The sequence below is a fragment of the Drosophila ficusphila genome, unplaced genomic scaffold, assembly GCF_018152265.1.
Source record: "Drosophila ficusphila isolate 14025-0441.05 unplaced genomic scaffold, ASM1815226v1 contig_414, whole genome shotgun sequence".
Lineage (NCBI taxonomy): Eukaryota > Metazoa > Arthropoda > Insecta > Diptera > Drosophilidae > Drosophila > Drosophila ficusphila.
This window is the reverse complement of record NW_025064328.1, coordinates 2,419,827-2,629,368: the sequence shown is the minus strand read 5'-3', so window position 1 is coordinate 2,629,368 and position 209,542 is coordinate 2,419,827. Positions and strand designations below refer to the sequence as shown.

The following is a 209,542-nucleotide window of genomic DNA, read 5'->3' as shown; positions in this document are numbered from 1 at the left end:
ATAGTTTTAACAATGAAAATTTGGAAACCAAATTATTTTCTTTTCTTTGAAAAAAATGTATTTATAAATTAGACACCTCCGTGTCGGAAATTTTTTGGCAGAAAAACAAAACTCAACAAATGAATATGCACCTTCAATGCCTAAATTTATTTTAAGAAACTAATTTGTTATTTCTTTTTAAGATATTTTTTTCCAAAACCAAAATAAATGTTTGTGTTAAATCCAGCAGTGACTTATGCATTAAAGCTATAAGCTTATACATAAATACCGATTGTAAATCAATGAAAAATTCTGCACAGAACAAACGCCCAAACAATGGGCACTTATTGTTTTGTTGTTCAACTAAATACCAAATAATGACATTCTGCTTGCTCAATTCATGTTAAATGCTATCTAGATATTAAGTGATTTCCATCTCATTTATGGTTACTTGGGCACTGCTCAAATTAGTTTAGGCTCATGAAAAATGTATTTTAAATTAAGGAGCCAGTGCAATAATACATGCAAACAATGCCAACCAATGTGTTTAAACGATGTGCAATAAAGTGAAATCAATAAATTACTGACAGCATGCGTGAACGGAGGTCTCTGACAAATTGAACAACTTTCAGCAAGGCGACTGCGAAATGCCTGACGGAATTGATTCGAGGCAAACCTTCGAATATTGAATTGGCAGATGCGCTCTGCTCCGTTCGCCTTTTCTTCCATAATTGACTTTTAAATGCTCGTTATTGTGCGTTAACGCACAACCTGAGCAATTATTCAAGCCTTGCCGGTGACCTTTCGCTTCCGCTTGGCCTTTTATGGTTTTGGCTTTTGTTTCCCACACTCGGAATAATAATTCGGTTAGAGTAATTTTAGGAAATTATCCTGCGGTAATGTCCACTCTTATGTCAAAGCTTTTTAACGACTTACTTTTAAACAACACGTTTTTTGCTTGATTATCAACTAAAAAATGCCCAAGGTAATCCTGCAAATAGTTTGAATTTTATTGTCATTTTTATGATTTTTATAGGTCTTAAAAAAATGTAGTAAAAAGTTAGCTTATTTCTTAAGTATCAGTATTTTTTATTTTTATTTTTATGAACATTCACAATATATTTTTACACCTCTTTTTAATAAACAAGTTACCCCAGAACAACTAAACAACTTCAAGCTAAGCTAAGCCGCCCGTAAAAAAGGAAAGCAAATTAATAAATTAACTCACTTTTAAATGGACAATAAACATTTTTTCGTGAGTGCAGGCACTTTTGCGGTACGAGTACTACACAATTTTGATCTGCTCGCCGACTTGTTTGGCTTTAATTAAAATTGTAGCAAAATTTCTTCTTGCGATCTTCGCCCAACCATTTATCATCCGCGAAGGTCAAGGTCTTTCTGCTGGGTGCTCTCAACAATTTGTATTGCTTGTACTCCAAAAATTGTAGTTTAATTAATTTGCCTGCTTGGAAAATCGATCGACCGCAATGGCTTTTATGCCCCATCATCATCATCATCATCATTACCATCATCATCATTATCACCAGCGTGACGTACTTGGCCCGAGAGTCCGGGCCAATGGCTTCCAGTTTCGATGTCATCGCAGATACAGAAATATGTATAAAAAAAAAAGACCACAGATCGAGAATCGCAATCACATGTGGCTCTGCTACCATTTAAAGTTCAATGTTGCCAACAATTGTAGAAACAAATTTCAGTCTCTCTCACTTCAGTTGTTGGCTTGTTTCTGTCTTTGGCCAATTTGTTTGCCACTTTCCGACTCCGCACCTTTAAATTGCCTTTTGCATTATTCTCTGTATTTGTTCTGCTGCTTTTGGCTTTGCATTTTTGCGTTTGTTATGTTTTCGTTTTTAAGGTTCCTCGGCTTTTCATGACGAACTCATGCAGAGCTCATTAACTAATTTAAGTGGCTGGCCCAAACAGTCAGGCAGATAAGTTTTCACATGATGCGGAAAGCCAAAAATAATACTAATGGTTTCATCGGAAAAATGTTAGCTCATTCTTCCTTCAGCTGAATAATTTATGAAGCATGGGGAAAAAATCGACAAAAGAATTTCTAATTAATTCGCTTGAGAAGGAGTGGTTATAAAATAAATTCGCGAAACTTTTTGTTGGCACTGTGACACAAGCAATTTGGAACATGATCTTTTTGTACTTTTAATTTTCGATAGTTTAATTGTTTTGACATTAAAAAGTATGAAGATGATTTGTTTTTAGCTTTCAGATCCGTACGTTCTCCTTCTGAGGTTTTTTGGCCAATGCAGGCAGCCCAAGTTGGCAGTTGTTCCTAACCAAGATGATTGACATTAATTGCCAACGCGACCAGGCCAAGAGATGCACACGTCACTCATTTCGTTGCACTTCTTATGATTTTTGTGAGCAGTTTTTTTTGCAAGGTTCTCTGTTTTTTCTCTGGGTAATTAGGCAACTCTTGAGTTAATTAAAACCAAAGTATAAAAGAATGCACAATTTTGACAAGATTTATGTGAGCTGACCTCAAAAGTTGTGGTATGAATTCTGTGGGGCAATCCATGAGAACCAAGTGCATTTTAATTATGGTATTATATATAAATCAGCGCATTAGGCGCGGCGGAAAAAAAGAGAAGAAAAATTATATTCCACGCCCTCGCAACTCGAAAACCCTGAGACCAAGCCCATTCTCAGACTGCATGTGAAGCCCCCCGAAAAAGATGGCTAAGGAGCAGCGAAGTTGAAGTTTTCGGCGGCGATAATAAAATCCCATTTAAGTTTGACGATAAGTTTTGACCATTAGTCGCTTGCCAGGGGCTGTGAGGGGCTGTCATTGCAAGTTAAATGCCTTGGATTTTCCCCCTCCCCACTTTTGCCTATTTTTTTCCTCATTTTTTCCACCAGCAAGTTATGGAGCCAACTTCGGTGGGCTCACATTGCAATTGATAAGCGACGAGGGGCGGGTGTGCTTAGGGGCGTGGCTAATGCCCTGCCAGAACTTGGCCAAATGCTGTCGCCCCTGTATTTGATATATTTTCCGGGGGAATTTATCTGCCGCTGATCAAAATGTGTGAAAATTTGGCAGCCGGAATTTGGCAGAGCTATTTGGGGAGTTTTTGTTTTGATGGAGGGGGAAATAAGTTTGTAATCGTTTAATTCAGTATTTAAGCATTTATTATGGTAACGAGAACATTTAACACAACCTTCTTAAGAGTAAAAGCTACTCCAATAAAACAATTGCTTAAAATCTTGGACTTTCTATGATTAACAGTACATATTATTTAAAACTCTTTTGGACATGTTAACTACTTACATTTGCTAAATAAAGTCAAACTATAATTTTTCATGTTTAATGTCATGTCTTTAAAAATAATTCAATATTTTAATTAACTAAATTTATTTCGCATTTAATTGGCAAAAAGTAATATCTGTCGCTTTTGGCGTGTGTCTAAATCAAATATATAATTTGTCCTTCATATCTTTAGGCATTTAAGTTGGCAGCGTTTTAACCTAAAATAATTGAAATTCAATTACTTGATTAAGTAAATTCAGAGCACATTTAATTGGCTACAATTTAATACCTGTCTGCGAGGGACGTGTGTCTCAATCAGATGTGTCCTTTGTCCTTCGCTTCCGCTCAACTTGTTCGCTGTCTGTTGCAGTCAGTCAGCTTCCGAATGGACTGCAGGTGCCACCCACAGAGCCGGAATGAATCCGTATCTGTTCCAGCAGCCTTTGTATCCGTCGCTCAGGGAAAACACGTAAACAAGTCAGCGCAGGTTGCGTCTCAATCGCTCAAGATCTCCGCATGAAGCCCTCGGGATTTTTATCTTTAGCTTACTAAATAAAAATTAACAAGGATAAATGATGCGAGCAGGCAGGCGATGTCAGGGAATGCGGGCAAGTGTCTACCATCCAGAGTTGCCATCCTCCATTATAATCCAGTGTTTTTCTGTGGGTGGGTGTAAATTGATTAAATGCAAAATTGGAATATGCAAATGCACCCACACCCAAACACTCTCACACACACACACATACTGAAAATGGGCGTGGCGAAAGGGCGGGCTGCGCGGTCTGAGATGTGATTTATGTTAGGTGCAAAGTTTTCCACAACTTTTTCCTCCACTTGGCCTGCCTCGAATTCATTCTTCTCTTCTGTATTTTTTTTTGTTATTTTTTTTGGGTGCAATGAACGCAAGTGCAGAAGATGACGATGACAATGAGGATGCACAAGTTGGGGAAGGTGTGAACTCAGAAAAAATTCGCTTAATTTGTCTAAAGAAAAGCCAAGAGCATGAAAATTTCCATTAAGAAAAATGGTGGCAAGTGTGGCAAGTGACAGGGAAAGCTCGAGTTTAGCCCGAAGATTGTTGCAGCAGCAGCAGCAGCAGCGCTGGAAAAACTTATCACAGTTGCTCGCTGGAATAATGAGAGCAATCAACAGGAAACTCCGGCAAAGAGATCAAATCAAATCAGAAGGAAGTGCCAAAAGGAGATGGCCGTAATGAAAGTAATCAAACGAGCAGTTAGCAACTTTAAGACGATAATTCCTATAAGTTTTTAATGAGTATAAAAGACAAAAGTTTGCATGAAACTAATATAGGTTACGGTTAGTTTTACATTTTACCTTGGGAACGGATCAAAAGTGCTTCAAAAAACACATTTCTGAGTTTCAGATATGATCATGGGGGAAATGCCAAGCAAATCGAACGACATTTGATGCGCCTTCACCGCCAGTCTATCGGAAACTCCATTTATTCCATCAGAAGTCCAAGACATTTAGTCTATAAATAGCAAATGGTAAGAAACGCGCCTCCGCGCCGAAAAAAATGCAAATCATTCGTCTGGACTTAATACAAAAATAAAACAAAGATCGCCGCAGAATCGACCACTTCTCACACCAAATTCAGAGGGCCACAGAGGCAGCAACAATTGCAAACACAGCAGCAACATCAAGCCACAACAGCAACAACAGAAGCCACAACAACAACAAAAACATCGGGCTAAGAAGCAACAATAGTCGAGACAACAATAACAATGCCTGCCGTGGCAGCAACAACAACAGCAACAACAACAACAGCAGCAACAACAGCAACTTCGATTGCTGGTGGCAATAAAACGCGGCAATTACATAGTTGGCTATTCTAATTCACTCATTTTTGGCTTGAAAAAGGTGCGCCTTGCTGGGGATTGGAATGTACTTTGGTTCTACAGCAACGGCAACACTATCGGCAACAACAACAGCACTTGCAGCAACAAAACTTGCAACAACAACAATAGCAACAACTATTAACAGGTGATTCGCCTGAATGTTGCACGAAATGGGTAAAACAAATTCGAGGAAAAATCATCTTAAATGCTTCTGCTGCAGAATTTGAGTCTGTTCTTTTAAATGTTAATTTTTTTCTGCTTTTTTTTCTCTCTGCTGCAACAATTCAATAAGCTTTAAAATGTCAACAGCGGGGCGAGAAAAAAAAACAGAAATAGCTATTGAAACCCACTGGTTGTTTGACTAAGTTTTGCTTCCGTTTCGCTTGGAGCTCACAAGTGTCCACTTGATGAATTAAGCGGGAAATTTGCAAAACTTTATTACTTTGGACGTTTTGAAAAATGATCGAAAGCTGAAGAAACCGAAGTTGCAGCGGCGGCAACAGCTGCCAAGGCAATGACAGCGAAACAAAAGTTGCCCAATTGATGTCAAGTTATTGTTGAACGAATCAAAAGGGAATTTTCGACACAGCTTGCACTTGGCGCTATTATATAAAATTCGCCCCATCACATTGCTCTAATTACATTTTAAGTCGAAATCTTTTCGTAATCGCAGCTACCACAAACTGCACTTCATTTCGAGAGCGGCTCAAAGAAATTTCAATGTGGCCAGGAGTGTGGGCCAGGGAACAATCGGTTTTGGCCCCGATTGTTGGCGGGTATTATGTTGTTAAGACCGTTTTGACAGTACGTTCGCCTCCACGTGAATAAGTGCGTTCGGTGCTCATCGCACACACATGTCTGCGGCTCAAGTGTCACGGAAATCAAAAGTTAAAAGTAACCAAAAGTTGTTCAATTACTTTTCATAGCGGTCCATTGGGCCATGGCAGCAGGTGTAAGCGGAGATCGGGGAGGAGGTACACTATTTCTGTACGTCATGATGGGTAAATGGCTGGATATAAAAATAGGTGAAGATGGGTACCCTTTACCACTGTCATAGATATATAAAAAAATAACTATAAATAGGAGATCACTCTTTAACAGATTGTGGATCTTGAATATCTAATGAAACTTATTATTAACCATACGAATCTTTTATCGATCTTTTATACTGACTAACTAATTATAACACAAAAATATTTATTACTCCATCTTTCATAATTTGCAATGCTATTTGAATTTGTTGCTCTAGAAAATGCTATGTATTTATATTATATTGTTTTCTTGGGTACCATGTCAGCCGCCTTTTCCCACCAACAATTGTGAGAAGAGCTCGTTGGAAGTGTAGTTTCTTTTTCGGTTAACGGCTCGTCATAACAATTTCAATATCTAATTTTAATACCGCACACACGCACTCACACACATCATCACCTCGCAAGTGGTCAATGAAAATGTGAAGAAACGCTGAAATCAGTCTTCGGAAATAGATTGCTTTTAATTGTTATTTAATCTCGGCTCGTAGAGAGCAGTTTGATACGTTCAAGGTTAATTGGTTATGGGATTTGATGTCGGATTTGATGCCTGACGGAAGGACGGAAGGACGGAAGGAGGAAGTCGGCCCAAAGCCCTCGACACGTCGGCGAGCCTTGTGCAATGTGGCCAATGGATAAGTTTTGGGGCTCCGGCTTCTTGGCATGAGCCTCACGTCATAGATTGCATTTTGGCAGAGGTGCTGCGGGAAATTGGGACGCCACATGAACACGTTTGCAGCTTGTGCAATTTTCCCCAGGCAGCGGCATCACGTATTTCTCACCAAACTTATTCTATGTTCTGCTGCTTTCCCAAAAGGCAAACAGCAACAAAAAAAAAACGCTCCGAAAATAAGAAAAAAAGCTGAAAAATATACAGAAAGGGCGACTGTATCTTTGGAGGCTTAAACGAAACCTATCATCTGACATTCCCAGTGACATTTTCGTCTCGTCTCGATTTCAACTGCAGCGCCCGAGGGCCGAGACTTCATAAAAGCTTAAATATCAAATTTTGGCCGAGTACTTAATGGCCAACTATTTAATGAAGTCATTCGGGGCGTTGCAGGCTCCAACTTGTTATACATCCGCCCGGGCCTCATCATCATCGTGTAGCCCATTCATTTATCAACTCGTTGCCCATCATCGTAATGATCGTGGCTCGGCGATGATCTGCAACATTTTTCACCACCGAAACGGAGAGCTAAATGTTTGCTCTCTTGGCCATTCTGAGAGTCATGAGCGAAGGCAGATGATCTAGAAGTTAGGCGCTAGACTTGCCTCAATTGTTCAAACCGCTTTTTCGTTACTTTTAGGTGCAGTTGGCAACGCGAACGCCGCTGCTTCCGTCGCTGTCGACGTCGACGTCACTGCCAGCGTCACGAACGTTTATTATAAAAAGCAAGCGCATCTCCATTGTCTAACCTAATTCAAAACGTTCGTGTACTTCGTGCGGTTGTCTAGGAAAATCAAACAAGCCGAACTTAACCAGAAACTCCTCCTTAAAAGAGGTCCACAGTTCAGAAATCCCACCTCGAAATAACTCCCCCGCCCAGTGAAAGTAAGAGTTAATAAAACCACAGTGCCAAAAGGACTGCAAATTAAATTATGTGCAATAAAACCCAGCCAACACTTGATCAATTTGTAAAAACATAAATAAATATAAAGGCCAGCTCTGATTTTAATTGAAAACTCTAATAAATTTAATTCGATTTCAACTTTAGCCAGCGGCGTTGTGGATACAATATTTTTGCCATCGACTGAACACATAAAATCGAAACTCAACTAACAACATGATGTCCTTCAAGTCGTTCGTGCTGCTTGTAAGTATTTCTAAATAAAGCAAGGAAATATATTTTTAAGGAGACCAAATGCAGAGCCTAAATAAATCAGTTGGCCAAACAAATCACATGAGATTTGGCAGGCGTGTCCTTCGGCCAAAGCAAAACTATGAGGAAAGGCCAGAAAGTTAAGCTTGTTATATGTCAAATTTGTTTATCGCTGGCAGGAAAACGGCTGCTGGTCACTCAGTGTCCTTTTTCGGCTACAATGTCATTTTTCTGCTGCGGCTTTAGGGAACTTTAAATGGGATTTGCCAGGGAAACTGAAGGAAACTACCCATTAAACGGGTAGTTTCAAGTGCCTGGCAAACTGTTTGCTTTTCTTTTTTTTTTTTTTTGGTTGTAACACTTGCCGTCAATGGCAACGAAAACGATTGCATAACTTGCCACACGTCTGCCACAGAGGCTCTCATCATCATCATCAACCGAAACGAAAACCAAATCCAAATCCAAATCCACATACGAAAGTCAAGTGGCGAAGGGGACAAAGTAACCCCGCCGAATCGAACAAATTGCAAATAATCAAAGACACTTAAGTGCTCCACTCCGCTCTGGTTAATATATGTACTCCTCTGAGCGGATACAAATACAATATTTGGCAACATCTGTGCGTGCCAAGGGCCACGTAAAATACGCCCCAAATCTAAGCAATATTCCCTGATTGTTCCCAACTAAACACTTCACTGGAGGAGGCTAAAAGGTTAGCGGATGGGGGATACATGTTGGTAATATTTTTCCCTTTCCCGTTTAGGCATCGTTTAGCGAGGCCCCATCTGAGGAAAATTACAAACCTTTTTCTCCCCTCTCCAAAATGTGAATATAGCTTTGGCATGTGACAGTTTTCTAACATGAAGTTTTCTAAGCTCATTATAGTAGCTCGTATTAGTCGTTTAGCAACTTTTAAGAAAAAGTTGGTCCATTTGTTGTTCACTTCCCTATATAATTTTTAAATTGATTTATTTTCGACTAAATATTTTTTCAAATTTGTTTATAAATGTTAAGGGGTTATATCCAGTTGCGATTTTGAAAAAATCGAAATTTTTTTTTTTGCCTATTTTGAATGTATATATATCTAAAAAGATTATCTGAAAATTTCAAAGTATTCCGGTAAATAGTATTGGAGTAATCAGTGTATTTGTAAAGACGTCTCCCATGTAGTTCAACTAGTAGCCAAAACTTTAAATGCGTTTTTCTCGAAACTATGTCTTCAAAGTCGGTGAGGAAAATTTCTCGGAGACGGCTTGACCGATTGACTTGAAACTTTCACATTCTCTTCTTAGATATTTTTTTCAGGTAATGAGATTTGGAATTGTGGCTCCGACAAAAATTTCGATTTTTTTAGCCACTTCAAAGTTGAAATTTTTGTGCCAAAAACAAAGTTTTATGTTTGGAAAGCCGCCATTTTGTCAAAAATCAAAATTTTGAAAATCCCAAGTCTCATTACCAGCATTTGTATATTCTTTACGTAATCCTTTTGGTTTTTTGTATTTCTGATCATTTGGACCGGAGATATTTTCCTCACCGCAAAGCCCTTTTTTAAAGTGGACCCTCGGGAGATCCTCTACAGGACCGACGGAGTCCAAAACATTTTTTTTTTTAAAATGTGTTCTAAAACTAGAAAAAATTACCTATCTTTTCATATACAACACGTATTCATACAATAAATAGCCTCTCCAAAAATAATTTTCAAAAAAGCTCATTTTTTTGGCCTCGCAACTGGATATAACCCCTTAAATCAAACTGCTTACCTATTAACTTGAGGGTACTTTCACTTGATCCTTTTGTCGAAAAGCAGTTCACTTTATATTGAAACTGTTATTACTGGCAATTAAAAAAAGGGAAAACATTTGCAGAAGGAGAAGCCTTACGTTTATCACAAACTAAACCCGCAATCAACTGCACACTTTTAAAATCCAGAATACTTTCACTTGTTCGCTTTTGTTAAAGCAATTTAAAACGCGTTTTGGGACGACGCCCTTAAGCAGGCAACAAAAAAACCGACGCGAGTTTCGCTGGCTGCTCTTTTTGTTGTAACTGGGGCGTGTTAAATTGTTGGTGCGACACTTGGATGCAATGCAGGTCCAGACACAAGACCAAACTGTCTGGGATCCATCCAAAATCCCCCTGCCCAAGCGCTTTTATTCAAACACAGAGGGAACACACAGTCAATTAAATTCATATCCGGTTGTGAATGTAAAAACAGTAAAAATATAAAATTAAGAAATCTAAAAAGTTTGGAAAATTACAATTATCCGCAACAACGTAATTGATTACACATACCTGTAAGTTTGAATCATTGCCTCCTTTAATTGTTATTTTGTTTGTAGACAATTTCTGGGTTTTTTCTCCCAGTGTACTTCACTTCTCCAGCTCTGGGCGTCTGGTCTGCCAAGCAGATAACTGCCAAAAGGTAGCACAGACGGTTGGTTGAAAAGAAATAGAGTTTGAGCGCAGAGAGTAGAACTCTAGGCAGACGCGTGTAATTTGCCGCTTGTAACTTTTTGACTTTTCACCAGCGCGATTCCGTTTCCCCAATGCCTTTTTTGCCCATTTTTGTTTTGGCCTGGTCTGGGCCAAAAACAGCAGACAAGGACCCCAGACTCAAAAATAAAAACCAAGAGGCGAAACTTCCGCCCACCAGCGGCAGACACTCGATAGACAAATGGCCGCTGGCCAGTCGAGTGCACGGGCTTTTGAGAACATCATGGCGAGCATGTTTTACATGTTAATTTCAGCAGTTCCCCGCCAGCCGGAAAGCCCCGAACTTCTCGCACACCCACACCGCAGAAATAATGCCCAACTGCTGCTGCATATTAATGCCCATGATCCAGCTGCTCATTTTCGCACGCGAAAATTGCAGAGCTGCCAGCGAAGAATCCGAGAAACGATTGGCGGCGATAGGAAGCCACCGACTGCATTTTGGGCACGCTTTTGAATTTCAAATGACAAACCTAAAATATTCACAGTTTGATATTTGAGTCCGTTGTTGATGAGCTGGCACAGGCAGCAAAATCGAGGTTGCCTTCTGCATTCCGCAAATGCTGAATTGTTGTAATTTAACCACATCGAATCGGGAATTGTGAATGCAGCCGGGTCAATGCTGCCTCCGATTCTGATTAGAGCCGCCTGATTATGGCCAATGTATCGCATGTCTGGCCAAAACCCTTTCATTGGCTCTTTGCCATAGCGTCGCTTGGCTGCTGACAAGTCAAGTGTGAGCGATTGCCCCATGAATGATGAGTTGGCAGAGGGTACATCAAAAGGATATATGCGCCATGACAGGCTTTTTGTAGAGCCCAAAACTGAGTTATTTGCAAAATGAAAACGTGGTAATAAAATGCAAATGCATTCTAATCTAGACAACTGGAAAGAGAAGGAGTTAATCAAGGTAGAACTAATTATATTTAACAAGTCATAAACTAAATTAAAATGAATTACCTCTACTACCCATAATATTCGTACATAAAATCATATATCAAAGTAAAGCAATTAGAATCCGGTAAACATATAGATTTTAGAATAGCGTATTTCCCCTTCGATCATTCGGTATCATTCCTCGGTTGCATTACAAATTCAATTTTAATTGAAATAATTTGGCAGATTTCGCTTGATGCCGATTGGCATGGCTCAAAGCTGATCTGAGCTTAGGTAATTGAGCCCGGGGGTCGACGACGGGCGTACAGACCCATTCTTCTGCCTTGGGTGTATGCAATTTTGCGGCTTCGCCGATATTTGCTGCATCTTTGTGCGGTTTTTATTGTCTTTGGCAATGGCTCGAATGCCGGAGGAAAAAATCCAACCGAAGAAAACCCAAATAGCAAAAAATTAATGACGCTTGAGCAAGCGGCAAGTGCAGCAGCATCGCCAGAAATTCAAAAGCGGGGCTTTCGGCAGGGTAATGGTAACCAGCCAACCAACCAGCCATCTGGGCCTTTGTATATGTGTGTGGTAATCTAATTAAATCGAAATTTCAGCTGATTACAAAAGCCCAGCCTCCGCCTCCGAATCCGCTAATTGCCCAACCAAAACCAAAGCGTCCAACGCGGCGTATGCGCAATGTGGATAAGAGGGCGCTATCTCCTCGACTCCCTTGGGTGAGGAATTTTTAATTGCACTGTTCTGGCTGCAAGTGTTATTTGGTCGGCGTTTTTGCGGCTCAACAACAGCTGGCGATTCGAAAATTAGTTCACTGGGGCTTTCACCGAAATTTTAAATTTAAAATGGTGGAGTTGCAAATTTCCGTCGTGTCAGAAACAAAAAACATTCAAACTTGTATTAATACGCAAAAATTCAAATAGCTGAGGCAGTTGTCTAATAAATAACTCAATATAAAACAAAGACTTTTCAAATTAAAATATATTATAATATATTAGCCATTTATCTGTTAATCAGTTTTTATGGGACGATCTCCCCAAATAGCTCCCACACAGTTTTTACAGCTTTTCAAGTAAATGTGCCTTTAGCTGAGCAGTTTGCAAATTCATAGTTGCCCATAAACAACTACTTGAGGTATTCGAGCGTAACATATAATTTATAAATTTTTTCTCGCCAGCTTTTTGGCTGTTTGAAAGGTTAATACCTTCATGCGCCGGCTGGCGGTTTGGCTGCATTGATTAGGGTGTGTTATTAAATTTAGGTTAAATAGGGTTAATGCGGTGTATGAGTGGGACTCATTAATTTATGATCCATCAGGTAATAAAGAAATTACGGTTGAAGGAATTGACTCATCAAAGGCGAATCCCCAAGGAAGACTAGTCGTGAGACAAGCTGGCCAACCTTTGATCTTTGGCATTGTCCTTGTGGCCGCCGAGCACGTGACTCTTTGGCAAACAGCTGGGAACACTGGAGACGTTGCACAAGGAGAGCAAAAAGAGCTGATTGAAATCGGCTGGCAAGTTGCAACAAAAGACTGAAGCGGCGAACTGCAATAAAAGTCATTTCCCATTGCAAGCTCTCTTCTCCCGCCGCCTGCCATTCACATGGCCCATTAACTTTTATTTTGCCAAATTTGCATTTCAATGCCCCAAAACTGGGGGAGAGCAGCGAAAAAGAGGCGAAACGGACAGAGCAGACAAACAAAAAACCGCACAGCAACATGCAACATGCAACAGAGCGATGCAGATGTAGATGGCGATGAAAAGGTCAACCAAATGTTTGTTGTTCTACTGAACGAGTCGCGACGCGGAGTCGTGTCGTGTGTTGCAAGTGCATGTTAATCTAACATCTATGTAGGGGACTTTTTTTCGGTTGTTACTCTGGTAATTGCTGGGAAGCAGCTGCGGCAAGATACAGAATATACAGAATATAACAAAAAATGTGAAAAATTCCATAAATTAAGACGGCACGGCATCCATAAGTAGGAAGCCCCGGCCGAACCTCATCGACGAAGTGTGGGCGTTGCAGAATGCTGCTGGAGTTGTCTAAGGTGCCGCCGCTCCACAATGACGCAACCACTGCAAAATCCATATGCTTCCCGACCCGATGACGTCTTAATCACAGGCCCCGAAAACAAGCAAAATGCCACGGTACAATTTGGAAAAACTAAGATCTTAAATCAACGTTCAAACTCTTTTCCCAGACAGTTGGCAATTAAATTAATTAAAATAAATGCAACGGCGGCTGCATCTCCGCTTAGATTTTTATGAAGACATCTCGGCGTAAACATTTTTATTGTCGACCATAAACTACTTGACTTGGCCAATCGGAGGCGATCCGATGCGATCGGCTTGGCTTAAACATATTAAATGCTAACCGCCCATAAATCAACTCAGCTCCAGACACTCGGATTTGCCATTTAAGCCGCATTCAAAAGGCGATTGTCATAAATAAATGCACCTAAGCGGATCGCTGTAATTCGGCATCCGTCTTTGTAAACTGGGTCGTGATCTAATGTGAGCGGGGAGTCCGACAAATGTGAGGATTTGCACAATTATTATTTATTTATGGTATGCAAAAATCCCAGCCGGCGGTGGGTTGGCTGACCTATAAACTTTATGGAAGCAAATTTACATCTTCTTTAAAGTTTAATTCACCCAGCTTATCTGCTGAACACGTCACTCACCTGTAATTAATTTAAACAATATTCACTCTGTGTTCTGGGTGGCCCTCAACTTGAGTGACCAGTGGGCGGTTCCAACATTCTGTCTAGAACTGAAGTACAAGCTCGTACTCCAACATAGTTGAACACATTTTTACTTTTTGACGAACTTCCGCACATACTTCCATTCTCAATGATTAATTATGGAGGCGGTCGAACAAAACTTGTTGATTTAATAAAACAAACTCAATTATTTGCGAAGAGCTCGTCGATGTAATTAACAACTCAGCCCAGCCAACGGCAGCAGCCATGTGGCATAATAGCTATTTAATACAAAAAAAACTGGACAAAGCAAACAATTGTTAATTTATTGGATTGTGCACGATTAATGATGCTTCAATGCGAGCCGGCTCGTGCCTCTTGGAATGGGCAGACCTGCGTGCGATGAGTAATAAAAGTGCGGGCTAAAAATCTTAATCACAGCCTGCTATTTTGGTAGCACCACCGGGGCAAGATCAATGCCTGCTGCTCCACCGACTCAAGGCAGTGATGACCACCAACCATGGCAAATGGGAAACCCACAAACCATGGCAACCCAAGTTAAGCCTTCAATCTAATGAACGTTTTCCTACAATGAGAACAGAACTTGGACCACATAAGAGTGGAAGATGCAATTACTGCGGTTGCTAAGACTAAGTATTCAAGGCTAATAAAAAATCAATTGGCCGTGAAGAAAAATATGTAGTAAAAATGCTCTAATATAAATTTATTCTAATTTTTTGTAGACCATTAAGTTTTTAGTTAACTATTATTAAACTTCCTAAAAGCTTAAAAGGTCCGTCCACTCTTTTGACTTAAACTTTTTAAACTTAAATATCTAGCAGATTCGTTGCATGATTGTCTCAATCTTTTAGCCAGACTCTTGGCTCCTACCAAACCAACTTTGGCTGTATCTTTTGTTGCATCTTGGCAATCTGCAATTTTTGGCAACTGCATCTCCCCCCTGCTCATTAAATTTCGGCTGTCGTCAAGTTGCCGCAATTTATTTTGCGGCTCTTTTGCCTGTTATTTAATTAACACGCAAATTATTTGCCGTTATTTTATTGAAGTGAACTCCTCGCTGATTTTTTTTATTGTTACTGGGCCGGCAACAGATAATTACATTTGTTTTACATGCAAAATTACCGTTGACATGCTTATTGGCCAGGTTTTTGTGTCTGTTGCCGTTTCGCGTTTTGTACTTGAAGAACCCGAAGGTTAGGACCACCCAACGCGGTAATTGCGGAAACTTTAGTGGAGTTAATTAATTTAAATTCACTTGATGGGCGAGCAAAGTGTATAATAATACGTTGCAGTACTTAAATCTTAGGAAGGTAATGGAATAAAATTAATAGCTAGGAATACTTTTAAATTTAACTACTACTAAAAAGGTAGTAAATGGATAATTAATAGCGCGTAATATAATCTATTAAAATAACATGTGCAGGGATAATTAAACGAATACCTGGGAAGGCAAACTGCAAATTAAATTATTTAAATAAGCCATGTGTGGGTAACTCCATACAAATTTATATTGATTTATTTATGCTTTCGCGAAAATAGATTCGCCATCGCGATAATAGATTCAAGTGAGTTTATCCATGAGAAAGCCTCGTGCGAAGCGGAATCCCGCTTTCCTTGACCAAACAGATTCCCATGTGGCTGAAGTTACACGTTCGGCCAACACGTCGTATGCGCAATTAAGCAATATGCACACACAACTAATCAGCAAACAATGTAAAGCAGTTCCCACCTGGGATGCTAACGATAATAATGATCAATGCCCCAGCATAACCGCATAGAATATATACACTCGTATTCCCGGGCTCTGAGTAATTTAGTGGCGGTGCAACGTTTCCGCAATCCGTTGCAGAATGTAAATTGAAAAGTTGACAGAAACACAAAAACAAACAAAACACAAAAAAAAAAAAAAAAAGCAGAAGTGCAGGCATTAGATGACACGCAGAAGGCCCGCGGCTTGGCCAAGTGGTTATGGCAACTGGTTGACCGGCGGCTGTCAGCCAGCTGATGGATGGCTGCAATCTGCTGTGTGGCCGCGTTGACGAGCTGCCGTCAGCAGCATGTGCATGTGTCAATTAGCCATGTTTAAAGAGCGGAATCGGCGGCAGATCGCCACTAACCTCCGCCATTTGTTGCCCTTTTGCGGGCGATGAGCAAACGCCTTTCGGGCACGTTCTAAATAAATTGCCGCCTCTTTGGCTCCGAGTTCGCCTCTTCTGGCTTCGGATGCACCTGCTCTCTGGCTCTGAATGTCAGCCGCGATCTTATCGCGGCTTCTACATCCATTTGCAACCGTTCACTTTTCAATTCGCCCTCTTAATTTAACCTTTAAGACACTGATATAATGTCGCACCAAATGCCCACCTTCTTACACTGGGAAAACAGTAGCAGAAAAATAAATATGTAATCGAAAAAAATAAAATCTTATATTTATAAATCTTGGATATATTTATTGAGGACAAAGGGTAGATCATATTTAATTTTCCAATTTATAATCTTTCAATAAAAAGGGGAGTTTATTAATCGAAATAGTTTGTACATTATTGAATGTACAAATTTAAACAAATTGGCAATTTCCGTATTTCTAATAAAAAGAACTTGTAAATGGTATAATCCAGGGTAGACAAATGCATCTTAATTTTTTCTAATTTTTTTCAAAGTACATTGACACTTACCACGCTTTATTTGCTTCTGTTTTTCAGAGCTTATCCCTCGCTGCCATCAGTGCCTTTGCCTACGCCCAGATCGCTCCTGGATCCAACGCATACCTCCCGCCAACCAAGAACGGCTACGACTACTCGGAACCCAAGACCCCCTTCGTGAGTATGGCTCCCATCGGAGTTATCTGGCTGTGCAGAGCTATGTGGCCAACCGCCTCAAATTGAATCCCAGTCAACGGACTAATTACGGCCATCATTCTGGGAGCATTTGCAGGCCGGGTCAGCCAACTCCAGGCGGCAGTCGAGATTTGTCGCCGCATTTATCACCCCGACGAATGCTGTGGCTCAACTCAATAAATGCTGCCCGTCATGCTGCTGAATGTCGGCCCAAAATGATGGCCCAACATTTCGAATCGGTGAAGGGCTTTGGCTTTGGCAGTTGAAAATGACTGGAAGTTAACCTTTCGAGATCTCCCAGCCGAGCGGTAGATCGTTGCGAAAATAACACAATGCAGGTGAACTTCCATATCGCGAAGTTCAACAAATCAAGTTTTCCTCGGCTAACAAATAAATAAAACCTCCTCTAGAGTTATAATTCAGGCTGACAGCTATATTAACCGAACATTAATGGTGACCTGCACATCATTTCTTCAAGTCATGAGTTTTACTTTGAACTGCCGAAGTTTGGCCCCCGTTTGTTATATTTTATTGCACCACATTTATAGTTTGCCAGTTGCTAAACTTTCTGTTAATCCACAGAAGCCTGGCCCACCTGGCAGACCATCGGCACCCGGACCTCGGCCTCCAGCTCCCCCCGGTCCTCCCCGCAACATTCCCGGGCAGCCAGCCGATGTGAGTATGCCTTCATAATCCATAATCGCCAGCCATCAAAAAAAGATCAAAGATCACTTGGTAATGTAGCATTGTAATGGATTTTCGAAAGATCTTTGTTTATATTTATTTGATGATCGCCAAACTATAAACTGGTAATTATTTATGCACAAGTGTGAGATCAGAGATCAGTTTGTTTGGGCAGAAATACTAATAATGCTATTATGGTCGTAAAAATTATTATTTCGATAGATTCAAAAATTAATCTGTTAGATGGAACTGCGGTACACAATCTGTATAACTTTAAATAAAGATATATAAAAAATGCAGGTGTGAGATGTTGTAAAATTCTGTAATAAAAATTTAACGTTTTTATTGTTTTTAATAAAAATCTGCATATTATTAATAATAATCCGGTTTTTACCAAACTTAGGACCATGTCCACGTGCCTGGAATGCCTTACGACTTCGAGTACGCCGTCCAGGATCCGGAGACCGCCAACGACTATGCGCACAAGGCGTCCAGCGACGGCGACGTGGTGACCGGCGAGTACCGCGTCCAGATGCCCGACGGACGGACCCAGATCGTCCGCTACACCGCCGACTGGAAGACGGGCTACCATGCGGACGTGACCTACGAGGGCGAGGCCACATTCCCACAGGGTCCCCAGCCGGGAGCACGTGGCGGCAGTGGTGGCGGCGGTGCCGGCGGGTACAAGTACTAGGCGTGGGTGGTGCTTCGACTGGGTCAGCTGGGGTCACATATCTTGCGAAACGTGTAAGCCTTACGATATACCAATAAAAAGTATTGATAAACTAAAGCGCCCGCTGGTGTTTGATTTTGAGCACTACGACCAAGTCCTGAGCTTTACGATATTCAACTGGAACCACTAAAAGTTAGGTCCTGCTAAAGCTCACATTTTTTAAGGTTCTAGTTCTAGTTTAATACAAGACATAAGACATTCTATCTTAAAACAACAACATAAAAATTTAAAAAAATCGGAAAAAAAATAACTTATGATACAATTGGCTAGAGAATTAAAATACAGGCTTTTAGCGGTATGCCGCATCAAAGTCTGATTCAAATTTGAAATGTAATGGACTTAGAATTAGTGAATTTTGGAAATTTGGAAAGGGGTTCTTGTATCATAAAAATTGAAAAAAATAAGTATACAAAAATGGCCAACTTAATTTAGATGCTTTAAATTTCGAATATAAACTTTTTGTAAAGCATGTGGCTTAAAATTATTATTCCTAACCATCCTCGAATATCGCCCTCTGTTGACCATTAAAGAACCTTATTTTGAATATGAGATTTTTTCAACGACATCTGTTCTCCGCCCGCGCAAAGTTTTCCGGAAGAAAAGCTCATTGGCCAGCCAACTGTCACCCTTCGACAGCTGAAGCAACAGATGTTTGACCAGCTGTCAGGACTCCCATGTCAACATGGGCCAAACGCATGCGCGTTGGCAGGTAAACAAACACCTGTGGGACTTGAATTGAGGTAAACAAGTCCAAGGCGCAGAAGCGCCAAATGTCAGAGCAGGCGCACTTGGCCAAAAGAAGAGTTCAGCGAATGGCTAGTGGGAAAACTTAGTGGTTATCCCTTTTCGGCCAAGGGAAAACCAGTTAGCGAGCTTTAAGCTGGCCCAGAAACGTCAAATAAACGTCAAAACGGGCCACGACAGTGTAGAGAGAAAAGTTTTCGCTGGCCAACAACACGCACACACCAAAAAGTGCTGGGTCGCGCGAGAAAATTGTTGAAAATTCATGAAAATTCGGTGAAAATCACAAGGGATAAAATGTTCTGTGCTTGAGGGATATAGAAGGATATAGAAAGTGAGATCTAGTGAAGCCGCGGGTGGTATGTTACCGGATGGCCAGGGCAGGTGGCCGAAACCGAGCTAACGGGATATGTGGTGCAAACGAGTGCGTGTGTGCCTGTGAGTGTGTGTGTGCAGCAGCAAAGTAGGCTAAGAAAAAGTCGCATCGCCTGGTATTTATGTCGCGCTCCCGCTGGATCGACCTCCATCATCAGCAGTTAGTGAATCATTGGAATCGGAGGATCCTGGGCAACCATGTCCTGGTGGCGCCTCTATTTGGGCCAGCTCGCCATCCTGGTCTGTTTGGCACCGTACGTCAATCTGCAGCCAGCCGAGAACATCAACTACAATCTGTAAGTGCGGCGTTTTTTTTTTTCCGGGCTAGCCCATCATCTTTAGAGTACCGCTTTTCCACATCCAGCGTTCATTCCTGGGCCGACAAATTGGGCATGGAGCTGTTTCATCTGGGCGATTTCATCACCAGGCGCAAGGAGGTGCAAGAGGTGAGCTGCCGAGAGCATTTTATTGATTTTTCCGCCGCTCCGTTTTCCCCATTTTCCGTTTCCCACTCCCCGAGTCCCCCCCTGCCGTGTGTGTTTTTGGTTCTGTTTTTGTGCGCTCCTTGTTGACGTCTCTCTGAGGCTGAGACTTCGGCTCCGAATTTGGGTTAAAGCCTGCCCGAGCGGCAATTACAAAAAATGTAAAGCAGTTGTCAGATCGGAGACTGTGAGGCAGTAGGTCGAAGGCTCAATGCTCTTGAAAAGGTTTTTTAATTGGCCCTTAAATATTTAAGAATAATTTTAATATGTAGGAAAATATTTTAGGCATAACATAAATCAAGTTATAGAAAAATTATAGTCATTAGATATAAGGTTCATATAAAATTGCGAACTTAGGTATATACATATAATCTTTAAAGGGTATTCGTAATTTGATTTAAAAGCTAGAAGTATATTGTACTCGTTGTAGCATACTTTTAGGAACCAGTTCAAGGGATTTCAAATCTCTAGAGTTTTGTTGCCCTAAGATAATCTATTTTCAGGTAATAATAGCAAGTGGTATTATTTGTTTGAGGATAAGTTATAAATAAAAGTCTAGAAATTTTGATAATTGGCTTTCTCGTCATAAAGGGTATCCTATCCTAGGGTAACTAAACACAAAGCCAGTAAAGTACAATATTTGGCCGTCTTTCGTTCTTTGTCTTCCTATTTGAGGTCAGTTTGCTGCTCGGCACAGCTGGTAATTTATTTTTAGGCAACGCAATTGGATTTACAAATTAAATATGTCTGCCCCATGAGTTACAACCGCCTTGGCGCCAACTGTTTATAATGCCCTATATGCATGTAAATGGGTTTGTCGATGGTTCCTCTGGGGCCTCTAAATCGGTTTAACGGGGGGTGCCTTTCCCCATATGACGTATGTACTTTTTTGGAACGGCAATGGGTTAGGGAAAAACATTTATTTTTTTGTTGTATGATTTAGTTAATATATTTGTATGGTTTTGAACAGAGTTTCAAGGATGCGAAAGTCGTTTCGCGCAATGGAGCCTCCATCGTCGATTCGATGGCCAAGGAAATCGAAATGATGATGGACCTCAAAGTCAGTGCAGTGAGGGTAAGTTTATTTCATGATTTTAAATTTTAGATTTGCATTTATTAGATTAAATCTAATTAAGTATAACCTTACCTTTAGCGCATTATGGACACGGCTGAGAATACGGCTCTGTCGCATCAGAACGAAAAGGCGGACAAGATGTTCTCCTACTACAGTGCCAAGGAAATGCTGGAGCCCGGCGATCCCGTACCACCCATTCCCACCCCGGCGCCCGATATGGACAAGGATATAGGCGAACCCCTGATCTATGTCCAGCCGAAGGTGGTGGTCCTGGAACCGCGTCCAGAATTCCACAACACTCCGGTCAACTTCAGCGTCAGCTCGGTCCACGTGCCAGTCAATGTGTTCGATCGAGGTTTGGAATAACACTCAGCATTATAATCCCTGTATCTCTTCTCTCCGCTCTCCACCAATCTCTCTCTGTGTTTCTCTCTCTTTTGCTCTATGAAATCGTAGTCGTATTTGTCGCCTGTGGTGTTGACTTAATCTAACGACCCTTAAGTACTATGCGATCGAGTTTGGGGGCTATGGAATTATTTTCAGAGCTAGACATACAGTTTTTCTTTTCAAAATAAAAAATTCCTTTACTCATTTTTATAAGGACTTCAGTTTAGAACTTCCTACAAAAATCTTTTTAATAAGAGCCCAAATTTTAATATGTACTCGTATTTACTAATATAAAATTATTTAAAATTTAACAGTATTTAAATTACAACATGGTGACCCCAAACTCGATTTGCCAGGGTTGTAGTCAATGCTTTTGAATCAAACACCAGCTATAAACTAACCAAACACTCTTCGTCTTTGTCTAGCTGCCAGAAAGTAGATCCTTGAAAACGCCTCTAGCTCTCTCGCTCGCTCTTTCTAACTATCTCGCTCACTCGCTCCTTAGCCATTTGCTATCTCGCTTGACCGTAAAAGTTGTTTTTTTTCGTATGCCATATGAACTTTATATTATGATATGGATGTTATAATATAAAGCCTTACGCTGCGCCTCCTTTATCTTTGTTTTTTTCGATTTCCAAACCGCTTGCGTCAATGCGTGCGAGGGACGCGTGCACACGTCAAGCAGCGCATTGCGCCGCCCGGCCCGCCCACCGTACCTAATGATCCGCCGACGACCTTGGCGATCGACCTTGATCTCCGGGGCCGCTGGCGGTGCAATGAGCACGTTGACGACGCGCTCGCGTTTTCCGCCAGGGAATGCAAAAATACGAATGCTCCACAGCCGAAAACACGCGGAATGCTTGCCAAAAACCGTATAACACCCAACTTGAGCCACCAGAACACGTAATCCTTAACAAGATAGAAACCAGAAAAACACCTGAGAGCCCGTAAAAAAAATAGGTTTAAGTGTGCGCCGAAAGATGAGGAGAACTAATCGAGTTTCTTACCAAATTCTTCCCCCTTTCTCAATCATTACATAAACCAAATAACACAGCACCGGATGTGATTAAAGCAATTCAGTGGTCGGAGAATTTGGATCAGATATTCCGCGACAATTACAAAAACGATCCGACATTGTCGTGGCAATTCTTTGGCAGTTCGACGGGCTTTATGCGTCAATTCCCGGCATCGAAGTGGCGAAAGGACGTGCCGGTCGATCTATACGATTGCCGACTACGATCCTGGTACATGGAGGCGGCGACGAGTCCGAAGGATATTGTTATCCTGATGGATGGATCCGGTTCAATGTTGGGACAGAGGCTAGATATCGCAAAGCATGTTGTCAATACGATACTCGATACATTAGGTACAAATGACTTTGTGAACATCTTCACCTTTGATAAGGAAGTGAGCCCAGTGGTTGGATGTTTCGACGAGACACTGATTCAAGTATATATCAATTTTATTGTCCTTGTTTCTCTTAATTTTCGATTAACGCCAATTTGATTTCTTTCTTTCCCCACAAAAAAACCAACAACATCTCACGAACACGAACTGAAAACCAAAATCCAAAATCAAAAATCTCTTAACAATACACCCAATTGATGCAACCGAATACGAATGCATGTGCCCACAACCAATTACATATCTGAAAACCAAAAACACTTGCGAAATTCATCCAGGCAACTCTGGGCAACATACGTGAACTGAAAGAGGGGATTGAACTGTTTTCACCCAAATCGATAGCCAATTATACCGCTGCATTGACAAAGGCATTCGAGATATTGGAAGATGCCAAGTTGAATTCGCGCGGGGCGCAGTGCAATCAGGCGATCATGATCATTGGCGACGGGGCGCCGGAGAACAATCGCGAGGTCTTCGAGTTGCACAATTGGCGGGATCCGCCGTACAAGCCGGTCCGCGTGTTCACCTACCTGATTGGCAAGGAGGTGGCCAATTGGGATGATATACGGTGGATGGCGTGCGAGAATCAGGGCTACTACGTCCACCTTAGCGACACCGCCGAGGTGCGCGAGATGGTCTTGAATTACATACCGGTTATGGCCAGGCCGCTCGTCTTGGGCAGGCACGATCATCCGGTGATCTGGTCGCAGGTCTATGCGGACATCGAGGTGGGTAGCGCCCCCGAAACGGGGCTCCAAATCCTTACTCTTCTCTCCACTTTCGGTTGGCAAACTATTCTCCCCCAAAAAAATCCCTCTTTTGTGCGTAGGACACTAAGCTCTCCGACTACCTGTGGGACATCAGCCAGTGCGAGTACCAGAAGGCGGACGTCCTCCAGTTTTGGCAGGTGCGCGACCGGATGCTGGAGCCCATCGAAATGCACCGCCGGAAGTACAGAAGGATGAAGGAGGTGGGTTTCAGGGTTTCAAATCGAAAGAGATTTAAAAACATTGAAGATAAATGAAGGTGCATATTTTGAAAAATGTTATGTCTGGTATTTAGCTTTTCTTTTTGGATGATATATGCTACTCATATTTATTTTTAATAATATATAACCATCTGTTTTTTTAATAGACCTGGAAACAGCCCGTGGACTCGAATGTGTACCAATTCATGACCACCGTATCGATGCCCATCTACGATCGTCGTGAGAATGCGGTAAGTGAAATTGACCCGAAACCGGTCGAGTCCCCTGGCACGGGGGAGAACCTATCGAATCAAACTCTATCAAGCGAGTTAGCACTGCAAAATTCTTAGCGGAAATGAAAGAAAGAAAACTGAAATCAGAATCAGCAGCCGCCGAAGCAGCGACGAATTCATTTTGCCCCCAACTCATTAACGATCGAAGCAAGAAATCGAAATACAGCAAACCAATCTGAACCTATCTATGTAACAACTCACTTTATACTACTACTACTACTACTACTACTACTACTACTGTATTAATAATTTATGCGTTATATATATAACACACTACTACCTACTACTACTACCAAACTATACACAACTATACCACAGAATATCACCGAAGAAGTTTTAATAAATGAAGCACTCTGGGAATTGCAAACACGTGAGGTACAAACTATAATGCCAAATTCTAACAAATAACAACCAAATCCAAACTTAACAAATTTCGAACGAAATTTTTTGCGTATAACGTATTTACTGCTCTTAATGAAAGTTTATATACGCCAATTAATTGCATATCGTATTGAGCTCTACCTATACTCGTATATACATTATCCGTATATAAATATATCAAATAAAGTAAACGATTTGTTATACTTTGCGCTACATACATGCATACCTAATCCATATTTAACCGATATATACTATAAATTACTATAATATAAATCTAGCTAATTTGGTCTAGGACCATGGCATTCTTTAGCAACCTTTTGACATTATAGTTGACCACGTACTGGGTTCAACCCCCAAAATCGAAACCAAATCCAAAAGTATTCTCATGTAATAACGAATTCAATTCGAATTGGTCCAGTATTTAACGATATCTAGACATTGTTTTCTTTATATAACCGTACTCGTAACATTATGATAATTATTATAACAAATTATGAAATTATAGCTATGCCTAGTTGATTACTTAACGTATAAATAGAACATTTTATCTAGCATTTTGAGTAGTAGAGTTTTCCATTTGTTGTTTTAAATAAGAAAGATTGGGTTGAGATCGCGATCGACTAGACTCTATATATATATATATATAATGCTGATTGGTAGTCCCACCCCGTCCATAAAGAAAATCCCCCGCCCCGTTCCCAACGAATAAATGTTAGAAACCATTGATGTTTAGTAAGTACAATCATTGACAAAGCGAAAAGCAACCAAAAATCGGAGAAATCCTAGGCTACTGCTGAGGACCTATAGAGCACACAAGAACAACCACAACAGATCAATTTCTATATATAAATATAAACCAAAGACACATCTCTGCACTCAAACAACGGGAAGCCCGATACCGCTGAAGTTTTTATACCCTTCTGCTGGGCAGGATATTGTAGGAATAATTTGAGATAGGATCAGGATCCTTATACGCATCCCGCCGCGCTTTCCGCCCACCGAAACCGCCACGCCTCCAACTCCACCCGCCCCTAATATAACCCTACTTAAGTTGCTTTCGTTCCTAGAAATTAATTTATTACAAATACGAATTCACAGAGCATTAATCTAACGACCGATATAAATCCGGCTGCGAAAGAAAACGTTCAAGTTGTGAGTAAATTGTATCTAAATCAAATCAAAAAACAACTGCAAAATCTAATGAAATGCAAAAGTCTATCCTGAATTTTGTCACTTTCGTTTGTCTAAGCCGCATGCGTGACTTGATCGAAATTATCTGTTGCCTTTTGATTTTTAACTGATTTTCTTTGGAGCACCAACGAAACTCTTTTTTTATTTACCAACCATTTATCGCAATGCCTATTTCCATGCCACCAACCCCTTGCCAAAAGCCACGATGCAAAAATTTATGATTTCTTAGCCAGTCCGATCAAGTGCTTGGTACTAACCCGAATGGTTTATTTCTGCAATTCTAGATTAAGATCTCTCCGGCACTTTCTCTCTCTGTATCTCTGTGTGTAAAGCTTTGCTATATGGACACTAAAAACTGATCGATCGGTGATCGAGTTCTCTGTCTGTGCTCCTCTCTGTAACTCTTAATCTCTGGCAACTGGTATCTTGTAGATTTCCTGCCAACACTCAAAATGTTTATGTGAAGGGTATAAAAACTGTAAAAATATATACACACTGCCAACACCGAAACACCAACAACGCAAACAAACACGCACAAGTGTAATTTCTTCGAGAAGAAAATCCCTCCACACGTCCAAACAGCTTTTTCACATATTTTCATTTGAAGCCCTTCCAAAAATCCACTATTTTATACAAAGAAAAAATTGTAAATTACACTCTCTGTCTCTATTGTTTTACCACTTCGCAATACCTTTCCTCGATCTTACACTTTGGTTTTACATTACTGCTCACACTGCCTCCCAAAACTCAACGCTCTCATACGCTCTTAGTACTACTCTGCTAGCCATGTAATTAGCCGCTAAAACAGAAAGAAACGCTTTACTAAATTCTTTGTAAACATCAATACAAGAAAACAAAAAGCAAAAAAAACGCTAAAAATCTTTGAAATCGACTTTCTTGACTGTACTCGTAAGTTCTTGCGTAGTAAACGATGCTTCTCATATTTGCATTCGACATTGTTTCCGTTTTTGATTTACATCTTTGTATTTTACTTTGAGATGCCTTAAGGCGTTTTGTACTAGCAATGCCATTTATCGAATTCAAATTTCAAATTCATTTTTCAGTATTTGATTAACATGCAAAACCAAAAATTAACTACCAATTCTCTGTACTTGTAAAATTTAAAGTCCAACTTGTGTATATGTTTCGTTTTCACTCACTTGACCCGACACCCCTCTAAATATATCTTAAAAATTCTCATGCACAGACTAAGATTGCGAATATATTGGGCGTGGCAGGCACGGATGTGCCCATTAATGAAATCAAAAAGCTGCTGTCGCCGTTCACGGTAAGATTGGATTACTGAAGAGTCAGCAAAAATATATTTATTTATACTTTTATACCCCTCAGCTTGGCGTGAATGGCTATGCGTTTATAGTAACCAACAATGGTTATGTACTATTCCATCCAGACTTTCGTCCAATTGTAAGAAATCTCCTTACTTACTTTATGCAATTTGTAAATTACCTTATGTCTTAATTTTTCTAGTTCCAAGGATACATATTAAAGCCATCATACAATAGCGTTGACATGATTGAAGTCGAGCTGTTGGATGACGATCGGGCCGCCAGAGACTTTAATCCACTGCTGATGACGGTAAGTGTTATTAAACCTCTTTTATAAATGGATAATAAATTGGTAATTAAATATTTTTCAACAGATAAGAGATTCTATAATCAATCAATCGACAGGCAGCAAATGGATGTTGGTCAAGAATCATTTCGATGAAATGGTAAGAATTGCAAACTAACTAAAAATCGTCGTATTCTAATAACTTTTTTTACATTCAGAAACGGGTGGCTCGCATAAAGCGGCAATATTATTGGACAGCCATTAAGAAGACGCCTTTCACTCTGGTAATTTCCTATCCGGAGCAATATGGCGTGAGCCACATGGACATTCGGGCCGATCAGGAGATCCATCGAATAAGCATTAAGGGCACGAACTTACGCAACGTCTTTAGTGGCAAGCGCTGGAAAATACATCCCGATTGGTGAGTTCCTCACTATTCAAAACTGAATTACTGACTACTAAATTACTAAATTGAATAATATTTATAGGCTATTCTGCAAGCACAGCAACAGGACATTCAAAACGCCAGAGATCGAACTGCTGTACTTTCTCGAGCGAATGTCTGAGCCTGGCTGGCGATGGCCGGGAAGTCGGAGTGCAATGCCACCGGAACACGCGGCTGCCATGTTTTGTAAGTATCTCGAACCCACTCACTTCCGGTACCATCCATTTTCCGATACTCGATACTCGATACTCGAATCTATCGCTTCGATAAGCCGCCGCTTTCCCAGACTCTCTGTTATGCGTTTTTGTGTTCGATGTGCGAAAATTACGATTGCGATTTCAATGTTCATGCAAATTCACAGCTAACAACTCATCAACTGGCCGTTATCCATCAATCAATGAAAAAGAAAGATACTATTGTGAGTAACAAAAATCCAGAGTCATCAGAAAGCCACAGTTGTGCACCCACCAAAAACAAAACATGCACTCAGTAGCACCTTTCTCATTTCCGACCTCGCACCTGCACTACTGGCACCACAGCACTATGCCAGATAACGTAGTTTGATCCTAACTCAACTTGAAACCTGGTTTCGAAATCCGCCTGTGAAAGGTCTGAAGTTTTCGAGATAACCCTCTTTTAATGATCTTATCAAATTGCAGAATTGCTTCGGAAAAAAACGGCAAAAGAAGTAATACGTTTTACCTAATTGATTGGGTCCAGATAAAACCTTTACTCAGATTGAAAATTGAAAAATGTTTATTGTTTTGGTTACAAAGTAGTGTTTTGATACACATTGTAGTTAGCTGCGGAATTTGCACACTCGAATCGTTGCATGTCACAAAAAATCTTTTCAATACATTTTAATTAGCTTTAAGTATGCTGATATTAAGGCTATATTTTCGGTTTCAGAAAATCAAATAAAGTTAATCTAGAGCTAGTAATGCCACTGCAACCATTACTTACATTACAATTACAATTGGGAACTGTTTTTACCCTTTACATTTGCCTCTTTCAGGCGATCGGCAGCTGATGCAAGCTCTGGTTTTCGATGCTCGAGTCACCGGATGGTTCTCCAACAACACCAGCTTCAATTCCAAGGACGACAAGGGGTAAGTGGTTATGATCGAGGACTTAGGGGATCTATACTTAATGCTAGGCTTGACTCGTCAGACACCTTCAGTACAGTCAACGCCATGCACTCGAGTTAGAGCACTGGAAAAGCAGCACATATTAACCATTTTTATTTCTGTGTACGCCCTTCTTTTTCTCACTTTTATTTGCATTTTATACCGATTCTTTGTGTCGTCCTTGTCGCTGTCGTTTAATGTCTTTCTCATAATGAATTTTCGCACCCACCACTCTGATACTACTTCTCTGAATATATAACTAAATCAACTCTTGAATATCTCCTCAACTTGATACCACAAAACATATTGCCTCTCCATTATGAAATACCAAACCATTCACAATCTAGCACGAGCGCATCAAGCCCAATAGCCGTTCTAATGGGTTTGCTGCCAAGGTAAACAACGAACAATATACTTTGATACTCAGTCCTGTAAACTAGTCTAAGTCTTCAGTCCATTGTTATTCGTTGAATTGTGTTGTCTGGCTCTAACACTTAATATATCTGTTTGCACAGAAACGAATTCAAGCAGCGATTTGGCGTCACCGTCGCCTTCTTGGCCACCCACAGTGGTCTCACCCGCTGGCACGAGTTCCACTCGAATGCTGCCGAAGAATCTGGAGCCGGGTAAGTCTGGAAAAACAAAGGACTTTAATGAGGATTTAATCTTATGGGGATTCCACCTGCAGCGAGACTTTCAGCCAGAACAACACTCGGGCCATCGATGAGATTTGGTACAAGCGAGCCGTGGACCAACACTTTGTTAGGGAGGAGAGCTTCGTTTACTCCGTGCCCTTCGATGCGGGTGGTAAGTCCATATATATTTAAATTTATTTAAATAGGTATTACTAATTTATATTAATCTTTAGAGAGCAATTCGGAGATCCTGGTGACGGCCAGCCACGCTGTTTTCCACAATGAAGGCGGCAAAACTGCACCCGCGGCAGTTGTGGGCTTCCAGTTTCAGCACTCGGCGCTCTACAAACTCTTCCACAACATCACCGGCAATGTGGGTTAAATCACCTTATATGAAATTCATTTATTTACAAGTTCCGTATGCAGGCCTGTGCCGTGGATGACAAAGACTGCTATATTCTGGACAACAATGGCTATGTGGTGATATCGACGCGAGTCCACGAAACGGGGAGATTCTTCGGGGAGGTTAACGGAGCCATCATGAAGCGTCTGCTGGAGGAGAATGTCTACAAACAGGTCACCGTTTACGATTACCAGGCGGTGTGCTTCGAGTCCAAGAGTGATAACAACGCCTCCAGCATGTTGCTTTCGGTAGGACTAGTTCAGATAATTAACTCGATCCATTGCAGTCAAACTTGTATCACCCAACAAACCTTCGAGTTTCGAGTTGTATAAGTTTGGTTGTACCTAAACCTACAGATACTAATCATCTTAAAACTTTTAGCCAATTTTCCATGTGCTGCGCGTGGGCAAATGGCTGCTGCATACGGCGCTGTGGTATATTGTACAACTGTTGCAGTGGGCGCCCGGGGTGTCCAGCCATTACGCGGACATGTACGGTGACTCCAATGAGACGGAGCCACCGGCGCCGCCGCCGGAGGACCATGGCCGCAATGGGAACGGCCATGGGAAGAAGGACAAGGACTACTGGCTGCGCTACCTGACGCTCCACCGCACCAGACTCAAGCCGTGCGACATGAAGCGCGAGCTGTACACACTGTTCAAGGAGAAGGACAACGTTGTCTACAATATGACAGCCCATGCATGTGAGCGGCCATTTGTCGTCCTGCCCATACCGTTCAGCAACCTCATCCTGCTGGTGATCGACCAGCTGTGTCCCAGGGACGCCACCGTCATGCTCACGGTCAATCCGCAGCCGATCGACTACCCCTTGGCGATCAATGAAACGCTGGCCTGCTACAAGCACGCAAGGGAGTTCAACCGCATGCGACCCCACAGCTGCATCAGTCGGCACGCGAACGTAAGTCCTTTGGGGTCCTTGGGGGGTTTGGTATCCCGGGTTCCATGGGTGGAGTGGGATAGCTACGTAGTAAAGAGCAGGTGGGGGGTGGGGGCTTTCCACAATCAGTTGGCTTCAGTCCCACGCTTAGTTACAAATCAATTTATAGGCAGCCATTAAGTGGGGCTAGTCACTGTTGTAGTAATTTCGATAATACTTTTTTCAAAATTCCACTAGATACTAGATATTTTTCAACTATGAATCCTTACAGCACCCTTAAGTTGATTCACAACCATCCTTCCCACCTAACTAACTTGAATTTTCCATTCCAGGAGAGCGGCATCAAGCTGTGCGGCAAGGCGTGTTCGATCTACGCAAATCTGGGGCTGCTGCTCCTCTGCCACATACTTAGTCGCTGGCTGTAACGTCGGCCGATGGACTTAGCTTAGTTCTAGGCAATATGTTTTTGTATTATATACGAAGGGCAATCCAGGAGGTGGGAATTTTTTACTCTAACGCTTGAGCGCAGTTCAATATTTTTGGTCACCTAGAGAAACTTTTCCAAATTAGTTGTTAAGTAGCTAAATATGAGTATCCGTATCCGTTTCGAGCGGACACAGTGAACGCGGACAGTGTGTGCCGCCTGCGATGGACGCGGCGCTGGGCTTATTGTAGACCTTCCAATAGACAGGACAAACACACATATATTTATTGCCTATATATTATATATATTGTATACATGCGTATAACTGAAAATTCCAACAACGGCCTTAAACGACTTGCGAACCTTTAAATAAGCTGAATGCAAAGCGCCGTCGTCATCCGGGCGATAAAATTATGGCACACACTGTACCCAATGCCGACTACTGCCCATGGTTATGTGTGTGAGTGAGTGAGTGTGTGCGAGTGTGTGGGTGCGTGTGTGCAGGTGTGAAGGTGTGCGTGTGGAGGTGTGAGTGTTGATCCTAATCTAAGAAGGCCACATTTGTAAGTAACACCTAGCTACGAGTTTATGTTTAAAGAACGGATCAAGAAACCTATCGATAAAGGCGAATAATGGAACCATTTAATTATATATATACACACACACACACACATACGATAATACGATATATACCTACGAGTACGCCCGGTACATGCTAACTAATTTAAGTAGCTTTTGTATATTTGCTTAGCTTAGCCCAAAGAAACACTAACCGAAAGTTCAGCCTCGGAGCCTTGGAAAACTACATACTTTTATAGACATTCGTTAAAAGATGATATGTAAGCCACTAAACAGAAACCGAAACCAAAATGAAAATGAAAAGCGAGAAAAACCGATTTAAAGGCATTGTTTTTATATACACTGATGATGACGATACCTAGCATTACCCACAAGTACCTACATATATGAGAAATACTTTTTATTACTAACTACTTGATACGAGCCACAGAACTGAGCCGAGGTCGGAGACGATTGAGTAAAAGCAACAGCATCTAGTGACTAAATAAAATAAATTATTAATAATACTACACTTAAACATTGACTAGTTGAAATTTACCAAGACAAAAACTATCGTACATCTAGACAAACTCTCGAACGAGAGGATCTCTCCTCCGATCGGAACAGATCTTGCTAAGCTTTAGCCCCACATCTCCCCATGGTAGTTTAATCAACTTGTGCCATTCGAACTGCCTAGAATTTGTTATTAACTATTTAATATTGAACTCATAAGCGCCGTTTTAGATGCGACTAACCGGGAAATCTGTTAATCCTCTCGCAGGTTGTTTCATTCCTTTATTCATTTTGTACATTCCTGCCCGATTGAGACCGCTCGATTCGAATGTAGGGTGAAGCAAATATCAAACTAAAACCAAGCTTGCAGGCCTCTTCACCAGGACATTAAGCCCGATCTCAGATTTAAACTCTCCTCACGAACAAAAGAAACAATACACACTCGCTGGCAGCCACAATTGTACTACATACATATACATATTTCGAATTCAATCAAATACAAGTAAAACCATTTGTCTAATGTGCTAAAAGAAGAAACTGATAATAAACACAAAATAATTTCGAAAATCAAATCGATCGTTTGGCTTGGGATCAATAAAAGAGGCATCGGGTTTTTGAAATATTTGTTATGCTTAACAATTTATTTTAACACAAGTTTATATTATTTTACAGAACTTTCATCATATTACAAAAATGCCTTAAGTTGATAATTAAAATCTAATTTAGCTAGATGACGAGTTTTGTTTTGTCGAAGTTTTCTTTTTCAGCTATTCAGTAGTTGCCGGGCTTTAAAAAAACATAAATACGTAATCAATTTTAGCATAATCGTTTAGACCAATCATATGTTTCGTAAATGTGTGCTGAAGTGGTACACAGTTCTACATAATGTATTTCGTATGTATAGCAGTGACTTCTAATTAATTCGCGTATTATGTATGCCTATGATGCATGCAAAGAAAGTAATAAACGTATTTTACAAGACGATGTGTAAAAAAATAAAAGAATCTAGTCGATAGGTAAAATGAAGTCTCTCTCTGTTTTGAAATCTCAATTCACAAAAGTAAACGTCAGGAATTAACGATCAATATGACGAAATCATAAAGAATACACCCTTCTTTTAAAAAAAAGGTCAGCCAGCGCTTAGGTTGAGTAGTCGACTGCTCCACTGCCGTTTTGCTGCGTGCGAACAGATCGACGTCGCGTCAGGATGCGAGCCGGTGCCGCCGGAGCAGCTGGATCGTTGGCATCGGGGAGAGACCCCACCGTTTCCGCGCTAACGTTATTGGTCACCGCTGCAGCAGCGGCCGCTTCCTCGCTAGCCATCCCAGCTACAGCGTTATCCAGAATCAGCGGCACGGCCACAGGCGTCGTCACGGGCTGATGCTCCTCCTCCTGCGAGTTGCGTTGCGTGGTAATACCGCGCAGCTTGGACTTTTGGGCGGCAATGTTCGGGGGGCGGTAACTTCTCTTATTGGCAGCGGTTCTTGGACAGTATTGCCCACTGTCGTTGGCATGGGCACCACTACCATTGCTGGCGTGGGTTCCTCCTCTTGGTAGTTACGCTTTCGCGCCAAACGCGCCGCGTTTCCGTTCCCATTGCTGCCCTCATCCGTGGGTGCGACTTGCGGCACATCCACAATCTGTTCGTTGTTAGTGTTGCCATTATAAAAGTCTGGATTCGATGGGTTCTTGCTCGCCAGGCAGGCGTTTTCATCGATGGTCTCCAGCTTGCCTAACGTCTTTATTGCGCCTCCATTGGTGGCAGCTGCCGGTGCTGCCGGCTCATCCTTGGTGTTAGCCTGCTTCAGCTGAACGTTTTCCTTCTCTAGCGTTTGGATGCGATCGCGCGTGGTCTTCAGTTCTTGCTGTAAAAACAGAATGGTGCTCTGCATTCCCTCCACATCCTCGTCCAGTTCTTGCAGAAAGTCGTCGAGCTCTGCGAATTTATGAGTTAATGTTAATTGCAGGCCCATTCATTGTTTATAGTCTTATTAAAAGTTAACCTACCCGACTGAGACTTCTTGACCTCCTCGCTGAAGCTCTTCTGCATGGCCAGTTCGGTCTCCAGCTTGGCCAGTCTGCCGTTGGACGTCATCTTGCCTAGCTCCTCGTTCTCCTGGTAAAGCAGTCGGCACTTGGCCATCAGGCGTTTGCCCGTATTGGAGTCCGGCGTGAATTTCCAGGCGGACAGCTCATTCTGGGTCTCCTCCAGTTTGGCCTTGGTGGCCTTCAGTTCCTTCTTGAGCCGTTCAAACAGGAGATTCACCGCAGGATCGAGAAGAGCAGTGCGCAAAGCCAAGGCAGTTGGCGCCTGCTGGGCCTTGTACTCGGCAATTTGGCTCTAAAAGGAATATGATAATCATTAATCTTAAAGTACTTTATAATAATCAATGGTCTACCCACCACATAGTCCTGGAACTCCTGCTCCTTGTTGGCCAGTCGTCGCATGAGGATCTTCTCGCGCCGCAGGGCATCCGCGCATTGCTGACCCATGCGGACCTGCTCCAGCTTGAGATTCTCGATCTCATCTGCGAATCGAAGGATATGATTAGTTACAAAGGTCGTTAAACTGAGTCTTCCAAGCTGAGAGAGCCACTCGGTTTTTGGTTTGCACGAGACTTTACAATACATATATATTTTACAAGTTCTTATATGGGCAAGGCAAAGTGTTTGTTTTTAGGTGGAACTTAATACGAAATCATACCAATGCGTTGCAATCATTCGTGTAAGTTCGTGACATGGTCGGTGGAAACGGCCGCATCCCGTCGTCAATCTCTGGCTGATAATGATATTGATTTAGATTCGATGCGAGGGTCACAACCACTTGAACTTGGACACGATTTCCATATCTTCGTTGGCATTATCTCTGGCACTTGAACAACCACACCTGCCAATATTCTCATTTTTTGCATTTGCATTTGCATCGAACTGAATTGGCGATTGGATTTGAATCTTCGCGGTATTTTTGCATACACTGTGGGAAACAACGACTGATTGATATACATTTTTTGTGGCAAAACTGAAAATATTTTTGAAAAACACTTGCAAAAAACTCGACGCACACACTGGGCTCTCGAAAGCTTTTTCGTATATATTATGAATTTGAAAAGCTTTTCCCCTTCTCTTTTTTTGCGGCATTTTCGAACACTCTTTTGTCATACAAAAAGTTTATTGACTTTGCTTTTTTGTTGGATTTGTTGTGCAAACACGTATTTTTAGTTGTTGTATTTGTATTTATACAGACGAGTAATTATTTATGTATTTATATTTTGCAGAGGCAAACAAATGTATGTGCGTGTGGCCCACATTTTATGTTTATTGATTGATTGTCGTCCAATTAAGGGTTTTAGCAATCAATTAAATAATTTAGTCAACGGCAGAACACACGCACATACACGTTCACGGACTTTTGGCGCCATTTGTTAAAATATTTTGCATTTTACACACAGGCAAAGTTTTGGCATTCACTTTTTTATCACAATTTCAACTGAAAAATAATTTAACAATTTCTCTTCGGTTATGCACTTCCACTTGTTTATTTGATTATTGTTTTGATTATTATTATTTAAGCTTAACAAGAGTGAGCGTGAAGGGGCATATAGAGAAAGAGACAGGACTAGGGGTAGGGCGGGGGGCGCAGACACGTTGGCTCTCTTCACCTCTTCTCTGCTTCTCCCCTCTTCTTCTTCTGGCACGTAGGCAAACGAAAAGTGGTCGCAAAACGAAAACTGTACACGACAAAGAAGACGACGAATAGAGCGAGAAAACTAGGGAACTTTAAATCTTCGCTCTTAATTCTTTCATAATTTCAAATACTTGAATAATACCATTTTATTATCAGAAAACTGACTTTCTTTGAATTTTAATAGATTCTGTTAAATCTGGCTTCGTTATGTAGATTTTTCTCAATACGTAACTTTAAGATATATTTGTTTATTTTTCTTATTAAAAACCCTTTCGGGATTTTTACGTTTTTTATAACATTGCTTAGATTTGATTTGTTTAATATTTGTTAAACCTGATAAGAGGTTATATTTTTTATTTATTGGCTTATATTAAAAATAGTTCTTTTGCACAACACTTTGTAATCACACTTTATAACTTTTTCAGGCTTGCATTTGCCTTTTAGTTCATATTTATTAATTTTGATATTTTTCATGTTTGTCTATTAAAGCACTTTCACTAATTGGAAGATTTTCTTGGGTGGTGTATAAAAAAATAACTTAAAAATTAACCAAAACGCCGCTTAAAAAATGTTTTTTTTTTTTTTTGAAAGAGTGTTCGCTTCGATTCGATTCACATAATATACGTTGAGTTCTTTTCCGAGTGTTTTTCATAAACAAATTCAATAGCACAAAAAAACCCAAATGAAGTAGGTACAAAAGTAAACTAAATAAACTATGTTCTCTTATTTCGATTATACAATTTACACAGAGTTAACACTTTTGATCGAGGTTTCTTTTTAACGAGTAGAGTATGTATGTATATAAAGGGGGGTATTATATAGATCAGAGATCTCTGATAGCAGTGTACCAAAATGTGCAAAATACCTTCGAGCAAGCGTTGTCGCTGTTCGGCGGCTGCAACAGCCTCTGCAACAGCTGCTGCGTGTTGCTGCTGCTGTTGTTGCTGCTGCTGATGTTGCTGCTGCTGTTGCTGCTGCAAATGTTGTTGCTCCTGATGATGATGATGGTGCGGATGCGAATGGTGATGATGGTGATGGTGCGACGGATCCTCGAGACCCGAGGGCGTTGGGGAGGCGGGGCCGCCACTGCCACCTCCGCTGTTTTGGCTGCTGCTTATGATATTTAGGTTTTGCTCGTATTTGGTCGGGGGCATTTTTTCGTAACTGTTCATCAAGGGTCTTTGATCGTCCATAGTCATTGCAGCGACACTCATTATTTGGAAAATTAATCGCCTAAAACGCTTTTCCTGCTGTTCGGCTTTTAGTTGCTGTTGTTGTTGCGGGTCCTTTGCTGGCGTTGTTGTTGTTGCTTTTCATAGGGGCCGCTCGCTCACATTCACACGCACGCTCTCACCAATACTCCCTCACTTACACACACACTCGCACACTTCCAATGGCGACGCGAAAATGGTGAGCGTTTGGCAAAACGTCGATTTCGCGTACTTTTCGCGCTTGCACAACGCTCAATTAATAATTTGTTGCTGGATTGTTCTTTGATTCACACTTTATGTATGTTTTCGGGCGGTTGTGGGCACTTTTTCTCCGTTTTTTCTTAATTTTTCAACGCAGCGAGGTGACTTCTCGATTTCAGAGGTGGAGAAAACATCGATAAGAAAATCGTTTTCCAAACATCGTTTTCGAAACATCGTATAAAATATCGATACATCCATTGGGAAACAAATGTTGGAAATAACGATATTTTGCCGCGATGTTTTTTCAAAACAATTTGGAACCTTACATTTTTGTAATAAAAATGTAAGAAACTACAAACGGTATGTTATTTAATAATAACAAAATGTGAGATGCCTAAAATTTTCGTTGCATCGTTTTTGGGACCTGTGAATTAACGATGGAAATTTATTAGGTTAAGTCGATAATTAACTTCGGACGGTGGGAGTCTTGGCTACATTGGGTCTCAGTGCGGCCGTTCTGCAGTCTTTGCTAAACCATGCATTTTGGGACGGCTCACTAAAATTAAACTTGATGCTTCGCAGATTGACCACACTGTTGGATTGTTTTGGAAATTGTTTTGTTTTTGATAATTAAAAAATATGGCAGAACCCAATATACAAATAAAATTAGAACAACAGAACATAAGGGAACGCCTCAATCTGCACGTCAAGCGGCGCCTTCAGCAGGATGTAGAAAATCCCATCGAGAGTCCCGAGTTGTTGACCAGTGAACCCATTTCAAAACGCAGCAAGGGAAAAGAGGTTCCCAAACCTCGAAAACCTTATCAAAAGCGCACAGAGAAACCAAAAACAGACGCAACAAAAGCCAAGAAAGGTATTTTTATTTATTTCTGGCGATAGTAATCACTAAGATAAGGTTCTTTGTTAGTTGGACAACTTGGCAGCCCGGCAGAGGCGGATCCCTTGGACGAACAGGATCCGGAGGGCTTTTCACCGGAGACGGCGGAGGGAAAATCTTCAAGTCGGGATCGCTATAAAAACGCCGACATACTCAATATGGTGTTGAGTGCTAAAAAACGCATTCTAATGCAGGATCCCGAGGTTCAGGCCTTTTGGACCGAAATAATGAAGGCCATCAAGAGTTAAAACATAATTAAATCCGCATATGCGGTTTACTATCCAGGGAATAGTTTTAAATTCGTTAATTAATTTTAAGATATGATTATATAAAAATAAAATGTAACTATAACACTGTAAAATATACTTTATTTTAAACAAACAGTAATAAATAGGAAGTGTGATTTGACGAATTATATAATAATATTAAACGTTTTTTATATATAATTCTAATTCTGGAATAAGGAATACTAATATGCAAGAACCGGAGTAGAAATTAAAATTTGTATGGATCAAGAATTCTAAATTAAAAGTTAAAGTTTTGAAAAATAGTGCCTCAAGTTAAAAGGGGTTTAAAATGGTTTTTCTTAAAATTATTTTGAGTGCAAATTGATTTTTCTGTTTATTTCCTTTACTTTTGACTTCAAAAATATTTGAAATTGCTCTTTTAAAAAATATCGGAATTTCGATTGTATACTGCGCAGTCTCAATCTCTTCCGGGATACTTTCTCCGAGAGGATTCTCTCGGAAATCTCGCCGGCCGCCAGAGAAGCGGCCTGCGGACAGCTGCGGATTTTTCGTAGCGCTCAGACAGAATTTCACCGTGTTTGGGGTTGCATCGCGTCGCGTAACCGCATCACAGTCCACAAAAAAGGGAACCCTTGGCCATAATATCGACTATTGTGAGTCCAAATTAGATTGCGTGACTACTGAAAAGGTAGCCAGTTAATCGAGTCGAGCGTAAAGTGGCGAAATATCGCGATTCTGGGCAAATCGGTATATAAAGCCGTGTTAGATAATCCCGCTTCAGTGGCGCGGTTCGCTATCGATTTAACTTTTTTCGCTTGCTGCCTCGAAAGGGCGCTCGAGCCCCCTCTCTTTCTATCAAAGTCCAACCCTCTCTTTCTCGTTCTCAGGGTGACTGGCTCTCTCTCTCTTGCGCTTTCTCTTTCTCTGTTTCTCTCGGTCGCTTTGACTTTGTGCTTCGTCCTTGCGAGAGAATTTGCACTGAAATCGCACTTAAATCAGCCCACCCCCGCGAACCCTGCACCCACAACCAGCCACCCCTTCACCCACAAGCCACCCTCTTTTCCCACCTTTTTCCCACCCCCTTCTCCCCGCTGAGCCCTTTTTCCTTGCATCCGCTTTTCTTTTCGCTTTTCATTTCGGGGCCCTTTCATTTCCACTTTGGTGTCATCAGCTTGAAATAGTTCGAGAGCCAGGGAATTTCCAAATGTCTCCACTCTTACGTAAATAAATAAAAGAGAATTGTTTCGAAAGGAAAACTTTGTGGTAAACTGTCGAAAATACTCGTGGGGGTTCTGCTATTATATAACTGTTAAAGTAAAAGTGAAAAGTGACTTCAAAATAAAGGATAACACCGAAGTGCATAAGTGATTACAAAACAAGTTGGAGGAGCAAATGGTTTGGAAAGAAAGTGGACTACAAATAAAACTAAATAACACCAAAGCTGAATAGTTCCTGAAATAAGCCCGAGTAGCTATTAAAAAGAACACTACCTAACCTTAAAGTGGCTAATTAACTGTTAGCCAAGTTTACGAGCACCTCTAAGACCGAGAATCCTTTAATCCTCGAGGTCTTCGACGGCATTACACAACAAAAGTGAAGACCCAACCCCCGATAATTTTTACCTGTGCCACCTGAGTGACTTCCCCTTGCCACTTGTTCTGCTCAATTTTTTGTTCGTTCCATTTTTTTAATGGCTAAATCGATATGCCAGATTCGTGCTTCTGCCAATTGTCTGGGCTATTACATAACAACAAAAAGAACCAGTCCGAAGAAAAGTCAACTGGCAGGAAGGCAACTCAAAACATTTCCCGCAGGAAATGCCAAAAGACGGAGACAGTTGATAACAAAAAAATTGAAGAAGAACGAACGTTGGGGGAGGGGGAGGGGGGAAATGTGGGCTATAACAGGACCTGAACTGGGTCAGTTATTGAATTTTCCGAGTGGTAGAGGCAGGGTGTTGCATGTCATGCTAAATGCAACTGAACATCAAATTGCGATGGGAAACTAACATGAAGCAGACCCACTCAATCAAGCCACCCCCAATATATATATCTCTATCCCCATATAGGCTGGCGATTGGAACTCTTCCTGTTTCGCCTGTCAGTTGGCCAACAACAACCCCGTTTTGATGGGATTGAGTGGCCGACATGACAACGGCCCCTTGACTACCATATTGATTGGCTTTTCATTCGCTCGGTTTCAGCCGTCTTACATGTACAGATGGACTGACTGACTACCTGTGTTTGTGTGCCACAAACCCAAATTTCGTTGGCTATAACGGGGCGTATGTGTAATAATTCTTGCTCCGATCTGTCTGCCGACTGTGCATTCGCCCATTCCCCTGGGCCTGGCCAATTTGGAGTGGACCCATCTGCAGTGCTCTAGAATCGAGAAATAACTACGGCTTCAGTGCAATGCACTTTTCCCGATTACATGCCCCCAACCAGTTGGCAACCGGGTTGTGGTTAGATCGAAATGGCCACTTGAACTACAGGCAGTCCCGGAAATGGGCTGACAATGTAATTACTTGAGTGCCCAGCAAATTGGTTATTTAACTCTATGTGAAGTCATAGCAGGGTGCGACGAGTGAGTCATGTGGAGGCAGTTTGGTCTTGTTCAATAGTAGTTTTAAGAATATCTTTTGGAAAGCCCAAAGGGTCAAGAGTTTTGGAGGTGTATTTCGCAATAGGTAGCTAATTTATAATGATTATTAATGAATTAGCCAAAGCCATAGTTGGTTACTAAAATTTTTTTTTGTGTTCAATTTTCTTTTCCTTTACAGTAAATGATTTGTTTTTAATTTTACTAAACATTTTTCTTTTGCTTAAGGTTTTTGTAATGGGAAAAAGTCAAATTATTGCTAGCTCGATTAATTTATGAATAACACTTAATGTATTGACAGTGCATTTATTTATTTTTTATAGCAAGTTTTATATTTTTACATTAAATACGGTTACAATATGCATTGTTGACTGCACACTTAAATCAGTATAATCAGTTTTGAACAGAACCCTGTTAGCTTCAGCAAAGCCAAGCAAAGCCTTTTTGCTAGACAATCATACTAAAACAAGAAAATAGATTGAACCGTCAACTGGGGGGCCTATCAAATCACTTGGTCACAAATCGCAAACGATGGCAAAACTATTAAAAGCTCCAAGGAGCGGGAAGTTCGGGGGTTTTGTGGGGGCGATACGTATTGGTAATTTGTTACCTAGCTACCGAGAACCGTTAGCAATTACCCACCATCCACAAAGCTGGTAGTGCTAGCTGGGAAAATCAATTGGCTGTTTGCAGAAAAGACGAAGGAGCGGGGGCTGCGTTCGAGCAATCATTGCAATCCAATTAAATGGACAGTCTATCCAAAGACAAGAAAAAAAGAACTTGGCAAAAACTGGAGAAAAACTGCCAAGAAGCTCAAATGAGTTCCAAATGGGATCCACAAGCTCACTAATTGGGTCGCTAGAGGGCGCGCGTCATCGGAGCGAATGAGAGGGGTATAGAGAGAGAAAGGCAGGGAGAGAGCGAAAGTGGGTGGGAAGGAGAAAGAGCATTTCAGATGCATTGCGCCGTCGCCTTGCTTTCCCTTTCCGCCGCCCCCTGAATTGCACTTGTGTTGTTTTTTACTTGCGTCCCAGTTTGTATTTTTGCCCCATCTCTCTTCTTCTTCTTCTTATCTTTCCTTTTGGACTTATTTTTGCTTCGCCGTGTTTCACTATTCATTGCAGTTGAACTATAGACAACATATTCGCTAATCGTCCGCGGGTTATCAATCAATGAGTATGAAGATGATTTAAGTACCAAATTTCACATTCACTTTCAGACTAACATGCTAATCTAGCATCGCAGAAGTTCACAAATTGTCCAACGAAAGCGAAACCTAAACCGTCAGTCAACAAATTGTTGCTTCAGGTGCCGGGCATAGAAGCGTGGATCCATAAAAAATTGAGCATAAATAATTAATTTCAATAAACCCAAATACATACAAAATGTCGCCGTTCATGGAGAAGACGCTGTTGTTGTTAGGCGTGCTCTGCTGCATACAAGGTAAGCCCCAAAGTTTATGCAATGCAAAAAAAAAAACGCACAAACCCACACTCACACACAAATAGGCACACGCGCACTCACACACTGACGTAGTTGAAAGCCCTGACATTTTGTGGCACAGTATGCCATAATGCCACGGATCGGAGAAAGTAGTCTGAAACTTATCGAAAAGTTATAGCTTATGTTTAGTTGTTGAAAAAGTGATTTTTTTGTATTCATGTTGAATGCAGTTACATTCTTTACTATAACTAAATACTATATTTTAAACTCAATATTACAAAAAATTTGTATTTATTTTATTTGTGCACTTCAACAAAACTTCTCCAAAACGTTTTAAGTTTACAGTTTTGGTAGTGAAAAAAAATGAAATTGTACATTAATAAATTTTCGTTAACAAGATTTTATGTTCATAAGGTCCACCTTATGGAAGTTAGCCTGTAAAAAGTAATTTATAGTTCCCTTCCCTGTTTTATTTATTTTGCCATTTCGCTCAAATTATATTTCCATAAAACTGTCTTCGCTATGTTTCATTTGCATTTTATAAAAAATGTTTGCGAATTAAGCTTTTAAATAATCCACTTCGCAATCATTATCTACCCATTTATTTTTATCTATGCTTATCATTTTAAAAATCGATTATTCATGCTGCTAAACCGCTTACAAACAAAGTTTTTATAATAGCAAACACAAAATTAGGAAAATTTAATCCCTTCTTATCCACTTTAAGCTCCACACAAAATCAAGCGTTAAGACAAACCGCAACATCGAAAAATTATAATCGCAAATTGTGTTTCGGTTATCATATTGAGCAAGTTGCACAACATGGTGATATGTTATTAAAAAAATTAAACCACCACAACATATTCAATTAAAAATGTTCAAAATTAAGACTTAAGTTAGATACATTCATATTTATAATTTGTTGTAATATTCATTTACCTCTTCCTATTTTAGTTACCACTGCCGTGATATGCTATGACTGCAATAGCGAGTACGATCCCCGGTGCGGCGATCCCTTCGAGCCTTACTCCATCGGCGAGGTGAACTGCAGCAAAACGGAGCTGAAGGAGCACCTGAAGGACAGGTATCCGCCCGTTCTGTGCCGCAAAACCGTTCAGAAGAGTAAGCTTAATCTGGTTTATGGGTAAAAGTCAACTACTTACACTGACTTCCATTGCAGTTTACGGTAAAACCCGGATCGTACGTGGCTGCGGATATATTCCAGACGAACACACCGATTCCAAGTGCGTGAGGCGCTCGGGAACCCATGACGTGGCTGCCATCTACTGCTCCTGCACCAAGGATCTGTGCAACGGCGCCAACTCACCTGTTGCCCAATGGATGTGGCTGCCCCTCGTCCTCTTCGCCGGATTGGCGATCCTGCTGAACTCGAGGCACACAATACGATTCCAGAGCTCGTAAATTGAGCCCGACCTAGCATTTTACTGAGTTCACTTATACCTATCGTTTCTGACTTTGTTTTTAGTGGTTTTTCGATTCAGATCTGCAATTGATGTTCATTTAGTTGCATAATTTACTTAAATATAATTTATTTACTTTAATAATAATTTAATGTGTTCGTAAGCGTAAAAATGTTAATAATAATATAAAAATCAACTTACCTTATGGGTTCACACACATTATATAAAATAGCAGAACAAAAAACGAGAAGGTAAACACATTTTTGGGGGCAGTAATAAATCTACATTTTTAATCCCTTGTTTCAAATTAATTTTGAATACAGAAAAACTGCCAATAAATGTCTCCGCCTAAAAAAATTGCAACCTTCTTAACCTTATAACCTAACAGTTCATAACTCAAGTTACAAATAAGTCAGAGAAGCAGAAATTCTTTTCTTGTTCTGTAGCGGTTTTACCAACTTTGCTTGAGACGAGAAGGGTTTCCTTGTTCTTGGCTTAAAGTTTTTGAGTGAAAACTTTACAACGTTTTATATACCATTTTATTTCCATTTAATTTGTGGCAAATGGGGTAGGGGTAACCTGAGACCTGTTGAAAGTGTTTCTATAATGAATAACAACTCATTCTAAGGCAACAAGTTTGCCATAAATAGAAATCAGAGCTTCATTAAGCCAAAATTATATACGTCTATTTTATCATTTCGGCTTTAAACCAGGTTAATCATTATAGTTGCTATTTTGTAGTCCCAATACACAATATTTTATGAATTTTTATATAATTTAAAACAAAAAGTAGAAAAGGGCAAACCTCAAAGGCAAACCCTTCATGAAACCTATTAGTGCAAATTCTAAAGATCAACATCTATCTTTACGGCAAAGAGTTTGCATTAATTAAAATTCATAACTCATTTGAAACCGGAAAATCGTTTTAATAGAGATCAAAATAAGAGAAACGTATTTATACGAACTAAATAAATTAAAAAAACCTATCTGCAAAACAAAAGAGAATCCATAAAATACTTAAAATGAAAGGGGAAAACAAATTTTGTCCATTATAAGCTTCATATGAACTAAACCAATACGTACTATTCGGCAATGATTTCTATGACATTTTCGAAGGGCTTTGAAGAAGGTCTGCTGAAAGTGAAGTTGCTATCGTGGCTGATATACATAAATCTTCCTAATAATTTAGACGGAAAGTGCATCAACATTTTGATTTGTGTCCCCGATACAATACTAACACAAACCAAGGTACAGTCAACACAAAGCATGGCAAGATATTTAAAAACAGAAACACTAGCCAACATATAAAAACCAGTTACAAACACATCATTTTGTGTAGAAAAAAAAAGAAGATATATATATACACATGAAAAATTGCATAAATTATATAACATTATATTTATTTAGTTAAATATTATTAAGAATTATATGGAAAGATAATAAGATAAAAACAGAGAGAAGCGTGAGCATATGTAGATAAACCTAACTAATTTTAATTTATAAAATGAATAACAAACACTAGCCGTTGTATCGTAATAGAAAACAAAACAAGAGAAAATTTAATAAATCGAAAGGAAAAAACTTAAAATCAGTAATCCATTAACTAGTCAGAGTACTTAAGATTCCATAACTAAACCAATTATGATGGATACTTATTTACACTTTATTGTTTTTCATCGGAAGAAATTTTCCAAAATAAAGGTATCGCAAGAATATTGCAACTCAAGCACATTCAATATAAAAACAAACAAAAACACAAGATCACGCAAAAACTTTAAAAAGTGCAAAACGATTGAAATAATAAAAAAAACAAGTTACAACACCTTTCAGCGTGAATCATATCATTGAGCTTTGCTTCACAAGTGACGGGAAGACATTCTAAACTAAAACCTAAACTAAAACAATATGCAAACACAACGTACATACATGTATTTCAAATTATTTAAAACAATTGAAATATAATAATGACAAATATTAATAATACAACGTTTTCAAACGAGTTACTGAAACTTAAAAAAAAAAAGAATTACCGATTAAGTAAACAAATGGAAAGACGTCTACAGAAAGAACACACACCAAACCAAAAAGCTTTTGTCTGCGCTGGCTGAGTCGAATATTCTATAACCATAAATATAATAACTAAATATATATCAATATCATTTCTTTTCGTTTTTATATCACAGCAACACGAATAGCAACAAAATGGGAAACTTATTTATTATGCAAGAAATCTATAAAAGAAAAACACAGCAGAAATAATAGAATAAAATCCATGAGCAGAATAAAGATGCAAAAAAACAAGAAAAGAAAATAATGTGAACTTGTTAATTTTTAGCATTTAAGTCTGTAAAGCTCCGCTTGTAGATGAAAAATCAATAAATAAACTAAATAAAATGGTAAATTCAATAAATGGAGACAAAAAAGGCTATAAGCTTTCACAACAACAAACTGATAAATCTTTATCAAGAGGTGGGTTGCAGTTTGAATTCAGTTCTTAAATGCTTTATGATATTAGATACAGTTTGGGTCGTAAACCTTTTAGGCATACAAGAGCTTTATATGTGTAATATAGATCGTATAGTTTTAGGTTGGAAATCTTTTCAGAAATGATTTCTTTTTTTTTTAAATGGAAAGAGTGGCAAACCTTTTCATTGTCATTAAATTTAATTTTATTTATATTTATAAAGTATAGGAATGATTAGAAATGCTTTGTTTTTAGGCAAGCGCACTTGGAAAGACGGCATTTTTGGCAATAGGCTGATTGGACCTCCGCACGATCCTTATATAACCATCTTCGCCCCAAGTTTCTCCGAAGGAATTCAAGCAACGCCAATAGTCCAGATTGGAGTCCACGTCGTGATCGTAACCCACGACTACTAGAAACTGGGAGCTCGTCTGTTTCGTTAGGGCTTTTGTCTCCTGCACGTAAACCCCACTGGAGTACTGCATAAATCCGAAGGTCGCCGGATTGTATTCGACTATCACTGGGAATCCATTCGACACGTATCGCATCACGGCGGCATCGTCATTATCGGCGATCGTAGAGTAGCTGGCCAACTTAACGCCCACGGTAACTGTGGAGGGAGGTTGGCACATTCCAGGGGTTTTCGACGTATTGTCATTCGGATAGTCCACCTCTGGGTAGAGATATGATTCGGGTAATTGGGTGAGGTAGTTAAGGGCAGCCAGTGGAGTTTGGGTAGTGCATCCGGCTCCCATTCCCGCACAGTCGATCAATTGCTGGGCGGATAAGGAGGCGGGCAGGGGATTGGCCGTCTGCACGGCATTCAGAATCTCAACGGCCTTGGCGGTGGCATAGGCCCAACTGCTGCTGCAATTGACACCCTGATCCTCCACAGTAACGGTGAGTCCAAAGTCCGTAATGATGTCAGAGGTTGTGGCTGCCGCTTGGGTGGTGGGTGGATCCGTGGCAGCCGAGGTCACTGTGGACACCGCCTTGGGCAAGAGGGCTGCAAACTGGATCAGTCGGATGTCCGAGAACTGATTCACTGCCTCGCGATAAGAGGTGCGGTTCCGATCCGCCTGGGCATTATGCTGGGCCACCTGGTTGCGATTGTAGATGAAGTAGTAGTTGGCGAAGTTGCGAGCCGAAGCTGACGCATACGTCTTGTTGAAGTTGTCCTGCAAATGGAAAAATATTATTTATGGGTAATACATACAAAACATTAAAAATAAATAAATAAAGGAAGGAATAAGCAGTAAGTATTTTATTTAGATTTAAAATGGATGTGAGTACTTAGTAGGATTATTTGTATTTAGGAAGTTTTGACACATTATTCCGTAAAATTTACTAAGTACCAAGAGAAGAACAATAATATATGGTATTGAAATCTTTACAAAATGAAAAATTATTTAAATTTGTAATCTGCACTTTTTTACTTTATATCGTATTTATTTTAACACCAATGAAGTTATCCATTCACTTTACTTTCGATAACCAACTTACCTCATACGTTTGAAAGTCCACCAAATCCTGGCCGTGGTTAAAGGCCCATCCACCGCCGAAGGTGGTTAGTAGAAGGCAGCAAAGCAGCAACTCGAACATGGCGAAACCCGAAAACCGAAGACAACTGATGCCGGCTAGAACCGTGGAACGGTCTTTTATAGGCACCGGCAACTCTCCTTCTGATTGCAAACGCAAATAGAAGTTTACCATACCGACTTACTTTCGCAAGAAAAGTGCAAATAGATTTCTACGGGGCCTTGAATTCGCACTTGGCCTACAGCACATATAGTACTTGGTAGTATCCATATTCCGGGTGGGTCGGCTCGATAAGCCTCCGTTAGGGGAAAAAGTCGGGGTGCGCTCTGTTTGCCCAATAAACTTGTCAAATGCGCTCCGTTTCGTAGTTTCGTATCGTTGCGATTCGCTGGGTTCTCGTATCTCTGTTAATTCGAAATCCCCACTGGCCCAGTTCAGAAAAAAGCCGTACCCCCACCTGTAGCATCGTAAAAGCGTCTCTAATGCCAACTTATCGTCACTTGTCGAGGTTTTGTCTTCTCCGCAGGCATGATTAATCACATTCATACTTTCATGGCGCCCATAAATATTGCAACATCGTTTGAAGTCTTGACTAAATTGCCGCAAACCAAGTACTAAATGAGTTGTTTGGCAATCTCCAACGCGGAAGTCTAACATATATTTTTTAGAGGCACAACGGGAGCTTCTTGGAACTCTGCAAAAAGTAAACTTATAAGGGATTAAGCAGTCAATGAACTCTTGCTTAGTCACATTTAATATTCTCCTACTACTAGACGAGCAAAAATCTGTGAATTGAACTGCAAATAAATTAGAGACGGTTTCTTTATTAGTACACCAACAAGGTATTGATATTTCACGGGAATATCAAGAAATAGTTATTTGAAAATGAATTACTCCAGATTCTGCCTTTAAGTTAGTAAGTTATGGACAAAGCCTAAAAACTAGGTCAGTAGACAGCCAATTGTAAAAAAAAACACACTTACTAATTAACAAGTACGCATGTATTGAATGTTTATGCTTTAAAATTTTTTTAATTTTTAAATCTTTGTTAGATGGCTCTACAATCAATCATGTAATGCGTGAAACACAAACGATCACTCCTATCAATTATCAATCCCCTTAAAAACTTGTTTGACTGTTTTACCTTTTGTTTCAAATGAGTTAATTTATGTCGTTATAGCCACCTTCATATTGACCAATAGACAATTACTAAACATGCATAAAATTAAGACAGTTATTCCCCCATAAACCAGATAGCCAGTCCGAATGGAGATGAATATGGTTTTTCGGTCTTCGAATGGTTTCAAATTGGTGGCCCATCTGGTTTCGGCCGGGTCCGAATGGCGGACCCTATAAAACCGCGGTGTGTGTGTCGAGCGCCGCTTAAAACCTCGCCGGTCTTCGTGTCTGCGCCATCTTCACTCAGATCTCCAGAGTTGTGAACGCGGGAAATATTGCTCACAGATATTCATAAAAGGTGATTGAGCTGACTTTCAACATATTGTGTCGTGTGTGTGTTTCCTCGGTTTCTGTGTGCCATTAATGGCCCATCATTACAGGCAAAACGGACTAACAAGAGAACTGCAATTGCAATTAAAACGTACATTTGAATAGAAATTCGGGGAATCCATCACCTTTCACCGGACTCAGCATGCCATCAATATTTATGGCATCGAAAGTGAAAATTTAGCCCGCGGTTGCCTAATCTAGATTTGATTTATTTCGCCCTCGGCCACGCCAATCTTGGCCAAAGAAATAAAACTTAAAGGAGAAACAAACCCACGAAATGATTAGCATATGGAAATTCGAGTGAATTCAATGGTTACACGAATGTAATAATGTTATGCGTATGCAAATGAGCTTATTCAACCAATAATGACACGTTTGTCATCAATAACCGGAAAAAGCATAAGATGCTCCAATAATTGCAACAAAGCTTATGAGCTAAGCCAAATTAATATCGATAGATCGAACATAGTTAAAAACATGAGACATAATTAAATACAGTGGGTGATTAATTACCAATTAAGACGATTGCCGACAGTCAACGAAATAGGAAAGGCAAATAATATGTTTGTTATTTTGTAAATCAATCATTAGCTGCTTATTTGTTATCTAATACATAATCAAGCTTTTTGATATATGGATCATTAAGTGGTTTAGTTTCTACATAAGAAACACGAATTAACTTTTTAAGGAAGTATGGATTTTTTATAAAATAAAAATAATCTTTATCTTGATTTGGATTAGTTGACCAGAAACATTTTAAATTTTTGGAAAAATTTCCATTTTCATTCATGCTTTTCGTGCAGAAAAGTATTAGTTAATCTCTTTAATAAATTACAACATTTGGGGATAGATTTCCGGTTTCCAAATCTCGGCTCACATTTTCAAAAATGTTTATTCGGGTGTTTCGAAAGGAGTATCATCGATGAGCATATATTAATTTTAATAGCGGAGTATAACTTAAAGAGTTACAGAGAAATTAGGTATTCCACGAGCTGCACGGCAGGTCAGTTCGAATGAATTGAGGTGAATGGACCGGCTCGATTTGCCAGTGATTAACGTTGACAGATGTGGCAGGAAAAAGGGGGTCGCGGTGTGTTGGCCAAGTGGTTACTTAACACTTTCCTCTCTTTCTGTTTTTCCCCCGTTCCAGATGCGGATGTGCTCATCGATGTGGCTGCAGGTGGCTTTGGGTCTGGCCATGCTGGGTGCTGCGTCATTGCAGCAACTGCAATCGTTTCCCAAGCTCTGCGACGTCCAAAACTTTGACGATTTCCTCCGGCAGACGGGCAAAGTTTACTCGGATGAGGAGCGGGTCTATCGTGAAAGTATCTTTGCGGCCAAAATGTCACTGATTACGCTGAGCAACAAGAACGCCGATATTGGTGTCTCTGGATTCAGACTGGGAGTCAATACACTGGCCGATATGACCAAGAAGGAAGTTCAAACTTTGCTTGGTTCTAAAGTCTCCGAATTTGGCGAGTAAGTATCACCTTCTGACGCAATCTTAGTCGGTATAAGCATTGCGGCTTTCCCTCTGAACATGAATAAATTATCACCCATCTCATAACTCATAAACGGGTTTACAGTCTTACAAAAAATTTGATACTTTTACGTCGCCACTGATCGGTTTTCCAATTATGCTAAGCTGCTTCAACGGAATTCGCTAAAATTCCATTCATGGGCTTGTCATTTTCATTCAGCTTTATTTCGGGGCAAATAAACAAAATTAGTTTTGTCATTTCTGATAAAAAAAAGAAAACAAAGTCTTACAAAATGTTTTGAACCTTTATATTGCTCAGAATATGATAGTGTCATAAGTAAAATTTTTATTATCTGTTTGTTCGGAGCATTCCGTCAGCATTTATGAGTCAAATAGTCCATATAATTTATTGACTATTTATCAGCAATGGTTAGCTTTTATTAAAATTATTCATACTTTTTAAAGCTAAGATAAGAAGCAGTCAACACTAAGCAAGATCACTTGTGTTAAACAACTTTTCTTGTCTTGCAGGAGATACACGAATGGCCACATCAACTTCTTGACCGCCAAGAGTCCGGCGAGCGCCAATCTTCCGGAGAAGTTCGATTGGCGCGAGAAGGGAGGAGTGACTCCGCCCGGATTCCAGGGCGTGGGATGTGGATCCTGCTGGTCGTTCGCCACCACCGGAGCCCTCGAGGGCCACCTCTTCCGGCGGACGGGAGTGCTGGCCTCGCTGTCGCAGCAGGATCTGGTGGACTGTGCCGACGACTACGGCAACATGGGGTGCGACGGTGGCTTCCAGGAGTACGGATTCGAGTACATCCGCGATCATGGAATAACGCTGGCCAACAAGTATCCGTACACGCAAACGGAAATGCAGTGCAAACAAAATGAGACCGCAGGTCGTCCTCCGCGTGCCAGTCTGGTGAAGATCCGTGATTATGCCACAATCACGCCCGGAGATGAGGAGAAGATGAAGGAGGTGATCGCCACCCTGGGTCCGTTGGCCTGTTCCATCAACGCGGACACCATTTCCTTCGAGCAGTACAGCGGCGGTATCTACGAGGACGAGGAGTGCAACCAGGGCGAGGTGAACCACTCGGTCACCGTGGTGGGTTACGGATCGGAGAACGGACGCGACTACTGGATCATCAAGAACTCGTACTCCCAGAATTGGGGGGAGGGCGGCTTCATGCGACTGCCCCGTAATGCCGGCGGATACTGCGGCATCGCCAGCGAGTGCAGCTACCCGATTCTGTAGGCAGATGTCTATAACACAAAACTAGATATATTGTATAGTCAATTAGGAACCACGAATTTATAACTTTGTTACTAGTAGTGTCTAGCGAGCGGTCTATGAGTCACCCACTTAAGAAATAAAAATGTGCCTTTATCAGTGTGCGCTTTTGTTTGAATTACCGGGAAAAAGTTTCAAGGCAAAATTGACTGACATATTTGGGGAGGTTGCTCATGCAGGCGAAACAAATTAAAAAGAAAACAAGATTATGCACACCGTTATACAATACTTTTATTTTTTAAAAAACTTTTTAAAAATCGTTCTGACATATTTTCAACTAAAAGTTAAAGATATGATCATTACAATTAAACAAAATGAACAATGAAACATTGCAACAATGAGCTTTTAAAAATAAACTGTTCCTTATTCTAGCTTTAATTGGCTTAAAGCATATTAAATTCTAAAAGAGTGTGCAAAACTTCTTACCAGATGCAACATAAGGTAACTATTTATTTGTTTGGAGCTCTCTTTGCCGATCTGCTTCAAAGAGAAATGAGATCGGCGATTCTCGCAAGAGTAAGTTTACTGTTTACTCTCTTTTTGCAACTGACTTTTGAGTATACATTTAAACAAATCGTTTATATTGCGCCATCATTGCAATCCGGAGCTCAGTTCGCGAAAAGCTGTAGAAATGAACTCAGCTTTAATTATTGCTGGCGTCTCAATTATATTGGGACTAATGGGCTTGGCTTCAAGCTCACCCACAACGACACCCATCACAAGTTCCCCAATTGCCAAAATTAACCTCTCAACTGAGGATGATCCAGTGGAAATCCCCATTGAGTCACCGGTAGTCGCAGAAAGCATAGCTCCAACAGCTGAGCGAAACAAAGAATTATTGGTAAGCTCTGAATAATTGTTTCCTGGAAAGAATCTCTGAGTAACTCCTATTTCTTTTTTGGGCAAAGAAACAACGACCGAGTCTCGCTCAAGAAACATCTGAAAATGAACAAGTTAAAATAAAATGCCAGAATGCCTGGGAAAAGTTTGTGGTAAGATGAAGAAGAGGTTTTAAAGAATTTTGAAGAAATCTATGTATATTAATTACAGATAGAGTTCGGAGCGAAGTATAAAGATAATGCTGAGACCGAGAAACGTCGCAATATCTTTTGTGAAAACTGGAAAAAAATTCAGGACCACAATAGACAACACGAATTAGGACTGTACTCTTTTAAGAAGGGTATCAACCAGTTTAGTGACCTTACCTTTGAGGAGTGGAAGGACAAACAACCTACTTTCCGTCCAGATTTGTTTGATGATGAATCCACTACACAAGCAACTAAGATGGAACAATCTAATTTGAAGTGCCAGGATGCTTGGGAAAAGTTTTTGGTAAAATAAAAAAAAAGTTTAAAAATTCTTAAAATTTATGTAAGTGTATTACAGGTTGATTTTGGTCGGAAATATAAAGACGATGCTGAGACCATAAAACGTCGCAATATTTTTTGCGAGAACTGGCAAGAAGTTCAGGATCACAATAAACAACACGAATTAGGACTGTACTCTTTTAAGAAGGGTATCAATCAATTTAGTGATCTTACCTTTGAGGAGTGGAAGGACAAACAACCTACTTTCCCTCCAGATTTGTTTGATGATGAATCCACTACACAAGCAACTAAGTTAGACCAACAGAAGATAAAATGTCAGAATGCTTGGGAAAAGTTTTTGGTAAGATAAGAAAAACAGTTTAAAAAAATTTTTAATTTACTTGTATTACAGGTTGACTTTGGTCGGAAATATAAAGATAATGCTGAGACCGAGAAACGTCGCAATATTTTTTGTGAAAACTGGCAAAAAATTCAGGACCACAATAGGCAACATGAATTAGGACTGCATTCTTTTAAGAAGGGTATCAATCAATTTAGTGATCTTACCTTTGAGGAGTGGAAGGACAAACAACCTACTTTCCCTCCAGATTTGTTTGATGATGAATCCACTACAAAAGCAACTAAGGGTGAACAACCAAGGATGAAATGCCAGGAAGCTTGGGAAAAGTTTTTGGTAAGATAAGAAAAAATGTTTAAAAAAGGTTAACTAACTTAAGTGAACTGCAGGGTGACTTTCAACCAAAATATAAAGATGATACTGAGACCAAGAATCGTTACAATATTTTTTGCGAGAACTGGCAAAAAATTCAGGATCACAACAAGCAACACGAATTAGGACTGCATTCTTTTAAGAAGGGTATCAATCAATTTAGTGATCTTACCTTTGAGGAGTGGAAGGACAAACAACCTACTTTCCCTCCAGATTTGTTTGATGATGAATCCACTACACAAGCAACTAAGGTGGAACAACCAAAGATGAAATGCCAGGATGCTTGGGAAAAGTTTTTGGTAAGATAAGAAAAAAAGTTTAAAAAAATTTTAATTTACTTGTATTACAGGTTGACTTTGGTCGGAAATATAAAGATAGTGCTGAGACCGAGAAACGTCGCAATATCTTTTGTGAAAACTGGCAAAAAATTCAGGACCACAATAGGCAACACGAATTAGGACTGGATTCTTTCAAGAAGGGTATCAATCAGTTTAGTGATCTTACCTTTGAGGAATGGAAGAATAAGCAACGACATTACTGATTAGATATGCAGAACTTATATCAACCCAAAAAAGCACTTTAACAAAACCCACCTTTAATATATATTCTGATAAAGTTGAAAAATAACCCAAGGAAACGGCTTGACTGATTGTGGGTTGGTTTTTAAAAATATGTATTTATATTTATTTGAGGGGTTTCCAGTACAGAATCTTGTTGAGGAGTTTCTCTGTTACAATAGTGTTCGCAAATGTTCAAGCCGATTTTGGGCTGGGTTCGCTATTTTGCTTGATCTTATTAGATTTTGAAATGAGTAAATTTGTTGTTTTTTTATTTTTCTACCATTTTAACGCACACGAATTCTACATGATTAATTTATATTTGTATATTTTCTGAGATCCCTATCTCCTTGTTGCATTTAACAGGGCGCTTCGCATTACACACAATTCGTAAATATATATAATATATGTATATGTATATAGTATTTAATTTAACAAATACATTTGTAGGTTATCGCAAGTTGCTGCACTAAGTGAACGTTTATGTAATCAATATGTTTACATTCATTGATATTTGAGTATATCGAAGGAGCTGCCGCACCCATTTTTCTCTTTAGCTTTGGGTGAGAAGGCCCCTTTACAATGCATAATGGGTATTGTACACATAAGTATATTTCCATTGGTTTGGGTATTTATAGTTACTATACAAATCTTTGGTAGGGAGGGGCAACAACAAGCCTTGAACAAGCCCTATACCATTATCAGCGTGATTGCGAACCATAACTAGTAATATTCCTGCAGTAATCTCCCCGAATACTGATACCCTCACAACGACTCTACGGTTTAAAGATCCCTTACTCTTTAGAATTTACATATTGTTTTGGCGTTTATTGTTGTGGTTGCTATTGCTGCTCATCGTCTAACCAAGCTTCGACCCTGGCCGCAGGTCTATTTAGTGGGGCTCTCCAGATGGATATTGGATATGTGGTTTGAGCAGTGGTCGATCTGTCTATCTGTCCTTGCGGTGGCCGAATTGCTTCATGTTGCGTCAACTATTTGCACTGCACGTGTGTAAATTTATCTAAAAAACTTCATGTATCCCTCTGTTGCAAGCTATTGCCATCGTTAACAAGCTGATCGGGGGGACCAGGGTCTGGCACGAATCGAAATCATACATTTATGTTAGTACGTACACGTAATCACTAAATAACTAACAACGTTGAAAGCGCGGGTAGCATGTATACACGGGGATACATAACTAGTTGTATATCTGTATAATATATTGCAACAAATTTCCACTACAAAAAACGGCGCACTCAACTTAAAGGGCTAGCTTACAACTCCGGACATACGCATTCCCAATTTCCGGTGTATAGTATATCCCCTGAATCTTCCGGTAGCTAAAGCCAGTGCGTGGATTGGTTTCTTTCTGCCAGCTGCTGTCTTGCCTTGCATTAATTGTTATTGTTTCGGTTACTCTTGTTATATGTTCGACATCGGTGTATATGGTAAAGCCAACTTGTGTGTTTGCTGTTTAGTCGTGTTAAACCTTTGCCAGTTGCACTACAAAATCGAAGTGAGTGTGTGCGGACAACGGAGGAGCAAGTGTGGAAATTCCTTAGTAGGTGGGCTGCTGGTACTCCATTCCGGATTGCTGCTGCTCCATGCCTCCTGTGCAAAAAATTAAGACGAATAATGACTTTAATTATGTTCTTTTAAATGCACCCCAACTCTTTTTTGACTGGGAAAATCATAAATAACTTTTAAAACCTAACTATGCAATAGTTTAATAAGTGCTTCGATCATCATTTATTTATACAATTATTGTTCTGGAAATTTCCATGATTATTAATTATAAAAAAAATCGTTATCTGCTGTCATTATTCTCCATTTAATCTCTACGAATGCATTAATTAAATAAGTTATTGGAGGAAACCCCCAGAGATTCTATTTCTCAAAAACAAAATTTCCTTATACATGTATTTAAGTATTAAATATTTCAATACCAAATAATATCATCTTTCTTAATACTCTTTCACAGGAAAACAACTTTGTTTAGTGAAACAGAAACCACTGATATGTAATTTCTCAGAAAGTTCTGAGCTTAAAATACAATCAGTATGGAGTTAATTATCTCGTTTTAAAATGAATAAACATTTCTAGTTCTTTAAATAAACTTAATTCGAAATAATAATAAGCTGTAGTCTTACCCTGCTGAGGTTGGCCAAATGGAGAGGCGCTGTACTGATCGTTGTCGTTATCCATGGAGTATCCGTAGGCCTGCTGGTGAACCACGTTGGCCGGGTCCGTTTCGAAGGCCGAGGTGAACTCATCGCCGGCGCCGATCAGGAAACGCTTGTAGGCCATCAGAGCGCAGAGAGCCTAATACATAGTAAGGGAATTCATAATAACTATGTTTTAGAGACAGAACAAAGACCGAAGTCCACCCACCCAGCTGACAATCGAGAAGAGGCAGAACCAAATGGCGGTCTTCATGCTGCCAGCTCCGATTCCCAGTGGCGGTGGGGGCGACGAGCTCCATTGGGACCACAAGTAGAGGAAGGCCACGAAGTACATGAAGGTCCAGAAGGCTGCAAAGAGGGGATTGACATTAGAAATGGGTCGTCGCTATCAGTGGAATGGAATGCAGTGCTGAGCTCACCCGAGAAACCCATGTCGGCCATGACGTAACGCTTTCTGCTCTTCACCGACGACATCCGTTCGAACAGGAACTCGCCGCCCATAAAACCCATGGAGGCCAGGAACCCGAAGACGCCCACCATGTTGCCGTACTTGCAGGCCATGCCGTCGCCATTATAAAGACAATACTCCTTGCCGTCCTTCTCCGTCCAGCCCTCCGAGGATATGCAGCCGAAGACCACGACCGAAAAGAGCTGGAAAATCCATTAAAATCCTTATGAGTTGGGGTATACATTGAGATTTAATAGTGTCGCATATATATTAAGAATATTATAGTTAAGCAGGAATATTTAACCCATTTTTCAGTTAAGCCGCGCCAATAATATAATAAATACAACTATTGCAATGAATTCAAATGCAGACCAAATCAACCCATTTAAAGCCACAAACATTGTATTTGGCTTCAATTAATTTTCCTTCCTAGTTTCAGAAAAAATCATGATGGTTTCTCAGTCATGTTACGTAGTAATAGATAACGGGATACAGAACTCCCACTCCACTATTGATTTTCTTAAGCAGGTGCAACAAACCAGAAGTTCAAGTACACAGACATCCAGGCAGACATTTACTTATGTTTGTGACCCAATTTGCGAAATGAAGGCCAAGTTTAGTTTGTTTGGCCAGAAGGGCGGGAACGGCTCTGCAATCGCAGAAAAGAGTCCTTGGTCAACAGAGCGGGCAAATATTACGTATACACAAATGGAAAGTAAACAGGCGCCGAACCACCGCCCCCTCGGTTACAGCATTTTTCTTGCTTCGCTGGTGACGCACACCACGTTGGCTGGTAAAATAAAGTTCTAAGCCAAGTGGCCAATTGACCGAACACTTTACGGCATTTAATTATAAAGCTTTCATGGGCGTGAGAGTTTTTATAACCGCTCTGCAGCTGAACACTACATAACTTCCCCCCTTGTCAATGTAAATTCCCCAGCGCCCCTGCGCAACTGGGGTAAACAAATCGGAGAGACACTACTACTCGAGATATTAAAGTGCCAATGCGTTTATGTGGCGACATTCATGTATTTCTTATTTGCGGAATACACGTAAGAGATTTATGCAACATTTACGAGCACTCGAGGAAATCGTAAGAGGAAAATGGAACATAAAGGTCACATTTATAGCATCAATTTAAAGGCCATTTGTTGAAATTTTATACATGAACATAAAAAGAAATTGTTTCTCTGCTCTTCAACCTTTTACTTTTTTGTTTAAGTTTCTTTAAATTAAGAAAACAAATAATAAAAACTTGGGAATGGAAAAAACTATTTTAATTAAATGTAACAAAAATAAAGATAGGAATAAAAAAAACCTGAAATTTAAAATTTCACATATCGTTAAGTACAGTTGAGGGTATAAACGTCCAAGTAGGACTCTTATTCTAGGCAACTTCATGAATTATTTGTCGTGTAAACAGCGTGACAATTGGGTCGTGTGAGTCGCGTGTGCGTCCACAAATCGCAGCGATTCCCTGGGCGCAGCTTGTCCACATCCAAGCCGAAGCCCAAACTCACCCAGCAGAGAGCCCTGATGACAACTTGGGGCTTCATGGCGAACGTGAGCGGGTCGAAGGCTCCGCCAGCCTTCCCGCCCCCATAGGCGCCACCATTATTGATGCTGAGTATCTGGTTGAGCATGTCCATGGTGATAGTGGGTCTCCGAAACGCGGGCTTCTCGATTCGCTGGTGGTTCTCAGGGTTCCCCGAGCGTTTTCACTGACTGTTGTGAAAAATCGAACGCTTCTTGGGTCCGTGGGGCCAAGGGCAATGTGGGGGCGGTTCACCCACAACTGTGTGTGTATATATACCGTACGGGGTGTGTGGGTTGTTGGGCGCGCTCAAGTGCTTTCTCGCAAATTATGGATTACCGAACACAGAATGAAAAAATAACGTGAATATGTATATCTAGCACCACACGCTTTTCAAAATTCACTTTCCGTTAGCCGCGCTCACAAACAAAACTCCAAGTGGCTCGCTCGTGTTAATCAATGCATAATTGATGAACAATTTTCAAGGGCCTGATTTTCACTTTTACTTTTTGCCAGCTTCGCTCTCAACGGAATTTCGACTGTCAGCGCGCAGGACTCTTACCAAATATAAAAATGTGTCGGAACAAATGAAATGGAACCGCTTAGTCTACGACTCTGTTAAGCCTCCCTTAACAGAGTGCTGTTAAACGCAGCTAGTGTGGCCATCCTTGATTTTTAATTCAAATTTTGATTTCTATTTTGGGAAAGTACAACAAATTGTTCGTATTGGGGATATATAGAATTTATACTATGGCTGAGTTCCGCAAATTCAACGTTCGGAGTTGTTGTCAACCAAATTCATACAAGGAGATAGAAAACAAGATTCAAAAGTATTGTGCGCAAAATATGAAAAGTGGTTCAAACCAATCCACTTACCAGGTGAAAAAGGTATTAGCATAATGTAGATTTCAAAATAACTTTACAATATATTTAAAAAGCATTCTGTAAATTTTGTTTTTGGAAAAATAAACATAATGAAATAAACTAATTTACAAAATAAACTTAATAAATTTTTTAGAATTTCCAAAATGATATGGCTTACAAAGGGCAAAATTGGACTAAAAATAGAGATGAATATGCTTATGAAATTTGCTGTAATCGTAGAAAAAAAGACAAACCCAGTCCCAAGATGAAAACAAATCATGAGCGGATAGGAGATCAAGCCGTCCCATCTAAAAAGAAATTGCCTAACTATGACGCAACTTTAATAGCCCAAAGATCTCTGATTCCTCTTGCACAAAAACCCTCAGTTGTTATGAAAATAAAACCTAAATGGAGCGAAGAGTACGATACAAAACTACAGAAAGTAAATGAGGACAAAAAATTTGAAAAGCACAACATCATAAGGCAGAAAATGAAAATGGATACAAAGCCTGAAGGGATAGAAGATCAAACTGTCCCCTTTGAAAATGGAATACATCTCTATGACACTCCAACTTTAATAGCCCAAAGAACTCTGAGGCCTTTTGCCCAAAAACCCGTTTTCGTTAAGAAAATAAAACAAAATTGGGGCGAAGGGTACGAAAAAAAACTACAGGAAAAGGACGAGCCCCAATATATTGAAAATAAGAGCATTATGAGGCCGAGCAGGGATACACTATCGGAACCAAATAAAACAAGTCAAAATATGGAAATAAAGCCTGAAAGGATAGGAGATCAAGCTGTCCCCTTTGAAAAGAGAATGAAGCCTTATGAGACCCCAACTTTAATAGCCCAAAAATCTCTGTTGCCTCTTGCCCAAAAACCCGTTGTCGTTAAAAAAATAAAAACCATTCGGAGCAAAGAGTATGAAAAAAAACACCAGGAAGAAAACGAGGCCCAATATATTGGAACAAATAACATCATGATGCCGTACAGGCATAAGCAATCGGAACCAAAAATAGCAATTCAAAAGATGGAAGCAAAGCAGGAAAGAATAGGAGATCAAGCTGTCCCCTTTGAAAAGAGAATACATCTCTATAACACCCCAACTTTAATAGCCCAAAGATCTCTAACTCCACTTGCTCAAAAACCCGCAACTGTTGATAAAATAAAGCCCAAAACCCGCGAAGAGTATGAAAAAAAGCAAAACATCATAAGGCCGAAAATGATTAAAAACAAAGTTCAGACTACTGGTGGAAATGTGAAATTGAAACCAAAAGGAAATGAATCTTCTGGTTATCTCTTGACACCAGCTGAATATAAATCACATCAAGAAATTCTAAAAAAGAATCCATCTACAGTAAATGTAGAGCACAATTTGCTTGAGCAATTTTACAAGGATCAACACCATACAATAAATTGGAATACAATCAAGCGCTTAGAAACGGCATTTGGAAAATATACAAAATTTAGAGCAAAAATGAAAAGCCAGCATCCGGAACCATTTGGTCCGATGCTTCAAAAAGAAGGTTCTGTGGTTTCAGAATTTCATCCAACTCTTAAAAGCACATACGACTTACATAGCACTATTCCCAGCTCCATTATTTATGGCGACAATGTCTATACCTATCCTTTAATACAAAGTAAAAAACCAGCTCAATACACTAAAAGCTTTGATAAAATGCTTAGAAATAAAAACAAAAAAATTCCGGAACTTCATCCGCTTCTCAAGTCAAGTAATCGCTTGAAAGTTATAACATCAAAGGATAGTATTAAACTCCGGAAAAGAAAAACTACTAAAGTTGGAAGCAAATTTTCATGGTTATCTAGACATAAAATAAAGTATAGGCAAGGCCGCAGAACAAAACTTTTGAAAGATCTTATAAAATATAGTTTCGTCGCTAAACCGGAACTTCTTCCTGCTCTGAAAAGCAGAACGCAATTGATGGTTAGAAATAAAAAAAATGAAGGAGCAGGAAAAATGTTCGGAACAGATTTTGCAGGGCTTAAAAAGTCCCAGCTGAAAAAAGAAAAAGATCCAAATTATGGAACTCGTACTTCCGACACCAACGGGCATAAAAATGTGCCGAAGTCAAAAGGTTCGAAGAAAGGGCCAACAATGCTATTTCAGAAAATGTTGAAGGGCCAAGAAGCTGCTATGCCGGAACTCAAGCCGATTTTGAAGAGCAATTACCAATTAAAAGTAGATAAAAAACCCCCCTAGCAACAAGGACTCAATACCTTCTAGTTTTGAAAGTTTGTCCCATCGTTCTTCCAAAAGGATTTCTTCTCAACGAAATTCGGATGATTCACAACAATTTAAAAGAGACGAGATGGAAAAAGAACCAACGATTTTGAGACATTTTCCGAAACTACAAACGCTACAATTAGAAGTAGATAAAAAACCCCCTAGAATCAAGGACTCAATACCTTCAAGTTTTAAAAGATCCACCGATACGGAAAATCCATTGTCCCACCGCTCTTCTAAAAGGATTTCTTCTCAACGAAAATCGGACGATTCACAACAATTTAAGAGAGACAAGATGGAAAAAGAACCAACAATTTTGAGAAATTTTCCGAAACTAAAAATGCTAAAGACCAAAGACAAAAGATTAACAGAAAAATACTTACCAAAGCGAAGGTATACGAAAAAGGATCGACCCCAAAAGTTCAGATCTAGCACGTCCAGTGATATTGAACGAAACTCGGTAAGGTCCAATAGATCATCAAAATTTCGGCAATCGTTAGTTCCGGGCAGGAAAATTAACCTTAAGAAATTCTACTACTACATCAAGAACTCCATGCCGGATCGGAAGATATACAAACAGATGAAGTCGAAGGATACGATTCCCTACATGACTAGCGATCAAAGTATTTTCTACAACACTTCAGCTAGTCGAGTCGGATCGGAAAAAAAACAGCGAACTGGTGGATCGGTAGTCAGCTTGTCGGATATGGCCCGACACATGTTGTTGCAGCGGAAGATGGAGGAAAAAGTGGAGTCGGACTCAAGTGATATGGACGAAAACTTGTTTGACCCTATTCCAGAGGGATACGAAACACCAAATGGCACAACTATATCGATAAACGAGATTATAGCTAGAATTGCAAATGCGGATAGGACCAAAAATAAAAAGCACAAGTCCAAATCAAATGAAATCATGGAAGGAGTTGACCGACGTAGCCTGTTGACCATAAAGTCGGTCGGAAAGGAGATAAAGAGTCGGGAAAACGAAGCTTTAATGGATCAGAGTCTGCGAGATCAATGGCAACATGAGTTGTGCATGCAGGAACGGTCTCGTGTTCAGGCACTCATTCAAGAACTGATGAAGGATGTGATTATCCGCGAGGACTTTCGACCCCCGAAACCACCAAGAGATTTCGTTATGGAAAACATTCAAAATGTTGGGAATATGAAAGCATCGAAGAAATTATTGGCGGAGGAAAAGGTTAAACCACGATTGGCGTACCCTACCTTGAATGAAATATTGGCAGTTCCCGAGGACCCTTTGGTCTCCGAAGAGACTTACAACAAGTTCTTCCAGAAGTTGCCCGGCGACTTATCCTCCTTGCGATTGCAAACTCCGAAACCCATAAAAATACGTCGCTATTCCGAAGGATTACGGAAGAGACAACCGCAGAATGACGAATCTATATTTGATAAAACCGAGTTAGAGAACCACCATATTAAGTTAGATGAAAGGAGTAAATGTGACTGCTATCTCTGCAGTTTGCTTTCGAAAGGTGAGGTTCATTTTTATCAACCATAAATTCTAGTAACAATATTTCTTTCCTTAGACAAAAAAGAAGAAGACGCTGATTTCATACAGAAAGCAAAAATCCAAAATCATCGATGTGAGCTACGTTCTTATTACCAAAGAATATGTAAAAGGAAACTTGAGCAGGAGATATTTTGCTAACATTCTTATCTTAAGAGCTTAAAACTAATGTTTGGAACATATGACGGTTTTTAGTCCTATTAGAAGTACTTCTGTTTCAATCGGCCTGGCTTTGAACAATTAGCCATTTTTTTTAAATTTTGGGTTTTAATTTAACAAAATTTCCTTTCCGCGATGAATGTTTTGAGTGCTCTTAAGACCAAGAAGCTGAATTTGCAGAATACCTGCACTTCCTATTACGATTTTCTGACTTGTGGACATGATTGTTTGGATTCCTTGAACTGCCACACTCTGCAGCCGGATCCTCCTGCTCACGAGGAACCTGAAGGTATAGCCAGACGTGGATTGAAGTACTTCGATGTGAATGACAAAGCGACGGAGTGGTATTTGAAAACCAGAAAAGCCACATCTGAAAGGACGCCTTTTAAAAAGAAGATTTGCTTCCGTTTTCGAGTGCCCGTAAGGCATGCTTTACGTCGGAAAAACAAGGCGGCGACCTATTCCCTTCCAGGTCGAAGGGTATCCCCTGAATTTCTCTCTCTGCTGAAGCAGCACCACGCAAGACTGAAGGGTTTCGAGCACCTGCCTCGTAAGTACCTTTCCCTCAGGCCAAGTTTCTCCTATTACAAGTACGACGCGTTGGCCAAAAGACGCCACATGCGTTTTGGAATCGAAACGGCGGCTCCTTTGGAATTTCCGTGTACCAATATAAACTGTAAACGTCATTTTAAGCCAAGCCCCTGTCCCCAAAAAGAAAATGTCCGGCCTTCCAGTCAGGACGATTCAACATCACAAGCCAAACCAAAGCGCATAAGCTTGTTTACAAGCAATAAAAGTAGTTCTGGGAAAAGGCGAAGTTATTCACTAGTTTCAGAAGAGCAACATGACGATTACCTCCTGCTAGATAATAATCAGCAAGAAAAAAGGAGTACACTGCATGGAATATATGCCAGTAATCATTCGTTACTTCCGTCTGTGGCTTCCAAATCTCAGTACAGTTTAAAGCCCGCAAGTCAACCAAATCATATTATTGCTTCTAGATCTCAGAGCAATTTAAAACCAATGGAAAAAATTATGACTTGTCCTTGCCCTATTGATCTGCCCAAATGGTTGCCCAGATCCTGCAATCTAACCATCTTTCCCAATAAAAATGTGAAATTCAAAAAGGATCGAGATCCACGAAGCATTGAGTACGAAAATCGTCCTTTCTTTAAGGCAATCGAAGGAAATAAATGTGTATGCGGGGCTGCAAATAAAAAGCCAAGGAGCTGCAGCAAAAGTTACCAAGAGAATGAATTCTGTAGTTACCCAAGTCAAGATGACTGTAAGATTCAACCAGAAACTCCTGAGAACACCTTCTACACATCCATCTCCAGTCATCGATCATTATGTGTAGTAAAATCTGAACGACCCAAAATCTATGATCAAAGCGATATAGAAATGCCTCCAAACCGAAAAGAAGTTTCCACCGGTTACAAAGGATTTGTACATCGCTCTGAGAATCAAAAGATAATAGATCAAACTGGAGGTCCAATCCGGAAATGCAAAAGGAAGAAGCCACCGCCGTATTGTTACCTCTGGTCCGCAGTCGATCCGGATATTCGAGGCTCAGAGAAGCAACGTCTGGCGAAGCACAAGTGCCACCAGCGAAAACTCTTCCCAGAAAGTAAACCTTACTCCTACTTTTGGTCCAAAACGTGTCCAGATGTAAGAAAACAAGCAAAACGGAGATTAAGGGAGAGCGATACAGAAAGTCCGATTTCCCAAATTCGGTTTCAGATACCCAACAATAATAATTCACATCAGAAAGAGGAAACATGCTCCTGCAGCAGAGCTTCAGCTAATCATTTTGATGAGCAACACAGTCGCCGATCTTTTTTATATAACTATTCAAATTCGGATACTAGTAATCGAAAGAAACAGCTTACAGAAAGCTCGGTAGTCTGGGAGGATGAAGTGCATCCAACACCAAAAAGAAATCACAAGTGTTCAAGAATGTTTTTCAGCAAGTTAAACAGAGACTCAGATACACATGTCCATAAAAAGCCACGCCTGCTGCCCAAACTACATGCGTTTGCCAAGCGATTTTTCTCGACGAGTCCTAAAGCGCTCCATTTCAAGTCCAATCAATCAGGTAGCGAAAGACCAATGAACAGTGCCCTATCCGAAGAATCTAGTGCAGGTATTTCTAAAAGATTAGAAACTTCCTTTAATGCCAGAGAAAGGTGCAAAGATGAAGAAGTTCACAGAAATATCCCGTCTGGAATTCAAAGTTTGCGAGGTCCAAGAGATCTTAAAATTTGGACAAAACATAGCTCCAGTTTTGAGTATCGGGAATCTAACTCAAAAAGACAGCGAAAACCAAAACGGCTCACCAAATCGTCAAACTTCTTTGGTTCCGAAAGGTTTACATATAAAAGAAGAGATTCTAGGAGCAACTCCTGTTCAGAGCAACCATCCTGTTCCAGAGGGCCTTCAAAATTCAAGAACTACCAAAGATCGCCGACAAGAAAAACAAGCCGATGCGAGAGAAGTGTTTCATGTGACAGTTGCAGCAGCACGTTTAGTGGTCAATCTATACGTCATGATCCAACGCAGCAGTATTCCTGCCAAGTTCCTCAACCGAGGGTATCCCGTGCTCAGCGAGAATGGGAGGAGGAGAAACAAAAAAGGGCTATAAAACAAAGATATTTATGCAGACCGTGCACTGATTATTTGCTCACCTCACATCGAACGGAGCCACGATATCCGGACATACGTCGAGGAATCATCACATATCAGAACTATGAACTCTCCGCCCATCAAAGTGATTCTGGCTTGAATCCATCAAAAGGCAATCGGTGCCAGCTCGCACAATATTGTCCGAAGCACAAAAATTTAAAACATATCTCTAGATCACGAAGTCGCCGACATTATGTTCAATGTTGCGATGATTCCGATGCTTCTGGGCACAGCAAAAGTTTTTCAGGTTCGTCAAGAATGCGAGGAGGAATAGATTTTTCTTCTCGAAGTCCTCGTTACACTGGGCACAGATTTCCAACCAGCTTGTCTTCGAAAATCGGGGGAATCAAGAAAACTTCTTACACAAGGTTATCAAAGTCGCCCAAGCACTTGTTCTGCTTCGACTAGGAGCAGACAAGAGGAGCTTGCTGCCCGACTGTCAGGTGAAGTATCAACTTTTTACAGGCTTGAAATTTCATCTGACAGCCGGGCTAGCAAGCTTCACATGAATACTTTAAAACTATTGTACATTTAACGTTTTCAAATTATCACGAATAAAGTTTTAATTGCGTACAAACAACAGATTTTGTTACGAAAATATAAATGCAATGCTGGCTGGGTTGGATCTGGCTTTCAATCCGACCTTACTCATTGGTGAACTTGGCGGGGCGCTTCTCGGCAAAGGCAGTCATGCCCTCCTTACGATCAGCCTAAGAAAAACAAAGAGATTAGATAGTGTATTATAAAAACTTAAGCAAGAACTTACCGTGGAGAAGGTGGCATGGAAGGTGCGACGCTCGAACTTCAGACCCTCCTGGAGCGTGGTCTCGTATGCCGTGTTCACAGCCTCCTTGCACAGCTGCACAATCAGGTTCGAGTGGGTGCCGATTTTCTCGCCCAGCTTGACGGCCTCACCCAACAACTGGTCGGCGGGCACCACCTTGCTGGCCAGACCCAGCTTCTCGGCTTCCTGAGCGCCGATCATGTTGCCGGTCAGGCACATCTCCATGGCCTTGGACTTGCCAACAACGCGGGTCAAGCGCTGGGTGCCACCGGCTCCGGGAATGGTGCCCAGGGCAATCTCTGGCTGACCAAACTTGGCCTTATCGCCAGCGTAGATGATGTCGCACATCATGGCCAACTCACAGCCACCGCCCAAGGCGTAACCATTCACGGCGGCAATGATGGGCTTCTGGGTGCGGGCCACTTCAGTCCAGTCGTTCAAGAAGTTTCCCTGAATGCACTGCGAGTAGGTGTTGCCCACCATCTCCTTAATATCAGCTCCAGCGGCAAAGGCCTTCTCGCTACCGGTCAAAACAATGGCGGCGATGCTTTGATCCTTGCCAAACTGCTGCAGCGCGGTGGACAACTCCTTCATCAGGCCATTGCAGAGGGCATTCAATGCCTTGGGCCGATTCAGGGTAATCACGGCCACGTTCTTTCCCTCGCCGGCCACTTCGGTCTTAATATACTCCCAGTTGTTGGTGGCTAAAGTACAAAAAAAGAGATAGCATTATGAGGTGATCGTGTGTGAATATTACGCAACCAATGTTTGGCTGGAAAAGTACCAAGTTCTCAGTGGAAACCGGCACTCGATATCTTGATATTCCAGCTTCAGGTGGAGCTGGTCACCAATCGCTTGGACTTTGATCTCCCTGGAATTCCTTATATACTTACAGGAGCTGCTGAAGCGGACAGCAACCTGTGGCTGACGGGCGGCCGCCTGCAGGACATTCTGGGCACGGGTAGCAAAGATCTTAGCGATGTTGGCCATTTTCAAGAAGGACTATTAGCCGGCTGCAAGTAAAATTCGTTATCTAATCGTCGAGAGAATATAATCTGGAGGCGCTTCAATGCGGGAACTTACGCTGCGGAGCACTGGAGCAATATTGGCGCTCTCGACGATAAAGTGTGGACGTGTTCTGTCGATGAAAAAACGGCAGTCTTCCCAGTCACAGTTTAGTCACTGCAACAAGTGGTTGTCACTGTTTTTTCTTTTTTGAAATCTTACTATTTCCAAAAAAATTAAAACAAATAAGTTCTTGGGAGTAAAAACCCTTATATTAATTTCATTTATTAAACTATTTTTTCATTGTTCTCTTTGCTTGTATTTGTGCATATTTTACTTTGTTTTTCAATGTGAGTATGCTTATATGTTAGTACGAATAAAGTGCTTTAGCTTATAATCGAACAAATTAATTATAAAGAAAAACGTAAAAGGTTAGTTGAGTACAAGTATAAATACAGCTCGCGAGGGTTGGCCGGAAACAAAAAACTGCAAATACTTGAAGTAAACTTAAGTAACAAGTCAAATGCTTTCCAACAAGGAAAGTCTGGTTATTTTTTGTGGGCAGATGCCGGCGGTGTGCCATAGAACTTTCGTTTCTTTATGGTGCCGCCTTTGAAGGGAGTTGCTGCAAGGAAGATAATTAGATTAGATTAGATATATACTCCTAATGGGGTGCCACTTACCATATAGGGACAGAAGGTCATTTTTGTTGCTGGGTACCCGTTTAATAACTGTCGCCGGGGTTCGAGTAGAATCAATGACAATATACTGCTCCCAAAAGGAAGCTGGCAGCTCGAGCAGCGCCTTCATCACCTGCTTCTGAGTGAAGACCTCCGTGTATATAGCATGCTGATCGGGATCTGGCGTTGAGTAGCCCACAATTGTGGGCCCAAAGATAAGAGAGATGTTGTCGATTGGCATCAACACCACGGGGCACTGAGCAATTCGCTGGAAGTGCAAAATGAGGAAGGCCAGAGTATCCCGATTGGCCTGCGGCAGCTGCTTCACCGACTTGTACAGCATTTCTTGGGCCATATTGGTATCGGGATTTTGCACAGCGTTGGCGAAATCCTTCCACTGGCTGGTCGGAATAAGAGGTTCTGTGAGTGATCTTAGAAAATCCTTCACACAGCAGCACAGCACATAAATGTCCGTGTTGCCGAGATGCGGAGTGGCCTTGCCACGCAAAAATTGCTCCTTAAGCGCCTTGTACTCCCGTTCCGACGAGGACAACCGATAGAGGCCCACCTCGGTTAGGCCACGGGCCTCGATCTCGTTGACACAGTGCACAACAAGGGCCGGAATCATGGGTGCAATGGACGGAGCAAAGTCGGAAACGTAACCAGTCATGGCCTTTGTAGTTGGCGTTCCCGTCTGTGGCACACAGCTGACAGTAAGTAGATACCGGCAATCAATGTGACAGCGAACCGGGCAATCCCGACATCTCAAGCCAACGGCTCCAAACCGAATGCTGGATGAAGGTAAAATATTAAGAAAATGAAAATGAATCCCGTTCTGTACTCTTACCGTTTTTGACACTGCACGCAATTGTCGCCGCGCAAGAACGTCTTCTGGCTGAAGGTATGCTGTCTCATCAGCGGACGGTGCTGCAGAGGAGTTCCCGACTCGGCGGCCACATGTGGTGCCATCGCATTTACTGGCGTCAACGGTGGAGCTGTGGCTTCCTTTAGAACCGATCGACGTGGTGTCGAAGACAGACCCTCACCAATCCTCTCGTTTCCACCAATCACCGGCAGCGACTCAATGGTCGACTCTGCCCTGATCACACCCTGCCCGTCCTGGGGTATTGTTACCTTGGTGGTGGCACAAAAGCGCTCAGCGCCCTGAGCCACGTCTACTGTGTGCTGCTCCACTCCGACGCCGACGCCAGAGCGCCGCGACTTTGTAGTAGTTGGCGTATTCCCCGACATACTACCATTGAGACCGGTACTCAGGCGCGATCTCTTGTTTCCCACGGAAGGAATTTGGTTCTTGGGCAGAGAGGGTCGATGCTCCCGCCAGGATTTCGATGTTCGCACATCGAGGAAGTCGTCCTCAGAGTGTGTGATAGATAAGTCAGACAGCAGCGAACCGGTGGAGTTGATGTCACCGTAAGATTTGTCTTCCCGAACGGCGTTCAGGGACTTGCGTTTCCTTGAGGAGGGCAGCGTGTGCAGAAAGGCCAGCTTGTCGCGGGTCTCATTGTTCAGATTGCGTTCGTGGCGCAGGAGATCCGCCACAGCCATTATCTTTCCCTCCATGGCGTCACGTTCATGCTCCGCCTGCCGACGCGCCTTTATCTCCATGTCAATGATGCGACGGGCATGGAAAAGCTTTCCCTCCAAGTCCCCCATCTTGGTCAGCGATTTGTCCAGCTCATTTTGTATCCTAGCCGTTTCGGCCGCATAGCCAGCGCACTTTTCGTGGTACTGCTCAAACATTCGCAGGAACCGCAAGAACTCTGCATTTCAAAAGCGATTGTAAGGATTCAGTCGTGCTGGTTATGATTTCTTGTTACTCACCCTCCTCCGCTGTTCCATCGGTCAGCACTTGCATGCAGCGCCGCAGATCATCAAAGGACGCCAAGGCAGAGAGCGCCATTTTCGGTTTGTTCCTGGTACTTGTAGATTTGTTTTTGTCTACAGGGACCGCCTGCGCACTAGATGCCTTGATTCGACGCAAATTTAAAACGAAAATCTGTTTTATCTTCACAAGAAACCAGTTGAAAACAGAACACGCTGCAAAGGACGCGCTGTTTTTTCAAGTTCCGTTGTTTTCAAATTGACGCCATGCAGCAGTGTGACCGCATGGTCTTAAAGTATGGTTTTCAACTAGACAGAAAATATCGATATGAAATAATAGAAATGTTAAGGGCATCCTTATACATAAGTCAATTATGAACTCTTGAAATTTTAACCAGCAGTCAATTAATGAAATTACTCAGCGAAAATCATGAGTTGACTGCTTTATTTCTAAAGAAATTCTATTAAACGATAGCTTTGCAAATAACAAACTGTCGTCTCTAATTCTTAACACCTTCTTCTTGACCAGTGTTGCAAAACGAATAGCAGTTTGATTTGTGTCGAGCTCAAAAATGTCTGTGCACTCACCCAATCCCGCCCTGATCCTGCAGAGCAAGCGCTTCAATGGACTACGCAACATTCTGGAACGCGAGGGTCCCTTCTGCAAGGACGATTTCTCGGCATCGCCGGACAACCTGGAGTTCCTGCAGACCAAGTGCCAAGTCCTGATCATCGGAGCCGGCGGTCTGGGATGCGAACTGCTAAAGGATTTGGCTCTGATGGGATTTGGCAATCTGCACGTCATCGATATGGACACCATCGAGCTGTCCAACTTGAACCGGCAGTTCCTTTTCCGTCGCTCAGACATTGGCGCCTCGAAGGCGGAGTGTGCAGCGCGCTTCATCAACGGTCGAGTACCAACTTGCCGGGTGACGCCTCACTTTAAGAAGATCCAGGACTTCGACGAGACATTCTACCAGCAGTTTCACCTAGTTGTATGTGGCCTGGATTCGATCGTGGCCCGTCGCTGGATCAATGGCATGCTCCTCTCAATGCTGCGTTACGAAGAAGATGGAACCATAGATGCCAGCTCTATAATACCAATGATTGATGGCGGCACCGAAGGTTTCAAGGGCAATGCCCGTGTCATCTTGCCTGGCTTTACGGCATGCATTGAGTGCACCTTGGACTTATTTCCGCCGCAGGTCAACTATCCCCTGTGTACCATTGCCAATACTCCCCGACTGCCTGAGCATTGCATTGAGTACGTAAAGATCATACAGTGGGAGAAACAGAGCCCATTTGGAGTGCCCCTGGATGGCGACGATCCACAGCACATTGGATGGGTTTACGAAAGGGCTTTGGAGCGTGCCAACGAGTTTAACATCACCGGAGTGACATATCGGTTGGTTCAGGGAGTTGTGAAGCATATAATCCCCGCTGTGGCCAGTACAAATGCAGCCATAGCTGCTGCATGTGCTTTGGAGATCTTTAAGTTGGCCACCAGCTGCTACGACAGCATGGCCAACTACTTTAACTTTAACGATCTCGATGGAATCTATACGTACACCTACGAGGCTGAAAAGTCGGAGACCTGCTTGGCCTGCAGTAACACGCCACAATTGCTGCCCATCGAGGATCCAAACACCACCACACTGGAGGATGTGATCAAGCTGCTTTGCGACTCGCCGCGCTTCCAGCTTAAAAACCCAGCTCTCACCACTGTGATGAAGAACGGCAAGCAGAGAACTCTTTACATGTCCACAGTAAAGAGCATTGAAGCGGCCACCCGGAAGAACCTGACGCAATCGCTGGGCGAACTGGGTCTGCAGGACGGACAGCAGCTGACAGTCACCGATGTCACGTCGCCCTCCGCCATGACCCTGCAGCTTAAGTATCAGTCTAACGAGGTGGAAATGGTCTGAGTTGTATCACAGTAGATAACAATTTAATTATCCAATATATGTACATACAAATAAAGGCTTAGCCTCTCATGTTGCGCATCTAAGTGCTCATATCAAGGATGTATTTCTTGCCGGTGAATCCCTTGAAGCTCAGGGCAGCGGCAGCGGCGTCTTTGAAGTTATTTAAGGGCACCATCTCATGGGTAGGGGCAACAAACTTTCCCTGCTCCATCAGCTCAAAAATTTCCTTAAACATTTTCGAGCGTTCTGGGGAGCTATAATTTTCTTTAGACCACCGAGTCATCCAGAAGCCTCTAAATGCAATGTCCTTGAAGATGAGGGGTCCAGTTGCCACGGTAACAGGCTCACGAGACATGCCTCCATAAGTGACCAACACGCCAGCGTTGTCCAGATGACGAGACACCTCCGTTGCACTCTTTCCACCCACACAGTTAAAGGCCAGGCGAGGCTTCTTTAACTTGCCCGACTTAAAGATGTCGCTGGTGCGAATCTCGGCCTCGGTCAGTACCTCAGTGGCGCCCAGGCACTGCAGCATCTGCTTGAGATCAGCAATCTCCGGCCGATCGCGAACGATTCCCACACTATTGATGCCCCAGGCTCGGCACAATTGATGCACTGCCTGGCCGACTGCGCTGTTGGCTCCATTCTGGATAACCGTGTCTCCCGGACAAAGCTGCACAAAGTCCTTGAGCATGCGGTAGGCGGTGGTGGGGTTCACCGTCGAAGTGGCAGCTTCCGCTAAACCAACTTTCTTGGACACAGCCATCAATTGATCTTCCTTATAGACGGCGTGTGTAGTCCAGGTGCCGAGACCGGTTGCCAATGGAATAACATGCTGTCCTGGCTCCAAGCCCTTAACATTTTCTCCCACACAGATAACCTCCGCAACACACTCGTTGCCGCCAACGGCTGGAAACTTAGGCTTCACCGGGTATTTACCTGTGTGGAATAAAGGAATTTTAACAACTTCGTAAATAAAAGATAGCACTGCAGTTGAAATCCGGTTGCCGCATTAGGTCTATGCGTTATTTACGTTTTATAATATATATTTTGTATCTATAATAGTTTCAGTTTACCCTGAATGGTGTTGATGTCGGCCGGGTTAATGGGAGCCGCTAGAATCTTCACCAGCACTTGTTTGTCCTTGGGATCTGGAAGATTGTCTTCCACCAGCTGCAACACATCTTGTGGCTCGCCGTGTTGTGTGTACTTTAGGGATTTGGCTACCACCGACATATGCCGACTCCAAAGGGCGTGGCGTACTCCAGATAAAAACCCTCGACGCAACATTTATTCTATTAATTAGAATTCCTAATTTCTAAAATATTTTGTATGGAAATATGTTATGCAGGTCGGTGTGACCATACCAGTCAGTAAGCTTCCATAATGTTAAAAATATATTTCGGTAATTTTGCAAATGCGTTTTTGGTATTTTAGGCAAAGTAGTAAACGGCCGCCGTGTTTTCGCTAAATTTCAGGTGTCTCAAATCGATTTTTTAAACAAAACCTCAAGAAATACTCAAATTCTTAAATAACTCCTGTCGAAATGGACGCGTAAGTAAACAAAAGAGCTTACTGATAGCTGTTTTTTTATGGACTGGAGATTTTTTCAGTTTACAAGACGAAGTGGAGTCCCTGGAAGCCATCCTAATGGAGGATGTTTGTATCAAACGCACGCCCAGGTTTGTGATACGATACCTTGCACATGTTTATGATACTAAATTTAAGACTTGAATTCCCCAAAAAGCGGCGAGGTGGAGCAGATCGAGACAACAGTGTTGCCCTTGACCGGTGAGGAGGAAGAGCAGCAATACGTTTGCGTCACCTTGCAGGTTCACCCGACACCAGGATATCCGGAAGAGAGTCCCACATTCAAGTTACTTCGTCCACGAGGATTAGACGATGCCCGACTGGAGGCTATCCGGAGCGCCTGCAATGCCAAGATAAAGGATTCACTGGGTTTTCCGGTCGTCTTTGACCTTATTGAGGTAGTGCGGGAGCACCTGACTGGCAGCAATCTGCCCAGTGGCCAATGCGTCGTCTGTCTGTATGGATTTGCCGACGGGGACGAGTTCACCCGCACCGAGTGCTTCCACTATCTGCACAGCTACTGTCTGGCTCGTCATTTGAACGCACTGCGCCGCAACTATCAGGAGGAGTTCGACAAATTGCCCGCCTGGCTGCAAAAGACAGCCGATCCCTTTCAGGCATTGTGTCCTGTTTGTCGAGAGCACATTGGCGACGAGACCGACAGCCTTAAGTGTGCTATGCCGCCGTCAGAGCTGCTTAATGCACCGGAGTTCAAGGTGACCGAAGAGCTGCGTCAGATGCAGCAACGCATGTCAGAGCTGTATTTGCAGCAGAAGAGTCGCGGCGCCATAATTGATGTGAAGGCCGAGGGATCGGGCGTGATTTCCATCGAAACTGAGGAGGACATCAGGCGAAGGCGGCGTCGCGAGGAGGCCGAGGCAGCCAAAAAGCTGGAGGGACCAGCCAAAGATGAGCCCCTCAAGCCCACTACTAGCTCCACATTTGCGCCTGTGGTGCAGGAGACCCAGCGCATAATGCCGGAGCCGACCAACAACAACTATCATCACAATCGGCGACACTATCGCGGCGGCAGGCGCCACCATCATCACCATCAGCATGGCCACCATCATCGCGCCGAAAGGGATCGCGAACAAAACGCAGCAGCTGCTCCCGCCAATGCTGGCGGCTCGACATCGAATTCAACTGGCAACGGCAAGCAGGCAAAGGCCCAGTCAGCCAGCTCCGGGCTTGCCAGGTGACGATGGCTTCCAGAAGAGATGGGGATCCGGATACCCATTGCGTTGCCATGCTGCTAATACACAATGAAGCACCATCCCAAACGGCCCAGGTTTAGTTTTGTGAGGCGCACTCGTTTCTGTGAATTCTTATGTTCGTACGTTCGTATATATTTATGTTTAGTTAGCTTTAGTGAGCCGGGTTAGCTAATTTCGATTACATTAATGATGATATTTAGTTGTACCTTAACTATAATGATATTTGTAATGTTTTACAAAAGACTTGCGGCACCATGCCAAGCCGATATTATTAGGGCCCTTGAAAGCTAGCGCGTAAAACAGCATGTATTTAGCAGCACCAACTGGCAGCGCAGGCGTTGACGAGATTACACCATAAGCATTGTGAAGAACTAAGAAGACGACGGTATCGATATTCACTTACGTATAATCTGCAACTGCACTTCGAACTTTAGTATAAATAATTCTCTCTCTGGCAGCCTATAGCACAAAGAAAAGTAGTCGACGATTTGAGTTGGAGCGGCATTTCTAGTCAGTGAATGGAGGTCGGAAGGCAGCTGAGGTGAAACAACCCGATACAGGGCATCTGCATTAGCATGTATGCACACATATTTAAATATCACAATTAATTGAGTGTTTGTAGGCAACAAAGTAGAGATCCGCACGGATCGACCAAGGTATTATATCGAAAATTCAATTTCAATGTGTCAAATAAATACTACGATTGAGAACTTAAATGAATAAATCAAAATCGGAAATCACTAAGATGTTGTCGATTTGTTTTAATTCTTCTCTTTTTTTTACAAACTTTTAATAAGGGTCAAGGGTATATTTACGTTTTTGAATAGAACCGCCACGGAACTAAGAACTAGTTCATTTTGCAACTTCGCTGGTTAATAGAACCAATACCTCAATCAGCTGTTTTTTGTGTTACTTATTGCTTTTGATACAACTAAACAGCTTGTTGATTTGTCTTAATACCGCTTTTTTTTGGGACTGATAATGTCCGATCCGGAACTCAAACCCCCTGCCAGTAACCAACCGCTGAGGCCACCTCAGGTGGTATCTCTAGCAGGATCCGCAGGTGGCCTCCAATTGCCCGTCACTGCGCCTCAAAAGCTGAATGGATCAGCTTCCTCCTCCGCTTCGGGTTCAGCCACAGGCAATCCCCGCAACAAGTGCGCTTTGAAGCCAGGCTATTCTTTGATGAGCTGGATACGATTGTGCAACTCCGGAGCGGATCTATCGGGTACCGGAGGACGTGTGGTGCCTGTTTCCCGGACCGAATTGGCTCTCCACAACAAGATCGGCGATGCCTGGATGGCCATTCGAGGTTGTGTTTTTAATGTCACTCGTTATATGGACTTTCATCCGGGTGGAGTTGATGAATTAATGCGAGGAGTTGGACGCGATGCCACCAAATTATTTGACGAGGTGCACGCCTGGGTTAACTATCCACAATTGCTCGGGAAATGCTACGTGGGCCCACTCAAAGAGAATGAGTCAAAACAATCCAAAGATAGTCCCCAGATTACCAATGTAATTTTAAAACCACCAGAGATTGTTCCGCGTTTTGATTGGATTCAGCAGAGGAGCGAACTCACCCTGATTTTTTACACCCGCAGCTTGATCAATCCGGGATTGCTAATCCGGCAAAAGGATTCACAACAGTTGGCAGTAAGAGTTTTGGTTCAGAACAACTGGCATTGCTTTGACTTTCAGCTAACGAATAAGGTAAAGTGGCCTCCAAAAGTGGCCAAAATCGGTGCGGAGACGGGGAAGATTGAAGTGGTTTTTGGCAAGGCAGAAGAGGAACCCTGGTCAACATACGGCACACATGTATCCAGCAAGCTTAGCTCCACCAGCATACAAGAGGAGTCTTACGACTATGAGGTGATTCTCCGTAACGATTTCAACCACGACTCCTTTGAATTGCAACTGAAAAGTGTTCAGCCAGTATTGATGCTCCTGCCAGTAGGTTACCATGTGGATATAGAAGTCCACCTGGATGGAGATATAATTCAGCGCAGCTATACACCTGTGGATGAGTTCTATTCGAATTTGGACAAGAAGACGCACTTGAATTCGGAATGCTTAAACTTTCTGATTAAAAGATATACCGATGGACCAGTTTCTAGTCACCTGCATCAGCTCCAAGTTGGTTCTCACATTCAATTAAGCCCACCACGGGGAAATTTCCAGCTTTCCGAACTAACTGCGCACAGGAACATACTTCTCTTGGCAGCAGGAAGCGGATTGACACCCATCTTAAGTTTAATTCAGCCCATTCTAAAAAGAAGCACAAATCGAATGTAAGTTTTTCATGATATATTTTTACCGGCATGTAGAATTTAAAACAATTTTTATCTCCACAGCGAAAGCTTAAAGCTGTTTTACTTTAACAAAACCACAGAAGACATCTGGCTGAAGGAAAAACTAGAGGAAATACACTTGAAGGATGAGCGATTTAGCTGCACAAATTTTCTGTCCCAGGCTGAGAGTAACCCACAAAGGATATCGCTGGAGCTACTAACTCCAATGTTCCAGAAAAAACAGCCGGACTGTTGTACTTACATAGCAATTTGTGGACCAAGTGGTTTTAACAACGCAGCAGTAGATATTTTGACACAGCTGGAGGTTAAGCCCAACCAATTGCACGTGTTTCGAGGCTAAATCATAATTGTTTTCTTTGCGCACTTAAACTTCATCTCTTTTATTTACTGTATAGCAAATGGTTTCGACTTTTGTTCTTTTTTATTGTTTTTACACGTTTTCGTTTCAATAATTTAATAAGTTTAACAAATACTAGAAAATTGTAGTTGGATTTGTTTTCATTTGCTTGTTAACAGGCTCTCAAGACTTTACTCGTTGTCTACTCACACACATTTTTCGCTTATGAAGAATTGCAAATAATCGACAACCGAAAAGTTACCAAATGGAGGGCAGCGTAAAAAAATAAATAGAAACATCAGATTTTGATATATAAAGAATATATAGGATGTAAAGTATAGCTGGGTTTAAATTGCATTGTAAGACGCCAGGGAACCGCTGCCGAATTCCGAGTCACCAGTTGGTAGCACATTGAAGCACATTCGCGCCTTGACAAAATTTTTTACTGGCTTCCACAAAGACGATTAAGTATACATCCGTAGGTGTGATTTGTGTGATGGTAGGGGGTGTGTATGCGGGTGTCCTGCAACTCCAGGAGTAGACTTAATAGGAGCGGATCGCCGGTGGCACCGTGGAGACCTCGTTGTCCAGCGTCGAGTCGATCACGTTTCTGTAGTCCAGCGTTATGTCACCATTGTCATTGCACACCCACGAGAGCGTGTGCTTGCGCCAATGCTGATCCATGGGCTTCTTCTGCTGACCTTCGATGGGTTTGCTGAAATCCTGCAAGACCAATAAATCGATTATTAAGTAGTTCAAGTGTTTGGACACATGAGAGACTTACGTATTCATCTTCGCGGACCTTGAAGTCCTCGCGAGCATGAGCACCACGCGATTCCTTGCGCGCCTCAGCGCTCACAATGGTCATCTGTGCGTTGGCCAGCAGGTTCTGCAGCTCCAGCGTCTCCACCAAATCGGAGTTCCAGATGAGCGACCTTTAAATACAAATGCGTTTTAAAGAATGCCGAAAAATAATAAATATTTATTACCCACCTATCGACGACCTTGATGTCCTTGAATTGCTTGTAGATCTCCTTCATCTTGTCAACGCCCTGCTTGAGAATGGGTCCATCGCGGAAGACAGCAGCGTGGTGCTGCATGGTCTTCTGCATCTTCAGGCGCAGATCGGCGGTTGTGATCGAGCCGTTGGCGTGGCGCAGCTTGTCCAGGTTGGCAACCGAAGCCTCACCAGCGTTTTCCTTGAGGGTGGGAGCCGGGGCACCGGGCTTGTTCAGCTCGGCGATAGTCTTGGCGCAGGCACGTCCGAAGACCACCAGATCCAGCAGGGAGTTGGCACCCAATCGGTTGGCACCGTGCACCGAGCTGGAAGCCGCCTCACCGGCGGCATAGAGTCCCGGCACTATCACATCCTTGCCATCCTTGTCAACAGTGATGACCTGGCCGCGGTAGTTGGTCGGGACACCGCCCATGTTGTAGTGCACTGTAGGCAGCACGGGGATGGGCTCGCGGGTCACATCCACGCCGGCGAAGATCATGGCCGTCTCGGAGATGCCGGGCAGGCGCTCGGCCAGTTGCTTGGGCGGCAGATGGTGCAGCTGCAGGTACACGTGATCCTTGTCGGGTCCAGCGCCGCGGCCCTCCATGATCTCAATGGTCATCGAGCGCGAGACGACGTCGCGAGAGGCCAGATCCTTGGCCACCGGGGCGTAGCGTTCCATGAAGCGCTCGCCGTTGCCGTTGATCAGGTAACCACCCTCTCCGCGGCATCCCTCGGTAATCAGACAACCAGCACCATAGATGCCAGTCGGGTGGAACTGCACGAACTCCAGATCCTGGGAGGGCAGACCCTGGCGGGCCACCATGGCGGTGCCGTCACCGGTGCACGTGTGCGCTGAGGTGCAGGAGAAGAAGGCGCGTCCATAGCCGCCGGTGGCGATGACCGTGTTCTGGGCGCGGAAACGATGCAGAGTGCCATCCTCCAGGTTGAGGGCCAGCACGCCGCGGCACTCGCCATCCTCGAAGATAAGATCCAGGGCAAAGTACTCCACGAAGTAGTTGCAGTCGTAGCTCAGGGATTGACCGTAGAGCGTGTGCAGCAGCGAGTGACCGGTACGATCGGCCACGGCACAACAGCGATGGGCCTGACCGCCCTTGCCAAACTTCAAGCTCTGACCTCCGAAGGCGCGCTGGTAGATCTTTCCGTCCTGGGTACGCGAGAATGGCATGCCGTAGTTTTCCAGCTCAATGACTGCCTTGGGCGCCTCACGAGTCATGTAGTGGATGGCATCCTGGTCGCCCAGCCAATCGGAGCCCTTGACCGTGTCGTACATGTGCCACTTCCAGTCGTCCTCCTCCATGTTGCCAAGTGCCGCATTGATTCCGCCCTGGGCGGCAATTGTGTGCGAGCGTGTGGGGAACAGCTTTGTGATCACCGCCGTGCGGAATCCCTCGGCCACCAGGCCAAAAGCCGCCCGCAAGCCGGCTCCTCCGGCACCCACGACGATTGCATCGTAGGCGTGGTCCACCACCGGGTACTGCTTCGAAATCTTGTCCGGGTTGGCCGCCGATGACTGCTGGCGGCCATGTGTGATGTGATAACTGCGCTGGACACCGACTGCCGCGGCACGTTGCTAAAAAATAGAAATGGAGTTAAATGTATGGTCTATATATTTAAGGTACAAAATCAAATAAAACCACATACGTATATTTACAAATGTATGCATATTGCATTTTATAGGATGCTGCATGTTGTGATTATTTTAATGGCCCCTTACTGCGCTTTGCAAATGAAATACACACGTTTAGCAATTTAAAAGTCTGCTTTGCTTATAAAGTCATCAAAGCATTGCTTGTTTTAGTGATTCAAAAGAATTTCACAATCGTCTGTGAAAAAAATTACGTAAATTTAAGAGATTACTGCCTTCAGACGAGCCTTAAGAGCAACTGATGTGAAAATGTCAAGTATATTCAATGAACTGGCTTTTGCTAATGGTTAATACAAAATTTAAATGTTAAAAATGTGTTTACCCAGAGATGCACTACTGTGTACTGTTATTAATCCCTGTACTATGTTTTAAGCTGGCCTAATAATGCTCAAAATCACCTAGTCTCTGCAAGGTTTATAAAAATATTCAAATAGTATGCAGCAAAATAACGTTATCTTATCAGAATTAAAAAAAAAAAAAAGTCCGGAAACGTAGGTGCACGAGAAGTAATTGCAACTAACATAATATGATTAGGCTAAGATAATGTGAGGAGAAAGAGAACTCTTCTAGATTCTAGATGGAAACACACTGGTGACGTACGCAACTGAGACCAGTTGAAAGAAGCAAAAAGAGAGACTTGCAGTGATAACGGCTTATGTAATAGCCAAATTAAATAATTATACTGTCATTTTCTTCAGTGGGTATGGGAGATAGGGGGCGGGGATCGGCAGAATGATCAGCTCAATTGTATAATCAGCTGTTAGTTTTGTTAGCTGGCCGACGTGCCTTCTTCTTTCTCTCACTCTCTTTTTATAGTATTACTAAATTGCACTCTCTTTCCTCTATTGAGCGGAACTTATAGAACTTTTCAAGGCGTGCCGTTAATCCAAAAATTTAGTGTTTTTAAGACTATTTGTTGCACGCAGGGTAAAATGCACGATATCATAAATTAAGAGAAGGTATGGTAAAGGGGGCGGGGCGGCAGCAAAACATAACCTCGCTGGTTCCACTCTTAACTTTTTGGTTTTAAATCTTGAAAATCACTGAATACAACTCGATTGCATTATAATGCCTATATCCAAAGAAAACTTCACTAGCAGAAGGGCGATTAGCAACAACTAGACGACAATTTGTGGGGAAATTACATAACACAACTACGGGCTCCGCGTTTTTAGCCAATTTATTGGCCATTTCTGTTGTCACATCACGAGCAGTTTGGTTCTTCACAAACCCTGTTGTATAACCAGTATTACAGTATGTGGTTTTGCCAATGATTTAATCCGTTTAACTGTCGAGAAAACTACATACCACAGAGGCGACTGCATTTTTGGCCAAAATCGATGGCACACGCATGATTCCGGACATGGTTGGCTAGACTGCGGGTTTCAACTACTGCTGCTGCAAGATTCTGCAAGAGATTGTGCCAAAAACGGGGTTACGCGTGTTTAGCAAAAAGTGTAAGTTAAAAAACAAATAACTACGTGTGTCAGTGTCAATGTGATCGAAAGGAAAAGTTTACAAACTTTCAAATGTTGTGTGTGAACTGCCGCTCGTCGGCACTGCAGTTCGGTTCACTTATTGGCTCCAAGGGAAAAGAATCGGAACTAGCTCATTTAGCTCGAGAGTTCCTATTTTTTTTCGCAAGTGCAAAAACATTATACCTGTATATGTACGATCAAGGATATTTTTAAATGGCAATCGACCTCCTCAGATATACTTATTTATTTGCATATTGACAATAACAAATAAACATCGGTTCATTGAACGAAAACTCAGTGAACTGTTGGCCCTGTCAGAGTGACCGGAACACAAAGAAGTCAAAATCTTTTTAAAGTACAAAACAGCTGATTTATTGTTTATTTTGGGGGTGGGTAAAAAGATACAAATGCATATTTATACAATAACAGAGAGATTACTGTCTTTTAAAAAGCTATCAAAAATGGGATTTAGTTGAGATTTCATTATTTAATGCGGTGGAGCTCTGCCACCACACCGCTGGGCAAATTCTTCAGGGGTGAGGTCCGCCAAATGATTGATTCCCATTTTCCAAGTCACTTCGCCCTTCTCGAATTTACGATTGTGTTCATCAATTCGGGCTTTGGCTTTAGCGTAGAGTTCACGACGCATTAGATCTTCCTCCGCCTCGTAGCTCTTGTCGAACTTTGACTAAATAAATACGTTTGTTGAATATTGCGTTGTTTGCTAGGATAAAAAGAGTCTCACTTTGTATTCCACCCACTCTTCATCCGAAACCAGAGCCATCTCGATACTTGAAGTTTTGGTTACCGACTGAATTTTGTTTCGATCCTGAGGTTTTATCACGGTTTTGGACTGACTCACAGCATATAAACACAACAAAGAAACGATAATTCAGCTGACCAGCGCTGCCACTTCGACGAAAAACAAACAAAATTAACAGTAACGTCTCGTATTAATGATAAGCTACATATACCGCCTTCGGTTTATTTTTAGTTTTATACTACAACGCGAGTTTTTATTATAATTTATCATTAACGTTTAACCTCATTATTTTAGAGTTCAGTTTATCATCATAAATTCAAAAACCTCAAACCAAAACGTAAGTTTCGATTTTGGGTAAAAATTAACAACCTAGTTTCAGAAAATCGTCTTTTTTATAATTTATTTGTAATTTAAATTAATAAAAAATGAGAAACGATATTTATTAAACAAAGTGTTTAGATCCCTATAAATGAAGAATGAAATAATATGAATAAAATGAAACCAACCACTTTTGAATTTTGTACAATTTTTAAAGACTTTTATTTATTATGTGGTTTACTCTTTCGAGCGTGTCGTGTGTTTTTGTATAATACGAATTTAAATATATGTATTTATTTATATGCAATTTCTTACGTTCTAAACGAATTTAAAGAAATAACTTTTTAGCTTTTCGTTTGCTTTTTTCAAAAGTTTTTTTATTATTTGCACAGAGTGAGAATATTGACAAATTTCTAAAGTTAATCTAAAGTCGAAATTATACAGACTTTTTCGCTTTGATGACGCAAAAAAGTTGCTAGAAATAAGCTTCTGTCGTTGCGCAAATAATCAGTTGAATTATATATTATATAATTATCGTATTTAATTTGCTGTTGTTTTTCTAAGGCTCAGCAATGCATTTATTACGGTGAATAAAAAGTGTTTTTGTGTGAGTGGGTGGGTTTTGGATAGGAAAAGCAGAAACATTCCATTTATCTGGCTTTAATGATCGGAATTAAAAGTTGAATGTAGTTAATGTGAAATTTAAATGCGATTAAGTTGTGCCTTAAGGTTTTACATGCTATGGCAGTCGTAAATAGTTAGTTGCAGTACTTTTTCTTTTTGAATATTAAAAGGGACAGCGATTTAAAATCAAGCACATCTACTTACAAAAGAAATGCTGAAATCTTGTGAATGTTTCATGGGATTTCCCCCATCATAATCTGCAATTGTGTTTCTGCTTTCCTCCAATTGATCGCATGACTTAATGCGTGTGTTTTTTTGGATTTTCGATTTCTTCATAATTTATTTGTTTTTATAAATATATATATGTATATGTATGTATAAACAGATTTACGTACATAAAAATATATAATTATTTATATAAAAAACTAATACAATTGCTGCATGTATACATATTTATTCATTCGTTTGTGTGCAAAGTGTGGCTGCCCGGAATTTAAAACAAAACAAAAGAACACAAAACATAAAAAGCGATTCGACAATACACACACATGCAAAGAATATCAAATTGTGGTTGTTGTCATCGATTTTATTATTATTGCATTTATAAAAAATATTGCGTTTAAGTATTATGTGTACATACGCATGTACCACGCTTGCATCTGTCCAAAACTGACAAAAGTTTTAAACTAATCTCTGCTCGTGTATCCAGAGTAGCTGCTTGGGATTTCTGACCCTTTTCTTCTGTTCATTTGTTTTACTATGTAATGTGTTTACGTAGTTTCCGTTTTAAAAGCTAATACATCTAGAAGATTTCTGCATATTACTTGTATAGAACAAAGTGGCGTGTCGGATATTGCGTGTGAGTCTGCGTTGTCCTTCTTGTTATCATACAAATTGTGGGGATTGCGTTGCTGTTTCAGTGCCGTCGTGGCCATCGTATAAATTAAACATTAGAATTATATTATAATAGATATAAGCTGTGAATGCGAATTGGGCGAGGGGCTGCCTTCGGTGTGTCCTCTTAGATGCATCTTAAACGATTTTAGCTGCTCATTTGTTGCTTACATAGGCCTCTCTCTCTTATATAATGCTTCTTTTGCTGATCTGGCTACAGTTTCCTTTTTTATCGTGGTTGCTTCATTGTCGTTTGATTTCTCGGTTCCCGCTGATGGTGGGAGGGTGTCAAGACTGCTACTCCTACGGATCCCGTTACTCTCAGCTTAGGCCTCGGCCTTCTTCTTCTCCTTCTTCTTTTTCAAAAACGACGGTGTGCGCAGGCCCTTCTTCTTCTTCTTGTCTTTCTTGGGGGATCCGTCCGTGGAGACATCCTGGAACCGTAATAGAAATTTGCAGTGAGAATATCGGTTGCGCTTCGGTTAGTAAATCGAATGAGGTTAGCTTAATGCATGATGCCACCCGTGTGCGGTATTCGAGAAGTGATCCAGCTGATCGCTGGATCTCAGATCTGATCGGATGTACTTACCTCTTTACTGCTCTGGGAGAAGGTGCTCAAGTGTGCCTCCGAATGATCGCCGTTTTGTACGTTTTCACCTGTTGCAAAAGGATCGAAAGAATACTTTGTTTAATAATGCTCAGCGGCGTAGAATGGATTGGATTTCCTACAAATGTAACTCAGTGGACGCACACAAAATATTAAATATTAATTTCGTAATTACTTTCACCTTATGAGACACGCACAAATATAAAATCTAACTAAAACATGAATATGTATTAAATGTTTTGGGTGGTGAGGGCGTATTAATACAGATATGGAATTTGGGATGGGGATATTCAAACACAAGGACATGCAGCAGCAATTATTATTAACAAGCCAACACACATGCACAAAACACAAACATAAATTAAAAATGAAAGTATGTTACCTGCAAACTGATTAAACTTAAGTCAAATAATGATTTGCGGCTATGAACTCTTAACTTAAGTTGTGCAGTTTAATAATGAAAACGATTTTTATTATATAAAAATTAAAAAAAGATTAAACAAAAATGAGAGTTAACAAATTCACAGAGTTTTGAAATGTACAATGATTGGTTTGGATTCAGTTTTTAAATAGCTAGTCTTGCATTTTCACTTGGCGCTTAAGTTACTGTCTTAACATTTTAATTAAGAGAACAAAGAGGTAAAATGCTCAGACTTAAGAATATCAGCGTTTAACTTAAATTAGATTTTGTTACAATCTTTTCACTGTTGTTGATACAGAAATAATGCAACAAAAGTGACTATTTAAGAAGCAGATCTGAAAAGGCCTAGGAGGTGGCCAATCCCTCGGCCAATTGCGAGATTCGAGCCCTGCACTCGTGGATTATGGCCTTGTTGTGCATCATGTGCGCTTGCACCACGCTGTTTAGCAGGCGTTCCAGTTCCTTCTCCAGACTGCTGAGTATATCGTTCAGAGGCTCGCCTTCAGCTGGCAACTGTGGAGAGGCTTGCTCTGCCTTGTTCTGCACATCGGATTCCGACATGGCCACGGCCACATAGCTGTAGGTGTGGCACAGCTCCGGTGCCGAGTTACTGCGCTGCACCAATGATGACGATACAGGTGCCGCCGGTGGAGGCATGGAAGTGGATGTGGGCGTGGCCAGAGGAGCCCTCGTAGTCGACTGCTGTGGCTGCTGCAGCAGTAACTCCTCCTGGCGGTGCTTGTACGCAAGGTGCTGCGAAATGAAGTGAATCTCCTCGTCGATCACCCTCTCCAACTTCGCCCGGAACTCCTGCTCGTGCGTCTGGACCGTTTGGACGCACTCGGCGTTGCGCAACGAAACGTTGATCAGGATTTCGATCGTCGCCGGCGTTTGTGTTGTCGACGGCGGAGGTGAGCTGCTGCTCAAAGTCAGCTTGACGTGCTTACCCTGGGTGTAGGCCTCGGCCTCCTGAGTGGACGAATCATTGCTGGTGGTGGTTAGCCGCGTACGCCTTCCTCCCGCCGAGTGGCTGTCACCCAGACCACTGTCTCCATTGCGACGGAATACTTCTTCCTGCTCGGCCTCAGGACGCTCGCGATCCACTCGATCGCTATCATTGGTGTCCGTGTCCTCGGGCAACGCATGATTGCTGGGCAAAAAGGTGTAGCTGCGGTACAGACCGCTGTCCTGCTCCCGCCTGGGATTCATACTGACGGCCAGGCCGCTCATCAACGAGTTCAGCTCGTCTAGACTGTCATCCAAGCTTTGCCCACTGGAGGTAGTTGCGCTGTAGACGCGCTGTTTCCGCTTTGGAGGAGTAACTTCCAGCTGGATGTGCTTCTCCGAGACAAACGACTGAGATTGGGATTGAGTCTGGCTGGTCTTCGTGGCTGTTACCACGTTAAGCAGCTTGCGGTTATCCAAGCTCAGTGTCGTCAAATCGATGAAGGACACCACCTTCTCGCGCTGAGCCTCCACTCTCTGCCAAATGGATTGGTGTTCCGGGTGCAGCAGAATGGTGGGCGACGTAGTCAACGGGCAATTGAAGCCGAAGTGCGAGATGGTGCGATATGGAGTGGATGTCGAAAAGGACTGGTTCCTCTCCTCCGCCAACGAAACCGATGCCCTGACCGTTCGAAGGGGAGTGCTGCTGATCACGTTCGCCTCATTGCCCAGAAATCCTGCTCCACTCTCGTTAAGGAGAACGCTCATATTGCCTTCGTGCACCGGCGGATAGTTGTGCTTGCTGACGGGTTCGACCTTGTGGATAACGTAAACCTGCTGCTCAAATGGTTGCGCTTTCAGGCAGTCGTACATGTACTGCTCAGGTGAATATAGGAAGGCATATTTTTGAGCCAGTCGGGAGATAAGTGCTAGAAATGAGCGATGTGCGTTTGGAAAGTGAGTTAAGTATGATTTTGTGCCTTGAAGACAGCCAAGAAACGCTCACGTCCGATGGAATCTACACACTTGACAAAATACACTTGTCACAAACATTGGGAGGGAATACTGCTAACACTTAAAATTATAATACATAAATTTTCAATTAGTTTCTTTTTTTACAACATGTAAACATAAAATACAAAGTTAAAATTTCCTCTTCAATTAAAGATAATAATCCCTTAACCGTAAAGTTAGTATGAACTAAAAGCGTATGATTTTTTCCCATTTCTTAAAAATTACAAAAACCTTAGTGGTATTATACAAAATTATATAAAATATTATTTAAGTACATAAACTACTGGTACTTGGCTACTAGTGAAGGAATAAATGTAGCATATTTAAACTTTTATTTCCGTTGGCCTGTCAACCCCATTACATTACAAAATAAAGTTCAAGAAATGAATAATAAACATTACAAAGAAATAAGAAGGTGAATTCAATTGTCAAGTTAAAAATAATGGAAAGCAGTGTTAAAATTATAAGCAAATATGAAATATTAAAAAAAAGGATATGTTATGGGTTCCAAAGCAAAGGTTTCTTCTGTTCTTCAGTCTGTTTCAGTAAATTCTTCATCTACTTCTGATTTCATTTGGTCTGCATCATGCACCTCATGATCTCCCTGTGCAAAATCATCCTCAAAAACTCCCCCAGGCTCTTCCACCTCCTCTGCAACCGTTGACTCTGACAATTCTCGATCCTTAACCTCCTGCACTTTAGGTTCTCCCACATTGTCCCCATTCGGTTCCACCTCCTGCACAAACATTTGGAGACCAATCACAGTGCAAACTGTGTCCAGGGTAACAGCGTCGTCATCATCGCTGGAAAATGAATCCTTGGCATCCTCCTCTTCCCCGCTGATTCGATTCTTTTCCGTTGCCGCCTTTGAAGTCGAGGGTTCGTCGTCATTATAAGTATCATTTTTATCATTGGAGGTCTTTTCCACACGGATTAGTTCCTCATCGTCGTAATCACTGTTACTATCATATTCGTCATCCCTGATTTCCATTCTGTTTAATTCGTTTGCCGAGGAAAGGAGATCTACGTCTCGGTTTTCATTGTTTTTTTTCTTTTGCTTTATCCTTTCCGTTGATGTATCTTCTTTTTTGGGATAATTACTTTCCACTGTATTATCATCCGATTTCTGTGCGTCTGATCCAGCTGCTAGCCGTGGAAATTCAGCTGGAGGTGCTTCATCCTCCACGTGACTAAAAGTTTCTGGCGGGGAAGTGGGCAATTCTTCATTTAACTCCATCCTGCTGAAGAGGTGGGCTTCTGGGACGCTTATAAATTCTGGATTGTCTTCGGGTAACTCTCCATTATTCTGTGTTGGCTCCACTGCCTCCTGCGTAATGTCGTTTGCGCTGTAGTACATGGAGCTGTTGGTGGCATTCGTTTTGTCCTGCGCTTCGGGAGATCCTTCCTGACTCCCTGCAGCCCCTTTCTCGAAGTCATCTTCACTTTCGTCCAACTGAAAGGTGCTGGTTGAAATGTTATCAGCATTTCCCTGGCCTCCGTCGTGGACAAAGAAAGTCCTGCTGGACAGAGTCTGATGTAGGGATAAATTGGATGAACAAAGCTCGGTATTCGGAGGACGTCGCAAGGGAGGAAGCACAACCACAGGCTTGCGACGTTTGGCGAACGGCGAGGAGAGACTGCCTCGAACAGAGTACAAAGCCCGCGCCGAACTTGTCGTGCTGCTTCGCTTTTGACCAACTGCCTTTCGCGGCGGCGTTGGCAGGGAAACCCAGAGACGGGCGCCACTATCCCGCTGGCCGCACTGAAAGGCACACACCGAGGAGGGACTCGATCCGGCTCGCGGGGCACCCACTAAGTTGCTGCTTCTATGCTTCCTTACCGAACCGGCAGCACTTCGCGGTCTGCTCGCATTGCGAATGTTCTCCTGGATAAAGTTGCGCTTTCTACGCGGACTGCTGCGGCACACGAAAGTCGTGGAGGACATCACACGCTCCAAACGAGCCTCCTCCTCAGTAGACATTTCTTCTTGATTCTCCTGCTTGTCCCTGTCTCGATTCTCTTCCTCGTTTTGCTGATCCTCCGACCAGGAACGCGACATGCGCGGCGTGGGCCGGAGGATGAGGCGGGTATGCGCCATCGAGCTGCAGGGGGCACTGATGTTATGAGCCGACAGGGAGGAGTCGCTCGCAGTCAGTGTAGTGTCAAGTGGCGCATCTCTCGGCAGCGGTGTGCTTGGATTCGGGTAGATGTGCGTGCGAGTGCGAAAGATCTCCTCGCTGACCAAGTCCTGCAGCTTCTTGGGCGTCATCTTGTTGCGAATACTGTGGTCAATCTTTCCAAAGATCGGCTCCGCCTCGCTGAGCCTTTCATCCTCAATGCGCTGAAGGACTTCACGCTCCAGCGGCGTAAAAAACATGTTTTCCGGCCCCAAGGACGATGACCGTTCTTGACTTTCTTGGTTCTCCATCTCGACATCTAGTTCATTTTCATCGATGTCTTTGTCGTCTTCGCGCTCCTTTTCCTTATCAGTTGACTCCTCTGCCTCCATGGAAACGGGAGTCACTGGCTTCTCTTCGTCGTGCTTTTCCTCCTGCTCCAAGTTGCTGTGTAAATCTGTCTCCACTTCGCTGCAATTACTGCTGCTGGCGTTGGCGGGCTCATCAGGATGTGGTTCCTCTATAGACGAAGTGTCATCGGCGTTGAGAATGTTCTCCAAACTGATCGATCGAAATAGTGAACCACCATCGGCGGCTGGTTGTTTTTCAGCAGTGGAACTGCTCGAAGTCACAGCTGATAGATCGGTGTCCAGTGCCTGGAGTTTCTTGGTGGTGGTCACCAGCTTTTCCAGGTTTTCACCAGCTACAGTAAGACTTTCCTCGAACTGCTGCAGAATTTTCGTTAGCTCATCGCTTGACTCCGTCAGGATTTCACCTTGGACATTGTCTGATTGCTCATTTGTAATTTCCGTCGGGTCGACTTGATCCTGAACCTTTACTGATCTTTCTTCTTGTTCATCATCGGACATATACTGCTCCTCCCGCTGCATCTGCTCCTTGGCTCCATAGTACTCGACATGATCCTGCCACAGCTCCTCGAACTCAGACTTGCGACGCTGCCGCTCTTCGCGGGACATCAATTGTCGATCGACTTGCTGATCATTGTTCTGCTCATCGGGAGTGAAGCTCTCCTTTATCTCTACAGTAATGCGATGCTCCGTAAGCGGCTGTTGGACAATATTATCTGGATTGCCCGATATCAGTTGGTCCTGGGGTTCCAACCATCGACCAAAGCTCCACACTTCGGTAATGTCTGGGTTCTTCGGGTGGTAAATCCGTTGGGGAGGAGCACTCGTAGCACTTGCTCCAGCACTTGATGTAGCCTGCTCCACCATCAATCCCAGACTAATATCACTATTTACATGACCTTGGGAAAAATTAACATTGGTCGATTCTTCCGAGAAGTTAAACTTTTCGATCTGGGTAAGGAAATTCGAGACGGACGAGGAGGCGGACAATTCTTGAGTCTGTGTGTAGGCGTTTCGTTGGATCCTTGGACGTTGGGGCAGCAGCATCAGCATTTCCGCAAAGCCATCGGTTAGCTCGGGCAGCGTTTGCAGTTGGTGGCGCTGTCTGGGAGTGCTCCCGGGACTGGTCAACTCATCGGCGGCACAGCTGCTGGCTGCCGTTGCGCTTCCGTTCTTTAGGAGCTCCGGCTTGAGACGCAGCAGCTTGTCAAAGCAAGTCTGGCACAGCTTCTCGTAGCGCGGAGTGGCAAAGATCTCCTCGTAGCTAAAGCCACGCTGCATGGGCCGGTAACTGAGGGCCGGCTGCTCCCGCTCCCTGGGCACATGCTTGTGCTCGGTGCGAGGCGGCTGGCGTGGCGAGTTAAATCCGAAATGGGAACCCGTGCGGTAGGGCGATGGCTGCATCCTATTCGCCTGCTGCAACGGACGACGAGAGGTGGTGAAAGAGCCCGTGGTGCTGGTCACGGTGCAGGTACTCTGGGTGGTGGCACTCGAGGCCGCCGATCCACCGCGATAGCAACTGGCCAAGTAGCCCAACTGCTCGCAGTAAAAAGGTCGCAGCAATGCAGAGCACACCTGCGGTTGGGCGCACTGACCCAAAAATGTAGATGTTGCATAGACATAGGAGTAAAGCTGCTCCTGCAGATTATGATCCTCGCCCACGGATGGAAACAGGTCCCGCCGGCATTTGCTGTTGCCAGAAACGTTCCTGTCCCGCCCTTGGAGGTGGTTCTCCTTGTCCTCCTCATCTATCTGATACTCGTTTTTGTTTTTATCTCCTAGTCAAAGCGATTTCAAGTTGGGGAAATGAAAGAGCCGGAAAATGGTCAGTAAGTATTTGTCAGAAGCTATGGAATGGTCCGGAGCCGGCAACTTGGGCAAGGCGGCTCTCGAAACATACATACATAAAAGCAATACGTACTGGAATACATATCCATAAGTCTGAAAATCAATCAATCCTATATCAATTGGTAAGAAGTCCTGAAAAAGATTACTAGTGAATTCGCTAATGTTTATTTGTAATGTCCTGTTAAAAAAAAAAAAAAAAAAAAAAAACAACAGAAACCAACTCAAATAATTGTACCATAATTTTTCTCAACCATAAAATATTTCTATAGTTCCATAAAATGATAATGAATCGTAATCTAGGTTTTAGTTTTGGTGCAACAATAATGTTCCATGGGCTTGTGGTTTATAGGTGGTTATTCAAGTGGTACACCATCAACAACGATCTTTGTGTCTAGTGGATTATATGGGGTTATATTATAAATATATACACCGAACAAAGAGTATTATTTCTGAGATTATATAACAGTGGGCGTTTAGCCTGAGTACATTGAAGGGTGAAGGTACTAAAAAGGGTTTTCTTTTTGCAATCGGGTCTTTTTCGTTACCTCGGCCAGTTGGCGGCTTGCGATTTGTGGCTGTGTGAGAGCGTTCGCCGTTTATAAAACTAAGTGTGGCTAAAATAGTATTGAAAAATAAAATTATAAAATCATATTCAGCGTCAGAATGCTAAACAAATGTGCGACAGACGTAATTTTGTGCCTTAAACTAGGAATACGTAGTGTGGTATGAAAACAATAGTTTAGATTCGATAAGCATGCTTTAAAGTATTAGATTAGGGATTAGTTAGAGGCTAATGGAGCTGGCTAAGCAACTAAGGAAGCAATCAACAGAAAACAGCTGCAGTTTGAACAGAAAAAGGGGGGAAAATATTATATTTAACAGGGTAATTTCCCAATGAAAATTAACATCAAGCTGCGAATTTAATTCTCGGCTAACAGCAGATTATGTGATTCAGCTAATAGCATTCGGCAATAGTTAGCATGACATGTTGAATGGGGTTTAGTGTGCAGGTGGATTTATGTTTATGTTTATGTTATGCTGAACATTTTTCTATAAACTATTCGCTTGATTTTGTTTTTTGTTTGTTGACTACACACTAAACCTTTTGGGGCTGCACTCACCTCCAACTCAAAAGGGGTTTCTTTTTTAAACTGCTTATTATTTATTTGGTTTATTTTTGTGTTATAGAGCGCAGCAGCCGCAGAAGTAGTAGTAGAAAAGGTAGTATGTAGTAGTAGTGGTAGTAGTAGTAGGATTTTGTGTTCTGTTGAGAGCTTCGGTTGCTTCTTGTTGTTGGTTGCTGGTCTTTCGTTTTATTATACATTTTTTGCTTTTGTTTGATTTATTTGTTAGCCTACACACACTTCGCTTTCAAATTAATGCTAACTTATGGAATTTCGAATTTTCGATCTTTAAGCTGCCAATTTATTTGGATTTGGGGTTTCTTCCTAGGTGGAACAATAAAAAGGGTAAATTTTGGATTTACAATTTGCCAAATTCGCAAAAATTAAACAAAGAATTTGTTGAACCAAGGAATAACTATAACTGCAGCTTTTCTACTATAATAAACGGGTTTCTGTTGTAGTAGTTTTTGTTGTTGTGCTGTCTTGTTGTTGGTTGTTAAAACTAAAAATCATTTGATACACGCCGTACAGCAGTTGGATCCTTGGAAGTATTGGATAAGGGTGAATTGTATTTCACAATAATAACAAAGTATTGGTAAGTAACTGAACAACAAAATAGAAACGTGGTGTGTTGTAAAAGGGAATGTTTAACAAAAACATAACTGGACTTTTAACAAGTTTTTACAAAAAGGAAGTTGTAACGGCATCAATTGCTACAAGTATTTTTTTGTTGACTACATTCGGTTATTGGTATCCATTGAAATGTGTGTAGTTTTGTTCGCACGTGTGTGTTATTAATTGTATTATGCGAAAGTACAGCAAATAAAAAAAAAAAACGAAAAAAGGGGAAAATGGCATAAAAAGAATGTTATTAAATGTTAGGAATCCAATTAAATAATAATACCAAATAATTAACTAAGGAAATAAAACTACAAAGGAACTACAAAGTTTGCATCAATATAAAACTACTCAAAATACCTAATTATTGTAGCAGAATCTCCAAGTCCGGAATAAACAATAACAATATAATTAAAAATACGAACAAAAAATAAGAGAAACAAAAAGGAAAATGCATCAAAAGGGATAACATTAAGGGTAAGGCAAAATAACTTAACAAAACAATAAGAAAACTTTCAATTTCGTTTGAATGAAGGCTGGTAGACAACGCATCACACTAAGGGACTTACCATCGCTAAGGACGACTTCCGCCTGCCTGGGAACTGGCGCTTGTTGTGTTTGGATCTCAATGACCTGGTGCTCTACAATACGATATTAAAATTAGTTCCTTATACTTAAAATAGTTTAAATAATGTACGTACCGGTCTCTGGTTCGCTTTGAGGGTATTTCTTTGTCCCCGCCTGCAGGACTGCCTCCGATTCCGAAAAGTCTGTATCCGTGTCTGCACAAAGTAGATAATCATGTTAATATCTGTAATATTCTATGTAAAAATGTTTTAACTTACATTCGCCATGCACCGATTTCTTTTTGCGCTCCACTGTGCGCTTGTATTCATTGAGTTCATCGTCCGTGACATTGTCGAATGGGTTCTTGGCATATGGAGCCTTGTAAACCGTGGCGTTGTGCTGGAATCCACGCTGGATAATTCCCTTGGAAGCGGCGCCCATCATGACAACATGGTCGCCGGTCTGCGACACTGTTGCATCCTTGAGTCGGCTTGCCTCGTCCCATGTAACGCCCTCCAGAATATGCGACTGTGGTCCGGCGGAAATCTTATCCGCCCGGCGATTGTCCTTAATCTGTTTCGAAAGGCACCCAGTTGGTAAACATAATTTAGGATTGAGCGTATTGGATACTGACTAGTTGCTGGACTCGCTTGAACTCTCTCGTGTTGGTTCCTGCAGGCACAAACTGGAGCGGATCTTCTATCCTCACTGGCGTTGAGTGGGAGGGGGAATTGTCGGCCACCCACTGTGATTTTTTGTTTTTTTTTACAACCGGAAATTATGATTTGTGGGAGGGTGGGGTTGGGGCAATGCAAATAGAAAAGAAAGAGAAAGAAATTTGTTTTAAATGTGGGATGAATACTCAAAATTCGTATTAAAATTGAACGTTCTTAGAGGACAACATTCCGTATGATTAAGATTTTACACATTAAGTCTGTTTCTGTTTTGATTACATTTACTTCAACCTTAAAGTTAGGGTTAGGTTTTAATCATTCCATTGCAAGCTTTTTCTTTTTCGTAATTATTGTGTACATATAAATTTGGCCCTTAACTATTATTTATTTCTATTTGCAATGATTAAACAAACATAAATTAACTTAAATAACAAGCATAAATGATTTTGTGCCTTAAAATCAATGAAAACAATCACAAAGAGAATAAAAGAAAAACAGTACCATAAACATGCAAAGAAAAATTTGGTAGTGAAAAAACATAAGGTTAAATATGAAATCAGTGATTATGAGTGAACATATTTATTTATCAAGAGTATATAGTGTTTTCGAGCAGATTTCTTTCTCTTTCTTTGCATTGTTTTCATGTTAACGACTTGTTTTTTTTTTTGAGGCAGCAAATTCCCTAAAAGGGGCACAAAATCATTTATGCAATAGTTATGTTTTTGTTTCATTTATTTATTTGATTAATGCACATTACAGTATTTTGTTGCTTGCTAGCAAAGCACGTAAAATAATTTTGGTTCAGCACGATTTCAAATACTATTTCCAAAGTATATAAATATATGTATATTGATTACTTTAATTTACTTAAATTCTAGGAAATTTTATGCGTGAATATAGTTGCAGCTTAGTAGCAAAATTCGAACTAAAACTGAGTGCTAACGAAATGGAAATCATATATTGGGGTAGCAAGTGGAATGTCTGGAAAGAGCTGAGGGATGCGGTATCCAACAATTTCAACTATTTCCCCTCAATCTCCTTAAGGTTGGTGGTTTTGGTTTGCTTCATATCTTCGAAAGTAATGATTTCTACCTTTGTAATCTTCTTGGGATCCGGAGTGCCGGTCTCCAGAACCTCGACCTTCTGATAAACGTTCGGTGAGTTGAGCCACCGACTGCGGTCGCCGCCCTTTCGCAGATCTCCCTTCTTCCAAATTCTAGTAAGGGATAGAAATAATTAGTAATCTTGTTGTTGTTGATTAATAAAAATTTAAGCTCTCACCCTTGACGGAAGAGCTCCTCTTCCTCGAGAAGGTAGCCCAGAGATGAAACAGCTGGCGGTAGCTCCACGTCGTTCTTGGGCTTGGGAGGATCCGATTTGATCAACGGATGGCGGTAGATGTAGCCAGTGCGATAGCCAGCATTGTCCAGCATGCGCATCAGGGCCTCGAACTCAGCACCACCCACACGCCACTTGGGCGGACTGCCCACCTTGGGCACGGCAGCCTCGGCCGCTTCCTTCTCAGCTGCGGCAGCACTCATCCTCGCCAGAGGCGACGGCGGCGAACTTCTTCTCCAGATCCTCTGGCGGGCGACGCGACTGCTCGTAGATGGCCTTTCGCGACTCCTCGGGAATCAGCACCAAGTTATCCAAACCGACGGGCAGCAGCTTCAATTGAGTCTCGCACGCCTGCACAATGTGACAGGCGGCGAAGAAGGCCTCTTCGATGGTCTCGCCGCAGCACAGGGCACCATGGTTGGCCAACAGAATCACCTTGGAGTTGGGACCAAGGCTGCGGACCAAGCGATTGCGCTCCTCCTCGTCGAGCAGGCCGGTGTAGGCGTGCGTGGTGATCTCGCCCAGCACACAGGCATCCTTGGTTAGCGGCAGCAGACCGGTTTTCAGCGAGGAAATGGCCACGACCGGACTGCAGCCAATGTAGATGGCGCAACGGATGTCTGGACGGGCAGCATGTACCACCGAGTGGAGGACAAAGTCTGCAAGGAAGAAGAGTTTAGATATAGATAATATAAATGTCTGGGTTGCATTTGAATAAAGGAACTTACGACTCTTGTTGCCGCCAAAGTTGGTGGTGCCCTGCTCCACGATCTGGCCCTGCATGTCAACCTTGTTCAGCGCCGAGGCAGTGATCTCGTGGTAGAGCAGGCCGTATGGATTGACCAGGAAGTACTCCTGGTCGACCTTGAGTCGGGCGGTGATCTGTGCCCCCAGACCCTGGGTCCAGCCGTACAGATCGAGCAGACGGAATGTGGCGGCCAGCTTGCACCGGAGTATCTTCTCGCCCTTGGCGTAGCCCATGGACTCGACGCCGCGAATATCGTTGATGGGCACCATGCAGTTGCTGCTCTTGAAGACGCTGCCCACACGTGACACCGGCACGCCCACAATGTCCGATAGCTGCTGCAGGATGCCACTGGCACCAGCTCCGCCGTCGCGGGCCGAGTCCACGATCCTCTCCAGCTCCTCGCGGAACAACTTCGAGCCCATGATGGCCTCGACTCGCTTGCGACGCTCCATTTCGCGCATATCCTGGGGGAGGGAAAGTAGAGGAAACAAAAAAGAAAGTGAGCAAGGGGTTGTTAACCAGTTAGGGCTTCTGTGGCTGCACTTCTTACCTGTTCAATATCCGCGGGACGTGCTTTGTTGCTGTCATCGTCCTCGCCGGCAGTGGGATCTATGCCATTCTGTGGCGGTTGCTCTACTTCAGTCATGTTTTTTTTACTTTTGTGGTTCAGTTAAAATGCTGCAATCAAATGGGGAAGTTTTTTTTTCATTAATTTCGGCAAAGTGCTTCTATTGAACTTAACGCTCAGCTGGAAAATTTTCAACTGACCTTAAAACTGCAGGGCAGCACGAAAAAGGGGGTGGCAAATAAGAGAGAGAGAGAGAGAACGAAAAGAGAGAGTGCAGTGCAACCACCCAAGTAAGAGAGTCTAGAGAGAGTCAGAGAGTGAAAATCTGACAAACTTTCCTGTGAATGTCAAAATGAAAAGTGTTTGGGGAAAACAGAGAAAAATGAGGGGTGACAGAATGGCCGGCCGCATATTTCCACTTTAGTTAATGTCTAATTTTGGCCAAAATAAATTCTCAATTTAAGGGGGAAAACTCTGGGGAAAATGCATATGGACGTCCGTATATTTCCCCCATTCCCACGTGCTAAAGCGACAGCAGAAACGGAATCGGTGAAAACTATTTTAAGATCCATTTGGCTTTTTAGAAAACCCAAAATTGATGCCTTGAAAATCAAAACGAAAAGAAGGAGCCAGCTATCTTGGATCCCAAAAAAAGAGCGAGGAATCAATATAAATAAACAAAAAATATGTGTTGCTCTTTGAATCTTTAGGCGTGGTGCGGTGCGTTCGAATACCACGAATATTAACCTTCAAATTCCCGTAAACAATCAGTGTGCGAATAAACACTAAAGAAATAATGTCATCAACGAATCGGTCGGCTGAGATAACAAACCGAAAAACAATTTCTTGGCTCAGCCAAAATTGCAACCCGAAACAGCTAAAAGCGAACCGACTTTATTCGATTCCAACATGACACATTTACAGCAACAATATACCATAATTAATGTGCATTATGCTGACCCGATTTCTTACAACTACACCCACCGTCATTTCCTTAGTTCTTGCCTCAATTAAAAGCACAATTTTCTACATAAATATGCCAATTTGTAGAGGAAATTGCAATGAGCAATGGAAAGAAAAGGGGGAAAGACTCAAGGGGAAATGATCACAGAGAAGAAAAACTTGTAGGTTTTTTGAACAAGGCATTATAAAGTGTATATAACTTTTAGGCAATTAATGAATATGTAAGATTTAATATTTACATATTAGACTAAATATTTGAAAGCAACATTTTTATTAAACCTTTAAAAAAAAAAAGTAACAATATTTTTCCTATGTAAGCCTAACCCCATTCGTAGGCGGCGCCCTTTGTAGTCGGCTTATAAGCTCAGGGAAAATACATTGCACACAAAAAGAGGAAAGCACAAAGAAAACTGCATGGCAAAAGTGCATACCCAAAGGCTTTATTTGCTGCTGACTTGGCCGTTTGCTAATTATGACGTATTGGCAACGCGTGCCGCATATTTTAGTTCGCTCTTAACAACAATACAATATCGTGATGCGAAGGTAGTTGAACTTTGCTGCCGACAGCACCTTACCTCAATGTGCGTGGGCGGTAGAAGTTTTCAGTTTTTGCTTTAAATAAAACAAAATAATGCTGAATAAACGCTTTTTAAGTGACTACATAAAGATGCAGAAGAGCTGGGGAGTTGTGTTGCGTGGGCGCTGAATAAACTTAACGAGCCACAGAGTTTTCCAGCGTGGGTTGATTCAGACTCCACCAAATGGAGTTGAATGTTGCGTAGGTGGCAAATGGTTGATTAAAGTAAAGAAAAAGAAAAGTTCTTCGATTTCTCACGCGCTTCAAGCATTGAATACGATCCCATTGTTTTCTTTTTAAATAAATGGCATTAAAATAAATCAATACGATTCTTCTGTTTTGAATAAGAATTTTATTTAGCTCAGTGAAAAATGACTAACATTTCCTTTTAAATTAAAGTATTCTATGCCCAATTGTGTGGCAACTGTTTTCCAAATAAAGTCAAACGTGTCAATGGACTGAGGCCAATTTTAAACTTCATTCAGGCCTGCATAGCAATTGGTATTTTGAACTTTGGCAATGCCAGACGATTCTCCATATCACTCTCTCCTTCTTCTGTTTTTCTCTCTGACCTTTTTGTGCGGAAGACAACAATTAAATTTAGGAGCAGCTAACGCCACGGCGACGCCGATGTCGTCGCCTCTGTCGCGTCAGCGTCAGACAATTCTTGTTGACATTATGCAATTACATCACACTTGTTTGGCGCGGGACACACCCATGTCTTTCAATGGTTAATGTGTGCCGGTTCCAAAACCGGCAAACCGAGTATTTATTTACTTCTTGTACAGAATGTAGAGAATGCTTCGAAGGCAAGGCCGATAAAAAAGGCCTAAACACCTCACCTATCACCTCGATAATAAAGAAAGGTCTTTGGAAGATAAAAGTTAGATAAACAAATTATGTGATATCTAAACATATTATTATAACGACAATTATATATATGTAATTATATTCTATAATTATAGAAATGTACAGTGATTAGTGTTAAAAAATTTTTTTGGAATATTTTTGTATCTGGTTTTATACCCAATCAGAATTTAAACTGTTCGCAAAACAAGCCTATTTACAATTTTTATTTTGCTTAATTTTCTTAAGATTTGCTTATAGTAAAAATTCTGAACCACACAATATTTCGTACTCCAATTAGCAGCTGGGCCAATTGACCCAGAGAACCGAACACCCTCTATATATGGTTTTCACACATATGCTGGCGTTAATTAAATTTCCCAAGTATTCAATTATCGCGCAACGGAAGAGATCTTACGTAATCTTCCACTCCATCGAGCAAGCCCAGACAGCTGTCCCAATGCCTCAAGTGCGAGATGTAAGAGCGGCAGGCAATAAGGTCGCAAGCAAATGATTTCATTCAGTTTTAATAATGCAACAAGTCACTCACTCAGTCAGTGGGGCACATAGCCAGAACCAATGATGATCATGTAGAAAGATTTTTCAAGCCACAATTTAAAAAAAAAATTAAAATTAACACTCCTATTTCGTGGCGGCAACAAAAAATGTGAGAAAAGTAACAAAACGAGTGCAATAAACTAGCGACAAGTGTGCATAATAAAAAAAATATTAAAAAATAATAATAAAAATAACTAGCGCATTCATCATTCGTCCGCAAAAAAGAAAAATAGACAAAGCTAGACTAAGCTCTAAATCACTGGAGGTTTATTCTGTAAACATTATTGTTATTTTTAAGATTTATTGGAAGAAAGTGTAAACCAGGTCATTAAAATTTTTAAACTTTTCAGCTTCAAGCAGAAGCTCAGCTGATTTTTAGGGTTTTACGCAACTTTGAGCAAGTCATAATCTTAAGAAAATAAATATGTATAGTAGTATTGTTGTATAAAATTGACGTTGTGGATCACTAAGACAACGCGCACACCGTGAAAATATATACATTTTAATCTGCGAAATGTGGTCAAAGAGAACTGGCAATCTTTGCGAGTCCCGCAGTAGAACATTTCGCACCAGACTATCCCCAGAATTTCCAACCCCACGCACAATAATGAGTAAGAGGCAACGTTGCTCTAAACCCAGCTGGTATATTTCACATTTGACGCGCTCGATCCACAAGCAGTCGTGGCCGAGTGGTTAAGGCGTCTGACTCGAAATCAGATTCCCTCTGGGAGCGTAGGTTCGAATCCTACCGGCTGCGAGTTAGTTATTTTTTTTTTCATTTTTCTTTCCACTTAACATTAACTTGAATTTACTTTTTAGCCAATATGTCAGAAAAACCCCTAAAATAAGTAAATGAACTTTATTCAGACGTGTTTACCAGCCAACTTTGGATTGCAAACAAGCCTAGCACATAAGAATAATGTATTCTTGACAATTTCCTTAATTTGTTTAGATAATAATAAATTCTAGAAATAAGCGTATGTTATATTCACTTTGTGTTTTAATATTAAACGCAAGCTTGCAATTTTTAATATTTATTTCATAGACAACACCAAAAAGTGGTTCATGGTTGGCCGCCTCGCCCTCAGCTGTTTCCGTGGTGTAGCGGTTATCACATCTGCCTAACACGCAGAAGGCCCCCGGTTCGATCCCGGGCGGAAACATGTGACAATTCTTTTTGTTTACATTACACTTTTCATTCATACACTTTTTACCTTAAATATAGATTTTTAACTTACATTAAAGAATTCACACACAATTTAATATAAAACAAAATTTTAATAGAACGATTTATTTATCGAAACTTAGGGTTAAAGAAAATGTAATACGATTGTATTGGTTTGGACTCAAATTCCGATTTACATACATATTTTGTTTTCAAATATGCTAATTTTGAGTTGCAATATTAACTACCGTTTCACTTTCTCCCAACCGTTCCTTATGGCTCCGGTATATACTAGTTTTAATTTGGCCAGTGCAGCACCAGCTGTTTCCGTGGTGTAGCGGTTATCACATCTGCCTAACACGCAGAAGGCCCCCGGTTCGATCCCGGGCGGAAACAGTCATGATTTTTTTTTACTATTATTTCTTTTTATTTTTTTCTCAGACACATTTTAGCAGTTTAAGGCAAACTACACGTTTCACAGTCAAGCATTTACACTCATTTGGTTTTATGTATAAAACAAATATAAAATATTATATACATATCATGATTTTATTGCTATTCATATTTCGATTTAAGGAAATTCTACCCATTTGCCAAACATACAATTTTATTTTCTGCCCTTCCAAATAAATAAATATTTTTTGTTACACTTTTCAGAACCATTCCCTATTGCCACAACAGGGAGTATTGTGTATTGGGCTGGCCAAGCACCAACTGTTTCCGTGGTGTAGCGGTTATCACATCTGCCTAACACGCAGAAGGCCCCCGGTTCGATCCCGGGCGGAAACATGTTGACTACTTTTTTTTTACGCGGAGTATGAAATTATTTTTCATTTTTTTTTGTTCTTCGGCCTTTCCGATATAATTATAACCGTTTAAATATAGATAAGCTAGGCAACGCGCTGTCTGTCAGGGTTGTGCCTATCTGCGATCTATCATCGCCGAAATGTCTTCATCTTTGTCTTTAAGCTTTATCTCTTTTCACTTTTAGACATTGGGCCGTGTGTGGAATTTCTTAATAAGGTGGTAGCAAGTCTACCACTGGGGATTTTCTCGGTCCCCTATATCTTCACCCGTCCCTTGCTAATTTTGTTTGTTTTGCTAACAAGATGCCAGTTTGTCTGGCTCTTGTACCCGTTCGTTCTGCTTTCCTCTTCGCTTCTCACTTTAATTTATTTTATTTTTCTTTACATTTCTGCGTCCAGACAAACTACTATCCCGCTACCGAAAGTCGCGTGTAAGTCGCGTGGCTTGAATTACAAAATCCGCACATAAATCTCATCAAAGTTGGCGCCAACGCCCATTGTGAATGAGAAAAGACTTGAGAGAAGTGCATAAATATAACATTCGCTGTTGGTTGAAAGAAAACAAAAGTTAAGTGACAACAACAAGTGGCCAAGTTGAGCGAAAGGAAAATGATTTGTTGGCTTTGCTTTCTGCTTTTTGTCTGCATTTTCTGCCCTTGATGCAAGCTAAAAGCCTTTTTCAGAGTCCAACAAAATGTATTTCTTTTTTGGTTGCTTCGGTGCCTTTGACTCACTTGGCCAAAGGCCAGAAAAAAGCTTGCCCAATTTATATATTTTTGATTCACATAAATTAGGTATGTAAAATAGACAAATAAACTTGAAATCTGCACAGTTGTTGAGGTTGGTTGACGTCCATGGTGGATAATTAATAAATACTGCTTAGTGAATGGTGAAATATGAATGGCGCAATACTAGGTAAAAAAAATGTTTTTAAATACAAAAAAACTAACAACACATATAAATTTATCTTTAAAATTCACCCAATTGAAGTTATCTATTTAGTTTTTACAGATTTCTCCACACCACTCAAATATTCTGTTGGGGACTGAAATAATGTTGTTTGTGGAGAATGACATCATCCAGGACTTTGTCGCACCCAAAACCCTCCCCCCTTCTTCACTCCACCCAACTCCCTTAAAATCGAGCAAATAAACCTTCATCCCTCGGAATATGACGTCACTTCCTGTCATTAACTCAAAACGAAACTCAAACATAAACAGCCAAGGCACGAGCACCGCACCACCCACTCGAAGGATATTTTTACGAGTAGCGTGGAAACATTTCCCGGCCGGCAAACTGAATTGGTGGCGCCAGCATTCTGGCATTCTGTCATTTTGTGGCGCCGTTGCCTATTGAAATTGCATGGCAACACGACGGTAATGAAAATGCCGGCCACAAAACAAAAAAATAAAAAACAGAAAGGAATCAACACTGTAAGAACTATAAGGAGAGAGCCCAATAAAAAATAAGGCGTGTCGCGGGACAGGTATTTCCATAAGGAATCGCGCCTCATTTCACTTGTCCTTTGGGTTGAGTTGGAGGGTTGGTGGTTGAACTCTGGTGACCCCCAACACGCGACCGGCATCGTGTGGCGATGGAAATGTCAGAGCCTTCTGCGTGTTCATGGTTAGTTTGAGTTTCCCGAATAATCGATGGAAAGCCCAGCGATACACACATGTCCTTAGCGACAGTAACTTAATCTTGATACGAACACATATTTGCAGCATTAAATGGGGTTTTAATTGCAGTGCAGGTACAGTCTGCATCCGGGTAAGCAATTATTGAAGGACTATTGAAGGGTTGAAGGCAGAGCAGGGTAATAAAATATGTTGGCTATTAAAGGTAGCTGGACTACAATTATTAACATTTTATTTTGCTTGGATAGTAATAAATAAAATAGAATCCAAGATAGATTTAGTTAAAAACAACCGGCAATCACCCTTTTTCAAAAGAACACTTATTAAAAGCAAGCGTGCAATATTTTTAATTTCGTGTACCATTCTTTGTTTTATTGGCTTTGTCGAAAGCTGTTAACGAAACTAATAGGAAACTTGTTTCCCGATTGCCTTCAAATAAAGCACAAAAATGAAAACCGAAGCTGGTCTCCCGACTGGTTCAATGACCCATTTATAAAAGTGCTAGATGAACGCAAAACAATCCAATCTTCTCTGCTGTCTCTCTGTTTATTGCTCCCTTTATTGCTGAAAGCCAGTGTACCATGCCCGAAGGGAAAATCAGAATTTATGCATTACACATAGATATAAAGGGAAATATTACGCACATACACAGATGGACATAAATGAAACAGTCGGTATAAAAAGTGCCAAGCAGACTCAACGCTTAAGTGGCTTTTAATTCAATTTCAAGCGAAGCAGAAAGAGAGAATAAAGAATGTTGGATGTACCAAAAAGTCCAGTAAAACAAAGGTCATCCTTAATTGAATTAGAGGTGAAGTTATGCGTGGCATGTAAAAATATCTGACAGATAAAAGAACTCGGGAGAGAGACGTCTCAATTTGCAGTTCAATTACACGACACCTACTTGTGTAAAGTATATCTGCAGAAAAATCAGATATCTTTCTCATTCAGCTTATCGGACAAAGTCAACTAGCCTCGCCCTGTGACATCATCTTTAGTTACTGATTATAAAATTATGAATAAATTATCTTTGTAAAAGGGAGGAGAGGGGGGGAGTTGACGGAAATCTACGCTTGAGTGCCGTAAATACAAATCATTTATTTCCCTTTGACGGTCACGGCCTCGATTAGTTCTCAATTAGTTTGGCAAACAATACAAAAAATAGAAGAAAAACCCGGAATATAATTATATATCGCTCAAGTGTGGCGTAAGCAAAAAGTTCAAAGTTGAGAGAGGTGTGGCTTCCTTTTCTCTCTGCCATTTTTTTTTAAACCACTTCTCAGTAAACTAGAATCAAATAAAAACGAAAGAGAGTCCTAAATCACAATCATTGCAAAAACCAAAAGCAAATATGTACCGTCAGATAATATATGAAATAAGTCAAGAGAGGGGAACTCGAGTTTGTTTGCTATGCGTTGTTATTGTTTGCTTGCTTACCACTTAACTTATAGGCGTGCTTAAATCAAATACTCACCTAAAAATTGGATTTGATGCGTGGTTATAATACTTTTATATTATCGTGCCTGCAAAGAAATTGCGAAAAAACATTAAAAAATTAGTAAGGAATCTAGTATGTATTTATATAAATATTTTAAATTATTTTATCAAACGAAATTGAGAGGTAAAAACAAAAAGGTTTTCTTTTATCAATTTAGCATAAAGCATGGAAAAAGAGAGCAGATTTCCTCGGCAAATAGATTTCCTAGTCTTTCAACACAAACAGAGAGTTTATTGAGATGCTGTGTCCGCTCTACGGTCAGCGCCTCTGTTCGATGATGTCATGTGAATATTTTTAGTTAGCGCGCGTTGAAATATTTTCGTACTACTCGTTATTTTATATTGCGCTTTGCCCAGGCACACAAACACATACACAGTAAATAAAACGATTTGAGACTCTCCCAGCAAACAAAATAAAATAATTGAATTATTGAGGGGGAGGTAGGTAGGCCGGCGAACTGGAATTCTTCGCCAGAGGAAAATCACCGCCTGGAAAAGCCTGGTGAACACAAAAATTTGAATACGAATTACCGCATTACGAGCTGATAAGCATACAGTATGGACGAATAATAATGTAATTTAATTACACCTTTCTCCGATGCGCTCTGGTGATCTTGCCCTTTTCACTTTCCACGCACAATTGCAGACTGAAATTGGCCAAAAAATGTGCTCTAAATGTTTCTGCGTGAAAGCCTAGTCACGAAACGTTAGTAATGCAATTAAGCCGCTTCTGGTGTTGATTTACAAACTCGGAGGATATAAGCGATTATGTAAGCCGCCTCTTTCGTGTGCTCTTCCCCCTCCCCCTTTTCGGTGTTTTTTTTTGTTATAAAAAGAAAAATTTTGCATTATGAATTCATTTATGCAGCAACACGTTTGCGCTCATTGTTGTTCCAGCTCTATTGTTATATGATTATTATGATGATGGTCTTTTTATAGAGCTGTATTGTTGCCCTCTGGTTTGGCAATGCCTCAATGCAGAAAAGTTGTTTGAAAACCAGATTTTTATACCCTTGCAGAGCAAAGGGTATTATAATTTTGGCCAGAAGTTTGCAACGCAGTGAAGGAGACACCTCAGACCCCATAAAGTATATATATTCTTGATCAGCATCACAATCTGAGTCGAAATACGTCTGTACGTCTGTCCGTCTGTCTGTCTGTCCGTCTGTCCGTCTGTCCGTCTGTCCTCCTGTCCGTTTCTGCCTAAACTAGTCTCTCAGTTTTAAAGCTATCTTGCTGAAACTTTCCCAAAAGATGTGTAGTTATTGCACGCAGTATATAAGTCGGAACGAGCCGGATCGGCCGACTATATCGGATAGCTCCCATACAAGAGGTCAAAAAAATAAAGGATAAAAAATTATTACGCCGTTGTTTTTGATCAGATCGACTTGAATTCTTCAAGATGGCGTTTTCTAACGGTTATTAAATTTCGGATTAAATTTTATCAAAATCGAATAACCCTATCATATAGCTGCCATAGGAAAGATCAAAAAATATATATAGAAATAATGGCAAAATAATCATAACGTTGTTGTTTTTTTATTCCACGAGCATGATTTTTACAACATCGACTTTATGAACTACCCTTGAACCGAGAAAAAAATTTCATCAAAATCGGACGACTATATCATATAGCTGCCATATGAACAATAGTCGAAAATATGGAAAATTAATAGAAAAGTCGTCATAGCTTCGATGTTGTTAGCCTTTATGTATTTTGTTCGATATGTTTGATGACTGCAAGGGTATATAAGCTTCGGCTTGCCGAAGCTAGCTTCCTTTCTTGTTTTATTGACATTTGCGCTTACTAAAGTAGGTTAGCCAGCCATTTAGAAGTGGTAGAGAATTTCCAATTGGATGTTTGAGGAAGAGCAATTGCAATGCCATTTACTCGAGCATGGTTGGTCACTTGTCACGTTTGCAAGCCACAAAACAAAATTACTTTTAATTTCATAGTATTTACATTAATTACATCAAATTGTGGCAATTTAAAGAACAAAACAAGAACTGGTTCCCATTTCCCACGCCCACACAACGGGAGGGAACGAAATTAGCCTAAATTCCAATTTAAATTTAGTTCAGTCGGATCAGACCGCCATAATAACAGGCTTTCAATCACTTTCAGACGCCAAGAAAGAGTATATAAAAAAAAATAAAGAGAGGAATTACGAAAGAGACTCAGCGAAAAGATACAATTCAATTGAAGTTCAAGCGCAGTAAAAAAATGTTAAAGAAGGCAAGAAATGCAGACACACAGCTCCATCATCCTCAACGCTGCCGTCTTCCCATCTTTATAGAAATTGTCTACATTTTTCTCTTGTTCGCTCCCCAACATTTTCGGTATAATTATCCACATTGTTTTGTTTTTCTTCTGCGGGTCCCGAGTTTAAAAAGCGGCAATAACAACAAACAGTTGTGACAACCGTAACTGCACTTCACAAATGATGCTCTTACGATCTATATATTTTTACAATTCTAATGGACACCTTTCTAATACACCTTTAAAACACTTGCGCATTTATTTGTCATTCACACATTATTTTTTTTGCCAAACTTTCGAAAATTTAATTTTTTGTTACACTTTATAAACATAGTAAAGTATATGTAGTAAATATTAACGGTAATAACAACCAAACATACTTCAAAAATCCCTAGAGACATACGAAAATTGTATTACTTTTCCAACCAACAACATAAACTTATTGCACACAACCCAAAAAGGGTATAAAAGCTCCGACTTGAAGTTAACTTCTTTTTTATTTTCTTCCAAGATTTATGTTGTGTTGCAGCAGTTTGTTGTTGGCTGGAGCCGCTGTGCTTCTCCTGCAACTGTACATTTGTTATTGCTTTTCGCTGCCTCAGTCTATCTCTTTCGCTCATTTCCAGTGCCTGGTTTATTGTTGTTCTTGCTGTTTTATTGATGAGCTGCAGTTGTTTAGCCAGCAGCAACATCTCTCTTTTTTTTAATCTCGCTTATGTGTCTCTGTTTTGAAGCTTGGCACGTACGCCTCTTTTATTTATTTATGTGTGAGGGTCTTTGCCTGTCTCTCGCCTTCTTGCTTTCCCCCGTCTCACTCTGTTGCATCTTCACGTAAGTTTGCTTTGGGGCAGAAACAGAGAACACTTTTTTTTTGTGTTTGGTTTCCAGGGAGCCATAAATTTAAAGCATTTGCCCTTGGACAAATTTGTTTTTGGCCTTAGCCAGAGTTGCCAGACTGGATTTGAGGGAAACCCTAACTCTCCATTAATCAAAATAATGCAGCTTAATCCTAACCATTTTCAAATCAATTAATCAACAGCGATGTGACGTCAGTGGGAATTTTGATAAGCACACGCTTGAGTAAACATTTTCCAATTCCCAATCAAAAGTCATTAAGAGTGTTTCGGCCATCAAATGCATTTGCATTGACGGACACACCTCAATGAAGGTTAGAAAGTTGAACATTTCGTCTACTTAAAGTGCTTCCTTATCTTTTTTTGTTACTGTTTGGGGTCTCACAATGTTTAATTTCCGATACATTTGCATACAACTTTTTTTTTGGTTAGGTTCGTCGACAATTGTTTAACTATGCTTTTCCTCCCGACAGAATGAGACAAACATACATACACGGAAAAAAAAAATAGTTCATTTGAATGTAAATAAATTCTCTGCATCTAGTTAATTAATTGAATTATTTATTACTTTGATCATGTTATTTGTACATATTCATGGTATATCGTGATTTAAGTATGGTGTTTACGTTAGGAATATAACGGGGTTTTGTCTGTTTTTGTTGATGATATACTAACTCTTTATTTTAATTTATACAGACAGAAATAATGCCCAACCGTTTTTTGGAAATTCTCGCAATGCAACTTGCGGTGTGCAAATAAAAAAACCAATTGAAACCCTCAACGTACGAGTCACGTCTAATTTGCGAATTGAAACCGTAACAACAGACCAAGAGGAACAAATGAATACACGGGCAAGTGGAAGTGATAAGGGGTGATAAAGGGGGACACAGCATAAGCAATGAATTATAAAGGCCCGCTGTCCATGTGTATGTGTATGAGCGAATTCGAATTAGCAACAAAAGCCAGCAAACAAAAAGAGCAAATTTTCATTTTTTTTTTTTTAAAGCGTTGTGTGCGAAATGACGTCATGTAGCGCACGAAAGGTAGCTAAAGTTATGGAATGCTAGATTTCGACATACTGAGCATATCGTACAAAAAATAGTATATAAATTGTGAAAGTGTCGATAGTAAAATAGGTCGGTTGTTAGCTACTAGTAATTTGAACATGAAATCCTTAGAACTTATAATGCTTGCTGTTTTTTACCCACTTTACAGGTTCTCGTATCGGAACAGCAATCTAACCAGAAAGCGTAACAAGAACGAAGGTTCCGATAAGATTGCTGTGAAGCAAAAATACAGTCCAACTTCTATAAGTAGCACCAATAAACCACAGTTATGACGAAAACCTACTTTTACTTCTACCTAAATATTTTCTTGTCCTTTTATAGTTCCAATTTAGGGTTTTGTAACTTTTTTTTTTGGAAAACTGACCAAGATAACAAATTAAACCAACAACAAGAAGTTAATTCGACAACTATAATATCTCAACTGCAAGCATTAGGTTGCACTGACAAGAACGTAAACAAGTTTTCAATATTTACAAATCTGTTTATCACTTGTTGCTGCTTTTGCTATTTACTTTGCTGAAAGACGAGAGACCAAGAAGGAAAAGTGGGTCACGAAACTTGCCAACAGATGCGCGCCAGCAGGCGATTTATTAGCGACAAGGCAGGCAAGTGCATTAGACACACTCCCAAGATTCGCGACTGGTAACAAATTACTTGAAAATACGACAACAACAAAATTGATTAAAAGCCGCGAAAAGACGTATGACGTGCAACTGTATTTTTTCTATAATCTGACAAGCGCATAGAAAGTCGGAGGGAGAAAGAAGCATGAATCATAAGGAAAGGAAAAGCACACACACACCCACCCGAAAAGAGAGAGAAGAAAAGTGACTAGCATTAAGCTTGAGCAGCGAGGGGCAGATGAAGGAGCCCTTGAAAATTATACCTACAAAATATGATGTTAAAAACTTAATAACAACACTAATAGAAATATATGTTACTGTTTAAAATTAAAACTTAAGCACGTAAAATTTTTTTCATATCCGCCCCTGTACCCAACGCATAACAACAAAATAGACACACTCACACACGGTGTTGCGTGTGCTTGACCAAACCCAAAAAACAAAAACAACACTTATTAGAGAAGCACAAAAGATGGCGTCACCGGGCAATTGTGGCTCATCCTCCTAACAGTAAAGACGAATACAGGGCACGACGTGTCAATTATTTAATATATAAGGGTTTTATTACACTTTATCACTGAAATATAGAGATACTCACCGGTATTATTCGAAATCTTCGTCGACTGATCCTCCAGTGGCCACAAACACAGGCACAGGTTACAAATACAACGGTCACACTCACTGTATGTTAGAGGAGGAACGCACGCGTTTTTATACGTACTCTCGCACCTCGATTTTCGGCTGCTATTTCGTACAAACACACATATGCCACAGAGAGAGACTATCGTAAAAGGGGTAGGGAGAGGGGAGAAAATTTAATAGGTTTAACTTCTTAATTCCTTTAATAAAATTTGTTTAAAATAATTAATTTTCTAAGTTTGGGGTCTTTTGCACTGCACCAAGTAACTGTATAATTTCAAAGATGGCCGCCGTTAACGGAACTTTGCACCGTAAATTTTTTAAAATGCACCGCGCACTGCTGCAAATAAATATTTTTAGTTGAATTGCCTACGAGAACTTAATCCAAAATCGTACGGACACGTCCGACGATCGAACAGCGCAAGTTGACAAATGGACACGAAATGAGGCGCAAAAGAGAACGACACTCGGAAAGAGAGAATCGAACTGGAAGGTAGTGTTAGGCAACGCCAAGTGGGTGCAGCGGAGATGTTGAAAAACAATTTGACTTGAGTAACTCCCAGACAAACTGGCTTCCCAATCGGGGTTAACTAAATTTGGTAAACAATCGAAAAGCATCAGTTTGACGTGCAAATTTCTCAGATTGCGCAAAAAAAAATTTTTGAGTATTCAAAAAAAAGAGAGAGATTGAGGTACATCATCCTGCAACGCCCAAATATACGTGCTTGTGTGTGTGTTTGAGAGAGAGCGTGTGTATGGGGAGGAACGAATATTTGGAGCAAAGCGTAGGGGAAAACAGCGGTGCAAGTCCTTTCGCCACCTTCTGACCACAAGAAACGCTTCTTTCGGCGCTCCAGCCGCACTTTTAGGTATTCTTCACACAAAAACTATGTCAATTAAGCCGCACACGTCGATTATGTCATATTATTTATTCACACACAAGCGTCGCGCAATATACACACACATTCGTGCTTGTGTGTGTATCAACGGCGTCCCATCACCGGCAATGCCGTGAAAAAATCGATGAGCGCTTTGCGTCTGCGTTTGCGGTTTTTTTCTGATATCCTTCGGTCCATTCTATTACTTTATTAAAGCACCAGCTAGTTAGCCATTTCTTTCGCAAAAATTCACTGCTTACAATTTGCAAATGATGATTCTCACGAAATTTCGCCCGCGTGATGTGTTTCGGTTTCGATATTCGGCTTCGAGTGTGACCGCTTCTGAAAAGTGTAAATATACTTAGCTTATATTTGGCACAAATACCAGAAGGTGCCGCCATGCGTTATAACAAAGTTTTCTCACTGTGAAGTTTTTTTATTAATATTAAGTATTTTTTATAATGTTATGTATCCAAATTAGCAATTATGCTTGCCTTAAAATGTATCTCGGAATTTCTAACAAGCTGAAATGAACAAACCTAAAAGAGGATTAATTCAGAAATTCTAAGTATTCCTAGTATCAATATGAAAAATAATTGTATTACGTCCAAATAACATCAAGTTAAAAAGTTAGTTCAAAGATTATATTTTTTATATAAGTATTTTTACCAATATTTAGCACATGTCCAAGCAATAATAACAGTTAGTAATTAATTGAACTACGAACAAAAAATTTAAAAAAACGCACTGTAAGGGTTGCCAACATTTTTGTATGATTTTTTAATATTATCAAATGCCTTGATATAAATTGAAATAATTTAATGATTTCTTTTCAAAACTAATTTTAAAAACATAATTTTCAACAGAAAAATATTATACAAAAATGTCACATGCTTCGATAAAAAGTATTTCGTGATTCGATAGACGCTGCCGGCAGTCAGGTGTTCATATACAGATATAAATATTTGTAGTGAGTAAATATCTCGCCTGGTTGAAGGTACGCGGATCCGTTACTTTATTGTTGTGTTGTGATTTTTGGGAGTGAAAGTGCGTGATTCGATTCGGAAATCGTTCTCTCGGCCAATCAAGGTCTATTTGGAAATGGCGAAATATTTAATTTATTAGTGATGGCTTTTTGTGAATCCTAACAACGCCTTTCCAATCATGCTGGTCACGGGAGTGAGCCAGGCCTAAAGAATGCATTAATTACCAAACCTGTTTGGATTTCGCAGTAGAATAACCAATGCTTGCAAATACAATGGCAGATGGGGGCACCAACTAGCATATTTTGTCCCAATTAAAATCCAATTTTCGATTACGACAAAGATATAGCCTATATGTGCAGTACATATGTACTGCCCAAGCTCGATGTCAATGTCGCGGCTAAATATGGATAGGGAATAGAGCTGGGTCTCCCGAATAGCGCACACCCTTTGAGTCACTAGAGATTCTCATGCTTCTGAATGATGTCACACAATGTGGCATATATACAGCTACATATAAATACAGCATTATATAGATACGTTTGAATTATATTTGGGTGCGAACCGAGAAATTCTTGTCTCCAAAGTATAATTTCTGTTTGAATTAAGCTAATGCTTGTTGCGTGAATTAAAGTAATTTAATTAAACTAGAGCCCCAGTCACGTTGGGAATATTAACGCTTCCATAATACTCGTAAAACCATATTTCTGCCACTGGGTGTGCTTTTAATTCCAGCGCGAGGCAAATAAGTAAATATGGGCGATATAAATATTGGACTTCGCCAACTAGATATCAGCTATGGATATTTGATTTCATAAATATATATGAATGGGTTTTTAATCTATGGCGGCACCTTTCCACTTTCAGATATCGGAAATATCTAAACGATGGATGACTTGAGGGGGTTCTTGAGGCAAGCGGGACAGGAGTTCCTCAATGCAGCCGGAGAGGCTGCGATGGGAGCGGCCAAGGACGTGGTTGGATCGGTGATCAACGAGATCTTCATCAAGAAGGAGGCCGACACCAAGAGGGTTCTGCCCAGCATCAAGAACATGAGAGTGGTAAGTTGACCGATGGGGTTATCATCAAAGTGGGGCTATTTACAGGGCTATACTATACAAACATAAACAACCCATTGAAATCCATATGCATGTTAACGAATACATTCCACTCAAATCATTAGCAACCATTGCAATCTCAACGTAGTAATTTGCACTACGGGAACGTAAGTACTTACTCCTGTCGTCATCCTTATGGCATGGACATAATTCCATCCAAAGAATAATGTGCTGCCAAGATGTCGTAATGTGTTGTCCCTGTGTTGTTTCTCTATTGCATGTAAAGTGTATAAAACATCCTCGTTTAAACGACTCCATAACACACAAATATACTTTGTATATACAGCTAATGGATATCCATTCTGAAATTTATACGTATATAAATGTTTTATGGCTCAAATTATAAATAAGAGGTACTTTTCAGCTGGGAGAAAAGAGCTCGAATCTGGGACCCTATTCCGAAGTGCAGGACTATGAGACGATACTGAACAGTTGCCTGGCCAGCGGTTCACTTTTTGAAGATCCCCTTTTCCCGGCTTCCAATGAGTCCCTTCAGTTTTCTCGACGACCAGATCGTCACATTGAATGGCTGAGACCTCATGTAAGTTTCTTAAAATATGTTTGAATATTTTAATATAATAACATTTTTTATAAAGGAAATCGCCGAGAATCCCCAGTTTTTTGTGGAGGGTTATTCCCGCTTTGATGTCCAACAAGGCGAGCTAGGCGATTGTTGGCTTTTGGCTGCAACCGCCAATTTAACGCAGGAATCAAATCTATTTTTCCGCGTAATCCCGGCAGAACAGAGCTTCGAAGAGAATTATGCTGGCATATTTCACTTCCGCTTCTGGCAGTATGGTAATTTAAATAAACTTACTTTAAAATGTATTTTCTAACTGAAACGGATTTCGAAATTTTAATAGGCAAATGGGTGGATGTGATTATCGATGACCGTTTGCCGACTTATAATGGAGAGCTGATGTATATGCATTCAACAGAGAAGAACGAATTCTGGAGTGCTCTGTTGGAGAAAGCTTATGCCAAGTATGACTTGACCATACAATTACTTTGTATTTTACTAATAAACAATACTTGCAGACTCCATGGATCTTATGAGGCTCTTAAAGGAGGCAGCACTTGTGAAGCCATGGAAGATTTCACAGGTGGTGTTAGCGAGTGGTACGATTTGAAGGAGGCACCAGGAAATCTCTTCACCATTTTGCAAAAAGCCGCTGAACGGAATTCCATGATGGGATGCTCAATCGAGCCAGATCCGAATGTCACAGAGGCAGAAACACCGCAGGGTTTGATTCGCGGTCACGCTTACTCTATTACTAAGGTTGGTATTCTTCTTATGTAATTGGAAATCGATAATAAGCTTAGTATGTTTTTTAGGTCTGCTTAATCGACATAGTAACACCGAACCGTCAGGGAAAGATCCCCATGATCAGAATGCGCAATCCTTGGGGCAATGAGGCCGAGTGGAATGGTCCCTGGAGTGATAGCTCCCCTGAATGGCGTTATATACCCGAAGAACAGAAGGCAGAGATCGGACTCACTTTCGACAGAGATGGAGAGTTCTGGATGTCCTTCCAGGATTTCCTTAGTCATTTCGATCGCGTGGAGGTAGGGAGCTTAATAATATTTTTTTATGAATGGGATAAAGCATTAATTTTTGTAGATTTGCAATTTATCCCCGGACTCGCTGACCGAGGACCAACAGCAGAGTGGCAAGAGGAAGTGGGAGATGTCCATGTACGAGGGCGAATGGACACCTGGTGTTACTGCTGGTGGCTGCCGCAATTTCCTCGATACTTTCTGGCACAATCCCCAGTACATTATCACGTTGGTGGATCCCGATGAGGAAGACGAAGAGGGACACTGCACGGTTATTGTGGCCTTAATGCAGAAAAATCGCAGATCCAAGCGTAATATGGGAATGGAATGTCTAACTATCGGCTTCGCTATCTATAGTCTTAATGATCGCGAACTGGAGAACCGTCCGCAGGGTCTGAACTTCTTCAGGTACAAGTCATCGGTGGGACGATCTCCTCACTTCATCAACACCAGAGAAGTACGTATTAGGTAGCTTCTAAAAATTGTTTCACTATCTACATTTTTCGATTGCCTTTTAGGTGTGTGCTCGCTTCAAATTGCCTCCTGGTCACTACCTGATTGTGCCTTCAACTTTCGACCCTAACGAGGAGGGCGAGTTCATCATTCGAGTGTTCTCAGAAACTCAAAATAACATGGAGTGCGTACAAGTAGATAATGACAATGAGTTTGTATATTAGAAATAATGTGGGGTTTCAAAAACTAAAAGCTTCTAAAGTGCAATATGTGGTATGTGACTACAGTATAACTATTTATATCCCTAGTGCTAGTAAACGTTAACCTAGATGATTTGTTTATTTGACTATTACCCTCTACACATTCCCGACAGTTAAAGTTCAGATATGCATGTTTTTTTTATAAATATTCTCTTATTTAATCTCCCTCTTTTTGATATTAGCATTGTTGAGATTAACGCGTTCAGTATTCTTGAAACTTTCGAATTATTTGTGTTAGTTGAGGTTAAACACTGTGTCCGTCTGTCTGGTTGATTCTACAGAACTGATCTTGAAAAGGAAAGTATTATAACGAGTTTAAATCGTCTGCTCACTATGCAAGTTTTTTAAAAACCAGATATTTAAGGGCGGTAAAAAGTTAGAAATATTATCTCAGTTAACTAAAACAATATATTTTAATACTTGCTTAAATTGTATTTCTCTCATGTAATAATATTTTTATGAAAGTAAAAATAAAGAAAACCCCCACAACAACGTATTATAATTTAAAAATGGACCCATAAAATCTAGTTCATCCCAAAAGTCTGCTTAAAATACTCATTAGGCCATTATAAATCCTTGCATTTGTACATAGTTTTGTATAAAACCATTATATTGTTTCTATATAAACAGTTTATGTTCCATTCAAATCAATATCAATCATTTCGCTTTTCATTTCCGTATAGAGAGAATGATGATCATGTGGGTTATGGCGGCAAAGCCGATCCGGTAAGTAAACTATAGCGACTATGGGATTGTTTAATTAGGGATTTTGCTTTAAAGATTACGCCTGGATTTCCCACACCCAAGCCCTTGGATCCTCAGAAGGAGAGCTTGCGACGTTTATTCGACAGCATCGCCGGAAAGGACATGGAAGTTGATTGGATGGAGTTGAAACGCATTTTGGACCATTCTATGCGAGATGGTAGCACAAAAACTATTGTCTTCAATGCATTTTACTTCATTATTTTTATTTGATTTTAGATTTACCAAAGCCTGTTGTTTTTAACCGGTTCTCAAATACCAACGCATTTGAGACGCAGGCTGCAGGTCCTGGAGATGATGGTGCCGGCGCTTGTGGACTTTTGTCCTTGATTTGCGGACCATTTTTGAAGGGTACGCCATTCGAAGATCAGTTGGGAATGAATGATCAGTCTAATAAGAGGCTAATCGGGGACAATCCAAACGACGGTGGCCCTATAACTGCAAATGGTAATAAAAAACTCCTTTAAGTAGAAAACAAAAAGTTAATAGACATTCCTCTCAGCAATTGTGGATGAGACCCACGGCTTCTCCAAAGATGTTTGCCGTTCCATGGTGGCCATGTTGGATGCTGATAAGTCGGGAAAACTCGGATTTGAGGAGTTCGAAACCCTGCTTTCGGAAATCGCCAAATGGAAGGCTATATTCAAGGTTTACGATGTTGAGAATACCGGCAGAGTATCCGGATTCCAGCTCCGCGAGGCCCTCAACTCTGCTGGCTATCATCTAAACAATCGCGTGCTTAATGCTTTGGGTCATCGATATGGTTCACGAGATGGCAAAATTGCCTTTGATGATTTCATCATGTGCGCCGTTAAAATTAAAACATATATTGGTAATACGAATCCGTCTCAAAATGTGAATTACATTTTAACCATAAATTTGTATACAGACATTTTCAAGGAGCAGGACACCGAGAAAACCGAGACAGCCACGTTTACATTGGAAGAATGGATAGAGCGCACAATATATTCTTAAAAGGAATCTTTTATATAATAAGTTAGCAAATCAACTTGATCAAATATTTACGTGAAATCTCCTTATGGTAATCTCCAATATTTCTTTATATAGTACAAACAAACAATACTTCCGGAAATCCCAACTTATCCAACTTTATAATCAAATCATTATATTTATGTGTCGAATTCACCGAATTTATTGACTTGTTGACTCAGATTGTTATTACCCAATAAAACTATATATTATTTTTGCATTTCAAAGTAAAATTGTAATTTGAGCCAATGTTAACTTATTAAATAACTCCATTTCCGATATATTTTTAAGGTGTTTTAAACTGGATGGAATTCAATGTTCACTTGGCCAATTAGGACCCCAAAAAAAGTCATAATTTGTTTAGTAATTTCTTTTATTTTTTGTGATTGAACCTTGCACCAAAATAATTCGCTTCGAGTAAAGCTTATTATGGTAAACTAAAAATCACAATATAAATGTCTTAAACAAACCCAAAATTATGATGAAATTAATTTTTAGTTGTATTAGATCGGGTAGATTATCTATAAATATTATTACTAGCCATCTTCATTCAAAAACGTGTCTTTGATTCTTAAATTATTTTGACTAAATGACGATGTGAGAATGCGGCCGGCCGAGTTGAAGTCTCGTCAATCTTTAGTGAGTAAGTATATTCAAGGCTACATATATTTAGTACGTAGATAAGCGAATTATTCGCTGAATAGTTCGACTGATATACATATTTTGATATATATATATATATTTTAATTATGTACAGTTAGGTCATAAAGTTAATATCTATCTGCGCAGACACAAAACACTCAAGCATTCAAAATTACGCATGGCCGTGCAAGGCGGACGTATTACAGTACATATGTTCACCCGGACTGCCCAAAGTCTCCTCGACAATGCGCAAGGGTTCATTGGTCGACCTGTTGGGGTCCAAGCCAATGCTCATTCCCCTCTGTAAACTTCCCCCGCCGCTTAACTCCATGCTGGAGGGCGGATTTTGCAACTGCAATTGTGAACTGAAACTGTGGTGCAAATCATTATCATAAATCCCTGTGGCTTGAAGCATATCTCCCGATGTGCTTGTCTTGAGATAGCCACCAAGCTCAGTATTTGGCTCTGTGACAATCGACACCGAAGTTGACTCAAAGCCGGACGAACTGCTGGGTTCCTTTGTGGCGGGCGGCGGGAATAGGTGCTGATAGCGTTGTCGAATCGAATCGACGACGTCGAACAGGTTTTTGGCATCCATCGCTAGTACGTGGGCCGCAGATAGCATACTCCTTTAATATTAACCACAATTAGAACTTTTTAAAATCAAAATTACTATTAGCACTTACTTGCGATATTCACAATCCAAAGTGGTGTCGCTGTATTGCTGAGCCAATCGCATCGCTGAGACCAGTTCATGCATGTCTTTGGAAAGTACTTGATGTGCCATTTGCACTTCCCTAAAAGCAAAATATGTATGTAAAAGATCAATTTTTTGTTGATAAATTAACTTGGTTAGAGATAGCGCGACTTACTTGAGGGCCTGTGCTGGGAAAAGCACGGATATTTTGTCCACCGAAGTAAGCAGGTTTCGCAGCTTGACGCCCACGTTCTTGACCAGCTCCAAATAACCTTCGGTATTGGCTTTCTCCACACCTTGTGACAGCACCATTATTGATTTGACCACCAGTGTGGTGGCGCAATAAACTTCGTCATCTGCTCGGTTCAGTGGTCGACTGGAAACCGCACCTCCGAAGTTTCGGGTATTTGAGCCCACGTGATCTTCACCAGATGTCAAGCCAGACAAGTGATCCGCCGAGGAGTTGTTTGACTTCAGCGAAACGAGGTTTGCATTTGGTGTCATGGGTCGAGAGCTGGAATTCGAGCAATCTGGCAAACTAGAAGGTCCAGCTGACATAAAGTCAAGCTTAAACATATGTGGCTGGTGATCGTGAATAGATCCTTGGGGTATCGAGCTGGACCTTTGACGCTAAAACTAAATATTTAAGTACCAGGTTTTATGTTTTAACTTATTGTAACCAACCAGCAATTCCTCTTGGATTAACCATTCGCTATCGCTGTTGCTATCCTTTTGCTGCTGTCGTAGTTTGTCGCCCAAAACATTGTGAATGGCCTGAAAAATATAAAGTAGGTTAATATTTAAGAAATTGAGATAATAATAAAAAACTAACATAAACAAAATAACTTAAAACCGCTACTAAATATTAACGAAACCAACAAAAAGAGGCAATCAAATAAGGGAAATAAAAGAAAGAGCAAACGCTTGGCTGCCAACGTGTCCAATATAGGGGGCCAAACCTGATTTCCCATAGCTTCGGCTTGCAAGGTGGCCATGCAAGCAGCTCCTTCGGAAATGTTGGGTCCGACTGATATGTTCTGTGACCCAGAAACCATCCACTGTCGCTCCCATTCCCTTTGATTTCGGAGACCTTCGTCCAAGTTGTTTGGGGATATTACTCCAAAGGAGTCGGTTCCAACAGGTATATTTTGACCCATTGGTATATTTTGCCCAGTAGGTGCATTTGGGCCAATATTTTGCTGCATATTTATGCATTCTGTGCTTTTTACTTGGACAAACTCAGCGGGACACATATTAACCATCGGGTTAAATTTGGACTGCTGCTTGGCGGAGACACAGGTCTTGAGTCCGGCTCCTCCGAAATCATAAATTTCCTCGGGCAGAGCTTCGCATTCAATAGAGGTTTTCATCTGCTGGCGGTACGCGTGGAAATATGTGTTTCGTTCCATGCTCCTCGATCGCTCTGCTGTATTGGTGCAGTATGGTGGCTTCATATTGTAGAAAACCAGGTTTTGGGCTGACATCAGTGACTGGTGGCGCTCCAAGCTGCCACCTTTCGAATGCATGGCCTTTGCTGGTGGCGGCTGATGTCTCTCCAGGCTGCCATATAGGCTATATCCGGCCACCTTTGACACTGACGGGTTGGAAAGGTTTTCGCCCTGCATGTGCTCCTCTGTTTGGGGGGGACAAACGACAAAACTACTCTTCGAGGGCAGACTACCCGTAAACATTCCTGCCTGGTGTGGATTGTGGGGTTCAAGGGGATTAGCTAGAGAGCTTAAGGGGTTAGCCATTTGAGTAGCACTGCTGTTAGTAGAAAATTGGGATTTTAGTCTTTCGGACTCTGCGATTGGGTCAAGTTTTAACAAATCTGCTGCCGGAAGCTTGGTAGTCTTAAGCGAAACATTTGATTTGCTGTCATCTAAGCCTACGGCTAGAGTATTAAATACCGAAGCTGGCGTGGTGTATGCCGCTGGATTAATGCCTCGTTTTTGGTTCTCCATCATTAGCTTGGCCAGCACCGCGGGATTTTGTGCAATTATGTAGGTCTGAGGTAGGCCCGTTGTTTCAGGCATCAAGCCTGCAAGGTCTGCACATAAATAAAAGGCATTAGTTTTGCTGATAAAGTTATTTTAAGTAAAAGTAATTACCAGGATCATGCATCGCCCTTGAAGGTTTCGATGGCGGAATGTCGATCTCGTCACTGCCAACCCAAGACATGGATGCCACTTTTCGTTGCTCCCGCTTCAGAGTCTCCGATGAATTAATGCTGTCTTCAATAAGAATTTCACTGAAAAATAAAAATGCGTTTTTGGAAATCACAATTTAGTGAACTGTGAGCTAAGCTTACTGCAGAGTTTCCTTGATCCGCTTAAAATTCGGTCTTTTTAGAGGTTCATATGCCCAGCATTGAGACATCAGGGAATAAAGTCGGGGCGGGCAGTTTGGAGGCAATGGCAGTCTCTCCCCGTTTTCCAGCTTTAAGATGACATCGCTGTTCTTCACACCTTGGAAAGGCTTTACGCCAAGCATAAGTATTTCCCAAATGCAGACACCTAATAAAGTAATACGATTAGTTAAACAAAACTGAAGAAATAGTAGATATTACATACCAAACATCCATACATCACTGGCTGTGGTGAATCTTCTAAAGTTGATGGACTCAGGGGACATCCATTTAATAGGAAGGGCAACTAAAATAAATTCATCCATTTGTATATCGACCAAAAAAACAATTACATCATATTACCAGTGGGAGTTGAATGATAATACGATTGGTCGGAAACCCAGCGGGACAATCCAAAATCAGCCAACTGAAAGTACGCACTTTAATAAAATTACACCAAATAAATAATCATATTGAATATTACCTTAACACACGTCGGAGAGCTGACAAGCACATTACGTGCAGCAATATCTCGGTGTACGAACTTCTTAGACTCCAAATAGCTGAGTGCAGTAGATAGCTGGTAACAGTACTTCAATAGCGTACCGTGACTTAATCTAAATAACGAGGTTAACTAAGTTATATGGAGCCAAGCAATCAATTATGCTTTACTATCACCTTTCGCTGTTTGTCTTTAAATATGCCCGCAGTTCACCGAGTTTGGCCAACTCCATAACTATCCATATCGGCATAACGCTGCAAATGCCAATCAAGCGAATAATGTGGGGATGGTCAAATTTCTGCATAATATCTGAAAATATCACAAAATATAAGAGTTGTTGTAAAAGGCAGAGAGAGAATATGACGTACAAGCTTCGGCCAGAAAGTTTTCGGTCTTTTCGGGATCATCGTTAGCTTTGCATGTCTTTATCGCCACTTGAATGACTTCTGGCCTTGCATCGGCGTTTCTTTGGTCGCTATTGCTGTCTTTGCCATTCCCTAGTGAGCCCTTTCCTTTGCCCAGTTTCGGAAGAGTATATGTGCCCACATAAACATCTCCAAACTGCCCCACTCCAATCTTAGCACTCGCGGTAATGTGGGCGCGGTCCAGTTCATAGTTTCGAACGGTGGGCGTAGAGTAATCGCCCTCGCCCTCCATTAATCCAATCTCGGCGTAATCATCTGTCAACATCGGTTTTCCCTGACTCGAGCTCGATTTATTGGACCCTAGCGTTGCGTCATTGGGCAATGCCTTCGCGGTATCATCGCTCGAAGCGATTGTCTCCCGTTGCCAAATCGTGAACTCTAGGTCTTTTGATAGCAGCCTGCAATAACCGTCAATGAGGTCGGCAATACTCTCAGCAGTCTGTTAATTGACAAAAATTGCTTTTAAAAAAATATATATTAATACAAAGATTTAAGGACTCACATTAATTCCATTGCATGTTAAGACCAAATCTTCTACATTGTTGGACGCTGATATTTTAATTTGGGTCTTGATTTTCTGGCAATTGCAATTAAAGTTTTGTAACTCTGATTCTGTGGTATTTTCGTTAGATTTGGGCAGTTTTTCCTTTGGTAGAGTGCAGGTTTTAATGGAAACAACATCCTTAAACTGAGCTACGTTCTTTAAGCTGTCCTGAGGATGAGTCTGGTAAGAGATTCCTGGAAATCAAAAGATGTTAATGGCAAGCTGATTTCATTCTTGTGAAATAATTACCAAAGTGAGGACCGACGTGTAGAATTCCAGAGATATTCCATGCCGAGCTCAAGGTTACCGAGAACTGTTCAAAGTTTGTTAAATAAATATTTTTCAAAAGATCGAAGAACCTGGAAAAAGAAACATAATACAATCTGGGCACGCGAATGTAGACAGTAAAAATGCTTACCGTGTCAGGTACTCAATGTCGTTGTAATTGTAGACCTTTTTGTAACCGACTTGGATCATTTTCTTAAGATTCTTTGGCTTTGATGTGGCTATCACAGATTGTGGAAGAAAACTTTTGAATCCGATTTCCTTTTCGATGTAGTCAATGTGCTGTTTCTTATCAGGGGCTTTCACGGTAATATTCTTAAAATAATGACGAATGCCCAGACAGCACAACTGCACAGCTACATCGGTGTCGATGGAGGGGACATTGGCTTGAATAAAGTCTTCCTTCACCTAAAAACAAAATAAACCAGATATGTTGAAAATAGCTGTTGTTTTGTTATGGCATATTATTAAATTTTTGCCTTAAAAAGAATATTATTCAACTTAATAAAACCATACCTGGTTAAAGTAGTAGAAACAGGTGGCTTTGTCCTCTTCGAAAAGTTCTTGAATACTGTTGGGGACGTATCGCACCCGCAGCTCCACTCGCCACACCCTGTTGTCGGTGATCCTTCGGCCGTGCTCAAGGAGAGCCTCATCAAATTCCGCCTTGTTGTTTGGGCAGTCGACATTCGAGCAACCGGGCGTCAGGATGTGCGTGAGGACCTTCTGCATTGATGTGCTTCTCGCCAGCCAGATCACCTCCTTAGTGATCATGTTGAGCATGCGGCAGGCATATCGCTGGATGCTGGGCGTTCGCCCATCGGTGCCCAGATCTTCGACAGTACGCCGGATCACATGAAAAACGGTCTCCTTGACGTTAAACCGAACTGCCTTAAAGCTCTTGTTCGGCATATGCACGTGGATGAGGTATTCCTCCGGGAATACTGAAAAAGAAGACATTTTATTAAGTTTTCTGAGCTAGAATAGTGGAGAAACCCAAAACTCACACTCATTTTTAGTGGGCGGCGGTTGACTGCTGGCTCCCGCGGTGTTCATGGTCCACAGTTACCGCACAGTGGGCGATTTCAGATAAACGCTTCAACCTGCAGATACCAAAGACGTTGTATATTGAGTGTATCGATTGCATGACACAATAGCTAGTCCACGAAATCCTGCCAACCAGCCAATCTTTACAGGTGGAAGCGAAGAGAGACTTTCCCACCCTGTTGTTCGGTTTTTTTGTTTTTGTGGAGCTGGAACCACACCTTACTGCCCTGAGAAACCAGCCAAAACACTCTCACCCACTCTCTTCCGATGCCAACGCTTTCGGACCGTCGATCGGCAGGCTATATAACCGAATTCTTTAATCTTGTCGGGAAAGCGAGATATTCGTTATTGCCAAACTCTCGGTTTATGGAAATACAGTATGTGGTTGTAGGCACACACACGTTCGCACACACATCCCTATGTGCATCTGTTTATACATACAGTCTGCGCCAGATGTGAGGGGTTGGTGTGGTTATTAAAGGAATAACTAAGAAAACCACACAGTCTTTCTACTTGCTAGCGACATCGCCGATTCAAGAAAGGAAATGAGGGCAACCGCTGGCTTTAATCACCCAGAAATAGTTATTTTTAAAAATATGATTACTTATTTCTCCGTAGTAGCCAGTGTGACCGAGACTTTAAGCTGAGAATATACCAGTTCACAACTTTGGAAACTCTGCTGAATATGGTCACATAAAAGCCGGAATATATATTAATAAACTTTTGAATTTCTATTCTATTTACTTTTAAAGCTTTATAACAGTTTTATATTTTAAATTACACAAATTTAAATTGCCTTTTATCTTCTTAGATGTTATTAATATTGGCTCCACGGAACTAGTTCATTTTCGTTATTATTGGTATTTACTATCGAAAAGCGAACGATAACCGCCTAAGTATGGTCTGCCACCTTTAGCGTTGTAAAAAGTTGAAAATTTGTTCTGCTTTTGCAGAAATTCCAGCTAAAAAGATTAAAAAACAATTAGGAAACAGTACGTATTGTATTTATTCAACTTCAGCTCCACTTATATAATTGAAACACTTCACTTTCTATCGTAAGGAATTGGTTATTCCATAACAACCACTTTGCTTGTGCTTCGTTGCACTCGCACACGTTTACAGATTTCGTTGACTGTGTCCCTAAAGGCTAAATGCAGTTTATATAGATTCTTTAGTACCAGGTAGAGCTCTCGAGGAAATCGCAAATCTTCTACAATTTCTATAAAATTTAAAGTAAACATATGTTAGCGATAAACATGTTTAAAGCACCTAGGCCAAAATGAAAGACTCATCTCCTCTCATCTCCCCATTTTATATTAAATATTATTCATAATAATTAATGTTCATCTTCCCTAACAGGTAGGCATATAGATCAGAATGTCGGACTCGGAAGTCAGTAATATGTCGGATAGTGGCTCCGAAGATGGATCAATTTCCAATAAGTCGCAACGCAGTGCCAGATCCAAATCAAGATCAAGGTCTGGTTCCCGAGGATCAAGGTCAGTTTCCAGGTCCAGATCACGTTCGCAATCGGGTCACTCAAGATCCGGTTCTGAGTCGCCACAAAGACGAGACAATCGCGGCAAAAGCGACGAATCCGGCGAGGAAGAGGAGGAGCCCCCAGGCGAGGACATCGATTCGGAGGAATACGACGAGGAGGAAAATGATGATCACCCCAGGAAAAAGAAGAAAAAGGAACGATTTGGTGGCTTTATCATTGACGAGGCCGAAGTCGACGATGAGGTGAGTGATTACAGCACTTACTATTTGTCTGAAGTATAATTGTCTATTTCATCAAAGGTCGATGAGGATGACGAGTGGGAGGAGGGAGCCAATGAGATTGGCATTGTGGGCAACGAGATTGATGAACTGGGACCCACGGCCCGGGACATTGAAATTCGACGACGAGGCACTAACCTCTGGGAGTAAGTCAATGATTAAACATAAAATGGGACCTTAAGCTAACTATTTCTTTTTTTCAGCACCCAAAAGGAGGATGAGATAGAGGAGTACCTCCGAAAGAAATACGCTGACGAGTCCATAGCGAAGCGCCATTTTGGTGATGGCGGTGAAGAGATGTCGGACGAGATTACCCAGCAAACCTTGTTGCCAGGAATAAAGTGAGTTTTTGACCACTTTTTGAAAACTAATATCTAAACCCATCCATTCGCAGAGATCCCAACTTGTGGATGGTTAAATGCCGAATTGGAGAAGAAAAAGCGACAGCTCTTCTTCTTATGAGGAAGTTTTTAACCTACTTGAATACAGACGATCCACTGCAAATCAAATCTATTATCGCCCCAGAGGGCGTCAAAGGATACATCTACCTAGAGGCCTACAAGCAGACCCATGTCAAAACTTGCATAGAAAACGTGGGTAACCTTCGAATGGGCAAATGGAAGCAAGAAATGGTGCCCATCAAGGAAATGACCGATGTGTTGAAGGTGGTCAAGGAGCAGGTTGGCCTCAAGGTTAAGCAATGGGTGCGCCTAAAGCGCGGTCTCTACAAGGACGACATTGCACAGGTGGACTATGTGGATTTGGCTCAAAACCAAGTGCATCTCAAACTTCTTCCACGTATAGACTATACAAGAATGCGAGGAGCTTTAAGGACGACAGCAACCGTAAGTCGATTATTAAAACCCAGAATTAATGGAAGATAATCCTGAAATATATTGCAGGAGAGTGATGATAGCAAGCGCAAGAAAAAACGCCGTCCGGCAGCTAAACCCTTTGATCCAGAAGCTGTGAGGTAGGTATTATTCAGTATTTTATTAAGCAATAGATAACAAAGTCTTATTTCAGGGCAATTGGAGGTGAAGTTCACTCGGATGGTGACTTCTTGCTCTTTGAGGGAAACCGATATTCGCGAAAGGGCTTCCTTTACAAGAACTTTACCATGTCGGCCATTCTGTCGGACGGTGTGAAGCCTACTCTAGCTGAGCTAGAACGCTTTGAGGAATCTCCGGAGGGTAAGCTATTAATTTATGAACCCAGATTAAACAAAACTTCACTCGTATCATACATTATACAGAGGTCAACTTGGAAATAATGGGCACCGTAAAAGATGATCCCACTTCGGCTCACTCGTTTTCAATGGGTGACAATGTTGAAGTGTGCGTGGGTGATTTGGAGAACTTGCAGGCCAAAATTGTGGCCATTGACGGCACCATGATTACTGTCATGCCCAAACATCAAGATCTTAAGGTTTGTACTACAAAACATGAAATTCATCCCCATCATTAACATAAGGTTTCTGCAGGATCCTTTAATTTTCAAAGCCAGTGAGCTGCGCAAGTACTTTAAGACAGGAGATCATGCCAGAGTGTTGGCCGGTCGTTACGAAGGCGAAACTGGTCTTATTATTCGAGTTGAGCCCTCGAGAGTGGTGCTCGTCTCCGATCTGACCAACCACGAATTGGAGGTGCTGCCAAGAGACCTTCAACTCTGCTCAGATGTCGCCACTGGTGTTGATTGTCTCGGTCAATTCCAATGGGGAGACTTGGTGCAACTGGAGTATGTTTATTTATTGTTTACCTGTAAATGATATTTATTTACAAGTTCTATTTTGTTTTAGTTCCCAGAATGTGGGTGTTATAGTGCGATTGGAGCGGGAGAACTTTCATGTTTTGGGCATGAATGGCAAGTGCATCGAGTGCAAGCCAACTGCTCTGCACAAAAGGAGGGAGAACCGTAACACTGTGGCTCTTGATGCCGACCAGAATCAGATTCGTCGTCGCGATATCGTCAAGGTGATGGAGGGACCACATGCTGTAAGTTTTCAAGGTCTAATCGCTAGAATTTTAATAACTTCTTCCATTTCTTTCAGGGACGTTCCGGTGAAATTAAACACTTGTACCGCAGTCTGGCTTTTCTTCATTGCCGCATGTACACGGAGAACGGTGGAATATTTGTGTGCAAGACCCGTCACTTGCAATTGGCTGGAGGCAGCAAGACCAATGTTAATAACCCCGGCACTCTTGGTGGTTTGGGCTTCATGTCTCCGCGCATTCAATCACCAATGCACCCATCCGGTGGGCGCGGAGCTCGCGGTGGAGCGCGTGGCGGTCGCGGCGGTTTCCGTGTGACGCGTGATCGCGAGATTTTGGGCAAAACCATCAAGATTAGTGGTGGACCCTACAAGGGGGCTGTAGGAATCGTCAAAGATGCAACCGAGAGCACGGCTCGCGTGGAACTACACACCTCATGTCAAACGATCTCGGTGGATCGCAATCATATTGCCATTGTGGGAGTGACCGGCAAGGAGGGCAGTGTCTCCACATACGGACGCACTCCGTCTCGTACTCCTGGCTACGGAGCCCAGACTCCGAGCTACACCGCTGCAGGATCCAAGACTCCGCTGGTGGGAAGCCAAACGCCCAATTGGGATACGGATACTCGTACACCTTACGGCACTATGACACCTTCGCACGATGGCAGCATGACGCCTCGTCACGGAGGTTGGGATCCAACCGCCAACACAACGCCGGCCAGGAACAACGAGTTCGATTATTCCCTCGAGGAGCCTAGCCCCAGCCCTGGCTACAATCCAAGTAACAGCTTTTCTTTTATTGGCTTCCACACATTTTCTAATCCTTTTCAATCTTCAAGGTACTCCTGGCTATCAGATGACTTCCCAGTTTGCTCCTCAAACGCCTGGCACTTTATACGGATCAGATAGGAGCTACAGTCCCTTCAACCCCAGTCCCAGTCCTGCTCCCTCGCCCTATCCGGTGGGCTACATGAACACTCCGTCGCCATCGACCTATTCACCGAATACTCCGGGTGGCATACCCCAGTCGCCGTACAACCCGCAGACACCGGGAGCCAGTCTGGACTCATCAATGGGCGACTGGTGCACCACGGATATTGAAGTTCGAATTCACACGCACGAAGACACCGATCTTGTTGGGCAAACGGGCATCATCCGCACAGTGTCCAACGGCGTGTGCTCCGTTTTCTTGCGTCAGGAGGATCGCAGTGTGTCTATCGTTAGTGAGCACTTGGCTCCAGTGCCACCAAACACTGGTGATGAATTCAAGGTCATCTACGGCGAGGAGCGCGAGTCTGTGGGCAGAGTTCTGTCCAAACAGGAAGGCGACGTTCTCGTCTGCAAAATAAACGACGACGTGAAGATGATACCGGTAAACCACCTCTGCAAGATGAAGTCCATCGACTAAGCACCGAATACTTATAAATGTTAGCCTCTTCTTGACAAAACCCTTCAAAAAAATGTATTTCATTACGAAAACTTTTAATTCAAATAAACTATTATGGACGTTTAAGGTTGATTTTGATTAAAAAAAATTTTTTTCTTTAGATCGTACATGAAAATTCCACTGTGCAGCTCGCGTTAGTTTTTCGTTATATTTTTGAAGTATTTGTGTTTGCTTATGTAAGCAACGCATGTTCCAGTGCAACTGGAACCATAATATTTTACAAAACATTTGAAAACCAGAAATTTGAAATTTTTTGACAACAAAAGAAACACCCTACTTATTAAGTTTTCTCTGTTAACAGATAGTGATGCACCACTGTACGCCTAACAGCACGATAGTTTAATAACAGCACGACACCGGCACGTGTCGGTCATTTTTAGGATTTTTTCAGCGCTTGACCGTGGCCACACTAACCTTTCCTTCTTTTCTTACAAGTTTCCGGTGAGTCTCCGCGTTTTTTTTAGTGGTATTTTTATTTAATTACTTTTAAACCATTTATTTGTAGCGAGGAATTCCTGTGAGCAGCTTTCTTCCCTACATACCATAATGGCGGTACGTTTACAGACCAAATTTTCGCCGCGTCGACATATTTTCCACCATATTTCTGTGATAGAAAAGTGCGACGTGATGGCCGGAAATTTAGGTGTTTACGATGGTTCCCCCCTCACCCAAAGTGACGAAATCCCTTGATTGTGTTTTTCCAGGCTGTTACCAAGAAGATTAAGCGCGATCCCGCGAAAAACCCGATGCGGGATCTGCATATCCGCAAACTCTGCCTGAACATCTGCGTGGGCGAGTCTGGTGATAGGCTGACCCGTGCCGCTAAGGTAAGATATTCACAATAGACATGATGCTTTGGTGGCAGCTAACTGAGGTGTATCATTAAACAGGTGCTGGAGCAGCTGACTGGCCAGCAGCCAGTGTTCTCCAAGGCCCGCTACACGGTGCGTTCGTTCGGTATCCGCCGTAACGAGAAGATCGCTGTCCACTGCACGGTGCGCGGTCCCAAGGCCGAGGAGATCCTGGAGCGCGGTCTGAAGGTCCGCGAGTACGAGCTGCGTCGCGAGAACTTCTCCTCCACCGGCAACTTCGGCTTCGGCATCCAGGAGCACATCGATCTGGGCATCAAGTACGATCCCTCCATCGGTATCTACGGTCTGGACTTCTACGTCGTCCTCGGCCGCCCTGGTAAGAAATATGTTCCTTCGTCCGTAACCGTGCACTTAATTAGGTGTCTGTGCCAATCAAGGCTCTGATGCTCAGTGAATGTGCGCATATCAAAGAAGATGTGCTTAGTTGGCCTCGCTTGTCTCCATGAAAGGCCACACGGTACAATTTCTACAGCATCTATTTCAAAAACCTGTTGCGTTTTACTCACTTATCTTTAATTTTCGTTTTTTAGGATACAACGTGAACCACAGGAAGCGCAAGTCCGGCACTGTTGGCTTCCAGCACCGCCTCACTAAGGAGGATGCCATGAAGTGGTTCCAGCAGAAGTACGATGGTATCATCTTGAACACCAAGAAGTAGAGAAGCTCTACCCGTAACCATGTTTTTTAAGAAGAATTCTACAATAAACCTTGGCTTGTGTCAACACGTAAAACTGAACTCAAATCATCATTATTTATCGAAAAGAGATGAAACTGGATTGTGTTTCGGGTTATTCGGAAAGATACATTTAATATCTTTTTTTTTTAAAATACTCATTTCCGGTTTTATTGTTTTGGACATGAGTTTAAAAATAATGTTTAAAAGATCGCTCAGTTCTGTTGTGATAGGTTACAAAAATATAGCAAAACCGTTTGTAAAACTAGCAAACAGAGCGTAAAGGAATTTAAAAACCTTTTTTAGATCGTAAATAAGGTTTTACTTGTTACCACTTCCTGAACCTCAAGTTCCACTAAAGAGAGTCATGAAACATTTAAATAAAGTTTATATTAATTTATTTAATGGTCCAGTTGCAAAAAATTTAGCTTGTTTAAATACAATTTGTCGCCGGGATAAGTATAGCTATAAACTTTTCCAAATCGCGTTAGGTTTTTATTAAATTGAACAAGATTAACCGAAGTCAATATTCAATGTCATGTATGGCGTGAACTTGAAATTTTTGTGTGGGCGAACGAATTGGAAGTGGCAGCCAAAGTTGAAGGTGGCCAAAAGTTTCAATAAATCGATGGCAACACCTCGTCGTTGCCAAGGCAATGGAAAGTCCTTTGCAGGGCCAAACATGTCAAAAATATCGCCGTAAACAAAATACAACTGATGCCAGTTCATAAGTAAAATGGGGATGTTGCACAATTTGGCCGATTTGATAAAGATTAAAAAGGATAAAATGACGATTCTAGTGCTGGGCCTAAACAACAGTGGAAAATCCTCCATAATCAATCATTTCAAAAAGTCCAGCGAACAGACTTCAATTGTAGTGCCTACGGTTGGCTTTATGGTGGAGCAGTTTTATAGTAAGTGGCTGTGTAATATTGCAAACTTTGAGTATGATTAATATATGTCCTTCCGAAACAGGCATGTCAGGTGTATCAATAAAAGCTATAGATATGTCTGGTGCTACGCGATACAGGAACCTCTGGGAGCACCAGTTTAAGAACTGTCATGGAATCATATACGTCATTGATTCCAGCGATCGAATGAGATTCGGTATGTGATATGGAAACATATTAGTTAAATTGCTAAATGTTTTCACTTCAGTGGTTGTCAAAGATGAGTTGGATCTAGTGCTGAAGCATCCCGACTTGTGCAACCGAATTGTGCCAATTCTATTCTATGGAAATAAATCGGACATGGAGGATTCTCTCTCCAGTGTAAAAATTGCAGCAGGTGCCACTCTTATATATTAATCCTTATCAATTCACATCTAAACAGTTTCCCTTTACTTTTGTTTAAATTTGCAAACATTTTATATATGCTTTCAAAATTTTTTTAACATTTTCAACATTAATATGAATAGAGACATTAACAAGTGGATTTGCCTGACAATTTAATATTTCAGCGCTGAGATTGGAAAACATTAAAGATAAGCCCTGGCACATCTGTTCTAGCAACGCTATATCCGGAGAAGGTCTCGGCGAGGGTGTCCAATGGCTCATTCAACAAATGCGATTCGCCATGTTAAGCAACAAAGATGCCGCTAAATCCAGAGCCAAGAACTCCAAATAGATCTAAAATATACTCACCATTTTTCTTGATGTTTAATAAAAAACTGTGTTTTTCAAAAAGACTATTAAAAATCTGATCTTTTAGGAAATCAACAGAAATTTATTTTCTCGCAGGGACACAATCTTCTCGTTTAATTACAAATTAACACAGGCGAATAAAGCTTTACGCCTTCCTTCGTTTACTTGTAAATAATGTAAATTCAAATTAACCAATATAATTTAGCAGTCTAGGAAGTTAGCCGCCATCAAAAGTTCTAATGCGATCTCAGGAGCGATCGGGAATTCGGGTATTTCGGTAGAACTGTTGGTGTAACGCACTTTGTAGGTGAAGTACATGCAGACCTTTTGTAGGACGTGGGATCTGAAAATGAAAGGGGTTATTAATAGATGCTTTACTTATTTGCTTGATTGCGAGAATGCTCTATAAAAAGTATCAATAAATTCTAGTTTGTAAACAAAAATAGTTTGTCACTTATAAATCAAAAAAATTTTGTTATTTCTTAGGGTACGAATTTAAAATTTATGTAGATGAGATTAAATTAGTATGGATATGAAGCTGCTACTAAATGAGATAAATATAGATTTCTCTGAGACCGATTTTCTTCAAAGTGCGTTTTAGTGGAAACTTTTGAATGTACTAATCTTTTGACCGTACATGTACCCAAGATTACGTATAAATCCCGAGATTTGAATCATTTAGATTGATCTGTAATCAATGCACTCTAGTTGGATGTGCAAAGCGGCGCCATCTACATGTGTACAAAAATATACGTGATGCATGCGTGTACATATGTATGTAAGTGGCTGTGCAAATTTGTCGCCGGTCAATAGGTCACTTTTGCGATGACTTGGTACTGCCAGGTGAAAACGACGGCCGGTGGAGCCTACGCGCCGGAGTTCCAAACTTACGGAATTTCCCGGAAATGCACCTCGTTAGCCTCGTTTTCGGCAAATTGTCCCGGACCGGACAGCATTGCCCGGATTGTGCCGGAGGTGAGAGCGTGCTCGCGCTTTACGACAAATTCGTGGCCGTCCGAGGAAATCAGCTTCACGTACATGGCGTCCGGACCCTCGCATCCGCCGTAGATCTTGTCGCCGCGCTGCTCGTCCATTGCTATCATCTTTGGGGCGGGAGAATTTGATTAAGGGATTAAAACAGTTCGCGAAAATCGCCCTATTATTTATATTTTATCTTACTTGTCAAAAATATCAGTCAGTGACACTCACACACGGCCACACAATCACACACACACGAAAAATAAGTGTTGGACAACGGCGACTTTTACTAAACAATTGATTAATTTGCTGATTGGTTATTGATTAATCATCATATAATTAGCTAGACCGGATTTAAATAAAATTAACTAGTTATGCTGTTAAATACACACTATGGGAACTGTTTTTCGTGTCCCTGGTAACCCAATGTTGCTAACCGATTAAATATCGATTTTCAAAATAGAAGTAAATAAAGATTTATAGGCAAATAAATTATATTTCCAATCCCAAAAAATGTTGAACGAGAATAATATAGGAAAACATTATATTCAAACATAAACATAAAAATAATTTTTATATAAACAACATAATCTAAATACATTTTTGAATTTTTACATACATATACCATAGACATTATGTATGCTGCATGCATTTTCTATATACACATACATATGTAATTCAAATAAATTGTTTTATCAACATAATAAACTAAAATCTTAATAAAGCCATTTAACTTAAACTTGTCAATTATGTATTTATAACGATTTATTATTTGTATTATTAAAAAGTAAGGTTATGGTTTGTGACTCATTATTTATGACACATGCAAATTGGATTAAAATTGCCTTGGTTTTTTATTAACAACAAAAGCACCACCTTCATGTAATGAAAACGTGTGGGAATCTACAATCTGAAGTCTTCAAGCAAAAACTATATTAATTAGATATATTGCAGACAAGGCCATAAAAACTGGAGGCCGAACAATATCCATGTGTTTTACGTGGGTTTTAAATTGGCACTTCCTACGTTTAAATGCTATCGTATCATGTCCTCTTCAAGGGCAAATCATTTTTGTTTTTGCAATATTTGCTCAAAAGTTGAGGTAGGTTAGGACCTGCTGCTAATAAATAACAATCTATGTGAATAAAATTATCATCAATCACAAAACATAACCATATGTCCAAAACAAACACAGCCGGCAAAAGTGCTCCTATTGTTTACAGAAAAGTTTGTGGGACGATTTTCTTTTGTTTGCATTGACTTGGGATGGCCCAATTAAGTCCGCTAATAAAAACAAGGAAACACCAAAAGGAAATCTAAGCCCAAAACAAACAAAAGCAGCGAACTGATTTCCTCCATTTTTTAGCTCAGTAAGAGCTACCAACAAAAACCATAAGTTTTAGACTTGTGAACAAAATTGGATCCGACTTTATTGATTACGTTGTTAGGAGAACAAACATATTACAACTGAATTTATTTGTTCTCGTTTCATTTTTTTTCGCAAAACATTGATCGAGAATTCTCCTTCGATTGTATATCGATTCGCATTTAGTTCTCGTCGACCTCAGCCTCCTGCTCCTCCTCGAACTCGGCGTCCTCGTCGGCGGTGGCCTCCTGGTACTGCTGGTACTCCGAGACCAGATCGTTCATGTTGCTCTCGGCCTCGGTGAACTCCATCTCGTCCATGCCCTCGCCGGTGTACCAATGCAAGAAAGCCTTGCGCCTGAACATAGCGGTGAACTGCTCGGAGATGCGCTTGAACAGCTCCTGGATGGCGGTGGAGTTGCCGATGAAGGTGGCGGACATCTTCAGGCCACGGGGCGGGATGTCGCACACGGCGGTCTTCACGTTGTTGGGGATCCATTCGACGAAGTACGAGCTGTTCTTGTTCTGGATGTTCAGCATCTGCTCGTCGACCTCCTTCATGGACATGCGTCCACGGAAGATGGCGGCGACGGTAAGGTAGCGTCCGTGGCGTGGGTCGCAGGCAGCCATCATGTTCTTGGCATCGAACATCTGCTGGGTCAGCTCGGGCACGGTGAGGGCGCGGTACTGCTGGGAGCCTCGGGAGGTCAGGGGAGCGAAGCCGGGCATGAAGAAGTGGAGACGGGGGAAGGGCACCATGTTGACGGCCAGCTTGCGGAGATCAGCGTTCAGTTGGCCGGGGAAACGCAGGCAGGTGGTCACGCCGGACATGGTCAGCGAGACGAGATGGTTCAGGTCACCGTATGTGGGTGTCGTCAGCTTGAGGGTGCGGAAGCAGATGTCGTAGAGAGCCTCGTTGTCGATGCAGTAGGTCTCGTCCGTGTTCTCCACCAGCTGGTGCACCGACAGCGTGGCGTTGTAGGGCTCCACAACGGTGTCCGAAACCTTAGGCGACGGCACAACCGAGTATGTGTTCATGATCCTGTCGGGGTATTCCTCACGGATCTTGGAAATCAGCAGGGTACCCATGCCGGAGCCAGTGCCGCCGCCAAGGGAGTGTGTGAGCTGGAAGCCTTGCAGGCAATCGCAGGATTCGGCCTCCTTGCGGACAACATCGAGAACTGAGTCCACCAGCTCAGCTCCCTCTGTGTAATGACCCTTGGCCCAGTTGTTGCCGGCTCCCGACTGGCCGAACACAAAGTTGTCGGGCCTGAAGATCTGGCCAAAGGGTCCCGATCGCACGGAGTCCATGGTGCCGGGCTCCAGATCGACAAGGACAGCGCGGGGCACGTACTTGCCGCCGGACGCCTCGTTGTAGTACACATTGATGCGCTCCAGCTGCAGGTCGCTGTCGCCATGGTAGGCGCCGGTGGCATCGATGCCGTGCTCATCGGAGATGATCTCCCAGAACTAAAAAACAGAAGAAAAAATTAAGAATTGAGGATTAGTAGGGGTTGGCAGGAGTTGTACAGGATTTGCTAGGATAATGAGTCACCCGGAAAATCGATTCACAGGGTGGATGGTTTTCCTAACTCTGTCTTAAGAAGTGTATGAGTCATTTCGGAAAATCAATAGTCATGAAATTTTTCAAAGTATTGACCATCTGGTAAAAGAAATTTATAAAAATCCACTAATAAATATCGCTTAATGCATTTACTGGCTTTATTTACAACATTCGGTTAGAAAAAAAGTATTTTCTCCGAATTCTTCCGTAAGAGAAACAGTGAATTCCCTTTCTCGAATTACTTAATTGCAATTAAAATGTTTAATTTCAGAAAGTGCATAACAAGAAGGGCGAGACCCTATGCTGTTTTCGGTGAAAGTTATGTTTAACCAGCACTTACAGAGAAAACTCGAATGGGAAAGTTCTAGAAAAAGCTATATAAATAGAAAGGTTTTAACCTCTTAAATGTATTTTTTCTACGGGCCTTATAAACACCTTCTTAAATAGACTGCTGCAGGGTAGTTGGAAAACTCATTCCGAAAATAACTCTTTATTGATTGAAATGAATATGGGCACAGGCCTCAATTATGTACATGCATATGTCTAGGCTCGGCTATATGTGCTATATATATGTGGACGTACGCCATCATAAACTGTGTATGGGCCGAGCTCCGATTAACATAACTTATTCGCTGCCATTTTTGGAGCGTTTCCACCACCGAACCAACGATAACGTCATCTGGCGTGGGTTTTCGTTTCGGATCTCGAGGCGCAGCTGTCATTTCGATCCGAAACGATCTCTCTTGAATCTTCGGGCGTGGGCTGAGCTGAGCTGAACCGAGCTGAGCTGTGATGTATGACTAGTTTGTCTGTCTATATGTCTGCTGCCCCCACGCACAACCGGCGACCTCAGAGCCGGGCTCTCTACGTACCACCCCAAAACTCCCCACCCCGTAACTTCATTGGCTTACATCACCGGTTGTTCGGGTCTTGAACGACCCACTCTTATTGAAATCATAAGGAGGAGGAGTATGAGGCGTTGGCGTTCGTCTCAGAGGTTAAAACTGCAGCTCAGAGCTCTAACTACCGACCATCTGGCGCATAAATCGTACGTTTTTCAGGGCATTACGTCACCTCAGATCTAAATAAAAACCCAACTTTTTGCGGTTGTCGTTGTTTATGTCGCGTAAACAAATAAAAACAATTTACTCAAAATAAGTCTGATATTGGCAGGGGCATGAAGGAAATGCGTGGTTGACACTCGTTAAAACGAAATGGTACCGACATACCGGATTGCTATATATGTTTGTATATATAGAAATTCCCTTTTTAAGCCGGCCAAAAGAGAGAGAGAGAGACCCAAACTTGGGCACAACAATTGTTATGTTGCAGCTGCTCGGGTTTTAAGGCGTTTCCGAGGGTTGTTTTCGGCCTATTCAGGATATGAGTATTGATTTTTCTGGCAAGGACTAGAAAGGATTCGTCATTATGTCCCGTTATCCACACGCATGTGCAGCACCGCCCTTACTCTTTGCCAGTGTGTTTTTGTGTGTGTGTGAGGAGAAAATCGGATAGAGAAGCACAGATGGCGAATTCCTCTATATAAGGTCATCTTACTTTGCAGATTCTTGGACCCATTAAAATAAAGTGCTGCAAGTTGCAACTAAGCGAATATAGCTTGGACGGAACAAGAGTTCGCCCACGCCTTATACAAGAAGTCATGAATAGAAAATAGAAAATGTTTTCATTCCAGATAAGATAGAGAAGCCGCTGGAGTAGCGCGAAAGCAAAAAATAAAGTACGGAATGCAATAAAACCAATAGAACGGGCACTGCAGCCTACATATATACATATGTACATCCTATTTATGTATAAGACCAACTCTTATACACTCTGCGAACCGGTCAACAACGACCGGTTCAGCCATTTTAGGTTACAATGACGTCATGTTTTCTCTTTAGAAGACGCATAGCGGCAAAAAACCGGCCGACGCTTACACACATATAAGCTTTAGACTCTGTGTGCGTGTTAAAAACCTTTCGTGTTTTGACGAAAGAAAAGTACCCTTCACCATCTGGACAGTGAAATGGCTTTCACAACCGGTGGAAAACTATGAAAGTATTTTGCCTAAGAGAAAATGACTCATGCATGCACCATACACACAGACATACTAGTTAGTGTAAGTGCAGACACACCCAACTATAATTACATATGCGAAAGTCAATGGCCCTAAAACATCGTTTTATCGTAATTTTGGGCGTGACGTACTTTTGTTCTAAAGTTTAGACCCCAAATACCCAAGGGAAACAACAAATTGCAAGCATCTTTTCGAAACCGGACAAATATACTGTATATACAAACACAGATGCCGGGACTCTAAATCCCACACACACATATCAGCAGATTCGGTGGTATACATAAATGTAGATGTGTTTGTGTGAAAATGCCGGCCCCAATACAAATTTTTGCCACATGGGCAGCGAAGTCGTGCAAAAATGACGCCATTTTGGCAACTGTACTCCCCGTGGAAAATGAATAGAAAATTCAAAAAGAAAAACTCACCTTAGCGCCGATTTGGTTGCCGCACTGACCAGCTTGGATGTGAACGATTTCCCTCATTTTGTATTTGTTTTAGGTTTTTGAACTTTTAACTTAAAATTATCTTTCGCTTATAGCAGTCGAACACAACACAAACTGTCCGCTTCACACACTTGGAAAAATTGGTGCGATTTTCGTCAAGTTTCAGGCCTTTTATAGTGCGGTTGTCAGTGTTGTCGAACGGCGAACTGGCTTTCGCCCCAAATGCTCTGCAGATTGTCACTAAAAAATCCAGCATTTGTCCGAAGACTTATTCTCAAACATAGTGGAGAGTTGGTTGAAACCTCGGCTTGACCTAGTTTCATAACTAAAAAGTTAAAATTCAATAGATCCAATGCAATGGCAACATCGAGCATCGTTTTATTTAAGGATTCCTGATAAAAGGATTGGGGATCTCTTAAAATATTACAAAAGTTCCTCTTAAAAAACGTCCAATTAGTGGGAAACTTGGATACGAGTATAGTGAACACTCAGACCGGGCTAAGGCATTGGAACTTCATTAAGAAGAGCTCTCAACTCTCACTAATAGCCTTTAATAATTATTCGAATTTTAATTTCCAAATTTTAGTTATTAGGTAATTATAAAAATTACATAGGATAATTAAGAAAATGCTTACTTTTTATGTGAATTCCTTAAATCTGTATTTGAATTCGGAGAGTATAACATAGAATAAAATATTCAGTTATTTTAAATATGTATACAGTTTATTCAAATAAGGCAAGTCCAATTAATTTTATAATTTATAGTTTATAATTTTATATTATAAAAAGTAGATGTAGTATCTCTTTTAAATAATAACTTATATATTAAGTATACAACCTTAAAATCAAGGTAACATGCGATGCTCGTAATCGCATCAGCACTGCCATCACTATATCTATGCGATACTTTTGTGGTTATTTTCGGCGCGCGCTAATGCCGATTTGCACGCCGGCGTTGCCTCAAATAAGCTAAAACGGAGCCATTATCTAGATAGTAAAGTGACTTGACCATCAATGAGTGACTAAAGAACTACTTAGATTTTATAGATAAGCCCACCAGACCCACAAAACCTAATAAAGATGATAACCCTACTTGTACCGCTGGTGGCCTCGACCATTCCCATTTTGGCTATTTTATTTGTGACCGGCACATTCCTGTACAAGGGATTTATTAGCATACGGTAAGTGGCAAATGCACAACTAGTAACCAAAACTTAATTCTGGAGTATTTGCAGCTCCCGTTACGACGCCCGGGTGAACTGCTGGTTCTGTAATGGCAACTCACGAGTTCCCTATGCAAATCGCAATAGTTGGACCTGTCCACAATGCGAACAGTATAATGGATTCACCAAAGACGGAGACTACAACCGGGACCTGACCTCGCAGCGGGACTGCAGCCATAATTCCCAGAAGAACAGCTCCCACGGCAGCTCCAGCATCTGTGCAAATTCATACTACGCAGATGTCCTGGCCCAGAATCCTCCAGCCCCTAAAAACGGCTTGTGCGACGGCTGCAACGAGGCGCAGCGCCTTAAAGTAGAGAAGTTGTCCCAGTTCGAGCCCAAGAACGAGTCGCGATTCGAACAGGAACTTAAGATTTACAGGTGCGGAAGTAAAGCTGGTTTTGGGGTTCCACTTTATGTTCAAAAAGTCCACGTGAATTCCATCAACTTATGGATTTTATATTTTCTTCCGCAGAGAACGATTGGAGAAGCAGTTTCGTTTGTGCAGCAGCTGCGAACGTCACGTGAATAAGGTCCTGCATGAGAAGAAGAAAATGGTGCTGAGTTCCAAGTTCCTGAACTACATCATCAAGGGCGCATCGCTGCTCAAGCAGCCGCACTTCAACCGCTTGGCCAGTGCCCAAAAGCAGCAAAAACTTCACCGATACCGAGTGCTTATGACGATCGTGACCGTGATCAACATTCTGTGCCTGCTCTGCCGCCTGCCAAACGGAACAGCCACTCAGTTTACTACCTACCTCGGTGAAATCCTGGGCTTGGCGTTGTTCTATACCTACTCCCATGTGCTGGCTTTTATCCGAGTGGTGACTTCAGGCGTGGGTATTTTTCTGGAACAGCGGGAAACCACTGCCAAAGTATTGTTATACGGTCGAACCTTTGGCAAGCTGTTGCTGTATTCGGTGGGTTTGAGCCAACAGCAAGTTCAGCAGGCCACCTTCGCCTCTTGTTTTATATCAACCTACCCCTACGCCATGTTGGCTCTAAGTTTCCTGCACAAGATCAACGACGGACTCAAGTTCACGAGGTTCACCATTGTTCTGCTGCTGTGGAGTGTATATGCCACCGGAATCGAGCTCCTGGCTCCTCTTATCGATGGAATATCTTTCATAGTAAGTAAATCTAAACTTTTGCTTAAATTCTACTTTAACGAACTCTTTGCTACAGCTGCTGGGCAGTGTGTTTACGCTGCTTTTGCTGGCCACCAACCGGTCCAATCTGCTAAGCCAAACGAACCAGGACGAGTCCGCCTGTGAAAGTTTTCATCGCCTCTGTGCGGACGAATGCGACGAGGAAACATTGAGTATGCTCAGCCAGCAGTTGAGTGGTTGCAGCAATAGCAGCGCCGGAAATTTGTCGCTAAGGTCCACCCCCGTTTGCCACTCGCCTGCGCCGACAATATCGCAGCGGACCTTCCAGCCGCCATCCTCTCTTCTCTCCCTGGATTCCCTGCATCTATCGAAGCAGCGCATGGAACAACAGGCCTGGTCCTCCAACTACGGAGGAGCGTCTACATTGATCGCACCACCCGCCCAACCAGCAATGATGTTGCAGCAGAAGCCAATGAGGCAAATGGAGTCCCAATGGTATCGTCCTGGGTCAAACAACCTTGGCCAAAGTCAAGCTTTTACCAGATCCTCACAGAATCTGTTGATGCCATCACGGTTGCCCATGCACCGGAATGTCGGCGGCGATGTTGGGGCCTGGGTGGCGGCCAATCAAAGCATGAACCAGGACCTGAGCACTGCCAGTCTGATGCGGCACTACGAGGAGAAGCAGCAGCAACAATTGTCGCGCACATCGTCGCAATCTTCCGGCTTTGAATCGCAGCCTCGTCCGGAAACCCAATGGGGAACGGCTGCTCCGACAACGAGGGACTACGGCTGGTCCGAGACCCGCGGAAGTCTGCGCAACCTGGCCGTTTTGCCGCCCCTTGCATCGCCCACGCCCACATTGGCGGCCAGCGAGTATCAATATGCGAGAACAACTGTGCCGCACCAACAGCCAACCATTCAGCCGGGGGATTTACTCAGAAAGTGGATCGAAGGCAGTTCCAAGGCCTCGCAACCAATCCACTAAAATGTGATAGGTCATATAACATCGGAGAGGATTTTTAGAAAGCCGAGAGATCACAAGGAGCATAGGGATCATTACGAACGCAGAACAAATCACTGCCAGTTAAGACGTATTTAGATTTGAGTTAACTTAATCATCAAGTAATTTATTGTTTTTGACTATTAGTCAATTTGACCGAGAGCTTGTTCTGCTTTTCATTTTGCGCTAAGGGTCCCAAAAGGGCCACTACCTATTTCCATTATTGGTTGTTTTTTTTAGCTTCTATGACTAAATGAAGGGGACTTGGTTTACATTGCTATAAAGTGCGAATGCTAGCCGCTTTAACTGTCTTGATTGCCAATTGCTCTAATACAAAGAGGGATCTTCACTTCGAAGCAAAGTGGTACGACAAGCAATGTTCTTGAAATAAAAGCAAAGATTTCAGGGTTCGTTGCATTCGCACAACAGCAGAACTAATGCAAGTCACTTTTTCTCCAGACCTTTGATAATAAACAAAGATCAAAATGGCAAAGGGAATGGCCCAAAAAAGGACGCATAGGTGACCCGTTATTATTTTATCTTAAAGCAATAAGGGTAGATTGATAAGACTTCAGTAGGCAAACCTTAGTTCAATTGAGAAGCATCATTAACAGTTTTGTTATTCCCATTTGAACTCAGGAGCCTTTTCTCAATCTTGGCGACTATTAACATAGTTTAGATAAATTGTTTATTATACAAATTGAATTATTTTGAAATAAAAGGAGAATTAACAAAGCTGATCAAGTCATGTTATTACCATCGAAGGTTCCTTAAATCTTTAATTTGTTAGAGATACAACCTTTTTATTCTGTGGTTTCTCTTCAGTTTTGTTTTTGGCCTTTCTCTTAAATGGCTCTCATTCTCACTTTTCATTATTATTTTCTCTTAAGCAAATGCTCTTCTAAAACGTTGTTGCCAGACCTTTGTCCTTGCTAGTATATTTCCATTTGCGCTTTTAAACTATTTGTGAGTATTTTCTGCATTGTAAGACAGAAATTTATATAAGTTGAACAAATATTAGGAGATATAAATCATAATCATAATCGCATAACGAGATATTCTAGTTGATTATTAGATTTTTTAACGGGGACAACAGTATTAAAATAAGGTTTCTTCCCGTAACAGGTCCATTTTTAGTACGATCCGTGTCCAGAAATGTGGCAGCTCCGCCACAATATGGCTGCCGTATCGTAATGTGAATTTTTTTGGGAGACCGAGACGTACATACTTTTGTTGCTGCCAAAGTGGATGTGGAGAGAGGAAAATAGTAATTTTTAACTGTGTTGCGTGAGCGGGACGAGCACCGTGGGCGATTTGCGAAACCGCCATCGGCTTTATCGGTTAATAATAATAAACCGTCTCAATATCAAGTTACCCCATCGCGGATACACATTAGCTCGCGAAGGGCAGAGCAGCGCAGAGCATATAGCGAATTTCCATTTGTTGCCAACAAGACTGTCGTTGTTGTTGTTATTGTTGAGTGGGGTGGTTAAAAAGAAAAGAGAGGGGGAAGCAATTGCGTTCGTAATCTTGGTGAAAAATCGGTGACCGTTCTTCTTGAAAACATCGCGATAAGAATATAAGAAAGAAAAATCTGATTGAAAACCAAAGAGCTGCTGTGTGCGAGCGAGCAAAAGAGCGGTCGAGCTAGCGAGTGAGCGAGTAAGAAAGCTATGTATTGCATTTGCATTTCGTTGTGTGTGTTGTCGTCGTTTTCGTTTTCGCCTTTGCTTCGGTAAAAGTCGGTAAAAAAGCCTTTCCAACTAAACCACTTTCGGGTAATCTGAATCGCAATCGGGAAAAGGAAAATCGAAATTAAATAATAATAATGCGTTACATCGATGGCAACAGCGTCCAGCTAGCGATTCCTCTCTGAGCGAGAGCGCGGAAGGGAGAGCCGAAGCAGCAGCCATAACGTTTTAGCTTTTCACGCCTCTTTGGGCCGATCGGAAATTGTATTTGATTGGTAAGTAAAGTACAAGAAGTGGCAGCGCCATGGCCAGCAAATCAATACTTTAAGGGGCTGCCATTCCGTTTCGTTCCGTTCGTTAGTTTTCCTAGCCCATTCGTTGGCGCTCACCCACTCTCTTTTCCTTGCTCTCTTTCCCGAGAGAGAGCCGCCCCCCGCCCGCCCCCACACACCAAATAAACTGTGTGTGCGTGCTTTGTAATAACGAGTACACTTTTCTGCACATACAAAAAGAAAAAAGCGTAAAAAAAGAAAGACCGAATAAAGAAATTCACATAATTTTATGACACTCTCCGTCTCCCTCGCGCTCTGATTGTCTTCTAGTGTGTGTGTGTTTTAATTTTTAAAAAACAGTTGTTTTGGCCGAAAGGGAATTTTCTTTTGGTGGTATTTATAGCTAGCAAGCTCCTTTCGGAAATTATTTATAACCCCCCTCGAAATGTTTCCACGCAACAATTTACGCGATAAACTTTTACAAACTATAAGTATACAAAGTGCAAACCCACTATATTTCGTTTGTAAGTCCACGAATTGCTTACGTATTTATGAAATATTACTTTGCGTAGGTCGGTGGGCGTGTTTGCTCGGCCCACAGTTTCTACTCATTTTCCTGGGGATTTCCGCTTGTGACAAAGGCATTTAAAAAAAATAGGGGGCGTGGCACTACTCTCTGAAATTATTTTAGATCAATAAAGCGTTTTTATTCCTATGTTTTTTAGAACGGTTCAAATTAATTACTCATTATTCGAAATTAAACTTAATTTTTAATTAGCAGATAACATTTAAAATGTAAAAAAATGGCACAGAGATATTAAAACTGGGAAAATCACAATAATAACTCCTTTTAAGCCATGAATCATTGCCACTATCAAAAATACAATCTTAGTTTAAATGTGGAAATCGAACATGGAAGTGTGCATATAAACAAAGAGTTGTTTTTACTTCGAAACTTGTATCTATTAACTTTCTAAATTAGATTAAGTATCTAACCAGTTAAGCAATATATATTTTAAGTAATTTCCCATCTTTAGCAAGTAATAAGTATTTATTTTATCTAATTAAGATCTATAATAAAAACATGTTTACTTTTTTGTAATAGAAAAGTAGAATAAAATGTACCTGGGTGTCAACTATTAATCAACATATTTATTCAATCCATAGAAGTTTAATGTGTCTAAGACAAATGTTTACTACACTTTATTTGCAACCATCGGATAGCCATTTATTAAAGTTAGTCTTTGTTTTAGATTGTAACTAAATCAAGAAATTGTTAAGAATAATCCATACCAATAGAAGTAATAATGGGTGAGCTGGTGGATAATCTAGAAAGGATTGCTGTAGAGCTTGTGGCAAACTTGGTTAAAGGCAATGCCACCTTAAGGATTCCCCGTAACTCATCTTCAAAAACCCCCACGGATTATAGGAGAGTCTCTTATAATAACCGTAGAAGTCGGCATAGTTTCTGCCTGCTGGTTTACATGCTTTCCCGTGCTCACCGATTGCAAGTTCATGGAGGAAGCTTTACAGTGCGTGGACTGTATTATGGAGATCCCTTGCTGATCCGGTCGCAGTCCAGGATTGGCCAAGCCAGACTTGATGTGTGTCGAATGCTGAACGCATCCCCATTGGCTTTGGGCGTACTGGCAGCCTCCAAGGGCCTCATTGCAGGTGAGTCGCCCTGGAATTCCTCCCCAAAAGGGTGTCTGCTAATCACCGCTTCCCTCTGCAGGCGACGTACGTCTGCTGATGACCAACGGAGATGTTCTGGACAGCAGTTTGTACAGTGGAGCCATGACCCTGCCCGCGGACCCAGAGAAGGTGGATCGCATTGAAACGCTGGCAGATTTTGTTCTAGTCGTTGAAAAGGAGTCGGTGTTTGAGAGCCTGCTGTCCAGGAATGTTTTTTGCAACCTAGAACAACGCTTCATCCTGGTAACTGGCAAGGGATATCCGGACTGCTGCACCCGGAGGATTGTCCATCGCCTCAGTGAAGAGAATCTGCTGCCGGCTTACATTCTCGTCGACGCCGATCCCTTCGGCATTGAGATAATGCTTGTCTATCGCCAAGGCTCGCAGGCAATGAGTTTTTCCAGTCAAGGACTAACCACACCTTCGCTGCGTTGGATTGGGCTACACCCCTCCGAGATTCCCGCCCTAGGCACTGGAGCGGTTGCCCTGGGCACCGGCGACAACAAGAAAATCAATGACCTCCTTGCCCGCAACGATTTGGAGCCGGGAGTGCGCCAGGAACTGCGCATGCTGCAGGACGTTCAGCTAAAGGCCGAAATCGAGAGTGTCATCGACTTCCTGACCGACGACTATATACCGAACAAAATCAATCGGAATTTGTTTTTGTAGAGCTCGGCTCGGTTTAACCCAAAGGGTCAAGTGATAAATATAAACTTTCATTCATTATTAAGTTTAAAGGCAACTATGCGTTTATGAAAAGACTAAGAACATGTTAATATACCTATTTATAACCGTATAAGTCCACGTAATCGGTTAATCATATAAGTATATTTGAGTTAATTAAAATGTAATAGATATTATGCAAAATAATGAATTACTTATTCCAAGCTAAATTAAATAATCATTTTTTATGTTCAGATAATATTCTGCCCTCAAAATTGTATTGTTAGTCAGTAATTTCATCAAATTTAGCTAATTCTCTTGTGCAGATCAGTATTTCTTAAAACGAAATAGTGTTTGAATTAATCTATATCTGCTTGGCATTAAGAATACCTAAGTAAGATCCAAATTTCAACAATCTTAAAGTAAATATTTAAATAATTGGTGGATAATGGCAATTGTTACCCCGGTAAAGTCTGAGTAATCTGCTTCTAGTGGTTGGTTTTGAGTGGACCACTTGATTTTGTGTGTCACTTTGTGTGGACAAAGCTAGTAAAACTCAGCAGACAAAGAGATTATTTATTGTGCCTTTAAAAGTATTATGGCTTGAGGTCGATAATCGGAGTCGGGTAAATGACAAGGTTTTTGATAATGCCAATGCAATGACCAGCCGTATAATAAGAAAAAAACCCAGTTTGTTCAATTCTATACTAATTGCTCTTATTTTCCCTTGCAGATGTGAAGAAGTTCCACAGATGGTAAAAACCCTCTGGGCATTTGACTAATCTTAAGCACCGAAACTTGAAAGACTCACCGGAAAATACTCGAATCTCACGTGCAGAATCTCTAAGAACCCATTTGGACTGTTTGAAATATGTCGACAGCAATGCGAACCACACTGCAGCCAGTTCCTGAAGCCCTGCCAGCGGAGAGTGTGTCCAATGGCACCGCATCCAATGTTGCAGCGCCGGCGGCGCCAGTTTCGAGCGCCACAAATGCGGCGCCTCCACTGGCCGCCGTCTCCAGCACAACCGCCACCTACGCCACCAACTCGATCAGCACATCCTCGCATTCGGTGAAGGATCAACAGCAGCAGCAGCAGCAGCAGCAACAGCAACAACAGCAGCAGCAGCATGATTCAGCCAATGCCAACATTGTGTCACTGCCACCAACGACAACGCCAGTTGCCAACACAACAATGATGCCCATTGTAACGTCCTCGAATTCGGCCAGCAACAATAGCACTGCGGCCACGCCCACACCAACTACGGCGGCGACAGGTGGAGTGGGCTCAGTAGCCGCAGCGCCCGTTTCTGCGGCATCGGCCAACACCAATCACTCGCACCAGCACAGCCACCAGCATCACCATCATGTGGCCAACAACATGACCACGGACGGCGGTGCCCGCTTGTCCGGCAACAATTCGGCAGCGGTGGCCGGGTCAGCGATCAACCACCACCATCACCACGCCCCCGGCAGCGGTGTGGCGCCCTCCGTGAACAAGAACGTGCTTAGTACCCATTCGGCTCATCCCTCCGCGATCAAGCAACGAACCTCGTCCGCAAAGGTGAGTCCATTCTTCATTTTGCAAGTCCTTTTATCTGTCACCCGTCCTCAAGTCCGTCCCTATTTGGAGCCGTGTTCGCCAGCCGTGTTAGGTTGCCCGAGTTGTCCTATTTGCCACTATCATACTCTCAGTGGGTAGGGTCATTATTTTTCATATTGTCTTTTGTTCCTGCGTTTCATAGGGTGGAATCTTGGTCATTATTTAATGATTTAGATAAGAACAAATTTTTAATCTCGTATACTATACATATTTTTTAAATATATTTTTACATAATAGTTCTGTATAAAAAACCATCACTATTATAATCCAGTTTATTACAACCCGAACGTCTAGCTTATAGGAATCCACCCTTTGGGATCTGTCTCTAGTGTCTTGAAAGATTTGAAAAAGTTTGTTAAAATGTAAACAAAATTTGTCACCCTTAATATACCTTGATTTAATGTGCTTATTCATATTAGTTATATACGCTTTATTTACGTTTCAAATAAATGTGGGTTATTTTGTGGTCACATCAGATACCATCTCATTGGTAAAGTAAAAATTTTAAATACTTTTTATAGTTACACCGTTGAGTTTACATATTTTTAGGATAATTTTAGAACCGATTTTAAAAATGTATACGAATTTAATACTTGTAAAGCGAAAAGTTGTGATTTGAAATATTTTCTCGCATGCTAATGGAGAGCAACAATAGGATTTGGCTACTTGCTAATTGGTTCATACAACGTTGACCATAGTATCAGCCAGTGATGTGGACTTTGCTTTGTTCGAGGTACGAAAAGGCTGAGTCAATATAGCTAACTACGTCCATTCAGAAATGCAATTATAGTATTTTAAACCATTCTCGATAATCACATCACATTGGACTCGCTCCCTCTCTGTCTCTCAGTCTTTCTCTTTGTTGTCTAAGCCAAATCCGTGGGATCCGGAGTTCTCTCAAAGCAAACATATAACTGTTTTGATTTTAAAGATTGTTATATGTGTGTGCTCTTATCCGACATACACTTGATACATTTACCCTTGTATAGGTAAATAAGCTTAAGTAGTTGCCTTTGTGGACGTCAGATGTGGAATCGTGAGTGAATATAGGTACTTATAACGGTCTTAACTAGTATTACTGGTATTATATCTTTAGCGCTCCACGTCTGGGGGCCTAGTTGCTTAGCTTCATGGCATAGAATATTTTAAAAACAGATTTTTCGATTTCAAGCGTTGTTTTGTATAAAAAAAGATAATCAAAGTTTTCTTAATTCTTTGCTCTATTTAAGAACCCTCCAGTATGATTATATTCATTTAGATCTTATTAAGATCTTATTATTATTATTATCTTATTATTATAAGTAAAAAAAAAAATCATATCTGGTTAGAACTGAAAAAAAACGTAATAATTTAAAGAGATCCTAAATATTTAATCGCATATTTTTGGTCAAATTTTTTTGTTTCCCTGGTGTTAAAAGAGTTACAGGTTTTTAAACACCAATATCTCTGATTCTTCGTTGGGGATTTCTCAATTTATGCTGAGTGGCATATTCTAGTTTTTTGGTTTTCAATGGTACTTTTGTGGGCTTCAAGCTCGGCTTGCAGATAGGATCCAAAACTTATCCAGAGATCCCTTTGCTAAAAGCTCTTCCGAGTTCTCTCTCCTTCTCTTTAAAGTTACTCAATGTTTGGCGAGCAGTGTGTGTTGTTCCTACCAGTTTTTTTTTCGCATGTGTGTGTGAGTAGGCTTGTGTGGTTATGAATCACCTGCATTTACCTGCAGATTGCATACGATTTATAGGGTGTGTCGTTGTTGTCTTGGAGAAGCTACAATAACAAATTATAATGAACAACAACAACGACCTTCCCAGACGCAGAACTTTGGCGAAAATGCCAAGCTCACTTGTCAGCCACATCCACACTTACATTCCACAGCCACAATGGCAGTCAGCATATAGCGATGGTCGAAAGCTTGTTTTAGTATTAAGTTCCACTTCATTCGTGTGGTCACCGTCGCGCTGTTTTCTGTTGTCATTATCCGTCGCTCTCCACCGATATCGTTGCCGTAGTATAGCTATAGAGCTGTATCGTTATCGCCCCGCGATGAGTTGACTCCCGGGTATTGTTTTTTTTACTTTTCTTTCAATTTTTTAATTCGCCTTTGCCATTGTGACCAGTTATTATCGCACAAGCACAAGGGCGTTACGTCAAAACAACACAAAAAGCGAAAATATCAGCAAAGAAAAGTGAAGAGATTGCAAAAATAAAGGCTAGAGCGCAGTTTATAATTGTAATCCGCGATCCCTAATCCGAAATCCGTCATCCCAATCCCATTCGTTACAACATCCGCGATAAAGAACGACACTGGCTAATCTGATCAAGCGAGAGCTTAGAATGAAATCAAGGGCATGAGTACGCAGCTTAAAATAAACCAAATTGACGTAGGAAAAGTCACAGTCACAGTTAAACAGTCGCACTCTCTAAGTACTAAGTACACACGCACGTGTGTTTATAAATAAATTCGGTTAACTAGTGTTTAATTTATAAATTTCCAGCCTGGGCTGGCAGTCTGTGTATGTGTGTGTTTGTGTATTGCAATTCCAGTGAAATATATCCAGCTTTTTTTGAGCCAACCACTTCATCTCGCAGATACATTGAGAAATGAGCCAATTGCGGGTGATAAGTTAATTTAATTATAAAGTACGAGTATAACAAGAAATACAAAAAGAAAAAAAAAGAAAACAGTAGTAGTGCAAGCCAAAGAACGAAAGTGGAATGAAAAGGAAAAAAACGAACAAATTCCTACCCAAACACACGCGCAAAAGCAACAGACTCAGTGTGTTGGTGTTCGTGTAAGTAACGCTTAAACGAGGTAACTAGCAGAAGAACGGCAACAACAAAACAGAGTGGCGGAGAGAGAGCTAGAGGGAATCACAGAAATAGCAAAAGCAATGTGTGGGGCTTCATCGTTGTCTCTTTAATGCCTTGCTTGTTGTTGTTGGTCATCTACTATCTGTGTATCTGCGTATCTGTATCGGGCGTGCCAAGGCTTAGGATCCACAATCCGCACACACACTGCCGCAAGCTCAGTTGGAACGCGAGTGGATCTTATCGCGAGTGTCTTGTGTCCACAAAAACAGCAATCCCACAGAGAAATGTGTAAAGTGCGATAACTGATAAGAGGCAAATGTTTTCTCTCTGAAACCACCCACTTTCCGTGTTACCTCCCCCCACGCGCGTGCCATAAAAGCAAAAACTTTACAAATATTCCAGATCTTAAACTATAGAAAAGAAAGCAATGATAACCTGTTATCTATGTGGACAGAGGGATTAAGAATATCCTTTTTTATTTTTAACGGTCAATGTTTAAACTTCTGAAGATCAAAGCTTCCTTAAGTAAAACTATTTTCGCTAAATCAATTTTATCCAATCACCGTTATAAAAGAATCAAATGATTTAATGATGAATATTTAGATGAGTCATATATCTTTTTTAAACTAAATAATTACTTGAATTACATGATTTTAGTGTGAATCACCAAACTGATATAATTGTGCTCTGTAAGATCTGCGCTGTGACTGTGACTGCAATTTAGTGACTAAGCTTGTGATTTTTACTGCGACGGCGTCTTTAATGTTCACTCATTGTGCTCTAATAGAATTAAACAAGATGGATTTTTCGAAATAAAAGCGACAAAAGCTTCGCCAGAATTGGGATTGTGCCACACAAAACGAACAAAATTTATTCATACTTTTATGCCTGCAAACACACCCGCGATTTCAGGGCTCTCAATGTTTATACACGAAAATCACTGTGATAATTGCCAATGTGAAAAACTATGTTATATGTGTCAAAGTTTTGTTGCAACTGGGCCAATAATCCGTATACCGTGAACACCGAAACGCCTCGATAAAGAAGAAACACAACCACCGAATACAACAGACCGCACCGCCCAGCCCAAAACCACCAAAGTACCCACCATGGGCCAGACTTCGAGTCATCGGCAGACGCACCACAACAACAACAACAAGGAGGACCCGCAACTGGCGCCTCAATTTGGCAATCGCCGAACCTCCACTCGAAAATCAACGTCTTCGAAGCATTACCCCACATTGGTGCAGCCATTGCGAAAGGATGAGCTCTCCCTGTTGCGAGATTCCCTCCTGCGCAATGGCAGTATAATGCGCAAGAATCCGGAACGGCGTCCGGTGACGATCAGTGAACTGAAACCAGTAAATCCTGGTCAAGGGCCATCTGGCAGTGTTTTGCCCACTACACTAGAGGATGCAGCTGGTGGCAGCAGCAGCAGCACGACTCAGTTGATGGCCTTCCAATTGCCCGTGGATCGAAGTGCCAAAACGGATGATTTGGCTGCGGAATCTTCGGTTGATTCCAACGCAGCCGGAGCACCCAAGGAAGGTCGCAATGAGTTCTACATTGTGGGCGATGGCTATCATCGCACGGATCACTGCTACTATCGCAGTCCAAATGGTGATTTCCACAAGTTTCCATCGGACTCCTTCCACAAGATGTCCGAGGGCTGTTTCATGCGGATGGCCGATGGTGTCTATCGCCGTCTGGAAGTGCCCACCAAGGCGCAGATATCGCGAAGATCCAGCAAGGCAGAAGAAATTGGCGATGCCACTAGCCAGGGAAATGGCAGTTCGGCAACCAATGTAAAAAGCCAGATAATGAGGTTTCTCAAGCGCTCCAAGAGTCATACGCCCGCCACGATTGCCAAGCTGCAGAGGGAAAAGGAGGAGGCCCGGGCGGAGAGGAAGCAGCGACTCTCAAACGCCATGAGGCAGAAGAATCTGGCGGCCACGAGTGCAGCCTCAGCGGACAGGAACTCCTCCTATGCAACCGGTGGCGGGGCAGCTGGTGGTACGATTAGCAGTCGGAACAACAAGATCGTGGTGACAATGATTGAAAACGGAGGACTGCCCATTGTGGCCACCAGCAAGGCGGAGAGGCCCAAGGCCAAGGAGGCGGCATCTTCCAGTGACAAGGCACGCACCTCCAGGGTATGTAAAGTAATTAGAGCCCTGTTTTGATATACGAAATAGGTTACTCGGGTAGCAATAAAGTCAAGAAAGCTGATAAGGCGGAACTTTTTGGTAAACAGGATTATTATCGTTGAATTTAGGCAGGGTTTTATCGGTTCCCTCAGCATAAAAGACCACTTGACCTTGCTGTTTTTTTTTGCGGGGGCTCTAGGGTTATATTAGCAGTGATTAAGTCCCTCCAAAGAGCCATAAAGCTCAGAAATAATTCGTAGCACTCACATTCACCACTTCATTTACGAACATTGCAAACTTTTCAGCGTTGCCTTGTTGCCATCTCACCCTTCTACCACTTATTCATTCAATCTAATCGTAATCGCTGTTTCGTTGTTGTCTGTATCTGTTACGGTTGCGGGTTTGTTGTCCACAATCAACTGATTTACAATTTCTATTATTTTGATTACGGATTTTGTTTTATTTCAGATTTTTGTTACCAAACAAATTGATCCCTCATAATCCATATGGAAACTAATATTTTTTTCAGTTTATTGGCACTCATGCTATAAATAAATGTAGAAGTGGGGTTTAAGTTTACTAATTCCCGGATTCAAAACATTCAAAGTTAGCAAATCGGTTGCATTGCCCATAATAGTTGACCTCATTACATTTCCTCGCTGTCAGCGTAACACTCTCTCTCAAATATTTTTTGTAATTTAAAAGGCTTGACTAAAATCTAGTTGTCTCGTTTTAATGTAGATTAATCTGCAAGTTATTCAATTAGCTCAATTAATACGTACACGTTTCACCGGCTCGGCCGAAAAAAAACCTCGTGGTTAATTGAACCCAACTTGACTTGGCAAGCTAAAAACTAACAGAATGATTCAATAAACAAATAAGAAATTTCTGTTATCTAAAAGAACAGCAGTAGTTTCTCTGTTTGTTTGGGTTCTGTTCCATCACTTGTTTTTTCTTTAACTTACAAATTCATTCGTATCTAATAACAAATGGATTTCAGTTAGTTCCTTGAGCTTGGGGAACTCCAATTGGAATGACTAAGAACAAGATACTCTTGATAGAAAACTCTTGAGTTTAACTTGTGGAACTGTATTTGATGACTTTTAATCCAATATAAAGATATTCTTTAGGTTTGATACGCAACTGATTGTTGTAGAATGAATAAAAGAGAGATGAATCGATTGAATTGACGTAGAAAACCGGAAACTCTCGATTTTGATAGATTGGTGAAGTGTCTAGTCGATATACTATAGCTGTGTGAATCAGGGAAGAAGCGCTTTGCGTAACTTGGGGGAACTTGAACGTATATTGCGCACATGCGCAGAACGACAATCTCTGTCAGCAAACACGGTTAACAGTTTCTTTCCCAGCGTTACGCTCAGGTGATATCTGTTTAACTCACACACGGCCATCAGCAGCCCCACAAACTCACACACACGATCGGGCTCCAAACGGGGCTTCTCTTTTTTGTAGGAGAACTAGTACCCAGATACTCTTTGTGTTGGTGTTGGTAGTTGTGGTGGTGGTGCTCCACCAGTGGAGAGAGCTGCCCACTGATCGCTTATTTGTGATTGTGTTAGTGCGTTCCGTGTTGGTGTATTAAGGCCGACGGCTCTGCTGCCATCAACGTCGCTGCTCAGACTGATTTCGTGCTTTGGAATACTCCGCGCTCTTGCTCTCCGACACTCCAGTTCCAGTTGCTGAGTGGCCAAGTGGCTCTTTGGGGCTGCTGAGCTGTTGCTGTTGTTTAGCTTGTTAGCCTTAGCTGTATTTTTGGTGTCTTCTGCGTTTTGAGTGTTTATTTTTTTTCTGTCGGCTGTCGGTGGTGGCAGAGTTTACGTCAGAGTTACAGAGGAGGAGCCAGCAAAAGCTATAATTCAAAACCCCCACGTAAAGCGAGTGCGAAAAATTGCGAAAGCCGCATGCCTCTCCGATAAGATAAGCGCGCGGCTAAAGAACTTCTCCGGCCAATGAAACGAACCTTAAATAATCGGGATTTACGCGAAATGTGATTTAGTGAAAAAAAGAAAAGAAAATACCCACACACTCTTAAACACCTAATGTATATAACCTAACTGTGTTTTTCAGCAGTGAAAAAGTCGGCTCAATTGTCTAAAAGTAGTTCATTTGCCTTGGTGTTGGTGTGTGTTGGTGCGCGCGCGTTTGTGTATGTGTGTGCATTGGAGCTTTTCGCTTTGCTCACTCAACCAGCTAGGAAAAAAATGAAATAAAACCAGCCAACTAACGACTCGTACGAACGAATTGTTCAGATACTTGTAGATCTCCACATCGTAACTATTTAGACAGTAATTAAAGCAACAAAGGAAAATAGCGAAAAGGCAAATGAATCATAAAACAGAAAAGAGAGCGCGTGGGGGGGATGTTAGGGAAAGAGGGCAGGAAAAGCGTGACACACACACGGGAGTGACAGGGAGAGGGCGAGAAAGAGAGAGCAACCCAGCTGAGCTTGTGCAACAGCAGTAGAAGTAGAAGAGACCGAGAGAAAACAAACACACTCAGTGGAGCTCACCTCCACCACAGGTGTATGTGCGAGAGTGTTGGTGCTTGCTCTCTCTTTCTCGGACACTCTCTTTGACTGGGTGGAGGTGTGTAGGTATGTTGCTCTCCCTTTCGCACCAGCTCGTTGCCGTGTGTTTATTTCAGTGTCACCGGGGAGACAGATTAGCTCTTGTCCGCCTGTTGTCGTAAATATCACGCATACACTCTTTGTCCGCCCATACATACATATATATCCAAATGGAAGTTGCTGCCTGCTGCTAACTGTGTGTTTAATTCATTTTCGAGGTTTTAATGCGCAACAACTGCGACTTGTTGTGTGTTGGTTAGGTTAGGCGACAAAAAACAAACAAAAGCTCCGTCGAGAATTTAGAAAGCCCCAATGTAAACACACATGCAAGCAGTTCCCTGTTGGTGTTAGCTGCTGCATTGTACTTGCGACTTTCTGTGTAAAACGAAAACTCGAGCTCAATACTTTTTCCCAAACTCACAGTGTAAGAACAATAAACACGCCAAGCGCTAGTTGAAAAAGAAGGAAACAAGAAAAAGTGGCGATCTCTCCGAGCAACAAGTACTTGTGCAGCAAAACAAACACACATACACGCAGAGGTAGTGCCACGACAAACAAGTGAAAAAAGAGAAAAACCTCAGAGAAACCGAAACCAAAAGCAAAACGGAGGAGCAATGGAGGCCACCACTACAACCACACCTGACTTGAACCGCGGCGATGCCACCAGGAAGAGTGTGCGTTTATATGCCGCCCGCAAGGGGGCGGCACCTGCACCGCCCAAGCTCAGTGTGGCGCCCTCTAGCAATCAGAGCAACAACAACAACAATAGCTGTGACAATTTTCCGGAAACGGAAATGGAACTGCAGCGGACACATCTTGCCAGTAAGGATCTCCAGGCAGCGGGAGCCATTGAAGACGATAGTATAGTGGAGCTGCGTCGTCGTGATGACACGCAGGCCACTCCATTGCCCAGGATTGCCGTATCCGCCCTGCCCACTCTGCAACCACATCCCAAGCCAAAGGAACGCCAAAAGCCGCTGCCACGCAACCTTCTCTCCACCGAAGACGATGCCGGTGTATCCTTTGCCCTCGGCTCCATCGAGAAGCACATCCACAACGTAGAGGAGAGCTTCAAGCAACAGCAGCAAAACCAGCAGCAGCAGCAATCCCAATCTTCGATGGACATGATGAAGTTGGAGATTAAACGCAAGCAAAGCAAACGATATGGTGAAACGGAAAACCTTCTACGACCCGGAATCAGTGACATGTCCTCGGAGAACGATTTCCAGTACTTGGGAGGCAGGCGGGCTGGCGAATTGGACGACAGCAGCGAGCTGATGCTATCGGAATTCCAGCGTGGCAGCGACGGTCGTAACTCGATCGGAGCCTATTCCAAGAATTCGGCTGCAGCCGCAAACGGATCGAGTGCAGCAAAGGCCAAACTGGCACGTACTGCCTCAGATACCAAGAATAACGATACGGTGCTGGCCATGAGGGCCACCCTGAAGCAAAAGCAGCACCTGCAGGACGAGAAGCAGCCGGCGGTGTGGAGGCCAGCCGGCACTGCACCCACTCCGGCGGCCAGAAGCTCCTCTTCTACCTCATCCACCTCTGCGTCGGCTAGTCGTGGCGGAAGCAGCAGCAGCGTAGTGGACGGAGTGGCTCCATCCAAACTAACGGCCACCACCATTTCGGCATCCAAGAGGCGAGAGGAGAACCTGCGACAATTTGAAGCTCTGTTGGCCCAGAAGTCCTCACACCGTCATGCCGCCTCCTCTGGGGCATCTGGTGCCTCGGGAGCCGGAAGTAGTGCCGCCAGCTCTAAGAGGCGTTCGGAGCGGCCAATCGTGGCTCCGATTCCGCCATACAATTCCAGTCGAGCAGAGCAGGTGACCAGCTCGACTAGATCTAGCGTAGATCCAAGGTCCACGTCGGGACACGGATCGGGATCCGGGTCAAATGTTCCGCCTGTGGGACATCGTACAAGCCACGTTCCTAGCGTGGTGGCGAACCGCAGCAATGTGTACAGCAACAATGCTGCACAGGTAAACCATAACTATTCAGGGTTATAAACCATAAACTCATTCTATTTTTTTATCGATTCTCAACATCATCATCATTGAGTTAATGAAAATATTACTTTCTGAAAGGGTTAATAACTATAACAGATTTCCATTAGAATGAACTAGACCTGCGACTAGAGTACCTTTTGGGGATTACTAGATAACTTGTCCACATAAACCAGTCCCTGATATTCACTACTAAATAAAACTGTTGCTAATCTTGATTCCTTAAAATTACAGGGTTCGCCTAACATGCAGATGCGGAGTAGTGCTCCCATGCGATGGCGCGCTACGGAAGAGCATATCGGCAAATACAAACTCATAAAGACGATCGGCAAGGGTAATTTCGCCAAGGTGAAATTAGCGAAACACCTGCCCACGGGCAAGGAGGTCGCCATCAAGATAATTGACAAGACCCAACTCAATCCTGGGTCACTACAGAAACTCTTCAGAGAGGTTTGTTTAGCCTAAAATATTGCATTGACTTTCTGACTAATCCTACTTGGCAAACAGGTTAGAATAATGAAGATGCTGGATCACCCCAACATAGTTAAATTGTTCCAAGTAATCGAAACGGAGAAGACCCTCTATTTGATCATGGAGTACGCGTCGGGCGGCGAGGTCTTTGACTATCTGGTTCTACACGGACGCATGAAGGAGAAGGAGGCGCGTGTCAAGTTTCGACAGATCGTCTCAGCCGTGCAATACTGTCATCAGAAGAGGATAATACACAGGTAAGATCAGTTCCGTACTAATTTAATTAGTATATTTAAGCAAAAATATATATATATACCATTAAACTTGATTGTCGCTCTGAACTAATCAAAATCGTTTATTAACAGGGACTTAAAAGCTGAAAACCTTTTGCTGGACAGCGAATTAAATATCAAGATCGCTGATTTTGGATTTTCGAACGAGTTCACTCCCGGCTCAAAGCTAGACACGTTCTGTGGCAGTCCACCGTACGCGGCTCCGGAATTGTTTCAGGGCAAGAAGTACGACGGACCGGAGGTCGATGTGTGGTCTCTGGGCGTCATCCTGTATACGTTAGTGAGTGGTTCCCTGCCCTTCGACGGTTCTACCTTGAGGGAACTGCGCGAACGCGTGCTCAGAGGCAAATATAGGTGAAGATAAGATAACGATAAAACTGTGCTGAGCAAAACCTAACTGCCATTACACTCCCTACAGAATTCCCTTCTATATGTCAACTGACTGCGAAAACTTGCTCCGCAAATTCTTAGTACTGAATCCCGCAAAGCGTGCTAGTCTTGAAACAATCATGGGCGATAAGTGGATGAACATGGGGTTTGAGGAGGACGAACTCAAGCCCTACATTGAGCCCAAAGCCGATTTAGCCGATCCCAAGCGGATAGGTAAGACGGGTACTGTATACAAAATTCATTACTAATATTATTAACGAATTGTGTGTGGACTGGAGTTTTGCCTGCCAATTGCTTTTTTTATTATACTGTATTCTATCGTTGTATTTGCTATGTAATCTTACTAATATCTTTGTCAAATATTTCTTTAAAATCTTGTTGTTTTGATTTTGTAGTTGAATGTTGTTCACGGACTTCCTTTTTCGGGATCTCCCAGTTGTTGTGCTATTCCTTTGGTTGTATTTTAAATTCATATGCCGTCATGGTGTTTTGTTTGTAAATTCTCACATAGCTGCGGGGCCACAAACCGGTGTCAAGAATTCGCTCTCAATTCGGCGTAGTGCGTACAACTTGATGTTGATGGTGAACTTTCTCATTGACGAGCGGAAGGGTTCACGTCCACCCAAAAATGTATGCAATCCGTGTAGTGGATACGATAAAGTTCGTCGTCCAGATTTCCGCATTAACCCTCAACTTTCTGTTCTCTTTCTCACTTTTTGTCCGCCAAATTCAACAAACAGGCCGACCAGGAAAAGACTTCAGATAACAAACCAGCTCAAGAAAACGGATAATCTTAAAAAATTATACAATCTTGAACAGCCTGCCAAGGGAAATCGAATTTCGTTTTTATTTTCTTTTACTTTTTTTTCGTATTTGTATTAACTGTTGCCTGTGTAAATAGTTGTCGGTATGTGCACAAATCAAAAATAAAATGGGTTCTTTGAGAAGAATACTTCTTTCAATTTGAGACGGCGCGTTCCATTGAATACAAGTGTAGAAATGCATCCGGTTTGGGTCCTGACTACTTTAATTTCATTTAGCTGCATGGTCTAAATACATAAATACCTAGTTTCTTACCCAATGTTCTAACTGCCAATTGTTCAGTTGAAGGCCAACAGAACACACAATTCCGGCTACTCCAAATTGAACCATATCATTTCGAGTATCGGCGACCTTCTAGCCAAATACATAATGTAATGACTGTAATGAATTTGCATGCGCTATCTAAACGTATTAAAATGTCCATTGAATGTCTTTGAATATCACCCACTCACAACCAAATTGTTTGTCATTTCCGCATCGCGATGCTCAGAAGCTCTAGTCGCGATGGGCTACAATCGGTCGGAGATCGAGGCTTCGCTATCCCAGGTGCGCTATGACGACGTTTTCGCCACGTATTTGCTGCTGGGTCGCAAGAGCACAGATGTAAGTTACGCCAACTCCATCCGGGCCGGGGAACTACAACTAAATTGAGTGTTTCTTACCACGCAGCCGGAAAGTGATGGATCGCGATCTGGATCCTCGCTCTCGCTGCGCAACATCTCGGGCAATGATGCGGGTGCCAATGCCGGCAGTGCGAGTGTGCAGAGTCCGACGCACAGGGGTGTCCACAGGAGCATATCGGCGTCCAGCACGAAGCCTAGTCGCCGAGCCTCGTCTGGTGCGGAAACATTGCGTAAGTCCCGCTTTGGGGCTAACGGTTTACCTTTCTCTTATTAACAGTTAAAACTATTTTGTACGGGCCTCTTGAAAATTAGAAAACTAAATAAGCATCCCAATTGATTGTATTCCAAATAGTAGTAGTCTAACTTTTCTTCATGAATTACTAAACCTACTTATATGCCAGAAAATCAATGAACATTAATGTGCTGTCTTCATTTTACCTCTTGATAGTCAGTCAATTACATACAATTGAAAAATTTACTGTTAGAATAACAGAAATTATATTCTCTAGAGTAAATAAAAAGTTAAATGTCTGTTTGTGTGATACAGTATTGAAGAGTTAACAAGCAGGAAAAGAAAAACTGCCTAAGTCATTAGGGAAATAAACAAGTTGGTCCGTCCAAGATGGTTTTTACTAAGACAAATTTTTAGCCAATTTCAAACCTATTTTTTATGTGAAAATTATATCTCTTTGCAGGTGTTGGACCGACAAACGCGGCAGCCACAGTGGCAGCTGCCACGGGAGCCGTGGGTGCGGTTAATCCAAGCAATAATTACAATGCTGCAGGATCAGCGGCGGATCGTGCATCAGTGTAAGTAGCACATCAATAACTATGATAACACTTTATAGCATTAAATTGTCTTTGGCAGTGGCAGCAACTTCAAACGTCAGAACACGATCGATTCGGCTACGATCAAGGAGAATACAGCGCGACTGGCCGCTCAGAATCAGAGACCCGCTTCGGCCACCCAGAAGATGCTCACCACGGCAGACACCAGTAAGTATAAACCAGACGATGGAGGGAGTAATTTTTTCATTTGAGCATTTATTTATCTATTTGTATTGCATTTACAGCCCTGAACAGTCCCGCCAAGCCGCGAACGGCAACGAAGTACGACCCGACGAACGGCAATCGCACGGTCAGCGGCACAAGTGGCATCATTCCACGCCGTTCCACCACGCTTTATGAGAAGACTTCGTCGACGGAGAAAACCAATGTTATTCCTGCAGAGACAAAGTACGTGAGAGTTGAGCTGGGTCTGCTGTTAGCATATAGAACGATGAGTTCTAGTTTTGCATTCAAAACTGCTGTACGAAATACCTGGTTATTGTTTGCATCACATTCCCCGTTTGGCAGGCTTATTTAGTTGTTCAGTCAGTCGGTAGCTGTGAAGCCTGCCACAATTATGTATTATTTGCCTTTGGTTCGCACGCAAAACGATCCGATCGGATTCGGAGGTTAGAAAAGCATCTAGCAAACGCAGCAGCTTACACTCCCATCAATACAGAGATGTAGAGGCGATCGTTTCAAGATTCCACGTGAATACGAACGACATTAAATTGTATATAGTCACGCACAGTTCAGTTCTCTTCAGTTGCCGTGCCGTTGGCACATTCAAAAATTACTTTACTTTAGTTCAACATTCATTTCATTTGGTTCTATCGAAAAAAGAAAACGAAACTCTTACCAAACAAATTCAAAACAAAGTCATATTTACGATTACGATTCTACCACTTTTCGGCCTAAACTTGAAACATGCACAAAACCAGCAGTGGATCCGCAGCTCCCGCTGGAAAAGGTCATACCAAGAGCGCGTCAGTCTCGAGCCCTCGCCCCTCTGCTGACGGATGCGTCTCGGTCTCGAATGATCCGCTTGGAACGAGGTATACACTTGAGTAATTAACAAAGAAACGCAACAAGTAAACAAACAAAATTCTGTTAGTTTGATTAACGGATTATTTAAAATTCAACTGCTTTCGGTTTGTTCTTTATCATTTTCAATATTGGCTGGCATTTTATTTGTTTAAGAGAATTATTGTGCATTTCGACAATCATTTCACAAAATCATCTCCATGAATCATCGACTCAGTATCAGTCATCATGAACTCTATAGACCCGCTACCGAAAAACAAAAAAGAAACCACTAGCACTTTCATACATATTAAATATATATGTCTGGTTCCTTCTGAGTATAATCGCTAGACCTTCGGTGTTATTAAAATCATAAATTGGAATTATCAAGTGAAAAAAAAATTAAGTTCTCTTAGGCTGTGTATAACCATATATTTATAGTGTTCCTCAAAAAAACGAATAGATGTTTTAGAAAACCTATCCCTGAAGTATCAAATAGTATAAAATATTCAAAAAATAGAAAGGGTAAGGAAAGTTTTTAGTTCCTTAGAGATTTTTGTGCTGTGCGTGATATGTTAATGTTTGACTGTGGAAAATCGGTTGTGACGCAGCTTAAGATTTTCCTGAAATGGTTGTGTTTAAGTTTTTAATGTCAAATTTATCGCCGGATGAAGCTCAGCGTTGGTCGTTAGGTTATAACATCTATATTTATAACTGTATTTTTAAGTATTTATTAGGTAATCCGTTTGATTTGTTGTTAACTGTTCACTCTTCTATTAGTTTATAGTGTTGGCCTTTCCTAGTTTCGTTCTAATCGTTTTGTATTTATCTAATTATCCAATGTAATTTTAACGACCTAACAATTTGATCAATTGAATAATGTAAATTTCTTATCTTTTCATGTTTTTTACAATTTTGAACATTGTCTGTTTACAAACCAAATGTCTAATTTTGATAACTACTACACTACCACATATGTACATCCATTCTTTGTGGCGTTCTATATCCGCAACTACAAATAACACCACCACCACCTACGAATCTGAATCTGAATCTGCAACAACCTCCTTCGTCCTCCTATCGACGCTCGCTCAATTATTGTACTACTCTACTATAACTACCTTTTCGATCGTACTCGTAATGCAAATTGAAAACCTGAAAAAACCAACAACAATCCAACAATTCAACAAATATTGCTAACCGAATCGACAATCAAACCAATTTGAAAATGAAAATGCAAATGCAAATGCAAATATGAAATGAATGTGGTTTGAACTGAATTCAATTTGGATTCGAACCGAACCAAACCAATCGAACAAATTTGGTGAGTGAAAATGCAATCCTACGTTAAGAGATATTTATTGTGCCTCATTCAACCAAGGGTCGTGGGCGCATCAGTAGACAATAATTGCAATTTCATTGCAATCATTGCTAGCGTAAACTAAAGATTGTATTGCTATTTACATCGACTCGATGTGTGTTGATCGTTCTTATTTTACACGTAATATTTGGGTAAAATGTAAAGTAAGCGAACACGACCCTTTCCATAAAACAGATATATTGCTTAAGTATGAACAACTAGCGTACGGTTTGGTTTTATTTTTCTAATTTTGTTGGTCTACTTTCGCATATTTTGTGATTCATTTGAACGAAATTCAATTGTCGGCGATGCCAAGAAATATTATTGCTTTAATTATGCCGATTTGGTGTTCCAGTAAACTGAAATCGATTACCGAATTTACACCCTAATCATGTGAATAGTTTTTTATTTCGTATTCGCATTGGAAAAGACCAAAAAGTCGCGCGCAATTTAGCGATCCAAGTCTAAGATTCTAAAATAAGAACTCATTATTTTGTTTGTTTCCTCATGCATGTCTGTCTCTGTCAGTAAATCTCTATTGACTCTACTACCATCGCCAGTATAATTGAATTTTTTCCATTATTGTGTGTTTTCGTTTACTGTTAATGTTACTGCCTATCAAAATTTTAAAGCTCAGTTTGATATAGTTTGTTATTGTGCTGCTGTTGTAACTTTTGTACCTGAACATAATTATTATATGCTCTCCAATGTACGACTTCCATGTATCTAACCGTTTAACTACTACGTGCGTATTTCTTCCAACAATAACTCCTATCCCTTTCTGCGAGTATCGCGTACTAGGACTTATAACATAGACAAGCTTATTAGATTTTATCAATAAATAAAGATCCAGTGTGGAATGTGCTCCATCTGAAGTACATGAACTTCGAAGAACGTGGATTTGCGATAGCCAGTCGAACGCATGTCCCATCAAATAATGCTTTCATGTAGTTTGGAGGATTCTATCTTCTTGTTTGCCGAGCTTTCCAATATACTATACTACATTCTTGCATATGCTCATGTCCATAAAACCAACGAAACAGTTGAAGTTTGTCGTATTCGATTTTATTTATAAGAATCTATTTTTAAGTGCTTGTCTTCTTAAGAAAATTTACATGAAATATTTTTATTTTTTTCTTTTCATTTTGTTTATGTCTGCGACGTGATCGATAAAACAATATACAAAACCATAAACCCTTGGTTAACGTCATCAATTTGTCACATCAATCAAACGAACTGCTTGATTCGCGCTGCTATGACCATCTATCTACACCCGCCTGCCGCCATCCTACATAAAAACCCAAAAACCAAACCAAACCTAACCGATCTCGAAAACAATTACGAAATACGAACACGAAATACAAACACCAACGATTGGCCAATGACGCAACTTGGGTAACGCTTTGGACCTCCAAAAACCAACCGATTCTACTCGATTTTATCCCACTTGATGATGATGACCCAACGCCCTACGTCCATTGATCATTCTGTTCACCAAAACATCTTTCACGATCACACAACAACACGATCATAACATGTGACGAACGCTCGAACGGTTTTGTACAAACGATAACACATTGCCAAACAAAAACAATCAACAAATATTTTATGGAAAAACAAACAAAAAACCTACAATCTTATACTGATAAAATCATATTCGTTTCCCGAAATGCGATTCATTGGATTTGAATGTACTCTCCGACGAACTGATTCGATACTGATTCGATTTGATTTCCATTCATACCTATGTGTGTATATGTATCGTACTTGTACATATATAGTCTGTTCGATCGACTTAGAATGGCATCGGCTGTTAAATCAAGCAGACACTTTCCAAGGAATGTTCCATCACGTTCAACCTTTCACTCTGGTGAGTTTTCTGTTCACTTATTTTTATTAGTTTTAATAATAATAATTTAATTTTATCCACACCTCCTCCTTCTACTAAAACCAAAAAAAACAAAAGGTCGACCTTGGCCAAATTCATTCATAGATGTTAAGGAGTTTCTGAATGTTGTTTATTTATATTTTTTTCGAAACCGAAACTGTTTTCATACTGCATCCGATAGAACAACCCAATTATCTCCCGCACTGCACCTCTTTTCCATACATTTTGCATACCAATCGTGCCTCTATTATTATTTTAACTTGTCAAGCGATTAGTTAATATATAATCAACTCGATCGAACCATTTAGCTGAATGTTCCTTTATGTTTTCGTACATCGCATCGCTTATGATTTCAGCGATCTAATTCTGCACTCCTCTGCACGTTTGTTTAAGTGGATTCGTAATACGTTTGCCTTTTATCCATCGAAACGATCCAATATGCCCTAAACCTAATCCACCCACCCGCTCTCCTGTAAATATATTTGTGTGTTTGGAAATACGGATGGAAAACTATTCATAGCGACAAAAATAGTCAACAACGATAGAAATCTGACATTTGTCGGTCTACATTCAGCTATCGCGTGTCTACTAAAATGAAAGTTAACGTAAAACCGTTTTGCCTAATGGACAAAGTGCAATGTGATTATCAGTAGATGTTACCTTCTTATGCGTTTTTGTATTTATGGGTATGAATTGTTTTTAGAGATATATCAATTAATTGTAAGTGAAGTTTTGAAACACCTCTGGTCTTCACAACTAAATTTAATTAACTGTACAATTTTCAAACACAATTTTAAATAAAAATAAAAAAAAAAGAAATTGGACTTTTAAATAAAATAAAATCCTCAAATTATTTATATTACAATTTTAGATCTCTGTGTATAGTTTTAGAAAATCCATAGTGAGTTAAAAACTTGTTTAACCTTTAAAATAGATACAGTAGAATCCTGTTATAACGACTCCGCTTATAGTGTCCGTCCGGGTTGTGCGTCGAAAACTCGATGGTTTGGTTGGTCCCCATACAAAGTTATATGAAAGGGCCTCCGCTTAGAGCGTTTCCGCTTTTAGCGACAAACCGCTTATAAGAATGAAATTTTGCAAGAAAATTGAAAAATTTAACCGGATATTGCGTCGTGCCGGAAAAAATACAGTGCCATAGTTCCAAATTTAAGCATCAAAACACGCTGTTAGAAATGTATGTATTTGTCAGTGATCGGCACCCTTGCTTGTGTGCGTAGCAGCGACACGAAGGATCTTGCACTGGCACAACTCTCTGTTAGTTTTAGCTGTCGCCTTAACAACGCTGCTGCGAGAGAGAGAGAGTCGAAGTGCAATGCCGACGTCACACTGCGTGTGCAGACCTCATAGTCGATTCCATGAGAAGTGCCGTTATATTTCTAGTTTTTTCTACTTTTTTCCGAGTAAAACTGAATGTTTTCATTTGCCAAATGCAATATGTGCAATAATAAGCTCATTCAGTTTTCAGTATTTAGAAAAACCTATGTTTTTGAATTTAATTTATTAAATTTTTCGTTTTAATTAAAAAATTAATTTCATTTATTTTAAAAACCTATTACAAACACAGCAACCATAAAATAATCAAAAAAAAATATTTTTTTCCTCCTTTTGCTTAGTGCGTCTTCCGGTTATAACGACGAAAAATGGTCGGTCCCTTGAAAGTCGTTATAACCGGATTCTACTGTAATAGAACCCATATTTAGGTAGTATATTTCACATTGCACTTTGAGCCCGAAAATGGAGCAGTACTCGGAAGTAATTTAGTATGTATGTACCTTAGTTTACGAAAAAAAAAACATAAAAAATATAAAAAGGAATCAGTTAGTTTTTAGAGTGTTTTTGTGTAAACAGCACAGTGCGTAAGGGACTCGATTCTAACCTTGATTTCGTTGCAATCCCTAGGTCAAACCAGAGCACGAAACAACACAGCGCTGGAATACTCGGGCACCAGCGGTGCCTCCGGCGACTCCTCGCATCCGGGTCGCATGAGCTTCTTCTCCAAACTCTCCTCACGTTTTAGCAAACGGTAAGTGGCCTCGATTATTTCACAAAGTGCCAAATTCATTTCTTCAGTTAATGGAATATTACAAGAAAAGCAAATGCAAACTGCAATTCGATACATTTATTTTCCATTTGTTATTCTTTCTTACATCATTTTGTTTTAATTATTTTCATTTAATTTATTTCTTGTTTGTTTGACTTTTCTCGTTTATCATTTTATGTTTCATATTTTTGTGTTCTTTTTTTTTTATTGCATATCTGCCGCACATACATCCATGTGTGTTTGCTCATGTTACTGTTTTGTACTGAGTCCATTCTGCAAAATGTGTCCGTAAAAAGTCACTGAAGCCAGCCCAAAGTTATCGCTACGAATCGCATTGCAATGCCATGCTCATCAATGCACAATATCTGAATAATATTTTTTAAAACACCCGTTGGATATGCAGAGTTTTCAAATTCAAAATCTTTAAATAGACTTCAGAAAGTAATTTATTTGAGCTTAGTTCTGAGGAAGGACAGCGAATTCGGCGAAAAGGATACAGAAACCCAAACAGATAAAAGTGTAGACTGGGAGTTCTCGTTGGTCGAGTAAAATGTGCCAAATTTAAAGCAAAGGAATGCCCTTAGATTTTTTATTTGTTTATAATGGATCGCACTACAGTTGGTTCCAATAAGAAGTTTAATATTTATGCACTATAGTTTTTGTGCGATTTTCTGTTGTTGTCGATGTCTTGATATTTTTCCAGACACTTTTTATTAATCCATTGCCCTTACACCAGTATCAAGTTTAAGTTATTTAAGCTGCACTTTGTTTATAAAAAATCAATTCAGGAAAATAGAGAGAGGGAGGGGCAAATGACTAAAACCTCCAGATAAATATAGACAGCAACCCCTAAAAGCTCCCCATTAACCGAAATAATTGCCAAGCAACTGCGCCAGTTATTGACCATTTGGGATAATGATACTAATAACCCAATTTAGACCGCTCAGACAATTGAAAGGACCAACCAGCACTTGCATGTTGGATAATAAGTGTTATGGGCGTTAGTTTATTAATGGTTAAAGTTTTTTTTAAATGCGAACAAGCTAGTTCATATTAATGAAATTGTTACTTATCCTCCACTAATGATATGCACATGTTTTGTATATGAAATTTCTTTTCTGTTTTTCTATTTTTGTTTCTTTACTCATTTGTTGAACCGAAAGACTTTCAGAAGGAAAGTATGTACTCTCAGTGTATATACCACGAACACCTAACACTCATGTAACGAACACCCAGGACTTTTGCTTGAGAACGAACTGGAACTGGCATATGCACCACATCGGTCCGATGCACTCACTATACCCCTAGGTTTTGGTGCCTTTTTTGGTTCGGTGGATAGATGAGGATGCGAGGCAGTGGGGTGCATATGGCGGTCCGGTCGATTAGTTTAGACGCTCGCAATGCATTGCTAAAACGTTTTTATTCCCACCCATATTTAGTTAGCATACCCACCATACTACTTACATATGTATGTACATTGTGTAATATATTCTGAATGTGGCTCAGCCTTAGTAACAGCGAATGACTGGCTATTCGGTTGGGATAAACGATAAACAATATTAAAGTGTCAGTGTCATCAATGTCTCCAGTTATCATGCCTGGCTATCGATTCCTCAATTACTCAATTACTATAAACGAAATAATACGGAACTCTAACCACCACAACGATTACAATATTCGAATTCAAAATCCGCCTCTGATCCAGGTGCAAAACAAATACAAAACTATACATACAAGCATATGTGAAAACGTGCAAACTGTTATACATGTTATACTATACGGAACTGAATCCATAATCTGATCTGATTGGCCGGCAACAAAGCAAAGGGCCAACGTCTGTCGCTTCCTCTCTACGCTCTCAAAATCTCCGTCACACCTTTAGTTTGTTTTATTCTCAATTGATTTCTTACGAATACATATACTATATAAATATTGCGTAGTTTTCTAATCCTGTATATCCACGTTTGCTTTGTACAACTATGTACTTCCATTATATCACCTCACGCTAGGAAGGCTCTTTTGTTCTTGTCTCTTACTTTCATTTATTAAATACATGATTCAATTAATTACGATAATGCTCTTTGACGAAAAAGCAAAAACAAAAAAAAGAAAAGATGAAAAGAGAATAAATGTGAAACGTACAATGTACGATGTACTTATCAGTTGAAGAACAATTGCGTTTACTTTTCTTTTTCTATGAAGAAACATGAAAAATGAAACTTACCATTATTCCGTTTTATTCTTATCTGTCTTCTTTGGTTTCATTTCTGGTATTTGTTTTACCCATTATTAATATTTTTTCCAGCCGTGAATAATTTGTTTAAAATTTTTTCTTTAATTTTAGGCCAAACCAGTAATTAACAAAACAAGCATTAACTACTTCTTGTTAATAGTTCTAAAACTGAAACTGAAACAAACGATTCCCCTAGAGTAAACGCGCGTGACGGAGAGGTTCAGATATGAACAGACAGACACAGATATGGTCGAATCCAATCGGATCGCTCTGATCGGATCGGATCGGGATACGATACTGTTCCCGTTGCCGTTGCCGATCCGATGATATCGCTTTCGATTTCTATTCCGATTCCGGTTTCGATTCGAACCCCTTCAAATGAACACCGACAACGTTGAGTTCCGTTGCGTTAATTGAAATTTCACAAATACGCCTATGTTTTATTACAATTATTAACTAATTATACATATAAATTTATATAAATTAAAGATACATATACATATATTTAAAAGTAAAGCAACAACAAACAGAAATTACGAAACCCTTTGTTTTCATTGTTTGTAAAACGATGCGAGGAGCGCCCAGCAATAAATAATTAAATAAAACAAAACAAATCGAAACGAAACCGAAACAAACAAAAATCAAATAAGAAATTCAAGATATGATTAATGCAATAATCAGAGAGAACCCTGACTACTATTGCTGTCACTGTCACGATTACAGATTATATTAACTACTAAATATTACACCTACGAGTACTACCTAAACTACATATATATTTATGTTAAATGCGTATCGCAATTATAGTTAATAAAATAAACAATGTCACTGAGGAAGTGAGCGTGAGATAAAACTGCAAAAATAAAATTAACTTAAGCCTAACAACTCAACTAAACCGATCTAAACTGAACTAGAGTGCGTGGTGTCGTCACCTACATCATTATCTTATAGTGACCACAATGAAACACCAAAAGAAGTTGCTAATTTTGTAACGATGATCTTGAATTTTATTTAGCGAACTTTGTATTTATATGTATGTGTATGTATGTATGGATCTGTATTTGTATTTCGATATGAGCTTGAATTAAATTGTATCCGTGGATCGTACAATCAGATATCAATCCAATCCAATCCAATCCAATCAAACAAACAAACCAACCAACCAACCAAGCAGCCAGCCAGCCAACTAACGATCTTGCAATTCATAATCCCCCACTGTTGTGCAGAAGCTGAACACTGAGCGCAGAAAGCAGACGTGCAGCGTATCTAGTTTTTAAGCATACCACGTAGTCACTAAAACAATACAAAGCGATACATTAAAACAAATTAAACTTAAATTCAAGGAATAACAATGTATTACCACTAGTGCATGTGACCATTTTATTTGTACAGCTGATTATCTATAGATCGTGTTATTATCGGGCGCCTTCAGTGGCTCGACCAGTAGTTATCTATACATATTAAGTTTCAAAGAAATAACGCATAATTAAAACAATTGATAATTTAATAAATCCATAATAAATGATGTGAAACATTTGTGAGCAAAAGAATATCCACACGCATTTCAATTTTATTTAATTTTCAATTAACAGTTGCATTTGCTGGCCATTTGTTCTGGGAATTCAATAATAATTATTCGAGTTTTAAATAACTTCATGTCACCAGCAAATTTGCGGTCAGACCATTAAAACTATTCTTACAGAATTGACTTACTGAGGACATGTCTAGCTTCATTATTAAAAATCATTCAAAAATAAATAACAAAAAATGTTTGTTGTAATTTAATAAAAAAGATCTGAGTAAACACCCAAAATTCCAGAACAGAAGTGAATAACTGTAACGCTTGTGGACCGCGAGACTTTCCATACTATAAACTGGTTGTATATTTTCAGTCCCACAACATCAGACGAGTCGGCAAAACCAAGAGTTTTACGATTTACATGGTCCATGAAAACCACTTCGCCTCTGATGCCCGATCAGATAATGCAAAAGATCCGCGAAGTGCTGGACCAGAACAATTGCGACTACGAGCAGCGCGAACGGTGAGTAATAATAAATAACTGAATGTGCAGACATTGTATAACATTTGCTATTATCATCATTAGATTCGTTCTTTGGTGCGTACATGGAGATCCAAATACGGACTCTTTGGTGCAATGGGAAATCGAGGTGTGCAAGCTGCCTCGTCTCTCTCTAAATGGAGTGCGCTTTAAGCGAATCTCTGGTGCGTATTAAATATATAATGTATTAAAAATATAATGTAATAACTGGGTTAATGATTGCTCTGCAGGCACCAGCATTGGATTCAAGAACATTGCGTCTCGCATTGCTTTTGACCTCCGGCTGTGACTTAACCAAACGAACAACGAGGGGAATGCGGCCGCCGCCGCCACGCGGGCCACTGATCCATCCGACAACATATCCACCGCCAATTGTCGGAGGTCGAGCAATGACAGCACCTCCCGGCTGTCGGAGCTTTCGCTTCTTTGTCGCTCGTTGACCAGCCAGCAGGGCTCCCAGCGACGCAAGAAGAGCAGGCTGTCCACCGGTGGCAGCGAGGATCAGAAGAAATCCAACTCGTTGCTGTCGGCGTTCCAAATGTACTCTCCCTTCAGTTCCAAGGAGAACTTGCAGTCCAGCGAGGAGGTGGAAGATCTGCAGGTGATTGACACACAGCCCGGACACTCTGTGGATGTGCCACTCTTCGCTGACTTTAGCCCAATAAATCCAATAATGGAAGAGGATGCAGAGGGCGTTGAGGGTAAAACCAGTGAAGCCAAAGGAACTCACGTTGGCGGTGGACAAAAGGGCAAGGGAGACGGTGGCGGCGGTGGCGGTGGCGGTGGAGGCAATCGATTGAAGCGAAACATCAAGCACACCGGGAGCCTAATTGTGCGCAAATTAACTGCCGGCAGGCACAGTGAAGCCGATAAGAAGGGTGCGACTGGAAAGAAGGATAAGGAGCAGCAGGAAGTGGCGGACACGGATAAGGAGAAACCAAGCAGCAAGCCGGAGGGCAAAGTCGCCATGCTACGCACCACAACCCTCTAATGAAATGGAACATGGCCGTGGCATTGGCAATGCGTTTAAATGTGGGGCAGTTTGTATCTATTGAATGAGTAATAATGATGGCAATGCGGCGAATCCCTGCTGGAATCTCAAGAAAAAAAAAATAATGTTAGCATCTCTCCGTAGATCGAACGTATTGAATATATAACTACACATTACAATCAAGCAGACAAACTCCTCTATCTATCCACACTGACATGCATTAGCACCCGCATAAATACGCACATATTTACATACGTTAATTAATAGGAACCTAGTTAATGGGCCAGCAATATTGGTCATCGAGCTGGAGGCAAGATGAAACACAAGTGAATTAAGGGTAACAGAAACACCACTCAATAAAACAGTAACAATAAATATTAACAAGAAACCAATCAACGCTCTATAAACTGCATTTATGTGTCGATATCCAGTAAACAATTTTGCTTGGCAAACAAACGATCAAAGAACACAATTTCATAGGTATCCGACTCGGGTTATTTCTTTTCTAAAGTTTTTTCAAGGTATGATTAACAAATATTATATATCAATGATTGTATCGAAAATTGGACAGCCAAAGTTCATCTTCTACTATATTGAAATGTGCCCAACACGAAACACCAAACCATCTTTGTAATTATTAGACCCGTGCTCGAATATGTAGTTGGTACTTATACCTGATATTTATGTTTATTTCCTTCGATTTGAACAGTTCATAGAACTCACAGACAACAAATGTATGTATATTACTGTTAAGGCTACAAGTTTACTAACGACACCACTCCGAAACATGTAACACGCAGATGCAATTGTGGCCAATTGTTACCTAGTTTCCACTAAGTTCACTTACCCCCGAGGAAAAGACGAGCCAGTGGCTATTCAGGGCCATTCTCCATGCAATTGTTGAATGTTTCTGAAGCATACTTTAATGTGTTACGAAAAAGAAAGTAAATGGGAATTAAAGAAGGAGCGATCTCAAGTGAGATGTAGAAAAAAAGACGACCATTTATCTAAGTTGTGGAGGCTCAAAACAGTCTATATATACCAAAACATATACATAGTTGCAAATCAAGTTGTCTTCATCATGATTGTGACGCATTTCTGTAATTCTTAACTTTCGAGAAAAGCATGCATCGTTTTATATATTTGTTGTTAAATGACAGCTAATTGAAACTTATTAATAATTACTAGGACTAGGCAAAACGCGCATAAACACACATACGTATATAATACATGCATAAATATATAAAGCAAGCAGCTTATTACATATACGCCGAGAGATATCCTCAAGTAGAACGCTGGACTCCCTTTTCGAACAAAGAGATATATATCTGCGTAAGCATTGCTAAAACTTCACCTCTTCTATGTTTCTGTTGTCAGCAATCTGCGGTCAGTAAAGTAAATGTCACGCCCAGATCCATATTGCACAATATGCTAGATGTATACTTATTTCCGGTATTTATTTTGGTTTTCAAATGGTTGAGTTAATGTAAAAGAAAGCAAAATAATTGAGAACACCATTAAATCAGAATTATGATAAAGCCGATTATAGAATTTACGAATAATCATGTTGTAAGAATATCTGGATATACATACATACATAGATGTTTTAATTAATAAATACAAAATGGCATAACTAAATTAGTGTTGTGATTTCCTGCGAACAAATAGTTTAAGTGCCTTGTAAGTCTTTTGGTTAAAGTGGCATGTGCGATGCGAGATGTTGTGAACTGTGGCCGTGCCCGATATTCTCAGAGTTCGTCATCCATGTTAAAGTCCTCCGGAGGAAAATCGCCAACCGTGACGGACAAAGGTGAAACAAAGCCGCCGTAATTTGGAGCACAGCTGAAGTAGGCTTTTCCACCGAAACTGTAATAGGATACTTGTAGAGCTTGAAGCAAAAAGTTAACGAAGAAGTAAAGTTACCTTCCATTGTTTTTTCCCAGAGGTTCGTCATATTCGATGCCAATAAAATGACCGGTTTTTCCTTCTAGCTGTCCGTTGTATCTGATTGTTCCCCGTCGGGTTGGATTACCTGGCACTGTGACCTGTACGAAAAACGCTATTTAAGTTAAATGTTCCTAAACTGTAGTGGGTGCAATTAATATACCTGACATCTGCTACCCAAGACGCACAGCTCCGCCTTCTTCTGGACCTCCTCCGCTTGAAGACGCCTCTTTTCTTCCGCCAGTTGCATTTCCTCCTCGTTGTACTTGCCCATGCGATTCTGCTTGAGGTAGTTGCGCACGGAATCGGTCCTCTGGTCGTACTGATCCGTGGTCAGTTCGAATTTCTCCACGGGGGCACTGTCAAATGAGAAGGTAGCAAAGCTATCGATGACGTGCAACCGGAGACCATCACAGTTGGCATAGTAACCCAGCTGGGCGTCGTTATTGTCCAGCGTGGATAGGCAGGTGTCTCCTTTGAAGACCTGCACCTTCATTGTTCCCGCACATCCGCCTGTCAGGATCTCCAGCTTGTTCTGTAGACAATTTTTGGGATATCAATACATATATTTGCCTTATCCGTTGGATTACCCACCTTGAGCTGGGCAACTGTGAGATCCTTTGCAAACTTCACCTCAAAGGCGACCGCATCGTTGTGCGAATTGGACACATTCGCCTTGATGAAATCAGATTTGCCCGTTTCAATTATTTGAGACATGACGCGTTTCTCTTATTATTTTGCAATGGAATGGAGAAAATGTTTTGTAAAAAAAAAGCCACAAAAACCGGGTGTTGTGGGTTTATTGATTGAAATTATGACTAACAAAAACCGTGTCGGCTGTAAGCAAAAAAGGGACTAAAGCGTTTTAAAGAGCTTAAGAAAAATACTAAAAATATCAAAACATCCGTTACGGTATATGTAACTGGTTTTTAAATTTTTAAGAACATTAAAATAGAAACTTTTTGGATTTCAATTTCTGAATGGTTATTTTAGTTTCTTGGTTTCAATAAAATATAAAACAAGTTTTTTTTTGTGATATATCAAGTGTATTTTGTGCTTTGCAGTTTATAAGTAAATATTTTTTGGTGTTGTGATGTGATGTGCAGTCTATTCGTTGTCTTCAGTCATTTCATGAATTGATCTTAAGAGGCAGCCAGAATGTAAGGACGAATGTCCTCAACATCTAGGAGCTGCTCCGGCGCCACTTGCTCGCCACACATAGGGCACTCTCCATTCTCTGACAAAATGCTGCAAGTAAATAATTTGGAAGTCGCTTAAGAAAGTCAAACAAAAAGTTAATACAGAACTCACTTTTCCATCTCAGCGCGGAAGCAAAGAAAATCGCATTGCGGGCAGGAAGTCATGAGCTGCTTGATGATGTGCTGCCCAGTGGCGATGCAGATGGGCAATGTGGTTTTGCAGCTGTAGCAGGTCACCTCCATGTTGGCCAGGTTCGAGTCGCAGATGGGACACTCCATGGTTTCGTCGTCGATCTCGTCCCGCAACTGCTTGATTCCTTTGGGAGCCTTGCGTACAATGGACTCGATCTTCTTTGCATACCGTGAGTCAAGTTGGTTCCTGTAATCCGGACGCATCAGTGTGGAGGCATAGGTAAACGCTGACTTCTTGAGCCCAGCCCGATGACACTCAATAACCGTAGAGGTTAAAATTGGAATTATATCTGTACAGAAACAATTAATTAAAAAGAACACTTTAAAAATACAATCACTTACGCTCTGGAAACTGTGATATACAGGCTGCCACTTGAACCAAAAGCTTTGCTGCCAGTAAATGATTACCCAATTTTACGTGAATTCGCACCAATGTATAGCGATGTAGTAAAATAAACTGATGTCTCATCTCAGCCGTTACTGATAGATTATTTCGTCGCAATTCCTGGTACATGGAGTACAGTAAATCTCTTGCCGACTTGTAGTTTCCAGCAAGCTGTTCCTGGTTGGCGATAATAACCGCCGTCTTGGCCGCATCCTTGTAGTGCTTCCTTGCCATATACAAACGAAATAAATAACGTGGATCCTTGGGCACTCCGTCGACTTCGCCCAACAGAAACTCAATAAGCTGGGAGGCCAGCTGTTCGTTGTTAGATGTGGCCACACAGTCAATTGCCAGGGACAAGGAGACCTGTTCCTCGTTGTTGAATGCCGAGGCTTTGAGCAAAAACCTCAACGCCTTGGTAAATTCCCCTGGCCAAAAAGTAGTATTTGCCTGCCAGGAGTGTATACTTTTCGCCTTCGAAGTAATGAGCCAAGGCAAGATAGTCAGAGGATTTTGCGTTCTCATATCGCTCCAGAAGCTCTCCATGACGCCTCAACTTGTTGTGTCGCTGGGCAAGGGCGAAGGCCTCCTCGACGCAGCCACAGATGACGAGAAACTGAAGCGCCTGCTCTACGTCGCCAATCTTCTGATAGAACTTGGCCAATAGTTTGGCCGCATCCATTGACCGGGACTCCAAAACGATTTCAGAGGCTGCATGGGGATCGCACAGGTGGTCTAGATAAATCCTAACACAGGCATCCAAGTCGCCTGCAATGCGATAGCTCCTTATTGCCTCCTCGAAGTGACCGTCGTTCTCCTTCGCCTTTGCATAGGCCGCATGAAGTTTAGTGCTTTTAACTTTGGGTAAGACATTATTAGCCTTGTTCCACATTTTTAAAGCGATGTAGTGGCCACAAGCCTCGTCATAGAAACCACCACGCTCGTACAACCCAGCTGCCTCTGTAAGATGTCCAACTGTGGCCAAAAGCTCGGCGCAGTCAAAAAGAAGCTGCCGATCTTCCAACTCTACGGCATATTGAATCTTTAAGAAAAGATAAATATTAAATTTATTGTTTTTTGTTTAAGTAAAAAGTGAGAGAGATTTACCCCTCGTCTGAAGTCGCCCGCTCTTATAGATGTCCTAGCAATGCCCATTTTGCAAAGTCGCACATGCTCCTCAAACTCGGGAGAACTCTCTATTAGAGCAGTAGTATCAGACTCCTTGCTGTTGATCAAATCCTCCTTGTAGCCCTTCTCGTAATGATAAAGAGCATCTGCATAGTTCCCTCTGCAAGAAATCAAAAGCATTCAAGCCTGAGGTAAAATGTTGAGGTAAAAACGTTAGATGCCTTACGTGAACTCCAATTGCTGGGCGTACTCCCTAGCTATAAAGGGGACTTCCTGGGGATCATTTTTGTGGGCCAAGAGCAACGCCTGATCCCATTGCAGAAGATCTCGGCAGAGTTCCAAGGCTGCTCTAGTATAAACTCCCTTCAGCATGTGCTCCTTGGCCAGATCGTACTGGCCCAAAAGCGTGCAACAGCAGCCAATAAGCATGTCTAAATCCTCGATGTAGCGCAGTTCTCCCAAGGCATTTACCATGGCAGCTTCACCCAACTGGCGATAGGTTCGAATGGCTGTAAATACGGCAAGCATTATATATTAGAAGGAAGTTAATTGAAGGAAAGTCTTTTCCTACCTATATCAGGTTCCAAATCAGCAATGGCCTGCTCCCCGAATTCTCGCCAGGCACTACTAAGATTCATTTGCTTGCACAGTTTGTAGGCTTCATCGTAGTTCCTCAGCCGCAGAAGCACCTGAAGATTCGCCGTCTGACTGTTGCTGGGATTTACGACATGGGTGCTGAGCGACTGCGTGGCATACTGGCCACCATCTATGTGCAGGGCCATTTCCCCGCCACACAATAGCAGAGGAAACTGTCCGGGATTGAGCTTGGTTTCTCCCACTTTCAAGGTGTGTGTCCCCTGCACAGAGTGGCGCACAAAAGTGTGCGTATTCACGATTCTTCCGTCGTAGCTAATAAATATGTTTGGCTGCGTGAGGTCCCACAAGCAACCAAGGCACTGCTTGGGAATATCTGGAATGAGCAAAGCCTCCTCTACAACGGGTAAAAAGACATAACCCTGAGAGTGCTCATCTATAAATATGACTTTGGTGCCTTCGATGTCCATAAACAGCTGCCTGATGCCCATGCTATGCCGGTAGATCGTACAGCTGTCCCACTTCTCCAGGGAGTAGAACACCAGGTGGCCGATCTAAAAGTCCAAAAACATCGTTTAAATTCGTTAAAACTTTTTAGTCTAAGCCCCGACTTACATCAGTTGCAAATATCAGCAGCTCCTGACTCAGGGCGAAACACGTAATCACCGCATCGCTAGGCATGTTGGGTAGCGCGGTAGGAAAAACGGCCTGTAGTTTATCCTTGCAGTTAGGATTGTCGGCGGTTATGGCCTGAAGGATGAGCTGTGGCGGGCAGAGGGCTGCACAGTAGTCGGCATTTAGCCTCATGCTCTCTACGCTTCGTGGAAAGTCCCTCTCGCTCAAAGGACGCGGTTCTTCGCCCAGGCTTTTTCCGAGATCATAAAACCACACGTGCTTATCGATTCCTGCGGCAAAGTTATAAGGGCCCACGGCCATAAAGGTGGGCTCTCCCTCCAGTGGCAAGCGAAATGGCAGCGATTTTGACTTGTCCGGTGCGTACACGTAGATGGACACCTCAGCCAGACTGCTCAGCAACACAATCCTTGGAGCTGACACGGCGAAAAGGTTCGGTAGCTTTGTCACATATATGTAAACTGTGCCATGGTTCGTAGTCACCGCCAGAAGTTGCCCATCGGGAGACCAGTCAATCATCTGAACCCCGGCATGGTCAGGCACGGTGATGATTCGTTCTGTCTCCTGAAGATTCGTAATTGAGTGAATCTTAATGCTGCTTAAGAATGTAAAATAAATTAGTCTATCTATTCATGTTGGTTTTTGAGAAATGAAAACCATATGTAAATCAACATACCTGTCATCACCGCAGGAGGCAACAATGTCAAGGGTTGGACAATAGGCCAATCCTGTCAGGGTGTCCTTGTGGTTCTTTACCTGCCACAACTCCTGGCCAACGTCCTTGGGATGCGTTGAAATAGCCACCACATGACCATTGGAGAAACCCAACAGAATGTATCCATCGCCGAACCATTTATGCTGCATCAGCGAGCCGTATCGACTTTGGAACCCAAGCTCCGTTGGATTTTCCGGCTCGGGCAGATAGTAGAGGAACAGGGTACGCTTGCCGATGATCATGCTGATGGCATTGTCCCCGGCAATCCGTTCATCGTTGGCCATTTCGGCAAAGTACATGTCGGTGGGTGCGTCTCGCAGCTGGACCACACGCACCGTGTCTCCATCCTCGTTGCTCAACGAGAAGCTTTTGTCCTCCGAACCGAGGGCCAGCAGATTCTGGGCCGACCAGGCGCCGCAGGTGATTCTCTTGCTGTGCTTGCCGAGCACAGGAGTAGGTCGTTTTCCGCTGCCGTGATTGTAGATAGCCAGGTTACCGCGCCCAGTGCCTACAGCAAGTAATTGCTGCTGCTTGGACCAAAGGATGCAGGTCAACGGATCCCGCAGGCCCGTCTCCACGCTGATCTTCTCCTGGCTATTATAGTCCCAAAGCGTTATATTCGGGGAACCACTTGTGATGATGCCCAGCAAATCACCCTCTTGGTCCCAGGCAAATCCCGAACAGAGGCTGGAGGAGAAAAGTTATAAGAAAACTGTTTATGAATCTGGATATAGCGAACCCTGAGAGTATGATGCGCTGCACCAGCTGCCCCTGGCGATTGTACAAGGCCACCGAGCCATCCGTTCCAGTCGTGGCCAATAAAGCCTTCTGCCATATGAAGTAGACATCTCCAATACCGTGCGGTTCCTCATATTTGTAGAGAATCTTCTCAAAGGACATTATTTTGAGTTGTTTCTATCTTGCGGGAGCGAACATTATGCGATCCACAATTTTCCGGCTTTTGTTTACGATTTCTCCGTTTCCATGGTTGCGATTAAACAACTACAACTGTACACCTGCTCTTATATGTGTGTATTCTTATTCCACCTGTTGAATATCTCGCCGGCTTTTTAGTATTTTTTGCAACAGGTGTGTTATTTTTGGATAGCTTTGATTTTTTTAAGATTTCATTTTATTTTGTTGTCTATGTTTAATGTCCAATAAGAAGGTATTGGTTTTGGGCTTCCAACTAAAATTTAACAAATTCAAAAAGTTCAGGAGCGATTGTAAACGTTAGCTAACACTGGTGTCAGCTGTTTGTTGATGTCGTCATTGTTTGTTGCTCATCTCTAATCAGCTGTTTGCGTGTAAATTCGCAATAAATTCACAAAAAGATAATTTTGTCCAAATATTTTCGCTAAAAACTATTCACAATAAGTCGGGAAATATGTCGGATGATCTACCAGAGCAGTTTGACCTGGTGGTCATAGGCACAGGTAAACGCAAATATTATAAAACCAGTTTGCACCACGTATGACTCATTAAATCACACCCTTTTCAGGCTTCACGGAGTCCTGCATCGCTGCTGCGGCCAGCCGAATTGGAAAGTCGGTTCTGCACCTGGACAGCAATGAGTACTACGGGGATGTGTGGAGCTCCTTCGCCATGGATGCACTGTGTGCCCGTTTGGACCAAAAACCCGAACCTCATTCGACATTGCGAAATGGATGGTACTCCTGGCACACCTCGGAAAGCCTAGAAACAGAAACAGGTGAACGGCCGTGGAACAAAGATTCTGTTTTGGCCAAGTCCCGTCGCTTCAGCCTTGATCTTTGCCCACGCATCCTTTATGCTGCCGGGGAGTTGGTACAGCTGCTCATCAAATCAAATATTTGCCGCTACGCCGAATTCCGGGCCGTCGACCATGTGTGCATGCGCCACAACGGCGAAATAGTATCTGTGCCTTGCTCTCGCAGCGATGTATTTAACACCAAGACGCTGACCATCGTAGAGAAACGATTGCTTATGAAATTCCTTACCGCCTGCAATGACTTTGGCGAGGACAAGTGCAACGAGGATTCGCTGGAGTTTCGGGGGCGCACTTTTCTGGAGTACCTGCAAGCGCAGCGGGTGACCGAAAAGATCTCATCGTGCGTTATGCAAGCCATTGCCATGTGCGGCCCCAGCACCAGCTTCGAGGAGGGTATGCAGCGCACTCAGCGATTTCTGGGCAGTCTAGGTCGTTATGGCAATACACCCTTCCTGTTTCCCATGTATGGCTGCGGAGAGCTACCACAATGCTTTTGTCGATTATGCGCGGTTTATGGCGGTATATATTGCCTTAAGCGGGTTGTCGAAGACATTGCCTTGGACTCCAATTCGAACGAGTTCCTTCTGAGCAGCGCAGGAAAAACTTTGCGTGCAAAGAATGTCGTATCAGCCCCAGGTTATTCACCGGTTTCAAAGGACATCGAAATGAAGCCTCACATATCACGTGGATTGTTCATATCGTCCAGTCCGTTGGGCAACGAAGAGCTAAACAAGGGTGGCGGTGGTGTAAATGTTCTGCGACTAGTTGATGCCGATGGAGCTCGAGAAGCTATCTTACTTCAATTATCGCATTATACAGGAGCCTGTCCCGAGGGATTGTGTAAGCATTCGTAGTACTCGTAGTCGGCTGTTGCCATATATTTCATAAATGTGTTTCTTACAGACATCTTCCACTTGACCACACCCGCTGCAAGCGAGGATCCTGCGGCCGATCTAAATGTTTTCACTAGCCAACTTTTTGATCGTTCAAATGCACAAATAATATTTAGATCATATTTCACGATTGCTGTCCAGTCTAACAAAAGTGCCGCCGCCGAACACATATTTTACACAGACCCACCGACCTACGAGTTGGACTATGACATTGCTATTGCCAATGCTCGGCAGATATTTGGCAAACTCTTTCCCGATGCAGACTTTCTACCGAGAGCCCCAGATCCAGAAGAGATTGTGGTCGATGGCGAAGATCCAAGTGCCTTGAACGAACACAGCTTGCCCGAGGACTTGCGGGCTCAGCTGCACGATATGCAGCAGGCAACTCAGGAAATGGATATTCAAGACTAGACGTAATTCAGTATCAAATCAAAAGAGGACACTTTCAATCTCTGAATATCAAATGACAAGAGCTGACCATTGTCGAACTTCAAAGCTGATTAGGTCAAAAGAAAAATTTAATTAATTGTATACAAATTTTGCTTCATATATTCCTATATATTTATTATGTAAATTATTTATAATTGCTAAAAGTACTAGGTATATATAAATGTTTATATGTGAGTGCTTCTGTGCATTTTGCTTAGAGAAATATACTTTCGAAAAATATGCATTCCAATGCGTATAAAAATGTTTCTTCGTTATAATTATTGCTTGACGGGTTGCTGTTTATGTTGTTTTGTTTTTGCACGAAGACAAAAAGGTTTACAAAGAGATTAAGGTTAATAGTTAACAGGGAAGAACGAATAAGAGTAGTCTTACAAATTAGGATAAGGCTTAGGCAGTTGATCATGCGGGCAGCTACAATAAACGCAATACAAATTTTATTCGAACCAATATTAGAAGTTAAATCAATGGAAGCTAAAACATACGAAACGATACAGAAAAGTGATGAAAATAAAAGTGGAACAAACAGAACACATGTATTCGTGCTGGAAGATTCTGCCAACGGTTTCTCTGACCACATTCATTCCTGTTTTCACTGCATTTTACAATAAAGCTTTTGTGTCATTTCATGTGATTGGTTTAAGGCCTTTCCACCAGATTGAATTTGCATAATATATTATATGAACAATTTCTTGAGGATTCAGATTGTAAGTCTTGAGTTTTTGGCAAACTCAACCCTATGCAGAGGCCCTTATGTGAGTTGAAATTCAATTTTCAGTTGTTATGCGAATTTTGTGAGTTGCTATACCTATATTTTAATCAGATTATTATTGATGTTCTGCTGGCGTTTGCGCTTCGCATTCATGGCGTCAACAATTGGCTGCCGCTTGGCATTGTATTTTTTGTTTAGTTGCTCGATCTCAAGCTCCATCTCGTGATCGATGTTGCACAGCCGTTGGTTCAGATCGTCGAAGGTGAGGAACTTGAGAAACTCAAATTCACCCTCCACATACGCGTGCGATTGAGTGTGCATATGCTGATTTTGATATGCGGGCGGCGGTTGAGCTGGAGCCGCAGCCGCGGCCGGGATTCCCTGCTGGCTCATTGGCGTTGCATTGCTGAGAAGCAGATTTTGCTGATTGTTCAGCGCAATGAGCTGTTCGTTCATCAGAGGATAGGCCATAAGAACTTGCTGCTGCTGTTGGTGCTGCTGCAACCCATACTGATTAATGGCAGAGATCTGCTGGAACTGCATTTCCATGTTGTGCTCCCAGTTGTTTAAATCGTTGGCTCCACTGGCCAAGTGCTGTTCCTCCTGCTGATGTTGTTGTTGCTGCTGCTCGGCTGCCGCTGGAGAGTACTCGGTAGCCATGGACTTCTCATCGCCACGAGCGTCCCCTGCGTTCTTGCGATCGAAGTGCTCTAAGAACTGTGGTCTGTAGCGGTTGCGCGGCTTCTGATCGTCGTTAGGCTTCGCTGTTGTAGAGTCATCCGAGTCAGAGTTGATTACCATTGTGCCTGGATATTAACCAAACAGAATTATAATTTATACCTCTACCCATTTCAAGGCCATGTTCTTACCCAAATTCGATTCTAGTTCAACCATTGTACCGCTGTCCACTGCCGGAACGTCCAGAGGAGATGCTGTTGCTGAGGTTGCTGCACCCGCTGTCGAAGGATCCGCACTCTTGCCCAGGTTCCTCAATCCACCCGGCCCCAAAGTACCTTCGTCCACGCCCTGCTCCGCATGCGCAATCATTGTAGCATCGGATGCCGAGCTTTGTTGGTATTCCCCGAACTTCTCTGGCACCAAAGTACCTGGATCTTCTGATATATTGTCTATTATGTTCAGCAATGATTGATTGGCCCGACTTTTGCCCTGGCTGGCGGCCCTTTGCTGCTCGCGAATGGCACAGGTCTCCTCCAACATTGGTTTCAGAATGGAACGGTGTTTGGCATTGCGGATAAATACGTGCTCTAGCAACTCGGTGGCTGTGGCCCGGTCGTCGGGCTCCTTTACCAGGCACTTGCTGACAAAATCGATAAACTCGGTGCTCCAGCGATCCGGTTCTCGAAACGATGGTGGTGGCTTTTGGGGAATCATAAAGATGGCGCGCATGGGGTGAATATCGCCGTAGGGGGGCTTTCCTTCGGCCATTTCCAGAGCTGTTATGCCCAGCGACCATATGTCCGCCACGCAATCGTAGCCAATCTCCTCAATGACCTCGGGAGCCATCCAGAAGGGCGTTCCGATCACTGTGTTCCTCTTGGCCATCGTGTCAGTGAGCTGACCGGCGACTCCGAAGTCTGCCAATTTGGCATAGCCCTCGGTGTTAAGCAGGATGTTGGCCGCCTTGATGTCGCGATGGATCTTGCGACGCAGGTGCAGGTAGACCAGGCCCTTTAGCGTATCCGACATTATAGTGGCGATCTCGTCCTCCGTGAGAGTCTTTTTCGCAGCCGTATGATGTCTGAGACGCTGCCGGCGCCGCAATACTCCATGCAGATCCACAGGTCACACTGCTTGAAGTAGGAGCCGTAGTAGCGGACCACGTATGGCGAGTCGCACTGTTGCATAATGGATATCTCTTTAATGATCTCGTGCAGATCGGACTCGACTGGCACCAGTTTGATGGCCACGATCGACTTGCTCTCCCTGTGGAGCGCATAGTACACCGACCCGTAGCTCCCCTCGCCCAGCTTGTGTTTTATGTCGAAGACCTTCTCCGGCGGCTGCAGCAGCGACTCTTCCGACAGCTTCTTCAGCTCGCCGATCGAGTTGGAGGACATGTGGGCCTCCATCGTTTTGTTCCCCCGATCCCCGTTGGCGTTGATGTTGCGCAAATCTTGCGGATTTAGGACGAAAACACACAGATAATTGGCAATTCACAGCGACATGTCACTCTCTATATATGTACAATTGTATTCCATTGTCCATCGTCCATCGATAGCAAAAGGTGCAAAAGTGTGCAGTCATCGGCAATCGAAAGTCAAAACAAAAAAGAGAACCGTAGCGTTGCCAGAAAACTGTAATATTCTAATGGAAAACGTAAACAAAGCGGTAGTGCTGGAAAACAGGAATCAGACAAAACCGATAGTTCAAATGGCGCGCACTTTAAAATAATATAGTGGAAAGTCTAGCATTCTTACACCAAGTATATTGATTTATAATTTTTCGTTCAGCCATAAATTGGCATTTTTTGTACCAAAAAGCTTTTTCTAATTTTAGAGTCAGCGTTTTCAATTACATCGAGGCTACTGATAAGAAATAAGCTTTTGTTATTCTTATTGCGCAAAACATAAGCCCTGCTTTAACTGATAATGTTTTCCAAAAGTATATATAACTTAGTTTGTTTTTATTGTAATATATTGTAATATATTTTAATTGGTTAAAAATATCTAGTGATATTATTTTGTCTGTTGTAATTCAATCTTATGATTTTCGGCACTAATACATGTTTATACTACTGCCGCAGTAAATTTACATAATTTCCAGGTCAGTCTAAGTTAAACGTTAAAGTCTAAAAGGTAGACAGGTTCTAAACTTATTTGTCATTATTAATCAGCGTGCCTCTCACATTCCTCAAGTAATCAGTCCCGAAGGGTTCGCTGACCCGTAACGCTTAATAACGCTTAATTCTTTGCAAGTGAAATTACTCCCGGTGATGATGAATTTGCGAGTAGGCAAACGATAATAGAGCAACATAACTGGCGCCTTTGGGGCTAAAGCCAACCGGCTTCGATTCCGAATAATAATATGTAAATGCGACTGGAAGAGAGCACCAGAACCGCCAAGTAAGCGGCTTTGGCTGTTGGCTTATCGGTCACTAAGCCGCCTTAGCAACGTGCTCCATAGAAACGACACGACACCCAACAGCAAAACCAACGCCAAAACACCAGGAGTGCCAGGCTAGAAAATTCCTTCGCTCGCCAGTTCGCTGTTTACACTACGTGGCTGCACATCGTCGTACTCCCCCATCGCAATGGCCATGGCCCAAACGGCACGCACCGCCACGGGAAGGCGACCGACGCACGACTACCAGATCTCGCTGAAGCACCGCTCCAAGTCCGCCAATCCGGCGCAACTGCGTCCACTCAGCGGCGTCCACGGAGCGGCCGTTTCGTCCCGCCCGCGCTACGTGCCGCCCTTCTCCATTCAGTCGCAGCAGAAGAACACCGTCGTCATCGACGGACCCATCCACGAGTCCGCCCCCAAGACAGCCAGCGCCAGGGGGCGGGTACCCAACCCGAAAAGTGCGTTACTTTGTTTTCCTGCTTGCATGCCACAGTTCGCTGTTTGTTTCCCTAATGATTTCCCATTTACCTACAAACTCGTATACTGATTTTCAGTTCTGAGGCGCCAGCAAAAGTCCATGTCCACCTTTAATTTGGGAATGGGGCTGAATGGATGTTCTGCGGGAGGAGCCAACGATCCGGGTCGAGGAACCCTGTTTCGAATGTACTTCGACCGGGGGGACCTGCCCATCAAGATGGAATACCTCTGCGGTGGCGATAAGATCGGCTGGACGGTGAGTAATGGGGACTTTGTGGTAGGGGACGTATTAAAAATTAGAGAAGGTCTGTAGGTTATTTTTGTTAATATTTATTTCATATGTTTTGTTTGAATCTATCATTCTTGGATTAGTATTAAATAAACTATTGGACCCATTTAAAGCAAACGAGGTAGAAAGCTTGGTGAAGAACTTACTTTTATATTAAAGTCAAAGTTTTGGAACCGTGTCATAATTATTTAAGCATTGGTTTTTGTAACTCCCCCACAATTTCAATTACCCATCTGCCAGTTGGTATTTTTAGACCGAGAACTCAAACTACACCTACGCCAATGTGAGTCAATGTAAATCAAAACAAATTGCAGGACTGTCACTGAAAGAGGTAACCTTACTGCTCAGTGACCTATTGGCAAAGCCCATATTTGAGTTTCGCTCGAATTTCGTACACCTGCGTGTCCAATTATTTCAAGTGTTGCAGCTAAAGGGAAGAAACGAGTAAATAATATGCCATTGTCTATTTCCGGAGTTAGTAGAGCACCGGTGACGGGCAAGCGATTCCGATTCCGGCCGGAATGCGACTGCTGACATTCAAAACGTCGCACCGTCCAACTGTCAGTCAGTTTTTCAGTTTTTCAGAGCTCCATTGCAATGGGAAAGTTTTCGGATCCACCCACCACACATGTGTGACCCTTATAGCTGGTTCAATGTCACAGACCTTGGATGGGTTTTCTTTTTTCCCCTCCCCACCCCTCTTTTCGACGAGTTACCTACCTATGTGGCGAATGTCTTTTGAGCGGTGCGTTTGTTTATCTAGGGCGAAATTCCGCCGTGACAGCTCGTGTGCATTCGAGTGATATGTGAGTGACACTACTTCATTTGCGTCACCGGGTCGAAGGTCGAAGTTGGGGAACCCCGAGTGTGGAGCTCACGCAGTCGCGAGGATGGAGATGTCGCCCTCGAATTAATTATAATTTATTTGCTATATAAATATCTAGAATCTTCAAACCCCCCTTCCAAAAACTCATTTAAGAATGATATCATGTTTATCTTTAAAAGTTTAAGCCAATAGAGATTTTAATGGGATTCTGAGCGGAATAAATTTAGCAAAACATTATACCTCCAAAAATACTTATACCTACCTAGACCTACATATAATTCAGTTTCAAGAGCTCTTGGCATTCTTCTAAACTTCGCACCAGGGTTAATTGAGATAATAAAATGCCCAGAACACGTGAACAGCCCTGATCACCTGAGCTTGGAGTCTGTGGTCACTGGACTGTTAGACGACCCTTAACGAGCTCATTTCTACAAAGATTAGCCTAAAGTCTAGACCTATACTAAAAAGTCTATATGCAGGTACAGGTACACATTCCCATTTTTCGTTTTGTTCTAAAAATTTTCCATTGACAACGTAAACAAACAAGGAGCATCTTAATGGAAATCAGCAAAGGCAAAGGCAAAATCAAAGGCCTAACCGGCATGGCGTGCAAATGTACACTTGCAAAACTTGCGCCACCGCCGGAGCACGAACCAATTTCCAAATCGTAGCGCTCAATTCACCTTTGACCCTCTGCCTGCCTCCCCTTCCCCGAACAGGTGGACATCGAAAAGCTGGACTACAGCCTCTATCTGCCGCTCTTCTTCGACGGACTGGCGGAGACCAAGCACCCGTACAAGACGTACGCCCGCCAGGGAGTCACGGACTTGCTGATGGCCGGGGGCGAGAAGATACACCCAGTGATACCGCAATTAATATTGCCGCTGAAGAGTGAGTACCAGGGATTCGGCTGGCACGCAAATGCCTCGAACTTTTTCGGTCTAATTTGCACCTTGCGAATCCGAGTTTACCAACGCGAATCCGCCCCCGATTTTTGCAGACGCATTGAGCACACGAAACCTGGAGGTAATGTGCACGACATTGAAGATAATCCAACAGCTGGTCATGTCCTCGGATTTGGTGGGTCCCGCCCTGGTTCCCTTCTACAGACAGTTGCTGCCCATGTTTAATGCCTTCAAGGTGAAAAACTGTAGGTATTCCTCCAGATTTTAAAGGGATATGTCATGAATTTCCCAAATCCAAAAGTGAACTGTGGCGATGAGATCGACTACGCCCAAAAGAACAACCTCAATTTGGGTGACCTAATCGATGAGACGTTGCAAGTGCTGGAGTTGCATGGCGGAGAGGATGCCTTCATCAACATCAAGTACATGGTTCCAACCTACGAGTCCTGCTATTTAAATTGATTTACGCTTCATGGTTTTGTCCCTTTACATGCAATATCATAAGTATTTATTGAAGTTTACAAACATTACAGAATTAAATAGATATTTGTTACGAACGCTTTTGAAGTGTTTTAATTTATTCATTGTGGATAGAAAAGAATCTTTTTGTTTTAAACATTTATTGAGATGTACAACTAAATACACATTTGTAGCGAACGCATTACAAGAATTTATGTTGAGATTACATGGTGTGGTATAATAATTTTTTGAGTATATACACAAGTGTATGGGGCCAACATCCTAAAAGGAATGCTGGCCATGTTGGGGCACTGCAGATGGGCTTTCAGGGATCTGAGGTGCCCCCTTTTGGTCTTCACTTGGTGGGAGCGTACTCGTTCTTCTTCACATTGTGGGGGGAGTAGCGATTGTACAATCCCCAGATGGAGTTCATCAGCTTGTCGTTGTACTTGTTCGGCGAATACTCGCGCTCTGGAATGAAATGAGCCGTGAGAAAGCGATCCAATGACCCAGTGGACGGAGATCGAGATCGGAGTCGAGTACTTACGGGTTAGCACGTTGCCGTTGTCAACGGAACCCTTATCGGAAGCGGCGGACCTCAGACGGGCGACGATCAACTCGCGTTCGTTGAATTGCTCGCGGATCTTGCAAGCGGCGAATGCACCTTGTGGAATGGCGGCCATCTTAGCAACTGCAGAAAATCGAAAGCTTCACTGGTTAGTCATCCAAAGAAACCCAAGTAATAAATTATTATACATACCACTTAGGGTAATGACACTCAGAAAGGCAAACAAGTCAAAGTTTCTCAATGAGTTTTGGTTCCAGCACTTTGCGAAATGCTGATCGAGGTTGGTGTTTTTTTCGCTCAGCTGCAGCAGCATTCAAAAACAAAACTCAAAGTCCGGGAGAAATGGGTGTAAGGGGAATATTTCGCGCAGATTGAAATATGTCCCAGAATTTGTTTTTTTTTTTTTTTTTTGGATTTACAATGAGTTAAGCCAATTAATTGGGGGGTTTTTGTTGCACTATAGATTGGGAGGCATTCAATGCCGGTCGTTTTATTTCTCGAATTTGCTCGAAAATCAGCGATATATGTTGTCTTTAGCACTCGGAGTTGAACACTTAAGGGTTCGAAACAGAACTGGAACTGCCGCCGGAGAGCATTTGCAATTTATAGACCGCGTGCTCGGATCGGGGCTTCGAGGCGATAAGCGGGAGACAGGAGATCAGGCTGCCTTGATAGTGCGATTATGGAGCCGGCGATCGTACGCCATTTTGTTCCACTTATCAGCTTTTTGAGTCGTTGTTTTGGTTTGTTTTCCTACCTTATTATACACAGGCCTACTCGGTTCCAAGCTTTACGCGAAGCTTCGATGGGCTGGGAAGCAGATGAACTTGATATTGGGGCAGTTGTTTGGCGACATCTCTGGGAATCAGGGCCCTGCATCACTAGACAAATTTAGCTGGCCTTAGCGAGATTAAGGGTGCTCAGTCCCGTCCCGGTTGTCCCTGCACTTAAGTAATCAGTAATCTTCTGATTCTGTGCTCGAAACCAGTTCAATCCGCCTATCAGCACACTTCTGCCAACACTAAGGGGCATTTGCGATTATAATGTTATTAAATACTGACCTAACTTGTTTATTTGAATTTCAGTTGAATTTTTGTTTATAATGTTTTTGATGTAGACAATGTTGTTGCTTATGCACCTTAGATTTAAGTGGTTAGTCACTACGTGGACTTTCTAGGGTTTCTGAGTTAATGAAGTTGACAAACGAATATGATATGTTTAATTTAAACTTTTGGTCAAATAATTTTCTCTCATAAACATTTTAGATTTTTCTACCTTTTTATTTGAAACCCAAAATTATTTTCCTGCCTACATTTTTATTTAAGTTTTATTGGGTAAGCGACAGAAATTTTTGTATTTTATTTTTACCAGGATATGTAATTTAAATGTAAATAACAAACAAATAAACTGGGAACCCACGACTGTATTGACGAAAATTCTTGGTAATATAGACAAGATTCTGCTGTAATGATAACTCCGAATTGCATTTCCCAGTGCAATAAACGCAGTACGTGCATTAAGAAATAATCTCTATAAAACAAAGAAAGGCCCACTAGTGAAACCAGTAAATAGGTGGGTGATCCGTTGGGGATCATGGGGATGACCCTCGTAAAACGGTCTCAATAATGCGATTATAAATATATCGCTTATTCCAGTGACGCGCAAAGTGTTTACTACAAAAAAATTAATCTTCTGTACAATGTCGAGAGCCAGTCACGCTGGCGATAATACTGTCAGTGCTCTATGAAGTGGGTACAAAATTCTCACAGTAGGCACACAGTTTCAAACAATATTTATTTCGGAACTACCGAAAAAGACCAAAAAGGAGGCTTCACATAAGATGGATGATAAGGTGAGCCACGAGCGTCTGAGATCACGTAGAGCCAGTCATTTTCGAATATTATAACTTGGCGTGTGTTCAGATAACGAAGATCCGCGAAGTTCAACAATCCGTCAATGACTCTTGCAAGAATCTGATGTAACAATATCAGGCTGCTAGACAAAATTCTTATCAATTTTAAGCTCTTTTTTGGGCAAACATTTAGATTAAAGCATTGATTTTAATTTAAGTACTACTACTACAACTACTACTATTACTATTACTGTTAACTTGAAGCGTAATACGGCTTAAACAATTTTGAACTTACTATAACTTACTAAACTAGAAATTTATCGAAATTTGAATTTGAATAGGCGCCAAATATTGTTGCATGCTAGGCAATACTGGTCGCAGCTGCATTTTCCACTGCCAGGTGGCAACGCTTCTGCCAGACATCGATGCCAGGCATTTATAGTCAACGGCGAGGCTAAAATTAACAATTGGCTGTCAAAAGCAAGCAAAGAAAAACTCGGGAAATTGTTAATTAAAATCGTGACCCACATCAGCCCACTCAGCCCCCAAACTCAGCGATGACGTGGAAGAAGCAGCTGGCGGTGCTGGCAAAGCCCTACTACTGGGTGAACATCCTGCTGGCCATCTCGTATCTGTTGGCCAAAAAGACTCAGTTCATCTGCATCCGTCTGTTCAATCTCGCCGGAGAGGATGAGGAATGCGATTTGGACAGTCGCGAGGTGGAGATCCTGTTCTTCCTGCTAATCGTGGTGATGATACGGTCACGCAAGACGGGCAGCATCACCATGATCAACTACTTGGCCTCCTCGTTCCTCTACACTAAAGTGGCCAATGCGATTCTGTGGGCCTACGCGGATTTCCGTTACGGCCTGGGATTCCTGCTGCTCTGCGTCCTTGTGGGCATGATATTGCCGGAACCCTCATATCGCGGTCCCGAGCACATAACCTACTTCCGCAACGCTCAGGTCTTCGAGGAGGAACTCGCTCGGGATAAGCGCACCACCTGGCTGATATGCTTCTACACCGTGTGGAACCCGAGCTGTGTTAACTTTGCCCCTGTCTTCGCCGAACTCTCTGCGGAGTATAACTCGGACCACCTCAAGTTCGGCAAGATCGATATCGGACGTTTTCCGGACGTCGCCCAGAAGTACCGCATCATGGACAGCAGCTTCTCGAAGCAATTGCCCACCGTGATCCTGTTCCAACAGGGCAAGGAGACAGACCGCAGGCCCTGCATTGACTCTAAGGGCAAGCTGCAAAAGTTCTTCTTCTCCAGCGACAATGTGCGAGCCACCTTCGGTCTGAATCAGCTCTACAAGGAGGCTGTGGAGCGATTGCCCGCCGCGCCCAAGGAGACTAAGAAGGTCCAGTAGGCTAGCTGTTCCCACCCGCCAACCGCCATCTCATTTCTGCGTGCACGTGCTAATATCTGTTATTCGTTTAGTTGATAGTTTTATTTTAACTTATTGAGGCGGCCGCAACCTCAACTGCCATCGCCGGAGACACGTACAATTGTACAGATAATTGCAGCCTATTCTAAACGCAAACGTGGCCTAGTCGCGTCGCCATTGTAGAAGTAATTTGTGTGAACTTGCATTTGCGTATTTAAATTGTAGCTAATTATCAAGTACCAAATATATTTTAAAAATGTGGAATGAGTCAACGAAGTTCTAGGTTTGTTATCACACCGCGCTGCGGTTAGTTTTTTCATTCAATTAGCTGTGCTCAAACGATGATTTCCGGAGCTCGTTTAAGAACAAAGTCGCTTGTCTTGGAGAACAGTCTGGCAAGATGTTGTGGCTGAAAGCTTTTAATTCAGCTGTTATTAAATTAAATACAAAGTCGCTGGCAAAGCACCGGTAAAATATCCTTCTAAAATAACATTGGGTTTTGCTCGCTATTTAATTTGTTTTAAAATACATAAAAAGTTTGGTTTCACAAAAAAGTCTGAGCTTAAAATGGATTACAATTATACATTTCAAAAATATTCAACATTTAATTGACATATTTATTGTACTTTGTATGTTATGACTTGCCTTTCTAAACAGAAGCCCCCGTGAACGGCAATTGTTTGGGATAACACGACGTGAAAACTTATCCCCCTTGGTTTATGAAATATAAAACGGAATGGGGCTGTGTGCCCGTTGTTACTGCGAATGTGTTAAGCAAAATTGTATAACAATGGAAACGGCACAACAAAAATGTTTCCGGCGTGTTGCGTTCTGAAATGGGCGGTAGACATCGGCCATATAGACAGGGCATATATATGGAGGGACTCACCCGACCAGACGCGGAACGAAATAAACGCAAATCCCTTTTATCCATTCAATACGCATACACTCGCAGGCAAAACGGACGAATATAAATGCATAAATTCAGGCGACTGCACACCAACCAACCCGAACCACCCACCACATACAACCAACATAACCCACCGCCCCACAGATGGGAGCAAAGCTTTTGTGGTTAATATTTGTATTTTTACTTTATTTTCAATGAAACGGCATGGAAATGGCCATTGCATTGTACGTGTATTGTATTGTGTATGGTAAATAATACGATTGTCTCACATGGCCGTTTTATTTGCGGAAAATTTAAATTCCCATTGGATGTGGGACAAGATTCTCACCGTTCCGTAACAATTACGGGGACTTATGTTCCGGCGTTTGATCAAGGCTGCGCCATATCAGCTGTCGGTGCCACCGGTCGGCGCTCCATGGACCCCAAATACCCATAGCCACACCCAAAACCCAAGCTAGTAATGACTTCCAGGCGCTGTCACCCGCTTCTCACGGCGAAAATCCAATAAGCACTTGCTCGAAAAGCTTTGTAGTCGCTATTTTCACGTTGATTTCCCTCATTGCTCCAGCCAAACCAGTGCTGGCCACATTCAATTGATTTTGAGTGATTTTTTGGCCAATACCCTGCATCTGAGTATAGCTAAGCGGAGATCGGATCAACACAAAATTTAAGAGAAAATAAAGGTCCCTACGAATTTATGGCTTGGATGTATTAAAAGGATTTAGGAGATCTGGAATTTGGGAATTGTGTTCTCATGTTTCCATGATGTTATTTCCCCTTGGTCCAATAAAATTAAATGATTATTTTAATTTAGCAAAGTAAAACTACCTTTAAGGGTTTTTTACTTAAACTTAAATTTAAACAATTAAAACTGTAAGCAGTAACAGAAACAAAATCATTTAGAAAGGGTATTTAAAGACCCAGTTTATATTGCCGTGTATTGTTATATCTGCTTCCTTTTGGTGCCCGTATTTTTTATTGCGTTTTTATGTCAACACCAGCTGGCAGCGTCTTAATATCGTTCGGTCGATGTGCTGGATTGGGTTTTTGTATATTTCTGTCAATTGCTCACAATTAAATTAAAATTCAAGTCAAAGCCAGCCGCTGTTGAATTCGCAATCCAAAGCCGCAAGGCAGGACAATTGAACCAAGCTCAGGTGCTTTCCTCTACTATTTAATGTGTGCCTTTTACAAAGAGATTAAATAAATCAATTTCGCTTAAGACATCCTTGAAGGATACTTTGCCCACGAGGAGAAATACTTATTTCCTTTGTTTGGTGAAAATATTTTGTATTTTCCCACTTGGTGTTTTCAAGCTGGGATTGAGAGATTTATATGTATATTTAAATACCAATAAAAAGATTTAAATAATAATATTTTATAGTAGCGCTATCTGCTTGAACAAAAATTAAAAACGGACTTAATATTGCCATACAACCTTCGAACAAATCTTTAGTAGGTCAAGTGAATTATGAAGATTAAAAGTGGCGATTATTGTATTTTTTATAAATAAATAAATAGCGTAAAAAGAATTGTTATTCGTTCGTAACCCTTTCAAATGTCTTTCTTTATATAGCATGAGCAATTGAGATAAGCTGTTCTCCAAATCGCTGAAGCAATCAAAGCTTGTGTAAAAAAAACGATCCTTCCCGTGACAATGCGTGTTGCAGCATTGCCGTGACCAGGATTCGAACCTGGGTTACCACGGCCACAACGTGGGGTCCTAACCACTAGACGATCACGGCTACGAAGGCACTTGAATCACTGACCGCAAATCGGGTATATAAACAACGTGTTCAAAGCGCTGGAGCTATTTGCCTGCACTTCTTTGCTCTGGAACAACTCGTTTGTGGAGCAACTACCGCCTCTAATCGCAGCAGTAGCAACAAATCAGTGAAAGTCCAAAGCACTCGAGCAAGTCGGACAAGCCCAACAAACCCAGCCAAACTCAGACAAACCCGGCAAACCGACAAACCATCAGCCGATAAACAAGATTTCGGGCTCATAAATTAATTTCAATTTGCTGAGCCAGCACAAGTGGGGTTGGTGGGGCGGTAAGTGGGCGTGGTGGTTGGCTTAGCGTTTCGATTCGGTTCGCCATCAGCATCATTTGCCTGCCGCTCGAAATACGGGTCGAGATACGGGGTGTTTGCCAAAGTCAAAAGTTCCCAAAATAAACTATGAATAAATTTAGAACACTGCGACCCTGAAGACATGGACTTATTTAAATTTCCTTTGCATATTTTATGAAAAAGTAAGTTTTCTAAAAAAATATGTATTTATTTTAACATGCCAATAAAATATTTAACATCAACAAAATTATACCCTGAGGTCTTTTTTTTGTAATTTTACGGTAGGTGTTAATTTAAAAAACAAATGTATATATACATTAATATAAAATGCATGGCTTAGGGCGAATGTGTTCACTTAATTATGCACATGTTAAAATTCCAAACAGCTTAAACAAAATAGAGGTTGCTAATTTATAAGCTACATTTTTTTTTAGTAAAAAGTAAATAGTTTTCTTATATTGCTAATCCAACATAAGATATAAATGCTACATTTAAAGCACAAAATGTGGGTATCATACGGTCGGTTTAGTTCGTTCACTCACCACGTAGTAAAATAAAATGGTATTTCTTACTAAGCTGCCCCTATTAATAAACGTGGTCTTATCAATCACTGCATTTACAATTATAACTACAGGGTAAATTCCAGATAAGAGTATTAAAACATAATTAAAAGAAAAAAATATACTCCTGAATAGTTTTTGTATGGTCGCATTTGCATTTTTATGCGTATTGTTTAATAAAGACGTACTTAAAATATATATTTTCATTTATGTCACTATTCATAATTTTTTTTCCAAATTGATGTATTTATTCAACTATAGCTGGATTATTGCGTTATTGGTTGCTTGCGCTTCAATTAGCAAATATAAAAGTAAACCTTTAATTAGCAACAAATATCCTCGACATTCGCTGAACTTTCGGTTTCCACGACCTCGAGAACAGGATTCGATTGCCTGCAACCAAAACTCTCCAATGTGAACTTGTACAATCCAGTTTCATTTAATTTTGTGTTTAACGATTTTGTAATTACCCTTAAGTGCAATATTATTTCAATGGCAGTTTTGTTTTTACACTGGCCCACTTGGACACACAGGGGCCCGTGGGTGTGGATGTTGTGGAAATCGTCGTCATTTTGTGGCGCAGAAACCTTAAAAAAAAATTGAAAAGTATTTACATGAAAGCTGCCAATTCAAACACACATTCCCATATACGAATTTTTTTGTGAAAATTTTGTGGCCTGTTTTTTGAATACGTAAAAAACTGGACGGTTTTTGTGAACTGTGAAAGTACTTGCGCTCCAATAACTACACAAAGGTTGCATTGTAGGTTGGTTGTTGGGGGCTTGGGGCTTCGGGCAAACGTATCAAAGTCCAGTCCGTGCTTGTGAAAATATTTTTGATAAGTGGCATATAACTTTCTAGAGTGTCCTTCCCACCGATGTGTTGGTCGTGTGCATAAACAATCTGTACGATAATCGGCAGGACACAAAAACGTGCCATTAAACGACAGATCTTTGAACTTTGCAGTCAGGTGAACCGGATTTTCAATACTATGCATGGTGGGTGCCAGCCAGTCTGCCAATTTCAGGGTCAGTTTTTCGCGTGTGCCAAAGATAATGTCTCCGCTATATAAACCTCCTGGCCAGCACGCCAATCTGAATAGTCGGCCCCAAAATGCTGGCCGAAACGGACCTGGCGAATGGAGTGATCCGTTCGCCGTACAGTTTTGACATTCCGCACGCCTTTATCTTCAACGAATCGGAGTTTCGGGAGCCTGTCTTCTGCGGTCCCTACATGGAGATAGTGAAGCACTTCGCCAGGGCGAACCACTACCAGCTGCTCCTCGATCCGGTGGAGAGTCTGCCCAAGAAAGCGGTGCTGGAGCAGGACATTGTCGCGGGTTTGTACAATCTTTCGCTTCATGGAGTCACAATTCGACCGGAGAAGGTCAGCGATTTCTCGAACGCCACGAGACATAGTTACCCGCTGGAGATGATGACGAACTGCGTGATGGTGCCGCTGGCTCCCGAGTTGCCCAAGTGGATGTATATGGTGTGGCCACTGGGCAGATACATCTGGACGTGCCTCTTCCTGGGCACCTTCTACGTGGCTCTCCTACTGAAGTACGTGCACTGGCGGGAGCCCGGAAACGCCACCCAATCCTTCACGAGGAACGTGCTCCACGCGATGGCTCTGCTGATGTTCAGCCCCAACATGAACATGACCGTGAAGCTGAAGCACGCCTCGCTGCGCGTCATCACCTTCTACACGCTGCTCTTCATCTTGGGCTTCATCCTGACCAACTACCACCTCAGCCACATGACGGCCTTCGACATGAAGCCGGTGTTCCTGCGGCCCATCGACACCTGGTCGGATCTGATCCACTCGAAGCTGCGCATCGTCATCCATGACTCACTTCTCGAGGAGCTGCGCTGGCTGCCGGTGGTCAATACCACCTCCTTGGATCCCCAGTTCGATGCGCGCAGCTGACAGGACTATCAGAACCTTCTCGCGAGTCCTTCACGTTCCTACGCCTATGTGGTCACCCAGGATGCCTGGCTGTTCTATAACCGCCAACAGCGGCATCTCATCCAGCCATATTTCCACCTGACCAAGGTGTGTTTCGGTGGGCTTTTCAATGCCTTGCCAATGGATTACAACGCCAGCTTTGCGGAAACTCTGGATCGTTTTATCCTAAGTGCCTGGCAGGCGGGACTTTGGAACTACTGGGAGGAGATCGCCTTTCGGTACGCAAAAAGTGCTGGCTACGCAAAGGTTTTTCTGGACACCTATCCCGTGGAGCCTCTGAATCTGGAGTTCTTTAACACAGCCTGGATTGTCTTGTCCTTAGGCTTACCCATTAGTTCGGTGGTATATTTCTTGGAGCTGTTTATTCATCGGAGGAGAGAAATTCGACCTCAATATGACCAGTTTGAGTGCTATGATTATTAATATTGTTTGCTCAAAATCTCACCAAGTAAAAAATACAAGTCTATATTTAACTTATGAGAAACACAATTTCGAAAATTAGTTTGAAAATATTTCATTTTTTTGAGCATTTGTTCTTAAAGCTTACTGAATACTAGTTAACCAATATACTAAGTGCATATTTATGTGATGTTTAACAGTTAGGCTTTTGTGTATTAAACTCTACCCAAATAATGAGTAACAAAATTGTTGTCAAGGGATTAATTTAAGCATAAATGCGTATTTAATAGTTAAGAGTACTTCAGGGGCTTCAGGTTTTTAAGAATACGAACAACATGTTACCGCAATGTTATGTACAAATTGTATTGCTTTAATTGCTCCTGAAGGAGGCAAGGTTCAAGCTTTCCCATGAGAGCCATTAAATCGAACCGAAAGAAGAGTTTATAATAAGGGTGAACGAATCAACCTGCGTAGCAAATCGTAGAGTTGTTCAATTAATTCGTGGACTTTCTTAGAACAAGACATGCGGCCATCAGTTCTGATTTGTGTTTTGCTGTTGGTTTCCTGTAATCTAAGCAATGGATGGAACATGAGATACCTGCTCAACTTTATGACTCCATTTGCTCGCAGGAATGTATTTCAAGAGATCGTGTGGTTTGTTAGTCCGCATCAGCGTTTGGATGAAATCGACGAGTTTGTCAAACGAATAGGCGACGCCTTTGCCAAGACAGCCACTCAAACAGTAGTGAAAAATAACACAGAGATGCGAATGATTCACTCATCGGCGCGAAGGAACCACCTCAGTTTTGTGTTCACCACCGGAGCAGATGATCCGATTATGAAGGTTTTAAGCAAAGTTCTCCTCGGCCGTCATTTTTACTTTTCCTTGATAATGTATTTGTACAAAGTATCGGACATGCAAGCAGTTAATGAACTATTGACGTTTGCTGGCGACCAACAGTTTACCAATTCGATGGTGTATTTTGAAACAGAAGAAGGGCTCAATCAGCTCTACGGAGTGTCAAAGTTCCCCGAAATGAAGTTCGAAAATCGCACCAATTTCTTGGCATTCTTTGCGCAGATGTGGAAGAAGGTTTTAAATGCCCGCTCGGATGTGGAAGGCTTTGGATTCCCTACTCCTTTGCGCCAGGATCTGCCACACCTCTTCAAATCCCAAAGACGCTACGATGGAAGCACTTACAGGATAATCGATACATTCGTTAAATTCATCAACGGCAGTTTTAAGGAGCTCCAAATGGCACCAGATGCCCTCGGTGGACAAGTGATTAGGATGAATGAAACTCTGCAGTTGGTTAGAGAAAGAAGAATGGAGTTTTGTGCCCATGCCTACGCACTTTTTATGCCCGACGAGGAGTTGGAGAAGACATATCCACTGCTGGTGGTGCAGTGGTGCCTGATGGTTCCACTTTATAATAGTGTATCTACGTATTTCTATCCACTGCAACCTTTTGCCTGGAATGTGTGGTTCTTCGCACTGGGAGCTCTTTTAGCTCTGATTCTCCTGGAGCTAATGTGGCTTAGATTTTTCGGAGTGCGATCTGATTATCAAGGTGCCCTGCTGGACTCCTTTTGTTATATCATCAATGTATCAACCGAAAGACAATTACAACAGCCGTGTCTTTTGCGTTTTCTCCTACTTTTCACAGTATTTTTCCATGGATTTTTTCTTTCCGCCTACTACACATCAAATTTAGGTAGCATCCTGACTGTAAATCTCTTCCACGCCCAAATAAACACCATGGATGATATAATCAGTACCCAATTACCAGTCATGATTATAGATTACGAGATGGACTTTCTACTAAATTTGAACAAGGAGTTGCCCGAGGAGTTCCTGAAACTGCTGCGTCCTGTGGATTCAGGAATTTTTGCAGAGCACCAAACAAAATTCAATAGCTCGTTTGCCTATTTCGTCACCGAAGACCATTGGGAATTTCTCGATGAGCAGCAAAAGCATTTGAAGCAAAGACTATTTAAGCTAAGTGGCATTTGCTTTGGTTCCTACCACCTGGCATTTCCCCTCCAAATGGATTCCTCTTTGTGGCGGGACATCGAGTATTTTACATTCCGCATTCACTCTTCGGGGCTACTCAACTTTTATGCCCGCAGCAGTTTTGGATCTGCTCTTCACGCCGGCCTGGTGCAGCGTTTCCCGGGGAATCAGGAATACACATCCGCGGGGCTGCAGCATCTGGCCATTGCCTTTATTTTACTGCTGGTGATGAGTGTTTTAGCTGGAGTAGTGTTTGCTTTGGAAATAGTTTCAAGGGGCACTGTCCGTTCTTTGTTTTATTACCAATAAACATAACATGGTTTTAAAAATAAAATTTCAAACAAGCGTTGACGGCAAGTGCCAAAAAGGGGTTAAATCATTAAAATAGAAAAAAATCGGCTAAAAAATAAAAACTTTTTTGATTTTGGAAAGTGGCTACCAATTCTGGCATTCTGTTCGCCTGGTACTTCAAAAATGGCTGATCGATTTTGACGAGTGCAATTGGAATTTGGGTTTAAAGTACATGGCCAACAGAATGCATTAGTATGTAGCCGCGTAAAATGTTTTTTTTCATAGATAAAAAATTTTGTCTTACAAGATTTTAAAGAAGCGGTAAAATATTTATTTTATTTTTTGTTAACAGTTTACTATTTCTACTTTCTGCCCTCTGAATTTTATGTGCTCTCTTGATCTCATAACTTCATAAATCTCCTTAGAAATGACCTAGGTTTGCGGGTTAATCCAACAACAGGTCGTCGATTCATTGTCACGTGCTCATGCCACTTCATCTCCGCAGCAAAAGCCAGACCAGATAACACCAATCCAAAGGTCCAGGTGCGAAAAAGGCTGGAGAAGAAATCCAGGCTGAGAGCCGTTGGCTCCTCGTCGAAGCGGTGCACCTTGATTCGACCCAGATGCACTGCCTCCCGGAAAGCCTCCCGTTTCCAGTGGTTCATCAGTCCCGCCTGCTGGGCGATCATTATAAACTCGGTCATCGGAGAGCGAAGATGGGAGTCGCTGTGCAGGGGAAATACGTGATAGAATGGACCCTCGCAGATGTCGGTTAACCGGAAGATGGGCTTTCGCAAATGATGTTGCTGCATGTCCAAAAATATCCAACGATCACTGCTCACCGTGTAGCCATAAGAGGTGTTAAATGGCTCCCGATGCAAATCCAAAAACAGCTTGTCCACCAAATCCACCTGGCGCATATAGCTCTCCGGATAATGAAGCGGCGATTTGGCCATCCTGTCCCGTTCCACAACCAGCATTTTGATCCTCAGATTGGCATTCACCACGTCCTCCACCGTGTTTATTTGCCGTTGGGGTGGAGCTGTGGTGAAGTAGCTGGTCATCCGGGAAATGTACAGATTCGATGTGACTATTCCCATTAATGCCAGTAAAATATACAAATAGCGCATACGCAACGTGGGCGTGCAAATAATGAATGTGGGTGGACTGTAGGTTATAGTGCAAATGGACTGCAGAAATGAGGCACTGAGGTCACGCGGTCTCAGGGGGGAACATATCCAGATGGCCAGTGTCATGTAGAAGGTGAAAAAGATGATCAGGATCCAAACACTCTGCTGGAGGGCTTCCCTCATGTATTGATCCTCAGGCGATTGGCGTCGATAGGGAACCATTATGCAACAGTCGTTAATCCCAATTGGATAGCTATAACCGACCACATATTTTGTTATCAATTCGGTGAAGGAGTGGATCAGGGTTTCGTACACTCCTTGGGATACCAAATCCAGGAGGTTGGTAATATTCAAGTAGTCAACTGTCATGTTTGCAGTGGTGTCCACCAGTGTGGCGTTTACGAACTCAAGGAACCCAAAGAATAAATTTCCACTGGTTCCATGAACAAAGTTCTTTTCGAAATTGTTTGTAGGTCTGTCGGACTTAAAGACCCTTGGCAGATCGTACAGAATGGGAGTCTTTATGGCATAACCCTTCATATTTTTTGCATATTTATGGAAGAAATCCTCGGCTTTCCAATTGCCTGTTATGTTTACAACCGATGGTGTGGGATAGGGATCCAAAACAAACACATTATCCCTTATTGTGACCAGTAAAGTGTTGATGAACTGCTTGCTCCATATCCATTCATAAATCTCATTGATCTCGGCTGAAAAGTTCGCGAACGACTCTAAACTTAAATCACGATGTTTAAGCGTGGGAAAGAGAATAAATATCGTCTTGAGCCAGCGAATTCCTTTGAGACTCTGAGAAGCCAGCTCCATTATGGGATCGTCTTTACCCGTGGTGAATATCATCACCAGCGAAGGAGTGCTGATGAACTGCATCATTGGAACGGCCTCCTCGTGCTCCCGAGTTATAAACAGGTTGGGTGCCAATGGAAAATAAGTCCAGAAATCGTGAAAAAACTCAGTTGCATCTTTGTTCTTTAAATCTAGTTTCTCGGATATGTAGAATATAAAGTTTTTGAAGTGATACAGCTGGGTTATCTTGAAGAACACTTCCAGGACGAATGAGTTGTTAATCAATTGAATGTTTCTGGAAGCTCGTAATCCATTCTCCTGAAGAACGGATGTGAAAAGTTCCTTCTCTCTGAGAATTATTTCCGCGGCACGACTGTCCATATTTGTTGGCCGAGTGCCACTGGGTTACTGTCAAGTTGAAGGACGCTCCGCCCTTTGCATGTGGTTTGCCCAATTGTGGAGCTTGGGTAGCATTTATCACCAGGTTACTGTTACCATATTCCGTTGGACAGAAGTAAACGGCAGTAATGACAATTAAACGGTTCAGGAGCGGTTTTAAGGTTTCATTTAATATGCAAACTCTTTTATCTTTATAATTCTGTAACCAACATAATAAAAGTAGAATAGAAGCCACTAAAATTGTACTTCTTAAATCTTAAAAAATTATATCTCAAAACAAATTTAGATGAGGAATTAAATAGTCTTCACTTTCGGATACAATTTATTCCTAATTTCCTCAAAACGGTTCAACAGAATTTTTCAATTTAAAAATACCTTTAAGCGCTCCTGCAGTTAATTTAACCCTTTTAGTTGTACATGTTTATTAGCTCATAAGGCCCTATTGCATTTTTATCTCGAGTGCAAATCGGACATATTTAACATTTCGCGGTTTATGCGACAAGGGCCAAATAATTGGACAAATAGGAGTTGGTCATGCGATGGCGAAACCCGCAGCTGCGACCCATCGCTTTGTTTTGGTAAAATGCAAGCGCTCTACCAAAGCCAAATTGAGTTCGACAAGGTAGGAAATGGGTCAATTTAAGCCCTAATTTGATCAATGAATTTTAAATGCCTTCCATGCGCCGAGTGCACTTACAGAAATGGAAATCAAAAGTTGAAAATTTGAACTAATTACGAGCTTCACAAACGATAATGCTGATAAATCCAGTTAAATGGTAAAAAGGCAACTTCTACAGGAAAAAGGAAATCCCTTAATTAGCTTTGTGCCGCGCAGTGAAGTGGAAAAATGCATAATTCTCGTGTAAGCCGCTGCACTATTAGTCGGTATTAAATTTTTGCCGATGGCCGCTTTTCGCTTGACTAGATGTTAAACGACGTCGAACCGGGGGCATGCAGCATGTTGCACTGCTCATTAAAATTTAATTGCTGCAAAAGTCCGTAATTGACGCAAATGCCACGAGCTGGGGCGCAACCACGTGGGCTTATCAGGCCGTGTCTTGGCATTTGAGGCCACATAGCTGCCCGGTAATGCAATTAGCCACGCGTTCGCACACACTCGCTCGAGAGCACAAAGGCAAAAAGCCATCGCCAGTGTTTGCGGCTTAAAATATTTATGATTGATGCAGCCGACGCTTTTTACTCTTAGCTGGATCTAATATTCCCTTGGAAAGCGCTTCGTGTGTTTGCTTTCTTTGGCCAATGATTTGTCAAACTGTTGTAATTCAACGCTTTCTCGAGGCGTCCTTTGAGGATACAAAGTGCGTGGGAAAACAGCCAGTTGCCCGATACCTGGAGCTATACTTTCTTGCCGAGTGGCGGTTGGAGTGCATCCCCATTGACACTTTGAAGTCCTGAACTAACCCAAGCAGTGTGCCTCCACATTCTTGGCGTTTTTTGAGAAGTTTTCCCCTGTTAATGTCTGCGCCGAAAGCGCTCAAATACATTAAGCCACATTGTACGCCTTGCACAATGGGAGCGAAATTCTCCTGTCTCACCTTGGATTTAAGATGATAAATTGTGATGATAATTTTGATTTGCTTTCATAGCAATGTTTCAGTTCAGAGGTGTAATTTTGGTATACATTGTATGATTTCCATTTTAATTCACACTCGAACAAGCGGATGTTAGTTGCGATGCGACAATTGCTTTTTCAATTAATAAACGCACAATGCAAACAATTGACGGTTGCAAAGTCGCCATAATTAAATCCACTTTAGGATGAGCATTTATCAGTGCCAGCCCACTCGACACAATCTGATATTAAGTTATAAATTTGCCAGCCAGCGGTGCCCTGCGGCCTCTGGCTCTTATTTTTTGTTTGCCAGTATCTCATTTCAGCTTTTTTAGTTACACTTTACTTTTTCAAACAGTGGGCACAAGTGTGTGTGTGTGTGTGTTGTACGCTGTGTGGTTGAGGTGGAGATGGCGGTGCAGAGGGGGTGGCGGGAATGGGACGTGTTTTTGCCATTTCTAAGCGGAAGCGAAATGTGCGAGAGTAGTTGAAAGCCCTCGAGTTGTTTCGCTGCCGTTGCTCATGTCAAGTGCCAGCTGCTGCCATGCCCCCAAACTCCGAACCCCAAGCCTCCTACCTCTGCCCACTTTGCACCTCCCAACTTTTCACCTTACCCCTCCCCTCCCCCTTCAGCCTTCAGCCGCTGGCAGCGGACTACACCCCACTCCGACAGCTGGGCTGCACTTTCGACATTTAGCGCCGCCCATATGGTTGGTTACCTCCCAAGGGTCCAGGTCGAAACACCCACGCTCGCCACCCACTCTCCCACCCACCTTCAACCCACCACCCATGTGAGCAGGTGCATTTGACTGGCACCACAGCATGTGTACCGAGTGCTGGCGCCAGCAACCAACTGTTAAGCGAAATTACCACAATCTCCGCACGTCGAACACTTTTTAATGCTGAAAAATGTATTTTCTAATTTTCCCTGCTTGCCGCGCTTGTTGTTGTCCGTGTTTTAACCTCTCCGTCCGGTCAAGTTTATTTGGCTTTGTCAGTTTTTGGCAAGGGAAAAGAACAGGTGCGAGGAATGAGCCTCCAACTGGACGGCCCCTGTTAATGAAAAGTAATTATTTTTGCGCCAAAACTTTAAGCTGCTCCTTCGGCAGGAGCCGACATTGTTGGCTACTTTTAGTGGGCAACGTCGTTTGAGTCTTAAAATTGGATCCTTGACGAAATTTTAATATTGCTTGCGCAAGTTGACGGTAAGCTGAAAGCTTCGAAAAAAGACAATTTCCGCAATCTGTGTTGCAATGAAAAAATGGGTTGGAGTGGAAAATGGGGTTAAGATGATTTGCAGATGCTGGTGAAATTCGTGAAGCAAGAAAAATGGATTTCTAAGCATGAAACTCTTGCTTTATAGAAGTTTTACTCAATTTTTAAATACATTTGTAACCCAGAAATCCACTAACTTTACTACACTTTCTGTGATCCCTTAGTTTGTAATTATTTCGAACTTTCTGCTTATTCCGCAAACAATTCACCTTTACTTGCTCTTTACTCTCTTTTATGTTTTAATTAAGACTGAGCAGGTCTATTAACGAAATTAAAAGTAAGAACGTTTAAAGAATTGCAAGACTCCGACGAAGTTTACCCACTTAGCCAACTGCTTGGCATTTTGGCAGCTGCCAGAGATTTCTTTCTATCTGTATAATTTAGCCATTTTATGCAGCGGCGAGAAGGCAGAAAAAATGAACGCGAAAAACAGGGGAAAATTCACTTTGTTCTCATGCCTTTTCCTCCGCTTTTGGCCTTTTGCTTTTGCCTCATTATCTCTCTTGGCCGAGAAGCGTTGGCCAAATGAGTCGAGCTGAGTGAACTTGCTGACTGCTCCGCGCGTTCAAGTGCAACTTTCGGTGAGCAATAATAATGTTTGCAATTAAACTAATGAAGACATTTGCCTCCGCAGCAACCGACAACTAACCTAGTCAAGTCAATTAGAAGTTGCTCTGCAGACAGTCGGAAAAGCAATTCCTTTTATATTGACCACGGCAGGATAAAGGAGCCAGTGCGCTGCAATCTGTGCCATGTTAAGTGCCATACTTTGACAGTGAACAATATTAATTGTCTGGTTTTTATTATGGTTTGGTTTCGACCTGTCTCTGTACATGACAGTTCAGATGGCACAACATTTAACTCGGGAAAAGCACAATTGCAAGGGGGTATATCTCTATAGTTGCGATGACTTTCTGTGCAGATACATCATTTTCAGAAATTTAATATCTCTTGAAGTAAAGCAAGTAAAGTATATTGTATTTATAAAAAAAATATTGGAATTGGGTGATACATAATAAATCCATGAAGTCAAATTTTTAATCTTAAAACTGCAGTCTAATTGTTTCTTTATCAAGGCTTTTTAAGAGCAAGCTTTCTAGAAAGGGAAAAACTATCTGTTGGTAAAAGTAATACTTACCTTCCTCGAAAACCATGAATCCGCTTTCATTTTGCAAAAATGGGAATTGGGAAAATACCTTCAAGAGAATGCCACGTGCTCCCCTCGTTGAAACGCATATCCGTGCATTTGAAAACCGCTGCCATAACAGCACAGTTTGAAATGGAAAAACGAAAGCGACCCCTCACACCGCGATAATGTCACCAGAAAAAAACCAAACTCAGCAGATCCCCATAACCATTTCAGCGACCGAAAGAAAAGTTTTTCTGGCTGCAGTTGCAGTGCCGCGGATTTTGAACTTCAGATAAGCCGATGGGGAGGTTCCTTTTGGGGCAGCAGTCAGCAGGAAATATTTGCGAAACAAATTATCAAATTGGGAAAACCAGAGTAACAAACAAAGTTATCTTTTTAATTTAATATTTTATTTTTATTTATTTCTGTCGCGTTTGAATTTGGTTTTTCGTTTGCTGTTACAATATTTGTCTGCATAGATTTTCATAATATTCCATTTCTCTGTTAGTTATTATTGTTGGGGTACCTTGGCAGTACCTTGATCAGATTTTGTAAGTCCCGAAATTAGCATTTGGAGTTACGTTTAGAAATGTATTTAAACACCGCTTTGGGGCTCGGGCTTGCTTGATTTGTATTTCTCGTTTAAAGTTTTTATCCTTGGTTTACGGATTTGGTTTTTATCATAATGCTTAGTTTATTAAAAGATAAATAAAATCTCCCTTTAAGCAAATGTTGTATAACTAAATAATTTCTTTACAATTAAAATCATGCGCCAACAGTTCAAAATGACTTAGCCTCTTGAGTATTTGGTTACCGTAACTTTCCCGTATTATTCGTTAAGCATTTTATGTTAATTACAATCTTTAGCTAATTTGACACATAAAGCGGAAAACTTAACAACATTTTGTTGGTTGAATTGCCATTTCTTGTGTTAGTTTGCAATGATCTTCAATAGACACTTACTGCTAGGTATAGTATTTATTATTAATTCTTTTAATTTTTAACATTTACTTCATCCTCACTGCTTCTGTTATCCTGTTACGTTTACTTTTACTTTTACCTTTACTTTTA

At 41.7% G+C, this 209,542-nt stretch overlaps 43 protein-coding genes and 5 non-coding genes across 85 annotated transcripts; 29 read left to right on the top strand and 19 right to left on the bottom strand.

Moving 5' to 3' along the window:
- The first annotated feature begins 7,578 nt into the window (after positions 1–7,578).
- Positions 7,579–18,392, top strand: LOC108094789 (pro-resilin). The gene is made up of 5 exons (XM_017195561.1): positions 7,579–7,704; positions 7,868–7,966; positions 16,784–16,900; positions 17,501–17,593; positions 18,006–18,392. Exons 2-5 carry the CDS (start codon positions 7,937–7,939, stop codon positions 18,294–18,296), a joined length of 531 nt encoding a protein of 176 aa, XP_017051050.1. The 5' UTR covers positions 7,579–7,704; positions 7,868–7,936; the 3' UTR covers positions 18,297–18,392.
- An 883-nt stretch (positions 18,393–19,275) lies between these two features.
- Positions 19,276–32,777, top strand: LOC108094871 (voltage-dependent calcium channel subunit alpha-2/delta-3). Of its 7 annotated transcripts, none has more exons than XM_017195694.1 (24): positions 19,276–19,747; positions 19,816–19,897; positions 20,904–21,008; positions 21,087–21,363; positions 22,450–22,844; positions 23,078–23,527; positions 23,629–23,769; positions 23,934–24,017; positions 25,539–25,592; positions 26,839–26,919; positions 26,982–27,056; positions 27,120–27,227; positions 27,292–27,363; positions 27,422–27,624; positions 27,692–27,834; positions 28,010–28,066; positions 28,664–28,757; positions 29,123–29,170; positions 29,291–29,401; positions 29,464–29,582; positions 29,644–29,783; positions 29,837–30,061; positions 30,195–30,731; positions 31,043–32,777. In XM_017195694.1, the coding sequence occupies exons 1-24, from the start codon at positions 19,650–19,652 to the stop codon at positions 31,133–31,135; spliced, it is 3,792 nt and encodes a 1,263-aa protein (XP_017051183.1). In that variant the 5' UTR covers positions 19,276–19,649; the 3' UTR covers positions 31,136–32,777. The 7 variants fall into 7 exon arrangements, with proteins under 7 accessions (XP_017051183.1, XP_017051182.1, XP_017051185.1 ...); XM_017195693.1 differs by lacking the exon at positions 25,539–25,592 and adding an exon at positions 24,378–24,434; XM_017195696.1 differs by lacking the exon at positions 25,539–25,592.
- Positions 32,778–32,816: 39 nt separating this feature from the next.
- Positions 32,817–37,496, bottom strand: LOC108094873 (pre-mRNA-splicing regulator female-lethal(2)D). The gene is given in 5 exon segments (XM_017195701.2): positions 32,817–33,641; positions 33,644–34,141; positions 34,213–34,546; positions 34,609–34,733; positions 36,756–37,496. Coding segments are annotated over 5 exon segments (1,602 nt in total). The 5' UTR covers positions 37,105–37,496; the 3' UTR covers positions 32,817–33,345.
- A 371-nt stretch (positions 37,497–37,867) lies between these two features.
- LOC108094788 lies at positions 37,868–38,748 on the top strand. The gene is made up of 2 exons (XM_017195560.2): positions 37,868–38,176; positions 38,231–38,748. The coding sequence occupies exons 1-2, from the start codon at positions 37,942–37,944 to the stop codon at positions 38,446–38,448; spliced, it is 453 nt and encodes a 150-aa protein (XP_017051049.1). The 5' UTR covers positions 37,868–37,941; the 3' UTR covers positions 38,449–38,748.
- A 266-nt stretch (positions 38,749–39,014) lies between these two features.
- LOC108094758 lies at positions 39,015–45,292 on the top strand. The gene is made up of 4 exons (XM_017195515.2): positions 39,015–39,101; positions 42,269–42,492; positions 43,447–43,614; positions 43,673–45,292. Exons 2-4 carry the CDS (start codon positions 42,435–42,437, stop codon positions 43,912–43,914), a joined length of 468 nt encoding a protein of 155 aa, XP_017051004.1. The 5' UTR covers positions 39,015–39,101; positions 42,269–42,434; the 3' UTR covers positions 43,915–45,292.
- Positions 45,293–46,545: 1,253 nt separating this feature from the next.
- Positions 46,546–47,994, bottom strand: LOC108094755 (zingipain-1). The gene is made up of 2 exons (XM_017195512.2): positions 47,881–47,994; positions 46,546–47,555 (listed from the first exon to the last, which is right to left on the bottom strand). Exons 1-2 carry the CDS (start codon positions 47,977–47,979, stop codon positions 46,629–46,631), a joined length of 1,026 nt encoding a protein of 341 aa, XP_017051001.1. The 5' UTR covers positions 47,980–47,994; the 3' UTR covers positions 46,546–46,628.
- A 1,314-nt stretch (positions 47,995–49,308) lies between these two features.
- On the top strand, positions 49,309–52,304 carry LOC108094754 (procathepsin L). Its single transcript, XM_017195511.1, has 3 exons — positions 49,309–49,393; positions 50,576–50,904; positions 51,437–52,304. The coding sequence occupies exons 2-3, from the start codon at positions 50,576–50,578 to the stop codon at positions 52,164–52,166; spliced, it is 1,059 nt and encodes a 352-aa protein (XP_017051000.1). The 5' UTR covers positions 49,309–49,393; the 3' UTR covers positions 52,167–52,304.
- Positions 52,305–52,833: 529 nt separating this feature from the next.
- Positions 52,834–54,871, top strand: LOC108094749. 4 transcript variants are annotated; one of them, XM_017195503.2, is made up of 7 exons: positions 52,834–53,043; positions 53,111–53,194; positions 53,253–53,534; positions 53,589–53,870; positions 53,922–54,203; positions 54,257–54,538; positions 54,589–54,871. In XM_017195503.2, exons 1-7 carry the CDS (start codon positions 52,834–52,836, stop codon positions 54,778–54,780), a joined length of 1,614 nt encoding a protein of 537 aa, XP_017050992.1. In that variant the 3' UTR covers positions 54,781–54,871. The 4 variants fall into 4 exon arrangements, with proteins under 4 accessions (XP_017050992.1, XP_017050993.1, XP_017050994.1 ...); XM_017195504.2 differs by lacking the exon at positions 53,589–53,870; XM_017195505.2 differs by lacking the exon at positions 54,257–54,538.
- Positions 54,872–54,895: 24 nt separating this feature from the next.
- On the bottom strand, positions 54,896–59,520 carry LOC108094757 (synaptogyrin). The gene is made up of 5 exons (XM_017195514.1): positions 58,948–59,520; positions 57,399–57,630; positions 57,188–57,327; positions 56,947–57,118; positions 54,896–56,407 (listed from the first exon to the last, which is right to left on the bottom strand). Exons 1-5 carry the CDS (start codon positions 59,074–59,076, stop codon positions 56,355–56,357), a joined length of 726 nt encoding a protein of 241 aa, XP_017051003.1. The 5' UTR covers positions 59,077–59,520; the 3' UTR covers positions 54,896–56,354.
- A 1,024-nt stretch (positions 59,521–60,544) lies between these two features.
- LOC108094731 lies at positions 60,545–62,490 on the top strand. Its single transcript, XM_017195478.2, has one exon. The coding sequence runs from the start codon at positions 60,589–60,591 to the stop codon at positions 62,044–62,046; it is 1,458 nt and encodes a 485-aa protein (XP_017050967.2). The 5' UTR covers positions 60,545–60,588; the 3' UTR covers positions 62,047–62,490.
- LOC122320133 lies at positions 62,411–63,783 on the top strand. The gene is made up of 2 exons (XM_043208367.1): positions 62,411–63,566; positions 63,621–63,783. Exons 1-2 carry the CDS (start codon positions 62,411–62,413, stop codon positions 63,740–63,742), a joined length of 1,278 nt encoding a protein of 425 aa, XP_043064302.1. The 3' UTR covers positions 63,743–63,783.
- Positions 63,784–63,820: 37 nt separating this feature from the next.
- On the top strand, positions 63,821–66,869 carry LOC108094732. The gene has a single exon (XM_043208366.1). It carries the CDS (start codon positions 63,896–63,898, stop codon positions 66,848–66,850), a length of 2,955 nt encoding a protein of 984 aa, XP_043064301.1. The 5' UTR covers positions 63,821–63,895; the 3' UTR covers positions 66,851–66,869.
- A 103-nt stretch (positions 66,870–66,972) lies between these two features.
- Positions 66,973–68,367, bottom strand: LOC108094756 (probable enoyl-CoA hydratase, mitochondrial). Its single transcript, XM_017195513.2, has 4 exons — positions 68,310–68,367; positions 68,120–68,239; positions 67,209–67,930; positions 66,973–67,152 (listed from the first exon to the last, which is right to left on the bottom strand). Exons 2-4 carry the CDS (start codon positions 68,214–68,216, stop codon positions 67,087–67,089), a joined length of 885 nt encoding a protein of 294 aa, XP_017051002.1. The 5' UTR covers positions 68,217–68,239; positions 68,310–68,367; the 3' UTR covers positions 66,973–67,086.
- A 114-nt stretch (positions 68,368–68,481) lies between these two features.
- LOC108094748 (rac GTPase-activating protein 1) lies at positions 68,482–71,029 on the bottom strand. The gene is made up of 4 exons (XM_017195502.2): positions 70,754–71,029; positions 69,759–70,692; positions 68,915–69,702; positions 68,482–68,856 (listed from the first exon to the last, which is right to left on the bottom strand). The coding sequence occupies exons 1-4, from the start codon at positions 70,830–70,832 to the stop codon at positions 68,780–68,782; spliced, it is 1,878 nt and encodes a 625-aa protein (XP_017050991.1). The 5' UTR covers positions 70,833–71,029; the 3' UTR covers positions 68,482–68,779.
- Positions 71,030–71,293: 264 nt separating this feature from the next.
- On the top strand, positions 71,294–72,761 carry LOC108094751 (nedd8-activating enzyme E1 catalytic subunit). The gene has a single exon (XM_017195508.2). It carries the CDS (start codon positions 71,326–71,328, stop codon positions 72,676–72,678), a length of 1,353 nt encoding a protein of 450 aa, XP_017050997.1. The 5' UTR covers positions 71,294–71,325; the 3' UTR covers positions 72,679–72,761.
- On the bottom strand, positions 72,671–74,042 carry LOC108094753 (enoyl-[acyl-carrier-protein] reductase, mitochondrial). Its single transcript, XM_017195510.1, has 2 exons — positions 73,755–74,042; positions 72,671–73,617 (listed from the first exon to the last, which is right to left on the bottom strand). The coding sequence occupies exons 1-2, from the start codon at positions 73,966–73,968 to the stop codon at positions 72,758–72,760; spliced, it is 1,074 nt and encodes a 357-aa protein (XP_017050999.1). The 5' UTR covers positions 73,969–74,042; the 3' UTR covers positions 72,671–72,757.
- A 79-nt stretch (positions 74,043–74,121) lies between these two features.
- Positions 74,122–76,222, top strand: LOC108094752 (E3 ubiquitin-protein ligase RNF25). Its single transcript, XM_017195509.2, has 3 exons — positions 74,122–74,232; positions 74,292–74,360; positions 74,426–76,222. Exons 1-3 carry the CDS (start codon positions 74,225–74,227, stop codon positions 75,465–75,467), a joined length of 1,119 nt encoding a protein of 372 aa, XP_017050998.1. The 5' UTR covers positions 74,122–74,224; the 3' UTR covers positions 75,468–76,222.
- Positions 76,223–76,396: 174 nt separating this feature from the next.
- LOC108094750 (cytochrome b5 reductase 4) lies at positions 76,397–78,186 on the top strand. The gene is made up of 2 exons (XM_017195507.2): positions 76,397–77,773; positions 77,837–78,186. The coding sequence occupies exons 1-2, from the start codon at positions 76,464–76,466 to the stop codon at positions 78,132–78,134; spliced, it is 1,608 nt and encodes a 535-aa protein (XP_017050996.1). The 5' UTR covers positions 76,397–76,463; the 3' UTR covers positions 78,135–78,186.
- Positions 78,159–82,415, bottom strand: LOC108094747 (succinate dehydrogenase [ubiquinone] flavoprotein subunit, mitochondrial). 2 transcript variants are annotated; one of them, XM_017195500.2, is made up of 5 exons: positions 82,321–82,415; positions 82,106–82,205; positions 79,125–80,722; positions 78,916–79,066; positions 78,159–78,854 (listed from the first exon to the last, which is right to left on the bottom strand). In XM_017195500.2, exons 2-5 carry the CDS (start codon positions 82,160–82,162, stop codon positions 78,675–78,677), a joined length of 1,986 nt encoding a protein of 661 aa, XP_017050989.1. In that variant the 5' UTR covers positions 82,163–82,205; positions 82,321–82,415; the 3' UTR covers positions 78,159–78,674. The 2 variants fall into 2 exon arrangements, with proteins under 2 accessions (XP_017050989.1, XP_017050990.1); XM_017195501.2 differs by having other exon boundaries at positions 82,279–82,382.
- A 207-nt stretch (positions 82,416–82,622) lies between these two features.
- Positions 82,623–83,160, bottom strand: LOC108094761 (protein CTLA-2-alpha). Its single transcript, XM_017195517.2, has 2 exons — positions 83,021–83,160; positions 82,623–82,963 (listed from the first exon to the last, which is right to left on the bottom strand). Exons 1-2 carry the CDS (start codon positions 83,057–83,059, stop codon positions 82,763–82,765), a joined length of 240 nt encoding a protein of 79 aa, XP_017051006.1. The 5' UTR covers positions 83,060–83,160; the 3' UTR covers positions 82,623–82,762.
- A 3,087-nt stretch (positions 83,161–86,247) lies between these two features.
- LOC122320132 (protein hu-li tai shao-like) lies at positions 86,248–87,720 on the bottom strand. The gene has a single exon (XM_043208365.1). It carries the CDS (start codon positions 87,718–87,720, stop codon positions 86,248–86,250), a length of 1,473 nt encoding a protein of 490 aa, XP_043064300.1.
- Positions 87,721–88,136: 416 nt separating this feature from the next.
- On the bottom strand, positions 88,137–112,542 carry LOC108094745. Its single transcript, XM_043208263.1, is given in 13 exon segments — positions 88,137–92,124; positions 94,506–94,577; positions 94,638–94,718; positions 94,782–95,076; positions 95,138–95,248; positions 96,270–96,393; positions 96,459–96,715; positions 96,717–97,174; positions 97,244–97,727; positions 97,814–97,941; positions 105,858–105,906; positions 111,283–111,465; positions 112,462–112,542. Coding segments are annotated over 10 exon segments (5,709 nt in total). The 5' UTR covers positions 97,910–97,941; positions 105,858–105,906; positions 111,283–111,465; positions 112,462–112,542; the 3' UTR covers positions 88,137–88,393.
- Trnas-cga lies at positions 101,451–101,532 on the top strand. The gene has a single exon. It is a non-coding gene; the product is annotated as a tRNA-Ser (tRNA).
- Positions 101,866–101,938, top strand: Trnav-aac. Its single transcript has one exon. It is a non-coding gene; the product is annotated as a tRNA-Val (tRNA).
- Trnav-aac lies at positions 102,264–102,336 on the top strand. Its single transcript has one exon. It is a non-coding gene; the product is annotated as a tRNA-Val (tRNA).
- Trnav-aac lies at positions 102,657–102,729 on the top strand. Its single transcript has one exon. It is a non-coding gene; the product is annotated as a tRNA-Val (tRNA).
- Positions 112,543–113,131: 589 nt separating the features above from the next.
- LOC108094891 (calpain-A) lies at positions 113,132–118,607 on the top strand. 2 transcript variants are annotated; one of them, XM_017195730.2, is made up of 14 exons: positions 113,132–113,198; positions 114,052–114,245; positions 114,667–114,843; positions 114,899–115,100; positions 115,166–115,286; positions 115,341–115,581; positions 115,638–115,868; positions 115,924–116,316; positions 116,378–116,496; positions 117,256–117,298; positions 117,353–117,494; positions 117,554–117,781; positions 117,837–118,166; positions 118,224–118,607. In XM_017195730.2, the coding sequence occupies exons 2-14, from the start codon at positions 114,072–114,074 to the stop codon at positions 118,307–118,309; spliced, it is 2,487 nt and encodes an 828-aa protein (XP_017051219.1). In that variant the 5' UTR covers positions 113,132–113,198; positions 114,052–114,071; the 3' UTR covers positions 118,310–118,607. The 2 variants fall into 2 exon arrangements, with proteins under 2 accessions (XP_017051219.1, XP_017051220.1); XM_017195731.2 differs by lacking the exon at positions 113,132–113,198 and adding an exon at positions 113,202–113,290.
- Positions 118,608–118,679: 72 nt separating this feature from the next.
- Positions 118,680–125,466, bottom strand: LOC108094889 (focal adhesion kinase 1). 2 transcript variants are annotated; one of them, XM_017195726.2, is made up of 18 exons: positions 125,418–125,466; positions 124,774–124,869; positions 124,283–124,710; positions 123,900–124,174; positions 123,731–123,840; positions 123,440–123,675; positions 122,881–123,376; positions 122,689–122,821; positions 122,495–122,627; positions 122,374–122,437; positions 122,237–122,317; positions 121,975–122,179; positions 121,775–121,914; positions 120,623–121,713; positions 120,348–120,437; positions 119,839–120,293; positions 119,653–119,763; positions 118,680–119,595 (listed from the first exon to the last, which is right to left on the bottom strand). In XM_017195726.2, exons 2-18 carry the CDS (start codon positions 124,820–124,822, stop codon positions 119,139–119,141), a joined length of 4,554 nt encoding a protein of 1,517 aa, XP_017051215.1. In that variant the 5' UTR covers positions 124,823–124,869; positions 125,418–125,466; the 3' UTR covers positions 118,680–119,138. The 2 variants fall into 2 exon arrangements, with proteins under 2 accessions (XP_017051215.1, XP_017051217.1); XM_017195728.2 differs by having other exon boundaries at positions 121,574–121,713.
- A 232-nt stretch (positions 125,467–125,698) lies between these two features.
- On the top strand, positions 125,699–130,098 carry LOC108094917 (transcription elongation factor SPT5). Its single transcript, XM_017195767.2, has 12 exons — positions 125,699–125,805; positions 126,173–126,556; positions 126,614–126,738; positions 126,796–126,933; positions 126,987–127,437; positions 127,495–127,565; positions 127,619–127,785; positions 127,848–128,020; positions 128,076–128,329; positions 128,391–128,586; positions 128,643–129,366; positions 129,425–130,098. The coding sequence occupies exons 2-12, from the start codon at positions 126,191–126,193 to the stop codon at positions 129,991–129,993; spliced, it is 3,234 nt and encodes a 1,077-aa protein (XP_017051256.1). The 5' UTR covers positions 125,699–125,805; positions 126,173–126,190; the 3' UTR covers positions 129,994–130,098.
- A 439-nt stretch (positions 130,099–130,537) lies between these two features.
- Positions 130,538–131,640, top strand: LOC108094923 (60S ribosomal protein L11). Its single transcript, XM_017195781.1, has 4 exons — positions 130,538–130,584; positions 130,737–130,859; positions 130,923–131,220; positions 131,435–131,640. Exons 1-4 carry the CDS (start codon positions 130,579–130,581, stop codon positions 131,560–131,562), a joined length of 555 nt encoding a protein of 184 aa, XP_017051270.1. The 5' UTR covers positions 130,538–130,578; the 3' UTR covers positions 131,563–131,640.
- A 125-nt stretch (positions 131,641–131,765) lies between these two features.
- Positions 131,766–133,274, top strand: LOC108094922 (ADP-ribosylation factor-like protein 6). Its single transcript, XM_017195780.2, has 4 exons — positions 131,766–132,491; positions 132,553–132,684; positions 132,736–132,864; positions 133,037–133,274. Exons 1-4 carry the CDS (start codon positions 132,314–132,316, stop codon positions 133,201–133,203), a joined length of 606 nt encoding a protein of 201 aa, XP_017051269.1. The 5' UTR covers positions 131,766–132,313; the 3' UTR covers positions 133,204–133,274.
- A 7-nt stretch (positions 133,275–133,281) lies between these two features.
- LOC108094924 (elongin-C) lies at positions 133,282–134,522 on the bottom strand. The gene is made up of 3 exons (XM_017195782.1): positions 134,400–134,522; positions 134,112–134,323; positions 133,282–133,563 (listed from the first exon to the last, which is right to left on the bottom strand). Exons 2-3 carry the CDS (start codon positions 134,321–134,323, stop codon positions 133,422–133,424), a joined length of 354 nt encoding a protein of 117 aa, XP_017051271.1. The 5' UTR covers positions 134,400–134,522; the 3' UTR covers positions 133,282–133,421.
- Positions 134,523–135,595: 1,073 nt separating this feature from the next.
- Positions 135,596–139,800, bottom strand: LOC108094895 (tubulin beta-1 chain). The gene is made up of 2 exons (XM_017195735.2): positions 139,630–139,800; positions 135,596–137,033 (listed from the first exon to the last, which is right to left on the bottom strand). The coding sequence occupies exons 1-2, from the start codon at positions 139,684–139,686 to the stop codon at positions 135,747–135,749; spliced, it is 1,344 nt and encodes a 447-aa protein (XP_017051224.1). The 5' UTR covers positions 139,687–139,800; the 3' UTR covers positions 135,596–135,746.
- A 752-nt stretch (positions 139,801–140,552) lies between these two features.
- On the top strand, positions 140,553–143,722 carry LOC108094936. 2 transcript variants are annotated; one of them, XM_017195795.2, is made up of 5 exons: positions 140,565–140,641; positions 140,695–140,828; positions 140,883–141,251; positions 141,346–142,000; positions 142,056–143,722. In XM_017195795.2, the coding sequence occupies exons 2-5, from the start codon at positions 140,728–140,730 to the stop codon at positions 142,965–142,967; spliced, it is 2,037 nt and encodes a 678-aa protein (XP_017051284.1). In that variant the 5' UTR covers positions 140,565–140,641; positions 140,695–140,727; the 3' UTR covers positions 142,968–143,722. The 2 variants fall into 2 exon arrangements, with proteins under 2 accessions (XP_043064217.1, XP_017051284.1); XM_043208282.1 differs by having other exon boundaries at positions 140,553–140,828.
- Positions 143,723–144,165: 443 nt separating this feature from the next.
- LOC108094826 (MAP/microtubule affinity-regulating kinase 3) lies at positions 144,166–175,142 on the top strand. Of its 23 annotated transcripts, none has more exons than XM_043208192.1 (17): positions 144,166–144,249; positions 156,875–158,436; positions 158,695–158,910; positions 158,968–159,188; positions 159,297–159,578; positions 159,643–159,836; positions 160,927–161,039; positions 161,106–161,289; positions 161,755–161,869; positions 161,928–162,055; positions 162,133–162,295; positions 162,829–162,942; positions 166,070–166,140; positions 168,079–168,202; positions 172,346–172,495; positions 172,559–172,677; positions 172,744–175,142. In XM_043208192.1, the coding sequence occupies exons 2-17, from the start codon at positions 157,066–157,068 to the stop codon at positions 172,800–172,802; spliced, it is 3,624 nt and encodes a 1,207-aa protein (XP_043064127.1). In that variant the 5' UTR covers positions 144,166–144,249; positions 156,875–157,065; the 3' UTR covers positions 172,803–175,142. The 23 variants fall into 23 exon arrangements, with proteins under 23 accessions (XP_043064127.1, XP_017051106.1, XP_017051109.1 ...); XM_043208199.1 differs by lacking the exons at positions 144,166–144,249; positions 156,875–158,436 and adding exons at positions 151,160–151,258; positions 152,505–153,870; XM_017195603.2 differs by lacking the exon at positions 144,166–144,249 and adding an exon at positions 155,511–155,618.
- Positions 144,957–148,017, top strand: LOC108094829 (meiotic recombination protein W68). Of its 2 annotated transcripts, XM_017195622.1 has the most exons (3): positions 144,957–145,469; positions 146,199–146,619; positions 146,681–148,017. In XM_017195622.1, the coding sequence occupies exons 2-3, from the start codon at positions 146,253–146,255 to the stop codon at positions 147,307–147,309; spliced, it is 996 nt and encodes a 331-aa protein (XP_017051111.1). In that variant the 5' UTR covers positions 144,957–145,469; positions 146,199–146,252; the 3' UTR covers positions 147,310–148,017. The 2 variants fall into 2 exon arrangements, with proteins under 2 accessions (XP_017051111.1, XP_017051110.1); XM_017195621.2 differs by lacking the exon at positions 144,957–145,469 and having other exon boundaries at positions 145,499–146,619.
- On the top strand, positions 173,052–173,504 carry LOC108094735 (RNA-binding protein Raly-like). Its single transcript, XM_017195482.1, has one exon. It carries the CDS (start codon positions 173,052–173,054, stop codon positions 173,502–173,504), a length of 453 nt encoding a protein of 150 aa, XP_017050971.1.
- Positions 174,943–176,288, bottom strand: LOC108094831 (tubulin-folding cofactor B). The gene is made up of 4 exons (XM_017195623.2): positions 176,043–176,288; positions 175,612–175,983; positions 175,428–175,549; positions 174,943–175,370 (listed from the first exon to the last, which is right to left on the bottom strand). The coding sequence occupies exons 1-4, from the start codon at positions 176,163–176,165 to the stop codon at positions 175,253–175,255; spliced, it is 735 nt and encodes a 244-aa protein (XP_017051112.1). The 5' UTR covers positions 176,166–176,288; the 3' UTR covers positions 174,943–175,252.
- Positions 176,289–176,478: 190 nt separating this feature from the next.
- On the bottom strand, positions 176,479–181,427 carry LOC108094934 (WD repeat-containing protein 19). Its single transcript, XM_017195794.2, is given in 10 exon segments — positions 176,479–176,696; positions 176,760–177,129; positions 177,182–177,650; positions 177,652–178,266; positions 178,332–178,512; positions 178,579–178,861; positions 178,924–179,500; positions 179,562–180,174; positions 180,256–180,981; positions 181,034–181,427. Coding segments are annotated over 10 exon segments (4,101 nt in total). The 5' UTR covers positions 181,195–181,427; the 3' UTR covers positions 176,479–176,590.
- Positions 181,428–181,563: 136 nt separating this feature from the next.
- LOC108094898 (rab proteins geranylgeranyltransferase component A) lies at positions 181,564–183,630 on the top strand. The gene is made up of 3 exons (XM_017195743.2): positions 181,564–181,730; positions 181,796–182,884; positions 182,948–183,630. The coding sequence occupies exons 1-3, from the start codon at positions 181,682–181,684 to the stop codon at positions 183,346–183,348; spliced, it is 1,539 nt and encodes a 512-aa protein (XP_017051232.1). The 5' UTR covers positions 181,564–181,681; the 3' UTR covers positions 183,349–183,630.
- Positions 183,631–183,799: 169 nt separating this feature from the next.
- LOC108094897 (serine/threonine-protein kinase hippo) lies at positions 183,800–186,343 on the bottom strand. The gene is given in 3 exon segments (XM_017195742.2): positions 183,800–184,902; positions 184,966–185,841; positions 185,844–186,343. Coding segments are annotated over 3 exon segments (1,929 nt in total). The 5' UTR covers positions 186,187–186,343; the 3' UTR covers positions 183,800–184,192.
- Positions 186,344–187,331: 988 nt separating this feature from the next.
- On the top strand, positions 187,332–190,234 carry LOC108094956 (parkin coregulated gene protein homolog). Of its 2 annotated transcripts, XM_017195819.2 has the most exons (5): positions 187,332–187,638; positions 187,735–187,913; positions 189,492–189,663; positions 189,773–189,922; positions 189,979–190,234. In XM_017195819.2, the coding sequence occupies exons 1-5, from the start codon at positions 187,368–187,370 to the stop codon at positions 190,137–190,139; spliced, it is 933 nt and encodes a 310-aa protein (XP_017051308.1). In that variant the 5' UTR covers positions 187,332–187,367; the 3' UTR covers positions 190,140–190,234. The 2 variants fall into 2 exon arrangements, with proteins under 2 accessions (XP_017051308.1, XP_017051307.1); XM_017195818.1 differs by lacking the exons at positions 187,332–187,638; positions 187,735–187,913 and adding an exon at positions 189,215–189,251.
- Positions 190,235–190,280: 46 nt separating this feature from the next.
- On the bottom strand, positions 190,281–191,413 carry LOC108094957. Its single transcript, XM_017195821.2, has 3 exons — positions 190,897–191,413; positions 190,684–190,827; positions 190,281–190,607 (listed from the first exon to the last, which is right to left on the bottom strand). Exons 1-3 carry the CDS (start codon positions 191,015–191,017, stop codon positions 190,492–190,494), a joined length of 381 nt encoding a protein of 126 aa, XP_017051310.1. The 5' UTR covers positions 191,018–191,413; the 3' UTR covers positions 190,281–190,491.
- Positions 191,414–192,919: 1,506 nt separating this feature from the next.
- On the top strand, positions 192,920–194,223 carry LOC108094945 (thioredoxin-related transmembrane protein 2 homolog). Its single transcript, XM_017195806.2, has one exon. It carries the CDS (start codon positions 193,114–193,116, stop codon positions 193,927–193,929), a length of 816 nt encoding a protein of 271 aa, XP_017051295.1. The 5' UTR covers positions 192,920–193,113; the 3' UTR covers positions 193,930–194,223.
- Positions 194,224–196,530: 2,307 nt separating this feature from the next.
- On the bottom strand, positions 196,531–196,602 carry Trnah-gug. The gene has a single exon. It is a non-coding gene; the product is annotated as a tRNA-His (tRNA).
- A 2,000-nt stretch (positions 196,603–198,602) lies between these two features.
- On the top strand, positions 198,603–199,880 carry LOC108094822. Its single transcript, XM_017195593.1, has 2 exons — positions 198,603–199,370; positions 199,422–199,880. Exons 1-2 carry the CDS (start codon positions 198,603–198,605, stop codon positions 199,878–199,880), a joined length of 1,227 nt encoding a protein of 408 aa, XP_017051082.1.
- Positions 199,881–200,445: 565 nt separating this feature from the next.
- LOC108094736 lies at positions 200,446–202,179 on the top strand. The gene has a single exon (XM_017195483.1). It carries the CDS (start codon positions 200,446–200,448, stop codon positions 202,177–202,179), a length of 1,734 nt encoding a protein of 577 aa, XP_017050972.1.
- A 383-nt stretch (positions 202,180–202,562) lies between these two features.
- Positions 202,563–204,476, bottom strand: LOC108094825. The gene has a single exon (XM_017195595.1). It carries the CDS (start codon positions 204,474–204,476, stop codon positions 202,563–202,565), a length of 1,914 nt encoding a protein of 637 aa, XP_017051084.1.
- Between the last annotated feature and the right edge of the window lie 5,066 nt (positions 204,477–209,542).

Excerpts from the sequence above, each read along its gene's own strand:
- LOC108094789 (XM_017195561.1), top strand. The coding sequence starts at position 7,937 with ATGATGTCCTTCAAGTCGTTCGTGCTGCTT. Across the intron at positions 7,967-16,783 it reads TCAAGTCGTTCGTGCTGCTT|AGCTTATCCCTCGCTGCCAT; the intron begins GTAAGTATTTCT and ends TCTGTTTTTCAG. Across the intron at positions 17,594-18,005 it reads TTCCCGGGCAGCCAGCCGAT|GACCATGTCCACGTGCCTGG; the intron begins GTGAGTATGCCT and ends TACCAAACTTAG.
- LOC108094747 (XM_017195500.2), bottom strand. The coding sequence starts at position 82,162 with ATGTCCGGAATCATGCGTGTGCCATCGATTTTGGCCAAAAATGCAGTC. Across the intron at positions 79,067-79,124 it reads GACATCAAGGTCGTCGATAG|GTCGCTCATCTGGAACTCCG; the intron begins GTGGGTAATAAA and ends TTGTATTTAAAG. Across the intron at positions 78,855-78,915 it reads AGGTCCGCGAAGATGAATAC|GATTTCAGCAAACCCATCGA; the intron begins GTAAGTCTCTCA and ends TTGGTCTTGCAG.
- LOC108094748 (XM_017195502.2), bottom strand. The coding sequence starts at position 70,832 with ATGGCGCTCTCTGCCTTGGCGTCCTTTGATGATCTGCGGCGCTGCATG. Across the intron at positions 70,693-70,753 it reads CGATGGAACAGCGGAGGAGG|AGTTCTTGCGGTTCCTGCGA; the intron begins GTGAGTAACAAG and ends TTTGAAATGCAG. Across the intron at positions 68,857-68,914 it reads TGACCTTCTGTCCCTATATG|CAACTCCCTTCAAAGGCGGC; the intron begins GTAAGTGGCACC and ends TCTTCCTTGCAG.
- LOC108094754 (XM_017195511.1), top strand. The coding sequence starts at position 50,576 with ATGCGGATGTGCTCATCGATGTGGCTGCAGGTGGCTTTGGGTCTGGCC. Across the intron at positions 50,905-51,436 it reads AAAGTCTCCGAATTTGGCGA|GAGATACACGAATGGCCACA; the intron begins GTAAGTATCACC and ends CTTGTCTTGCAG.
- LOC108094822 (XM_017195593.1), top strand. The coding sequence starts at position 198,603 with ATGCTGGCCGAAACGGACCTGGCGAATGGAGTGATCCGTTCGCCGTAC. Across the intron at positions 199,371-199,421 it reads AGGAGCTGCGCTGGCTGCCG|GACTATCAGAACCTTCTCGC; the intron begins GTGGTCAATACC and ends CGCAGCTGACAG.
- LOC108094922 (XM_017195780.2), top strand. The coding sequence starts at position 132,314 with ATGGGGATGTTGCACAATTTGGCCGATTTGATAAAGATTAAAAAGGAT. Across the intron at positions 132,685-132,735 it reads CAGCGATCGAATGAGATTCG|TGGTTGTCAAAGATGAGTTG; the intron begins GTATGTGATATG and ends TTTTCACTTCAG. Across the intron at positions 132,865-133,036 it reads CAGTGTAAAAATTGCAGCAG|CGCTGAGATTGGAAAACATT; the intron begins GTGCCACTCTTA and ends TTAATATTTCAG.
- LOC108094731 (XM_017195478.2), top strand. The coding sequence starts at position 60,589 with ATGGAAATAAAGCCTGAAAGGATAGGAGATCAAGCTGTCCCCTTTGAA.
- LOC108094957 (XM_017195821.2), bottom strand. The coding sequence starts at position 191,017 with ATGCTGCTGCAGCTGAGCGAAAAAAACACCAACCTCGATCAGCATTTC. Across the intron at positions 190,828-190,896 it reads GAGTGTCATTACCCTAAGTG|TTGCTAAGATGGCCGCCATT; the intron begins GTATGTATAATA and ends GATTTTCTGCAG. Across the intron at positions 190,608-190,683 it reads CAACGGCAACGTGCTAACCC|AGCGCGAGTATTCGCCGAAC; the intron begins GTAAGTACTCGA and ends ATTTCATTCCAG.
- LOC122320132 (XM_043208365.1), bottom strand. The coding sequence starts at position 87,720 with ATGTACGACTGCCTGAAAGCGCAACCATTTGAGCAGCAGGTTTACGTT.
- LOC108094751 (XM_017195508.2), top strand. The coding sequence starts at position 71,326 with ATGTCTGTGCACTCACCCAATCCCGCCCTGATCCTGCAGAGCAAGCGC.
- LOC108094753 (XM_017195510.1), bottom strand. The coding sequence starts at position 73,968 with ATGTTGCGTCGAGGGTTTTTATCTGGAGTACGCCACGCCCTTTGGAGT. Across the intron at positions 73,618-73,754 it reads CGACATCAACACCATTCAGG|GTAAATACCCGGTGAAGCCT; the intron begins GTAAACTGAAAC and ends TATTCCACACAG.
- LOC108094735 (XM_017195482.1), top strand. The coding sequence starts at position 173,052 with ATGTACTCTCCCTTCAGTTCCAAGGAGAACTTGCAGTCCAGCGAGGAG.
- LOC108094829 (XM_017195622.1), top strand. The coding sequence starts at position 146,253 with ATGGGTGAGCTGGTGGATAATCTAGAAAGGATTGCTGTAGAGCTTGTG. Across the intron at positions 146,620-146,680 it reads CTCCAAGGGCCTCATTGCAG|GCGACGTACGTCTGCTGATG; the intron begins GTGAGTCGCCCT and ends TTCCCTCTGCAG.
- LOC108094956 (XM_017195819.2), top strand. The coding sequence starts at position 187,368 with ATGGCCATGGCCCAAACGGCACGCACCGCCACGGGAAGGCGACCGACG. Across the intron at positions 187,914-189,491 it reads GCGATAAGATCGGCTGGACG|GTGGACATCGAAAAGCTGGA; the intron begins GTGAGTAATGGG and ends TTCCCCGAACAG. Across the intron at positions 189,664-189,772 it reads ATTAATATTGCCGCTGAAGA|ACGCATTGAGCACACGAAAC; the intron begins GTGAGTACCAGG and ends CGATTTTTGCAG.
- LOC108094826 (XM_043208192.1), top strand. The coding sequence starts at position 157,066 with ATGGAGGCCACCACTACAACCACACCTGACTTGAACCGCGGCGATGCC. Across the intron at positions 161,870-161,927 it reads GCGGCGGATCGTGCATCAGT|TGGCAGCAACTTCAAACGTC; the intron begins GTAAGTAGCACA and ends TGTCTTTGGCAG. Across the intron at positions 172,496-172,558 it reads GACTACGAGCAGCGCGAACG|ATTCGTTCTTTGGTGCGTAC; the intron begins GTGAGTAATAAT and ends TATCATCATTAG.
- LOC122320133 (XM_043208367.1), top strand. The coding sequence starts at position 62,411 with ATGCTAAAGACCAAAGACAAAAGATTAACAGAAAAATACTTACCAAAG. Across the intron at positions 63,567-63,620 it reads CTGCAGTTTGCTTTCGAAAG|ACAAAAAAGAAGAAGACGCT; the intron begins GTGAGGTTCATT and ends TTCTTTCCTTAG.
- LOC108094945 (XM_017195806.2), top strand. The coding sequence starts at position 193,114 with ATGACGTGGAAGAAGCAGCTGGCGGTGCTGGCAAAGCCCTACTACTGG.
- LOC108094750 (XM_017195507.2), top strand. The coding sequence starts at position 76,464 with ATGTCCGATCCGGAACTCAAACCCCCTGCCAGTAACCAACCGCTGAGG. Across the intron at positions 77,774-77,836 it reads AAAAGAAGCACAAATCGAAT|CGAAAGCTTAAAGCTGTTTT; the intron begins GTAAGTTTTTCA and ends TTATCTCCACAG.
- LOC108094891 (XM_017195730.2), top strand. The coding sequence starts at position 114,072 with ATGGATGACTTGAGGGGGTTCTTGAGGCAAGCGGGACAGGAGTTCCTC. Across the intron at positions 115,101-115,165 it reads CTTCCGCTTCTGGCAGTATG|GCAAATGGGTGGATGTGATT; the intron begins GTAATTTAAATA and ends AAATTTTAATAG. Across the intron at positions 116,317-116,377 it reads ACTTCATCAACACCAGAGAA|GTGTGTGCTCGCTTCAAATT; the intron begins GTACGTATTAGG and ends ATTGCCTTTTAG.
- LOC108094758 (XM_017195515.2), top strand. The coding sequence starts at position 42,435 with ATGTCGCCGTTCATGGAGAAGACGCTGTTGTTGTTAGGCGTGCTCTGC. Across the intron at positions 42,493-43,446 it reads CGTGCTCTGCTGCATACAAG|TTACCACTGCCGTGATATGC; the intron begins GTAAGCCCCAAA and ends TTCCTATTTTAG. Across the intron at positions 43,615-43,672 it reads CCGCAAAACCGTTCAGAAGA|TTTACGGTAAAACCCGGATC; the intron begins GTAAGCTTAATC and ends CTTCCATTGCAG.
- LOC108094936 (XM_043208282.1), top strand. The coding sequence starts at position 140,728 with ATGATAACCCTACTTGTACCGCTGGTGGCCTCGACCATTCCCATTTTG. Across the intron at positions 141,252-141,345 it reads CAGGAACTTAAGATTTACAG|AGAACGATTGGAGAAGCAGT; the intron begins GTGCGGAAGTAA and ends TTTCTTCCGCAG. Across the intron at positions 142,001-142,055 it reads TCGATGGAATATCTTTCATA|CTGCTGGGCAGTGTGTTTAC; the intron begins GTAAGTAAATCT and ends TCTTTGCTACAG.
- LOC108094761 (XM_017195517.2), bottom strand. The coding sequence starts at position 83,059 with ATGGCTCTGGTTTCGGATGAAGAGTGGGTGGAATACAAA. Across the intron at positions 82,964-83,020 it reads AAGAGTGGGTGGAATACAAA|TCAAAGTTCGACAAGAGCTA; the intron begins GTGAGACTCTTT and ends GTATTTATTTAG.
- LOC108094755 (XM_017195512.2), bottom strand. The coding sequence starts at position 47,979 with ATGTTCGAGTTGCTGCTTTGCTGCCTTCTACTAACCACCTTCGGCGGT. Across the intron at positions 47,556-47,880 it reads TGGACTTTCAAACGTATGAG|GACAACTTCAACAAGACGTA; the intron begins GTAAGTTGGTTA and ends TTCCATTTGCAG.
- LOC108094756 (XM_017195513.2), bottom strand. The coding sequence starts at position 68,216 with ATGGCCAACATCGCTAAGATCTTTGCTACCCGTGCCCAGAATGTCCTG. Across the intron at positions 67,931-68,119 it reads TGTCCGCTTCAGCAGCTCCT|CCACCAACAACTGGGAGTAT; the intron begins GTAAGTATATAA and ends TTTGTACTTTAG. Across the intron at positions 67,153-67,208 it reads TCCATGCCACCTTCTCCACG|GCTGATCGTAAGGAGGGCAT; the intron begins GTAAGTTCTTGC and ends TGTTTTTCTTAG.
- LOC108094736 (XM_017195483.1), top strand. The coding sequence starts at position 200,446 with ATGAGATACCTGCTCAACTTTATGACTCCATTTGCTCGCAGGAATGTA.
- LOC108094757 (XM_017195514.1), bottom strand. The coding sequence starts at position 59,076 with ATGGACATGCTCAACCAGATACTCAGCATCAATAATGGTGGCGCCTAT. Across the intron at positions 57,328-57,398 it reads GGCCGACATGGGTTTCTCGG|CCTTCTGGACCTTCATGTAC; the intron begins GTGAGCTCAGCA and ends CCCTCTTTGCAG. Across the intron at positions 56,408-56,946 it reads ATTTGGCCAACCTCAGCAGG|GAGGCATGGAGCAGCAGCAA; the intron begins GTAAGACTACAG and ends TTTTTTGCACAG.
- LOC108094752 (XM_017195509.2), top strand. Across the intron at positions 74,361-74,425 it reads TGTATCAAACGCACGCCCAG|CGGCGAGGTGGAGCAGATCG; the intron begins GTTTGTGATACG and ends TTCCCCAAAAAG.
- LOC108094825 (XM_017195595.1), bottom strand. The coding sequence starts at position 204,476 with ATGGACAGTCGTGCCGCGGAAATAATTCTCAGAGAGAAGGAACTTTTC.
- LOC108094917 (XM_017195767.2), top strand. The coding sequence starts at position 126,191 with ATGTCGGACTCGGAAGTCAGTAATATGTCGGATAGTGGCTCCGAAGAT. Across the intron at positions 126,934-126,986 it reads ACCTTGTTGCCAGGAATAAA|AGATCCCAACTTGTGGATGG; the intron begins GTGAGTTTTTGA and ends ATCCATTCGCAG. Across the intron at positions 127,566-127,618 it reads TTTGATCCAGAAGCTGTGAG|GGCAATTGGAGGTGAAGTTC; the intron begins GTAGGTATTATT and ends GTCTTATTTCAG.
- LOC108094923 (XM_017195781.1), top strand. Across the intron at positions 130,860-130,922 it reads GGCTGACCCGTGCCGCTAAG|GTGCTGGAGCAGCTGACTGG; the intron begins GTAAGATATTCA and ends ATCATTAAACAG. Across the intron at positions 131,221-131,434 it reads CGTCGTCCTCGGCCGCCCTG|GATACAACGTGAACCACAGG; the intron begins GTAAGAAATATG and ends TTCGTTTTTTAG.
- LOC108094898 (XM_017195743.2), top strand. The coding sequence starts at position 181,682 with ATGTCGGATGATCTACCAGAGCAGTTTGACCTGGTGGTCATAGGCACA. Across the intron at positions 181,731-181,795 it reads CCTGGTGGTCATAGGCACAG|GCTTCACGGAGTCCTGCATC; the intron begins GTAAACGCAAAT and ends CACCCTTTTCAG. Across the intron at positions 182,885-182,947 it reads AGCCTGTCCCGAGGGATTGT|ACATCTTCCACTTGACCACA; the intron begins GTAAGCATTCGT and ends TGTTTCTTACAG.
- LOC108094732 (XM_043208366.1), top strand. The coding sequence starts at position 63,896 with ATGAATGTTTTGAGTGCTCTTAAGACCAAGAAGCTGAATTTGCAGAAT.
- LOC108094889 (XM_017195726.2), bottom strand. The coding sequence starts at position 124,822 with ATGAACACCGCGGGAGCCAGCAGTCAACCGCCGCCCACTAAAAATGAG. Across the intron at positions 123,841-123,899 it reads GACATTGAGTACCTGACACG|GTTCTTCGATCTTTTGAAAA; the intron begins GTAAGCATTTTT and ends TTCTTTTTCCAG. Across the intron at positions 122,318-122,373 it reads TTATCATTCAACTCCCACTG|TTGCCCTTCCTATTAAATGG; the intron begins GTAATATGATGT and ends AATTTATTTTAG.
- LOC108094871 (XM_017195693.1), top strand. The coding sequence starts at position 19,650 with ATGTCCTGGTGGCGCCTCTATTTGGGCCAGCTCGCCATCCTGGTCTGT. Across the intron at positions 28,758-29,122 it reads AATTCCAAGGACGACAAGGG|CACGAGCGCATCAAGCCCAA; the intron begins GTAAGTGGTTAT and ends TTCACAATCTAG. Across the intron at positions 30,732-31,042 it reads GCATCAGTCGGCACGCGAAC|GAGAGCGGCATCAAGCTGTG; the intron begins GTAAGTCCTTTG and ends TTTCCATTCCAG.
- LOC108094788 (XM_017195560.2), top strand. The coding sequence starts at position 37,942 with ATGGCAGAACCCAATATACAAATAAAATTAGAACAACAGAACATAAGG. Across the intron at positions 38,177-38,230 it reads CGCAACAAAAGCCAAGAAAG|TTGGACAACTTGGCAGCCCG; the intron begins GTATTTTTATTT and ends GTTCTTTGTTAG.
- LOC108094749 (XM_017195503.2), top strand. The coding sequence starts at position 52,834 with ATGAACTCAGCTTTAATTATTGCTGGCGTCTCAATTATATTGGGACTA. Across the intron at positions 53,195-53,252 it reads ATGCCTGGGAAAAGTTTGTG|ATAGAGTTCGGAGCGAAGTA; the intron begins GTAAGATGAAGA and ends TATTAATTACAG. Across the intron at positions 53,535-53,588 it reads ATGCTTGGGAAAAGTTTTTG|GTTGATTTTGGTCGGAAATA; the intron begins GTAAAATAAAAA and ends AGTGTATTACAG.
- LOC108094895 (XM_017195735.2), bottom strand. The coding sequence starts at position 139,686 with ATGAGGGAAATCGTTCACATCCAAGCTGGTCAGTGCGGCAACCAAATC. Across the intron at positions 137,034-139,629 it reads GCAACCAAATCGGCGCTAAG|TTCTGGGAGATCATCTCCGA; the intron begins GTGAGTTTTTCT and ends TCTGTTTTTTAG.
- LOC108094924 (XM_017195782.1), bottom strand. The coding sequence starts at position 134,323 with ATGATAGCAATGGACGAGCAGCGCGGCGACAAGATCTACGGCGGATGC. Across the intron at positions 133,564-134,111 it reads GTGCATTTCCGGGAAATTCC|ATCCCACGTCCTACAAAAGG; the intron begins GTAAGTTTGGAA and ends TTTCATTTTCAG.
- LOC108094831 (XM_017195623.2), bottom strand. The coding sequence starts at position 176,165 with ATGTCTCAAATAATTGAAACGGGCAAATCTGATTTCATCAAGGCGAAT. Across the intron at positions 175,984-176,042 it reads TCACAGTTGCCCAGCTCAAG|AACAAGCTGGAGATCCTGAC; the intron begins GTGGGTAATCCA and ends AATTGTCTACAG. Across the intron at positions 175,550-175,611 it reads TCTTGGGTAGCAGATGTCAG|GTCACAGTGCCAGGTAATCC; the intron begins GTATATTAATTG and ends TTTTTCGTACAG.